Source organism: Gopherus flavomarginatus, chromosome 25 (assembly GCF_025201925.1).
Source record: "Gopherus flavomarginatus isolate rGopFla2 chromosome 25, rGopFla2.mat.asm, whole genome shotgun sequence".
NCBI lineage: Eukaryota > Metazoa > Chordata > Testudines > Testudinidae > Gopherus > Gopherus flavomarginatus.
The window spans coordinates 10872968-11116760 of NC_066641.1; the positions used below are offsets into that span (position 1 = coordinate 10872968).

Here is a 243793-nt window from a genome sequence, read left to right on the forward strand (position 1 = left end):
CTCTTGCCCAGTGCCCTTTGCTTTTTTCTTCCCTTCTCTCTGCACTCCCTGCTGCTTCCTCTGCATAAGTGGATAATCAGCCATAAAGAATTTCCCCATTACAGACTCATGAATGTCGTAAATCACCAACTGACACTTGAACTGCAGCGAGCGAGCCAGAGAGCAGTGGTGGCAGCAGTCGACAGCTCCATTCCAGCAGCTCCAGTCCTTGGAGTGAGTCCAGCTCTGGACCCAGCTGAGGACCCGTGTCCTTCAGTCCAGTCCTCGGAGCCAGCCAGGAGCCAAACAGAACCTCCTGCACTGAACTCAGCAGCACTCCTGAGACTGGGACGCTGGGCTGGCAGGCTGACTCCTTCTGCCTAGCGTTTGGAGCTGATGGCACAGGAAGGATTAACATTCAGAGCCAGCTTTGGCACGAGCAGCTCAGGATCCCAGGGGAGTAAATTGGCCAAGAGGAGAGGCAGTGTGGGACTAGAAATACTGGGCTGGATTCTCAGTGACTTTGTTCCTGTGCTCGAGGCAGGGACATGAGCAGCAGGGGAGGAGAAGGTAGTTTTAAGCAGCGCTCCCAATATTCCAGGGCTACTCAGGGCCCTGACTACACCCTGGCATAAGGGGACCTGTTCTAGTTTATACTCTGATTTCCACAGCTCCCTATGGGCCCTGGGCAACAGAACCACCATAGCGCACCATGGGCATGCCCCCGACTTACCCTCTACAGCGCGGGCTGAGAGCAAGGTTGGTTGTAGAGGGGTGGGTGGGGGGAGGCTCAGGGAGTTCTTTCCATCCTGTTTGCACTGTCAGAGCAGCTTGAAGGGGTCTCTGAGGGTAAGTGAGAACACAGCCCTCTAAGCAACAGGCAGCCTGGGTGAATAATCCTCCTTCCACACACCCTGCTGGTTACAGTCATGTGTAAACATCGCTGTCAATAGCCCAGTTCCAGCCAGGTCTCCCCGTTCCCAGGGCCAGGGATTGTGTGTGTGGGAAGTAATGTCCCCTGTGGAACCCACGCCTAGAACTGCAGGCACACCTTGCTGTAGCTGGCACAGCTCTGATCCCTGCCCGGATGGAGTGCCGATGCGAGCGAAGGTGGCACACTGTGCTTTTCAGAACCAGGGCTCAGCCTAGGCAATTCAAAACGTCATCGTTTTTTTCCCCTTTCTAGATTTTCTGCTCGGTGGTGGGGAGGCTCGGAGAGCCAGGCTCCCAGCTTTTCCCGTCCATTCTGCTCCACCCCCAAAGCAAGCTGCTTTCGAAAGGGTCTTATGTTTCTGAAACTGGTTCCCCTATGCCTAGTCAGGTCCCCTCCCTTGCTCCTAACATCTTATTCCTCCTCCAGCTGCCCCAGGACTTTCAGCAGCAGTCAGAGAGAACTTGTAGCTAGAGCAGCCAGAGCACATTCCAGGATTGCTTCTCTTCCCTCCCTCAGAGCACACATTGCTGAGCTCTGCACGCTTGAGACTGAGTGAGGAAGGTAGAGCTGCTGGAGGAATGCCTGTGGCATGAGGGATCCAGGCCAAGAAAGCCAGGAATGAAAATGACTTTGCATCTTTCCTCCCCCACTTTGATACAAACTGGATCCTTAGCTATGAAATGCAGCCACTTCTGGGGTGGAGCCAGGGACAGCAAAGGAACTGATATGTAACACGGTGACGATAATAAGTTTATGAACACTGTGTGCGACCTAGTCAGTGATGGGAAGTTATTGCCTGTTGGGGCTCCTCACAAGGTGGCTGGTTCTTTAACAGGAAATAGGTCTTAGCCCCTGCCTGTGACATTGTTAATTCTCTTTCCCCAGGTGGGGAAAATCAAGATGGATAATTGATACAATCAGGACTCTGGGATAAATAAAGGAGAGGCTCACACAAGGTGGTAGGGTACTAAGGTGCTTGTAGGCTATCTTGAGGGCCAGAAGAAGGGGTTTGCTGAATAATCTCTAAGTCATAGAGAAGACAACCCAGGAAGAATTTTTGGATCCTCTTCTAGGTAGGGGAAGAAGGACTCCAGATAGGAATGCCTGAGGTTGATGCTTGCAGAGCCCCCAGACTAGCAGAAAATGCAAGAGCTGAGTATGAACTTTTGTGTTGGGTGATGGACTTTATTTTACTTTTTTGAAGCTTGTTTTGAATTATGTTAGGAAACCAGCCCTAAGCTGGGGTGTCATTAGCTCCAAGACAGCCTCTGTGGCTTATTTCTGGGATCCTTAGAGGAAAACTGAGACAGGAGTGTGGCAGGTCCACCCTCAGCCATAATGGGTTGCTCTAGAGGTGGTAACCCTGTAATAGTTAGAAAACACTCTTGTATAAATGGGAACTGAGGAAAGATGAATAGGAAGGCAAGCCAGTGGTCCCAGAGAAGCAACCTCTCAGCAAATGGGAGGGTAACTAGATTGGACTGCTTCTAGGCTGAAATGACTCAGCTGTTTTTGCCAGGCTGGGAGGCTAGAGATCAAAAGGGCTATTAACAGCTGTAAAAGAGGGGAGGGAATTTATTGCCACTGATAGGGAGTTGTCCATGAGCTTGGATAGGAAAACAAGGGACACAGTGGCTCTGTGAGAGTCTACAGGGAGCTAGTTCTTTCAGTGTCCCCAGGTGGAAGATGGTTAGACACCTGGTAGGCAGGCAGGCATATGGGCTGGCTGATGACTGCTTTTCTCTGAAATGTTGTTGTTCTAAGCTTGGCTGTTTGGTCGCTGGTTTCTGCTATCACAGCCCTGGAGAAACTAGAGCAGCAGGATCTGAGCCTGAGTCAGACCTGCTGAGGTCACCACAGTGAGTACCATGGGACAGTTCAATCACAAATGGGAGAATTGTGATTCCACCCCAAGCCAGGTGATGGCTGGAGGCCTGGGCAGTGTGGGGTGCACTCAGCCAGATCAGGAGGGGTCAAAGGGGCTGTTGGCCTGGGGACTGTGACAGAGCCCAGTAGCTGTTTACAACCCAGTCATTCATGACCAGAAGGGAAAATAAATCCAACTGGTACTGAAAAGGGAGTAAGAGTCAGCAGGAAGGTACTTGCCCAACTGGAATCTCCTCAAACGCTGAGGTTCACACACCTACTCTACCTCTTCTTTCTGCTCCCCCTCCCCCCAAAAAAAAGCCATGGGAATTTTTTATGATCATGAGTCAACTCCACTGTAGTTATTGCACCTGGGATACATTTGGCTCAGCCTGTCTCATTCAGCTCATGTGATGAGTAACATAGGAACCAAGCCCCTTCTCAGGCCATTCAATATGAATATTGGGCAAGAACCAAACAACGGAGCCCTGGTTCAGGTAGGAGCGGCTCTATGTATTTTGCCACCCCAAGCAGCGCAGTCAGGCAGCTTTCAGCAGGGCACCTGCAGGAAGGCCTCTGGTAATGCAACCGCTAGCCTGCGAGAGGTCCACTGGTCCCATGGCTCTGGCATACCCTCTGCTGAATCTGTGGGACTAGGGACCTCCCACAGGCATGCTGCCCAAGGCTGCCTGATTGCTGCCCTTGCAGGGACCAGCAGGGTGTCCCCACGACTTGCTGCTCCAGGCGTGCGCTGGTGCCTGGAGCCGCCCCTGGGTTCAGGTTTGCCCATTCCAACCTGGATTTAATTGGCCTGAGTCTCAGTTATGCTAAGGCCCGTTTATGTTGCTCTGCAGCAGCCTGGGTACTCAGCTGCCTCCCTGCAAACTCCCTGAGAAGGCCTCGGGTGCTAGGGCCTCCCCTGCTCAGTGCACAGCTGGTGTGAGGGCCTGCTCCCAGCCCCTAGAACAGGACTTGTGTAGGAGGTGGTGGCAGTGGATGGCAGGGGAAGGAGGACCAGAGGCTGCTCTAATTTACACCTGGCTGAGCAGGGATTGTGTTGCACAGCCCCAGACTGGGGGGAATCAGAAAGATGGCTTGTGGTGACCTCTGGCCCCCACAGACTGAAATGGAGGTGGGCAAAAGAGGAGTGGTGGCTTGGACTCTCAGCTGCCAAAGTCAAGATGGCTTGAATCCAAGTCCCACTTTCTCAAAGCCCCTTGTGTTTGTGGGGATGCAGGTAAATACATGGTTTTAAGATTTGGCTGAGCGAGATGCTCACTCTCTCTGAATAGCAGGGCTCCGAAGCCCAGCTTTCCCTTCAGCTGGCCCTATACCTATCCCCCTAAGCTGCTCTGCTCCACCTCCAAAGTGAGGGTTTGTAAATCAGAGCAGTGTGTTTAGCTGCTGAATGGCTGGGTATATAAATGGGGCTCTTGTCACGTTTTGCACATTTCTTTGCTGGCTCTCTAAAGCAGCTGAGTGTCTGCAACTCAACCCGTGTCCTGAATCAGAACTGTTGGTGGCTAACGTTTCCTGACATGTTTCAGGATCCCAGATGGCAAAACACATATAGCAACTCTGTGACCCCATGAAGGTGCAGAGCCCATTTTGCAAACCAATTGGAAAGCACTCCCGCCCCAGTGACTAAGACTAGTGTGGGGTAGGTGTTGCTCCCTGCATGTCCCTGGAACATCAGAGCTGTCTGCCTGCCCTGGGTGTGGGGAGTGTGCCCTCTGGTGCAGGCTGCTCTGCATGCCGGGAGCTGAGCTGTACTAGGAGTGGAGTACAAATTCTGTCGTTTCCAGAGCACTTTGGGATCCTTCTGGATGTCAGGGGACTGGTAACTGGCTATAGGGCACGTAGAGTCAGATCTACCTGTAGTTAGACTGGGGTAAATCTGAAGTCATGAATAAAATTTGCTGCATTGTCACCCTCTAGGTTAGTGGCCTCACCCCAATTTGTCATATGGGCAGGTGCCCCTAGCACAAATACCAAGGTACAGCTGGCACTACCTGACCTTCATTATGGTGTATTCAGTAGAGGCCAAGAAGTGAATTGATTTAAAAGGCCCAGCTATCCCTTGAGCCCCAGAAATGCATCCCAGGGTGGCACTTCAGAGAAGTACATAAGAGGAGCCTCAGTACCCAGGGCTGCTAAACCAACTCATTTCACAAGCACAGTATTCACCAAGAAACAAATGAGAAGGCAAAACTCCAGGTATTCCTCTCCAGCAGCTTCTCCCAGAGCTGAACCTTCCCCCTTCAGCGAGTGTGGGCTAGAAAAACAATAGGGCCAGAATCTCAGCTGGTGAAATCAGTGCAGCTCTGCTCACAACGGTTTAAAGGAATGTAATTGTTCCTGGGGAATAGCAATATTATACAAAATCCTTGTGTGAAGGGTTTTATAATTTAAAAATAAAAAAAGGGGGGGTGTAACAAGACATTTCATAGCTTTCTAAATGTTTAAAGGAGTTATTTACAAACATAGCATTCAATTGCTTTTCAGAGTTTTGCCTAAATGAATTGACCAGAATACAAAAATCGCAACCAAACAAACTGTTACTAGTCATCACTACTAGTAAATTGTAAATAAAGCTTGAACCTGTGGGAAATAGTGTATAAGCTACAACTGAGGACTTCTGCAATGGAAAAAAATATATATTTTTTCTTTTAAAGAGACAAAACACCACAGGAAGTTCAGAGATAAGGCTGTTACCCCTCACTCAGTTATATAAAGAAAAAGCCCCCAACCTCTCTGCTCTATTCCTCCTCTTCATGTCCTGACTTTTTTCTGTTTAAAACTGTCTTTTCATGTTCTTTTGCTAAACATAGTTTTTAATCATATCAAACAGTTTTAAAATATAAACTTTGAAAAGTTTAACCTGTAATGCAGGACAGGGAGGGTAAGAGAACTGACCTGGATTTTAGGGGAATATTGCTAACTGCCTAAAACCTTTTAGTAAGTAGTGTGGCAGTCTCTCTCGTATCTTGGGACTGACATGGCTACAAGGTGGGTGAGGTGATATCTTTTATTGGAGCAATTTCTGTTGGTGAGAGAGACGAGCTTTCGAGCCACACGGAATTCTTCTTCCGGGCTGGAGATGTCTCACCAACCTTCCAGGATTGTCCTGGAGTCTCCAGGAATTCAAGATTAATCTTTAATTAAAGATGATGTGACAAAACCTGCAGGAATACATCCACCCAAAATTGGAGTACCAACAGATGTGGGTCCCATAAAAGAGATTACCTCACCCACCTAGTCTCCCTGAAATCTTTTTCGGTGAAACAGTTTCACAGCTGGCCCTCCTTTGTTGGGCAAGCATTTGTCATATAGAAAGACCTCCCCGCTTTGTGAGGTGTTATTTCCCCCCCCTTCAATAGACTATCAGAAATAAGATGTCCTCCCTCAATGTGTTTGCTCATGCTTGGAGCTATTTTGTAGCAGTACCTGCCAAGCAACAATAACATTTTTAAAATGTTTTTTTAGCATTACATTCCAGGAGCTCTAAAGAACTTTTTGTTTTTACACAATACTTTATAATTTACTTGTATACAAACTCTAACTGGTGATGCTTTGCAGTGTTAAATAATACAAGCCAGTGGATGAGAGAGCTGAGAAATGACTGAAAACAGAGGTGTTATGATGACTAATGCCCTAATGCAGAGGGCCTAGGGGAAATTAAAAGGCTCGGCTGAAGTAGAAGAAAGTATGATTTAAGAGAAGTGGTGGGGGAGTGGAGTGCTTTGAGGTTACTTTGAAATGGCCAGAGGCCCAACTACCAATATTCTTAATGCACAAGCACATGGGCTTTCTTGTTAAGGGAACAGACCATCCATATGCCTTTTGTTAACAATCTGTCACCTGACAGGTGGAAGATAAAAAGAATACATAACTAAGCATGCACCTTGCTTTTCCTTGTAACAACCTCCTTTTCCCCTTGCCTACTGTGCCACAGAGAGAAGTTTCTCCTTACCAAGAGGGAAGCCAATGGACTTTTGAAGCATTGTCCCTAAGCTATTGGCTACAAAAGTATCGCATGAGGGTCATAAGAAAGAGGATGAGTTGTTGGAACAGGCCTGTTGTTTAAAGTGGAAGTGCCTGATTTCACCCCTCAGGGAGATGAAGAGGCTGACCCTCTTGTTAGCACTATCTTGCAGTTATACAGGAAAATTTATTCTAAGGGAAAAAACAACTGGTCACAGACTTAACAAATGATGCATTTCTGCTCCTGTGGAGTTAAAATGTGATCTGTTCACTGGACCAGTTTGTGAAGTAAGTGTTCTTAGGTCTGGAAAGAAAACTTTGAGCCCACCCTGCACAATGTGGGGGCGTAGGGAAGGCAGCATCTGTCTGTTGCCCCAGGAGCTTCCATTTTTAGTTTCTTAGCCAGTGTCATTTGACTATGATTAAAAAGATGCCTTTATGATGCAAATAAAAAGTATAGGGTCTTTATTTTACTGGTACACATTAGCTTATCAGCTAGGCCTGTGCTGGCACATGGATCTGTTCAGCACCTTCTGAGCTAGTTTTGGTGCACTGAGCTGGGGAGGGAAGGCTCCCTATCTCCCTGTGTCTTTAAACAACTTAGCAGTAAACAAAATGGTGAGCACAAAGTCACCCTACACCCTGCGCAGTGGGGGCTCAGCTCCCCCATATACCCTGAGCTGGGGGCTCAGCTCCCTCTGTGCACCCAGAGCTGTGGGGGCTCCCTATCCCACCCCCCAGTGCACACTGAGGTTGGGGCTCTTGGGCCTCTCTCTTCTCTCTCCCCACTGTGCACACTGAGCTGGGGGGCTCCCTATCTTCTCCCCCCCTCCCCCGCACACAGAGCTTGGGGCCCCCCACCCTGGTACACTGAGCTGGGGGCTCAGCTCCCGCCCTCTCCCCCCAGGCACACTGAGCGGGGGGGCTCCATGTCCTTCCCCCCCTCTGAGCAGGGGGGGGGGCTCCTGAGCTTATCGCCCCGCCCCGCCCCCTGAGGAAGCCGGCAGCAGCCCGTGGAATTTTCCACTCTCCGCCCGCCCCAGCCTCAGCACAGGCTCCGCCCCCTGACCCCGAGTCCGTCTATCCCGTCATGCAATGCGGATCCAAGATGGCGGCCCCCACGCAGCGGGCCTTGTCCCGGCTCCTGCTGCTCGGGCGGTGCCTGCAGGTGGAGCCGCTTGGGCGGGGGACGCAGAGAGCGGGGGGGCTGCGGGGCTTGGGGCGCAGAGTGAGCCGGGGGGAGGCTGCGGGGCCTGGGGGGTGACGCCCGGTGAGCCGGGGGGAGGCTGCGGGGCCTGGGGGGTGACGCCCGGTGAGCCGGGGGGAGGCTGCGGGGCCTGGGGGGTGACGCCCGGTGAGCCGGGGGGAGGCTGCGGGGCTTGGGGGGTGACGCCCGGTGAGCCGGGGGGAGGCTGCGGGGCCTGGGGGGTGACGCAGAGTGAGCCGGGGGGGGGCTGCGGGGCTTGGGGGGTGACGCCCGGTGAGCCGGGGGGAGGCTGCGGGGCCTGGGGGGTGACGCACGGTGAGCCGGGGGGGGGCTGCGGGGCTTGGGGGGTGACGCCCGGTGAGCCGGGGGGAGGCTGCGGGGCTTGGGGGGGTGACGCACGGTTAGCCGGGGGGAGGCTGCGGGGCTTGGGGGCTGACGCCCGGTGAGCCGGGAGGAAGCAGTGGGGCCTGGGGGGTGACGCAGAGTGAGCCGGGGGGAGGCTGCAGGGCTTGAGGGGTGACGCACGGTGAGCCGGGGGGAGGCTGCGGGGTTTGGGGGGTGACGCCCGGTGAGCCGGGGGGAGGCTGCGGGGTTTGGGGGGTGACGCACGGTGAGCCGGGGGGAGGCTGCCGGGTTTGGGGGGTGACGCACGGTGAGCCGGGGGGAGGCTGCGGGGCCTGGGGGGTGACGCCCGGTGAGCCGGGGGGAGGCTGCGGGGCTTGAGGGGTGACGCACAGTGAGCCGGGGGGAGGCTGCGGGGCTTGAGGGGTGACGCACGGTGAGCCGGGGGGAGGCTGCGGGGCCTGGGGGGAGGCTGCGGGGCCTGGGGGGTGACGCACGGTGAGCCGGGGGGAGGCTGCGGGGCCTGGGGGGTGACGTAGAGTGAGCCGGGGGGAGGCTGCGGGGCCTGGGGGGTGACGTAGAGTGAGCCGGGGGGAGGCTGCGGGGCTTGAGGGGTGACGCACTGTGAGCCGGGGGGAGGCTGCGGGGCTTGGGGAGTGACGCAGAGTGAGCCGGGGGGAGGCTGCGGGGCTTAGGGGGTGACGCAGAGTGAGTCTGGGAGGCTGCGGGGCTTGGGGGGTGACGCACGGTGAGCCGGGGGGAGGCTGCGGGGCTTGGGGGGTGACGCAGAGTGAGCCGGGGGGAGGCTGCGGGGTTTGGGGGGTGATGCCCGGTGAGCCGGGGGGAGGCTGCCGGGCTTGGGGGGTGGCGCATGGTGAGCCGGGGGGAGGCTGCGGGGCTTGGGGGGTGACACCCGGTGAGCCGGGGGGAGGCTTCGGGGCTTGGGGGGTGACGCACGGTGAGCCGGGGGGAGGCTGCGGGGCTTGGGAATGACGCAGAATGAGCATGGAGGAGGACTGTGGGGTTTTGGGGGATGCAGATTGAGGCTGGGGGCTGTAGAACTTGGGCGGTCAGTAGTGAGCTGGGGGAGGCTGTGGAGTTTTGGGGGATGCAGACTGAGGCTGGGGGCTCTAGAACTTGGGGGGTGCATAGTGAGCTGGGGGAGGCTGTTGGGTTTGGGGGGGGATGCAGATCGAGCTGGGGGGAGGCTGTGGTGAGCTGGGGAGGGCAGCATGAGGCAGTAGCTAGGAAGGCTGAGTGCTTGACTATCTGCGTTTTTTCCTCAGGGTGTAGAACCCTTACTCAGTCCTACCAAACTGACTCAGACCTCACTTCTGGTCCCGGTGAGAACAAAGCGACGGCACTTTATCCCTCCTTCTGTCAGTGCCAAGGATATGACTCAGGAGGAGCAGAAGTTGAAAGCCAGGGCTGCAGGCATTGTGGTCCCTTATGAGCCCCCAGAACGCCCCATCAATCTTGCCTGCACAGGTAGGAACAGGATCAAAAGGCTGTTGGTGTCTTCCAGGGATGGGAGTTGGATGTGGGATAGAGGGAGAACTAATGGTAGGCAGAAGTGTGGGACCAGTAAGCTAACAAATCTGGACCCTTTCTCGGTCTAGTGCATTGGTTCAAAATGGGGCTGTTGGCTCTGATTACACTCACTGTCTCTACGCAGAGAGAATAACCCTCATGCTTAACTTCTGTTTAGTGCTGCTGAATGGTGCCGGACTAATGGATCAGAGATGGGATAGATAGTGCATGGCAAGCTTTCGTTTCCCCCACAGGAATGTGCCTTTCTGTGATCTGCAAGGACTGCCTCTAGGATTGAGAGAGGAGTCCAGTCTCTCTGACCCATTTGACCCCGATCCGCCATGAAGGGGGCCTGTTATTGATGATTGTGGTGATGTTTCATGTGTTGTGGAGACTGGATTGAAACTCATGAAACACCTCTCACAGTGGCCACCCAACAGCCAATAGATGGTAATAACTTTAGGTCCAAACCTGTGCTGTTTAGGGGCCAGTGCCATAGCAGTGATTGGCTACTATTATCGATGCTCTGAGCTTTTTAATCCCCTCTGTACCTCTGCTCCTTCCTTTAGGTTTTGGGATAAAAGCATGTTTAGGGACTAAACAGGCAGTCCAGTTTCTTACTTCTCCCTGACTATCTAGTATTTCAACTGTTTGTTCTCTTGAGACTTTCATGTTTCTTTAAGAAGCTAACCTGTTGCCATGGTGTTGATCTCTTCCTGCTCTCTCTCTCTCTCTCTAATATAGCTGGAATTTTTGACCCCTATGTGCCTCCTGAGGGTGATGCCCGCTTGTCTTCTCTGTCAAAGGAGGGGCTGAGGCAAAGAGCAGAGCAGCTGAAGCAGAGTGCCGCTTCACAGTTCGCGTATGTATCTCAGGCTTCCTTTCAGGAGCTCTTTCAGTGTAGCAGCAGTTCCACTGCAAATCTTTGCTTGCAACAGTAGGGTGCTTAGTTTTTCCACCCGGATCTCGCCTTATTGCTGTACTGTCCTATGTCAGTGCCGCTAACTCTGCTATTTCTGTGATACCATCAAATAATCTTGGGGGGGCTGTGATTTACTCATCAGTTTTTTGTCCTCACGGGACCGTGTCCATGATGCACTACCTCCTGACAGATGATGGCTAAACTCCCGTTTGTTGTTGTTGTTTGTTACACTTGTGTCCACAGTCCCCAGCTAAGATTGGTGCTGTACTTTGCTAGTCGCTGTGTAGACAGAGTAAGAGGCCGTCCCTGCTCTAGAGAATTTACAATCTAAATAGACAAGACAAAGGGTGGGAGGAGAGAGGAAGTATTATCATCCCCCTTTCAGGGAACCAAGGTATAGGGATTAGATGACATGCTCAGTGTCACACGGGGGTCAGTGGCAGAGCTGAAAATTGAACCCAGAACTCTTGATTCCCAGTCTAGTAGGTTAATCACATGGCTGTCCTTCCTCTCTACTTCCCTGCCGTGTCCACAGCCTCTGCTCGCTTGCAAAGCCACTGTTTGGAAACTTCAACATGAGTCTCTGCCACTGGGAGTGAGCGCGAGGCACTAGTCATGGGGCAAATTGCCTGACTTTTGTTGCAATGTTATGTGCTGTATGGTTGTTGGTTATTCTAGACCGCACACTCGACCCATGTAATAGCTTCTCGTGGGCACGAGGAAACTGTGTGTCATCAGAGAGTCCCTAATCAGTGACTTCTTAATGGAAGCTGAGATTAAAGCAAATAAAAAATAATGATAATAAAAAAAAATGGGTGATATACCTCATCTCCTAGAACTGGAAGGGACCTCGAAATGTCATTGAGTCCAGCCCCCTGCCTTCACTAGCAGGACCAAATACTGATTTTTGCCCCAGATCCCTATGTGGCCCCCTCAAGGACTGAACTCACAACCCTGGGTTTAGGAGGCCAATGCTCAAACCACTGAGCTATCTCCCCCCCCCTCCCCTGAATTGATCTGGAGGATGTGAGGGTTCTGAATTGCACTTTGCTCAAGAGCACTATGTTCGCTGTAAGCCATTGGATGCTGAGGGCGTCAGACCAGCTCCCATCATAAAGCATTTCTTACACTTGTCTTTGCAGAATCCTGAAGGTAAAAGATTATGATCCTTACTTCAGCACTAGAACATTCCCCGAGAAGGCCCAGGAGATATTCATTGAAGCTCACAATTGCCTGACAAAGTAAGAGTTGTTCTTTCTGGGTGTTGTGGTTTTTCAGGGTTTTCCCTTGGCCCCACTTATGTGCCATATTCTTTCCTCCTCTCTTTTTAGTAGACCCTCTTTATTTCTCATGTGCTGTGTATTTTCCTGCTGCTACCTCCTTGAATAGGAGGTGGCTGAGATGCCACAGGCCGATACTCCTTTAATTCCAGCTGACAAGGACAGCAAGAAACAAGAGGTGGCAAATATATTTGGGGCCTGATTTCCAGATGTGTTGCATCTGCCGCGCTCACTGAAATCGGTGGAAACGTGAACACTCAGCACCTCTGGAAATCAGGCCCCTGAGGGATTGTTTTGATTGTCATGCTAATTTGCACCATTTTCCAGTAATAAAACAAAACACATTTCAAAATTGCATCTTGCTTATTTACAGTTTTAACCGCCAATAAAACAATTGAGACATATTTGGCTTCCCGAGGGAGTCCTGCTGTTAAATGTCATTGCCTTTGGGGCCTGGTTCCATTTGGGCTCTGTCCTTCATCTGAAATCCTGGTTCACAGCTCAGCCCTTTGCATTTTGCCAGTGGATTATATACAACATGTGTGGGAAGCAGGACTTCTTGGGTGTGTCTTTTCAGCACGTGCATCTGAGTAATGTGGTGTATTTCACTTTACAGTTTCAACAAGCAGAAACTTCACTGCCTGGTGACTGAACGCTGCTACCCGGTAAATATTTATCTGGAGTCAGCATGTCCTTTAGAAACCACTAACGGGCTGAACCATCAGCACTCTCCTTTCTTTCTTTGTAGTCAGAGAAATGAGGCAGAACACAAGTCTAGCTAGGAGTTAAGGACCAGGCACTTTATAGCATACATTCCATGTTTATCTCGAGATCAGTATGGAAGTGTCTTGTAAACACATGAGTTTGGGATCTGACTGGAGCTGAAGGGATGCTGCTGTGTGTTACGGACCAGAATTTGATGTACCTTTTAGAGAACAATGCACATCATTTTTGTAGGTTCTCCACAATGGGCTTGCTGCCCCCATTGGAGAGAATACCAAACTCCCCCGTTGATATCAGTGGCAACAGAATCAGGCCCAAAGAGATTTGTAGCTGCCTCTTTGGCTCTGCCCCAGTAACTAACAGAGGGACCTTGTTTGAGCAGTCAGAGGAAGTAAACAAAGCCACATTAATTTTTGTTGCATTGGAAACATAAGGGGAGGCACAGTTCAGCTGAGAGCAACTTTGTTTTCATTTCCCTGAGATGCTGTTAAAACAGTGCTAAGGAAGTGTGTAAACTGGACCACGTCTTTGAATTCCATTGTATTGGGGTAAGAGTGATACTGGAAGGCATTTATCCATATCCCCATGAAAAGCTGAGCGCCTTTTACAGTGCCCTGGTGATACTGAGGTTTGGAACAGTGCTCAGCACTGCGACCAGAGGGCCCAGAGTTAACCTGTCATGTTCTGCGTCTCGCCATCGTGCCACGTGAGCACAGACGGCGCACTTACTCCTTCATGAATTTGGACCTTCTCTGTCCCCTGAGTGCTGGAGCCTGTCGACCAATTCATCTTTGGGTTGCTCAGTGACATCATTTTCTCCCTAGGAAATGGTGCGTGGGAACAGATACAAAACCATCCGCTGGAGCTTTGTGGAGTCGCTGGAACCTCCCAGGGTGGTTCAGATTCGGTGCCCAGATATGGTGAACAAGGGCAACCTGTATGGACAGGTGACAGTCCGCATGCACACCCGACAGGTACGGTCTCTTATCTGTGTGGTGTTGCACAGCCAGCCCTCGTTTGATGTCCGCATGACAGGTTTCATGGTTCTCCCTACAGACCTTGGCTATCTATGACCGGTTTGGACGGCTGATGTATGGTGGGGAGCAGGTGCCGAAAGATGTTTTGGAGTATGTCGTATTTGAGAGGCACCTGGTCAACCCTTATGGGTCTTGGAGGCTACATGGCAAGATAGTGCCAACCTGGGCTCCGCCAAAGGACCCCATTATCAAGGTAACACATCTGAGAGCGGGCACCCGCTCCTGCTTCATAGACCATGTGACAAATCTGCAAAACTACCCCCCACCCCTCAAGTCCTGTGCTCAAAAGCTGCTATTTCAGGATCTTCGCAGCTTCACTGCTGGAGGCTCTCCGGTGCGTGCACGAGCCCCTCTTGCCATTCTTTGCAATTTGGATGTCGCCAAGTAGCTTCTACAACGATTTGGGCAAAGAATAATACATTGGGCTAGATATAATTGAGCCACTGCCTGGTGTGGCTGGTTGGAATGGGGACTAGGAGCTTTGGGGTTTGAATGGTGTGGGAAGCCCAGGGAAAGGGATGATCTTGTGGCTAAAGCACAGGAGAGCCTGGCTCGACCACATACATGCTGTATGTCCTTTAGTGAGTGACTTAACTTCCCCATCTGTAAAATGGGGGTAATGCTGACCTATCCCCATCTCGGGGTGTTGGAAGGCTTAGTCAGTTAAGGTTTGTAAAGCATTTCAGGTCTTCAGCTGGAAGACACTATATGTACTGATTTTTATTGACCTGAGAGTTGATTGGAGGAGGAAGTCAACCCCTTTTGGCCATTTACACTCCCCGGGCTTGCTGCTGCTGCATGTGGCCAGGCAGAGACATGCATGGGCTATTGCTGCTTTGGCAATCACCTGTTACAGCAGACAGGTTCCAGCTAAGGAATGCTGGTGAGACAAGAGAAATGGCACAGATGTTCCCACCGCACGTGCACCCTCTGGCCACCTTCCTGCTCGAGGGCTGTGCAGTGCCATAACTCTGTGGTTGCCTTTGTAGCCTGGGAAGGTGTTTTTCTGTTAGCTCAGGGGCTTTCAGCACAGAACTTCTCTGCAGTCAGTCCTGTGGCAAGCTAATTCGGTGTCTTGCTCTCTCAGACGGTGATGGTCCCTGGCCCCGTCCTGGACCCCTCACAAGAATTTGATGAGATCCAGTATGAAATTCCAAAGCCCAAACAGACGCAGTGGTACAAATAACGGCGGATGGATGAGGCAGCGACGGGGGTGAGAAAGCAATAGACTAGAGACGGGACTGCTCTTCGGTTGTGTGATCAGCAAGCAGTGCGGCTGGGGTTCTCCATTCCAACTGAGCAGAGACGCCAGCAGAAAAGTCTGTCCAGGGAAACTTACAGCAAGCAGAATACTGCCCGGTGTGGGTCGGCTCTTCCCCGGATCACACGCCATCTAACGTGCTGCCTCTCAAACTGTATCAGTTTTGCTTTGGAGACTGAAGATGTAGGATCAACGGAATTGCTCATTAAGCAACTCTCGGTGCAGGGACTGATCCCTGCTTCATTGGCCAGAGGAGTGTCTATGGGTGCAGAGTGTGGCGCACTGTCTTTATATACCGTTGATGCCCCCTTAATCTGCACTGCAAGTCCCGCTGTGCTAGCAATGACCATCCTTTTCTTTTTTCCTTCCCCTCGTTTGCCTCAGAGGGTGGTGCATACTCCTGGATTCTGTGATTCTGAACCCCCTGTTCTCCTCCCTTGCTCTGTGCCCCGATAGTCACAATAACAATGTGTGGGAGGCAAGCATCAAACTCTCCCGCTCAAATGTTGGAAACCAGGTTGTCGATTGCCATCCACCCGGCTTGCACCCAGAAGTGGGCAGCTCCCGAATGGGGTTGTAATACTGCTCCTGTAACGTAATAAAACTCCACTGGCTCGTTGACCCAGAAAGTTTTGTCAATTGCCATTTGCAGCCCAAGAGGCAGCAGGTTTTGCTGTTGATGTTTCTGGAAGGTCTGTATCAGATTGCCGATCATGAAGATGGATGATGATATATTGCTGACAGTGGCTATGTTGGGCGGTGGTTGGGAGGACGTATTTGCTCTCACAAGTTTTTGCAGCCCCACTTTCCCAGTAGGACAGCCTGAGTCATCTGAAAAAGTTCAGAAAAGGGCAACTAAAATGATTAGGGATTTGGAATGGGTCCCGTATGAGGCGAGATTAGAGGCTTGGACTTTTCAGCTTGGAAAAGAGAAGACTAAGGGGGGATAGGATAGCGGTATATAAAATCATGAGTGGTGTGGAGAAAGTGAATAAGGAAAAGTTATTTACTTGTTCCTATAATATAAGAACAAGGGGCCACCAAATGAAATTAATGGACAGCAGGTTTAAAACAAAAGGAAGTATTTCTTCACACAGCGCACAGTCAACCTGTGGAACTCCTTGCCTGAGGAGGTTATGAAGACTAGGACTATAACAGGGTTTAAAAGAGAACTAGATAGCCATTAATGGACTTAACCTCCATGAATTTATTAGCCAGGCTGGGTAAGGAATGGTGTCCCTAGCCTCTGTTTGTCAGAGGGTGGAGATGGATGGCAGGGGAGAGATCACTTGAACATTACCTGTTCTGTTCACTCCCTCTGGGGCACCTGGCATTGGCCAGTGTCGGAAGACAGGACACTGGGCTGGATGGACCCAGTATGGCCAGTCTTATGTTCCCTTTGCCTCACTCTTGTCTCCCTGTGAGAGACGTAAAAGGCTCCCCACCAGCTCATTAGCTCCTGCCCCATCCTTGGGCTGTACATGTAGCTCCTCCCCCCTTTTTGCTTTGAGTTGGCATTCTGCTTGCAAGGGTTGCCTTGGGGACCAGCATCCCCCTTTCTCCGCCTGTGTCTCACTGCGCTGGAGGAGTGGTGTGAAGGCAGCAGCGTAGCCTGGCTGGGGTGTTCTGTTTAGTGAATAGAAGCTGCCCTGTCACCCACCCTGGGAGAGTAGCAAAGTACTGGCTTCGGGGCTTACCCCAGCTAAGTCTCCGGCGTCCTAGTTGGCTTTCCGAAGGAGAGGGTGATAAGCAAGTGACTTGAATGAGGTCACAAACTGCAGCACTCACTAGAATACTGCAGGCTCCTAGTCCTCAGAGCAATCCCAGTCTGGTTGTAGCTGCGTTTTGAAACTTGCATTGAGGAATGATGCCCACACCTACTGGGAATACAGCGTCCTTAGAAACTGACCACGTCCTATTTTACTTTAGCACACGGCCCCGTGGTGGCAGGTGCTGCCCCAGAGCTCTTGCAACCTAAAGCCAGTTTTGTTGGCTTAGAAATAGCAGATGCCAGAACCCCTTGTCTGCTACTTGGCCCTCTTCAGGGGGCCATATGCCATGGGATTTGAGAGCATTATTCCTTCTGCCTCAGAGGAGAGTTGATCCCATCTGTTCCATACGGAGCCTGCGGCAAGAGACTCTTAACTACTTATTCTTGCATAAATCTTAAATATCTCCTGCTAGTGGAATATTTCTAACATCTCAACCAACGCCCCGCGCTCTCCACTGGGAGCAAAGCCAGCAATGGAGCTTCTTTAAGAATCCCTTGATTTTTTGAACCCAAATCCCCCCTGCCTTTTGCAAAAGAGCATCTTCTAAACAGAGCTTTCAGAGCATAGTCAACACATGGGCTCAGGGGTTATAGGGAAATCCCCACAGGCTGGGAGGGGACCAGCTGCCTAAGAAAAATTACAGTTTCAGACCCATTTTGAGGCTGTGGTGACCAAAGCTGCTGGTATAGTCTGTACGATACAAACCCAGGCCCAAGTGCCTTCCCTGCTCTGGTTTTTAGTTAAGAATCCATAGTGTGTGGGCTCTGAGTGAAAGGTGCCCGTTCCTTTCTTACTGACATCATTGAATGGGTTTGTGCTCATCAGGGGAAAGTCTGTGCTGCAGTTAAACAGACCCTGCAAGTTAGTATCTGCTCTGCTGCCTTGTGTAATCCTGTAGTGTCTCTTTCATTAACATTATTTAGCACCTAGAGGCACCAACCCAGCTGAAGGCTGCGCTGTGCAAACACTGTCTATCCCGGAGTGCTTAATCTAAGTAGACAAGTGACTTACTCAAGAGAGTCAATGATAGCCCCCGATCTTCAGTGGCAGAGTCAGAGATAGCCCCCGATCTTCAGTCCAATGTTCTACTCACTAGACTGTGCTCCCTCTCTCCAGGACTGTGTTTTCTTGTACAGAGATAGACACTTGCACCAAAGTGCCAGTCAGCAGAAGCACAGTTGCTTCCCTGTGTGACCTTCCGCCCACTCGAACCCATGCCTTGTGAAAGGACAGTGTTAAATTCTGTACGGCAAGAGGTGGCGTGCAGTGAAGGCTGGGTATGCAAAAGCTTCCCCTAACTAGAGGAACAGCACTGGGGAAAGTTATGCAGACCAGCTTGTCAAACGATGCACTACTTGGGCCTATAATGAAATCAATGATTCCATAATCCCTGAGCCACAGTCTCAGCCACACCAGAGTGTTGAGAAAGAAGGGAAAACCCTAGCAATAAATCACAGCCAGTAGTTCTGCCTGTGGATATAGATAACTCTTTATTCTCTGTATGTACATTTTCTTACACAATCGGATGATCTCGTGTAACATTCAGCGCTGAAACAGTCATGTACGCTACGGCATCGCTACTCCCTATGGACACAGTGAAAGTAAAGGACGGGAGGGGAGAGGAGACAAATCCGGGGCCAAAGCCACATGATGGGGGACGAAGCTAAAACATTCAGTTTTGCTGTCTCTGATCTCACTGCTCCCATCTGAATGGAACAGGTGGCAGAGGTAATGAATACTGGGAGGTTACTGTCCTGAGCAGCCCTGACTCCTGGAGAGAAGGGGGAAAGGGACAAGATCAAATTGGTAGAACTGGCATTTCTCTCACAGCGCTTTCTCTGTAATGGTCTCAGACCTACACTTCCGGGGCAGCGAACCACTGCTGGACGGAGCTTGGAGCTGGGTGGGGACCTCTAAGGCTGGCCCTGGCTGTTCTCCCCCCATTTCTCTCCTCTTGGGGAAAGCTTTCCTGTGTATTTCTCTTTCTGTCTGTGGTCAATAATTGTCCATGGTCAATCTGCTGCTGCCCGCGTCAGGCACCGCGTCTCCTCCCGTGGGAAGTTCCAGGGGGAGGAAGTTGCATGCGCCTTCCGTTGTACAGTTCCCACATGTGGGGAGAGCCAGCAAATGTTGGTCCTGGGGAGAACGAGGCACTGTTAAGAGCCAGGCATGGGGTGGGCAGGTAGGCACTGCTGGCTTCCCATGCGCCCTTCTGCTGACGCACCTTGGTCCTTGCCCAGCTCCACTTCTGCTCTCCTGCCTAGGGCCTAAGGACCCACCACATTGATCCATGCTGCTCAGGTGCCCAGAATATGCCCTCCTCTGCACAGGGGCCCTTATTCGGGTTGCTGCAGCATTAGGCCCTTTTGGGGACTGGGCTTCCAGCAGGCCTAACATCTCCCAACTCCACCCAAAGATGGGTGGTGGGGGTAGGGTGGGGACAAGATAATAAAGGCATCCAGGAAAACACACTTCTCTGTGTAGTCTGAAAGTGAAGGCTTGCTATTCTTGACAGTAAAAAACACTGTTGAAAGCGATTACCCTTGCTGGAAAGGCTTGGTTGCCTTCTGTGCCGGGAAGCTGAATCATAGCCCTAGGTGTGTTTGCACAGGGTGTGATCACCCAGACACGCACAGTAACCAGTAAAGACAAAGTGCTTTGGAAAGTTAGTGGTATGGTTAGTTAAGACAATAAACACCCTTAAGCTGGAGTTCCCGTGACTGTGGTGTAATAGTGCAGTGTATTTAGCCAGGTGTACTGCTGGTACTGTGGTGACCGATCCCTGGGGTTCGTTAATACCAAGGTTTCTAAAAGCGAAGCATTGGAATGGCCTGAAGGTTAGTTTATTCCCTGGGAAGACATGTAGAGATTTGTGGCAAGAGAAAAGAGAATCATTCACTCACAAATAACATTCAGGCACTGAGCCAGCATCACTGGAACAAAACAAAAATGGCTCGTTTCAGATGCATAAAATTTGTGTGACTGGTTCAGGGCCTTTGTGGGGAATTTAAAGGTAAATTAATTTGAAATCTAGGCAGCAGAGTGACACAGGACTGGAGTGGAACATGAGCAGCAGCTTGTTTATCTTGAGCTTCAGAACCTGAACTAGATCTTGGAGTTACCCTTCGCCAGAATGAGGATGGCAGCAGCGTTTGATGAGTGATCAGTTGGGCCGTTGGCAATGACTTGAAAAGCATCTTCCCTTTCCTCCTCGGCCTCAACTTTGCATTGACCTTGTCCCCTTGTTCCACCTCACTATTACATTTTGTTTGGCTCTGCACAATAGGCTTTTCATTGACGTTCAGGGTCCGAGCCTGTCAATTGCAGAAGTCTCTCGATACCTGTCGTCTTCAAATCGTAGACTCCAGCTGTGTGCCCAAAGTGCTGCTTATTACACCAGACACAACTGTTTCCCTGTTGCCTTGTCCCCCCCCCCCACCCCGTGTGTATGTTTTCTCCACTGGCTAGCTCCCCTCCTTTGCTGCTATTGGTAGCTCTTTGGGGCAAGGACTATTTTGTCATTACAGATCCACGCACAGCACAGTGGAGTCTTGATCCTGACTGGGGCCTCCACCATAATACAAATGTTAAACAGCAATAATGTGAAAGTGCTCAGGACCTCGCAGGAGGTGACCTTGGCGGTCTCAGGCCCAGGAGAGAGGGTCAGTGACTTGGGAAAATACAGACTTCAATGTAAGTAGCTCAAGGGAGCAGTAAGTTTCCTCTGTTAGACGAAGGATGAGCGGCATTTTAGGTATAAGGCTTATTGACCTCTCATTGTTTGATTTACCCTCCTGTATGGGCCCATTGGTTTGCACACCAAGTAGTTCCACGCACTTCCAGACGATCAGCTAACTGACACATAGCTGTAAACGTAAACGGAGAATCGTATGATTGACGCCATGCACATCCCTCCTCATTTCACCAGAGCTCGCAGCTGAGACTTTTTGTTTAGCGAGTTCCAGTTTTAGATGAGCTCGTTGGACATATGCCCGGTGAAAGTGGGTGAGGCTGGCTTTGAGGATGGTCTTAACGCTTTCCAATACCACTGGTTTGACAAAGAGGACACTATGGAACCTCGCTAGGCGTTGACAGACAACGGATGGAATCTGCAGAGTATCACAGTTGACTTGGGTTTTCAGTGAAGGCAGAAAATTGCAACTGTCCCCTGACAGGAGTGGCCCATAGAGAGTCCAAGTGTGGTTCATGTCCACTAACTGAGAGGATCAAGGATATTTGCATCTGGGATTTTGTTACCCACGCCATCGCACTGTCCGTGTAGGATTCAGTCATGTCCTTAATCCAGGTTTGGTGTACACGCAGTAGGCTGCACTAAGAACTGAAGCAGTCATTGGCTGAAGCCACCTTATCTCCTCATCTGCATCCGTTTCCCACCCACATGGAAAAAACTACTCACAGTCCCATGGGCAGACATCTGATTTGGTTGGGCTGGGACCCCTGGTTTCCTCTCTCCGTTTTTCTGCTGTTTTGCTTTCGGCTGGGGTGGCACGGACGGGACTGATGTCTCCTGCCTCCAGTGGACGCACCTCCGAGGCTTTGCTGGTTTCTACTTCATCCTTTGCGGCCGCCGTTGGAGCCCCTTCCGCTTCCCACGGGCAGATGTCTGCCATCGTGTTGCTACCTGTGCTAAGACACCTAGTCACGATGGGTGCCACGCCCACTTCCCAGGGGAGCACATCTGCCATCATGCTATGGCCTTTGCTGAAACCTCTTGGGGGCTTGGGGTCAGGCACGAGGCGATGCAGCGGCTTGTGTTCGGCCTGGCCCATGGGTTTACTTTTTGATTGTTTCAGCTGGGATGTTGGAGTTTCTGTGACAGCTGTGCTGGCTGTTTCCACGACTACCTGACTGGACAAGGCTCCTTCGACGTCCCACGGACGTATTTCCGCCTTCAGACTTGCTTTCTCAATCGCTTTTGGGTCTAATCCTTCCCAAGGGCAAATATCGGACTTCTTGCTTTCAACGCTGTCAGATTTCCTCAACGGAATTTTGCCCAGGTCAGTTGTTATAGAGGAGTCCTCCCAGGGGCAGATGGGCTCTTGCTGGCTGCTTCCCTTCTCCAGCTTTTTAGCTGGGATGTCTCCAGTTCCTCTTGAACCTGTCTCCTCCCTCCGACTTGTGTCCTGTCTTAATTTCCCTTTAGCTGATGGAGCTCCAGACGCTTCCCAAGGGCATATTTCAGCTTTAACACTGGCTTCAACCTCCTCACTTTCCCAAGGGCAAACATCGGCCTTTTTGCTCTCCACACTGCTGGATTTCTTTGAAGGGCCTTTGGATAGTTCAAAGCTTTTACTGTCCATTTTTACAGAGGGGGATTCCTCCACGCTCAGGCTCTCCCAGGGGCAGATGGACTCTCGCTGGCTGCTTCCCTTCTCCAGCGTTTTAGATGGACCTGCTGCTGCTTTCGAGGTGATGCTCTGGTCGCCTTTGGAGAGACCAACTTTCTCCCTTGTTCCTTTCTCTGGTGGAGTCTCAGCCACCTCCCAGGGGCAGATTTCAGTTTTAACACTGGCTTCAATGTCTGCATTTTCCCAGGGACAAACCTCTGCCTTCTTGCTTTCAACACTGTGCGATTTCTTTGAAGCTGCTTGATACAGATCTAGGCTTTTAGTAGCAGGCTTGACTGAGAGTTCCTCCTTGTCCATACTCTCCCAGGGGCAGACAGATTCTCGCTGGCTGCCCCCCGTTTCTAACTTCTTAGATGGCATATCTCCAGTCCCCCTTGAACCGGCTCTGTAAGCTCCACCGCTCTCCTGTTTTACTTTCCCTTTATCTGATAGCACTTCAGCCACTTCCCAGGGGAAGATTTCCGTTTGAATGCTGGTTTCAACCTCTGCACTTTCCCATGGACAAACCTCTGCCTTTTTCTTATCAGCACTGTCCGATTTCTTGGAGGCAACTTTAGCCAGATCAAAACTTTTGGAAGCAGGTTTTATTGGTGGTTCCTTCGCATCCATGGTCTCCCAGGGACAGATGGATTCTCTCTGGCTGCTCCCCTTCTCCAGTGTTATAGATGGACCTATTGCTTTTGACCTGATGTTCTTATCCTCTTTGGAAGCCAAACCAACTTTTCTTAATAAAGTTCCTTTCTCTGATGGTGCATCAGCCACCTCCCAGGGGTAGGTTTCAGCATTAACACTGGTTTCGACCTCCTCTGTTTCCCACGGGCAAACCTCTGCTTTTCTGCTTTCAACGCTGTCAGATTTCTTTGAAGTCCCTTTAGGCAGATCAGTGTGTTTTGTGTCAGCTTTCGCTGACAGTTCCTCCATATCCAAGCTCTCCCAGGGGCAGATGGCCTCTCGCTGGCTGCTCCTCGTCGTCGGTGTTTTGCCTGGACCTGCCGCTGCTTTCAGCGGGATGCTCTTGTCCCCTCTGGGAGCTGTATCTTTATCCTGTTTCACTGGTGGAGCTTCAGTCACGTCCACAGGGCATATTTCATCTTTGACACTGGTTATCACCTCTACGGTTTCCCAGGGGCATGCCTCGGGATTCTTGCTGTCCAGGTTGGCGTGACAGGGTGTTTTATCCTCATCCCTGCTCAGGGGTTGCAGGGCTCCGCCAGAATCTATGGTCTCCCAGGGACACGTGGATTCCCATTGGCTTCTCACCCTCCCCAGCTTCCTACGTATGATGCCTCCTGTGTCTTTTGAACTCCTCCTTTCTGCTCCGCTGCTTGCTTTGGCTGGCGCCGACCCATCTTGGGGACCATCTGCTTCTTCCAGCCTCACTTCCCAGGGGCATATTTCAAACATTTTGCTGGTGTCCTTGTTTTGCAGGGGTGGGGTTGTAGTCTCCTCTTCCCAGGGGCAGATGGTGGCTTGTTTACTGATTTTCTGCCTGCATTCCTCAGGACCTCTGGCTGTGGCCTCTTGCCTTGCCGTACCGCCACTGGAGAGCGTTGAGGTTTCAGCCAGTTTGGGCTTATCGCATCTACTGCCAGCCTCTCTTTCTTTCTCTTTCTCCCTCTGGCTCCCCTCGTCCTCCTTTCTTCTTTTAATGCTGCTCTTCTCCCTTGCCCGGTTAAACGCTTTGATGGCTAACCCTAAACCCTTGAGGGAGCTTTTCTGGGGGAGGATTTTAAGGCTTTGGGCTTTTGCCAGAGAGCTGTTCGGTTTCTCAGCACCTCCTGGTTCGCTCGACTTGTCCTGCTGACTCTGATTGAAAACCACCTCCTCTGCCAGTTCCCACGGGCATATTTCCGCAGCAAAGGAAGGTACAAACGGCAGCCTGCTGTTCCCAGGCGTAGACGGAGGTTGCACATTATCTTCTCCCCGCTCTGCCTTCTCCGTCTTTCCCGAAAGCTCCTCCACCTCCCATGGACAGCTGTAGATCAGCGCCCAGGTATCTTTGGAGCCCTGGCTGGGAGCATCTGTGGCAGGCTGCATGTGCTCCTGAGAGTCCCAGGGGGCAACCTCGCTCCTTTCGAGGCTATGAGCCAAGCTTTGGTACCTGATGGGTGGTTGTGGTGGTGTTCTCTTGCTGGCAGGGGGCGCCCTCCCCAACAGGTGAGAACTGTCGACGCTGATGCTTTTTATCGGGGTATACGTGACGTGTTTCTGTGCCTTGCTCTCTGGCGGGCTCACTTCCCCCTCCCAGGGGCAAACGGCGGCCCTGTCAAAGCTGTCTTGCAGGAGGGAGCTCACAGTCCCTTTGGCTACGTCGTTGCTCTGCGGCTGCTTCCCTGCCTCCTGGGCCTGCTCAGCAGCCCCCGTGCCATCCGCGCGCCCTGAGGATTGCGTTTCAGGAGTGGAAGCTCCCTCCTTCCCCTTCACCTCCTTTTCTCCAGCTTGTTCACAGCCGTCTTCCAAATATGCCCGGCTGGTCAACAGCAGGGCCTTCTCTCTGGCGCTCGTGAGGACGCTGAGGGATTTCTGCAAGGGGGACGGTTTGGGGTGAAGGGGTTTTTTGTCTGCCAACAGGTTGTGGGCACTGGCAGACTTGTAGACAAGGGGGGCTGAGTCCAGGGAATCACTGTTGGTTCTCTCGGAGGCTTTCTTGGCCAGCTTTTTCCTCATCAAGGTGTCTAGCAGCGGGGGTTCCTTGCAGATGCTGTCGTGCCTGGGGGGCGAGGAGCCCTCCTTGGGGTCCTGCACATGGTCGTAGGTGCTGTGGGACTTCCTCAGAGAGAAGGCTTTGTGCTTGGAGGGGTCATCTTTCACCTTCACGCTGGAGCTGCCGGAGTCCAGAAGCCTTCTTTTGTAGGAGCCAGAGCGACTCCCGCCGCCAGCCCCGCTGGAGCTCTCCTTGTCCTCTCTGCTGCACTGCCGAGACACAGACTCTGGTATCTCGGTGATACGCCTCATAATGGAGCGACCCAGGCCCTTCTTGGAGCTCCTCTTTTTCTGAAGGTGAGGGTTGTTGGCGGTCATCTTCTTGGTTTTGTGGACCTCCAGCTCCGTGTAAAGCTTTTTTAATTCATCCTACAGGTTGGGTGGAGTTTGGGAAGGCAGAGGAGAGAGGATAAAAAGAAAGGAGCACCGATAAATATATAAAAACTCAAAGTGTAATAACACCACTTGGTTGGCTTGGCTCTGGAGCAAAAACCATAGGCCTCTGCTCCTTGAGTGAAAGGACCAGGTCTGTTAGTTTGAGAAAGTGTAGCCAACCAGCCGGCCAGGCCTATGTAAAAGAATGGGTTCATGAGACACCCGGAGGGCAGTTCAGAATCAAACTCTTTTGCTTTTCAGCCAACATATTAGAATTTATTTTAATCTACCTCAAGTTTTCCACAGAAAATGAATCCATTTCCCACCCAGCTCTAGGTATTCTCTACAAGCCCAGGAATTAACAGCAAGCCTGGTTGCTCCCAGGATGGGCCGACATGGGGGAGCACATATCCTGGAGAGCAATACAGCCTCCCAAAGTGAGATGAGATAAATCTGATCCAATCAGGGCTGAGTCATGTTTACTCAACTTCCCCTCCCCTCTCACCAGCGTGCGTTTCTAAGCCCAGTCCTTGGGCTGATCGGGACATCACAGAGCGAATCTTGATTAAACTGAATCATCCAGTTCTTTGAGGGGTGTTTTTTCAGGGCTGGGATTTTCAAAGGGAGGTGCCTAAATTCCATTGGAAGGCTCCTCCTGGCCCTTTGTGCCTATGAACCTCTGAAATGTATGTTGCTTGTCAACCTCTGAGTTCATTTTCCTTTTTGATCAGGAGTGTAAAATGTGTCTGGATTTCCTATAGAAGAGGGGTTGGAAGGAAGAGAGGGCGGCGGTGAGGGGGGTTGGATTGTGCTGGGATACAGCCATCCATTGTACCAGCCCCATCTGTTCATGTAGGATTTTTAAACCTGGTGCTCAGCACCTTGGAAAACCAGACCCTCATTGCTAACCCCTCAAGCTGCAAAGGAAAAACCCTCCACTTGTGACACCCCTCCCTCTGCCCCACAGCACTGCGTGCCTGGGTCTTCAGCAAGGCAGACAGAGCCACCAGGCCAGTGGAGTGACTCCTGGGAGTAAGGGCTGATGGATCAGGCCCTGAGAAAGGTCTGAACTTGGCACCCCACCCCCATTTCAATTGAGTGTTGACGCTGGAGACTAACAACGATGTTGTAGATGTCAGCCTTATTGACTGCTTTGCTACTGACTGTCCTACGGGTTGCTGCTGGAGCACAGGCGAAGCAGCCCCTGCTTCCATCCCCTTCCCCTCCCCCTGTCCCATGCTCGCAGAGGGATGTCACCCCTCACTCGAGGAGGGAAGGGAGATCCATGAAAGCCCCAGGGCAGGTATAACCCTCGCCACCCCTTTTGGTTTGCTTCAGGAGAAAGACTGCAAAAGGCAACTCTTACTCTGCACAGTTCTGCATAGCTAGCGTCAAAAGAAGGTCCTGAGTGTGCCACCCACCCGAATGTCATCGGGGTCAAGGCTGTGCTCGCTCCATGCCGACGTGATGCTGTTGTTCAGGTAGGAGCCCGAGCGCCGCATGTCCAGCTCGTCCTCGTAGACCTCTGCCGCAATCTCCTCCCGCAGGGGCGATTTGGCGTGCAAGAACTGGGGGAAGAGAGTGGTGGCACAGGTTGAAGCCCTCGCTGCTTGCCAGCCGGGGTTGTCAGGGCAGCCTGAGGAGTTTGGCCTGCAAATGCACTTAGCTCCTCTTGGACGCCTTTGCAAATCCTGGATCCACCTTGCCCGTCTTTCTCCTTAATGACCTAAGGCTTGTCTTCACTGCAGAATTATACCCAGAGCATCGCCCCTCGCTCGCATCCCATCCACACATGTGAATGCTTCTCCCAAGCAGGGTGGGTCTATTAACATCAGTTGCCCAGCTTTAGAGAGGAAATAGGCTACAGATCGAGTGAGCGCAACTCAGCTGCTAACACAGCCTCTCTGTAGTGTGGACGCGGGCTAGCTCCGCTTGACTGTTGCTGATCCTCCAGTGCCTTCCCCCAATTCCCCCCGTGCGCCCCAGAAAGGACAGAAAAGTTGCCCCGCAGTTAAGCGGGAAAGAATTTGTAGAGCGGCTTAGCCTGCTGAAGCCCAAAGACCCCTGCGATACACCCCCCGGGAGTCTTTAACACAACAACATGGGTGCGCACAGCACCGGTGTGGACACAGCCGCTGGGGTGCTGTCATGTGGCTGCACTCCCTTGAGGGAGGCAAACGAGAGGAGCTACCTGGGTGTAGATAACTGCAGTGAAGACAGAAGCCTCCTGTCTGTCTGTCTGTCTGTCTGACCCTTCCCCCCTCTCCCGCCCCCCCCCCCCCGCAGTATAATGTAGCTTTGCACCAGTTAACCGGCATGGTTGGCAGTAAGCACATCAGTCACTCAGATACTAGCCAGGGCCGCCAATCATGCGTCACCCCTGCCGGGGGCCTTGGTACCCTATTTTTTTGCAGCACTCCTGAATGGTACTGGAGTGACTGATGTGACTGGCCCTCCTTCCTCCCAGCTCTCTGTGCAGTGGATAACCCAGAATGCATTGCCCACCACTGCAATACATGCAAGCCCTCAAGGCACTATCTACCCCTTGCCAGCTCTGCACCACTACCCCAGCCCTGGGCAGAGGGGGCACTGCAGGGCAGGCTGGAGGAGGGAAGGCAAGTGGCTGGGTCTGACCTCTCCCCCTGCAAAGCCCCATGGCGCAGTCCTTGCTGCACCGTCCCCTACAGCTTCTGAATCAGGGAGGTACAAATGGTGCCGCTGTTGTCTCAGACTGTGCAAGGATGAATCTGCCGCTCTATTTCCAATGCTGCAGCATCTGCAAATGGTTATCTCTTGCAGGCAGGTCAGTTCACAGGGAGCAGACAGGCTGCTTAGCTTGTTAGGGATGGCTCTGGATGCTTGTAAAGGATTTAAATAGGGGAATCTAACTGGAAGGGGAAAGCAGGATTGTGTTTTCAGCCTCCGAGAGAGCAATGCTGGGGGAAGAGGCTGGAGGCCGGTTACCTTTGGGATGAAGAGCAGCGCCAGCGTTATGGTGATGGTGACGTGCGTGTGAATAAAGAAGAGCAGCAGCGTCCAGTCGGGATGCAGCGAGGGAACCATCACGAACCTAGACGGGGAGGCGGGGAGGTAATTTACCGAGGGCCGGACTTGGTCTTTCTTCCCCACAGCCTTGGGGAATAAAATCTTACCGGCACATTTTGCAAAAGGGACTGGGGGCTAAAGCCCCAGTGATGGCTGCCGGGAGGCTGGGAATCGTCCTAGGCACTCTATTGGACTTTGGATCCGGACCAAGAGAAGTACCACATAAAAGCTTTGGACCAGATCCCCTTTGCTCTGTCCCTTCCTTGTGCAGCCAGTGACAATGCCTTTGTTCGGGGGCCTGATTCACCTCTCCTGGACCCTGGTGTAAATCATTGACGCCAGTGTCTTTACATGGATGTAACACAGCTGGGAGGGAGGGAATCGTTCCTAATGGGAGCCTGGCCTGAGAAAAGCCTGATTAAAGACGAATAAAGTCCCCAGCATTTGGCCCATCTAATTAAATTATCCCACTCCTTTGCTGGACAAGGTGGGGGTGCAGTCCCCACTTACCCTTGACCTGCCCCCGTGACCAACAGCTACAGCACAAGCCTCAGCGGGTGTGCAAAATCTAGGTCCGGCCCTGGCGGGAGAGGGGAACGGGACTGTGCTTGCTGCTGAGGCATGAGTCTCCAGCTCCCTTTTTAGCTGAACTGGATTGAGCTGTGGGGCACCCCGGGCAGAGACAGCACCAGGTCCTGCAGCCAAAGGGAACCCCTGGCAGTGCGATTTCCCCATCCCCACCTGACAACGTGGAAGGCCGCAGAGATGATCATCTCGTTGTGCAGGGCGATGCCCATGTAGCGAGGTTCGTGGAAGGCAGAGGGCACCGTCCGGGTGGCGTAGCACAAGAAGCTGCCCCAGAATAAGAAGAGCATCTCAGCTGGCAGGAGAAAAAGAGAGATGGAGAGCTGAGCAATAAAGGCCAGAGCCCGTTGCTCTAGGACATTCATTTTTTATATCGCGAAGCCGTGCTCCGTGGAGCGCAGGTGGCAACCAGCTGATGGTCTAGTTAAGGCGAGCTAACTGGCACGAACTCAGCCTTCGTCCGTGCCCACTCGCCGGGCACTTCTCTCTGCCTAGAGCCAGAATGGCCTGTATGCCGCAAACCCTCAATGGTTTCCAAGTGGAACAGATTGATTGCTGGGCAGAATCACTGTGGTTCTGAAGGCAGCGTTGTGATCCCCAGAACCACCGCACATTATTAGAGTCGTCCAGACCGGGATGGGAAAGAGGGGCAGCCCCGGAGACCTGCCTGGATCTCCCCTCTGTTTTATTTGCCCCTCTGTGCATCCGTGGAAGTAAACCCGCAAGAGAGACCAGGAGGGGAAGCCAACGTGTGTGGGTTATGCAATAAGCACAATAGCATCTGCTACTTGGCTTCTGCCGCAGATCCCAGACATTGTGCATTGGGGCCCACGTCTCCCCATCAGTGCAGTGGGACATCGCCATGTTGCCAAGGCAGGTGGGGGAGCCTGAAAAGAGGCCTGCCATAGCACCTCCACAGCACAGCGGGTGGAGTGGAGGACCAGCAGCAGAAGGTTCTCCCATGAGGGCCATTTCAGTGCTAACGCGCGGCCTTTCGTTATTAGCCAGGCACGTTTCCAGGGGCCATTCTGACCCTCCTCATCACAGGCCAGGTTCTGCCACTCTTGCTCCTCCCAAGTGGTACCTGAAAGTGGGAATAATCCCGCTCATGTCAACGGGGCCACTTGAGGAGCAGGGTAAGCAAACCCGGCCCTATGTGATTTACATTGAACCTGCGTGTGGCTTTCCTGCCTCCTTGCTGAGAATTGCTCTGGGCCAGAACTGGTCGCACTGAGTATGTCAACACTGCACACTAAGCTTGGGTTCTGACTCCGGTTTGAGCCCAAGCCCCTACTTCTGTCCACACACAAATCAGTCTGACCCAGGTCAGCAAGCGCTCAAGACCCAAGTCCTAGGACCCTGCTAGGTGGAGTGGCTCAGAGTCCAAGCCCTGCTGAAACTTAGGTCCAAGCCCTGTCGTTTTGCAATGTGGACGCAGTTCAAGCCACAGACTCAAGTCAGAAGGACGTGTTAGCAATTGTAAACCTAGGTTTACACTGCAGGGTGGACTCTGAAGTCTGGGATTGGAAACACCAAGTCCCCAAGCCTGGGTCCTACAGACAAGCCCACTGGGTCTCTTAAGCACCTTGCCCCATTTGTGGACTCTGTCCCCTTAGACCTTTGTGGATTCTGGGACAATGAGATCTCTGGGCAAACTAAAGGCCCCCTCCCCTCCCTCTCTTGTGATGTCCGACGCTTCGGACGGAGGGTCTCACCCACAACCATCATGTAGTCCCACCGATCATGGTCGCAGATGTAGAACTGGAGCCCCTTGGCGGTCTGGGAGCGGATCACCAACGGGATGTTCTTATTGATGTTCTCCAACATCCCCACCGTCCAGGCGGCCAGGAACCAGAGCACCAAGAGCAGGATCAGCCCCAGCATCTTCAGCACCCGCCCACTGGTCATGTAGGGCATTCGCTGGGCCGAGCGGGAGAGAAACACCTTCAGGACCCTGCATGACAGAGAAGGAGGAGGTGACTCTAGCATCCCCGCGGGCCTTTCCTTCGACGGCCAGCTGATGGCGGACTTAGGACTTCAAGGGGTCCCTTTGTGCCAGGTGGCTTTCACTCGCAGTGCTCTGGAGTCTCGTTGTATCTTGTCTGCACCATCACACTGCTAAAAGAATAGCCCACCTGATAAAAGGGGATTAAAATATTAATTATATCAGGTCTGAGGCCATGCAGGTGTACAGTAACTCCTCACTTAACGTTGTAGTTCTGTTCCTGAAAAATGCAACTCTAAGCGAAACGATGTTAAGCGAATACCAATTTCCCCATAAGAATTAATGTACATGGTGGGGGGGGGGGGTTAGGTTCCAGGGAAAAAAAATTTTTCCTGACAAAAGGCATTATATACATTTTAAACAAGCAGTTTAATACAGGTATGACTTTTAAACAATTTTAAAGAAACAATTTAATATTACAATTGTCTCTGCTGAGTATGAAGCTTGGTTGAGGTGGTGGAGTCAGAGAGTGGGAGAGGATGGATTGTCTGGCTGCACCTTTTGCTGTTCTTGCAAGCACAGGCACTGACTTTGCCGGGGCAGGGGGCTCAACCCTCAGCCCATCCACTCCACTCCACCCTTGATCTGCCTCTTCTCCCCCTTCCCTTCCTCCCCCTTTACTTCACATGCTGTGTCCTCACTCCTCCCCCCTCCCTTCTGAACGCTGCAAGCCAGCTGATTGCCACGGGCAGGAGGCAGGGGAGGGAGGGGGAGCCTGTGCACCAAGTCCTCGCTGCTCCCCTGCCCCTCCTAAACACCGCAAGCCAGCTGCTAGCCGCGGGCAGGAGGTGGCGGGAGGAGGGGGAGCCTGCGCGCCGAGTCCTCACTGCTCCTGTCTCCTAAATGCCGCAAGCCAGCTGATAGCCGCGGGCGGGGGGAGGAGGGGGAAGGTGCTGATCTGCCGGGTCTGCTGGTGGGCAGGAGGCGCTATGGGGTTGGGGGGGGCATAGGGAGGCTGCCAGCTGCGGAGAAAGCAGGCAGCCGAACAACGTAAGAGTGGAGCATTGCACAACTTTAAAAGAGCATGTTCCCTAATTGATCAGCAACGTAACAACAAAACAATGTTAACCAGGACGACTTTAAGTGAGGAGTTGCTATCACTGTAAACTAGCATGGGGCTGTGAGTTCAATAGCGAGATTGTAAACCCCTTGGGTGGGGGACTGTCTTTTTGTCCTGTGTTTGTACAGCACCTGGCACATGGGGGGCCAGGTGGCTCCTTGGTGCTACGATAATACAAATAATTAATTATCATAAACAAAATGACCCTCTCGTGTATGGAGCAAGATCTGCCCGTGTGCCTTTAGACCGACATTGGGCCTGGGTGAATTACAGTTTTTAATTTAATGTTAGTCTATGTGATAAGCCCAAAGCACGTGACCCGAAAGAAGGAGATCCTGAGAGAGTGCGGTTGTTTGTGTTAGATCTGTGTGAACCTTCAGGTACCGGCATGATCTTATTTAAAGTTTGAGTTGAGGCAAGGAAAAGAAAAATATGGTTAATTGGACATAAGGACAACCATATTGGGTCAGACCAAAGGTCCATCAAGCCCAGTGTCCTGTCTTTCAACAGTGACCAAAGGCAGGTGCCCCAGAGGGAATGAACAGACAGGTTATCATCGAGTGAGCCATGCCCTGTCACCCAATCCCAGCTTCTGGCAAACAGGGGCAGTAAATAACTGGTGATCTAGGTTTGTTTAATTTATTATGAAGAACTGCTTAGGAAGAAATATGGCAAAAAAAAACAAGAAAAAAACCTTGAAAAGGGGGACCCAGCCCTTTAATCTTGTCTTAACTGGGCCTGTGGATGGGGTTCCGCTCTTCGGGCTTTAGCTAAGGTCCAGCATCTGGCAACGACATCTCTTGTTTATTATAGTGTAGACAAGGCCAGGGTTTTAGGGGTTTCTTTGTCACATCTGTTACCTTCCCACTATCACATGACTGCAGGGAGGCCAGGTTCTCCTGAGGTAGTTGTGAATTTCTGGCCAATGCTCTTTGTTGGTAGGCTGTCAAGCGTAAGTGTGTATACGCTTGTATTTGTGGATGGATGTAATCGTCACCAAGTGGCTTTTGGACTCGCGTGGCACCTGAGCTGTGGTGAAACTTAGTCCATATATTAGGGAAATTATTTCCAGTTCCTGTGGGGATTGAACATAACCAGTCAGCAGTTCTGCTCCTCACTGGACAAATTTACTGAGGCTCAGAGTGGATTCTCCATCCTTGGCCGTTTTAAAATCAAGACTGGATGTTTTTTGAAAAGATAATATAAGAACATAAGAACGGCCATACTGGGTCAGACCAAAGGTCCATCTAGCCTAGTATCCTGTCTACTAACAGTGGCCAATGCCAAGTGCCCCAGAGGGAGTGAACCTAACAGGTAATGATCAAGTGATCACTCTCCTGCCATCCATCTCCACCCACTGACAAACAGAGGCTAGGGACATCATTCCTTACCCAGCCTGGCTCATAGCTTTTAATGGACTTAAAACCTGCATGAATTTATCTAGTTCTGTCTTAAACATTGTTATAGTCCCTGCCTTCACAACCTCCTTAGGCAAGGAGTTCCACAGGTTGACTGTGTGCTGTGTGAAGAACAACTTCCTTTTATTTGTTTTAACCCTGCTGCCGATTAAGTTCTGTTCTAGAAGTTATTTCTGGGGCAGTCCTATGGCCTGTGTCAGATGGGGGGTGAGACCGATTGATCACAATGGTCCCCTTTTGGCTTCGGACTCTATGAAACAGCTGCTTGTGGGAGGGCTGCTAGAAAGAGGTGCTGTCTGATGGGTCATTGCCCTGGCTGTGTTACCTGTAGAGCTTGAGGGTGATGGTTCCGTAGACGATGGCAAACCCAAGCATGCGCACCCAGCGCAGGACAATGCAGCGGAAAATGCTCGGCTTGAAGTACAAGATAAACACCTGGACAGAAAGGGGAGAGAGGGGTGACTCCAGGGCAGCTCAAATCTCTGTTTGGGGAAGCTGGGAGGGCCTTGCTGCTCCGACTTCGCCAGCTTGGACTGTACCTGAGATTTGGAGCCTAGGTGTTGTTTGCACCTGTGGACCTATGAGACTGCTCTGGCAGCATTTTGGGGCATTATAATGGGTGTCAGTGACGTTAATAGCCGCACTGAGGCCCTGGGACGCCACCAATGCAGTGGAAAAAGGGGTTTGGGGCTCATCTAGACTCAGATAAAAGATGGGTTGTTGGATTGGGTTAGTTACCCGAGTTCTAACAAAACATCTTTTATCTTCGTCTAGACCCGGGGTAGGCAACCTATGGCCCGGGTGCCGAAGGCGGCATGCGAGCTGATTTTCAGTGGCACTCACGCTGCCTGGGTCCTGGCCACCGGTCCAGGGGGCTCTGCATTTTAATTTAATTTTAAATGAAGCTTCTTAAACACTTTAAAGACCTTATTTACTCTACATACAAGAATAGTTTAGTTATAGAAAGAGACCTTCTAAAAACGTTAAAATGTCTTACGGGCACGCGGAACCTTAAACGAGAGTGAATAAATGAAGATTTAGCACAGCACTTCTGAGAGGTTGCCGACCCCTGGTCTAGACAGAGCCTTAGTTTAATGTGAATTAGGCCCAATGTCTTCTGTGCAGTGTTGTGCGTGTGTTGTGTGTTGTGCGTCGGAACCCTAGCACGATTCACAGAAGGGACTGGATGTTTATAGGGAGAATGAGAATTCTAGCAAATACTAACCAAATACTAAACTAAGTAACTCTCCTCGGCCCCCTTATTTTGGGAGTGAGGGTACGTACGTGTGAGAGATTTGCTGAAAAACCCAAGGACCAGTTACTTTGGAAAAGACTCGCTCCCCTTCCCTGGTGCTTTCTTGAAAGGCCGGAAGCAGTAAATCTTGCAGGACAGAGAGAGGATTAAGATCATTTAATTTAATTCCAGTGGCCGAAAAGGGATTTGAGTTCTTGAGAAGGATGATCTCACGGGAGCTGGTGGCCGGGCCAGCAAAATTAGCCATCAGCGTAGTTGCCCTCACACCCTGTTGGATGGCAGATCTCTCGCTGCCCCTGGCCTGGAGGAGGAAGCCAGGATCCTGGAGGGAATCCTTCCAGGAGAGTGAGCCCCACTGTCCATCTGCCTTTTGTACACCCTAGGCTGCTTCCTGTCCCTCAGCTGTGTGCAGACCTGCCACGGACTCTTGTGCTCTGAAGGGAAGAGGTTGATCCTTGGGGTTCTGTAGGTGCTGGGGAGCCTCTTGTCCCCCCGCCCCCATGCAGGGGCACTGTGACCGATCCCAGGGGCTGGGGTGCCCTGAGATCAGCTTTGATCTACACCCGGGTAGGTCAGGAGAAAGGCAGCTTGGCTGGATCACGCCCAGCTCTCGGGGGAGAAGAACATCAGGAACACACAGGCCTGGTCTTCCTTTGACCTAGCTACTGCCTTTCGTGGAGGTAGCTTCTCCCATCGGTGTAGATTGTGTCTACACTGAAGCGGCACCGCTGTAGCATTCGATGTGTAGGCATACCCTCCGGCTAGTGAACTCTGAGTGTGAAATATGCCCCTGGACCCAAACCCTCACATGGTCTTTCCTAGCTACTGTGGAGCCTATCAGGGGACCATGTGATGTTGTCTACCAATAGACAAGCTCCCCACCCCAGAGAACTAGGGTCCTGTGGAACAGGAGGATCAGAGCCGGTCCCCGAGGAGGAGGGGCAGGACATGTCTATGTTCTTGTGCAGTTGAGGACTCCTCTCTGCCTAGGAATTTACACAGTTCCTGACGGCTCTTACTAGATACTGGAGACAGTCAGGTATGTGCAAGGCCTTGAAACATGGTTCTAGCCTCTGAATCCTCTGCTGGATGATGGATCTGTGGGAGGGCATGGGAGGTAGCCTCAGGGTGCGTTTGGTGGGATAATTCCCAGCCAGGGTAGATGGATCTGTGCTAGCTCTGATCAAGCCAGTGCACTCAAAATAGCCCTGTAGTTGCGTGGCATGAGCGGTGGGACAGGTTAACTGCCCAGCGCGTGCCTTCATTTGGGATTCCTGGGGTGAATCCATCTCCAGTATAACTCTACTGGCTGGATTTGGCCCCCTTGGGGTCTCTCTCTGTGTCCTGGCTACGATCAAAGGTACCATGGCACAAGGAGATCACCAGATAGGAAGGTCTGAGAAGAGGGAAAGCACTGAACCTCCTTCTTTCCGGCCCAGGCTCCTTCAAGAGTGAGGGTGCTCTCAGGGCAAGGGATGGAGTGCTGACCGCCCAGTGCAAGCCAGATACTTACAGGAAAGTAGAGAAGCAGAGATCCAAAGAGGATGGTCTCTAGCAGGATAACTCCTGATGCCCGGATCCTCTAGGGAAACAAAGGGAGAGACACACACACCTGGTAGAGAATCCATGCGGTGGGGGAACAGACCAAGCAAGCATATGCTGCCAATGTGGAGGACGGATCTGCAAGGGAGCTGAATGCAGAGAAGGTATTTCCTGAATGTGCCCCTACTTGGAGGGGGGAAATGCCCCACATCCTTACTGCAGCCCCCCAAAATCAAGCTCCATGGGCACGGGCACCCCTCTCTAATAAAACTAATATATTTACGTATATTCTGGACCTGGGCTCTTGAAATAATCCCATTGGAAAAGGAAGTGGCATGAAAGTGGAGTTAATCCAGTGTGCCGGGTGAGACTGTGCACCAGCAGGAGGCGCCCTTGTCAATGGAAACAAACAGGAGCATGTGGAAACATTGATCTTGCCAGGTGAATGAAAATGGATGGGGCAGGCAGGAAACCAAGCTGCTAACAATAATACTTTGCCACCTCTAACACCTTCTGGATGAGGCCCTTAAAGCAGGTCACAAACAATTAGGATGCCCCACCCCCTGCCTTTCCCACATGACTGAAGCAGTTAAATATCACCCCATTTTCCATATGGGGAAACTGAGGCACAGAGCAGGGAAAGTGACCTGTCCAGGTTCTGAGGCAGCACTGGGAAGAGAACTGAGAGCACCTGGCTTCTCGTCCTCTGCTCCGGAGCGCTGGGGGGGAAATCGACCCCTGGGTAGGGCACCAATACAAGGCTCAAGCAGGGCTTTCTTGGGACTTAAGGCATGTATGGGGTTCTGCTGGCCCCCTGCCCATTGCACACAGCCAGCTGACCCTCCCATGCCCCACTGAGGCAGGAGAATCAATAGCATCACCCCAGTTCACCGAGGCTGAAGCAACGTTTTCTGAAGCGGCCTCTGATTTTAGGTACCTCGCGTTTATGGGTGCCCAGCTGGAGACATTCAAGACCTGATTTACAGAGGGGTGCAGTGGGGTGCACACACACACCTCATCCCGCTCCAGCCAATGTCAGCAGCAGTTGCAGGGGCTCGGTGCCAAGGAGGCTCCAGTTGGGCGTTCAGAAAATGGAGGCACCGAAAACCAGAGACCACTGAAAACGTTTCCCGGTGTGAGGTGGGCTCAGAGCCGGGATTAGCATCCTGCTTTCCTCTCTTGCCAGGGATATGAAGAGAACTTGCACCAGGTCTTGGAGGCTCCGCAATATGGCACCGAGGTGCTGCAGAGAGGAGGACTGCCCAAGAACCGGGTTCTTTTGTAGCAGAGAAGCGGGGCCCCCTAGTAAAAGTGCATTCCTCAGTGACCGCCGCATGCCTTGCCTTGCTCATTCGAAAGTGGTAGGAGACCAGCATGCTGAGAAAGACGGCCAGCATGCAGAAGGCCTGGAAAGAGAGGATGGCAGCTCGCAGGGACCAATCCTCCTGGATCAAACACGGGGTGTCGTCCACACACGTCACGCATCCTTCCTTGCAGGGCCGGCACTCGAGCAAGGTCCCAGAGTCCACGGCTCCGTACTGCCCTGCATACTGAGACGAGCTTTCCTGTGGGCCTGCAGGGGTGAAGAGAGGCGCGTGGGAAGGTTAAAATGCCGTCGCAACTCTGCACAGCCTTTGATTTCTCCCCTCCCACAAAACAGATTCACGTGACCAGTCCCAGGCCTGATCAGAGCCGGCGCTAGGCGTACGCAGACTAAGCAATCGCTTACTGCCCCGAGCAGCTCAAGGGGGCCCCCTGTTCGCTTTTTATTGTGTGTTGTGGGGTGGGGGGAGCAAAAACATTCCTGTTTATGGCACCCAATGGGCCAGCACTGCCTCTGGGCCTGATTCTCTGCTGTCCTGCACCACGCACCATCATCTGTACCCGCGTGGTGTAGGTGTGAAATGCAGACTTGGTAGCACCCTCTTGGCGCTGCTATCAATGCTAGCCCAAGGTGCAGAGCAATCATTGGGACGCTCTTCTGTCTGGCTAGCGCGTCTCTAAGGCCTGGTCCAGAGCCAGAGCTGCATCAGTTGAATTCAGTGGTTCCCAAACTGGGGGTTCATGAAATGTTACAGGGGATTCTCAGGGGGGAAAAATCCCTAATGGTGAACAGAGCTGTCCTTAGGGACCTCGAGCAGCACGAGGCCAGCAGCCCGGAGCCCCTGGACTTCCAAGAGTTGAGCAGATCAAAGCAAGCATATCTAGCACAGCGAGGAGATTGAAACTCCAAGACTCCTTATAAGAAATGGAAAGGGAGGTGGATATTTTTTGCTGTTTTTAAAATGAAATAGGCAGCTAGTCTTGTTTTTAAAATGATTATGAAGATCAAGTTTAAGCTTTCTTGTAATATGTGTCGTTTGCCAGGACTGCTCAAGACCTGAATGCGTGTGCAGGAGGAACTCTTTGAGTTGGCCTCTTAAATACCTTCCTGCTGCTTCACATCTGATACTCCTTGCTGAAACACAGGAGCCTTGTCTCATAACAGGCTTAGTCAAAGTGATATAAGCTACGAAAGTGAGATCTTGGAAGAGTGTTGCCCTTTTCATAATGTAATAAAAAATACTGTAATGATAAATAGTAATTAATAATAAACAGTGTGTAATAAGCATGTCATAAAAACAAATTTTATATTTCCAAGATCACTGCTTTGATGATTGTTTCTTCTTTACCTGAGTATTTCCCTGGAAATATTCATTTTTAAGCGGGGGTTTGCAAGACTTGACATTTTAGTGAAAGGGGGTCACAGGTTGTTAAAGTTTGGGAATCACTGGTTTAACTCAAGGTGTGACATAAACTGGCCCAACCACATAGGGTTAATCTTGGCCCTGTGATTTACAGTCCCACCCATCCCTGGCTGCTGCTGAAGAGTATTTTCCTGCACTGGGCAGGAGATCAGGGCAAGGTTAAGGCAAAGCAGGGCACAGATCCAAACCCATGGATGCATTTGCAGATGGTGGAACTGCAGCACCTGGGAAGGGGAGCCCTTTGGAAAGGCCGGGTGCTCAGAGATGGCGGGGTGGGGGGGTGCTGTGGAGTCACAGAGCTGGGAAGCTAGAGAGGAAGGAGGGTGCAGTGGTTAAAGCACCAGCCTTGGCTATGGGAGACCTGGCTTCAGCTCCCTGCTCAGCTCCGACGTTCTGCGCGACTGTGGGCAAGTCACTTAGCATCAGCTCCGCTGCTGTGAAACAGGGCAGGGGTGTTGTTGGGGAGGTGCTGGCATGCGATGGGGCCGGGTAAGATGGGACGCTGGAGGAGCCAAGTACCAAGCTTTGGCTCTGCGTTGTGGATGCAGCAAAAGGAAAGAGCCAAGCCCAGCCCCCCAGAGGAGATGCTCCGGCCAGGGTAGGCCAGGCAGGGTTACCACCTACCGGACGGGTCAGCGCCAGAGGCCCTGCTTGTGCCGTAGAAGCCCGGCTTGCACAGACAGAGGTATCTTCCGAGGACGAAGCCACGGCTTTCCTGTGGGACACACTAAACAAAACATGCCACGTGTGAGTGACACGGATCCTCTTCTCTGGGGGGAACCTGGAGCCTCAATGGGAATGTGTGGCCTCTCCCCGAGCCCTCCCGGCCGGGAATCTAGATGGCTTCCTTCAGTATGACTGTAGCTCTGTCCCTGGAGGGGTTCCCTGCCCCTGCTCAGTTCGGTCCCCCCGTCCCTTTAAGTTTATTTCTGGAAGCCAGTGGTTAAACATTTAAGAATTAACGGCAAAAGCCTGATGTTCAAATCCCCTCCTAAAACCTAAATGGACGTGTAATGCTGCTAAGCACTAATCCCTGCTACCGTGAGGGCAAAAGCTGGGCCCAGGCAGCCTGCAAAGAGCTTCCCAGTTAATGCTGGGGACGTTGAGATCCCACACCAGAGGCAGATGTCAATGGAGAAATGGGATGGATTGCATGCGAGGCCTAGACCAGGGAGCAGGGCAGGAGGCTGGAAAGCCCCAGCCATGAACCCACCGAAGAGCTGGCAGCTAATGCATTCCTACCCGCTGCCTGCCCGCCCGCTCCCCACCCGTGTCGTTCCTAATACAACAGCATCGACCGCTGCTCTGCTGCCAGGAGGCAATTGCTTAGGGGGGAGGAATCAATCTTTTGCCTGCCATATGGCGTGCCCCCCAGGGCAGACTGAAGGCAGGGGCTCCAGAGGGGAGGCCGGGCAGGCCCAAGGAACCAGAGGGGGTGGGTGAGGAGGTGCGGGGGTGGGTAAGGAAAGGGTGAAGGCAGCTGAGGGAGACAAGCTCCCCCCATCTCCGCTCTCCTGGCTCTCAACGCATGTTCCCCACCATCCACTGTGTGCACGTGGCCATACTGCTGGCTCAGACAGCCCTGCCTCCGGTGCTACCCCCACAACAGTCCCTGTGCTGCTCCGCTCTGGCCAGGTGTCTTAGCCATCACCCAGCAGGGGTGCCAGGACTGCCAATGAGTGACGTAACCCGTGCTGTAACACCTGGCTCCTAGGAAGTGGCCTGAGGCGACCAGCTCCGTTCCCCAGGCCAGTGATAGACCATCAGAGAATGGGAACAGCTTTTATTGGTCTGGGATGTAGAGGTGATGGGTCCCCTAGCCCACTGCTTCCAATCCCTGTGCTCCTTTTGGGCCAGGCAAGATGCCAGCAGCTCCCAAAGTATCCACTCTGCTCCCCCTGCAATCCTGTCTGTTCAGGCCAGTTCATCAGTGCGCGTTCTGCTTTTCCCTAGGGCTCTCCGTGTGAGTGCTGCTTCTCTGGGTCGGCATCGTTTGAGCTTGTGGAGCTGCTTGCAACATTGGCGAGAAACTGGAATCTAAGACAACAGGCCGAGCCCTGGAAAGCAGGGAAGATGGACTGGGTTCAACTCTCAGTCCGCCAGAGTCGGGAGCAGTGCAGCAGGTTTCAGCGAGGTAGGACACTGGACTGGGGATCAGAACGAACTGGGTTCTCTTCTCATATCCAGCCCTGATCTGCTGGGTGATCTTGAGCACTTCACTTCCCCTCTCTTTGCCTCCCACCCCCTTGTCTATTCAGTGGTTTTTGGGGCAGGGAATGTCTCTCCCCATGTGTTTGCACAGTGGGGCCCAGATCTCAGTCGAGGCCTCTATGCTCATAAGGGGAAGCACGAGCTTTGTTTTTTGCTAATCGCACGTTGCTCATGCAGGACCAGTGGCTATGCAGGAAGTGGGCAGTAGCTGGCCCATGGGTGGAAGTGAGGTGGAGCCGAGTAACCATGCGGTGGGTATGGGGAGATGCAATCCCCCACGGGAGCCAGAAACAGACCAAAGAAACTGATAGCGAGTGGGGGCTTGGGACACAGGGAGCCACCAGACTCGTTAATGCTCTTGGGGGATGTCTCTGAGCCAGGTCACGCTAATGGAGCCAGGATTATTACCCTTGGCTCTGTTAGCCCACCTGGTTTGCCTGTCCTCCCTCCGCCATCCCATCCCTCTCATTTTGCTCCTGGATGCCTTGTCTTGTATGCTGATTCCATGATTTCCGCCGACAGGAGTGCATTACCCCTGCAAACTTAAGCAGCGCTCCAGTCATTCAAAGGCAGCCTTTTAATTGCACACAGAGAGAGCGAGAGAGCCGTGTGTCCCTGGTATTTACCCATCATGGGAGAGAGGGGAGCAAAAAGAGAAGCAGGACAAGGCAAGATTCGTTAATTAACAAAGCCGGCCGCGCTTTCTTTCTATTTATTTTTTAATGGATAATTACATCAAAAGGGGCGTGGGGTGGGATCTTGCTGCGTTTGTCATTTAAAATTGCCCTGGAGGCTGCAGGAGATCTGATTGGACATTAGATCCCAAGCGCTGAACCTCCTAATCCCCAAATGATTAAAGCAACCATCTCGATCCCCATCCCGCGCCTGCTTGGAGAAGCTGCTGGCTTCCTCTCTCCCTGCTGAGCCAGGGTCTGCCAGGAGGGGTATTAGAGAGGTGAATGCTCAATATAATGGCTAAGAGACACTGCCAAGTACATTAAGCCCCGAAATGTGACCTACCTTAACATGGTTATAATCTGGTGTTTCTATCTATCTAATCACCCAGGCATTTATACAGCACTCAGCCCTAGGGGATGGGGAGGAAAACAGCACATGCTAATGATGCTAAAATATCTGCATTCCAGACAAATGGGATGTTCAAAGTGAGCTGGGAGCCTGAATCTCACTCCCGTAAACTCCTGTGAGATCTCCAGGCTGCATTCTTGCCACACCACAACAAAGCAGCCTATTTTTGTAGGACCTACAGGAAAAGTCACACTTTGTACTGGTGTTGTCTTCAGGGGGGGCGGAGGGGGTTGGGCGGGGTTAGAAAACTCTTGAAATCTGATTCGTCCTTAACTAACACAGCGGTTTGTATGGTCAGATGTTAGCTAGTGACCCCTGTGAGAGAGGAAAACATGATTCTCCCCATTCTACAGATGCAGAAATCACCCGAAAGGCGAAGGGACGTGCTCAGCACCACACAGCAAGCAAGTAGGGTTGCCAATACTCCAGGATTTTCCTGGCATCTCCAGGAATTAAAGATTAATCTTGAATTGAAGATCATCTCCTGTGATGAAACCTCCAGGAATATGTCCAATCAGAATTGGCAACCCTACAAGCAAGTGCTTCAGTTCTAGCGCAGAATTGTGCTCTGGACTTCCTGCCTCCTAAGGACTCTGGAAAGAGGAGTGACATTGCAAAGAAGGATAGTGTCCTTTGGGGGTGGAGGGAAGTGAGATCTCAGGAGGGAAAAGCTCCCTCCGACAACTCCGCTGAGCTTTGGGTCATGCCTTCCAGCCCAAGGGGAGGGATTTCAGTCACACTGGGGTTTGCCTGGGGAGCTGGAAACTCCCCTGTCCCCAGATCCCAGCTCGGGCTGTGAGAAAGTCTGGATCTGGACTGGGCCTCCGAGGCCTAGCTGCTCCTGCACAGAGCTGTCAGAGGCAGAGGGGGCGAACAAGGTGCTAAGTGGTGCCTGGCAGGGAGGCGTGTGGACAACACCAGGAGCCCAGGCACCGTTTACCTGTGTACTGTTGAGATCACACTGGTGAGTCTCTGTGAACCATCCCGGGCCACTGGCGCACTGATTGATGTCCACGTTCTGCAGCTTCACGTCCATCCTCACCACGCCCCTGGAAGAGAGGAGCAAGGGTCGGGTGCAGCAGGCGCTGGGAAGCTGAGCGTTCGGTTCCTCCTCTTTCCTCCCATGGGACTGGGCCAGAGTACTAAGGGTCAAAGAAGCTGCAGTGGTCCCCACAGCTGTTCTGGTGCCCAGGGTGGGAAAGGAGGCTGCCTTCCGCCTACGCCCCTCGAATGACACCTGGACCAAGACTGTAAACTCAGACTCTGCCCGTGTGGTCCAATAGCCAGGACACTGGGCTTGGCCACACGGGCTCCCAATGGCACAGACATCTCGTTCTGCTTTCACTAAGGCCGTGGGAGGCCTGGGTTTTATTCTTGGCTCTGCCACTAACGGGCTCCGTGACCTCATGGAAATCATTTCCCCTCTCTCTGCCTCAGTTTCCCCTTCCACCCCCTGTCTGTCTCGTCTATTCAACCTGTGGGCACTTTGAGGCAGGGGTTGTCTCTCCTGAGTTTGTACAGCCCCTAGCGCAATGGGACTCAGATTTCCAGTGGCTACTCTCATAGCACTGTCAGGCTGGAAGGGCCCTCGAGAGATCATCCAGTCCAACCCCCTGCATTGAGGCAGGACCAAGTGAACCTAGACCATCCTTGATGAGTGTTTGTTTGACCTGCTCTTAAAAAACAAGCAATGACAGGGACTCCACAACCCCCCTGGAAAGCCTCACTTCACAGAGCTTAATGACGCTGAAAGGTAGAAAGTTTTTTCGCAATAGCTAACGGAAGTCTCCCTGGCTGCAGATTAAGCTCATTAAGTCTTGTCCTAACTCGAGTGGCCATGGAGAACAATGGATCTCTGTCCTCTTTGTAACAGCCCTGAGCATATTTGAAGAAAGTTACAGGTCCCCTCCTCAGCCTTCTTTTCTCAAGTTTAAACATGCCTGCTTTTTTTAACCTTTCCTCATTGTCCAGGTTTTCTAAACCTTTGATCCCGTTTGTTGCTCTCTCCTGGGCTCCCTCCAATTTGTCCACATCTTTCCTGAAGTGGTGCCCAGAACTGGACGCACGATTCCAGCTGAGGCCTCACCAGCGCCGAGTAGAACGAGAGAATCACCACAGTTACCTCCTGTGTCTTACATATAAAGCTCCCATGAATACACCCTGGAGTGACATTAGCCTTGTGCACCACTGCATGTATATAACCATTGTATTTCAGCAGACTGCGACCTGCAAAATGCAAAACCAGAACCTGAGCTGGAAAGAAAGGTGTCCTCCCTGGGTGAACCCTGCCCCCAGGCAGGGGACTTAAGTGGTGCTAATGTATCACACTGGTTCTCTGCCCAGAGTGGAATTTCATGCTGTTTGTACCATGCTCAGATGAAAGGATCTAGTGATGTGCAAAATATTGTTCTTGTCATCACCATGCATAATGTGTGCATGGGAAGTGTAGCCACAGGATGGGGAAGTTACACATCAAATGGGAGAAATAGGCCCCATTGGGGCAAATTCATAGAATATCAGGGTTGGAAGGGACCTCAGGAAGTTATCTAGTCTAACCCCCTGCTCAAATCAGGGCTAATCCCCAGACAGATTTTTACCCCAGCTCTCTAAATGGCCCCCTCAGGGATTAAGCTCACAACCCTGGGTTTAACAGGCCAATGCTCAAACCACTGAGCTATCCCCCCCCTTGGTTAAGCCCATCACTGTCATCCTCTGACTTCCCCGCAGTGGCACTGGTGTGATGAAGAAGATAATTGGGCCTGGGAGCTATGGAGCTAAGGATCCTAGGGCCAGGATCCATCAACGAAGGAGACGACAGAAAGCAAGGAAAAGGAAATGGACAAATTATGGGGAGAAAGAGAGTGTGGCTGGATGCATGGGGTGGGGAAATAGACAGACGGCTCTTGTCTTGCATATGTTGATAGATAGCTTAGATCTGCCTCTGCAGCTTTACTCAGGAGCCATTCATTATTTAGAATCAGTTTTTGACCCATTTTCCCTGCACAGGATGACAACAGCCTCCCTTCACTGTTGCGTCTCTCTCCCTTGTCATTCTCCATCCACAGACAGGGGAGAGTCTTTTAACCAGCATGGATCCAAAAGCTGGCAAGGAAGGGGAAATTGCCCATGCCAGGTGTTGCCTGGGAATTGACGAGGGTTTGTTTGTTGTGTAAACAAAGCCTGACAGGCAGAACAAGCAGTGTGGGCTGTGGCAGGCCTGCCTCTACAGGCGCTGGGCCAGCTGGCTTCCTGGGCTCCCCCCGGCACTCTTCTGCCCTGGATGCAGGGAGATGAGATTTAGGGCTTACTGACTGCTCAGCCTGTGAGTGTGTCTTCAGCACAGCTGTTCCCGAGGCTGCACTGCCTGACGCTGAGCGATCCAGGCAGTCACAACCCTTTCTATTTATATCACCTGCCTTGGGTGGCAGCCAGAGTGGGGGTTGTAGTAAGAGGAGGCCCTAAGATGTAAACCTTGGTATCAGAGGCCTGGTATGAGGCCTGAACTAAAGTAATGGCCAAGACTTTGCTAACATAAAGCAAAGTGAAGCTGTGAGCCAGAGGCAGGCCCTGCTCACAGAAGCTGGCAAGGAAAGGGCTGATGTTGCAAGAAGATACATACCTAAAAGGTACTGAACACTAGAGATCAGAACATTCACATACTTGCACATTCCACGCAGATAACAAGGAACAGGCTGACCCATCCCAATGACAGGGCCAAAAGGGTAATATGATGGATAGAGTTGTTTTGATCGAACCAATCTGTACAAGGTGAGAGGCGGCACCTTACTACGTAGAGGGGTTGTACCTTACTGCGTAAAGGGGTTGCACCTCAATACGTCAGGAGTGATGTGTAACTTGTTTGTACCTGTGTATAAGAATGCATCCCTGGGACGATGTCTTTGTCCGGCCGAGGGGGCAGTGGAAAGTCCCGCCATTAACTGAGCCGAGTCCATTGACCGTGGGCACATATTAGTAGTATGCCTTTTACTAGAGTAACAATCTAGGGGAACTATCGTTGTGTCCAATACGGCAATAAACCTGGCCGACGTGCCTTCGTACCTTACTAGACTCTGTGGTCATTGGGGGTGTTCTTTGGGTCTGCTGTGTCAGCTATCTGCACAGAGCTGGGGCAGCACACAGAGGGAACACACGCACGCAGCTGAGTGATACCAACAAGGAGAAAGCAGAGCACCACACCGGTAGCATCTAACAACACCTCTGACAACAGGGGTGAGGTCTGGGGCGACAAGGGAAGGGAGCGAGGAATACAGCCTGAATTAGGGCAACATGTGGGTGAATCCGCCATCAGATCCCTAATCTGTTTGTCTGGACATATTACAGCATCTCCCACTAGTCCTGCACTAAGATTGATCACTCTTTTAATTATAAACCCCATTTAAAGAAGGGTGGGTTTCTTAAAGGGACATTGCCAGGTTTATGCTGGGGTCCACTGGAGTATCAGGGCCTAAACGCCTAGATTTACGTTCCATAAAATAAGCAAACAAAAACAAAATAAAATAAAAAGCACCCCAGTCCTCCCCTCAACAAAAGCCACAGACTTTTAAAGAAATCTAAAATCCACAGAAATGACCCATACCCTTATGAGATGGCCAGGTTAGGATGATGTAGCTAGCTAGCTAGATTAGACTAGATGGAAATTGACTATAAACCGTAAGTGAAACGGACGTGTTTTCAGCACTTGCATGATGGGCTCTAAAAGGTGAACACGAAGCAGCAGTGGTGGAAAGTGAGATTTGTAAAAGGTTTAATCATTCGAGGTATTCGCAGTAACTCAGGGAAGGACATTTCAGAGAAGCAGAGAAATGTAGGGCTGGAAGGGGCCTCAAGAAGTCATCCAGTCCAGCCCCCTGCGCTGAAGCAGGAACTAGACCATCCCTGACAGGGGTTTGTCCAGCTAGTTCTTAAAAACCTCCAGTGAATTCCATGACCTCCCTTGGAAGCCTGTTCCAGAGCTTAACTACCTGTATAGTTAGAAAGTTTTCCCTAACATCTAACCTCAGTCTCCCTTGCTGCAGGTTAAGCCCGTTACTTCTTATCCTACCTCCAGTGGACATAGAATCATAGACTTTAAGGTCAGAAGGGACCATTATGATCGTCTAGTCTGACCTCCTGCACAATGCAGGCCAAAGAATCTCACCCACCCACTCCTGTAACAAACCCCTAACCTATGTCTGAGTTACTGAAGTCCTCAAATTGTGGTTTAAAGACTTCAAGGTGCAGAGAATCCACCAGCAAGTGACCCATGCCCCACACTGCAGAGGAAGGCAAAAAATCCCCGGGGCCTCTGCCAATCTGCTCTGGAGGAAAATTCCTTCCTGACTCCAAATATGGCGATCAGCTAAACCCTGAGCATGTGGGCAAGACTCACCAGCCAGACACCCAGGAAAGAATTCTCGCTAGTAACTCAGATCCCTCCCCATCTAACATCCCATCACAGGCCATTGGGCATATTTACCGCTAATAGTCAAAGATCAATTAATTGCCAAAATTAGGCTATCCCATCATACCATCCCCTCCATAAACTTATCAAGCTTAGTCTTGAAGCCAGATATGTCTTTTGCCCCCACTGCTCCCCTTGGAAGTCTGTTCCAGAACTTCACTCCTCTGACGGTTAGAAACCTTTGTCTAATTTCAAGTCTAAACTTCCTGATGGCCAGTTTATATCCATTTGTTTTTGTGTCCACATTGGTACTAAGCTTAAATAATTCCTCTCCCTCCCTGGTATTCATTCCTCTGGTATATTTGTAGAGAGCAATCATATCCCCCCTCAGCCTTCTTTTGGTTAGGCTAAACAAGCCAAGCTCTTTGAGTCTCCTTTCACAAGACATGTTTTCCATTCCTCGGATCATCCAAGTAGCTCTTCTCTGTACCTGTTCCAGTTTGAATTCATCCTTCTTAAACATGGGAGACCAGAACTGCACCGAGTATTCCAGATGAGATCTCACCAGTGCCTTGTATAATGGTACTAACACCTCCTTATCCCTACTGGAAATACCTCACCCAATGCATCCCAAGACCGCATTAGCTTTTTTCACAGCCATATCACATTGGTGGCTCATAGTCATCCTGCGATCAACCAATACTCTGTTACTTCCAATGATGCGTCCCCAGCTTATAAAAAAAATTCTTGTTATTAATCCCTAAATGCATGACCTTGCACTTTTCACTATTAAATTTCATCCTATTACTATTACTCCAGTTTACAAGGTCATCCAGATCTTCCTGTATGATATCCCGGTCCTTCTCTGTGTTAGCAATACCTCCCAGCTTTGTGTCATCCGCAAACTTTATTAGCACATTCCCACTTTTTGTGCCAAGGTCAGTAATAAAAAGATTAAACAAGATTGGTCCCAAAACCGATCCTTGAGGAACTCCACTAGTAACCTGCCTCCAGCCTGACAGTTCACCTTTCAGTTCGACCCGTTGTAGTCTCCCCTTTAACCAGTTCCTTATCCACCTTTCAGTTTTCATGTTGATCCCCATCTTTTCCAATTTAGCTAATAATTCCCCATGTGGAACTGTATCAAAGGCCTTACTGAAATCGAGGTAAATTAGATCCACTGCCTTTCCTTTGTCTAAAAAATCTGTTACCTTCTCAAAGGAGATCAGGTTGGTTTGGCACGATCTACCTTTTGTAAAACCATGTTGTATTTTGTCCCATGGAGAACAATTGATCACTGTCCTCTTTGCAACAGCCCTTAACATATTTGAAGACTGTTACCTGGTCCTCCGCCTCAGTCTTCTTTTCTCAAGACTAAGGATTTTGGGGTGTTTTTTTTTTTAATCTTGGGGGGAAATCCTGAAATATTTACTCAGGTGAAATTCACCTGTGGGAATTCAGCAGGAGCTCTTTTAAAGTATTGAGTAAAATCTGCCTATCTACCTTAGGGTTTTGTGTCATTGCCCATCACCATGGTATCTGAGCCCCTACATACAATATGTCGGCAATAGCAAAGTCCATAGTGCACTTTGTGAAGTCTCTGGCTCTTTTCCCTTCTGGGGGTATAAAGACCTACTTGACATAAGAGCAGGAGGGTTGGAACAATATTTACGGGGGTGGGGGAGGCTGAGAGCCAAACTGCAAACCCTGGATATGATGGAAACCACTTCAAGACAGCATGTGCAGCAGCACCCCTAGTTCCAGCACCTACGTATGAGTTATTTGGTCTTTAATGAGTGCAAAGTTGCTGCTGTGATTGGTTACTGTGGAAAAACTGTCCAATAATTGAGTAAAGAATTCGGGATTTAATGTCTTTGAATTGCTATTTGTTGTTTGTATCGGGGTAGGACCTACCTGCCCCCATCAGGGATCAGGGCCCCAGCGTGCCTGGAGCTGTACACAGCTACAACCAAAAAATGGCCCTTGCCCCAAAAGGTTTATAAGCGAAGTATGAAATGAAAGGCGACAAATGGATACTTTTCTCCCACCCAAGTCAATGGGGCTGCTCATGTATGTAAAACTAAGCATGTGCCTGTGTGCTTTCGCTGGATGCAGAGTGCTCAGCACCTTGCAGGATTGATCTCTAATGCAGAAGCAACGGGGAGGGACAGCAAAGGCAGCTCCATGTAAATGCCACATGGTTGAGGCTCTGGGTCTGTCTACACTACAGTCAGAGAAGCGACTGCAGCACGTGTCAACATATCCCAGCTAGCTCTGCTCTAGCTGAGCTCCGGTAAGTAGCAGCGAAGCAGTGGTAGCGTGGGCCGTATGACCCCACACGGGACCCCTGGGTATGTACTCCAGTGGCGAGCCCATGTTGATGCAGCTTCACTGCTATTGTTACTGGAGCTGGCTAGATCCGCAGCCAGACACACCTCGGACTGCAGTGTAGACAGACCCGTGATTCCAGATGCAGTGGTGGGCTGGACCTGATCTTTTGCAGGAAGTGGCGTTGTCTGTTAGAGCCACTTGGGGATTCCCAGCTTTTTCTCTGGGTGTCAGCACGAGGCTTATGCCCTATTTAAGTCAGGCTAGGACATAGGGGGGAGGGACAGCTCAGTGGTTTGAGCATTGGCCTGCTAAACTCAGGGTTGTGAGTTCAGTCCTTGAGGGGGTTACTTAGGGATCTGAGGCAAAAATCAGTACTTGGTCCTGCTAGTGAAGGCAGGGGGCTGGACTTGATGACCTTTCAGGGTCCCTTCCAATTCTCAGAGATTGATATATCTCCACCTATTACTATCTTGGACTGCATGCTCTGTGGGACCAAGCCTGTCTTTTTGTTCTGGGTTTGTACAGGGCCAAGCACAGTGCAGTGCTGGTCCAGGGCTCCTCGGCACAATAGTAATCATAGTAAACAAACAAAGAGAGGTTAAATGGGATTATTAAGTGGGGCATAAGCCCTGGGGCCCTTGGCACAGAGATGAATTTTGCCCAGAAAGTGTGGGGGAGAGAGAGAGAGAGGGAGAGTGCTGTGCAGTTGTGCAGGAAGGGTGGTTTAATGGATCGGGCACTGGACCAAAATTAGGTGCGAGTCCCGGTTCAGACACAGATGTCCTGTGTGACCTCGCTCAAGTCACTTTGGCCCAGGTCTTCAAAGGTGCTTAAATCCCACTGAAAGTAGGGCAGGTTTAAAACAAATAAAAGGAAGTTCTTCTTCACGCAGCGCACAGTCAACCTGTGGAACTCCTTGCCTGAGGAGGTTGTGAAGGCAGGGACTATAACAGCATTTAAAAGAGAACTGGATACATTCATGGTGGTGAAGTCCATAAATGGTTATTAGCTAGGATGGGTAAAGAGTCCCTAGCCTCCGTTTGTCAGAGGATGGAGACGGATGGCAAGAGACAGATCCCTTGATCATTGCCTATTAGGTTCACTCCCTCTGGGGCACCTGGCATTGGCCACTGTCGGTAGACAGATACTGGGCTAGATGGACCTTTGGTCTGACCCAGTACAGCCAATCTTATGTTCTTATGTTAGGGATTCAATGGGAGTTGGGCGCCTAGGTACCTTTGAGGGTCTGGGTCTTAATTCTCTGTGCCTCAATCCCTCCACCTGCAAAGTGGCAAGGAGACGTCCCCACCTCCCCGGGATGCTGCGAGGCTAAAATCAATCAGTTCCCATGAGGGGCTAAGGTGAGGACAGATAAGCACCTAGGAAGAGGTGCAGCTGAGAAGCAGAACTAAGTGGCTGGCTGGGAGGGCTTCCTTTCCCCCCTGGCCCTCTGAGGATGAGGCCCATGGGAACCTCTCTGCAGAGAACTGACCTGAAGGGAGGTGGTTCTGCAGGAGGGGACGGTAGGGCCTTATCCCAGCACAAAGGGCTTCCCGTATGGCCATTTCCGCCAAGAGGCCCCAGCAGTGTTCCCTGTTACAGGGCTCTCAAACAGTGACAGATCTTCAATAGACTTGGAAGTGATCACAATTCAGGAGGGGTTTTTATATATATGTGAGAGGAAACGCCCATTTCACTAACACAATTAGGATACCTGAGTCAGACCATTGTAGTGCCCAATGGACCAGCCATGAGCATGCAAATAAGGACCAGCAGCGCCCACCAAATTATTATTTATACTACAACAAGCGAGATCAGGGCCCCATTGGCCTAGATGCTGTATGGACATGCAGCAAGAGACAGACCCTGCCCTGAAGAATGTACAAGCTAATTAGATAAGGTAGGAGGGGAAACTGAGGCACAGAGCAGGTATGTGACTTGCTCAAGGTCACCCAGCAGGTCAGTGGCACAGAATGAAGGTCTCCTGGTTCCCTAGTCTGCTGCTTCACCTATTAGACCATGCTGCCTGTTCCCAACAGGGACTCTACCCCTTGAATCAAGGAGGAAAGTCAGTCCAACGGAGAGTTTGGGGAAATCAGGGAGAAAGGGAGTGGGTTGGGAGGAGGGATGAGTCAGGGAGTTAAGGGAATGTGTCAGCGGCACAGGCCACACCGAGCAGCGACTAGGGATTCGGCAACGCATGAAGTACACGTGGGACATGTCGTGAAATACAGGGGAGATGGGGAAATAAATCAAGGGGTGGGTTGGGCAGGAGGAGGTGTTGAATTGGGTCTGTTTTGTGCAGATAGCTGCCCAGGCAGCCAAGGCAGTGTCTGAAATCCTCTAGGAGGGAACTTCATTCCCCGTAAAACTGAAACAACTGCAGTGTCGCTGCTGCTGGCTGTGTCTGACTGACCCAGCAGCTGGAATAACACTGAAGGGGCCTGATCGCCGTCCAGAGAGCAACATGAATGTGCTGTGTATGAGCTCTAGGCAGACGGATTAGCTAGATGATGCTGGAAAGGGGCTGGCTGTATATTTATTCAGCTGTTGTCCAGGTTCTGAGAAGTATTAAGCTCCACAAGGGAAGCCATTTTCCTTTTTTTTTTTTTTCAACAGGGCTAACTTCAACAATTCACGTTTCCCTAGTGAGAGGTGTCTGCTGGTAGAATCATTGGCTGTGCATTTCCAGCCATGCGGAGAGGTGGTTTTTGTTTTTTTTTACGGTGCTAAGAATACTTGTCTGGCGGTTGTGTGTGTGTTTGTGAGACTGTGTGTGTATCAGTGGGGGTGTATCTGAGTGTGTGTGGTCCTGAGTATGTAGGTGACTCTGCATGTGTGGGATTGGGTGTGACTCTGAGTCCCTGGGGGTATGACTGTGGGATTGTGTGCATGTGACTGTGTATGTATACGAGTGCGTGTGCGTGTACCCTGTGATTTATACAAAAGGCACTGCCAGTTGCACAACATGATGGTACCTCTGTAGCAGGGCATGACTTTATAGGAGCTGAAACTGACATATACGGCCCTAGGTGACCAGAAACAAGCAGGAGGGCATGACGTATGCTCAGATCAGACTTATTCGCCTACATAAACTCATGGCCAGGGGGTGCCAAGACACAGTGTAAATGCCCACCTGTTGTTACTGTTTTCTGTAAGCAGGAAAACAGCTGTCAATAGCAGGGAGGGCTGGGGGTACATATTGATGCCTAGCTACATGCAAAAGCAGAATGCTGAGACTCTGGGTGGCTCCAGATGGAACCAGCCTCAGAAAACAAATAGAAGGAGATACATGCCTCCATCAGCACCCCGTCCTTCCCCAACCTAAGGCTGGGGTCATGGGACCCCTCTTTGGCTAGAGGGTAATATTGCTTCTCACTTCTGAGCCAATAAGGCAGGACCTGAGAGCAGAATCACCTGTAGGGGACACGCCCCAAGAAAAGATGAAACCAATCTTTTGATTGACTTGGTCACAGTCTATAAGTACCTACGGGGGGAACAAACATTTTATAATGGGCTCTTCAGCCTAGCAGAGGAAGGACTAACAGAATCCAATGGCTGGACATTGAAGCTCGTCAAATTCAGACTGGAAATTTAATGGTAAGAGACATTAACCATCAGAACAATTTACCAAGGGTCGTGGTGGATTCGCCATCCATGACCATTTTAAAATCAAGACAGGTGTTTTTCTAAAAGATCCCCTCTAGGAATTATTTGGGGGAAGTTCTCTGGCCTGTGTTATGCAGGAGATCAGACTGGATGATCACAATTGGCCCTGCTGGCCTCAGGACGTCTGACTCCAGTTCCAAGCTCTGGATATAGCTCCAATCTTCTTCTCTCTATAATGGGCTGAACTAGATTCTAGCCGCCCAAATGGGGAGAAGGGGTTCTGGCTCCAAATCCACAGTGAGTCAGAGTTTGGGAAGGTCCTCAGATTTGGCCCACCGGAGCCGAGAATTTGGACACAACTCTGGATTGGAACTTTTGGTTTGGGCTCCAGGTAGTGACGCGCTAGACGGAAATGCGTAAATCCTACATCCGGATGGATATCCTAGAGAACAGGCTCTGACTGGGACCTGTAGAACGTTAACCTTCGAGCCCTGATAAAGCATTGGCAATGTTCTGGTCTTATCACTCAGCATTCTGGTCCTGCACCTTCTTACCATCCCTTTGCACCGGCATAGATCAACCCCCTTTAGCATCATCGTTCCAGAAACACCTCGGCATCAAATGCCAAAGGCTCTGAGTCCAGAGCTGTCCCTATAACCCACAGCTAGGTAGGAGGGGAGCCACTATGGTCCAGTGGGGGAAACGCTAGACTGGGATCCGGATAAATCCCAGTGCTGCCTCTGACCTGCTGCTCGTCTTTGCACTTCTACAGTCCCCTTTCTGGCTTGTCTCGCCTGCCCTCCCTCCCTCCTGTTGGCCGAGCCACTGCTTGGCTCCTTGGTCCAGGTCATGGCATGGAAAGACAGTGGCTTGCTGGGGAGAATCCATTTCGGCTTGTAATAGGGCCGATCGCCCAGCCCATACCAGCGAGGCTGCGTTCACCCTTTGCTGCCCCTGCGCTGCTCAGCAGGTGCCCTGGCCTGGCCCCCTCTTGCTGCTCTGACAGGGTCCCCGATGGATCTGGAACGCTGGGATGCAAACAGGGAGGTTGGAGGCCCCCTCCCATTTCAGTCGGTCCCTGGCCACTCTTGGGGGCTGAAAATAGCTTCTCCCCTCCCCCTACATGATTCCCTGCAAAGGACGCCTGTGGGGAGCCTGGGAGAAAGGACGGGGATGCCAAGGGTCACACGGGGGCTTGGCACTGAGCACCGGAGCTGCTCGCTGGAAGCTTGTAACCCCCAGACGTGGAGCAGAACTGAACGTGTTGGATGCCTGGAGTCTGGCAGGAGTGTGGGGGTTCTCAGTGATCAGAGAGAGCAGCGGCAGGAAAGGAGGGCTGAGGCCAGGGGAGTGAAAGGGCTCTCCCAGCTCCCAATCCATCAGCGACCCATCCATCATGGTGACCTCAACCCCCCCTTGCAATAACCACTTGGAGCCAGGTTCGTTCAGGGCCCAGCCATGGATTGGCTGGCCAGGGCTGTGGCTTGGGGGGTCTGCTGGGGTCACCCCACCTGAATACACAGTGACAATGTCAGCTGATGTCCAGCCTGTCTTCCAGCAGACTCCAGGGCACCGGAAACCCCGGGGAAGTGCGGGGAGGAAAGATATGGTGGAGACCCAGAGGTGTGTACATGGGGGCCCTGCAGATCCACACCCAGGGTGATGGATAAGAGGGGGGGCCCCAGAGCTCTGACCCAGGCTAGCTGGGCTGACGATTACCTCTTCAGCTCTGTGCCAAAGTGTAGGTGGGGTGGAGAATTTCCCACAGCTCTGAGCATGTCAGTGGCAGGGATCCCGAACGTGAGGGATGAGGGAACTGTGCAGCGCTGCATCCCAGGGGTGTGTCAGGTGGGGGTCCCCCCTGTTTTGCACCCCAGGGTGGGGTATGTTAGGTAGAGGATCTCCTAGCTCTGCCCCCTGTGGGTGTGTTAGGTGGGAAATCTCTCAGTCTGGCACCCTGGGGTGGGGTATGTTAGATAGGGGATCCCCAGCTCTGCAGATGGGGGTTGGGTATTTTAGGTCAGGGGATCCCTAGCTTGATACCCTGAGGTGGGGAATATTAGGTGGGGTATCCCCAGCTTGGTACCCCCGGTTGGGGTATGTTAGGTGGGGGGAGAAACTCCCAGTTCGGCACCCCAGGAGGTACGTTAGGTCGGAGGGGTTCCCCAGCTCTGAACTCTTTAATGCAGGGATGGGGGGAATCCCTTCGAGTCTGCAGCCCAGGGAAGTGAGACGAGAAGAGAATCTGCCCACCCCCGGCGGCGCGCTGGAGGGGAGGGGGAATGCAGTGCTGCAAACTCTCCTTCCCAAGCACCCCCACCCTCATCCTCATGCACCTCCCCCCACAAGCATTTCCCCCCCCCCAGGCATTGCCCCCACTCACTTGAACTCAGGGGTCAGGTCCGGCTTCAGCCCATAGAAGGAGGAGGACAGGGTCACCATCCAGCTGGGCAGGAACTTGCTCTCCTGGCACTCCAGGAAGGGCGGCGACCACTTGACGTGGCTGGCGTCCATCACGTAGCTATCACCCCGGTTCCACTTGGGGGTGTCCAGGCTCTTGAGGTCATTGCTGAGGACCCGCTTGTGCAGGAAGAGGCCCCGCTGGGCCTGCAGGCTGTTGAACCACTGGTTTTCCCAGCTCAGGTTCCGCAGGCTCTCGGAAGAGGCCGACAGGTCCTGCAGCAGGATCTCGTTGTTCTCCTTGGTGGCCTGGAGCATCAGCTGGGGTTTGGAAGACACCGGGTGGGCGTCAAAGGTCAGCACGGCCCGGTAAACCTGGGGATCCCCTTCAACGACGCTCCGGACCAGGGCATGGTACCACTCCACGTCCTCCTTGACGCTCGACTCCCTGATGTCATTGGTCTGGAAGATCATGTTGAGGAAGTTGGTGGCGTGGGTCAGCGTCTCGGTGGCCCCCCGCAGGGCAGAGCGCAGGCTCGGCGGGGGACTGGAGGCCCTGCCCCTATCCCGCACCTCAAAGCGGCGGCTGCAGTTGGCTTGGGAGAGCCACAGCGCGTCCCCCGAGTACAGGAAAGACAAGGCGGCCTCAGAACCCTCCAGGTCCACCTTCTCCAGGTCAGGGGTGGGCACCCAAGTGGAAGCTGAGGACGAGGACGACGACGGGGTCCATTCCTTTGCCTTGGGCATCCTGGCCTTGGGGGGAGGCAACCTCTGGGGCTGGAAGATCCCCACGCCCCACACAAGCTCCATCTGGAAGCCCCAGAGCAGAGGCCACAGCCAGACCCCCATGGCTGGGTGAATGATCAGAAGAGCCGAGACCCTGCCGCCCCGCAGCCGGCAGGGCTCATCTCAGCAGTGGTGGCAGCAGAAGCCGGCAGGGGGAAGATGCCTCCCCTCCCCGTGGACAAGTGGGACCCTTAGGCGGTGGAGGAGGTGGAACAAAGCGGTGACAGGCTTATTGCTAAGAGAAGCAGCGCTGGGGTGCATTTATGCCGGCCCAAGTGTCCTCTGCATTGCCTGAAACACGCAGGACTCTCTCAATTGCTCCTTTTTTCTTTTTTTTTTGGTTCCTCCTCTCCCTCCCCTTTGCTGGCGACGGAACAGACGTCACCGGCTCCAAAATATGTACATCTGTCGGCGCTGCCCTCTCCGCCACCCCTCCCCGGTCGCTCGTCCACGCCTGGACCTAATGCGAAGGCTTTTAAACCGCTGCAGATCCTCCCCCGCTCCCCCCGCACACGCCCAGAGCGGCTCGCTGCCCACTAATGCTCCCAATGGAGAAATCCACCCTGGGCCGGAGGCAGGGAATGATTGAAGGCGACTCTCCCTCCTGCTCTAGTGCCATTAGGGAGATCTGGGGCTGGCTGTGATGCAAGCAGATCCTCGATGGGCTTCCATGGCAACGGAGCCTGAAAATGTTTCGCCCCCACCCCGCTTCCCCATTCAGCAGCTTCGCCAAGGCCAGGATGGGCATTGATAAGGTCACCGGCTGCTGTTCGCATCACACCACTGCATGGCAGTAACCCTTCGGGCGCTGCCTTCCCCAGGCCAGGCTGGGGGTGGGGGGGGGCGGGGGTTCAGCCAGTCTGCGCTGCTCACGAGTAGGGCCAGACAGCAAATGTAAAAAATCGGGACAGGGGATGGGGGGTAATAGGAGCCTATATAAGAAAAAGACCCAAAAATCAGGACTGTCCCTATAAAATCGGGACATCTGGTCACCCGACTCACAAGCCTCGCCTGCTACGCACCCAGTGTCCCCATGCGGCGTGTGTGTGATGGGCAGCATGTCGGGGGCGGGGGGGGAGCAGACAAAAAGGGGGAGTGAGATGGAGAGAATGAAAAAGGGAGTGAGACACAGAAAGAGCGAGCAAGAGAGGATCCGGGCAGGAGAGAGCCAGAGCCAGGGGGATGTGGGGGGCTGGGACTCGGGGTGCCGCCTCCCTGGCTGGAAGTGGGTTCCCTCCGATGCAGGGTATAGGGTTTGGTTCAACACCCCCACTGTACACAATGCTCCAAGGGCACTGGCCAGAGGGAGAGGTTGAGGGCTGGGACTGGCTTCTCCTCCTGCAGACAAGAGTTTCTGCCTCAACTGCCTGTTAACGCACACACACAGCTGCTAGGAGTGGGGGGCTGAGCTGGGAGGCCCCTACAGCCTGAGCCCCTTGCAGACAGTGGCTATTTATGAACCAGGAGGAGGCAGGTAACCCTTCCACCTGGGGCCAGAGACCCCAGGACAGTGTAACCCTCCCCCCGGGGCCAGAGACCCCAGGACGGTGTAACCCTCCCACTCGGGGCCAGAGACCCAAGATGGTGTAACCCTCTCACCCGGGGCCAGAGATCCCAGGACGGTGTAACCCTTCCACCCGGGGCCAAAGACCCGGGACTGTGTAACCCTCCCACCTAGGGCCAGAGATCCCGAGATAGTGTAACCCTCTCACTTGGGGCCAGAGATCCCGGGACGGTGTAACCCTCCCACCCAGGGCCAGAGATCCCGAGACAGTGTAACCCTCTCACCCGGGGCCAGAGATCCCAGGACGGTGTAACCCTTCCACCCGGGGCCAAAGACCCGGGACTGTGTAACCCTCCCACCTAGGGCCAGAGATCCCGAGATAGTGTAACCCTCTCACTTGGGGCCAGAGATCCCGGGACAGTGTAACCCTCCCACCCAGGGCCAGAGATCCCGAGACAGTGTAACCCTCCCACCCAGGGCCAGAGATCCCGAGACAGTGTAACCCTCTCACCCGGGGCCAGAGATCCCGGGATGGTGTAACCCTCCCACCCAGGGCCAGAGATCCCGAGACAGTGTAACCCTCTCACCTGGGGCCAGAGATCCCAGGACGGTGTAACCCTCTCACCTGGGGCCAGAGATCCCAGGACGGTGTAACCCTCTCACCTGGGGCCAGAGATCCCGGGACGGTGTAACCCTTCCACCCGGGGCAAGAGAACCCAGGACAGTGTAACCCTCTCACCCGGGGCCAGAGATCCCAGGACGGTGTAACCCTTCCACCCGGGGCCAAAGACCCGGGACTGTGTAACCCTCCCACCTGGGGCCAGAGATCCCGGGACGGTGTAACCCTCCCACCCGGGGCCAGAGATCCCGAGACGATGTAACCCTCCCACCCAGGGCCAGAGATCCCGAGACAGTGTAACCCTCTCACCCGGGGCCAGAGATCCCGGGACGGTGTAACCCTTCCACCCGGGGCCAGAGATCCCGGGACGGTGTAACCCTCCCACTTGGGGTCAGAGATCCTGGGATGGTGTAACCCTCCCACCTGGGGCCAGAGATCCTGAGACAGTGTAACCCTCTTACCTGGGGCCAGAGACCTGGGATGGTGTAGCCCTCCCACCTGGGGCCAGAGATCTCGAGACAGTGTAACCCTCTCACCCAGGGCCAGAGATCCCAGGACGGTGTAACCTTCCCATCCGGGGCCAGAGATCCTGGAATGGTGTAACCCTCCCACCCGAGGCCAGAGATCCTGGGACGGTGTAATCCCTCCACCCAGGGCCAGAGATCCCAGAAAGGTGTAACCCTCCCATCTGGGGCCAGAGATCCCGGGACGGTGTAACCCTCCCACCCGGGGCCAGAGATCCCAGAACGGAGTAACCCTCCCACCTGGGGCCAGAGATCCCGGGATGGTGTAACCCTCCCACTTGGGGCCCCAGGATCAGAGTCCCGGTGTGAAGGGACTGGCGGTGAATCTGCAGCCACTTAATTTAGGCGAGAGGCAGGTAGCAAACCCCTGTTGGGGCCGCACCTGTCCTTGTGGACAGGGAGCCTGATTCTCCTCCCGCTCAGCCTGGTGCAGTGACTCCATCCAAGTCAATGGGGTGAATGGAGGAGGATGGCGTTGGTGGGGCTGGAGCTGAGCTCAAAGCACTGGGCAGCCAGGGTGGCTGTGCCGATGGCTCAGAGCGAATGACGTGCTGGACCCCCCCGAGCAGGGGGAAAGCAGAGGCTGCTGCCTTTTGATTTAGGCTTAAACAGAATCTCTCTCGCCTGGGGATGGTTCTGCTCAGTCAGTGCCATAGCCCACAGCGCTGGTGGCTCCTGCTTCCTCCTCGCCATCTAACCCTGCATCCTGATCTGCCGCCTAGCTAGCCCGTTCCCCATTGTGAAGGCAGGGAAACTGAGGCACAATGTGACTTGCCGCAGGTCCCACAGCGAGTCAGTGGCAGAGCCAGGAAGAGGATCCAGATCTCCTGAAGCATGGCCATGTGCTGCAGCGGCTAGCCCGTGCGTCCAGCTCCCGTTGCTGACTCCCCATCAGCACACCGAGGGTAGCGCTGTCATGTCACGTCGAGTCATTCAGCCGGGCCGGCACGTTTATCAGCCAGGCCCTCGGCTCTGTGGAAAAGGACCTTTGCTGCAGTCTTGCGAGCGCTGACGCTCCTGGCTTTAACACCCCGATGGCCCCCTCTGCTTGAACTTGTCCGGCCAATTGACTTCACCCGGGGTGCTCCTGCATGCAGCTAATGGCGTTTGGTTTGTTGGTGGAATCCCCGCAACGAGCAAGGAGGAAAACCGGGGCCAAGGCGGTGGATCGGCAGCAGTGACAAAGCTGGAGAGAGTGTCTAGCGCTTTCCCCGTGACGAGGGCCTGCAGGCTTGGCCCTGGGCCCGTCACGACGACGCTTTTGCCCAGCGGGCTCTGGAGCGCTCGCCATGGCGTGATTCCCAAGCCAATGAGCAGCACCGGCTCAATCTCACTGGTGTCAGGCTGATGGGGAGGAGGACTGGGACTGGCACCATCCACCCACGGCCTGGTGTTGGGAGACCGGCTTAGGTGGGAATGTGCGAACTGTTCCCTAGAGAGCCTCCTTAGCAGAAGCCCAGCTGTGTCCACCATCGGCTCGCATAGTGCCGGCCACTGGATCAGGCCCAGAAGTGTTGAACTGAAGGGTGATGGGGCGTCCGGGGAAAGTCTTTCAGCTTGGCTGCTTGCCCACCGGCCCGGCTCCCCCCATCTGCCGGAGCTGACGGCAGCTCCAATCTCATCAAAATCCGTGGAAGAGCAAATGCACCAGGATGTCCCATGCAGCAGGTTTCCTGGAGAAGGATGAACCTGAACCCCCAGAAGCTCCAAAGGCTTTATGACCTGGCTGGAGACGGCTGAACATCGCCCGCAAGAGGACTCCCCTGACCCACCCACTCACCCACCCACCCACCCAAGTACTGCAGGGTTTCACCTTGCCCAGCCACTTGGCTTTGTGTCACCGGAGGGCGCTGTTACATCACAGAAATCCCCTTTCCCATTAACTCCACATGCCCATAGTCACTCCTGCCCCAAGTGTCCAGTTCTCAGCCCTTCGCCCCCCGGCAGGGACGTGCTGGCATGCGCAGCCATAAAGCCCACGCTGTGCCCTGGGGCAGGCATGCCCAGGTGCATATTGAAATAGCAAAGGTGGCGCTGCCATGGGGCAGTGACAGAAACTACATTGGAATCACTCGGCTTCTGATGAAGGAGGAGAGAGACCTTGGCCCTAGAGACCCTCCCTGGAGAACCCCTCCCCCTGGATTCACAGGGCAATTACTAGCTACGTTGCAGTACAGCCTAGAAGGCCCCACCTGAGATCTGGCCCCATGGTGCTCAGCCTGGCACAGACACATGGTAAGAGACAGGGCCCACCTGGAAGAGCTGGTGGTCTGAACAGACAAGGGGCAGGATCAGTGGAATATTATGGTTTCTGTTTTACAGATGGGGAAACTGAGGCACAGATCGATTAAGGACGAGATTTTTCGAGCACCCACAGCCAGGGCCAGAGGTTCGAGAAGAGCTCATTTCTTAACAGTCTGAGCAATTCTGAAAGATCTGGCCCCGCACAACTTGTAGGGGAGCCAGGAAGCAAACGCAGATCCTCGCTACAACTCAGTTTTCCTTTTAACACCTTTCTGCAGCAAAGCACCGGTCCCTGGGTGTTCTCGAAGCACTCTGCACACAGGAATGCTGCCGCCCAGCCCCCTCGAGAGGCAGGTCAGCCCCATGTCTTACAAAGAGGACACCCCAGGCACAGAGGGGTTACCTGACTTGCAAGATCACAGGGCAGGCTTGGCCCTGATGGTGCAGGGGCAGAGTGTGGCCCACAGGCCTGCAAGTTACAAAGTGATGGGGAGCACAGGGACCCTGGGCAATGCTGCCTCAAAGCAGGAGAGAGACCTAAGAGGGGAGCAAGCAGCTACGCTCCTCCTCAGCACAAAGAAGATGCTGCATCTCCCTTGTCTATGTCTGGTGCCTATCTCCTGCTCACGTGGACTGAGCAGCCTGTCCTGCTTGGCACCCTGAGAGGGCTGCTGGATCTAGGTGCGTATCTGCAACAACACCACGTACACTGTCAGGAGCCTTTTTCCATGGAGTCAGGGTCCCAGGTGGGAAACAGACATGCACTGGGGGGCTGCTGACTGAATCTGCACTTCTCCCTGTGTGATGTGGCATGGGGCCCCTTTGCACTCTTATAGGGAAGCAGTTAACGGGAGTGGGAAGCACAGCCTAGTGGTTAAAGCCTAGGTGTGTAAGTCCAGCAAGCGGGGCTGGGTGACTTTGGGCAAGTCTTCACCCTCCCACCCTGTGCTTCAGTTTCCCTGTCTGTGAAATGGGGATCATGTTCGTGACCGACGTGGCCTGCCCTGGGAGATGGAAGTTTGCAATCAGAGCAGAGCATTTGTCCGAAGGGAGCTGACCCAACCCTGAAAAATCCAGTGCCGTGTGTCATAAGGGGGCTTTGGAAAATGTCTCCCTAGTTGCTTTTGCTGCTGTTTCATGCCCTCCTTCGCTGGTATCCTCAGAGAATTGCCCTTAATCCTTCTCCCAGAAACGCGACTGGGCTGAAACGGCCACTTTCGAGTGCCAACCCTAAGCCAACTGGGCAGTCAGTGGCGCTGCTGGGTCTAACGTCTATCATCATTTAAAGGGATCTGGGCTGCTGAGAAAAGCTGCGTGTCTCCTCCCCCCGCGCTCAACTTAACTCTCTCCGAATGCAGCTCTTGCATTTTGGTCACTTCACTCAAATCACATGTAATGATGTGAAAGTGAATTGCTTTTTCCATTCCATTACCCCAGCTGCAAGGCTGGGCTGAGCTTTGGTTTCCATTCAGCCCCTTTTCTGTAAAGTTCCATATTGTTACATTCAACTACCCGCTTTGCTAACGTTAGCCCATGTTCAGTTTCCTCCTTTACGTAGCTCAGTTTGGATTTCCAGGGGTTGTGTTTTGCAGGTGCTCAGCAGCCAGGACAGAAACTGTATCAACACTTAGACCCCAGAGCCTCAACTCGGCACGAAACTCCCAGGGGGGAGGATCTGGGTCTGCTCCTGTCTATGGAATTATTGGGGGCCAGATTCTGTGCAGCACCTCTTGGGCAGGAAGGAGTTAACTCCAGCTCAGGATGAGTCCAGAGGAGGGGCTGGGGGTGCACTCAGGGCATCTGTATAGACAACAGCTCAGGGGAGCAAAGGGCTGGGTAAAGGGGTGTCTCTATGGGCAGCAGGGACGGTGCTTGTGGTCAGCCCTGTCTCCTGTCTGAGCTCCTGGCATCTGTCTGGCTATCACCCTTGATCCTGTCTACTCTTCCCAGCTGCCACTGAATGGGCAGGGGGCCGGGCAGACTCCTCTCCCGCCCATGCCACTTCAGCCAAGCTCACATACGTTGGTCAATGGCAGAGCTAGGACTAGACCCCAAGTCCCCAGAGTTTAAGAGCAGCATCCTACCCACTAGGTCACACTGCCTTTCTGGCACTTGCTCCATTGAGATGTGAAGGGGCTGAATCTCTGCTGGACTTGTAAGTGCTTGATGAACGCTCCTCTTTTCAGCTACAGCATTTGGGGCTCCGAGTCAGGAACTAGCCCTGGTGAGGAGCAGATGGGATCGAGGAGCAATGTTACTGGTTCTGAATAAGGACCTTAACTAATGCTTTGGGAGGGACTGAGGCAGCGGGGGGGCCTAGGGTTACAGAGCCGAGAGGGAGGAGGGAGTCTGGAGACAGCTGTGACGGGATATGGGGAGAATGGTGAGCTAGGCCAAGTGAAGATAACAAGGGCCATACTGGATCAGACCAATGGTCCAGCCAGCCACTATCCTGTCTCTGACAAGTGGCCAGTGACAGATGCTTCAAAGGGAATGAATAACACAGGGCAAATTGTGTGCTCCATCCTGTCATCCAGCCCCAGCTTCTGGCAGTTTGAGGTTTAGGGACACTCAGAGCATGGGGTTGCATCCCTGACCATCTTAGCTAATAGCCATTGAGGGGCCTGTCCCCCATGAACTTAGCTAATTCTTTTTTGAACCCAGTTATATTTTTGGTGTGAGCAGGGATGAGAGATAGGAATGGATAGTGGGGGAGATTTTAAGCCCTGATCCTGCAAATGGATCATCAGTGACTGAGGCTGCATTGAGCTGCCCTTGCAGAATGACTTGCAATACTGGGGGCCTAAGACCACAGATGGGTGGACAAGGTGGTTGATGGAAAAGGAAACATAACGGGGGAATCAGAGGAGACCAGTCAGTGTAGGGCAGTGGTTCTTAAACGTTTGTATTGGTGACCCCTTTCACACAGCACGCCTGAGTGTGACCCCCCCCCCGTTACAAATTAAAACACTTGTTTATATATTTAACACCATTATACACGCTGGATGCAAAGCAGGGTTTGGGGTGGAGGCTGACAGCTCATGTAATAACCTTGCGACCCCCTGAAGGGTCCCGATCCCCAGTTTGAGAACCCCTGGTGTAGGGTGACCAGAAGGCCTGATTTTATAGAGACAGTGCTGATATTTGGGGCTTAGTCTTATATAGGCACCTATTACCCCCCACCCTATCCTGCTTTCTCACACTTCCTGTCTGATCACCCTAGGTCAGTGTCACATCACGCCATAATCGGCAAGCACAGTGATGGGCTGGATAGGGGAAATCAGAGGGCAGGCTAAGCCCCACCCCACAGACAGTGCCCAGCACAACAGCCATCAGGCTCAGTGCCAGGAAGAAGGATAGGGGGGCATAGGGCTGATGGGGGGGGGGGAGGAATCAGAAGGAGGCGGGGCTTAACATAGAAGGGGTGGGGCCTAGGTTTTGGTAAGGGCGTGGCCTATCGGAGACAGGGCGGAGCCACACTAGGCTGGAACAGGGCTGGGGCCTAGGGAAGGGGGCGCGGCCTGTATTTGGTTGTGGGCGGGGCCTATTGGAGTCGGGGTGACGTAGGCAAGTTACGTAGTTAAGGGGTGGGGCCTAGGGACGTCGGCGCTAACGTCGCTCGAGGGACGCAGGTGAGGGGTGAGGCCTGGGGCGGGGCTTGCAGTGGGGCCGGCGGAAGGGGCGGGGCCTGCGGCGGAAGTGAGGGGGCGTGGCCGGCGGCAGGCCACCCGCTGAGGGAGCGGGCAGGGAGCGGCGGCGGGGGAGGCGCCTCCCCGAGGGATGCAGCGGGCCGAGCTCCGGGAGCGGGAGGAGGCGGCGGCGGCCTCGTACCGGGTGCTCAGCCGCCTGCTGGGCTATGGGGCCGGGCCGCAGCCGGGCGGCGGCTCGGAGGGCGGCGCGGCCGGGGGGTCCCCGCCGCCGCTGAGGGGCTCCCGCCCGCCGCCGCAGCTCATGGTGTTCCGCAAGGTGGGGCGGCCGGGGGGGGCGGGCGGGGACGGGCCCGGCCCCTCGGAGCTGCTCTGCCCGCGGCACCGCTGCGCCCTGGAGCCCAAGGCGGACCCGCGCTGGGGGGGGCTCCCGCCGGCCGGGCTGGAGCTGCAGCTGGCGGCGCTGGAGCTGCAGCGCGGGAAGGGGCCCGGCGGCTGCCCCTGCCTCAGCCTGCTGCCCGCGCCGGGGGGCCCGGCCGCCGAGGAGACCAGCGACGCGCTGCTGGTGCTGGAGGCGCTGGAGCCCGACGAGGCCGAGAGCGGCTCCGAGGAGGATCTGGGCAGCCCGGGCCGGGCCGGGGCCGGCGTGGGAGGGAGGCCGGGGGGCCGGGCCCAGCCGCCGCCCGGGGGAGGCGGCCCCGGCGCTAGGAAGGGCTCGCTCAAAATCCGCCTCAGCCGCTTCTTCCGCACCAAGAGCTGCAGCGGCTCCTCGGCCGGGGGGGAGCCCGCCGCCGGCAGGAGGCGCTCGGGGGAGCTGCCCGCCTCGGGCGGGAGCCTGACCGACGTGTCCAGCCCCAGGGGCCGGGAGCAGGACTCGGGCAGGTAAGGGGGGGCGAGAGGGGGGCAGGCTCGGGACTGGGGGCTCTCCGGTGCTAGGGGGGCAGGGCACTGGTCGGCTCCGCAGGCTTGGGGCAGGGAATGCCCAAGGGGGTGGGCTGGGGCTGTTTGGGGGGGGGGGAGGCTGGGGGGGCAGGCCTACAGCAGCCATGCACTAATCACGGGGGTGTGAGGCGCCGGGTGCACGAGACGTCAGGGGGCACGGGCAGTGGTTGTGCTGCATCTTGCTGACCTCTCAGAGGGAGCAGGGGCTCTGGGGGTGCCCCCGTCATGTTCTTGGTGCATTCGGGGTCTGTTTTCCAGGCAAGGGTCTGAGTGGGCTTGTGGGTGCAGATGTCAAGAGTATGGAGGTGGTGGCGGTGCATGCAAATAGCAACAACCTGTGCGCTTGCTCTTGGCCTAAGGGTGTGAGGAATGAGGCCAGGCTACAGACTGCCCTATGCTCTTTCTGCAAGGGTTCCGAGAAGCCATACTGGGGAGGGGTGTGTATGCCGGGGTGTACACCTTTAATGCAAGGGAGGGAGAGGGATATATAACATGGCATGCAGCTTCTGTGCTTTCACTGTAAGGGTGGGAGGGGGGTATGGGAGATGGCAAGTGTGTGCCATGGTGTGGGGCAGAAGGGTGCCTTAGTGTCCATTCACCAGGAGGGGCAGGGGTATGCTGACAGAAGGAGGTTGGCATGCCTATGCAACAGCATGCCTATTCAGCTCCATGGGCAGGCAGGCATGCACGATGAGTGGGTTCTCAGCACAAAGATCCAAGGAGGGCATGGCTTATGTATATCCAATATCGTGCTTGTTGCTGTTAAATCCCTGCTCTGAGGGGCTCAGCATTCCCACCAACGGAGGTCAGGTGTAAGCAGGAATACACTCCCAGCAATGCTTTGGGAGCAGCACCTGGGAAGGAATAGTTGTTAAATATCCAGAAGAATGAGCCATGGGCTTTTGGGTTCTTCAGTTGTAGTATTGGGTGTATGCATCCTCAGGGCAGAACTTCTTCATTAAAGAAGGTTTAGTTCATCAGGCCATTGATTACTGCTAGAGCTTTCTAACTGCAGCTCTTCGCTTAGTGACTGCAGTCATGGCATGCCTAAAAAAACTTGACATTGGCTGGGCTTGGAGCGTGCTGAGACTGCAGCCTGTTGTGCTGGCCTGTACTGTCTCATTGTTTCCTACCCCCATCTATTTGTCTGTTTCCATTTGCTGTCTTGTCTCTTGTCTTGTACTTGGATTGACAAGGTGGGGGAGGTGTTAGCTTTTATTGGACCAACTTCTGTTGGTGAGAGAGACAAGCTTTGGAGCCATGCTGAGCTCTTCTTCAGGTCTGAGAAAGATAGTCCCAGCATCACAGCTAAATATGAGGTGGAACAGGGTGTTTAGCATAAGCTGTTAGCGCACATTCTAAGCAACCATTCAGTGTAGAGTGGCTTCTTAACACCAACTAAACAACCTCCCTCTTTTTGTCCAAAAATTAGGAAGCACTAGTATCACAATCTCAATTTTACTGTAGACTTGGTGATACTAGCTGTGCTGTTGTCTCCATCAGCAGGTGACTTCACGGTTTTGAGCCAGTGTTTGAACTGTTCTGTTTTGTTTATTCCTGGGATGCTAAAGTCAGCATCTATCTCGTGAGCCACTGATGATAAGAATTGTAGAGCTGAACAGTGTTCTCAAAAGAATGAGCCTTATGTTCTCCTGGGCAACTTCCAATATGACTTCAGCAATAATATTCAGCACTGGAGTAGGAATAGTCACATGTGAGCTCTGCATATCCAGTGAGATTGTATTTGTTCCTGTGACAACCATAAGTTAATAGGGACAAACGAAAACTGCTTCGGCAGGAGGAGTGAGGTATATGGGACCAAAAGGGGCTCACATGGTGGCCTGTTCTCTGCTCTCCATGTTACCATGTGGGCTTTGGAGTTCCAAGCTTCCATTGCACTGCAGAGGCTACATGCTCGCTTCTGCGGCTGGGGATGCTGTAGAGGTGACATTACTTGGCTTTTGTCGGTGGGGAGGCAGGGAGTGCCTTGCTGAGATCTCAAGGAAGTTTCTGGTCAGCCCAGGAGCAGCATTTAATGGACTCTGGAAACAGTCTAGTCCTTGACCAGGAGAATTGATTGGCCTAATGCAAGTCCTTTTGCGAAGAGAGGACTTATAGAAGGGCGTAGTTTAAGAATTTATGATGGGTGAGCAAGAAAATCTCCCAACATCTCAGGAGCGAGTAGCATACAACCTTTGGAGAGTTGTGGCCCAGAGCACCAGATTATGGTAACTATGCAGCCAATATGCCAAAAATCTTGCTCACCTTACTGGCGTAGGCTGGGAGACTGAAATTACTGGCTGCTTCTAAATAGAGGATGTCATGAGTTAGCCTCTGAGATCATATAGCCTAAACTTCTTGGCTAAATTGCAGTGTCAGCTTGTTACCACTTAACGCTGGTCAATGTGTTTGAGCCTTAAGTACTGTTAATGCACTCCTGAGATGAGCCTTGGTGGTTCTTTACAGGTGGGATGTTGAAGCTGCATTATGCTGTGGCTTACAAGCTCTATTTACCATAAGTGGGCCTTAGATGGCAGAGAGATTCCATTTGTTTGTCATGACATTATTTTGCTAATGTACTTGTGGTTTATTCACTCACTCCTTGTTCTTGCTGTTGACCAGAACTGGAAGGCTTTATGTTTTCTGAGAAATGAAATAAAGTGGTGTGAAATTAGCAGTTACATTTTAACAGATTTCGATCAGAAGGAACATACTGCCACTTGGATTCTTCCTTTTGTAGGAGAATTTAATGGTCACTGCTCTTACAATTTCCAACTCTTACATGCATGGGGATTCTGTTGCACACATTAGGCAGTATTTTAACAAAGATTAGCTCAATGTGCTGAATCAAAGTTCACAAGTCCTCTCAAAGGTCTAGGTTTGAACTGTGCCTTCTGTTCACATGGGCACTTTTTCATGGATTTCTCCTTGTGAGGGATAGGAAAGAAGGTGCATCACTGTATTTTGTTCCAGTTCCCCTACTCGCCAGGAGGCTTCATAGTGGAGCATCCATTGCTAGCTACTAGAGAGTTGAGCTTTATGCCATCTCGTGCCAGTGAAGAAGAGTGGCTTAGGGTGGTGGGTTGCTGACCACGCCTGCAACCTTATGGGCACAATCTGCTTCTGTGCAGAAGTGGGAAGGAAGAGAGGCTGCTTTCAGGGAACCACGTACTGCATTGCCCATACTTGCTGGACCCACTGTGCTTTAGCACTGGGGCAGCAGCAGGGTTCTTACTGCTGTTTCTGCCCCCTATTTTGTTAGCTTAACCTCCCGTCTGAGGTGTTATGGTGTCTTTTCTCCTTCTCCCAAGTTGCCTCAAAGTATGGAAGATTTTTTAGGTTTTCTAACTTGTGTGCTGGGTCTCCTTTCTCAAGATACCAGTTCACCTGCACTGCTTAGCTGAGTTGCTCTCCTGAGGATGCCCATATCTGCAGGTTCCTCATGGCCAGCAGTGTTTTGTGCAGACTGCTGGTTCTTTGCCCTTGTCCTCTCTAGGAGAAAAGGGGAGTCTTTAACACTTGTGAAAAGTCTAGTGTAAACAAGGCATGTTTATGTGTTGGTTGGTTGAGGTAAATCCTATGCTCTCCCTTCGGGTTTACCTCAATCAGCTAATGCAGGGCTCGGCAACTTCTCAGAAGTGATGTGCTGAGTCTTCATTTATTCACTGTCATTTGAGGTTCCACGTGCCCGGAAGACATTTTAACATTTTTAGAAGGTCTCTTTCTTTAAGTCTAAATCTATAACTAAACTATTTTTGTATATAAAGTAAATAAGGTATTAAAATGTTTAAGAAGCTTCATTTAAAATTAAATTAAAATGCAGAGCCCCCCAGACCAGTGGCCAGGACCCGGGCAGTGTGAGTGCCACTGAAAATCAGCTCGTGTTCTCTTTGGCACATGTGCTATAGGTTGCCTGCCCCTGAGCTAAAGCATGTTAAAACTGCAGCATGCCTTGTCTGCACCAGGGTTTTGACATTTGTTAGCTAACAGGTTAAAATAAACTTTTTCTAGTATAGACATGGCATTTAAAGTGAGTCACAGATGGCTCACCTGACCAGATTATATCGCTGCTCAGGACTTTTTGGGGAAAAACCAGTTCCATGAAGACTAACTTTAGGACTGGGGAAGAGGCTGCAGCGGTCTAAGGGGAAAGCTTCTCCTGTTAGTTCAAAGTTGACTTTTGATCCAGTCAAAGGCTGCTATTCCTGGACTTGCTACATAGATTTCAGGCAGATTCCTGTCAATATATCTGACTCTTGGCCCCTTCCTCCTTCCCAAATAATTTCTGTTCTAAGACACTGACGCTTAGACATTTTGTCTCTATACTGCAGAATGGTGTTTACCCAGTGCGACTTTTTCTTAAAAGTTACTGCTAAGCAGAATCCCCAGTATTTGAAGTTGCAGCCCAGGCAATCCATAGCATCCAGTTTCCTTGAGGGACCATGTTGCAACTCTGCTTAGTAAATGTAGCAAAAGTTGAAAGGAAAACTGACCCCATTATCTAAGATCAATAGTCTGTTCTGATGAACTGGGGTAGACTTTGACTGCAACCAGAGCTCCAGGCCCCAGCATGCCAAGCGTGTGCTTGGGGTGTCATGCTGCGGGGGAGCGTTCTACCATTCGCCCGGAGGGCAGCAGGGTGCTCCGGTGGACCTCCCGCAGGCATGCCTGCGGAGGGGCCACCGGTCCCGCTTCTCTGGTGGACCTGCCGCAGGCGTGCCTGCGGGAAGTCCACCGGAGCCGTGGGACTGGCGACCGGCAGAGTGCCCCCCGCTGCGTGCCACTGTGTTTGGGGCGGCAAAATGGGTAGAGCCGCCCCTGACTGCAACAAAATTTAGGGATACCCATGGCAACATTCCTGCCTTTGGGCCTGAGCATTGATATATAAATGCTGCATCACAGAAATGGCTCTCCGAAGCCATTGCGCACCACTGCTCCATTCATATTCAACATGTGAGTGCAGAGTTAGGCATGGATCCTGCAACTGCATCTGCACAGGCAGAGTCCCAGTGACTTCAATAAGAGAATTCAGTTGCAGTTGCATGAATCCAGTTGCAGGCTTGTGGCCCAAGCAGCGGCCGCTCCAGGCACCAGTGCTCCAAGCATGTGCCTGGGGTGGCAAGCGGTGGGGGGCTGCCTGCTGGTCTCTGTGAGGGTGGCAGTCAGGCTGCCTTCGGTGGCTTGCCTGCGGGAGGTCTGCGGATTCGGCTGCAATTTGGCAGCAGGTATGCTGAAGCTGCAGGACCGGCGGACCTCCCGCAGGCGCTCCACAGGACCAGGGACCCTCCTGCAGGTGTGCTGCTGGCTTGGGGTGGCAAAAAGGCTAGAGCCGCCCCGGGCCCAAGTCTTGTAGCCGGTTTACAATAGCTAGTTCACATATAGCTCTGGCCAGCAGCATCTGCCCACGGTCAAGGATTTGATCTTTTTTACAGTCACTTCTAACATTCCTTTATGCATTCATATGCAGAAGGTGTCACATGACCCCAGTGGGGCTGACTGGCTAGGACTTTGATCTAAGCCAATTTAACTTATTACCATCTCTGCCTGTCTGGAACCAATTACAGAAACTGGAAATGGAAAAGATTTAAGTCACCTTGTCCTAACTTACTACAGAACAATGAGTTCTCATGGCTATTGTCTCAGCTGCTACTGATATGATGGACAACTGAACCTAAAACACTCTTCTCCTCTGATCTCTAATGATTTAAAGATACCCCATCTTAGCCATGTCATCTATGATATTTGATATGGCTCATCTGATGCTCAGACTTGCGTTCGTGCCATGTGAGCTGCTTGGAAATTCCATCATTAGCATTCTTTAGCAACTGCCCTGTTCACCATAATGCCAACATATGGCTCCCTCAGGACACTTAAGGGATCTTTTGCAATAATAAGTTAAACTGAGGCAGCGGTGTTCTGATGACGGTCACACTTGATTACTATTAATATTTTCCACCATCATTTGGAGACCATTGCTGTGCTTGAGGAGAAGAGGAAAAGGAAATGTTAGAAGAGATCATTTGAGTTTAATAGTGAAATGTAGCAGAGTCCAGTCCTTGTGAATCATTTCTGGATCTGACCCCACTGCAGATCTAGAAGTGAGAAATAACACATGGTGCTTTTTTTTCAACGTGATTATAGAATAGTAGCGTAAAAATGTAGCCGTTTTGGTAATGGCACAGAGGTCTAAAATGTTTGTTCGGTGCTATTCATTCCTCTAAGGATGAAATAGGGCTTCAATAATATATGGCTAGAAGTTTAATTCCAAACTATTTTGGTTTTAAGTGATTCCATAGAAGTGATCAGTATCTAAATGGTAGGAGTATTTCTCACTACTGTCCTTATTTGCAAAACTAGAAGGGAATACTTCCTTCACACCTGTGCTACCCCATCAGTCAATGAAGTTACTCAGGTATAAATGGCAGCAGAATTTTGTATGCCCTGCAGTAAAGGCAGGATTATACTTGCATATTCTGCAATCTAACAGTTTTTAATGCCTGGTAATACAAAACTGGAGCTTAGATTTCAATGTTCCAAAAACTTGGTTAAATTGATATTCTGTGCAGCTTAACACTTTGCAGAAGATGGGAGACAGCTAACTTTCTCTGAAACTGGCTAGCATCTTAAGAGGCTTGTGATAGGACAGCCAAAGAACACAGGCAAAACCTTTTAGTGGATTTAAGGGAAGCATTCAGATTATGGAGAGCGCTTCCTCCTTGCAAATCTAAAAATGGAGGTGAAGAGAGCTTGAGAGTTACCAAGTCAGCCTTGTAAAATCCCGCTTGCCCAGGGTGAGAGATTCTCCTGGATGGGCAAGTAAAATATTGGCATTTCCATCATGGTAAGGATGGGAAAGAAGGGCTTATGTCTAGGTTGGTAAATCTTCATGTCAATGTTGCAAGGCTGAATGTAGAAAACCATGTTTGTTTGAATGGCACTGCTCTTAAATTGTGAAGCATGGCACTAAGTAATTGACTCATCTGGCCTGGGGGGGGATTTCCGGAGTAGTGCATTCGACATCTTTCAAGTGGCCAGCAGTTGGGTAGAGTCTTGTTAAGATAATGCTCTAGTATTAAGCTTGCTGTCTGCCATACTGGAAGCTACCACTTAGTTAGAATTCTGTAGCACACTTTTAAGATTATGTCTTGCACAAAGGCCAAGATTCAGGCTTGATTTGCCTGGAAACACTCAAGTAGCAGCCCTGTACTTCTTACCCCCAACACAGGAACCTTGTCTTGCAGCCTCTAGCATGAAACTAAACTTCTGTAAAGCAAGCTTTAAACAGGCTAGTTTCTTTATTTGTTGTGGACAAAAAAACCTGCTTCCTGTGAGGTTGTAAGCCAGCCGGCCTGCCTGTTGGAGCCTTTTTTTAAACAGTTCATGGTCAGCACGGGCTGTGCTCAGATACAATTGTGGTTGGGCTGTCTATAAATAATACTTTCAAGTATAAAGCAAGGGATCAAGTTAGAGAATTCTGACCACTTTTTAACTCTGTCGTTACTGTTGCAAGATCACCTCTTGCACGAAGAGCTAGATTTTAGATGAGAGCCTTGAAAGGGAGACTGAGTTTCAAGTTCCCACTTCTGCAACGGACTTGGATCTTGAGCAAGTCACAGCTACTCAGCCTTGGTTTCTCCTATGTTAATTGGTGATAATACCCAGCTGTGCAAAGCCCTTCAGGATCCTTCAGTCAAGGATACTGTACAGGCTAATTTTCACTGGGCAGTGGTAGTACGTGGCTAAACTTGTAGGCCTCGTACTAGGTAAATTTTGGAAAGGAAATTTTACAGGAGTCCTCAGAGGTATGTTTTAGCTACGTTTCCATGTAGCTGAATGGGCTTAGAGAGCAGCTTTTCCGCAGTTCACCTGATCTTTCAAACTGTCTCAAGAAGGCTGTGTACCTCACGTGACACTTGCGTGTCGTGTGAATGTCAATGCAGAGTTAACTGGTCTGGCATGCCACATGTAACCTGTAACTCTGTCTTGGTGATGTGTGTTTCACTAAGGCATCTTGATGTAATGGCCAACCTGGGGAAAGAATTAGCTCAACATAGCATTGTCTCAGTTTGAAATAGCCTGTGCGACTCAAGTTGGAGTGTATTTGCTCTAACTGACTTTCCTCCTGAAATTAACTTGTTACTTATCCATTTAGAGATGTGGTATGAAGATTGAGACTTCGCTTTGTGTATTGGTGATTGTACTTTTTCTAGAGCAAGTTTGGCTTAATAGTTGCATACATTTTCTCATAAGTCTTAAACTGCATTGCAAGCATAGTGACTAGGCTCTGCCAGCTTTTCAGAAGATCAAGCTGAACAGTTTTTCCAGAGCTGAGGAAGAATTGCTACTTTTAATTCATTAGCTCTTTCTCTTTCTGAATAGGAAACCCCGATTGACAAGAACTCAAAGTGCCTTTTCTCCGGTTGCTTTCAGCCCCCTCTTCACAGGTAAGGATAAAAAGAAGTGAAATACTTTATTTTACACTTTCAGGTGTGTTACTCTTTAGATTTAATTACAGATAATTAAGATTTCCTTTCTGTTCATCTACTAAGAGCTATACAATCCACCAGAAATTATAATCTCACAACCCCCTAAAACAAGAACCCAGTGTAAGACTTGTCGGCGCTGGGATGTTAATGTGGGTAAAGGTAGGGTATGAATTCAAAGCATAATAACTGTTCCTTGTTAAATGCCTGTGTGGGACGCCCTTAACAGGAACAGTTAATCGGAAGCGAGTCTGTGTAGACCAGCCCTGAAGAAGACAGCTCCTCATTCTGCTTTTTTTTTTTTATTTTCCCCTGTTGAAAGGGCAATGGGAGTCTGAACTGTGATCCTAGCACACAAAGGGCTGTCTTCATTAGATATGCTGGCACTTGTAGCCACAGCAGTATAACCAGTGTGACCTAACATGTTTAAAAGCAGGAATCTTCACCCTGGTGCAAGCAACACTTCTGTAGTGGGTTTTGTACTGGTGCAGTTGCATCAGTGCAGATGTCTGTAATGGAGAGCACCAGTCACATACCAGGACCCTGTCCTAGGCACTGTGCAATCACAACAGTGTGTTCCTGCACCAACAAGTGGCTCTACTTCAGTTGCTGTGCACAACCGAATCCAGAATCAAGGCCTGCTGTTAGAGAAGCTTGCCGTGAGCCAGTGTCTTATCCATTGGGTGCTGAGAAGGGTTAGATTCCTGTGCCTGTCCTGCCTGAAACTACCTCTCCCCATGACCAAATGCTATAGTGGTGTTAGGTGGGTGCTTGAGCTTGATCTCTGAGTGGAAAAGAGCAAATGGGCTGGAGGTCATATTCTGTGTGATGGGCCCTCTTTGGAATGCTTCTCCCCAGCATGTTGGTCTGTAGTGGCCCGAATCTATTAACCTTTAAGGGATGTTTCAAACCAGCAGACTTTGCATGGGCCTTGGTGGAGGGCTGAGGCAGTGCTATAGTGGAATTGCTGTCTGGGAACGTGTGGTGTAAGAAGGGGGCTGCTGGCTTCGGACCATGTAGGCTACAACTTCAGTATTGTGGTTTTAAGTGTTTCTCAGGTGCCCAGAGCTTTGGTTGGTATGGGGTTGAGATCAGACTGGCTATAAATAAAAGCAAAGGGCTTCCTGCATATCCCATTTGCTTCTTGATACAGATATCAATAGAAACCCAGCTAATATGGTGATGGGTGCATTGAAAGTATCTGGTAGGTGGGATTGGAAATTGCATATGGCTTGGTGTCTGAGAGGAGGAGGAGCACGCACATATTGATGTCCCTTTATAGGGTTCTGGCTGACCTTTGTGCTGAGCAGTGACAGTGCCGAGAGCTGCCTACCTTGAAGGTCATTTTATTACCTTGCCTGGAACTTGTTAAAAAAAATAATTCTGCCCCCTCCGAGCTTTTAGTTCTGTCAGTGAGCTGAGCTAACACCACAAACAAAGATTGGGGAGAATTCAAGCCATAGCGCTTCATTGTCTCCATTTCCTCATGAGTTGAGACCCCCACAGAAGTCATTTTAATATTATGGTAGCAGCACACACTTGGTTTTTTTTCCGAAACATGCCTAGCTTCCCATAGATGTGCAGAATGTGCATTCATTCTGCAAACCAGAGATTGACAAAGCCGAACTGCTAACACCACCTCCCCAGCTGTTGCCAGTGGCCTGGGATCTTCACTGTGTGTGAGAGAGAGCATGCATGGGAATACAAACCTTGTATAACCTTTTTAAGAAATTAAAACTTTAATGGGCTTCATGATGAGTTTTAAAGTAACTTTTCTCCCGAGAAATTGCAGAGAAGAAACTGGAAATGACTAAATTGATCACAAGTTTGAAATCACTTTTTAATTTTGCCGGTGAATGAATGAATGTGACTGATTTTGTTACTTGGGTTTTTCCAATTGACAAAACTCTTCTAAATAGCTAAACTTTTTGTAATCTGGAGACAGTGTTATCTCAAGTTCTTTTCACTTACTTGAGACCATTTGAGGAAGTTGGCACGGTCTTGTGTCTGGATTATTGATATCTTTGTCTGCTCGTAGACGTCAGGTTCTCTTATGCAAAACACCAGGTAGTTTTTTATTTGCTGATTTAAATGGGACTTTTCCAAAAATTGACACTCACTAAGGATGACCTAATTAGAACCTGCTTGGACCAAATTGCATGGGGCCTTGTACCTGATTTGTCCAAAGGTCTTGGAAATCAAAGATAAGGCCAGGAAGCCTGCCTGGCCTTCCAGGTCAATAAGCTACCTGTGGGGAGACTTGTGTTCAAGAGTCTCGGACTCTTCACCTTGGGATGGGGAAGTCAGGACCTCAACTACCAGGCCACTCCTTCCTTTCCCGTTTCTCCCTGCACCTGGAGGTCCACTAGTGGGAAATGCTGGAAGCTTAATTAGCTAGCTTCTAGTCCACAAGACTGAGAGCTGATGCGTTTGCAGCCCCCGTTACCTTAAGTATTTTTATTCTGTCTTTTGTTTTACTTAGCTTTATTTTTAGGGGGTAGCAGTGAAAGTGTGGCTATAGGCAAGCAGGTGTGCACGCACCCACACATGGGGAAGGCACCTGAAAGAGAAGCTACCCAAGTAAACCGCCTTCAATCTTGTTTCCTAAAATTATTCAGTGTGTTCTGTTCTGCCATCTGTAATTTCTAGTAAACAAGAGTTGTCAAACTTCTGCTTATCCAGACTTTTGTTAAGTGGGCTATCCTTTTTTGTTCAGTGTTTACATAGTGCTTGGCTGAGGTTCCTGGGTGCTCCAACAATGCAAATATTACATCTTGAGAGGGCTTGAGGGAGTTAGCCACCCACGAGAATTGAAATCGAGGGAAGGAAGCTTTATAATTGGCTCTGAGGTTGTGATTCAGATGGTTCAGTTTCAATATTAAGAGATTTAACTGGCCCCAAGTTATGGATTTGATTGACTTATAAATTCCAGCTAAACAATTTCAAACTACACAGCCAGCCACCTGCTTAGAATCCTCTTTAGAATTGATGAGGCTTGGTTATTTTTAGTATTTGATGTGAGTCCAATCTAATAGTGAGACTAACTTGTGGATTTGTCAGCTGGATTGCTTTAGGGTTAGTTTAGTTTAATATTAGTAGTTTAGCTTAGGTGATGTTTTCTTGATTTTAATGCCGTGTTTTAACACATGTTCACTGCAATGGGGGTCCAGAACCTTTGAGCACCTGGGTTGATTGATACCAGCTAGGTAACCTAAAAGCCTGACCAGCTCTCGCAGTTATTTGGTTCAAGCAGGACGCTGCTCTTAAGGGCTGCTCTGCAGCAATAAGCAGGTGTTTAACCCCAAATCACTTGATCCTATAGGCTGTTGGCAGGCAAACTCCCCTTGAAGTCAACAGGAGTGTTGCCTATAAGACTTTTGACAGGGATGGGCAATTTTAAGATGATAGAGGGCCACAAAATTCTCTAAAACCCTTTGGCAGGCTTGGGTGTGTGACCTGGGGGTTGGGTCCTGCACCTAGGAGGTGGGAGCCCCTGGGGGGTGTTAAAGAGTGAGCCAGCCCCGCACCCACCCTGAAGTGGTGACTCCTGTACCATGGAGTTGGGCCTGGTACCCCTCGTCTGGCCCATTACCTCTCACCACAGCATCACCTGACCCACATGTCTACATGTAAGAGAGGCCCTCCCTCCATAATACCTCATCCTGCCCCCCTTCTTGGCCATTGTACCTGCCCCAAGCTGGGCTGTGATGGGCCAGATAAAATGATCTGGCAGGCTGTTTGCAGCCTCTGGGCTGCTAGATGCCCATCCTTGGTTTATCGCATCTGGTCACAGGTACCAGTGCATGAAATTGGCCTGTTAAGCCATTTCGTGAGCATTAAAGCTGTAGAGAACTTCAGGGGAGTCTTTGTAATGCTGTGGTGGTCAGCATCTGAATCTAGAAATCAGAAGTGCCCACCGAAGCATATTGAGGGTTAATATCATGAGAGAGAGAACGTGGTCAAAGAACTGCCATTGAAGTATTGCTGACTATCTTCCACTTGGGCTGGTTGGTGGGAAAATCTCTTTAATACCTAAAAACATGAATGGGTTTTTAAGTCCAAAACTTGACCGTTCCATCAGATGGGCCTTTGGCCATTGGAGTCTTTCCATTTGTGTCTAGCAAATGCCTAGGAGTGTGCATGAAACGCACACATTAGGAAGCATTGGCAAGCACTGGTTTGTTTAATGTAGCAAATAGAGTTAAACAAAACGCAACCCCTCCAGCTCCTTGCTTGGAACTCCCTTCTGCTGTATACCTCAGTTGCCCAAACACACTGTCTGCTGTGTCAGCCTGGAAGTCTTGCCTGGTAATAGCCTTCAAAATGACTGAGTCTGTTGTGCTTTTGAAAAACTTTCTACAGTGTATGCTGAATTTAGGTTGGGTTCAGAAGCCTGCATCAGTATTTGCCATTTGCTCGCGCTTGCCTCTTGCTTAGAGCCTGACCCATGGGCTGCTGGGGCAGAGTTGATCAATGTCTTAAAATCAGAGCAATGGGGAAATTCAACTTGAAAGCGTTTAATATGAGACTGAAGCAGAGGCCTCTGACCTGCGTGGAAACTGACCTCCAAAAACTTTCTAAAGCCACCTCCTGCTGCTTGACTGTCTCCTCCCTTTGCATGCTCTGGAGAAGGTGCAAACTCTTACCAGTCTCTCTCCATGAATCTTCAGGTGAAACTGTGTCACTAGTGGATGTGGACATCTCCCAGCGAGGACTGACCTCGCCTCACCCTCCGACTCCTCCACCTCCGCCACGGAGAAGCCTCAGCCTGCTAGGTACTCTACATACATCCCCCTAGAACTTCCTTCCTGGTCATGTCTGTGGTTGTAAGTGGTAGGGATTGAATTGTTTTTCCAGTTTGGAGTACAATGCCGGCTCTTACAGGATCCCTTCCAATAAACTGATCTCTCCTTCCCAAGCAAAGGATTTCTTCCAATTCCACATGCAGTGCTGCTGCTGAATCAGCTGGCAGGGAGGGTTGTTGTAGAACACTGTGAGGTTGTCCCTTTCTCCCGGGTTTAGCATGCTAACTCAACAGCACTCCCTGGCTTTGGAGATTGAAACGCAAACTTGCATGTCTCATACGTGGCTGCATATTGGGCTGCCGTTAGACACTCAGAAACCTGTTGATGTTCTTAATCTTATATTGCCAGCCACATTCTCCCTAAATAGCCAGTTTAGAAACTAACTTCTTGATTTGCAGGAGAGGTGGTGTATGTGTCCAGGTGATACTGCGTGACACAAGTTCTGAGGTTACATCAATATCTGCTTTTCAGAGAAGCTAGTGAAAGGCTGAGCTGTTGGCTCACGTGCCATCCCTTCCCCTCCTGCTCAGCACTGCCGACGGAGCTGAACACTGGGCTTGCTCCTGCTCCATTGGCAGGTGCTTGGCGATGTAGCCGCTCGCTTACTTTCCTATATTCTCAATCTCTCTTGCTTTTGTTCTCTCCTAGATGATATCAGTGGGACGCTGCCTACATCTGTTCTAGTGGGTCCGATGGGGTCTTCCCTGCAGTCTTTCCCTCTGCCTCCGCCTCCTCCACCCCATGCCCCAGGTCAGCTTAGTTTTAGTGGCAAGGCTGTGTTGTGCAGAGATCTGGACTAATCTTTTCTGGCAAATGTCTGACCTTACTGAAGTCTGTATTGATTGTCAGAACGATAGCAAGGGTTGGGTGCGGCCCCCTTGACCAGTTCAGGTAATGCAAGATTGAGCTGGTGGTCTACCCACGTTGTTACATACTGGGACATGGTTGAATCAAACCTCTAGGTTCCTTTTTAAACTATTTGTACATCTAATGTGACTGTCTGCATTGCTCATAATAGCTTAGTTACCCTCTTCCATTTGGCAACTCTCAAATCTCCACTTCCTCCCTTCAGCTCAGCAGAACTGGAATGTGCATGAATCACAGCCTCTAACCCTAAACTGGCTGCAGGAGGCACTGCATGGCCTAACACGTGTCTTCTGTGATCACTGGGGCCTCTTGTCTGCTAGTGTTAGCGTAGTTCTGGGAATAGGGCTCAACACTGGCTCCCTAGGCTCAAAAGACCTCTTGTTTTGTAGCACTGGAGTAAAATCACATCAGGGCTCTGTAGCTACTTAGCTCTATCACTTAACCTTCTGTTTCCTGCGTCTACTTTTTTAAGCTGTCAAATTTTAGGCCTAAGCTACTTTAACAACATCCCTCTCCAATCTGTTTTAAAAGGTGAAAAGGCCTTGACATTTCCATGGACAGGCCTCTGAGGGGACACAGGTGAATAGGTGGTGAAGACAGTGAATTAGTTTCTCTTGGAGTTGCTACCCAGGTTTCCTCTCTGTCCTCATTCCCAAGGACACTGTCCATCCATCAGTAAAGCTGCTTTTTCTATGCCATGGCTTCATTGCGCCTGCTTTGTCCTCTAGAATCCAGGGCCTGTTTGGGGAGGGCAGCTCTTATTCTTTGCAGTATTGCTTGTAAATGAGTGACTGTTGCCGGCCATCGTTGGTTGTTTCCCTGCAGATGCGTTTCCCCGGATCGTCCCGTTCAGACCGATAGAGGCAGTGAACAGCCAGACCACCCAGCATCTTCACTGTCCTCTCTACCGACCAGACTCGAGCAGCTTTGCCGCTAGCTTGCGAGAACTGGAAAAGGTAAAGGCTTCGTGCGGGGTCTAGATCTGGGGTCACTCGTACAGAGATCAGCCATATGGGCTTCATTATTCCCCCATGTGCATTTGGAAGCATGAGATGGGGATAGGACAAAAGGAAAGATGTTCCCCTAATGATAGCCCTGCCAGTGATCAGTTCCCCACTTGTATATCCTCACCAGCTTTAGAAGCACTTGGATATAATTGGAAGAGGGGTAATGTCTTCCTTATTCTGGTAGCTTACATGTGTAAAGAGATGTTGCTTGTATGTGGTAGACATGATGGCCTGTTTACGTTAGGAAATTTACTCATTGCTGTCAATGATTGACTGTCTCTCTTCCTGGATGAGTGATGAAACAGGTTTATCTGCTAGTATAGCTAGAACAAAATGGTTTAATATGGTCTGACTTTCTGTAACCATGGCTAAGTTTGCTCTTAAAGTGTTCCCCAGCAGCAGGTTATGGGGAACTTGTGGCTGATACCTTTGGTTCGCATCAGATGTTTTCCCCAGTGTAGGCTGGGTTGTTAGTGAACAGTTCAGCATTTTGGTGTAAATTGCCGTCTTGCGGTGAAATACTAGCCTTGTCGAAGAAATCCTTCAGCAGTGCTTTTGCCAACAGCTACAGACAATGCCAAACTGTTAATTCTTCCTGGGAGCGCACTGGTGCTGGGATGGGGCAGAAAAGACCGACAGTTCTTGGAATCCATTGATGGTTGAGTTACTCCGTTTAGTACGGAGCAGTTAATGGGCAAGTGCCTTTCTAGCTTACCAGAAGTCTGAAGACATCTTTGCACTCTCTACTGGTAGTGTGGTTGGTACTGGGGACCAATGAACTGGGAAGACGCAGAAATGAAGCTGAAGGGGAAACCAGATGGATCCTTCCTGGTACGAGACAGTTCCGACCCTCGTTACATCCTGAGCTTAAGCTTTCGATCACAGGGTATCACCCACCACACCAGAATGGAGCACTACAGAGGTAAGCGCAGCCAGATTCTTGGAATGGTCTCGTTCACTGAGATGTGGCTGTGGCCCATCTGCTGATCAGCTCTGCGCTGCGACTCCACCTGTCTGTAGGAGCCCAGAACAATGCAGAGACATGCTTGCAAAGGGGAAACTGAATGCAGCCATACCTTGCCCTCTGCTTCTGTGCTAGACTGCAGACCCCAGTGAGGGTTCTGTTGTGGGTTGATCCCAGAGGCTATTATGAAGGCCCTAAGTGGGAATATCTGGCTCTAAGTTGCATGTGCGATCGATCCTATTAAAAAACAAAAAACCCTTTTCTACTCTCTCATGACAGGGAAGGCTAAATAAGGAGCCATTCACCTCATGAGTTGTCATAGCACACAGACCAACCTAGGTTGCAGCCATCTCTGCGGACTGTTCTTGTCATAGAGATCACAGACTTAGTGGCCGAGGGAGGGTCTCGGGCTGTGAATGCTCCATTTAATCCCTTAACTCCTCTGAACAGCATCTTCCCATCCCCCTCCTTCTCAAACATCACTCCATTGAGAAACTGAGCAATATAATAAAATTCCCCTGGTCCCTTTTCCTCCGTGCCCATTCTGCATGCTTCACTTTGGGGAAGCTTATTAAGAAGGAGCTAATGGACTTACAAAGTTGCTGTGCAAGAAAATATGAAGGAAAAGCTTATTGATTCATTAATAGAGCTTTAGGGCCAGAAGGGACCATTGTGATCATCAAGTCTGACCTGCATAGAAGACCTAGCTCAGTGTGCAATCATTGTACCGTCATCTTATGATGCAATTTATGAGAGAGTTCAGTTATTTTGGTTGTTGGAGACTAGCAAGGCTAAAACTTGGGGACAATTTAGTCTTGATGTTTCACCTGTTAAATGGGAGGTGATCATGGGATGTCATTGCTGATGAGTTACTTTGCCTTTGGTCACTTTCACACTTACTGTGTTGGAGCAGAACTTCAGCGTTCATGCATCTGGCTAGTACAAACTGCCAATGTCCACGCTGAAGTTTTAACTTTGATCTTGTGGCTTTTCTATTCTGAGAACTCTTTGCATGTTGCTCATACCAGCTTCCTGCCTCTTTTGTCATCTTGCTGAAGAGTACTGCCCACTGCCCCCCACCCCCAAGCATTTGCATTTCAAATGTGGTTTTCTGTCTTGGGACTGCACAAAATGTTCTGGAGGGTAGCAAAATGCCTGAGATTCTCAGTGTTGTGAGGAGATACCATCAAAACAGGTGGTCTTACAACTCCCCTGTTACAAATCAGCAGCCTTTAACTAGGTGCAGAAGCAGCAAAGTACTTGGGAACCTCAGTGGATACCAAAATTAACCTCTAAAGACATGCCTATAAAAAGAGGTTTTTTTCCTCTGAGATTGCCTCGCCCACTTCCCCTTTGGACGGTGTCCCTTGCCGTAAAGCTGGAAAGGGCAGATGCTGTAGCAATTTGTAATTTGAGGCCCTCTTGACAAAAATTCTTGTACAGTGACTCTCTCCTGCCATGAGCGAGAGCTGGAGCAAGTTTCCTTTGCTGCTCTTCAGGTTTCACACCTCAAGGGTGAGAGGTCTCGGTTACCAGAGCTTCATTCCTCTGTTAACAGAGCTTTGTTCCGGTACTTCTGGAAGGCTGCTACCCTTCACTCAGCGTTGCCTCCATTGTGTGGCCATAATCAATTGCAACTGTGTACATGTCTGGTTGTATCCCCCTTTCCCAACTGCCCTTCACAAGTTGCTTAGACACTGATTCATCAACGCACCTAGAGTGTGTGCTTAGCTATTAGCATGTGAGTAGTTTTATTGATTTTTAAATGGGATTACTCACGGTTAAAATTAAGCATGTGCTTAGCTCCTCTGCAGGCTTGGGGCCATAGATGATAAACTGTTTGGCGCATAGTCCATTAATAAAACTTTCAAAAGTGACAGACCCTGAGGAGCCCAAGTTTCATTAAAAGTCAGTGGGACTTAAGTTCCTAGGTGCCTGGCGTTTTGGCTCTTAAGTAACGAATGTGGTTTTGAAAATGTTACCCCATGTCTTTGTGTACGGTGCATAGTATAATGAGACCCTGATTTGGGCCGCTGGGGCCCAGTTGAATATAAAAGATGAATTCCAAAGCTCCCTCCACTCCAACGGTCCTGTCACGCTCGCAGCAGTTCCCAGCAATCGCCCTGCAGAAAGACCCCAGCACTCCTTTTTGTGTAATTAACTCCACACTTACACTAGGATTGGCTGAGCTGTCTGCTGAATGTGCTACAGCGGTTCTGAAAACTGCAGAGCTGAGCACTTTGATAAACTAATAGAAGTGACAAGTGATTGAGCTAGAGGAGTGGTAAATAGGGAAATATTTGACCTTCAGATTTCAGGTGGGTGAAAAGGCACAGTGGGACATCTATTTGTGCCTACGGACTGTAGCATACATGCTACATAAAAACTTCCTGCATTCTGAGCAACATGCAGACAAAACTGTTCTTTGATCTTCCTGAAGCAGGTAGATTTTAGAACCCGGGGTTTATACTATACTTCTGGGGGGATTATCAGCTCAGTGTTACTAAATAGCTATTCCGGACTAATTCCATGAGTAGGCAAGCCCTAAAGGCTGAAATTTGCACTGGGGTAACTACATTGATTTAGCTACACCTTGGGCAGTCCCTAATTTAAGTGCTCTCTGCAAGCCTGCAAAGCCGAATTTACTGATAACTTAGTGGTTTAAGTTGCAGCATTGCAAGCGCTGCTCTGTGCCAGTCCTGCATGTCTGCATTCGGGGTCTGCCCCGCGGGGGTACCAACCTTGGAGTAGGTGCCCTGGTGCCCACATCACTAATGTCGAGCTGGCCCTAGGTGTAGCTCTTGGGGCTGTTCCCTCTGCTGTTCTGTTGAAGCTGTGTTCCATACTGTGCCTTCCTGAGGTACTTCTAAGTCCCTGCACTTGCTCCTCCATTGCTAGGGCTCTTCTCTCTGCTCTAGTCACGTGTTGCAGGCAGAGGGAAGGAGCAGACCTGGCACTGTGGGGTGCGCAGATGGCATTCCTGCAAGCAGGGGCGGGGTGGGCCTGCGTCTTGGTCGGGGAGGAAAGTTGTCTCCAATCACTGCACAAAGATGTTGAGAGAATGGTCTTGAGTGGCTTCTAAGGGTCAAACTATAACCTAGTGAGAGCTCTCCAAGTAGCTTAGATGGGGGAGGGCTGTCTCTATATTGGCTCTTCCCAGCTTCATCACTTCCAGCCCTAGCTTAATACAGACATTGTATCAACAGGGCAACAAGGGAGAAAGGATCACTGTGTGCCTTACCCTTGCCTCTAGGGTGAGAGGGCAGGGTTGGACTGAAGCATGTCATAAGATGGGGCCACACCGTGCCTGCTTGTAGAGGTGATGGCCAAAGGGTCTAGAGACGCAGGCTCCCTGGTACTTACTCCAACAGCTGGGATGTATCTGTTTGGATCACTGTGCTCCTGCTACAGCCGCATTCTTCTGCTGGGATGATGGTGTTGGGGCCCTTTAGAGCACACTCCCCCCCCTCCCCCCCTCCAGAGACACAGTTGGGCAGGTCACTCCTCTCATAGCTATTGCTGAAGCTTATCTGCAGTTTCATGGAGAAATCACTGCAGCAGGTACACTCAGGTCTTTACAACAGCAAGGGCTTAGAGGCGTTTTTAAGCAAAAGCCTACTTGTCAGTGACGTGGGCATGGGCCATAATGCCAATGTTAATTCAGCTTTGAGAGGGTAGCCCAGTCACTGGCCTGTCTGTTGATATTGCCAACGAGTACGCCAGCGATGGTGGTGACTTGGTTATCTGTCCTTTGGGGACATGAGTGAGCAGTGCAGATTAGAGTCTCTCTCCTCTTCCCTGCCAACCCCTTTGTAATACGAAACATTTCTTGTTGGAAGGAACCTTCAGTCTGTGGTGTCACCCCAAATTTGAGGATCGCTGCCAGTCTGTGGTGGAGTTTATAAAGAGGGCGATCATGCACTCGAAAAACGGGAAGTTCCTTTACTTCCTGCGATCCAGGGTTCCAGGTGAGTCTTGCACCTAAAACTACTTACAACTTTGTGTGTGTGTGTGTTTGATCTGTGATCAGGCAGGCAAGTCCTAGAGCTGTGTGTATTGGGCTCTGGTTTCGTGCGCTCTGACCAATACTATGACAAGTGTCCTCACACATCCACTTTGTATGTGTGGCTGAAAAGAGTCTCTCACCCACAGCTTGTGGAAATAACCTTCCCCCTGGCGGGAGCTCGTATCAACATCTTCCGAACCCAGGAAGTGCAGGGATTACTGGGTGATCTCTAACTTTTTATCCATGTTAAATGAATGACGTAAGCATCTGCTCCCATCATTTTCAGTAGCCTTGGATCCCTGCACTGTTAAGAAACACTTGTTAGCCAGTTCTTTTCAGCACTAGCACAGTAGTAATGGGTAGCTCATTGCTGTCACAGATGTGGCTGTACCCACTAGACAATGGACCCACCCCCTCGACACAGACTTCCTAGTGCTCCACAGCGCACATCATGCCATGTGCCTGGTTTGTAGCCAGTTAACTAGTTGCTAAAACTTTACTGTTTCCCCCAGTCTCAGTGCTGCTACCCTATCTTGTGGGCAACTCAATGCTTTGCAGCTCTCCAGTTCTCCCCTCGATCTCGCTGGGCAGAGACACATTAAGCAGTGCAGGTGCATGGGAAGATTTCCAAGTGGCGAGTAAACGTGAGCCTCAAGCAGTTGCTACTGTAGATTCAGAGTCCCTTGGGGGACAGCAGTGATGGAATACATCCGTGCTTGCCACAAGAAGGGAGCGTTAGTGAGACTCTGTCAGGTGCACGATTGTGGCCTGCTAGGGACCAGGCTTCCCGCAGTTCCACCCCAAAGTCGAACTCGGTATGCGTGCTCGTGATTCCGTATTGCCCCAGTGCAGTCCGACAGCAGAATTCACCTTTGTGTGCTGGGTGTTTGGTCACCGGCTCCCTCCTCCCCCCGTATCCAGAAGCTGATGGGATAAATCCAGTATGAAAGGAAGAAAATACTTCTGTAAAGTGAATAAGTGTGAAACTGATTTGAAGGGGGCAGTAATGGGGTACAGAAGTTCAAGTGGGGATGCACGGTGACCCCTGAATTAAATGGCCAGAGAGTGAGGAATCCGCCCATTCAGCCGCACTCAAATAGGAAGTTGCAAAGAGCTGGAAGCGAATGGTAGTGATATCTACACAGGTGTGAAGAGTATAAGGGTGATGAGGGTGTGAATTTACAGCTTGTATTATAGTCCTAATTAGTGAGCCCAGCTGAGATTGGGGCTCCATTGTGCTAGGTCCTCTGCATAACTAAGGCCCTTCATTTTGGGGTTTTTATTAATTTCCTGGGAATTTGGTGAAAATAGGTAAACGGAAAGCAAAGGGCAGTGGGTGGAAGGGAGGGGTGTTTGGTACTCACAGGAGCGGGAGTTAGGTACTCAAGATGTAATAGTCGGGGGGTCTCGGCTGCCATGTCTCGGCTTCCTGTCTCCTTGCTTCCCCACTGCACAGAGAAAGCGGCTGGATGGGGCTGTCGGTGTCAGGATGAGAGCAGAAGGCTGCAGGCCATGAGCACTGATCTCCTACTGGACAGAGCCCCCTTCAGCATGCCCCTGTCTGTTTCCTGGGGCCACATTGAAGGGCCAGGATCAGAAGTGGGATCCACGGTCTCAGCAGCTGGGACCAAGCTCCCTGCTCATCTTGCTCCCTAGGGCGTCCAGCCCCATCTGCTTCCCCTGCCAGGCAGAGCCCCTTCTGACCCTTCTGTGTGGCCCCCTGCACTTCTCAGGCCTGGGGTTGGAAGGGGAGCCAGTGCTCATGGGGTTACAGCCCTTTGTTCCCCTGTTGACCCCAGCCCTTCAGCGTGTCCCCATGCACTTCCTCTGCACATGCGCATACTCAAAAATAAAAAATTCCCAGGTCCTGAAAGCTAAAATTCTGGTGAAAATCAGTAAAACCTGAATCCTGGCTTTTTCAAAACCTGGGAATTGGAGAAAATTGGTAAATACTGAAAACAAAGGGCCTTATATATAACATTACGTCGTGGCCCTAAAGAGATTAGTCTAAACAGACCAAACTAGGTAGGAGGACATATAGTAATATCCTCCTCTTCCAGATAAGAAAGGAGGCAGAGTGTGATTAAGCAACTTGCCCAAGATCACACATGGGATCGGAGACAGAGCTGGGATGGGAGCCCCTGTCTCTTAACCACAAGCCCATCCTTCCTCTCGGTGCGCGGGGAGTCAATTTGCACACACCATGTCTTGGAGTAACTAATACAGCTCCCCCTTACTCTTGTCCCCATGTGCTTAGACCTGAAAGATTCTTTCTTTCCAGACCCCTGTTTCTCCCTGAAATCTCTCCCTCCTCTCTACAAGGAGAGTAGCTTATTTAAAAGCTACTTACTCCAGACAGGTGATCATCCCCTTCCCCCCGGCCTACCCCCCTAGGATCGGTCATTGAATGGCACTGTTTGCCTCTCTCAAACTGCACATTCGCCCCTGCTGTCTCACCTGGATCTTAACGCTTTCCTTGTGACTCCCCACTGGGGTGCAGCCTGTCACGGAGTCACCGGGCGATGCTCCGGAACTGCTCCCCACCAAGCCAGTCAGGACTTTGGGGAGCCTCCTCTCCCTTGGAGCAGACTTGTTCAGGGCAAGAAGCTCACACGGCTTCACCTCCTGGGTCTCTCCTTGGAGCATTCAGCATCCTCTGCCCCTCCGTGCGCTTCCCACAGCGAGTCCACCCCAGCGGGGTCCTGGGGAAGCCACGGGGTCCTGCACCCCCACTTTGCAGTCAGACGTGACTCTCAGCCAGCCAGTAACACAGAGGTTTATTCGATGACAGGAACAGGGTCTAAAACAGAGCTTGTAGATACAGCGAACCGGACCCCTCGGCTGGGTCCATTCTGGGGGTCAGTGAGCCAGACCCTCAGGTCTGCACTTCACTCGACCCCAGCCAGCTCCAGACTAACAACCCCTCCCAGCCCCTCCTCTCTCCTCAGCTCCTTTCCCGGGCCAGGAGGTCACCTGATCCCTTTGTCTCCAACACCTTCAGCTGGCACCTTTGCAGGGGAGGGGCCCAGGCCATCCGTTGCTAGGAGACAGAGGGTCAGGCATTTAGGTGCACTGGCCCTTGGCTCTGCCAGATACTTAAGAACTGCCATGGGGACACTGAGGCACCAATACAGTATTCAGAGAAAACATTAAGAACTTTCCCAGTTCGTCACACAGCCCTGAAACTGAACAGGTTGTGCAACCCCTATGCCAGCAGTGATTTCTGACCCTTGAAGAACAAAGCGCCGTTGCCTGGCTATCTGGTGTAGTCTCCCTGAGTCATAGTGCCTTGGAGCCACATCTCCTCTGCACACTTGTGCATGCTATATTGCAGCAGAAATATTGTTAACCTCTGGATGTGGGGGTTTCTCGTGTATATCTGGCTGCTAGCAGCGAGGCAGATGGCTAGTGCAGTATGCAAATCTCTTGCTGTGTCCCTGGAGTTCCTGGCCGAGCTCCCAGAGGCTTATTCCTCTTTGCGGGGGCCGGGGGGAAACCCTCAATTGGTTCCTTTTCTTCACTTTCTCAGAAGCTGGCTCACGGCTTGCTGAGCTGCCTGGAGCAGTTGCAAGCCCATCTTAGTGTGAAGAGCTTTTGCCTTCTCTCCTTTCACTCTGCTCTGCTGGCCTCAGAGGCTTCAGTCAGAAATCTCCCTGCCAGCAGGAGGCAGTTAGAGAGGAACTAGTACTGAATCCTTCTAAAAAGACAGATAAAACACTCCTGCTGCTGCTGACCTCTCAGCTCTGCGGGTTCAGTCCCTGCCCTTAGCTTGGGTGGGTATTGCAAAAGGCTGTTCGGTGCATGGTCTGCCTCGAGTGATTCAATACAGTTCCTGCCCCCAGGGCTTGACACTGCTGCTACCTCTATGCCCAGCCTCCTGGCCTCAAGAGTGGGTGATTTACACCATGGCTTGAGGCTCATTCCAACCTGCCCTTCCCAGTGTGGATACAGTTCCTCCCTGGTTACGCCATGCAAACCCTCCAGTTCAGTCTCCTGCTTCCCCTCCCCCATGACATCTGCATCCTTGAAATGCGATGGTTTTCAAAGCCCTGTCGCTTTCCTTCGTAAAGTGATGCTTCAGCTACTGTTGATTCCCAGAGAGCTTGGTCGGAAACATGTGCAATCCTAGAATCTGCTTCACTGCTGGAAATGGCAGAACTGATGGGGTATTATTCAGAGGGGGCAGTTCTCCCTGGATTTGCTCATGAGACTGGCTCCCATCCACGTAGAACATGACCAGCAAACCCATGCAAACTGAAAGCAATTGCTCCCTCTTGGAGACTTTCCACTCCCCTGTGCAAAGCAGTGCCTTGGTCTCGTCTCCCACTGGGGCCAGTTCGCTCCCTCCTGGTTTTGATAAATAACTTACTTTGCTTCTAGTAAAGCCTTACCTTGTTCTCCTCTGTTTTGGTTTTAAGGTCTCCCTCCAACGCCTGTCCAGCTCCTGTATCCTGTCTCCAGGTTCAGCAACGTCAAATCCCTCCAGCACCTTTGCCGCTTCCGGATCAGGCAACTTGTCCGCATAGACCACATTCCAGAGCTCCCACTGCCCAAGTAAGTTCTCATGACTGGGGGTGGGTGGGGGAACTTTTCTGGTTCTGGGCCTAGAATCTAGAAGGCAGATCTTAGCAGTGTAGCCCCTTCGCTGTTCCTCCATTTGCCTGTGGCTACCTTGCATGACAGCTGTAACATTTAGCCATGGAGCAGTGCAAGAGGGAATCTGTATGTGTAGCCAGGGAAGGGAGGGACAGTGGTCAGGAGCAGCCATCTGCTTGCCAAGGTGAGGAGCTGTTGGAGCAGGGACACCAGGCACAATGGCCAGTAGCACAGCAAACGAATGGACAGGAGTGGTGGCTAGCAGATGAACGGGCAGTGTGGAGTCTTAGATGGCTCGCTCTTCTGGCTGCAAAGCCCCTTGCTTTCCTGTTCGGAGTGGACACCATTGGCCTTGGGTGGGGCGGCAGGAGGAATCTGTAGCTCTCTTTAAATGTTCTGACTCATTGCTAAGGTGTCTGCCCCTGCCCTTTCCAGGCCTTTGATCTCCTACATCCGGAAGTTCTATTATTATGACCCCCAAGAGGAGGTGTATCTGTCGCTGAAGGAAGCTCAGCTGATCTCAAAACAGAAGCAGGAGACTGAATCCTTGACGTAGCGAGGCTGCCTCGCCCATCTTGTCATTGTCACAGACGGTAAAATCCACTCTGCCATCCCAGCCGTTATTCCATGCAGTTAAAAAAAAAAAATCCTTGCTATCCTGTTGTTGCGGGGAAACTGCAAAGAGCAAAGAAATCCCAGCTAGGAGGTCAAGGCTCATTCTTGCTGACCAGAGTTTATCCTGGGGTGTGTTCCTTCTGATCTCTTGGTTAGGGTGCAGGAAGATAACAATGTTCTGGTGTGTGTTATCTCTGATAGGACTTGGATGGGAGGGCTTAGGGAATACCAGCTGCTTTGTTGGTGTTGGGTCCTGCCTCTGGCACTGTACGCAAAGAGGTGGTCTCCTAACTAGCCAGGACCCAAATCACATTGGCCTGGGTGAACACTTTGGTGCAGGATACAAAGCTTTCCCCTCACACACACGTGGTCAGGGAGTGAGCTTGGGCAGCTACTGCAGTGACAAGGAAGCTGCAATCCAGGAACGAAGACTGGGAGGGAAATACCTGGTCAGTAGGGAGTGGTTTGCCCCATTTTAGCAGGGGGCAGCTGGAAGCTTGATGGCGGCAGCCTCTGGTGTTGGGACACGGAAGCTCGGGAGACGCCTCTCCTTCTCTACAAGACTCTTTTCAGGTGGCTGAAAAGGCAAATTGTTGAAGAGAATTGATTAACTGGGGAATTAATTAATCTAAGTTTATTCTCCCAGTGCCTGAGTGGACTGACCTCTGCTCATGTATCTTCCTGCAAAGCCCTTTGGCACACAATTGTATGCAGAGGAATTCTAATGACTCTTTAAATGGTATTGAAGTGGATGGAGGCAGCTGAGGGGTAGAGGAGATCACCAGAAATCTGAGTTGGAGGCAGTGATTAGGCTTGGTATTAACTGCATACACAATTAAATTAAATTTCAGTCCGGCTGCCTTTTCACATGGACTGACAGTGCTGGGGCACTGGGTTAAAAGCTCAGCATAATGCACTGTATCATGAGTAGGAGGTGAAGCTACCTTTTTCCTTTCCCCTTTTTTAATCTAGAGGACAAAGGTTCCTGGGTCTGATTCTGTTCCAGGTCTCCAAGAGGTGCAGTGCAGACCAGGGAGAGGTGGGGATAGGTTGCTTTATGGCACTTCTAGGCCCTCCAGGTTCTGAGCTTCTCCAGGGATCCAAACAACCTACACCTGAAGCAGAGCAGTAGCCCATCCCAGTTTCCCTATGGACTGCAGCTCTGTCAAAAATCCCCGCAGTGCCAGCTCTTAAAGGTCCATCCCAACATGCCATCTATAGTGGCGCTTGCAAGGAACGGGCCGCGTTGGATCGTTTATGGCAGCCATGTGCTGTCTGACCTGTGGGGACACTCCCCTCGTCCATTGTGGCTCATTAACATCCCTTAGATATCACTGGATCAGTGATGACAGAATCTACCCCCATGTGCACTTTATCAGATGGGACAAGTTCTGCTTGATAAGGGATGGAGAGGATGCTAGACCTGTATCTAACATGTATGGTAAAAACCAAGAGCAGTGCAAAGGCTAGGGGAGGCAGTCGAGCCTTTCTCTGACTTGGAGAGGCAATGTAGTGTTCATGATGTGCCTCTGATGGCTACCACAGTGCTCACTGGCATTGGAGTCTCCAGGCTTCTCAGAGACTTCAACTTTCTTGAGGGCGAGGGCACCCTTGAATTGGCTCAGGATTTTGTGGCCACCATGGGCCTATCCTAGGTGGGTGGATGACTGTTAAGTCTTGATCATTTCCAGATTATAGGGTGGGATTTGAGGCTAACATTAGGGAAGAACAAGTTAAGAATTACTTAGACAACTTAGATGTCTTTTGTCAGGCCCTGCTGACTTGAAGATATCTTAGAATACTTAAGGAACTAGCTGAAGAGATCTGATCCATTAGCTGTTCTCTTTGAGAACTCATGGAGGACAGGAGATGGCCCAGAACTGGAAAAGGCCAAATATAGTACCTATCTATAAAAAGGGGAATAAGGACAACACAGGGGTTTATAGACCAGTCAGCTTCACTTTGAACCTGGAAAGATAATGGAGCAAATAATCAGTTTGTAAGTGCATAGAAAGATAATAGTGATAAGTAACAGTCAGCATGGATTTGTCAAGAACAAATGTCAAACCAACCTAATATCCTTTTTGGACATGGTAACAAGCATTGTGGATATGGAAGAAACAGTGGATGTGATCTATCACAACTTTAGTAAGGCTTTTCATACTATCTCACATGACCTTCTCGTAAGCACAGGAGGGAAATATAGTCCAGACAACCTGCTATAAGGAGAGTGCCCACCTGGTTGGAAAAAACATAAACTCAGAGTAGTTACCAATGGTCAGTCAAGCTGGAAAGGCATATTAGGTAGGATCCCACAAGGATCTGATCCTGGGTCCAGTTCTGTTCACTATCTTCATAAAAGATTTGGATAATGACGTAGAGAGAACACTTATAAAGTTTGCGGATGATACCAAGCTGGGCAGGGTTGCAAGCACTTTGCAGGACAGAATTAAAATTCAGAATGATCATGACAAACTAGAAGAGTGGTCTGAATTAAGGATGGAAATTCATTAAGGACAAATGCAAAGTACTACAGTTAATTGCACAAATATAAATGGGAAATAACTGCCTAGGAATGAGTGCTGCAGAAAAGGATCTGGTAGTTATAGTGGATTACAAACTAAATGAGTGAACAGTAATTGTTGTGCAAAAAAAAAATGAACATCCATTCTGGGATGTATTAGCCTGAGTGTAAACTAGACACGAGAAGTAATTCTTCCACTCTACTCAGCAATGATAAGGCCTCAGTTGGAGTAGTGTGTCCAGTTGTGGGCCCAACAATTTGGGAAAGATGTGGACAAATTGGAGAAAGTTCAGAGGAGAGCAACAAAAATAAGTCAAGAAAATATGACCTCTGAGGAAAGTTTAGAAGAAAAAATTGGGTTTGTTTACTTTGGAGAAGGAGGGGGTGGGGGAAAATGTAAGTCTTTATGTAAGAAGTGGTTATAAAGTAATAAATTGCTCTCCTTATCCATTGAGTAATGGGCTTAAATTGTAGCAAGAGAAATTTAGATAATACATTAGGAAACTCTTCCTCACTGTATAACAAATATATAATTTTTTTATTATACAAGGGTAAGGGTGGTTAAGCACTGGAACAAATTTGCCTAGGGAATTTATGGAATCTGAGTCATTGGAGGTGTTTAAGAACAGGTAAGATAAACAGCTGTCAGCGATAGTCCAGATAATACATAGTCTGGCCTCAGTTCAGGGGACTGAACTAGATGACTTGCTGCGGTCCCTTCCAGTCCTACCTTTCTGTGATTCTATGATTCCTGCAGTTTGAAGCTGTTTTAATAGTTCATCCACAAAGATGGCAGGACTCAACTGGGTTCCAGAACTCTCTTATGGGATAATGCTCTGTGGCAGGCCCACTAACAGGGATCACTTGTCCTACCTCTTGAAGCACCTATCCGCTATCCGCTACCCTCTGAACTCCATGGTGTGGCAATGACCTGCCCCGGAGTCAACACTTGGGGTGGAAGTTAAAATGTCAGTGGTTATTTTGTCTGATTGGTAAACAATCTTGAAGCTTAGCAGGAGGAGCAAGGAGAATTTTCTTCTCCACGTTTGCACCCACAGGGAACTATTTGGAGTACTTAACAGCCTGATAAATCCGCCCTGCCTCTGCTTTGAAGCAGATCTTTCAAGCTGTGAGGAATTTTCCATCTACTTCAGGGATAAAATCGATCAGACTGAATCTGCTGCCATGAAGCAGTAGATTCACTTTCGATGAGGACAGATGCTCGGTCTCCTCTAGGAGTTCTGGCTCATTCTGGTGGCTGAGATTACAGGTATTAAGGAAGCTTCTGCCTGCAGGTTGGACCAGTCTCCCATAGCCAGTGTCATCCTGTACTGCATAATTCCATGACTTGTAGAATCTACCTCTTGGTGCAGAATTTTGTTCCAGCTTGTATTTTAAAAAAGCCAAAGCTTCCCCCTAGAACTTCCCTGATGCTGTGGTGCTGGTACCGACACCTCGTGTGCACCGAGAACATTCGGTGCACTGAAATAACATGTGATGACCCTCTTGGCTGGGTTGTCAACAGGGACTGAACCGGGTGCCGCAGAATCTGAGAGCTTGAATCTCCGCTGCTTGAGCTGAGGGCCATGCCCATTAGCTAAAAGGGGTGAGAGTCTGCTACTGCCTATGTATGGTCTAGCCTCTAGAGGGAACAAAGCTACACTATTAGCAAGTTCCAACCCCCTGGGGCTTCCCTGTAGTACAGTGTGTAAACTCTTCGGTTTTGAATGGAGACAAAGTGGGTGCAGAACTTCCTGATTCGTGGAGGGGGGAGCAGGAATGTTGCAGGGTTAGTCCAGCTTGCCCTGCAGTACACAGGCTCTTGTGAGTTGGATGCAAGTATAGTCTGGTGCACTGACTCCTGAGCCAGCGATGGAAAAAGTGTCCCAACTACGGCTGTCCTTGTATCCCTTTCTTCATTTCCAAATCCATCTGGAAACCAGGGCGGTTCAATGCATGGTACTGGGTACTAACCACCCAAAGCCTTTCCAGCTTCCGCCGTCTCAGGGGAAGAGGATGCACCTTTCCCCCATTGAGCCTTTCTGGCTACAGTAGAAGGACCCACACTAGGGCTTCCCTCACCTTTGGGGTCCCTACAGTCTGTTGCCCCTGTCTATGGAGGTAAACCTTGCAAGGCTTCCTGTAGGTCATGTGCCTGCAGTTAGTCATGTGACTGTGACCTCTGCTCCCCATGGTCATGACAGGTGTACTGGGGGCCTGCATGTGCTCTGAAAGCCTCATGCCCTGTTACGGGAAGGTTTTGAGTCGTTCGTTCAGTATCTGTGTCTCATGTACATAAGACCGGAGGGGTTTGTATGGGAATGGCTTTTTTTGGCCTTGAAAAACAATTGAAAGTGTTGTAGAATGTGTTTGTGCGTTTTCCCTGAAGTGTGCTAGCTAGGACGCACTTCATAAATCCCCATGTGTAAATAGTTAACTCTGGTTCCTTAGCCAGGCCAGAAGGTGCTGGGTAAGGGCTTCTCTAGCTGCGCTGGCTAAGCAGATCTGGAGTATACTTGGACTAAACCAGTTGCTTTATGGGAGAGGCTAGTGCTAGCTTGGCGTTTTTGGAGAGAAGAGAGACACAAAAGGAGAGCTAGAGATGAGGTGGGCAGATCAATCTGATAATTGGGCAGGGAAATCTAAGTGTGAGGTAGCTCAGGAAACAATTACTTGTAATCTAACCCCTTGAAGCCAAGAGCTAGGCTTCTAGGAACAAGCTGTCAATACTGGTATCCAAGTGGTTAACAAAATGAGCTGTTAACTGACTGTCTCGGATTTTGCCAAGGAATGGAGTTCTCCCTGTCCGACTAGGGGGGAGCTTTTTTTCTTCTTTAGCGTACTCCTTATCCACATTGCTGGGTATGTCGGTATGGAGGTTCCTATGCTGTACCAGTCCAGCTCTCCTGTGGGAGTCTGATCTGCATTGAATTCTTCCATGTAAAACAGGCTGACTAATTCTCTTACTCTTATCTCTCCAATTAGGAATTTGCTTGCTGAGATCCTGTAGCAAAGAGCCTAAGCAAAGCTACAGCAGAAGGGAGGCGCAGGAAGGGGGAAGCCTGCCTCTGCAGTAGTGACTTCTGCTTTCAAGCTCTTTTGTCCTTTGAAGAGGATTCCTAAGAAGCACAGCAGAATGGAAATTGGAGCTCTGGCTCCTGGCTTGGAGATGGAGCCTTTGACAGCAAGTGAACTGGATCCCAGACTCCTCGCAGAACGGAGAATGTCATGGCACTGTTTATTATTTAAGTTTTTATTTTTGATGTTTCCATTTCTCAGCATGGGAAATATTTTCTTTAAGAGCAGCTGGATTTTATTATACCGCAGATTCAAGGGTGAGGGAAGAAAGATCTTACAGCAAGATCATCCAATCCAGCCACCCTGGTAAAACTGCTCTTTGGCTACCATCATGTGGCTGTGGCCAAAGAACTGCTGGGAAGGAAAATGGGCCAGATTTGTTTGCAGCTATATAGAATAATTGAGGTGGGAGGGAGGAGAGGCGCTAGCGCTCTAAACAGTGCAGCTTCGTAGATCCTGTGCTTTCTAGGAGACAGTGCAAGAGCCCAGCCTAGCCTGGAGTAGCCGAGTGGTCCTGTGCACTTTCACATCCTATCCAAGGAGGGGAACTGTGTGTGATCCATTCAAATGTTCTGAAGCCTTCTGCCAGTGGAATAGCTTGTAGCATTGAGGAGTAAGAAGCTATCAGCCACCCAGCAAATGCCAAAAGATCTAACCCAAGAGTTTTTTGGGCTGAAGTCCTTTACAGTTCCTCCTGTGATAGCTGTGGAATCTGGCAAAGCTGTTGTGTCTAAATTCCAGCAATCCCTGAGCCAAGGGCATTCCTGCCTCACTGAAGCAATCTCAGCACTGCAGAGCCATGGGGAGTTTTGTTATGGCCTCTGTGCTGGCTATTCCCAAAAGCTGTGAATGAAATGGCTTTTTAATCAAAGGAGCAGTGTCGAATCCTGACAACTAATTGCGAAGGCTGTTGTGGGACATCTTTCCTACTCAACAGACGGGGAACAAACTTTTGAACCTGACCGTGGGTTAGGTGGGATGATTCAGGACCGAAGGATGATCCCAACGTAATTGGAGACAGCTTCCTGATTTTCCTGTGAGGGTGATGCTCTGTATTTCTAGCCTTTCTAGTGATGACCTAGAACATGATGATCTGGGAGTATTGCAGCACAGAACAATTCCTGCAGATGGGGCCAGTAACAGGAGAGCTAAAACAGTGTTGCTTCTACTGTTTTTGCCATGTGGCTCCTAAATTTGCCATGGCTTACTGCGTTTGGTGCTAGTAATAGCCCTCTCCATCTCAAGAAGCCTGGTCTGCTGCTGTCTTCACAGCTAAGGAGTTATTTTCATAGCAAAATGTAGTGTCTGTCCTTTGGTGGGGATGAGACCCTTCTAAGGAGGGGTCTCGCGTCCTGTCTAGTAAAACTAAAAATTCCTCTCAACTTGACTGATGCCCACCTCCCCTTCCAGCAGCATGGTGATCTGGAAGTTGTGATGTTTGTGTCTGGCACTTGGGCTGTGATCTTCTAACCTGGCAGTCCTTTCGTCGAGTTCTGAGTGTCCCCTACGTTGGATGTAGCAATTCGTGAGCCTTTAGGATTCACACCATTCCTTAAGGAATGGTGTACATATTGAGGTTAGAGGGTAGCATGAAATCTGCCTCGCTCTCTGTAAAGAGCTCCTACAGAGCGGGCTGGAGGCCAGGGCTCTTCCTTTCCTGTGTAAATGAGAACAACTTAACTTCCGGATGAAACCACAACAAGGCTTAAGCAGTCTCTAGAAATACCTCGTCTGAAAAAATTTGCTACTGAATCTGCATCCCGTTGGTGGTTACCTATTTGGGCAGGGGGTAGCAGAGAGGGATGAATACTCTTAGACTGGTCATTTACAGGACGTTTACGCTGCCCATCCCCCCAAAAAAACAAACAAACAAAAACCCAACCCAGCCCACAACTGCAAGTCTCAGAGCCTAAGTCAAGCTATGGAGGCTGAAAATAGCAGTGTAGATGTTCCTTCTTTGTGCTGGAGTTCAAGCCCCAAGACCTACCTCTCTGGCTAGGTTTCAGAACCCAAGCGGGAATGTCTGTGTTGCTATTTTTAGCCCCGTAACGCAAGCCAGAGCCAGTTGATCTGGGCTCTAAGACTCGCTACTTTGGGTTTTTATTGCAGTGTAGACAAAGCTGTAGCATGTCTTGTTTTCTTGTGAAATCTGGGCTCTTTAGGTCCATAGCACAACATGGCCCATCAGCGAGGCCTCCAGAAGTTTCATCTCTCTCATAAACCCTACGTCCCCCCACCAGCCGGAGATTTGCAGTTCACATATAGTCGTGGGCCTAGTTAAGATTAAGGAGCGCACAGTAAATTGAGACGAATGATGCACAGCCTGAAAATCCAGCCGTGCTGCTTGGATGCACAAGACTGATTGCGTCTTCCTTTACAGTGGGAGGTGCCCTGGATCTGACAGCGATCCCTGATGTGTAGCTCCTCCAGCTTTGATACAGCTCATCCTAGCCATGGATTGAGAATCCAAATATTCAACCTCCAGCGAATTCATACACTGGAAAAAAATCTACTTCCCTGGAGTGACTGCGAAGGAGGATCTGACACCTCCAAAATGTCTATAAACTTACGTGCAGCTGCAGACTAACAGCTCATTAACCTTCCCTCTAATTGGACAGCTCTGTGAGGCACTGGATTGGGAGAACAATGCAGAGCGTGGAGGGACTCCGATGGTCCCTTGTTTTCCGCCAGCCGTGGGGACTACCTGCAATCAACATGGGTCTGTGAGTCTTGCAGATCTGCTTGTAAAGAGAGTGGGGGGGAGGACCTATCCCCACCTCCCTTAAATTCGGAAGATGTCTGTGCTGTTTCTCACATACCAACCACCCAGATCTTTCTGGAGCAGAAAAAGATTCAAGCTGTCAAACTGATGCTGGATTTGGGGAAGCAAGGTGGAGACTTAAATAGGCAGGCTGGAAAAAGAAGAGGAAATGTATTTGGAATGGCCAAGCACTGAAATAACCCCGTAGAATGAGTTACCATCCCTGAATGGGGTTGGGGGGGGGGGAATCTTTTTTTTGGAGGGGGGCAGGATAAAAACGCACAAATCAACACCCCAGCATTGGCTGGTTGAAAGAGAAACGCTGATCTCAACTATTCTGACCTCTTCATTCTCTGGCATGTTAATTCTCCACTTCACTCTCCTTTTTTAAGCCCTGTGCAACTACTGAGGACGTGTTCCTGCTGAGCCATTGAGTCCTAGGGCAAGTCATATACATAAAACAATCAGGAGCAGTCCAAGAAGCAGAGTAACTTACTGAAATGCTGTTGCATCTGTATTTGGTCTTCTGTAAGCATTCTCGAAAAGGAATTTCCCTCATGGGCTGTTTGGCAATTTCTGCTGGTACTTGAAACTTGAATGCTGCAGCGGGTGAGCGTTCTAGCCGGATGGTGGTCGGTTAACAGGGCTGTGGCTTGCATCCTTGAGCAGCTGGTCAGAGATGCTTTTATTTTCCTCTGCCTGGTGCCAGGGATTCCTTGGTATGGAATGTAATGCTGTCTGCTGCTGAGCATAGGAGGCGCCTCTGTTAGCAGAAGCCTCTGTCTTACCAACAGGTATCCTGTAAGCACCTTGCAAAAGTCAGAAGCTCATCACAATTTTACTAGCCTGTACTTTTTCCATGGAGAAATTAACAAGGCTTTACCTGTCTGCAAATTACTCTGTTTGTAAGGCTTCACTTTAGTTGCCTTCAACAATAGGAAACTCCACCAAACTTACCACGGGCTTGCGGGTTTCTGCATGCTATAGTAAATGAGCTAATCTGAAGCATGTCTCTCTCCTTACGCAACATCATTTTAGTGATCTGTGTTGAATGAAGGCAGGCGTAGCAGCAACACACGACATGTAAGGGTGACAGAGTGCCACACCCCTGCCCTGTAAAGTTACGCTATCTCCACATTTCTCAGGCATAGCCGAGCAAAGGGAGGCACATGTACTGCATAACCATTCTGCTGCCTCTTTAGTATCGCTTGGATAACATTCCCGACAGGCTTGCAGTAAATAAGAACTCTTTTGGAATCCATGTTTAAAAGAAGTTTGTTCGTATTGAAAGTACCTCTTATCACTTCAGGGCTAGGTTTCTGAGCTAGTAGTTCTTCCTGCTGGAGGGATGGCAATGTCGTAGATTCTGGCAACAGGTGTAAATGTTTCTTTTACTGCTTCAATTCAGAGACTATCAAAATCTGAAGGGAATGGACAGAACCATCTCCTCTCCAGCTGTTCTTCCTTGCTGGATGTTGCAGGCCTGTGGATGGAGATCTTACAGGTGACCTGTTCCTAGTTCCCATTTTGTGAATGATCCCGGTCCCCATGTAGGGAGGAACATTTCACATTCTTATGGGAATATTTTGTTTTCCTTGTAGGTTAGTGGGCTTGTGTAGATTTAAGGGGACATGATCAACTTGATTCTCTTAAAGTTACTTAAGGCTTTCTTTAGTGTCCTGGTCTCTTTTTTCCTTTAAGAAAAAGTAAATTTGATAAGTTTATAAATAGGATTCTATGATGGGTTTGCCTACAATAGCAGGGGACTGGATGAGATGACCCAGGGGGGCCCCTTAGAGTCCTGTAACCATGGGGTTTTTCTGCTGCAGATTATTGGGGCCCTATTGAGTAAGGGAGAATTTGACTATTGATGGGGCGAGGGAGATGGACAGTGAAATTGACTAATATTAAAGTGCTGTCAAATCACAAATTAAAGTTGAAAGAAATCTCTTTGCTGATCTTTGATGTAACTACAGCTGGTACAAAATTTCCGTCAAACATTCACGTTGACAAGGTGCCTTTAAAGGTAGCTAGCTCAAACACCAAATTTGTCCTGTTGCATACGTTGCCATCTTTCTTTTCACAGCAACAGAATCTATAGGTAGTGAGATGACTTGACTTGCTCCTGGGGAGTAAACTTTTTAAATAAAAAAGGCAACTTTTTTTTTAAGCATCAGGTGCAATTTACTAATGAGTGACCTGGTGTGAAAGCAGCTCTGAATCTTTATAGGAAGAGGGAAGAACATAGTTGATGTCCCCAGTGATGTTAAACTGCAAATATTTTCACTAGTGAAACATTCGTTTAGGAAGCCTGCTGTCAGCACTAGAGTCAGCAGAGAGCTCAGCATTTGAACTGTGGGGCTCCCATACTTAAGTTGAAAACTAGGTGTAGAAATTGCGAAGGCCTCTCCTCTGAAGGGGAAACAGTGCAAGAAGGTGGAGCTCAAAATCAAACAGTGTTTCAAATATTTGGCTCAGTCTTCAATCCTAGAACTTACTGTAAATAACCATCCCATATCCATTTACAGTGAGTTCAGTACGCAAGAGCCCAGATTGTCTTGCTCACATTGTGACACTTCTGGCTAGGTTCTTCTCTAAAAGGCTCCCCGTGTTGCATGCCCAGCCCGTGCCCCACCTCCTAGTTATGACCTGGTGCCTGCTGTCAAATGACACAGGAAGACAGCTCTTATCTTCAGTGGCTTAAAGAGTTAAAGTGGTTGACTTAACCAAGCGAATCTCAAGAAGCCCTGGAGTACTGTTTACACAGACTATGCACCGTCAATCCAAGTGAAGTCAGTGGAAGCAGAGTGCTCAGCACCTTACAGACATTGCTCTCTTCTGCCTTGTCTGATGCGTATAGTATACAGCTGTAACCCTCTCTGTGGACACTTATACCAGAACAAGGGGATTCTGTCAGTTTACTTTGTTGCTGGGAAAGGGGTTGTCGTTAAACTGAAATATACCTCTTCTTCCTTTGGAATAAGTGCCCACTGGGCTTGGACTACACAGCTCTAACGGTATCTCTTTAAATTCATACCTTAGATTACAGTGAAAATGATTTTCCCATCTAGACAAGATCTTAGTCAGCAGAGCTTCCTAATTTTGACTATTCTTGAGATTCAGGCCTGCTCAACACCCTATGAAAGCAGTACTGTCCCCTAGTGCATGCAGTTCTACCACTATAAAGGCAATTACTCAATACTTTATTTCTGTAAGGATTTGTGCATGTTTCATTATTTATATCACCGTAATGCATAGGCGCACCAGGCCCCACAGTGTTAGGTGCTGTAAAAATTGGATGTTCCTTGCCCCAAGGAGCTTACACAAGATGAGAAAGTTGCACTGAGAACTTGAATCACTTTTTTAAACTGATAGTGAAACCACTGCAAAAGGCCATGTGGATGATTTTGAATGGCTTCATTTCAGTTTAAACCTCTGTTCCTAATTGACTTAAGTTAAACCTCAGTAAGCCACTCATCCACAGAAAGAAGAGCTCCCAACAGTCTTTTTACACAGATTTACCTAAATCGGTTTAAATTCATGCCGTAAGTTGTACTGGTGCAAGAAAGTTTTCAGTCGCCATTTCAGGAACTAGCAGCTCCTGGGGCTAGAAGAGCAAAAGCTGAATCCTGGTTGGGTTGGGTGTGATGCAGCTGAGCTATAGAGACCTCTGATGCAAAGGAGGGAATTTCAACTCTTGCTGCACTTTTTCCAGGCACGTGGCACCACATTACACATCCAGCACTTGAAGACCCCAAAAGTGTTCATTCCAGATCAGGGGCCTGTGCTACTGTGCACCTCTGGCCATTGGGTTTGTACCTCTTTGGCAACACCAGCCAGGTATGTGGTTGCGTATCTTGCAGGATAGACAAGTACAGTGCAGAGGCTTACAACAGCTGTTTCTGGATCTGAGCAGGATGGAGGAATTCTAGTGCAGGTGGTGGCGAGCGGTGGGATTTTTCTAGCTCACTGTAGGGCCGGCAATGAGGGAATCCAGGCAGCAGAGTTTGCTAAACATACAGGGTGTGAGAGGAATTGGATTGTGCCCTTTCTCGATTCTTCACAGTTTATAAATAAGACCTCAGGTTTGGCCTGTATCCTACCATTAAAATCACTGTCAGGTCTAGGCCTCCCTGTTGGAGGACTCAGTGGAGGCCTTGGATGTGCATTTAGCCGTCTCATCTTTCAGTTGAACTTTAAACCAATGAAGCATTTCATAGGAAGCTTTTTTGAAAACACCCTGAACAGAAATCCCTTCCCTCTTTCAGGCAGGTGTCACTTAGTTGACCACTAATGCCACAATCCTAGTTGCCCCATAGTGTCTTCTAGGTAAAACAGGGCAGACAAGACCCGAAATTCTAATCTACAAATTAGGGGCAGGTGACTCCCAAGGGGATAGCATACTCTGCTAGGTGTTAAACCTGGGTTCTTTCTCTCTGCCACTGGCTTGCCATGGTGAGACCTTGGTCAAGTCTCTTAAATGCTGTGCCTGATTGACCCATTGAAAAATGGGGTGAAAGATGCTTCCTTTTAAAGTGCTTTCAGATGAAAAATGCTGTAGGTGCTAATCAAGAAAAATGCAGGCAAACTCTTGTGTGCACTCTCAAAATGAAACAAAAAAACTTCCAAGCCTTAATACAAAGAAGGGGGGAAAAAAGGGTCCCACCCTCTCTCTTTTCTTTGCATGTCACTCTTTAAAACCAGTGACCAATAAAAACAAACACTGGAGTTACAGCCTCCTATCCTTTTTTTAAAAAAAAAATTATATAGGCAAATATCTACTCTTTGTTTGATCTTGATTCATTTCAATCAAAGTAGCATGCAAAATTCTTGCATAGCTTAAAGACACTGACTCTTGGGTAATCCAGATGGAACTTCCCTCTGTGTGGCGCATGTTGTAAACCAAGTGGATAAAAGCTGCTCTGACTTGTTCCAAGTCCCAGACTCTTCAACCACCATCCAGCAGAAATGCAGCTTTGCTTAATTTTTTGGTCTTTTTTTGGCTTAATTTATTAAAATAGTTGCTGTATAATTTATTTTCATAAACTATATAAAAAGTTACTAAATGGTAAACATACTTGCAGGCCAATCTTTAAAAAAAAATAGTTTTTTGATATAAACATAACAAATGCACTTTGAGTGTGTTTGGTTATTTTTGGGGGTGGCTGGGCGGGAAGCAAGGTGTATCTGTGGATTAGTTCCAGAAGGGGGTTGTCTGTATATAGTGTATTAATAGGCATGCTTGGCCTCTCGTATGGAAGCATTAGTAACTGCTGCAGATCTTGTCCAGGAAGCCGGTGTAAAATTCTCATTTTTTTGTAAATTGTCAGTGAGGGAGACCTCTGACTTTTGTGTTTGTAACTCATTTTTATTGTCGTTTCGAACAATGGGTTTTTTGGTTGGAAGGGCCAGGGGGCGGGACAGGGGAATTTGAAATAAAATGTTTAGAAATTTGTTTCACAGACTGTCTTTAGATATTTCACTCCCAGCCAGGAACCTGCACCGGTGTGGGTACTGTAACCCATCCCACCTACTGTGGGGCTTTGTCCCCCTCTTGCATTGATGAGCCTCTTTACTCTGGGAGCTGTAAAGCAACAGCCCTGTTAGGAAAGGCTCTAGGAAGCTCCTCACCGTGGAAGGGAAGCGTGCCACACTGAATGGAATACACGACTGTCTGGTGTTCTCTCCACACACCCCGTGGTACATGCTCCAACAGCTATGCCTCTGGCAGTAAGAGGATCCTTCAGGCTCCTCCATCACTGTCTGGGTTTCTTGTGCCTTTCTCCAGAGCCCCTGGTACTGGCTGCTGTGGGTAGTAGGATGCTGGACTGGAAGTGGGCTTATCTGATCCAGTCTTAGAAATCGGGGTAAAGGCAGTTCTTCCCTTTCCAGGGCTCCTAGGACTCTCCTCAGCAGGGATCACTTCCATTTTCTGTCCCCCTTTAAACTCCCCTGCGTTTGCAGCAGGATGGGGATGCTGCTGTAAGTAGAGTCCCTATGTTCTGCCACCTGCTGTGAAATGCAACAGCACCTGAAGTGCTGGAACTGTGCCTCCAGCACTGCTCTTCCACTGGTGGCTGGGGGGAGAGAGCCCCAACTCACTGTCCCACTCCTCCGTGCTGCTTTTTACTTGCTTCTGTCGACTGAGGCCAGGCACCCTCCTCTGTTCAGAGTCCTGCCCCTTGTGCTCTCTGGTTTGGGTCTCTGAGCTGGCTTCCATAAGGAGGAAGAGTTGCAGCAGACCCAGCACGTGGGCCTGCGTGGCTGCTGTGCGATCAGTAGTGGCCTATCATGGTCAGATTCTTCCTTAGCTGACCTTTGCTTGTGCCAGCCAGGGCGGGGGGAAGCTCTGATTGCTGCTTGGGGTGGATGTGAATTCTTGTTGCTAAATGGAAATCGTGCGCCCTCCTCTGCCACCCTAGCTCACTGGGCATCACTTCAGTCATTTACAACGGCCAGAGCTCCTGACTACCTGCTTCAAAAAACACATCACATCGTCCATGCCCCTGTGTGCGGCTGACAGGGGGGCTGGATCAATTTCTGGCCACTTCTGAGGTTGGGCACAGCATGGAAGGGGTTGGGGGGCTGGGATCCTCTGCCATGCCTGGTGCGCCATCTTGTGCCCTATCTCCGCAATTGCCGGTAGCGTTTGTGCATCAGCTGTGACCCGGCGGGCCCTTGCCAGGCTTGACACGTGTGAATTTGGGCTGGCAGAAGGGTAGGAGAAGAAACAGCTGTTGCAGGGGGGAGCTTTGCATCTTGTCGCTCAGCTGAACAGCTGCTGGGAAGGGGGCTGCTGGGGAGCTGTGTGGCATGGAGGGAGCCGGGGCTCGGGGAGTAAGCCCCTCAAAACTGCAAGCCCTTGGGCAGGAGTGGAATTTGCCTCCATGTGCAGCCCCCTTGGCCTAGCTGGAGCTGCTCCCCCAAATCTAGAAGTCAAACTATGCCTGTGTGCTGTCACCTGGTGCATGGAGGACAGGGCCCAAGGGCTTCCACCAAGAACTTAACTCCTGGCAGCACTGGCTGGCTCAGAGCCAGGGGAGATTCCCTGGCCAAAGGAGACCCAGGTCCCTGTAGGAGTTGAGGGCTGAGTGGGGACTGCAATGGGGTCCCTGCTGGGGGTGTGAGGATGGAGTGGGGAATCAGCCCCGTGGTGCAAGCTCAAATTCTGACGGGGCCTGCTCCGCGGCTGGCTTTGGTATGTGTGGTTTTCCCATCTTGGTGCAATGCCCCCCATGTGTCCTCCCACTCCAAACCAATCGAGCTGTGGGACATAACGGTAGCTACCAGCGGAGCGATTTCCTGGCTGAGTGCTGCTGAGGACGTGGTTGAGGGGCTGCTGGTGGCCGGTGTAGGGCTGTCGAGGGAGAGCGAGAAGGTGTCTCAAGACTGGTCCTCGTGGCCAACCAGCAAAGTGTCACGGTGCCCGTGGCATCCGGCGTGATGGAGCAATGCTGAGGCCGGCCTGTGTCCCACAGGGATGTGCCAAGAGGGGAGCCCTGAATGCTTGGTAGCCTCATTGCAATGGAAGGTGCACTCTGCCTCCTCACCTGCTCCTGTGGTGACCAGATGTTCCAATTTTTATCGGGACAGTCCTGATTTTGGGGTCTTTTTCTTATATAGGCTCCTATTACCCCGCAGCCTGTCCCCATTTTTCACATTTGCTGTCTGGTCACCCTACCCGCTCCGCTGAGAGGAGCTGTGTGCAAGAGCAGCTGCTTGGAGCCCCCGGCAGGCAGGTGAGCACTGGGAGCCTGCAGGGATGGCTCGGGGTTCTCAGCTGGAGCTGGGTGCTGGAGCCCATTGGGGGTGTCTGGGCTGCAGTGAAGTCACCCCAGGGGAGTTAGGCCCTGAGGGAGATGGGCCGGGAGGGAGCCTGCATTGCTTTGGAAGAAACTCGGCCTGGGATTTTTGTAAGGGACCAATGGGGCAGGGGCCGGCATCTCATTGACTTTATGCGGGAGCTGGGAAATCCGAGCCGCAAGCTAACTGCCAAACCAGCCAGGCCCCTGGCAGCTTGCCCTGCCCCTAGTGTGGCCCCTGTGGGGGGCCAGGACACTAGAGTTCTACCTCCCCCTCTAACTGCCCTGACCCCCTGCCTAAGGGCAGCTGCTCTTGCTGCAGCCAGAAGTGAGAGCCCCCACTGGGAGTTTGCTCTCGTCCCTGCCTCGACAGCACCCCTGGGTCTTGGCCCATGCTGCCCTCAGAGCCCCAGGTGGCAGCTCTGCTCCTTGGTCCTGCTCCATTTTAGCACTGAGCTGTTCCCCACCCCCACCGCCCCCGTCAGAACCCGTCTCTGAACGCCTCGGCGGCGTTTGGCAGATCAAAGCCCGGAGAGCGACAGAATGGGGTGAGCGCTCGGAGAAGAATCCTTGCTCACCAGCGGCTGCCAGGAGCTGGAGAGGAGGGGGGCTAGGGGAAGCTGGTGAGGCTAAGGCGCCCATCGCACCCCCCCACCTTCCTGGCTTAGCCTCGTGGAGTCTGTGCTGGCCAAACCCAGCGCCCGGGGACGCCTGGGCCACTGACCCAGGCTGCTGGGGAGAGGAGCTTGCAACACCCCACTCTCCAAGCAGGGCAGCGTTGCTGGCCCTGGGGCACAGCTGCGGAGTCCAAGGCACGGAGGAGGATGAAAGGATCTGGTCTGGCTGGGGCAGTCAGGCCCCTGGCAGAGCCAGGAATAGAACTGAGGGCCACTGGCACCAGAGCAGTGCCGACCATGGAAGGTGCAGGCTGTTGCTGTTCTGTATGTGGCTTGTGGTTAAAAGCACTGGCCAGCCCGTAGGTGTGCAAAGAGCCAGCCACGGCCCCTGGCCCTGCTGCGCTAGGTGCTGTACAGACCTAGAAGAAAGCATCAACCCCTGCCCCACAGCTCTTGTTACACTGAAGTGCAGACACAATCTCCCCCTTGGGGGTGCCTAGCCTGTGGGAGACAGGTCCTGGTTGTCCAGGGCACCCCCCTGTGCTAATGGAGGCAGCCGTGAATGCTATTTTATGGCCTGGCCCCTGGGCAGGGTGGCTATGTTAGCCCAGCAGCGGAGCAGGTGAGCGCATGGCAGCTCCCTCGAGCCCATGGCTGTCCCGGCAGAAGTGGTTTTTTAACGAAGCTTTGGGTCGCCAAACGCAGCAGAGGAGTTGGTGCGAGGGGGCTCTGCTGCCTGCGGTTCGTTTGGTTTCTCTCCGGCCCACAGGCAGGGGGCTGCTGGGGGACCTTGGGGCTGGAGCTCTCTGGGGCGACGAGGGCACTTTGCACCTCTCTGTGTTGGTGCCGCAGCTCTGGTGAGCGCAGGGCCCTGACTGACTGTTGCAAGGTGCACGCGTTGCACCAGCCTTGATGCTTTGCTGAAACGAAGGGCTGCAGCGGAGTTGGTGGGAAACTCTCTCTCGTTCCCCGTGATTTAGAGTAGGGGGTTCTCAACCTGGACACCATCCAAGAGTCATGACCCCTTTGCCCTTGCTAAATATGGGAGACAACCTGATCTAGGAAAGGCTTGTGAGGCATTGGCTGGGAGCTGCATGCTGGCCTGGAGCGGGGCCTTTAGAGCTCAGGGGCCAAGCCCAGGCCTGGCAGAGGGAGTGTACTGGGGGCACCCAGCACTCTGAGTGCAGGGAGCATCCATGGGCCATGCTGGGCCAGCTCCTCAGCTGGTGCCACTCCAGCCGCCCACTTACACAGGCTAAGGAGCCAGCCTCGGGTTGCTAGTTGAATCCTCCCGCTGCTTCAGTTTGGGTTGAGCGAGGCACAAATTGGATCCAGTGATGGTCAGTGAGGGAGTGGAACTGGAACCCAGGCCCTGCCTGGCACCCAGACCTTTGCTTTAACCATTAGGCCCCAATGCTGCCTTCTGCAATGAAGGGGGAGAGCCTGTGTGGCAGCCTGGATCTCAGCTTCCTTCTCCCTGCTGAGGCTGTAGCCCCCTTGGCCTGGTATTGTCTGTGAGAACAAAGGGCCTCATTGATGAACCTGCCAGACAGTGTCTCCCAGGCTGTGCACTTTGTATCCTGGGATTTTATTTGCTGCTCTGAGTGTGGTGCTGGAGCTGGGATTCCCCCCTCACCCCCACCCCACCCCCAGCCTGCTGAGTGTGTTGGCAAGCCGACAAAGGTGGTGGGGGCAGAGGGAGGGGAGACAGGCTCTGCCAGGTGGTGCATAGGGCCGGGCCACGCACCCAGCAGCCAAAGGCAGATTTGCTCCTGTCACTTAGCAAGGGATGGTGCTGTCCCAGTTCAGGGTCTTTAGGACCCAGTGTCACCCCTGGCCCAGACAAAGGCAGCCCTAAGTTCCACCCATGCTGGCTGGCCCATGACCAGGCCCAGCTCTGCCCTGGCCCTGCCTCCCCGTGCCCACACTCTCCTCTGCAATGGTTGCTAAGGGGTCTCCCTGCACCAGGGTATTGCCCCTGCCTCTTGGCCTGCTGCCCTCTTGAAGGCAGTGATGCATGTAGCAAGCCGTGCAGGGCATGGGGATGCTGCAACATCGCTGCCACCTTCCTGTAGGATTTGGGGTCACTTCACCTCTGGGGCTGTGGCAGAGCAAAGGCGAGGTGGAGGGCAGGGAGGATTTGCCCTGTGTGGGCTCCCCCCCCGCCCCAGCTGCAAGATAAGGGTTTTTCCCCACTTCATTTTCCCGCAAGGAATTCTGCCTTTGTCTAGCTGGGAAGCTGGCCTGAGTGGGTGTGAAGCGCAGCCACGAGGAAGCGGTTGGCAATCCACGAGAGCCAGGAAGGGCGATATGTCTCCTTCAGCCCCACCCGCTGGCGCTGCCTCTCTGGTAACTCTGTACGTATCTGGCCAGAGTGCTCCTGGAGTAGGCAACTCTGTGGCCAGTTGGAGAACTCAGGGAATGGGGATGTCGTGAGGGACTGAAGGCTGAGCTGTTGAGCAGGAGAAGGGATTTTCTGCCAGGCTGCCTCGACTCCAATGCCTAATGGATGTTTTGGGGGAAAGCTGTTGCTGTGAGTCACAGCCACTCAGTGACAGGGAGGGAGGGCCCCCTACTCCCACTCCGGGGCATTTAGCCGATGGTCCTAAAGTAAGAAACAAGCAGAAACAAAGATCCCCATCCCCCAGCCTTCCTTTACCCACCCTGGTGAAGCCCGATGCGATAGGGCCTATGCCCAATTTAATAACAAACCAACCTCCTGTACAGGGCACCTTTGCAGTGTAGCTACCGCCATCTCCTGGTGACTCTGGAGCGCGCCTGGACGGCTGGGGTAAACCTCCGAGAGCTGGTGCGCTGATGAGTGGACTAGCTAGTGGGGACTGTCTCCCACCTGGGTAAGCCTGCAATCCCTGCATTCTTCTTTACTATTTGTGTTGCAGTGCCACACAGGATCCCTCCTTTTGAACCACCCTGGTGTGCTAGGTGCTGTACAAACAGAGCAAAAAGACACTCCTTGCCCCAAGGAGCATACAAGCATACATACTGTGGTCAGTAACTAATAGCAGGCAGCGTGTGTCGGAGCTAATAGCGCTTTGCTTCGCCCGGCTCAGCCCCACGAGGCTTTGCAAGCTGTTGTCGTCTGGGCCAGCCAGGACCCTGTAACTCTCCTCCCTAGTGGGGGCTGGGATCCCAGCATGCTGGAAAGCGCATTGCCAGTCATGAACCTTCCAGGCGGGTGCAGTCCTGGGGCCCATCCTGCAGCCCAGGGAAGCAGAGGGCGAAGTCGTCTCATCAGCCTCTGGAAGACAGCTTTGCTGCCTCGCCCCACCTGCAAAGCACCCTAGCCCAGGCAGCACCCCAAAAGCAAGCATCTGCCTAGCCCCCGTAGGGCCGTGGCTATTAGCAACGTGGAATGTGACCAGATATCCCGGTGTTGGGCAACAGTTCTGAACCCGAAGCTGGAGCAACGGAGGCTCAAAGGTGGCTGGAAGAGGTGGGCTGCCATGACTCTGGTAGGGCAAGCGTCCGGGCTCCTTGACATAGGATGAGAAGGGCAAATCTTCAGCTGGTTTAAATGGTCCTAGCCCCAGTGGGCCACAAGTTCTTATGCTTGTGCGGGAAGGTGCTTGGAGACCTGGCCTGCTGGGGAGGTGATGCTTAGGGGCTGGAGGTGGCGGTGGGAAGGCTCCATTGCCCCAAGCCCCGGGAGCCTCCCAACAGCTGTCCTCGACTGCCACGCAGGCACTTGTGGGCACACAGATGTGTGTCCGTGACCATGCCCAGCCCTCGCTGGTGCCTAGAGACAAGGAGCAACCGTGTTGCTTACTAAGGAAAGAGGAAAGGCCAAATGTGGTGCTGCTGCATCCTGCGGGGTTGTGGGGGTGGGGTTGGCTCAGGGCAGGAGGCATCTTCACAGCTGCTGGTGCCCACCCTGTGTGCCTAGAAGGATCCTTTCTACCCGCAGCATCGCGGCCACCCGGCCTTCCCTGGATTCCAGCCCCCTTTTCCTCCCCCCACGTACACGCAATAAAGCCCCCTTTGTCAGAGGCGCGGCCTGGCCTCTCCCCTCCCTCCCCGCCGGATAGAAACGCCAACATGGCCGCCTGGCTCCGATCTTATTTTTAACCTCTCATTAGCATCCAGAAGCAGCAAAGTTCCCCGTTTCCTGGAGAGGTTCAAAGCCAGATAAGCCGGGAGACAAAAGCCGCATTCTTCCAGCCGCCATCTAATAGGCTTCCCTTTGCTCTGTGTTATCCACACATGCCTGCTGCATAATCGCCTCCCTGTTGCACTGCAGAGCTTGGGCAGCCATCCCTAGATTATCCTGTGAAGCATCCCCCTTCTCGCACACCCAGTCCCCGGGCAAAAGCCGCCTTCCTCTCCTGCTCTGAAATCCTGATGCTCACTTGCTACCTGCTCTGATCTCAGGCTTTGTCTAGGCAGGGGTTTTAGGTCCCGATGCCGCTGGACTGCTGTGAATGCCCAGTGCCCAGCCTGGCTTATGCCTCTGAGCTTGGCTGAGATTTTCCACTTCTCTGGGTGGCCAAACTATTCAGAAGAGCCTGATCATTCAGAAGAGGGGCCAGTCTCTGGGTTTTGCTTGGATCTGTGGCTATGGGACGCTCCAGAAGATCAGTCCCGAGGTGTCTCAGGCTGGACTCCCTCAAAATTTGAGCCCCCTCCTCCCAACTCAGTGGCCGCTTTTGAAAATGATCAGCCTATGTCATTTGTGCAAGGCCAGGAGAACCCAGGCATCCTGGCTCCTGCATCCGTACGTCAGCCACCGTCTGCTGTGGTGTAGGACAGGTTGGGTCCGGGAGAACACAAGGCAAAGTTAGAACCGACTTGGCCTGTGATGTTACGCTCACCTGCGCCCGTGAGGAATTTGCTGTGTCCTATTCCCTGGTTCTACCCATCCCTCTGTTACTGCAAAGGCCGAGCCCTGGCAGAGAATCCCCTGCCAAACGAGCACTTAGAACGGCTCCGGGAAACGACAAAATAAATTACCGAAGGAGAGCAGCGTGGCCAATGCTTCCGAGCCACCCACGGGGGCAGTTGGGCTGGGGCCTCTCTGCCAGCAGGGAAATAGCGAAGATTCAGCCAGCCGGTCCCCGGGCTCTCCCATCCTGGGGACCTGAGTTAGAAACAAGCCCTGACTTCAAAGAGCCAAGCCCGGATCAGATCAGAATCCAAGCCGGGCTTCCCTGTGTCTTGGGAGTGTTCGGATCTCTTGGCCCAGTCTGGGCTCATTTCATAGAGTGTGTGAGTCTGTGTTAGACCCTGTGTGTGTGAGAACATAGTCAGGGTTTGTCACTCCCTTTCCCTGTGGTGCAGAGGGGCAGCATCCCTGTTCCCTCCCTCCTGAGCCCGTGATGGGTGTCGCACCCGCCCTGTTGCCTAGAGCCCCCCCCCAGGGCCAGGAAAGGCTAGCAGAGCTGCGCTTTCCACTGCCGAGAACTGCCTCTCACATGGCTCCTCACGTGGGGCCTGCTGAGGCCATTTCCCGACTGGAATGCAGTGGGTACAGTTGGAGCACATCTGCCCACATGGCCCAGCGTGCTCAGAGCAAATCAGCAGACTCGGCTTGTTTACTCTGCATCACGCTGCGGCTGCTCCTGTGGCATGGGGCTCTGCGTTAAAGGCCTCATCATTGCTAATGCATTTGGCAGCCACTCGAACGCCACGGGTTGCACCTAGAGATCAGTCCAAACAGCCCAGAAATCCAGTACCGGTTCTTCCGCCGCAGCCGTGCCCAGAGCCCGTTCCAGGTAGGCACAGGAAGCCAGTACTAGTTCTCCTGCGGCCGTGCCCAGGTGGGCACAGAAATCCAGTACTGGTTCTTCCCCTGCAGCCATGCCCAGAGCCCGTTCCAGGTGGGCACAGCAAGCTAGTACCGGTTCTTCCCCCACAGCCGTGCCCCGAGCCTGTTCCAGGTAGGCACAGAAAGACAGTATGGTTCTTCCCTATGTTCCAGGCCAGCAGGAATTTCCCCTTGCCCCTCAATCTAGTGGCTTCAGACAGGCTTCACTTGGGCCACTCAGAGTTAAAGCCCCGAGTCAGTTTCTGGTGCACACTTGGCACAGATTCACGGCTGCATCCCTGTGCAAGGACCCTGCTCTCTCAGTGCCCAGATGCTGTGGCTAGTAATCAACATGCCAGCAGCCTGGGCCTCTGTTAACTGAAAAAATCAACTGACTAGTTCTGAAAACAGTTTGCGTTGTCCCCATCTCACGCTGCAGCGGGATAGCTCTGGGCCTGTACCCCATTGACACACCCTTTCCACACATTCCTCGATGAAGTCTCACAGCACCCCTGCAAGGGGGGGAGCGTTTGTTTTCCAGAGGGGCAGCTGCTCGCTAATGTCACACAGCGAGCCAGCAATAAGAACCCAGGTATTCTGCTTCCCGGGCTGTGTTCTCACCACTCAACCACACTTCCTTGCAGAGAGGGGAAGAGAGCCTGTGCATTTGTTGACTAATTGGAGATATAACTATCTCCTGGAACTGGAAGGGACCTCAAAATGTCATTGAGTCTAGCCCCCTGCCTTCACTAGCAGGACCAAGTACTGATTTTTTCCCCTAGATCCCTAAGTGGCCTCCTCAAGGATTGAACTCACAACCTGGGTTTAGCAGGCCAATGCTCAAACCACTGAGCTATTCCTCCCCGCAACTTAGTTCTCCCTGCTCTGAGCACTAGACTGGACTGTCTTGGAGCTGGGAATAGAACCCGAGAGTCTCACCTCCCAGTCCCCAGATCTAGCCACTAAATCACAGACAGGAGCAGTACACAGATGTTCGAACTCATGCCCTCCTCTTTAACCTCTATGACACTCTCCCACCCAAGAAAGGGAATAGACCCCCGACGTCCTGCCTCTCAGGCCCCCGTGTCTAACTACATGGCAACGCCTGTGGCTCATACTGACTCTGATATGGATGGGGCCCTGGGTAACGATACAAAGCCAAGGTTGATGGTGGCATCAGTTCTCCCTGGCGCTTCCCTCCACCCTACCAACTTCACCCTTTCTAGGAGCCTCGGCTAGGGCGGTTGGTGTTCACTTTCCGGCTTCCCTTTCAGAGGTTGTGTTTGTGTCATCTGAAGGCCCTAACCGAGATCAGGGCCCTGTTGTGCTCAGGGCTGTACAAACGGTGAGAAACAATCCCTGCCCCAGAGAGCTTGCAGTCCAAATAGACACCAAGGGTGGGGAAGGGAAACTGAGGCATGGAGCAGAGCTGTGACTTGCCCAAGGTCGCACAGCAGGATAGTGGCAGAGCCAGGAGCAGAGTCCAGGGTGCTTGAGTCCTCGTCCACTGGACGCCAAAGCTTGCACCAAGTTTTTGTGACTTTTGGGAATTTCCAAATAACACAAATGTTTCTGGCACTGGTGCTGCTACCAAGCAAATATTTAGGACTCCTCGGCAAGTGGGGTTGATGACTTCCATGCCATGCACCGCAAACAAATTACTCATGGAGGATAATTGCTGGTGTTGCAGACAATCGGCATGAAACCAAGTTCATACTCCTCTCCCTCCCCATCCCCCCAGGCGACCAAGGTTTATGTGGGGACGGGGGCTCAGCAGGGAACCAAGGGTTCCTGGGTTTGGAGCGGGAGCTGGGATTCTTGGCTTTTAACCCCAGCTCTGCCACTGACTCAGCGCGCGGCCTTGGGCTAGTCATGGGCCTGCTCTTAGTTTCCCCTCCTGAAAAATGGGGAGAGTGACACTGACCCACACCCCTGCTTGGAGATGGAATTACATATCTGAGGCATGCCTGGCAAAACTCAAGTGAAGGGCAACACAGCTGGACAGAGAAACATTCCCCCCACCCCTTTTTCCCTGCTGTGGGACTTCTCTGAGTCAATATCCTGAGTCTCCCCCAGCATCGCCCACTGGCCCAGGGCAGGGCAGGCAACTTGCTCCCAAGACACTGGGGCTCAGTCCCCCCCATCTCCACAATGTTGCCTTTGGCCCGGGAAAGAGGCTCTGGCCCCGATCACGCCCAGCCTGCCAGCAGCGCACCCCTCCTGCTGCCTGGGGGACAGGGAAAGGGGTGAGGGGGAGATGTGGGCTTCTGGCCCCAGAGAGGGTTAAATCGGTGTCTCCCTTGATGCTTTCGCAGTTCCTGCTCCTGGACCTGGCACGGCTCTGGGAATATTCCGCCTTGGGGAGTGTCACATGAGGACAATCCACAGCGGCCAACCAGCTGGGTGGCGGGCCAGCCCTCCCCCAGCTAGGAGGGAAGGGGGCCTGGACCTAACAGTAACCGGGGGAGCATGGAAGGAGAGGGAAAAGGGGAGGATCTGCTGCTAGGGGGCACAAAGTTTTGGGGATGGGGGAGCTGGAGCAGACAGAGGGGCATGGGTGGGTCATGGGTCCTGCCACCCAGTTGGGGGGCTGGCAGCTGCAGGGCGTGCATGGGGCTGTGCAGCAGGGGCAGGGCGGATGTGGGGTAGCCCTGGGGGGGAAAGCCCAGATGTGGGGCTGGCAGCTGCAGGGCGCACATGGGGCTGTGCAGCAGGGGCAGGGCGGATGTCGGGCAGCCCTGGGGGGGAAAGTCCAGATGTGGGGCTGGCAGCTGCAGGGCGCACATGGGGCTGTGCAGCAGGGGCAGGGCGGATGTGGGGTAGCCCTGGGGGGGAAAGCCCAGATGTGGGGCTGGCAGCTGCAGGGCGCACATGGGGCTGTGCAGCAGGGGCAGGGCGGATGTGGGGCAGCCCTGGGGGGGAAAGTCCAGATGTGGGGGTGGCAGCTGCAGGGCGTGCATGGGGCTGTACAGCAGGGGCAGGGCGGATGTGGGGCAGCCCTGGGGGGGAAAGCCCAGATGTGGGGCTGGCAGCTGCAGGGCGTGCATGGGGCTGTGCAGCAGGGGCAGGGCAGGGCGGATGGGTGCGGGGAACCCAGGTGTGGGTCACACACGGGGCTGTGCAGCAGGGGCAGGGTGGATGGGTGCGGGGAACCCAGGTGTGGGGCTGGCAGCTGCAGGGCGCACATGGGGCTGTGCAGCAGGGGCAGGGCGGATGGGGGGCAGCCCTGGGGGGAGGGAAAGCCCAGGTGTGGGGCTGGCAGCTGCAGGGCGCGCATGGGGCTGTGCAGCAGGGGCAGGGCGGATGTGGGGCAGCCCTGGGGGGAGGGAAAGCCCAGGTGTGGGGCTGGCAGCTGCAGGGCGCGCATGGGGCTGTACAGCAGGGGTGCGGGCGGTGGCTCACATGACCCTGCCGAGCGGCTGCCGGAGCAGCCTGTGGCCGCTGTGCCGGGATGAGCCGGGGAGGGGAGGGGAAGGGGAGGGACGCGGGGAGGGGGCCAGGCAGACACACGCCCGGCGGGGGGACGGGCGCTCGCAGCAGACGCAGCAGCCGGGCTGGCTCCTGGGGACCCGAGGACCTGGCAGAGGAAAGTCCCATGGATCGCGCCGGGGGGCGGCCCCCCGCCCTCCCTCCGCCGCCTGGCCTGGGGGCGCGCTGAGGGGCGCAGCATGGAGCAGGTAGGAGGCACGGCCGGGGGGTCTCGGGGGGCGGCTCGCGCACACAACAGAGCGGGGTGGGGGCTCTGTGGAAGAGGTGGGGGTCTGTGTAAGGGGTGGAGGCTGGGATCTAGGCATGGGGTGGGGGGCTCTGTGCAGGGAGCCTGGGTCTGGGGTCTGCATAGGGTGGGGCTCTGTGCGTGTGAGTCTGGGGTCTGTGCCTGGGGGTCTCAGGTCTGCATAGGGTGGGGCTCTGTGCATGGGGGTCTGGGGTCTGTGTGTAGGGTGGGGCTCTGTGTGGTGTGGGGTCCTGGATTTTGTGCCTGGGGTGGGGTCCTGGATTCTGTGCATAGGGTGGGTCTCTGTGAATGGGGTGGGGCTCTGTGCATGGGGGTCTGTGTGGTGTGGGGTCCTGGATTTTGTGCCTGGGGTGGGGTCCTGGATTCTGTGCATAGGGTGGGTCTCTGTGAATGGGGTGGGGCTCTGCGCATGGGACTCTGCGGGGGGAGGTCTGGGGTCTGTGCATGGGGTGGGGCTCTGTGCATGGGGCTCGGTGTGGGGTCTGTGCGTGGGGGTGTGGGGCTCTGTGCGTGGGGGTGTGGGGTCTGTGCCTTGGGTGGGGCTCTGGATCGGGTGGGGTGAGGTCAGAGCCATGCCAGGGCTGAGTGCTGAGCTGTGTACAAGGGGCCTGGGGTGCAATGCACGGCAAGCATGGGGGGGCACAGAAGGGGACTCTGATCTCTAGCTTCTGTATGCCATCCAGGCTGGCTTTGCCACCCTGGGGTCTAGTGAGGAGGCTGGTGCTTGGTCCAACCCTGCCTCCCCCCCGCGGTACCCCTCCTGGTGGGGGGGAACACAGCAGGTGGGTGGCAGAGAGAGACTATTACAATGATAATAAAAAAAGGCGTGTATGAAGTGAAGGGAGGGGTGGGGCACAGAGGGGAGTGGAGGTGGGGCTTGTATAGGGAGGTGCTAGGGCATGGGGGTTGTATGGGAGGGGTATCGAGGGGGAGCATGGAAGGAGATGGGAGGGGGGACATGAGGGGGCTTGTCTAGGGAGGGGTGGGTAGGGAGCGAGGTGTCTGCGAAGGGACGACTGGGAAGGGGGCTGCCTGCCCAGGGGTGTATAAACATCCCCTGGCTGCCAGCTCAGCTTCTGGGCCCAGCAAAATCCCAGCCTGGTGGAGGAGGGGGGCAGCCGCCATGTGCCCTCCGCTTGTCTCTGGGTGAATGGTCCAGACCAGGGATTCTGTGAGTCACATGGGTCACGGTGCTGCTTAGCCGGACCTATGCAGGTCCTGTGGCACAGGGGATGCTTCAGAGAACCACGATTCGCCACTTGACTCTCCCTCCTGGAGGGGTGGAGGAGGAGAGCAGAGCTGTTTTCTGAGTGGCCCCTCCTGGTCTCACCTAGCCAGGGGTTGCCTGACCCCATGCAGGGAATTACAGCTGGATGGTCAGCATGGTACCCAGGGAAACTTCCTGTCAAGATGCTGCGGTGTTGAGGATGCTACACCAGGGAGGCCTTGCAGGCATCTGAGCCCACTGGCCAGAGACCCTCACGATCATTGCACACAAGTGCATGTGCCTGTTCACACCCATCAGAGACCTTCATCCTCTACAGCCGTCCCTGGGAACCGCGAGACAGAGACCGTCGTAATGTACGTGCACACACGCCTTAGACAAAGATTCTTGTTGCATGTAGAAACGTGGTCACACCAATTAGGAAGGAGGCCATCACAACACACACACACACACCCTTCCCTTGGTTGCTCGGGGTTAGTTCTTTGCAGTACGCGGCACTTGTTGCTCCTGGTCGTAGTCTCGTGCAGACTGATTTTTGACCTCTGTTTCTGGTGGCACATAGGAGGAGACTGAGGGAGAGAGGCACCTGCCACCGGGTTCTGCCCCACGGCCAAACTGGGCGAGGGGTCCCTCTCCCTGCCCAAAACCAGCCAGTTCCCACCTGTGCTGTCCCCAGGGGGTGCCGCGCCGCGGGGTGACGGAGCAGACTCTGGGGGTGGGGGTACGTCCCACTGACGGGTTGGGGGGAGCAGTCGCCACCATTTTATGGCAGTGGGGTGGGGGGCAAGGGGACGGGATGTGGGAAGGAAGAGGCAGCTGCGGCAGGATCTCTGCATCGGAGGAGCCTCTCTCGGCCTGTCTTTGCGTGGAAGCTGGGGGCGGGGGGAGCAGCCGCCATCAGAGAATCTCCGTGGTGGGGATGGGGTGGGATCTCTGGGTTTCTGGCAGGGTGGGGGGTATTAGTGTGGGTTTGGAGGGGAGCAGGTGGGGAACATCAGGCCCTCCCTCTTCTCATGAATGTCACTGTGCTGAATGAATCCCGAGAACCTTCCCCTCTGCTGGAACAAGCTGTAAGTTGGGAAATCAAAGGCAGAGCCCCCCACCACCCGAATCTGAAGGATAGTAACCCCCCCCACACCACCACCCCACCTCCCTGAATCCAAAGAGCAGCTCCCCACTCTGCCATGCCCCTGTCTGCCACTGTCCCCCTTCTCCTGCAAGCTGCCCCTCTCCCCCCGCCACCTGAATCCACAGGCCAAGCGTGTCCCTCCCCCGAATCCCTCCCATGCCAGTTGGAATCCCTTGTACTGCTGCACTTCATATTTCCATTCTGCTCTGCTGGACTGTTCTGCGGGTACTGCTGTGGCATGGCCAGGTCACTGGGAGCCCCCCCAAATATCCCAGCTAGCACCCCAGCTTTCCCTGGGCGCAGGTATAGCCAGGACTTCCCACGCCACCTGGGAAGCAGAAGTTTGTGCTTCCTTCCCTGGGGTTCTGGGAGCCGCTAGGCAGGAGGTGAAGGGCCCCCCATCGGGGGGAAGGGCAGGGGTGGGGCGTTCAGGGCTGTGAGTGTCCAGCCTGGGCAGCAGGCTCTTAGCGCAGGGATCAGACAAGCAGGCACCTGAGGATGGACGAAAGGGCTGGCCTGTGAGGGACGATAGGCTGAGCCCTGGCCTGGATTCTGCGCTCAGTGTAAACCAGGAAGTTGGGTGGGCTCGCTCCGGATTTATGCCAGGGTAACTGAGAGCAGAACCCAGCCCATAACCAGTATGGCGTGGCTGAACGTTGGCCGAGTCCGATGGCTGCTTCAGCTCATCTACACAGTGACCCTTGGGCTCCTGGCACTCCCATCCAGGGATCTCAAAGTGCTCACAGTTTAAGCTAGGGTTTTGAAAAAGGCCTAAGAGAATTCCAGCCCCCAGTTAATTGGGTGTCTAACCCCCTTAGGTTCCCTTAAAAATCTCGGCCCCAAGCCCCACAGCACCCCTGTGAGGTAGATCAGCATCCTTCTTCTCATGTGACAAGACAAAGGCACAGAGTGGGGAAGTGACATGCCCAAACACATACAAACAGCAAGGAGTCCGCTGGCGCCTTAAAAGTTTTATTTGGGCATAATTTTTAGTGGGTAAAAAACCCACTTCTTTAGATGCCCAAATAAATCTGTTAGTCTTTAAAGTGCCACCGGGCTCCTCCTTGTTTTTGTGGCTACAGACTAACACAGTTACCCCTGATACTTGACAAATATATCCAGTGGCTCATTAGAACCCAGGGCTTCATTGTCCCCAGGGCTGGGCTTGTCTCACCAGACCCATCTGGAAGGAGAGGCTTTGGGCAGAATTGCTCTCTGGGGGCCTGGAACTAGGAGAAACAGGAGACAGTTAAGAAAAGGAAAATTCTGATTGTAACAGGGGCAAGGCAGGGACTGTCCGTGTTTGTACGGAGCCGAGCACAATGGAGCCCTGTGCCAGGACTGGGGCTGCTAGATGAACTCAGGTTGAATATCAGGAAAACTGCCTGCCAGTGAGCGGGATGAGGCCACGGCAGCACATAAACCCCTAAGACGGAGGCAGGAATTATGTGCTAAAGTGAAAAGTCACTATCACCTGGAACATTGAAAGCTAGATGCAGAGAACAGGACGGTAGATAGGCTTGCCGTGTGGTTGTAGCCCTGTTGGTCCCAGGGTAGGAGAGAGGCAAGGTGGGTGAAGTGATATCTTTTATTGGACCAACTTCTGTTGGTGAGAGAGATGAGCGTTCGAGCCCCACAGAGCTCCTCTTCAGGTAGGTCGACTGGGCAGAATTCGATTTTGACCGATAATGTCGGTGTTTAAGCATTTTTTTATTTTGATTGATTTAAATTTCCACAGGCAGCAGAGGAGAGTCAGGCAACAATTAATGGCAGATGACCTTAAAATTACAGAAGTTAAAGCTTTATAACCCCAATTGCAAGCGTCGTGTGCCAAAGGAGACGACGTAAATAGCCTTAAGTCAAGCTCAAGTTTTCAAGTCGGATTCTTCTTCCATTGGCCCTCTGTGAATGTCAGGTATTATTGCTGGGAATATTTATTCCTTGGGGTGTGTGGCGAGGGGGTGTTTGGCAAAACTGACGTTTCTTGATAAAAATCTAATTCTTCCAAGTGTAATTGTAGAGGGTGAACGTGGGCTAGATGGTGTCTAGTAGGTAAACCTGGTTGGAAGTTTTCCGATGAAAATTTTCCATCAGAAAACGCAGGGTTCTCAAAACCGAAACGTCGCATGGACCCGTCTCGATTGCACTCAAAATTGGCTTCAGCATGAAATGTTGCATTTTTTTCCTGTATGAAATGGTTTTGGAGTCACATTTTTGGATAGTTCCGTTTTCCAGGAAATGTTGAAATTGCCCATTTCCTTTCCGATTTGGAACCAAACCAAAATGTCAGAATTTCTCCAGAACCAGAGGGTCCGAGTCCCAGCCGCCTCCGGCTGGAGGACGTCTCTAACGTTCCTGGGTTGCTGGATTGCCTTGCCCTGGGCTGTGCTGCTTGCCTGTAGCAGCAAAGCCAATCAGTCTGTTCTGGTGTTATTGGTCGTGAGTTTTCGTATTGGCAGAAGGGAGTGAGTGATTGCTCTGAATGATGACGACAATAATGACTGACAGGTACATAGTGCACTTCAGTCAAAGTTTCCCATGCTCTCTCGTGTTGTGATCCTTATTTAACTCTTACGTTGCAGTAGTGCCTAGAGGGGGAAACCAGGCTGGGGCCCCCTTCTGCTGGATGCTGCCCAGACATATCAGATTCTCTCTACCTCTCTCTCCCCCTTCTGCCAAATTCCCCCTCCCCGCCGCACACCTTCTGTGTACTTTATTGATCAGCTGATTCTCTTGGTGTGAGTTCTCTCTTCACCTCCCACTGAAATGCAGCCACTTCTGGGGTGGGCTGGGGCAGCCATTTAACACTAGCACTGATAAACGAGCTGTTCAGAACTGATAGGGCAGGCTCCTTAGCCTCAGAGGCCCGTTCACAGCACGTCTGGACCTGAATCTACAGTAACGTTTACTTTAGTGCATCTGGGTAACATCCCCTTGGTTCCCCTCCCTCCCACGCCCCAACACACATACACACACTGTAGCACCTGGTGGCAAATACTTGCTGGTGAACAATTCATTGAGGATTAATTTTGATGATGGATTTTTTTGCTGCATTCTCCTGACAGCCTGTTCTGTGGGCCAGCGTAATTATGATGCAGTCTGGGCAGCCTTAGAATCTCCTTCCCACACCCTGAAGGCAGGTGTGTGTATTTTCAGTGGTTCAGCTTCTCAGCTCTCCAGGCCTTCACTGCTCTGTTCTCTATCCAGCTTGCCCTTCTGGTACCCCGTGCTCCCTGGCAGTAAACTGTACACTGTTTCTATCCATCTATCATTCTTATATGGCTGCCATTACCATAATCTCTGAGCACCTCACAATCTTTAATGTATTTATCCTTCCAGCACCCCTGCTAGGAAGGGCAGTGCTAACACCTTCATTTTAGAGAGGGGGGAACTGAGGCACCAAGCAGCTAAGTAACTTGCCCAGGGTCACCTACGAAGTCTGTGGCGGTGCAGGGAATTAAAACTGAGACTGCTATGTCCACAACCCAGCCTGAATTTAGGGTTCTTGCTAGGGTTTACCGTGACAAGCTAAACACATGTTAAAACCACCCTTTGCCTCGTATACACCAGGATTTTAACACACTGATGATCCCGTGTTTAAAAAACGTACCTATTTCCCCAGAGAAGACAAAGCCTTAGGGGGTGGGAGAGTGTGAGAAGGGTGTGTGTGTGTGAGAGTGAGTGAGAGTGTGTGTGTGTGAGGATAGAGAGCCTGCATGTGCAGCACATGCATGACGCCTGCATAGGGGCCCTCTGTACATGCCTGTGTGTGGCGTGCTGAATGCGTGTCCACCTACTGTGTGTCGGTGAAATCCTGTGTACAGCGTGTGCTTGTAGATGGAGCTGTGCAAGTGTATGACACTCTGGGAAGGCATGCGTGTGTGAGTGTGCATGGTTGTGAACACGTGTCCCTGCCACGTGTGACTACATGATCCTGCCTGTGCGGACTGTGTGACAGTGGATGTGTGTGGGTACAGTCAGGTCTGAGGTGCTGCAGGGGCGTTGGGATGGAGCCCCGGGGGTCGTGGGTCAGGACTGAGGATCATCAGCAGAGATGGGTTGGAGGAGGCCAGGAGCAGCTGCAGATGGGGATTCAGGGATCTAGAAGGGCCTGAGAAGCCGGGGGCTGGAACAGCAGGGCAGGCTGTGGGCTGGGATGGAAGGGCATTGACGGAGCTATTCGGGGGACTCAGGACTGGGATAGCAGGGGATGTTGCAGGTTAAACCTGAGAGATCAGTGCATCTGCTGTGCTCATGTCCGAATAGGGCAGCTCTTGCCTATTCAGTAGCACCGAGACCCCCACACCTGCCCAATTTGCTCTTCTGTTGATTCCCGATTACCCAGGTTCCTGGTGCGGCCCAGGCGGGTCGGCTAATTGGGACCCTCACAGAATCCCTGGTATCGGCCTTTGCAGCTGCCCTTTGCTCAGAGCCTAACAATTCCCCGGCTCCCCTGCTGCCGGTTGGAAGTGTCCCAGGGCCAGCTTTCCAGGGTGGAAAAATAACCTCCCCACCACCCAGCTGCGTTGCAGGGCAGTTCCCTGTTGGGCCGCCCTGGCACCTTCCCTTTGCCCTGGTTGGCTGGGGCTCCTTTGGAGCAGGCTGTGTTAATTTTAGGCAGTGAGATCAAACAGCTTGGCATGCGGCTCGCTCGCGGATTGGACAGCTTGGGGGTGCGTTATCCTGTGATATAACCCGGCCAGGGAGAGCGCTGGACTCGGGCCGGGCCTGCTTGTTGTCTCTCGCTAATAATTGAAATGGCTGATGGCAGCTGTGGAATGGCTCTGGGGCTGCCGGGGAGCGAACAGACGTCCCCAGGGCTCCGTCCTCCTGGAGTCCCTGCAGAGCGTCCCCCGCTCACCCCGTGACGTGGGAAGGTGGTGCCACTTTAGCCCTAAAACACCTCCATTTGGGAATGCCCCAATCTGTGAGCAAATCCTCCCCGCTCCCATAAAGCAGCTGGGCTTGGCCTTTCGTTCCCCAGCGGGTCTGTAACTGTGCTGGGGGGGAAGGGAGAAAACGCTGGAAGATGCTCCCGCCCAGACCGCTTCTGCCTTCATTGATTTTTCATATTAGAACCCTCGCTGTGGTTCCTTTAAGAGGCTTCCATTCGGCCTTCCGGGCCCTCGGGTGCCAAGCATAGCTCCGACCCTGGGTTTGCTAGCCAGGTTTTCTCTTGTTTATCCGAGTTTCCCATAGCCACCTATGTGGGCTGAGCTCTTGAGCTGAGCGGAAGGGGGTGGGGAGGTGGGGAGGGAGCCATGGTAACTCTTTCCTTGCTGTCTCAAATTGCCTCCGGGTGTTTTGGGGGTCACACCCCATCCGCGTCTCCTGTTTCGGGCTTGACGGGGATATTTTTCCGGTGAGGTTCTGCCAGCTAAGCGCTCTGGATCCGATCCTGCCTTCCCTGAAGCACAAGCTTAACTTTTAGCACAGGAATAGTCCTATTGACTTAAGCGCATGGCAGGATCAGGGCTCACCACACACGAGGGGCCTGATTCTGACCTCAGTCACGCCACTGTCAATCAGCCCCATTAAAGTCAACGTGACAGATTCTCGGTATAGCTGATTGCCACCCGCTAAGAGTCTGGCCCAGTGGAGTTAAATAGTATCAGATTGATGTGAAGGAGAGCAGAATTTGCACTTCCCTGTTTGTAGAGAAACAGCCTGGATCCAAATTTAGGATGTGTTACACTTACACTTTTACACACCTGCACACATGTGTGCACACGCAGTTTTTCAGACCAATATTTTCATGACTTTCTTTTAAATGCATTTTGTTTCTTGAATCGATGTCTTAAGACAGCCAATGCTTTGAACAGTTATTCTATTCCTACAGACAGAGATGTTAAAACGTGCCTGTCCCACCCCTGACGTTCACTGGGAGCTGTGCTCTAACCATCTTTTTGTAAAATAGTTGCTCTAATTCAGTCAGGAATTATTTCAGGGAAGGTATCTGGCCTGTGTTACAAAAGAGGCCAGATGTGATGATCACAGTGATCTCTCTTGGCCTTGGAATCTATGAATCTATGAATAAATCCTGCAGGCAATTTTGAAATGCTCCCCTTGCGGGCCTGACTGTCCACTGACCTGTGCCGTGTGTCAGTATTGAAACCATCGCAAGGCTAAGGTTACCATTCTGATCTGGTGCCGTTTTACACCTTCTTTGTGCAAGGAGTAAATCACTGCACAGAGGACCTAGGGCTTTCTCTTCCTGTGAAAAAGGCGTGGCTTTCACGCTGACGTACCTAGCTCCCTGCAAAATCCTAGGCGAGATGAGGCATGGGTAGTTTTTATCAACGCACCCTATATACCTCCCGCATCTGGGCTTGGCCTCAACTGGTTAACCTTGTGGAACTGTTTATTCTGGTGCAAAGCAGGTGTAGATTGTTATAAATGGGGTGAATGACTGTGGGGCAATGGAGAATCTGGTTTAAGGGCTGGTTTACCCGCTAAGGTCTGCTCCCCACGTAGTTTTTGTATGGATTTAAAGCCAATCAGGGGAGTGATTTTTCTACTGAAACACCTCAATTGTTATTACCTCTAGTGCGGACGCAGCTATGCTGGTATAAAAGTGTCGGTATCATGATGGGCTGTGTTTTGTTTTTTCTTCATTTTAAACAATAGTCATTAAAATATTAAAAATCCAGGGTCAGCAGTTTTTGTTTAGTTTGAACAAGCCAAGTTTTCAACCCAAGATGAGCTGCTTGGTTTCATTATTGCTCTAGTCAATTTCCTTTCCGGGTTCTCAGGCCCTACATTCAAGCATTGCTTCCCCCAGTATAGTGCAGGAGAGTCTGAAAAAGAAACTGAACAGAAGTAAAAGTGAAATTTACCTTGCAACATTTGCCTAGTTTAGCTGGTAACTGAGGCCAGGCTCACCCTAAAAAGTTTTGTTGGCGTAGCTATGCCAGTGAAGGGTGTGAAAAAAACCACACCCCAGACGAGGTAGCTCTGTCGACAGAACCCCCAGAGCAGATGCTGCTGCCAGAAGAGAGCTTTTTTCAGGGGAGGGGTTGTTGTTCTACCAGAAGGACGGTCACTGTCAGCATACGCTGGGGAGCGCTGATGGGGCAGCTGTACTGGCAAAGCATTTGTTGCCTAGGCAAGGCCAGAGATTTTAAAGAATTCTTTCAGGTTTAGTGCCCACGGACCAGAATGTGCACAAGCGCCTAGCACTGCTTTGACACTTCAGTAAGTGTCCAGATGTTCAAACGAGCTCAGCACATTGGGTGCTGAGGTCCCCCCCACCCAAATCTTAGGTGCCTAGATGAGAGCTGAGCTCTTTAGAAAATCTACCTTCGATTTCTCTGGGTCTCAGTTCCCTATCTGTAAAATGGAGCTAATAATCCTTCCGTGACCTGTTTTATCTGTTTCTACTGTAAGTGCTTTGAGACAGGAACTGCCTCTTGCTTTGTAGAGCTCCCAGTGGAACAGGGGTTTCTGATCTTGACTAGCCACAACCACCTTCACTATAGGAGCAGAGGTAGGGGAGAGCTGCAGGCTTCCCAGCCCTTGGGACCCCAGCTGTGCATGCTGCTGTGTTCGTATTAACTATTTGCTTATTTTCCATAGGGATTGGAGATCAGGGCTTGTGCGGGGCGCCGAGCAGAGTACGTCCATACACTACAGACTTCTACCAGCGCAGTTATGTGGGTCGGGGTGTGAAGAGGTGGATGATCCCTGGCCGACATGGGTGTGCTGGGAAAAGCCGCCAGTATGGATGCAGCTAATATTGGCATGTGCTTTTGCCCCTTCTGGTTTGGCTGGTATAAGCTGTGTCCGCACCAGGAGAGCTTTGCTGGGCTAGTATACTGGTGTAACTACATTGGCAAGGCCTTCCTAGGCGAGACGTGGTCTGAGAGGCAGTCCCTGCCCCACAAGGCTTACGACCTAAACGGACGGGACAAACCAGGGCTGGGGGGACAGGATCTAACATACAAGCAGAGGCAAGAATGTGACAGGCTGCAACCGTCGTGTCATGTTGGCTTGTTTCCCTTTGATTTGTGGGAGGGGTTTGTGGCATGGGAATTAGTTGGCGATGGAGGTGGGTAGGAATGAAGGGCTGGGGGCAGCAAAGGGGAGCGGGCAGGGAGGAGTGAGTCTGAAGCAGACAGACTGTGGGGGGTGGAGGTGGAAGCGAACAGCCAATCAACAGAGAGGAATCAACATCCAGGGTCAAAGCAGCAAAAAGCCCCACTGGGTAACCATGTGCTGGATGTGTCCCCTCCACCACACGGGGTGCTGTGCCAGACAACACCTCCATCCCCCGAGGACCCCCCGCTGAGACAGCAGGTGCCGCCCCATGGCAGGAACTCTGGTTTTATTCCCCCCAGAGGTTCAGTCTCTTGCTGGCCCCCAAGAGAAAATTCACTGCAAATAAAAGGGAGAAGGGGGAGAGGATTTGGAAGAAATCAAACAAACTGCTGAGGCCAAATGCAGCCCTGGAGGAAAGCCAGTGAAGGGAGATGGCCTTAAACCAGCGCTGAGGGGCCCCAGTCCCCCAGGTGCCAGTCGAATAACTGGGATCCCCCCTCCCATCCCAGCCCCCCCACCCGCTGGCTGGTAATTCACAGGAGCCCTCACTAGAGGGGGCCCTTTCTCTTTCTCTCTCTCCACCGAATGCGAGTGTCAACTGTTCCCCACCCCTATTTCCCGCGCTCCCTGCCTGGCACCCTGGCCCTGCTCAGTGCCTGGCATCAGGCAGCCTGACTCTGTCCCTCGCCGCCCACACTGTCCTCGCCGAGGAGAAACCCTCCAGCTTCCACCTCCCTCCCTCCTGTGGGGAAGACAGGCTCGGGGAGGTGTTGCCTGGACTCCCCTAGATTCCATTCCAGGCATTCCCAGCACCCGCAGCTGTGTGCCCAGCACCCCCACCTGTCTAGTGGGCTGTAACAAAACCCTGGTTTTGGATCTTGACTTGAATCCAAACTGTATATGTCTCGTATTCTGCTCTGGGGTCTCGGTGCCACCTGGTTCAGAGGGGCCCTGGGATGTTCTGAGCTGCAAGAGGCGGAGGTGGAGGAGGGTTTACGCTGCTGCGATCTACGCTGACGTGCTCATGAGAGTGGGTGCGGGGGGGGAGTGGTTTGGGGCAGAGCCGCTCAGAGGATTCAGGGGGCCTGGGGCAAAGCAATTTCAGGGGCCCCTTCCATAAAAAAAAGTTGCAATACTATAGAATACTATATTCTCGTGGGGGCCCCTGCAGGGCCTGGGGAGAATTGCCCCACTTGCCACCCCCCCCTCGGGAGGCCCTGGTTTAGGGTGAGGCTCTGAGCTGGGAAGTGGGAATGTGCCCTGTTGCGATCGGAGTCTCCCACCCACCTGTGCTGGGGTGGCAGCTCTGGGAAACGCGAGCTGCTGGGTCTCATCCTCCTGGCCTAGCCCCTTCCTGCAGGGAATAGAGCATCGGAGAGGTGACTGTCTGGATGCTCACAGGCACCCAAGAGGTCCAATGTCTTTAGGGTGACCAGATGTCCCAGTTTTATAGGGACAGTCCCAATTTTTGGGTCTTTTTCTTATATAGGCCCTTATTACTCCCCACCCCCGTCCTGATTTTTCACATTTGCTGTCTGGTCACCCTAAACGTCTTGCAGGAGCAGGTCCAGATGGGACAGATCCATTAGGAGCTCAAAGCCATTCCTTGCTATAGCTGCATCTCGCCCCTGATGGGGACGTGTCCCCAGACTGGCTACAGTGATAGGTGTTTGGGGGAAAGAGATTCGAGCTGCAAGTAACTCTCCTTTGTAACGACAGCTCCCAACCCAGCTCCCTGCAGAGCTTTCCGAGCCAGTTACACCTACTCTATTTTCCATGCCCATACTGGGATTTCATAGCTGGGAAATTCGGTGGGACGCCCCTTTGAAGCCCACCAACCCCACACCCTACAAAGCTGCTTCAGTCCCCAAGCCACGTGCCGATCGGGGAGATGGGGGTGAGGGGCTGTTAGTCTCCCGCTTCTTCTGAGTCTGGAAGGGGTCCCGGGGCATCGCCCGTGTTGCACAGCCTGGCCCTTGAGCTACTTTCAGGTCGCGGCCCGGACCTGCACCCATCAGAAGTCTGCGAGCCGTGGAGATAATTAACAGTCAAATCGGCTTGGATGTGAATTCCAAGGCCAGAAAGGTCACTGGGGTTGTCTAGTCTGACCAGGTCACCTCTCAGCTGGGGATCCCAAAGTGTGTTTGTAAAGGGGGAGGGGAGGGTTTCCTCACTTTTAGAGATGGGGAAACCGAGGCACAAAGCAGGGCAGGAGCTCACCCAAGGTCTCACCGTGAGGCAATGGCTGAGTCTGGAATAGAACCCAGGAGTCCTGCACAATTATTAGCTCCCACTCCCACCCACAGGGCAAGAACCCAGGAGTCCTGATTCCCAGCCCCCTCTCTCCCCAGTCACTAGGCCGCATATCTTACAGAGCCGGGAATAGAACCACAGGGTCCTAATTCTGAGATTCCTGCTCTAATTACTAGGCAATGCTGCCTCTCCACAGCCATGACCACGAAGCTCCTGGATTCGCATGAATTGAAAAGAGGAGGAGGTTCTATGTATCAGCCTGGTACAGCACAGGGATCTCCCAGAGGGCAAGGCACTTCCCACCATGTGTTTGTGGCTCTGTGTCTGGAGGTCCCATGCTGGTATGATTAGCAGCGGGAAGCATGGACTGGTTGTCAGGGAGGAGGGAGTTTGTCCATTGTGGGATTAGCCTGCTAATTGATGGCCAGGATGTGATCTCATTTCCCGTCTTGGAGAAGGACGGGAAGAGGGGGCAGCGGGGCTGGCATTCACAGATGGAAAATGTGAGCAGGTGGCATTTGGGCAGACTCCCTGCTCCCCCTTCCATGCAGTCTAGGGCAGTCCCCATTGACTGGGCTCCAGGAAGGGCTCGAGATCAGATTGGATTGTTCCTCATGTTTGAAATACGGTGCTGAAGTTTCCTGAAAAGGGTCTCAAGGGAGGATGGGGCCGGGGCCGGCCGGGCTGGCATTTCCCGCCCCAATCCCATACTAGTGAATCTGGTTTTGTGGGGAAAGAGGGTAAAAAAGTCTCCAGATACTTGCCCCTGCGTGGGGGCGTGGGTGGGGTACGTCAGAGGTCTGCTTTACTTGCAGTCCCTTGGAGGGTGTAAATCATTCGAAACAGCAGGCCCTGGTTGTGTTGCTCTTCCTGACTCCTGCCTAACTGGATTGTCTCCCCTGGGTGCAGGATTGTGGGGTGGGAAGGGACTGGCCCAAAGCAAGGAAGTGATGTCAGTGTTTCATCAGTATTGGTATCGCAGGAGCTCCTAGAGGCCCCGCACTGAGATCAGGGCGCTGTTGTGTGAGGTGCTGCACACAGAGGCACCTGCCTCAACGAGCTTACTGTGCAAATAGACAAGACAGACCCAGGGCAGGAGGGGAAACTGAGGCACAGGTCAGGGAAATGACTTGCCCAAGGTCACCAGGCAGCAGGCCACTGGAATAGAATTCATGTCTGCAGATAGTGGCCTGTCCGCTGATGCTTGCACTTATAATCCAACTGGGCAACTATGTCCGGCCTCCCTTAGATCTCCTGGCCGTCTCAGCAGTACGCAGCATTTGTTGTTACTTTGGGCGGTTTACCCGCTGCTGTGTTCCATCCCAGAGGTGGCTGCATTTCAGTAATGGGTATGGGGCTCCTGTGTGCATTCACAGTATGTAAGGAGCTTTGGGAAACCTTCAGGATGAACAAGGCTGTGGAATCGTGGATGTTAATGTCACTGGTGCGTACAGATGTCTACTGCCTAGGGAAGAACCTCCACAAGGTGCTAGCAATACATGGCCAATGACACACAGTTGAGCTTCTCTAATTCGGTCCAGGAGAGGGCAGCAGTGGCCCTTACACACCATCCAGGGCCCTGGTATTCCCATTTTACTGCTGGGGGAAAGAGGCACAGCCATGAAGTGATTTCCCCTCTGATCAGTGAGAGCACAAAGCTGGGGATGGAACTCAGGAGTCCTGTGTCTGAACCATCCATTCTTGCGGGGAGGTGCCGGTGTTGCTGAGGGTGAACACTGGGCTTTCGGCTTTTAGTGATGCTATTAATAACATCACTCCCATTACCACAACCCCTTACTATGGTGCACCCCACCCTGTGCACCCCAGTGCCAGTGACCCACGCCCACCCCCCAGGAGAACACTGCCTGCCTGCTGAAATGTGGCCGCTGCCACCAGCAGATCCGCTTTGCTAGGTCCCATCCCTCTCCCGCCTGCAGCTTTCGGCAATGTTTGCTGGGGGGGAAAAATCCAATCGGAGGCATCGATCCCTCCTGGGACTGCAGCTCCCAGACCTTCATGCACGGCCAGCAGCCTGTGTGGATGTGCAGGGTGGGGGAGGCTCCCAGAGCTTCCATCCCAGGCTGTGGAACGGGGGCTGTTTATGGAGCACGGGCGGGTGGTGAAACAACGTTGGGGCAGAGATTGGCGTGTTCGGATTGAAAATAAAATGCAGCTGCCTCAGCTTGTTATGATCTGAGTGAGCTTGGGGGGATGAGGGTGAGAGGGGACAGAGCCACGGCAATCACAGGGAGAGGCAAAGCATTAGGGTGGGGGCGTTCTGCCCGGTATGGTGTCTGTCACCGTAGGTACCCCGATGTCTGTCTGTCAGGGTTATCACACTGCTGCCCATCACTGTAGTATCTGAGCTCCAACAGACCATGTGTGATGTCTCGAGTAGGGGTGCCTGCATCTCCCTCTCCTTTTCAGGCCTGCCCTTCACCACCACCCCCACGTTCCCCGCCCCGTGTCACCAGCGGCACTGGTGGGGTGTGTGTGCGAAAGTGAGTCGTAAGATGTCTCTCTCTGCTGCCTCTGGTTCTGAGCCCCCAGGGGAGGGGGAGCTCATGTCTCTTGGGCTCCCCACCCCTCCTGCCCCATTTTCACATCAAAGAGGGGGAGATGGCAACAAGGAAGCAGGGAGAGAGACAGATGACAAGGAGGTGGGAGACAGACAAGGAGGATGGAGGGGGGAATGTGGAACAGACATAAACCGGGGGAGGGGAGAGAGATGGGAATGGAGCTTGATAGGAGCCCCCCCCCCCCCGATAGTAGGACACCCCCAGGCTCATAGGTGTGGCTGGCAGCCCAATGTTCTGGGCGGACTATTCCCCCAGCCCCACTCCTTCCATTGTGCTCCCTGCGAGTGTGTGTGTCTGGGGAGGGGGCGCTTTCCGTCTGGCTACGCCCTGGTGGGGAGGAAGTGACTTGTCACTTGTATCCAACTGTTTATTCCCTGCAGCTGGCAGCTGCTGGGAGGGGAGAGATTCCTGATGCCAAGGCCAGTTGCTGGGGGCGGGGGGTAGAGGCGGGGGGAACAGAACTTGGTGGCAGGGATCGTTAATGAGGTTGTTAATAGGGGACGGTCAATAAAACCCCCTCGGCATCCCCCGAGGCTGTGCAGAGGGGAAGGCAGCTGCCACGCAGCCTGCACAGCAGCTGTCCCACTTTCCTGATTCCCCGGGGACCCTCCAGCTGCCGACTTTCAGGAACTCTCCCGCTGTCCCACTGGCTGAACCCAGCACGTCCAAATTCGAAGAGCTCGGGCCTAGATCCTCCAAGGTATTTAGATGCTTCAATGGGAGTTGGGTGCCTAAATACCTTGGAGGCTCCTCTGGGCCTGAACTCGGCCTTTAGGCACCTAAATGAGGGCCTGATTTTCCAACGCTCAGCGCTCCTGGTAGGATGCTGACAGCCAGGTCCTGAACAGGTGTTGGTACCCAACGTGCCCAGCTCTTTGGAAAATCCATCCACATACTGTGGCGCCCTAGATGGGAGCTGAGCTCTTTCCCAAATCCAGGCGATTGTGGGTGCTGACCACGGGAACATCTGGCCCTTAGGGGTTAAAACACCAACACTCTTCCCACCACTGCTCCCAGTGTCAGCGAGCTCGGCCCCCCCGAGGTTTCCACCTCCTTGGAATTTTTCAGCCCAGGAGGATTTTTCCCAGGTTCCCATCCTGGTGGTGCTGACTCACCCCTTCTCCCTTGTGAGCCAGATTCCAGGGGACTCCAGGCTGTTTAGTGTGCATGTGGGATCTTTCAGAGGGGACCTTCAAAACCAACGTCCTGTTTCTTCCCCACAGAGGTTAAAGATCCCACAGCATGTTCCCAAGGAGCTGTGGTTCGCCCTGTTGTCCCTTTGCCCCCTCTCTTGTGCTGTGCAGTGAATTGCTATTGACTGCTGTCCTCCACCCCGCTGCATTTCAACATTGCTGGGTACTGATAGCTCGCAAATCGCTCTGGTTATTATTTTGATTGCAATAACATATCGTGGTAGGCACCGAGCACACACGTAGTAACTGGCGGTTCGTACTTTGGAGGTTTACACTTCAATTAGACAAGACAAGACGAGGGCACCACGAGAAACAGAGGCATAGGAAGATACGACTTACCCAAGTTCAGTGAAATAGAACCAGGCATCCAGACTTCCAGTCCAGTGCCCTATCTGCTAGGTGACACTGCCTATCCAAACATCTGTTCTCCATACAGAGATTGGAAGGTGATCTCCGCCCCAGTAGATGCTTGTTTTGATCCTCCTGTTTGCCCACACGACTGAGAGTTCATTCAGGACACGGGGCTAGAGAGAGAAAATCGTAAACCAGCACTCTGTGTTTTCTAATTGAAGTTTCCATTTCAGTCGGTTTCTGTTGTTTTATTATTATTTTTGCAAGTGCCCCAGAGGAAATAGTTGTTGATATGAACTTTCTTAATTGTGTCATGGAAAATTTATATTAGACGTCTGTGTTTATGCTGCATGTGTGTGTGTGTATATGTGTGTGGGAGAGAGGCAAAGATTAAAATCTTTGACCATTTACAAGAGGGTCCAGTTTAGTTAAGGGAGAAACAAGCGGCTGCAGGAAAGCTGCTCTTTGCATGGTCAAAAGAACCGTGAACCTATTTGCTCTGCTCATCTGTTCCTTATTAATACTTAATACTTGGCACTATTGTATTGTGTTTTCGTCCACTGATCTCAAAGGGCTTTGTAAGCATTAATTCATTACGTTTTAGAACCCCTCCTTCCCTGTGAGGTAGGACTGTGGTCTTCATTTTACAGATGGGAAACCGAGGCACAGAGGGCTGGCTCCTCAGCTGGTGTATGTAAGTCAGTGCAATTCCATTGAAATTGATGGAGCTACGCTGATTTATGCCAGCTGAGGATCTGGCCTACGGAGTTGCAGTGACTTTTCCAAGGCCACACAATGAAGCGGTTGTGGAGCTGGGAGTCGAATCCAGCTTTCCTGCTTTGCTTCAACTGTAATGATGCTGGAGGACAGCATGGTCTCCTGCCCTCTGTTCCTAACTGCCACTCAATTGCCGTATCACTTCGAACAAGTCACTTGCCTGCTCTGTGCCTCAGTTTCCCCATCTGTTAAATAGGGCGAGAAGCCCTCATGGTCTGTAGCATGTCATAGGTTAGTATCCTTAACCAACTGACCTTTGTAAAGGGCTTTGAGTGCCCTGCTGCTTCATCAAGTATCACTAGATGTCATGGTTTGCAATGTTGTCGTAGCTGCGTTGGTCCTGGGATATTAGACAGACAAAGCGGGGGAGGTAATATCTTTTATTGGACCAACTTCTATTGGTGAAAGAGACAAGCTTTGAAGCTCTTTTTCAGCTAGATGGGCCGGATCCTCAGCAGATGGGAGTCCTCCTAGCTCCATTGACTTAATCCAAGAGCCGCTGATCGTCCCCAGCTGAGAATCTGGCTCTGTTCTATTAAATCGATGCTACAGGCCTAGAGCGAGAGAGTTCTGAATATTCTGTGCTGCATAAAAAACACGAAAGGAGAGAAATCCGCAGCTCTCAGCATCCTCCCTCCTTCCCTGAGATGCTGTGCTTATTTATGTCTTTGAATGCTGAGTTTCCATGGCAACTCTGCCCCCCCACTTCTTCTGCGGTTAGAGCCTTGATCCCCCTGCGGTGGAGAGGAGGGTGATGCAATGATCGAGGGGGGCTGTATACCCAGACCAGGAGGCTCATTGCCGAACTGGTGCCGCGGCTGTTGTCTGGAGTCTGTTGTGAAAGGCCTTTGGTTCCCCTGCCCCTAGGGCTGGTCTCTTCTATCTTAACTAGAAGCTCCCCCTTGGAGAGCCCTGCTAGTAACACTGAGAATTTGACCTTCTCATGCACCTTTCATAGAGTCACAGACTTTAAGGTCAGAAGGGACCATTATGATCGTCTAGTCTGACCTCCTGCACAATGCAGGCCACAGAATCTCACCCACCCACTCCTGTAACAAACCCTTAACCTATGTCTGAGCTATTGAAGTCCTCCAGCAAGTGACCCGTGCCCCACGCTGCAGAGGAAGGCGAAACCCCCCCAGGACCTCTGCCAATCTGCCCTGGAGGAAAATTCCTTCCCGACCCTAAATATGGCGATCAGCTAAGCCCTGAGCACGTGGGCAAGACTCACCAGCCAGCACCCAGGAAAGAATTCTCTGTAGTAACTCAGATCCCACCTCATCTAATATCCCATCACAGGCCATCTGAGGATCTCAAAGTGCTTTGCAACCACCGGCTAATAAACTGAGCCTCACGCCGGTGAGTCAGCAATAATCCCTATTTTATCCATGGGGGGAACTGGGGCCTACAGAGAGGGGAAAAGATTCTCCCAAAGTCACACAATGGGGCAGTGGCAGAACCAGGAACAGAGCCCACAGCTCCTGGTCCTCAGCTGCAAGCCCCAAGCCCGGCTTTTGTCTACTGCAAGGAACAGAACCAAGCAGTCCTCCCCTGCCAGGACCCAGCTAGACCAAAACTTCAGGCTGCAAGATTGAAGAGCAGAACCCAGGAGTCCTGACTGCTGCTCCCCAGCTATAAGCCCCAGACTGAACTCCCTCAAGAACTAGGAACAGACACCAGGACTCCCGAGTCTCAGTCTGCTCTGATCCGTAGGCAAATGTCGCCTTTAGTGCCAGCATTCTCTGGTCTTGTGGCTTTTGCTCTCCCATCCCCCATGCCCCCGTCTGGGTCTCTCCATCCAGACAGACATGGTCACAATTCCTCCCTCTTTTCCCCTGCCTTGTTTTGCTCTTCCTGTCACATGCCCTTCCATTTCCTCTCTGCTGAATTATGTAGCCTGAGCGATGATGGTTTGGAAAAGAAGGGGCGCTTACTCAGCTGAGTCTGGCTCTGGCAGGAAGGAAGATGACATATTGGCAGGCTCAGCCTGCCTAATGGGAGCTGGGGCCCTGATGCTCCAGTTTATAGCTGGGACCTGGCAGTCAGGACTCCTGGGTTCTGTCCCAGATTCTCCAGTGTGAACCAGAATCGAGAGGTCATCTAGTCTAGGCCTCTGCATTCATGGCAGGACTAAGTATTATCTAGACCATTCCTGACAGGTGTTTGTCTAACCTGCTCTTAAAAATCTCCAATGATGGAGATTCCACAACCTCCCCAGGCAATTTATTCCAGTGCTTAAAAACCCTGACAGTTAGGAATTTTTTCCTAATGTCCAGCCTAAACCTCCCTTGCTGCAGTTTAAGCCCATTGCTTCTTGTCCTGTCCTCAGAGGTTAAGAAGAACTGTTCTTCTCCTTCCTCCTTGTAACAACCTTTTACATACTTGAAAACTGTTACACGTCCCCTCTCAGTCTTCTCTTTTCCAGACTAAACAAACCCAATTTTTTCAATCTTCCCTCATAGGTGATGTTTTCTAGACCTTTAATCATTTTTGTTGCTCTTCTCTGGGCTTTCTCCAGTTTGTTCACATCTCTGCTGAAACGTGGCGCCCAGAACTGGACACAATACTCCAGTTGAGGCCTAAGCAGCGCGGAGTAGAGCAGAAGAATTACTTCTCATGTCTTGCTTACAACATTCCTGTTAATACACGGGGAACCGAGACACAGCGAGATTAAGTGACTTGCCCAAGGTCACATGGGAAGTGTGTGGCAGAGCAGAGAGTTAAATCCAAGGTTCCCAAATCCTAGGCAAGCGGTGTAACCACTGGACCATCCTTCCTCTGTTGCACCATCCTAAGAGAGAGGTTTTCACTCTCCTTGGCAATTGTGTGTGTGTGAGAGAGTTTAGTTTGTCCTGAGCCTCTGTTTGCCAGAAGCTGGGAATGGGCAACAGGGGATGGATCGCTTGATGATTCCCTGTTCTCTTCATTCCCTCTGGGGCACCTGGCTTTGGCCACCGTTGGAAGACAGTTTACCGGGCTAGATGGACCTTTGGTCTGACCAGTATGGCTGTTCTTATGTCTCTGTGCAATGCTTAATGATTATTTTGATGCCGAGATGCAAATAGGCATTTACAGGGTAGGGTGAGGGAGGTGGCAGGGCAGAAGCTACTGGGCATCTGGGCTGAGAGCAGAAGCTTTTGTGATGCCCAGTGTCTTCATGCACACCCTGGGTTTCATTTCAGCGCCTGCAGGGTTGTTTTGTATACCCTGGGCAAAGCTGCAGGTGGCAGGGAGGTGCAGGAAGGGTTAACGGTGCCCTCCGCTGTCCACCCTTTCTCTGCTACTTGATGTAGGTTCTCTCTGGGGAAATGAAGCTGGGACCCCCTAATAGTGTCTGTCTCTGCCAGGCCCTCTGTTTATCCCAGCTCTGCGGCTGTCTGTGTGTGGTTCTTACCATGCTGTCCCGTTTTCTATGTCTGTGCTAGTCCCTGCTCTGCCCATCTCAGTGTCTGTCCGTTCCCTGCCTTGTGCCAGTCCCCCCGCCTCTACCCGTCCCTCTGCCTGCCAATCCCTGTCCATGCCAGCCTCTGCTCTGCCTATCCCAAGCCCCCTCCTGGTGTCGCTCTGTCCATGCCAGCTCCTGTCCATCAGCCCTGGTGTTTGCCTGTGCTGGTGTGACTCTGTCTGTCCATTCATGCCTATCCCTCTGTTTGTCCGTCTGTCCACGCCAGTCCCTAACTCTAACCTATGTCTCTGTGTCCTGCGGTGTTCCTGTCTGTCTGTTTGTCCATGCCTGAATCTGTCCCTGTGGCCATCAGTGCCTGTCCCCATCGGTCCCTATCCTGGGGTCTGTCCCTGTGGCCATCGGTGCCTGTCTCGGGGTCTGCCCCGTCACTCTGCCTCTGTCCCCGTCGGTCCCTGTCCCGGGTGCCCCCGTGTCTGTCCCTGTGGCCATCGGTCCCTGTCCCAGGGTCTGTCCCTGTGTCCATCAGTGCCTGTCCTGGGGTCTGTCCCTGTCACTCTGTCCCTGTGTCCATCAGTGCCTGTCCCGGGGTCTGTCCCTGTCACTCTGTCCCTGTGGCCATCGGTGCCTGTCTCGGGATCTGCCCCTGTCACTGGGTCTGTCCCTGTCGCTGGTGCCCCCGTGTCTGTCCCTGTGGCCATTGGTGCCTGTCTTAGGGTCTGCCCCTGTCACTCTGCCCCTGTCCTGGGGTCTGTCCCTGTTCCAGGGTCTGTCCCAGTCACTCTGTCTCTGTGTCCATCGGTCCCTGTCTCGGGGTCTGCCCCTGTCCCGGGGTCTGTCCGTGTGTCCATCAGTCCCTGTCCCAGGGTCTGCCCCTGTCCCGGGGTCTGTCCGTGTGTCCATCAGTCCCTGTCCCAGGGTCTGCCTCTGTCCCGGGGTCTGTCCGTGTGGCCATCAGTCCCAGTCTCAGGGTCTGCCCCGTCACTCTGTCCCTGTCCTGGGGTTGGTCCCTGTCCCGGGTGCCCCGTGTCTGTCCCTGTCACTCTGTCCCTGTCCTGGGGTTGGTCCCTGTCCCGGGTGCCCCGTGTCTGCCCCTGTCACTCTGTCCCTGTCCCGGTGTCTGTCCGTGTGGCCATCGGTCCCAGTCTCAGGGTCTGCCCCGTCACTCTGTCCCTGTCCTGGGGTTGGTCCCTGTCCCGGGTGCCCCGTGTCTGTCCCTGTCACTCTGTCCCTGTCCCAGGGTTGGTCCCTGTCCCGGGTGCCCCGGTGTCTGTCCCTGTCCCAGGGTCTGTCCCTGTGGCCATCGGTGCCTGTCCCGGTGTCTGTCACTGTCCGTCGGGCCCTGTCCTGGGGTCTGTCCCTGTCCCCGTGTCTGTCCCTGTTCCCGTCTGTCCCTGTCCCGGGTGCCCCCGGGTCTGTCCCTGTCCCCGTGTCTGTCCCTGTCCCGGGATCTGTCCCTGTCCCGGGTGCCCCCGGGTCTGTCCCTGTCCCGGGATCTGTCCCTGTCCCGGGTGCCCCCGGGTCTGTCAGCCCCTGGCCGTGCCAGCCCCGCCCGTCGGCCCGCTCGGCTCAGGGCGGTCGCTGTCCCCGCTCCGCCCGGGGCCGCGGGGGCGGGAGTCTCTGGCGCGCCGGAGCCCGGAGGAGGCGGAGCCGGAGCCGGAGCCAGAGCCGGAGCCGCGCCCGCCCAGCCCCGTCCGCCCCGCTCGGTGCCCAGCGCCGCCGGCTCCCCGATGAATGGAGTCGCCTTCTGCCTGGTCGGGATCCCGCCGCCCCGCAGCCCCGAGGTGAGCGCGGCTGGGGGGACGTGGGGGCTGGAACTGGGGGACGTTGGGGGCCGTGGGGGGTGGGACTGGAACTGGAACTGGGGGACGTTGGGGGCCTGGGGAGATGTTGGGGGGTTGGGGAGCAGGGCTGTGGGGGAGGGCTGGAACTGGGGGATGTTGGGAGTGTGGGGGGGCTGGGACTGGAACTGGGGGATGTTGGGGGGACGTTGGGGGTGTGGAGGTCCTGTGGGGGGGGGCTGGGACTGGAACTGGGGGACTTTGGGAGCGTGGGGGGGCCGTGGGGGGCTGGGACTAGAACTGGGGGACTTTGGGGGTGTGGGGAGGCTGTGAGGGGGCTGGGACTGGAACTGGGGGACGGGGGCGGGGAGGGGCTGTGGGGAGGCTGGGACTGGGACTGGAACTGGGGGACTTTGGGGTTGTGGGGGGGCTGTGAGGGGGCTGGGACTGGAACTGGGTGACGGGGGCGGGGAGGGGCTGTGGGGAGGCTGGGACTGGGACTGGAACTGGGGGGCGTGGAGGGGCTGTGGGGGGACTGGGACTGGAACTGGGGGACGTTGGGGGCGTGGAGGGGCTGGGACTGGAACTGGGGGACTTTGGGGGCGTGGAGGGGCTGTGTGGGGGGGCTGGGACTGGGGGGTTGGAGAGCAGGGCTGTGCGGTGGGGCTGGGGGGACCACGGACTGGAGGGGGGACGTTGGGAGCCTGAGACTGGGAGTAATTAGGGTGATGTTAGGAGCCTGGAATGGGGGGAACTTGGGGGCTGGGAAGCAGGGTTGTGGGGGGGCTGAGGACGTGGGGGGCTGGGGATCAGGACTGCAGGGGGGACGTTGGAGGCCTGGGGGGATGTTGAGGGGCCGGGGGTAACTAGGGGGATGTTAGGAGCCTGGGACAGGGGGACCTTGAGGGGCTGGGGGACGTTTGGGGGCAGTTGGGAGGCTGAAGTGGGGGGACATCGTGGGGGCTGGGGAGGATTAGGGACTGGACCTAAGGGGGCATTGGAGGGGCTTAGGTTGTGGGGGCTGTGGGGCCTGGGACTGGCACTGGGGGGCTGGCATGGGATGGGCAACAGGCACTGGGGGGACTGACACTACATTTGGGGCTGGCTTGGAGGGCAGGAGTGGCCCAACAGGGGATGGCACTGGGGTGCTGGTGGGGAGTTGCGCACGTAGCGACCGGTGACGGAGGGGCTGGTATTGAGGAAAGTGACTGCCCAGGATGGATACTTTGCTGCTGGTTCTGTGGGGAGGTTGGTACCATGGGGCAGGTGGGGAAGTTGGTACTGTGGGACAGGTGGGGGGGCTTGTGCTGGTGGGGAGGTTGGTAGTGCGGAGTCTGAGGGCAGGACGGCTGGCGGCTCCGATGCCAGCACTCTGCGGGGAGGCTGGGACGGTGTCTGCTGGTACTTCCACAGGGAGGTGCAGACTGCCAGCAGACACAGTGCTGCTGGTGTGGGTGGCTGCTAGCAGGGAGTTGAATGGAGAGGTTGACCATGGGGGTGGGCGGTGCGGTCTGGCAGCCTGCTGTTTGTGAGTTGGCTTAGCCAGGTCTAGGAAGGATCTCTGCTGACCATCTTGGTCCATCCATCCACTGTTACCTTTGTCTCCCCCGCTGACTCCAGGCTGCTCAGTGCTCCTTATCAGCCTGGGAGAGGTCTGTGTGGCAAGCCTTCCGGCTCAGCAGCATAGAGTCACGCAAGAAATCCTCGAGAACCGGCCCCTTCGGCTGGATGAGTTTTTGGTTTTGCTTTTAATTTTGGAGGTCTGTGAGCTGACGCTGCTTTAAGCAGATCCCACCCCCACCCCCACTTTGAGCTACGGGAATAGATCCCCAACCGAAGTCAACCTGGGCAGCTACGTTGACTTGAAAGCCTGTGCTGCCCACATGACTGCTGTGACTCGAAGTCGTAGAAACTCAGACGTTGCTAGACTAGATCAGATAGCGCTCAGTGGAACTGCATCAGTTTAGACCAGTTGGGGCTCCCATTTTCGGAGAGGGGGAAAAAATACTGCATAGAAAGTGGCAACGTTATTCCTGTGGTAAACCAGGGGTATCTCACCCCTTTTGACCACCTCACCTGCCCTCTGGCCACCAGATCTGGCTACCTGCTGCATGTCAATGTCCCTTGACTTCAGCGGAAGCAGAGAGCGCAGGATCGGGCCCCATTTCGAGTCATGCCTTCGCCCCGTGCTCGTGCCATGACACAGCAAAGGTGTTTTCTCGAAGATGCACATTGCTCAATTTGCTTCTGCTGGGTATTACGGTTGAGGAAGCCAAAGGTGTGGGTGTGGGTAGAGAAACCAGAAAGGGAGTGCATGGGGTGGGAGAGAGAGACAGTTTGGGGGAATCCTGCGTCTGCTGTAGACTGGGGTATTTGGAAGGCTTGTTTGCAGAAAAACGTCTGGGCCTCTTGCTGCATTTGTCCGGATTCTTGTGTTTGTGGATGAAATTTGGTGCCTGGAGTGGCTTTGAGACAGGAAGCCAGACTGGTTGTTGTTGTGAAGCTGGCCCAGCTCCTGTAGGTTTCAGTGGAGGCGGTGCCTCCTCGCCCCGGGGCTGAATTCGGTCTGTGTTCCTTTGTTGCGAGTTGTTAAACTCGCCTCTTCTGTCCATGGAATGGGCCTAATATAACCCGCCTCGCAGGATTAATTAACTTGTGCGTAATGCTTTGGAAATGAAGACGCTGTTCAGTAGCAGTGTGGCGTATTAACCATGGCTTGTGTTTAATCTCTTGGAAGTTTCCTCGTTATCAGTGATATTAGGGCAGAGATTTTCCCAAAGAGCCTAAGGAATTTAGGAGCCAAAATCCCAGCCTTTGCCTTATTCCACTCTTTTCTTTTTTGGTGCTGTCTGTGGTTTAAAAGGGCCCTCTTCCACCAAGGGAAGCAGAGTTGTCTAGTGGTCAGAGCACAGAGAACTGGGCATTCGGAGACCTTGAGTCTATTCCTGGCTCTGCTACTGACAAGCTGGCTTCAGTCACTTTAATCTCTTGCTGCCTCGGTTTCCCCACCTGTAAAAGGGGGATACTGATACTGGCCTGCCTTTTCAAAAGTGCTTGGAAATCCTCAGCTGGAAAGTGCCGTGGCAGTATTTCTCATTGCTCAGAGCAGTGCTCTAAAAGTGCCCACAAAAGCTAAAGCAGCGGGAGAAGGCTCATTGGTTCCTGTGTACCTGCCTCCTCTTTTTCCCCATTACAGTAGCTGCTGTACAGATGTGGAGTTTCTTACCAGATGTTTTTACTATGAACATGAAATACCAGCAGGGCTTTTGCGTGATCCTGCTGTCGCAATCTGGGACTGTGGCTTTGAAACCCTGCGCTAGGAGCTCACGGGTGCTGTGCTGATGTGACTTAAAATGCGTAGCCCAAGATGCTCTCTGGAGGCTCAGTCCTGCCTGGCACTTGTGCCTTGCAGAGAAAACTCTGTCGTTTACTATTTTAGTGCTTAACCTAGAGAGCTAATTGTGTGTTGTGTCTTGGCACTTGGGTCCTGTTGTGAGTTTGAATTCTGGCATTTGTGCGTTGCTTGGCGTTTGAATCCACCCGCGTGTAGAGCTACAGATTGCATCTCGCTGATGGTTTGGGAGTTTGGTGTAGCGCTATGATTTTGAATACTGTCTTTTGTGCTCTGTTTCTGAGTGGAAACCTGGGTCGGGCTTCTCCCCAGTGGCCTGCATACATGCCATACGTTTTCTTTTACAAAAGATTTTGGGTGATTTTTAGTGTCCCCAAAACCGAGGCAAGAATAATAATACTGGGCTTTTCATCAGTAGGCCTCAAAGCACTTCACAAAGGGAGGGTCATATCATCATCCCCATTTTGCAGGCAGGGAAACTGAGGCACGGGGAAGCGACATGACTTGCCCCAAGGTCACCCAGCAGGCCAGTGGCAGAGCAGGGACTATACCCCATGTCTCCCGAGTCCCAGTCTGGTGTGCTATCTTCTAGGCCTCGCTCTCTCCCTCACCATCTGGAGCCAGCTGAAAACTAATTTAGGCCGCCTTCTGGGCTGTCGTGTTGAATGCATGAAAAACAAACTATTATTTACCAGGAAACTAAGAACAGGCCTTGGTAAAAGACAATAGATGTGTGGTCTTTGTGTGTATGTTTAATTTTATAGTTATGTAAGGACCAGTGAAATTTCTCTGCTTAGAATAGATTCTCAACCTCAGTTGTGCCTCAGCATAGTACCTGGCTGAGTGAGCTTAGCCTGGGTGGAGTAGTGTTGCTCTGCGTGAATATTTACTATGGTTCATTAGCCTTGAATTAGGAAGAACAAGAACTAGTCACATGAGGTTCGCTTGGCCTCTGCTAAGCCTTCCTCTGTTGATACCAATTCATCCTTCTGGGGTGAGGGCACAATCCTACGCTTTGTCTTGCATGAGGGTGCTGGGGCGGGAGGAGTGGAAGAGCAAAGTGCGGGCAGAGAGTGTCTCTTCTCCGTCCCTTCACTCTCCTGATGCAGTCACATGGCAGCTGAACTGGATTCCATCCGAGTGATTCCTAGTCTGGTAGCCAAGCCTGTTTGACATGCTTTTTGGGTGTGGCCTGCCAGTCTAGGGCATGGGCACCTCCCCATCATCGCTGCGCATACGCTGCCTCCAGCAGTAAGTGCTGTAGGATGTGTGTGTGCATGTGCGAATGCACAGGCACCTTGAATGCAGCTGAATGCACTGGGCTAGTGCCTGTGAATTGGAAAGTGAAACTTACTAGAAACAGCCATGAAACTGACCAGTCTTATTTCTCCCTCCTTGTGGGGCTGCCTGAATGGAGCAGCTTACAGGATTGGAGCCTGAGAGACTATATGGAAGGGATTAGATAAGAAAATATTTCCTGTATCAGAGGGGTAGCTGTGTTAGTCTGGATCTGTAAAAGCAGCAAAGAGTCCTGTGGCACGTTATAGACCAGCAGACGTATTGGAGCATGAGCTTTCGTGGGTGATGCATCCGATGAAGTGGTATTCACCCACGAAAGCTCATGCTCCAGTACGTCTTAGTCTATAAGGTGCCACAGGACTCTTTGCTGCTTTTATAAAATATTTCTTGTTACCCCTCCGCACCCCACTTAGAGTCAGTTTCTCTTTTGCCCCCTCTGTAGCCAGCTAGCTGTTGTCCCATATGGGACTTTCACACAGTGATGCGAAAGAAATTTAAAAAAGAGACGTAGGAAAATGTCGTCATAAAAGCACAAACGTCAACAAGGGGATGCTGGAGCAAGTGGCCTCTGTGAAATTGATTTTTAAGCTCATTTTGAAAAAACTGATTAGATTTTCAGTGATAATGTCCCATTAGTAAACTAAGAGGTCACTTGTAACAGAGACAAGTATCCAATTTAAAGAGAAATGTATATGAGCCAAGGTTTTCAAACCTGTGTGCTTAAAATTGGGCACCTCACTCTATCTTTACACCACCTAAATAATCATTGTGACCTGTGAGAGCTGAACGACCTCTGAAAATCAGGCCACTTGCTTACATGTTCGAGGATGCATTCAGGCGTCTTATGCTAAGTTCACCAGTGTGAAAATATTGGCTGTCTTTTTCACCTGACAGTGTTCTTTCAGAAACCTCGATTACTTCCCAAATGGCTCTTTGTTTTGTGACAGACATCAGAAGGGATTCAGTCTGCTATACAGACTGGTTACTTGCAGAATTTTTGTTAAAAACTCCTCCAGTTTTGCTCTGCGGCAGCCCAGAAACAAACCCACCTCTGAGGACTTTGGTGATATACAGCAATGGCATGTGGTTCTGCTCCTTGGAGCCTAGACCAGAGAGGGGTTAGTGGTGTTTCACTCTAGTGAACTGTTTGGAGGAAGAAGGCGGGGGACTATCAAAGGAAGTAAAGTCTCAGTGAATGGGGGGGGTCTGCTGGGGAAGATTGCAGCCTGTGGAGCAGTGTCATTGATCTGGGTCTGAGGGTGAGCACTTTGATTCCGGTTGCCTTTGAAAGACGAAGTCTCTGTCTCTTTCTCACTGCCTGGACAACACGTCTTTGACAGGGATTTTCTGTGCAACATGAAGTTTGGTCCAGTGGTTCCCAGCGTTTTTGGCACCTGCTCCAGGTAAATATGTAAAGGTCTTGTCTGCACTGAGATGTATCCTAGTAACAGCCATCAGTGGCTGGGCGCTAACATAGTTGTGATGATGCAAAATGTAGACCGACAAAGGTTCAGCTTACCTGGGTGCAGATCATGGCTTGGCTTTTCCTGTCTACACTAGTGGTTTGCACTGGGGCCTGGTCATCCACTGTAACCCCTAGGTCCTTTTCTGCAGAACTGCTGCCTAGCCACTCGGTCCCTAGTCTGTAGCAGTGCATGAGAGTCTTCCGTCCTAAGTGCAGGACTCTGCACTTGTCCTCGTTGAACCTCATCAGATTTCTTTTGGCCCAATCCTCTAATTTGTCTAGGTCCCTCTGTATCCTGTCCCTACCCTCCAGTGTATCTGCCGCTCCTCCCAGTTTAGTGTCATCTGCAAACTTGCTGAGGGTGGTTCTGGCATTAGAGGTGTTTCTTGGCTGACACTGAGCAAAGGGAAAATTTGAGCTGGATGTTAGGAGAAGCTTCCTGACAGCGAGGCTGTGAACTAATCTCCCAAGGGAAGTGATGGAAACCCCAATGACTTGAGACATTTGAAATGAGACATGCCGCAACTCTGGCGGCGGTGCCAGTGAGCACAGGCCTGCACTGGCTCCGAGGGGACGGGCTTGATGACCTCCCGGAGGTTTCCCGTCTGTCCGGTTCACTGTAAGGATATTCTGGCTCCAGAGAATGGGCTCTTCCCTACTCTGCTGTCCAAGGGATCTGCGTGCAGATGTATGCAGCAGGTACTAGCAGCCTGGTTCTCCAAGGGAACCCAGTATACCTGCCCAGGGGAGACTAGCCCCACCCCCTTAATTAAGATATTTAAAAATGAGACTCAAATCAATGCTGCTTGCGGTGAATTCACACAGCAACACTTGCCGTGGTTGGGTGACCTTTGGCTGGGTAGCTTGAAAACACGCCCAGGTAGACGTCGGGACAGCTGGGTCTAACAGCACACGTGGTGCTGTGCTTTGACCTAGGGCGTTGCTTGGGTCTGCGAGTCACAAGAAGCATGTGGTCACGTGAGCAGCTTGCGGGGGTAGTGGCAGCGAGGTGGGGGGAAGGCGTCACAGTGGTGCTGTTCATGGGATTATGCGTGGGGAGGGTGGGAAAGGGACGAGTAGCCTTGTTGTGACAATTGCCCTATTGTGGCTACGTAGCTGAGTGCATTGTCTTGCAGTGATGCCGGGTGAGTAAGGATTCCCCGCAGCCCCGGTGTCAGGGCAAGATCCCTAGTTGGGGGTACGTGGGCAGAGCTCTATTGACTTCACTGGCCCAGTGCTGCTTTGCACCAGCTAGGGAATCTAGCCCCCTCGGAGCATCAAGATTATTTTTAAACTTCAGAGTCATACGGAAAAGAGAGAGAGCAGGAGAGAGTCCAACAAGGTTCTCAAGCTTCTGATTAGAAATGTGTGTGGGCTGAAGAATGTTAGCCGCTATTAATCTACGGAAAACATGTGGTGGGCACCATCTGCACAGGAGAGGCTCCACCTAGTGCCACAGAGCTGCCCTCCCTCTGGCCCCAGGCCGTAGCTCAAAGGAGAGAGGAGCTTTCCGAGCTGCCAGAGGAGACCAGGATGAGGCCTGGAATTTCCCATTGCATCAGCGTAAGCTGCGGGAGTGCGGCAGTTTGCGATCCCACAATCCTCCAGGGACATCCTGCTCCAGAGGCCAAGTTTGAGTGGGGCGATGGAGAGCGAATGGTGTGAAAGAGCCATTAATCTCCTGGCAAACTGTGGGATAGGCGCAGGGCTGCAGCTGTAACCTTCATTCAGCTACATAGAGTTTCATTGTGAAACTCCAGCCCTGTTATCGCATGGCCTAGTATCCTGTACGCCAGCTGTTCTCAGCCCATTATTTGCTGTCCAGCCCAACCTTGAACCTGATCCCGGAACCTTTACTCATCCGAGTAGCCCCGGGTGGAGTCCAAGGGACCCTTCGAGCAGATAGGGGCTGCTGCTAGGTTCTCCAGCAGCAGGCCAGAGAGCGATGCGCCCCCTTTGTGTCCTTGAGAGGGGCAGGGAATGGAGGTCAGCCTTCCCCTGGCCTTGCTGGGTCGGATTTCCCGCCAGCAGTGCTGTGGGGAGCTGAGCCCGAGGTGCCTTTCCAAGCTGTCAGAGGAAACGGCTCATTGTTAGCCCCCACCCCCCACCAAAAAACAACCACCACCAAAAATGAGGCCAGCTTCTATTTGAGGGTTTCCACGGGAAAAACAGGAAACGGAATTCTGGTCCTCCTCTAGGGCCTGCTGTTGATAATGCTGTTTTTAGGACAGCTCAGCAGAGGAGGCGGAGTCTGAGGAAGAGCACAGCCGAGCCAGCAGGCCTTCTTCCTCCATTTCTCGAAGGCTCCGTCCCGCTTCCTCTCCTGCTCAGAGAGAAGCTCCCTCTTGGTGTCTCGTGTAGCTCAGGGCTTCCCGATCTCTTAGATTTGAATGGAGACAGGAGAGGGAGGAAGTGGGAGGACCTGTTCTGAATGAAAGAGAGAGAGATGGCCATGTGGCCATCAGGGGAACACAGACCTACCCTGTCAAAAGTGGTCGGTGATTCCGAGTGCCTGACTTGAGACCCCTGAGAAACAGGCTATTTTAAGGATTGTTTTTGAAACAAACGATCTACTTTTGTGCGTAGTAACATGCTCTTCCAATCCCTTTTGTACTGCCGCCCCCCAATTCTCTTCACCAGCTACCTCTGCTGAAATGCGGCTACTTCTGGGGTGGAGTTCTGCAGACAGCACGCAAGCTAGAGAGGGAAGTTCACTGTAAGTGATCAGGGCTGCAGTCGTGCCTGGCACCAAAGCCTCAGGTCGCTGCGAACTTGGAGGGAAGAGCCCCTCCTGCTGTATTGCCAGCCTCACTTCCTGCAGCACCCCAGTGTTTCCTCAGAGACTCTCCTTGCAGTCCTGACTCCGCTTAGCCTGGAAGGTTTGACCAGGGGGACACGCGGCAGGAGCCTTTTAGGCATTTCTATTGTTGGGGCCGTAGGTTTAAGACGTGTCACGTAGACTAGGTTGCAATTATTGGTTCTCTGGCCACCTGGCAACCCTGCAAGGACAGGGGAAGAAAGATGCTTGTTCAATCTGCAGCGACCTGTGTTCCCCGCTGAGCAGAGCCGCTGCTCTTACACTTGATCCAGAAGCCCCCTTGAGAACAGAGGAAGGACTGTCACTGACTCCAATGGGCGTTGGGTCAGGCCCGAGGAGAATATTCAGGGCTCCTGCACCCACGAGTGTAACAGAGCTGCCAGTTAAAGGGACCCAGCCAAAATGCAATCACATCTGTGCCTGAAACGACGCTGCTCCAAGAGACACCTAAGGTGGTTCTCCCTGAGAGACAGGAAGGAGGGAGAGATTCTTTTGGTCCCTTCTCTGGCTGTTTACTCAGAGCACTTGACAGCACTTTGCCTGTTTAAATAATGAATGCAGAGGAGCTGAAGTAAGCGCCAGCTATTGCCATCTACCAATCCCAGCTCTGCCACAGAACCCCAACCCCTCCTGCGGGGGCCTTGGGCAAGTCACTTAATCTCTCCCTGCCTCTGGTTCTCACCTGTACCATGCGGATCATAATCCTTTGGTCTGCTCTATTTGAGTGTAAGTTCTTAGGGGCAGGGCCTCTCATTCACTCAGGGGATAGCTGCATTGCAGGGGAAGGGGTCCAGGCAGACCTCTCCAGATGCTAGACCCATGCTGAAGCCCGTTGTCACATCTATATTGCTGGTGCGCTCGCTGGATTAAAGCTAGCATGCCTGTGCCTATCTGCTACAGTCCCACTTCCACTTCTAGCGCAGATGTGTCTGTACAGCACCTAGCACACCAGGGCCGTGATCTCAGTGGAAGCCTCTCGATGCTTCTGGCATATCCCTAATCGCCCTCCTCATGAACTGGCAGGTTTCGTACAGGCCACGTGACCGAGGTGTGTTGAAAGATTGGCATGGCTTTGCACAGGAGCATTGTCTCCGGCTGGGGGTGGAGAGGCACGTGAGAGCGAATCCACATGGCCCAGCATTCTGTTTCGGCGCAGGCCGGCTCGTGCGCTCTCTGGTGCAGAGGTTGAGCCGCTTCTGCTGCAGTTTGTACTCCCCAAAGCCCCGTTCTCGTCACTGAGCCACCCCCACCCCCTCCCCATCTGCGGAGCCTGATAGGGAATGGCAGGCAGGCAGGCAGCGCTGTAAATTAACACATTGTGTTCATGGGTCAGAGAGCTCCGTGCTGCGGAATGCGTGAGTGGCATGTGCGAGTCCATTATTAGCACTGAACAATGAGCCAGCAGCCCCACGTCAGCCCCGTGCTCCATTAATTAGCAGGAAGACGGCTGTTTAAAATAGTCATCGCTGCTTTTCCTTGCTCCGGGGGCGCAGCGGGAAAACACTCTGCTTCCTTGCTCTTCCGTTACAGGGGCAGGGCGGCCTGGTCGGAAACCTCAGTTCCTGAGGTGGGGCGATGGGGGAACCTACCAGCCCCTGGAGTCACGGGAGGAGAACGGCGGCGGGAGACAGCACTCGGGCATCACATGTGGTTACTTTTCCCTCCTCCTTAGAGTCAGATCCTTGGATGCACATGGGCAAACCGAGAGATTTGTCCCGTGTGAAGCCAGGCCTGTTTATCAGCTAGGGCAGGGGTTAAGTGCACCTTGCTCCTGTCAGCATGAGCCAGTTTCCTTGCCTGTCGTGCTGGATAGTTCTGCCCTGTTTCAGGGAAGGCACATGGAGGTCGTGGGTTATCGATCTGCATGTATGTTTTGGAACTTAGAGTGTTTTTTCAATGAAAAAACAGAAGTCCTGGAGGCCTCTGGCCATCAAGGGAGTGCAGCTTTTGTGCATCCAATAGGCTCTGGATTGGGGAGCGTGATGCAATAGCTGGGGGCAGGGACTGCATCCATCCGGGCTGCATGGTTCTGGGCTTGTCTAGCAACATGTCACATCGATACTGTGACGTAAGTGCAAAGCCACAGGACAGGCTCACTGCACCCATGCAAAATGGGGCCGATATGCATGTCCCCGTAATGTACCGGGGAAGTCCTTCCCTTGCCTGTGTTAGGGCAGGGATACCCTAAAGGCCCTGGAGTGGGACACCTGCTCTCATGCCACTGCAGTGCTGTACCGTAGAAGCTTCTTACGTCAGTGGAAGGAGTTTTGGAAGAATTGTCCCATCAGGGCTTAGGTCAGCTTAACTGTGGTGCTCAGGGGGTGTGAATTTTTCACAGCATAGCTCATCAATCTAAATATTAAGGGTAGACCAGGGCAGTGGCACTGTATTGCTGTAGTCACAGTCATACAACGCCCTCCCTCAGTTTAGACAGGGTCGTGTTCTCTCCATGTGTGGCAGAACCTGGGTTGGTTCAGTGAGCAGGGATTTCGGGCCCCAGGGCTGGTGAGATGCAGCGTGCTGTCCCTGGGTTGGAGATGGTTTCATGGTCACTGAGGCTGCTCTGTGATGGAGCATTGACATTTCCAGGAAAGGTCAGGAAATGGGACGACACTCTCAGCCCAGATTCCCAGTTTCTCTTGATGCTCTGCCAGCAAGCCCTGCTCTCTGGACAAACAGTCAGAGCGAGACTCTGGTGAGCTGGGAGCTGTTGCTTTTAAACATGAAAGGAATGAAAGCACAGCTGAGCTGAAGTTGACATTTGAAGTGTTGAGGCTGCCAGGAGAGAGATTAGTTTGGTCATGATGCAGATGAGCGGGGAACGGAGCCAGATGGGAATCCAGCTCTGGCTGACAGCGGAGCATTAAATGAGGCGCTGTCAAGATAAAAGTTTTTTGTCTTTGAAAAGAACAAAGCAACTTTCACCCCAGCCGGATCTGAAAGAATGTCAGAGATCCAGTTCGCTGCTGCTTTTTGCTGTTTGCCTTTTGCCTTTGACTTCATGGGGACTGGGTCATTTTCACTCACTGTTTCAATTAGTGCCGCTAATCTGGCCTGGTCAGGTTCAGTTTCGTGTTGTCCTGATCTAACATGTGGCAGTCTAGACTTGGGTTTCTCTCTGTACAAGGGAAAAATCTCCTGGAAAAAAAATGGACTCAGCCCAGGTTGCAGTAGACAGGCACCCACATCTCCTGTCACCAATCGACCCCCTCCTGAAGGGGTCTAAATGAGAGGTGAAAGATTTTGATAGGCGGTGGAGACTCAGCTCCCCTCTTACCTAGGAGAGTAGTTCCTCAAGGCCAGGGCTGAGGTCTGCTGGCCAGGGCATTGAGAGGCAGCATGGGCTTGTTGTTGAGACACTGGATTGGAACTCAGGTGGCCTGCCTTCAATTCCCAGCTTTGCCACTCACTTCCTGGGGGATCTTGGGCAAGGCACTTCAGGGCAGGGACTGTCTCTTGCTGTGTGAAGCGCCCAGCTGGCATGGGATGCTGATCTCCCGTGATAGTGTAATTCAAATAACACTGGAGAGGCTGCCTGCACTGTTGATCAAGGGCTTTCATCTTCAGACCTGTCAACCCAGCATCTTTCAGCAGCACCCAGATTGTGTTCAGTTGGTTGAATCCCCCTTCCTTCACCAGGGTGTGAACTCTGGACTATTTAATTGCCAGCCCTGGATGGGGTGGGGATGCCGGTGTGTTTGCATTGCAAGGGACTCAGTCAATATCCGATTGCAGTTGTTAACTGCGTGTTTATGTCCGGTGAGCTGAGTCTGTCCCCTGATGAGGAAGCTGACATGCAAAACAAGCAAATCTGCAGGTTACATTGATGGCACATTAATTAGCAGAGCATTTGGGCCTCATAAGTAGCCACTCCATTGCTCGTTAGCCGTATTAATGATCTGGCCTGGTCCCCACCTACTGAGCAGCCCGCACCAATTCCAGTGTGTTTCCTTGGGGGTTTCCCCTCCCATGGTTGACTCTGCTTAGGTCTTGTGGGCTGACAGGTGTTGAGGGCCAAATCCTCGAAGGTATTTAAGTGCCTGTGTCAGTGGGCTTCATTGGGAATTAGGAGGCTAAATACCTTTGAGGTCTGGGCCTTAGTCCAAGGTGGCTGCGGCTGCACTGGGGTGGTACAAAGAACCGAGGGGTGGTTCCTGTGGCTGTGTTTGAGGAGAGCTTGGCCAGCCCTGGAAGGCTTTTTGGGCCCGTTTCTGGTCTCGCACAGGTGCAAATGGAAAGTGAGAGTGGAATGGGGCTCACTGTTTCTGGAAGGGCCTGTACCTGGAGAGAGAGGAGTTTTTGGGGTTGTCATAAACAGATAGCTAAGGGTTAATGTCTCTTTCACCTGAAGCACCTGACCAGAGGACCAATCAGAAAACCGGATTTTTTCAACTTTGGGTGGAGGGAATTGAGTGTCTGAGTCTTTTGTCGTCTGCCTGCTTTCTCTGAGCTTTGGAGAAGCAGTTTCTACCTTCTAGTCTTCTGTTTCTAAGTGTAAGGACAAAGATCAATCAGAACCCCACCCTACCGGGTGTCTCCTCATGCCCAAGCTGCTATAGAACGGGAGATCCAGAACATGCTGCAGATGGGTATAATCCGCTCATCTACCAGTGCATGGGCATCTCCAGTGGTTCTGGTACCCAAACCAGATGGGGAAATACGCTTTTGCGTGGACTACCGTAAGCTAAATGCTGTAACTCGTCCGGACAACTATCCAATGCCACGTACCGATGAGCTATTGGAGAAGTTGGGACGTGCCCAGTTCATCTCTACAATAGGCTTAACCAAGGGGTACTGGCAAGTACCGCTAGATGAACCTGCCAAGGAGAGGTCAGCATTCGTCACCCATGCGGGGGTATATGAATTCAATGTCCTTCCTTTCGGCCTTCGAAATGCACCCGCCACCTTCCAGAGGCTGGTAGATGGTCTACTAGCTGGACTGGGAGAATTTGCAGTTGCCTACCTCGATGATGTGGCCATTTTTTCAGACTCCTGGCCCGAACACCTACTACACCTGGAAAAGGTCTTTGAGCGCATCAGGCAGGCAGGACTAACTGTTAAGGCCAAAAAGTGTCAAATAGGCCAAAACAGAGTGACTTACCTGGGGCACCAGGTGGGTCGAGGAACCATAAACCCCCTACAGGCCAAGGTGGATGCTATCCAAAAGTGGCCTGTCCCACGGTCCAAGAAGCAGGTCCAATCCTTCTTAGGCTTGGCCGGATACTACAGGCGATTTGTACCACACTACAGCCAAATCGCTGCCCCATTGACCGACCTGACCAAAAAGACCCAGCCAAATGCAGTTAAGTGGACTGATGAGTGTCAAAAGGCCTTTACCCAACTTAAGGCAACGCTCATGTCTGACCCTGTGCTCAGGGCCCCGGACTTTGACAAGCCATTCCTAGTAACCACAGATGCATCTGAGCGTGGTATAGGAGCAGTGCTCATGCAGGAAGCAACAGATCACAACTTCCATCCTGTCGTGTTTCTCAGCAAGAAACTGTCTGAGAGGGAAAGTCACTGGTCAGTCAGTGAAAAGGAATGCTATGCCATTGTGTACGCCCTGGAAAAGCTACGCCCATATGTTTGGGGACGGCGGTTCCAACTACAAACTGACCATGCTGCACTAAAGTGGCTTCATACTGCCAAGGGGAACAACAAGAAACTTCTTCGTTGGAGTTTAGCTCTCCAAGATTTTCATTTTGAAATTCAACACATCACAGGAGCTTCTAACAAAGTAGCTGATGCACTCTCCCGTGAGAGTTTCCCAGAATTCAGTAGTTAAAAAGTGTTCTTAAAATGTAGAAGTCTGTTAGTTATATACTTAGTAGTATATGTAAAGTTGCATGTGTTGTAATAATCTGTTTATTTTAAAGTTCTAGAAGGAAATCGCCGCCAGTGAGCTTCCCCACTGTCTGCAATTTGGGGGGCGTGTCATAAACAGATAGCTAAGGGTTAATGTCTCTTTCACCTGAAGCACCTGACCAGAGGACCAATCAGAAAACCGGATTTTTTCAACTTTGGGTGGAGGGAATTGAGTGTCTGAGTCTTTTGTCGTCTGCCTGCTTTCTCTGAGCTTTGGAGAAGCAGTTTCTACCTTCTAGTCTTCTGTTTCTAAGTGTAAGGACAAAGAGATCAGATAGTAAGTTATATGGTTTCTTTTCTTTGGTATTTGCATGAATATAAGTGCTGGAGTGCTTTGATTTGTATTCTTTTTGAATAAGGCTGTTTATTCAATATTCTTTTAAGCAATCGACCCTGTGTTATATCATCTTAATACAGAGAGAACATTTGTATGTATTTTTCTTTCTTTTTATATAAAGCTTTCTTTTAAGACCTGTTGGAGTTTTCTTTACTTCAGGGAAATTGAGTCTGTACTCACTAGGGAATTGGTGGGAGGAAGGAATCGGGGAGATCGGTGTGTTGGATTGCTAGCCTGATTTTACATTCCCTCTGGGGGAATAGGAAAGTACTTTTTGTTTCCAGGATTGGGAACAGAGAGGGAGATTCACTCTGTTTGGATTCACAGAGCTTGTGTCTGTGTATCTCTCCAGGAGCACCTGGAGGGGGGGAAGGGAAAAAGGATTATTTCCCTTTGTTGTGAGACTCAAGGGATTTGGGTCTTGGGGTCCCCAGGGAAGGTTTTTCAGAGGGACCAGAGTGCCCCAAAACACTCTAATTTTTTGGGTGGTGGCAGCAGGTACCAGGTCCAAGCTGGTAACTAAGCTTGGAGGTTTTCTTGCTAACCCCCATATTTTGGACGCTAAGGTCCAAATCTGGGACTAAGGTTATGACAGGGGTACGTCTCCTCTGCATTGTAAACCCCCGTCTGTGGGACCCGGGCTTGTGGACTCGGTTTTTCTGCTGCAGTGTAAACCTAGGCTTACGTTTGCTGGGCCTGGGTCTCGCAGCCATGCTATTGCATCCATACTGCACTGTGCAGGTCTTCTAACCCAGGTCTGTGGCTAGGCCTGTGTCCACACTGCAAAATGACAGGGCATGCACCCATCACAGCAGGACTCGGGCTCTGACCCACCCCGCTAGCAGGGCCCTGGGCCCCAGACCCTGAGTGCTCACTGACCCGAGTCAACCTCGTTTGTGTGTGGATGGGGCTGGGGCTCAAACATGAGTCAGAGCCTGGGCTCTGTGCAGTGTAGACAGACCTTGAAAGGCTTTGCTCTGGGAGTTGAATGCTGGTTAGAAAGACAGTTCTGGCTTTCCCTCTGATGCGTTAGTGACATTCTCGCTGCGCCTAGCAGGGGCCGGCGAGGGTGAATGGCAGTAGAGCTGCACTGGGGAGGCGGGATGGGATGCCAGCGTCCCCACAAGACTCATGGGGTTGGGGGAGTGGGGAATGGGTGATCTGACCCGGCTTGCACCGCTCCAGACTGGAGGTGACTGACTAGGGCATGTGGGCTGCTGTGACCCAGACAGTGCACCCCATGCTGGGGCTGCAGCAAAGCCTCGTGCTATACATAGAGCTGCTGTGTTTGCGGGGCTGGGGCTGCGTATTTGGAATACCTTCCCTGTCAGCATTCCAGGCGCTCGTCTTTCAGACAGCTGGTCCCCAGGGAGACCTCCCAGATCCCGTTCTCCTGCGTCGTCTCCTCTCCTTCCCTTTGCCTCTGGCCTTGTCTATGCACAGACCTGGCACCAGTGCGACTCAGCTGGTTGTGAGGACGGCCTTAAACCAAATGAAGAGGGTCCACGCGATCAGGTTGCACCGACCTGACTAAATCTGGTCTAAGCTCATGTCATCAACTCGATCTAGACAAGAGGGGAGATCGTGGGCCCCATGGAGGGTCTGTCTACACTGCAGCGAGAGGTGTAAATGCAGCTCGTGTAGACACCTCAGAGCTCACTTTAATCTCGCTGCTCGCGTACCAATGGCAGTGAAGTCGTAGCGGTACAGACATCAGTGCGTGTTAGCCAAACGAGGGAGGCCCCTGGGTCCCTGGTGGGCTTGTATAACCCATGCGGCCACACCTCATTCTAGCCGCCCTCACTACATGACAGCTCCTCAGGTATGTCTCCGTGTGCTGCAGTCACACCTCTCAAGGCAGTGTAGACCTACCCTCCAATGGGGACGTGATTTCCCCCTCGTTTGAATGCAGCACGTTAACTATGTGGGTTGATCCTTATTTCGTTAGGTCGGATGGAAGCTCCGTCATTGTTTTCACTGGGGCTGGGATTTCACCTTAGGTCTCTGTCCCCCAGGACTGCTCCTCTTGTTCCCATGTGGCTCTCTGGCCTCTTTTCCCCGTAGCCCCGGCTTTCTGCACGTGTGTAAATACACCTCCAAGGCAAACGAAAGTGTGCGCTCCTAAGCAGCGTGCCCTACCTCTGTCCCTGCTCTGTCTCTTAGTTTGCTGTGCTAGTCTCTCCGCCCTCCCCCTTCAGTGTAGCTCCCTGCTGGGTGCCAGCTGTATTTTCCCAGGGCCTGGGGTGTAGGAGTCTGGGGAACTCCAGGAGTGGCTCGTCTGCCCTGAAGAGGTGTAATTAGAGGGGCCTACACGCTTTAAACAAACAAACCGTTGCCCAAATCCCTGCTGCGCTGCAAAGCTCTTTCTCTGTGTTTTTGGTTAAAGAGAATTAAAATGCTTTCTCACACTTCGGCGCTGATCTCCGGGACCGGGCTGCCGCCAAGCGCTTACCTCTTACTCTCGCCCATAGCCAGGTTCTTATTCTCCATTCCTTCTGCTCATTATTGATAGATGTTTAAAGCTCTGATCATCCTGTTCTCTAGTCCGATTTGGTGTCTATAACAGTGTCACACCCCATCTTGTGATTTGTCCATCAGAAACATGATGCACGTTGTGACAGGGCTCCACAACCCCTGAGCAGGGCCCCTAAGCTCCCTGTATTGTCAGTGTGGACCTTACACTGGGATCTACAGGTCTGTTGCTACAGAGGCCTATAGTGGATTTGACCTAGAGATATTGTCCTTCCCGGGTGGGGATGGTGGCAGGGACAGCTGTAGTGCCTCCTGTGGGACAGATGCCACCGAGTGATGGTGAAATGCAGCCTGTGGGCATGCTGTCGCCCTCCTAGCAGAGGGGGTTGGCTAGAGGTTTCCGGTGCTGCCAATCAGCAATTTCTTTTTGGCTGACAGGGGAAAGCTCATGCCCAGGTAACAGTAGGGGTGTGTGTGTGTGTGTGGTGTGTTAAAATTAGAAGGGGTTGAAAGTTTTCCGAATGGAGAGTTTTCCTTGGAAAATGCTGATTGGATGACGCTGAAGCATTTTGCGGGAACTTGTCAATGTCGTCGGCATTTTTGCAGGAAACGATCAATTGGTTACAGTCCTGCTTGAACGTTGTATTTTATAGTTCGGCAAAGTGCTAAAGGGGGAAATGAAATGTTTCAATAAGGCAGTAGGGGATTGTTTCATTTTGTGAAAAATTCCGGGATTTTGACTTTCCCACCTAGTTTTGAAATCTGGGATTTCCTGTGGGACAGAAAGTCCGAATTTCCCAGCTCTAGTTAGGCCTTTATCTAAATCTCTCTGTAAATGGTGCTGGGTACCAGCCACACTCTGGGTGTCACAAAAGTCAGACACCTCCCCTCCCCTGGTTGTTAACTTTCTCTCTCCGCCTGAGCAGCAGAGGACTAGTGAGGTCCTGCTTTTAAGAGTGTTGGCTCCCTGTAGCAGCTGACCTAGAGATCACAAGTTGTACTGCTCTTACCAGTTGAGGGTGTTCACCTCTCGCCCACATGATAGACCCTCAGTCTGGAGCTGGTGGTTCTAAGCCGGACTTCCCAAGACAGGCGCGTGTGTGAGAGATTTCTGTGACAACTGTGTCTGTGTACCACGGTGCACCGATTCCTTATGCCGGGCTTTATCTGTGGCTGCAGGGCTATTTATAAATGCAGGCATCGCAGCCGGGTGGCCTACGGGACAGCCCCATTCGTTACCAGATGTTCTGGGCGCTCGAAGCACGGTCTGCGTATGAACCCAAATTGGTGCGCCCCCATGCCAGACCATGCAAGGAGGCAGAGCTGTTGGCGAGACAGGCTCCAGGGGGCAGCTGGGGCAGGGAGGCGGATGCTGCTCTGGGCTTAATTCATTTTCTTATGTTCCAGCTCCTTCTTTATGACCCAAAGCTCTTTATCTCCAGATGTTTTCCTGCCACTCCATCGACATGGGTCTGCACCCGCCAGGCCTCTGTCAAGGTTGCCCTGTTCTGCCTTGGCAGCCATGTGGGCTTTGCTTCTGTCTCTAACTGCTGTGGTCCTGCTCGGAGTGGGGAACACCCCGTCGCTCCCACCCTTCTCCGGGCACTCCTCTGCCAGCCCTTCCCGTGTACTGCCAGCCTCCCTCCCCTTTCCACGTCCCTGAGGCCTCCCTGGAATGGTTCTTGCTCTAAGGAGGATAATCACGATAAACTTACCTAGCCCTGAATGCTGGGCGGCTAAGATTGAGGGGGTGGGAATGGAGGCGTAATCAGGCTGAGGGCTGGTTTTAAATGGATTAATTCTTGGGAGTCACCTTTCGGTGAATCTGATCCCAGAGAGCTTGGGGCAAGAGAAAAGCCTTCAGTGTGCCGGGGCGGGAGGTGGTGGTGGGGGGAGTCCCTGACCCTGAACCCGAGAGTGGGAGTTGCTGGCTGACTCCTCGGTGTCAAGCCTCAGCTGTCAGCCAGGCAGTGCTGCGTCTGCTCTCCTGACACCTGAGGGCAGTGATTGCAGGTTGGAACCTGGCCGGGCAGGTAGGGGGTTAATGGCACCTGCCGAGGCTGCTGCACCCAGGTCCTCGCGGGAAGCTGCTGCCTTTGGGGCACATTTCGGAATCCAGCGATTCCATGCGGGAGACAGGAGCTAGAGTCCACTGGATCCCACCCCCACCTCTTTCTCTGCAGAGCATTTCCAGCTGTTTGCCCTTGAAACTGACCTGGGTCTATTCACCCCCTTTCCATGTCCTAGTACAAACTATTCCCTTACCAGGGGGAGACACGGGGGCTGTGGGGGACACGGGGGTTATCCACAAGAACCCTGCCGAGTGTCTGAATTCTTACTGGCCCTGCAGGGAGGCGATGGATGGAGCCCTTCTTCCCTCCCCCTATCTCGGCTGCCACGAGCCCAGGTGGGGAAGCTCTTTCCCATATAAGGTCTGAAATTCAGTTATTGTTTCAACATGGGCTTTATCTGCCCTGGAAATCCTATTAAGCTCTCATTTTTCTGACCCTAATCTCAGCTCACAGTTCGGGAGGGATTAGTGTCCCCCCCCCCGGATGACAAAAATAATCTCTCCATCCCAGATCTCTCCATCCTTTGCCGGCCTGTTTCATTTAGAGAAATCCTTTCTCCCAGCTCAGAGAGTCATTCGCTTTTTCCATTTCTTCTTCCCTTCTTTGCTTTTATCGCCTCCCCTCCATTTTCCCAGGGAGCTAAGATTTCTCTCTTTCTCATCTCTGGTCCAGGACTGAAGCTAGGAGAAGAGTTACTAGTCCTGAAATCACATAGACCGGTTCCAGTCACGCCCTGGCTGCGTGCAGGATATCCAAGGTCCCGGAACTCACACCGTTCTGACAGTGATCTTAGGTTAGCAGCTGCTTTCTTGCAAACTGCTACAATGTAGGAACTGCTGCACCAGATGTGACTTCTGACCTGCCCAGGCAATATCCTGTCTCTCCTGGACATGGTCCGGGTGATTCAGAGGAAGACGCCAGGACCTAGGTGAAATAACCTACCCTGCAGGCAAACATTCAGACAGTGGTTGGCATTTGCCCTGGTGGTGAAGTTCTTCTCAACAGTTTTTATACTATCTAATGTCTATCGTCTCATTCTCCATTTCAATGTCTACCTCTCTCTTGGAACCCATTGAGCTTCATCCAGTAGCAGTGAGTTCCACAGTTCAATTGTGCCTGGGGTTTAAAAAAAATAATTTCCTCGTCTCGGCTTTGTTGCCTTCTGATTTCATTGATGCTTCCCTTATTTTGGGGCGATGGAAAAGGACAAATAGAAGAGCCCGATCCACCATCTCTGTGCTATTCAGTAACTCTGCTGTGTCCCCAATGACTTGTCCCCTCTTTATAGCCCCTGTGCTTAGAGATCGTTGCTTAAACTGTCCTTGAAAGTTGGGATTCCAAGCTGCAGTCAGTGCCTCTAGGGCTGGAGACAGCAGCTGCCAAAATCTTCCTAGGATGGAAGCGGTGGGGTGCGGGGAAGGTCCCAGAGCTCAGCTTTCAAATAGCACCAGGCGTGTCTCCTCTCTCCCTGTTGGATCTTTGTGATCACTTGTCCCTTGGTCTGGGATCAGAAGCTTCCATTCCCTGCTCCTGTCTCACTTCCTCTCTCTTTCCCAGAGCGTGATGTTCTTCTCTTCGCGCTGTGGCCAGGTGTTAGTGGGAGTCATTCTGGCAGTGACCGGTCCAGCTGCAGATGTTCAGGGAACAGGACGTGCACCGGAGGGTGACGGGATGTGGCTTGCTGATATCCACGCAGGTCTCTTACGCAGTGTGTCGTGCTCTGGGGGGCGGTGGAAGGAGAGGAGAGGTGCTTTGTGAACTCTGTGGCGGGTCCCAGCTGGAGCGGACGACAGCTCGGGGCCCGGGGGCTGTCGTGTGGAAGCGCCAGGGAACCGGGTTCCCCGGTGGGGTGTAGCAAGTGCTTTACAGGGGATTGTACTGTTACACAGAGCCCTGGTGACCCACAGCTCCTGACTGTGGACTCGGAGAAACGTAGGCCGCTGTCATGGGACACAGGCATGATCCAAGCTGAAAGTTAGGAGTCTGGGGTTTAATTCTGGGCTCTGGCACGGGTCTCTGGGCATCCTTGGGTGATGGTTGTTGTTTGTACCATGGGGGCACCTACCAGCTCCTGAAGAATGGTCAGGCCGAAGGAAATCTTGCCTAGTGGTTGGAGCACCAGCCTGGGATGTGGGAGACATTCTCTCCTCGGCCACAACTTACCTTGGGTAAGTCACTTACCCTCTCCGGGGCTCAGTTCCCCATCTGTGCAATGAGTGGAACAGCCCTGCCCTACCTCTCAGGGGTCTTGGGAGGATAAATACAGTAAAGATTGCGAGCTGTGCGTACTCTGGAGCTGGGTACCTCCGAGGGACAGTCTGGGTCAAGGGTCCCATCGCGCCAGGTGCTGTACGCACATAATGACAGGACGGCCCCTGCCTCAAGGAACTTGCAGGCACAGGTGGATCCAAGATACAGATGGGGGAGGGACATGGTGAGATGGTTTGGCTCTAGTGCAGTAAGCAGCAGCCCCGGCGCACTCGCTGCCTGCCTGGTGTCAGACTGTGGCAGCGAAAGGACCAGGCTGGAGATGCTGCCCAGGAAGGGATGGAGAATGCTGCCTGAGACGGAGATTGTAGAAGGAGCTGGGTCTAAGTGCTTCCTTCTCCATTTGCTGCTTCTGCACTACCGTCCCTGGGAAGCCCCCATCCCTCTGAGCTGATCCAAGTCATGTGACTTTAGATCACTCCGGGCCTCAGTTTCCACACCTGTAAAATGGGGCGAATCTCTCCTTGGGGGTTGCAAGTATTAAATAAAGTAAGTTTCATCTGCAGATCCTTTTATGACCAGCGTCTTAACACACAGAGGCCGTGGCCCATGACCAGTGCTCCTAGGCATAGTCGCCTCAGTACATAGTGACTAATAATACAAGCGCTGAAGAATTATTACTAACCAGTGAATTACAGGAGTGGCTCCAGGAGCCTGCCGGGCGGTGGGAACCGATAGACCAGGAGAGGGCAGTAATGGGCAAGGTTGTCCTTTCTGGCATGCGTTGAGCTTGATGGCACAAGAATGATAAAATCTGAAGCTGCCTCCTGGGAGAATCTTTTGTTGTTTCTGCTGAAAGGAACTTCCCAGGTGGGTGCCTGTTTGTCAGGTGAAGATGGGGAGAAAGGGATGGTTTGGTTTAAAGGCTCAGGGCTGGTCCGTCAATGCTCATTCTGCTTGTCACATCCAGGCCTGGTGAGAGATCCCCCTTGTCCCTGCACGTGTGGTCTTTGGAAGGCTCGGAGGGTTAGAAATGCGACCTGGAGCTTTGATCTGTTACGCCTGGGGGTGGTTCATATCTGGGCTAGGTCAGCAGTGCCTCTGGAGAATGAATGCCTTTTGATCATGCCGAGGTCTGGCCATTGGTGGGAGAGGGCAGCGTATATGGGTGGCCTGGCCTCTGCTTACACCTGTTCCCTTGATACAGGAGCCCAGTCAATGATGGGAAATCAAGTCAACTTTTGAAAATAAGTTGCAAGGGACTTCCAGGCTGTCCACCTGCCCTGGCTCCCTCTGCCCGTTTCAGTGGTTTTCCCAGACTATTTTCCTGTCGATGATAAATCTTTTCCTGTCCCCTGTTTCTGTAGGAGAGATCCACACAACATGACAGGCAGAGATTGTGCAAGCGACTAGGCGCAAAGTGCTGTCAAATGCACAACATAAACAGTCTGAAAAAAACAAAGAACAAAGAGATATTTCTCTCATCACCGTCAGTTCTGTTTGCCTTTTCCCCCGATCCTGCAAAAGCTAATCCACATGCCTAACTGTGAGCCCGTGGGGCTAGGCTTGTGCTTAAAGTTAAGCATGTGTGTGAGTATTTGTGGTAGGAAAAGCATCCTAGGACTTGGTAAACCTGGGTGACCTTGGGCAGGTTACATAGTCACTCTGTGCCTCAGTTTCCCCACCTGCACAATGTGGCGAGTAGCCCTGCCCTGCCTGACAGGAGTGTTGTAAGGTGGGGAGATGCTCAGATACTGGTAAAGGAGGCTGGATGAGAGCCAGAGACAGGTTTGTGTGTTCACAAGAGTCTGTGAGCCTGTGGGGTGGTCGATGCTAGACAGAGGCAGAAGGTAAAGCCAAGCTCAAAGCTCTGTGTAAATGTGATGAGGGCGATAAACACTCGGTCACTTCGCTCTCCTGCCCATTTTTTCCTTTCCACACGGAAAGGGAACAAATGCTGGTAATGGGCCAGCAGAGGGCTCTGCCGCCCACAGGGAGTCAGCTAAGGGAAAGTGTGTGTGTGTGTGTGTGTGTGTGTGTGTGTGTGTGTGTGTGTGTGTGTGAGAGAGAGAGAGAGAAAGAGAGAGAGGGTGTGTGTGTGTGTGTGTGAGAGAGGGGGTGTGTGTGTGAGAGAGGGGGTGTGTGTGTGAGAGAGAGGGTGTGTATGTGAGAGAGAGAGAGGGTGTGTATGTGAGAGGGGGTGGAGGTAGGGTGACCAGACAGCAAGTCTGAAAAATCAGGACAGGGGTTGGGGGGTAATAGGAGCCTATATAAGAAAAAGACTCAAAAATCAAGACTGTCCCTATAAAATCGGGACATCTGGTCACCCTAGGTGTGTGTATGTGAGTGTGAGAGAGGGTGTGTTGGGGTGAGGGCATGAGAGAGGAAGTGGGTGTGTGTGAGAGAGAGAGGGTGTGTGTATGTGGTGGTGGTGTGAGTGTTTGAGAGAAGAGGTGTCTGTGTGAGAGAGAGGGTGTATGTGTGTGTGTGTGTGTGAGGATGTGTGTGTGTGTGTTTTGCATTCTGGGAACTTGCCGTATTCTTCCATTGCCCCTGCTCGGCTGTATATTTAGGACACTCCTGTATGAAATGCGAAGTATGTTGGCAGGAGGCCAGTCGCGCTCACATTCCGGCGGGTAGGCTCTGCCCTGCTGAACGCCACCTGACCTTTTCCAGTTTGGGCTGTCAGAACGATACCGGAGCCCGATCCCGCTGCTCTTACTCACATGAGTAAACCCTCCCCTGCTCCGCCAGGCGGTCGGAGAGCCCTGGGTTAGGAGAGGGAGCTGGTCTATTGGACAGTGACCTGCTGCTGTACATTCACCCAAAGCTCCATGTGGGCGTATTAGGAAAGACGTTGATGCAAATAAATGGGAGTAGAATGGGCAGGATCAGCCATTTGGTCTGTTGGTCCCCACCTGGGGTGCCTGGCAGGCCGCCTCTGGCTAATGCTGCTGCCGTGAGTTGGAGAAAGGGACCTTCTCTGGGGCTGGAAGTAGTGCGTGGGGGGCTGCTGCGAGCCACCCTCTCTTTTCTTTGACCGTATTAAAGATCCTATTAGCCAGTGTTTTCCACCTTTAAAATGGGCGTTGTGATCCATCCATGTATGTTCTGTTTGGAGTGTGTCGCTGTTACAGGTGTTTATAACGGGCCCATCGCCAGTGTCTCTAGGTGAACTTTGCACCAGTTTAAAAGAATCCACCCCGCACCCCCCAATAACAGTTGGAGAGTGAGACGTTTCAGCCACCGCTGCCCCTGGGAGGGTCGGAGCCGGCGCCCAGCTCTCTTGTTCTTTAACAACTGCCTGAGCCATTCGGCCTGCAGGGCACCTTCCAAACCAGAGCTGCTGGCGTCTGAGAGCGGAGAAGATTGTGCGTGACCCTTCCTGAGACTTAGCGGGGAAAAGCAGGACGTGGCCAGGTGCCACCTGAGCGTGCCTGCCCCCGTGGGCAGGTGGAAGCCAGCTCCAATCCCAGGCAAGTCACTTTTGGGGTTTTAAATAGTTTGATTGGGCAGTTGGAAACAAAAGCCCCTCTCAGCCCCCTCCCTGTCCCGCCCAACCCTGTGGGTCAACGCTGACAGCTGCACAGTGGCCTGTCTTGTTTCTCAGGCTCCACGACTCAGCTTGTTGGGGCATGTTGGGGAGACGCCAAACAGGGCCGTATAGCAATCCCCAGCCCACCTTGGAGCAGGGCAGGCTGTGGTGGGAGCTGGGAGGATGTTTCCACGGGGATCCGGGAAACTGGGAGGGGTCGAGGGGCTGGCACAATGTGCATAGGGGGTGCGTAAGAGCGACCACGTGGAACCTCGTGAGCGGGGATCAGCCTGGACAGAGCATCTTGCTTAGGCTGAAGCTCCCATGAGATGTACACCTCTCCGCCAACTATGTCATGTTAGCTTAGCCAGCATTTCTGACAAAGGCCGGGGGGGGGGGGGGGGGGAGGGAGGAAGGGGGCCGTGGAGAGGGAGGGAGTTGGGGAAGGAAAGGAAAAGGGAGGGTGCAGCCTGCCAAGGCTGAATCAGCTGAGAGAGCCAGATAGTCTGTCCCGAGCTTCCTGCTCCACGCACGTCGCCCAGCTGCCCTGGATAAAACCAGAGGAGTAGGTGCCTACAGTGATGGAAGGGGGTCCCCAGCCTTAACTAAGGCCCTACCAAATTCATGGTCCGTTTTGGTCAATTTCACAGTCACAGGATTTTAAAAATCGTAAATTTCATGATTTCAGCTATTTAGATCTGAAATTTCACAGTGTTGCAATCGTTGGGGTCCTGAACCCAAAAGGAGTTGCATGGGGGTTGCAAGGTTCTTGTTGGAGGGGTTGTGGTACGGCTGCCTTTACTTCTGCACGGCTGCTAGCGGCAGCGCTGCCTTCAGGGCTGGGCGGGTGCAGAGCGGCGGCTGCTGGCCAGGAGCCCAGCGCTGAAGGCAGAGCTGCCGCCAGCAGCAGCACAGATGTAAGGGTGGCGTGGGATGGTATTGCCACCCTTACTTCTGTGCTGCTGCTGCTGGCAGGGTGCTACCTTCAGAGCTGGGCGCCTGGCCAGCAGCCACCACTCTGCCCCTGCCCAGCTCTGAAGGCAGCAGCGCAGAAGTAAGGGTGGCAACATCGTGACCCCCCCCCCCAACATAACCTTGTGACCCCCTGCAACTCCCTTTTGGGTTACGACCCCCAATTTGAGAAACATGGGTCTCCCCCTTGAAATCAGTGTAGTGTAGAGTAAAAGCACACAAAAGACCAGATTTCACAGGGGGAGACCAGATTGCATGGTCTGTGATGCATTTTTCATGGACATGAATTCAGGTAGGGCCCTACCCATAACCCTTGAGGCTTTGCCTTGTGAGACATCTCTGTGACAAGGCCTTTCTGTTATTCCTCCCCTCTGCAGCGAGCTCTTGGTCCAGTTCTGCAGGGCGCCCACGTCGCTGAGCCAGTGCTAACGGGCCCCTTGCTGTCCATCTCCTCAGAGAGCTAGCGATTGAATGGGCCATGCAGATGGGCCATAAGTAGGAGGCTTCAGAGCTGTAACTGTGGCACGGAACACATGGACTAATAAATATATTACACGTGTTTCCTGTGGAGTTGTGATCGCAGCCCTTCAGCGACACACTTCCCTCGCTTACTCTCACTCCTCCTCCAACCGACGCGCTCTCGTGCGCGCTCCCTGTCGCTGGCTCTTGTTCCTTCTCCAACCGACGCGCTCTCATGTGCGCTCCCTGCTACTTGCTCTTGTTCCTTCTCCGACCGACGCGCTCTCGTGTGCGCTCCCTGCCGCTGGCTCTTGTTCCTTCTCTGATCAGTGTGCTCTTGTGCGCGCTCCCTGTCGCTGGCTCTTGTTCCTTCTCCAACCGACGCGCTCTCATGTGCGCTCCCTGCTACTTGCTCTTGTTCCTTCTCCGACCGACGCGCTCTCGTGCGCGCTCCCTGCCGCTGGCTCTTGTTCCTTCTGCTACCGACGCGCTCTCGTGCGCGCTCCCTGTCGCTGGCTCTTGTTCCTTCTCCAACCGACGCGCTCTCATGTGCGCTCCCTGCCTCTGGCTCTTGTTCCTTCTCTGATCAGCGCGCTCTTGTGCGTGCTCCCCCTTGTTCTTGTTCCTCCTCCAACATGCTCTCATGCGCTTTCCCCCTCGGTTGCTCTCATCCATGACTCATCCATTGCTTAAATCAGTCTCTGTACCAGATGACTGGAGGGTAACTAATGGAAAACCAAGTTTTAAAAAAGGCTCCAGAAGTGATCCTGGCAATTGCAGGCTGGTAAGCCTAACTTCAGTACCAGGCATATTGCTTGAAACTATAGTAAAGAACAGAATAATCAGACACACAGATGAACACAACTTGTTGGGAAGAGTCAGCTTGGCTTTTGTAAAGGGAAATCATGCCTCACCAATCTATTAGAATCCTCTGAGTCAGTCACCAAGTGTGGATAAAGATGATCCAATGGATATAGTGTAATTAGACTTTCAGAAAGCCTTTGGCAAGGTCCATCTCCAAAGGCTCTTAAGCAAATTAAGCGGGCATGGGATACAAGGGAAGATCCTCTCATGGATCAGTAACTGGTTAAAAGACAGGAAACAAAGGGTAGGAATAAATGGTCAGTTTTCACAGTGTAGAGAGGTAAACAACGGAATCCCCCAGGATCTGAACTGGGACCAGTGACCTCAGCGTAGTTATAAATTATCTGGAGAAAGAGGTGAACAGTGAGGTGAGTAATTTTATATCAGATGCAAACTCTGTCAAGATAAATCCAGCGCTCGATATGAAGAGCTACAAAGGGATCTCACAAAACTGCGTGACGGGGCAACAAAAGGTCAGATGGACTTCGGTGCTGATAAATGCAAAGTAATGCACATTGGAAAACATAATCCTACCTCTACATATACAGTGATGGGGTCTAAATTAGCAGTTACCACTTGAGAAAGAGATTTTGGAGTCACCATGGATAGTTCGCTGAAAACATCTGCTCAATGCACAGCGGCAGATAAAAAGGCAAACAAAATGTTAGGAACCATTTTAAAGGGATAGATAAGACAGTACTTATCACGATGCTGCTGTATAGCTCCATGGTACGCCCACACCTTGAATGGTGCTTGCAGTTCTGGTCGCCCCATCTCACAAAAGATGTATTAGAGTTGGAAAAGTACAGAGAAGGACAATGAAAATGCTTAGGGATGGGGACAGCGTCCGTATGAGGAGAGAGTAATCAGACTGGGACTGTTCTGCTTAGAAAAGAGATGACTGAGGAGGAATATGATAGAGGTCTATAAAATCATGACTGGGATAGGGAAAGGGAATAAGGAAGTGTTGTTTATCCCTAGTACAAGAACCAGGGGTCACCCAATTAAATTACTAGGCAGCCAGTTTGAAACCAACAAAAGGAAGTACCTCCCCTGTGGCACTCATTGTGAATATCCAACATATAACTGGGTTAAAAAAAGAATTAGATCAGTTCCTGGAAGAGAGGCCCATCAATGGCTATTAGCCAAAATGGTCAGGGACGCAACCCCATGCCCTGGGTGTCCCTAAACCTCCAACTGCCAGAAGCTGGGACTGGATGACAAGGGACGTGTTCTGTTCATTCCCTCTGAAGCACGTGACATTGGCTACTGTTACAGACAGGACACTGGGCTAGCTAGGCCATTGGTCTGACCCAGCGTGGCCATTCTTGTGTTCTTCTATCCCTCCGATCGCTCTCATGCACGCTCCCCCTTGATCTCATCTATCCGACGGTCCACGCTGATGACAGCGTTTTCCCTCTCCCATCCAGCACGTGCCCTGTCTCTCTCCTGTCCAGGGCACACTCGCGTTCCACATCTAACATGCACTCGTGCGCCCTCTCTCGTTTTCTGATTCTCCCCCTTGCTCTGTTGGGCTGAATGCACTGCACCCATTCTGTCTCCAATGCACTTGTCACGAGGGATCTGCTGGGGCAGAGGAGGGATCGATGCTTACAGCCAACAACCCAGGCCTTTATGTAAATTGCTACCTGTATTGTTGGAGCAACTCAGATCCCAGCAGGCACCTGTGCCCCCAGGTGAGATGGATCTGATTGGCTGGTCGCTGCTTTAGCTCCTGTTACGTTGATACCCCAACGGTGGGGGGTGTTTGTAACTGTGTGGTGGGGGGAGCTGATTCCCCACCCACCGGCATGCCTAGGCTGGGGAGGCTTCTTGCTGCGTTGGCTGGCAAGGACGAGCCCAGAGAAGTGGAAGGGCCAGTGCCTGCTGGCAGCTGAGTCCCTGGCCCCTGGAGGCCGAGGGATACAATCCGAACAATGATTGGCATTTCCCCGGAGCGGCCGCATATGCTGGTCCTCAGACACTAGAATTGCAAGAATGCTCCATGGGACCTGCTCATGCGGGGCCTGGCCACAGGCAAGGGGGCCCGTCCTGCATGGTGCTGACCCAGTGGGAGAGGCAAGACCCTCAGCATCAAAGCCAGATGATTGCCTGAGATCTGCCCGAATCCCCCCACCCCCTCTGTGAGTCTGCTCAGCCTTCTCTCTCCCTCGGAGGTGGGGAGAGGAGGGAAACTCACTGCTAAATACCCCCTGCCCCTTTCACCTGCCAGGCCCTGGCAGGAGGACTGCAGAGCGGGATCCCCCCCCCCCCCCGTTTTAGCTGCCTGAGGCTTGTCTCTGCTCCTCTCCTCCCATAGCCCCACGCTGCCCACACTGGGAGGGGCAACCCACCTTCCACCTCCGGAGCCCCCTCTGCCCCACAATAGGCTGGGTTTGCCTCTGACCCCTCAGCCACCCTCCTTTGCCCCAGTCCCAGCAGTGAGGCAGTCTTGGCTTTCTGGCCCGGGTCCCTGCCCTGGGACGAGCACCACGCTCCTTCCCTTCTGCCTTGCACCAGCCGCTGACCTCTCCCCCTTGGCTCCCCGCCTTGCTCCCTGGCCTCGTCAGCTCCCGCCAAGCTAAAAACTGGCAAACAGGAAATGAGAGGAACAAACATCGCCATGGAAACAGCCTGGGCTTCTGTCCGATCCTCCCCGCGGCAGGCGGCTGGACCCCCCGCCTTGTGTTTGCAAGGCCAGATCCGTGCCCCACTTAGGTGGAGCCCATGTGCAGGGGGCCTGGGGGCCGTTGGGGGCTGGATGATCAGTGCCCGCATGGCCTGGGCAGTGCCACTTCCTTTCCCCTTCCTGTTAATGCCCACCAGGCTGAGGTGTCCTCTCTCTGTGTTGGGGCCCAGGCCCTGCTGACTCTGGGTTGTAGCAGTGGTGGGACTGTAGCTGCGTCCAAGCCTGGCCGGAGTCCTGGAGGGGCCCAGGGGTTTGGTGCATGTCGGGGGAGCACCTGGCAGGCCAGCCCCGTGGCAGAACAGGCCGGGGCTGCAGTCAGGGGGTGTCTGCTGGTCCCTTGGCAGCACCATGTTACAGACGGTCTCTGTCCAGGTCCTTATCTGGCCCCCAGCGCCATGGTATCTGAGCGTCTCGCCCCTGAGAGGTGGTAGTACCATTTTACAGATGGGAAGCTGAGGCCCAGAGAGCCTGTGGCTGGGAATTGGATCCGGGTTTCCTGAGCCCCATGGCAGCGCTGTATCGACTAGGCCATCCATCTTCCCCTGCCCTTGTCTGTTGCAGCCTGCCTGCCCCTCACTCTTTCCAGCGTGCTGCAGGTGAAATGATCTGAGGGTGCATCTCGCACACAGTCCCAATCTGACTGCTCATCCCTTCAAATCAGCCCCTTTGTCCTCTCCATCACCCTGGTCCTTCCCCTTCCCCTGTCCCTGCCCTGATCCCATGGCCCCACATCCTGCCCCTTCCTGCCCCTTTGCAAACTGTCACCTGTTTTCTATGCCCCTACCTCCTCCTAGGCTGATCTCCCTCCTCCAGTGCCGCAGGGACTAATCAACCTTCTTTATGTTTCAGTAGCCAGAGTTGTCAGCCACAGAGGGAGAGGCAGTCCCTGCCACCAAGAGTTCACAGGCTAAATGGACCAAACAGGCTCAGGGTAACTGGGGAAACTGAGGCACGGTTTGCCCAAGGTCAGTGGCAGAGCTGGGAATAGAACCCAGGGGTCCCGAGTACCAGCCTAGCCACCTGGCCTCTCTGCTCTGGCATTATCTCCTACTCCTCCTCTCTCAAAGCCTCATCATACTACGGGACTGCCTAATGTCTCTCTGCTCAACCCATCTTCCCACCCCTCCCTCTGGCCTCGCATTGTGTTCTCACGGCCTTGTGTGTCCAGGCCCTTGAAAGTGCTGGGCAGGGGACGGTGCAGGGTGAGTGAAGATGCTCTGTGGTGCTGGGTTCTTAGAACATTGCCTCCTTCCCTCCTCCTCCCGCCAAGGGATTTTACCCAGCTCTGGCCTGGAGGGACTAATATTAATTAGCACTTTTCCAAAGGTGAGGAAGTTTCATTTCCCCCATTGTGTAGAGAGGCAAAGTGACTTGCCTAAGGTCGCACAGCAGCTCGGTGGCAGAGCCAGGGATCGAACCCAGGAGCCTTGGCACCCAGTTCTGTGCCTCTAGTCTCTGGATCACCCTTTCCTCCTTTCCGGGAATTCAGTCCTGGGCTCCCGACACAGCCCAGAACCCATCTCGCCCCTGGAGCAAAAGGGTCTCAGACTCTTTTCAATCCTGTGCTTCCCACTCCCCACAGAAAGATCTCAGCGGGGATCTGAGGAGAGTGCCCTCTCTGGGGTTGAGGGGGAAATGTCACTCCCCATGGACCGCAGATCTGGCCTGGAGGAAACAGCTTCCAGCCCCTGAGCTCTCGCATCCTTGCCTTGCAATCCTGCTCCCATGAAGCAGGGGCATCAAGAGACACTCAGCCTGGGGCACCTCCCGCTCCTTGAAAAGCTGGTCTCTTGAGACGACATCGTGAAGAGGAGGGGCTGGGGCTTGGGACAGGGTAATTTTTCCCCCCAGGCTCTCTGGAGGAAGCTTGCCATCCTTGCCTGCCTGCTGCTTTAGGATAAAGCCAGGATTTGCCACACAGGGGGAGACCATTGGGCCATCCAGTCTGGCAGCCTGCCGCTGGCTGGGGCCTATGTCTGATGCTTCAGAAGTGAACCCACCCTTCTCGTCACCAGGCTGGTATGGCAGTGCAGTAACATGGGCGGAGGCACATAGGAAATTCCTTCCTGTCCCCGTGACACCGATCCTCAGACACCCTGACGAGTGAGATCCAGCCTCCCCCGTTTCTGGTTCCAGGCTGCCCTGAAACTTTCCAAGTGCTGGGGCCTCCGCAGCTTTCAGGTGTCGGGAGTTTTCCCCAGGGTTTTGACTCGAAAGGGACAAGATCCTGAGGTCTCTCGGACTGGCTCGGGTTCTGCCCTGCCGAGTGGCCAGTAGTTTGTCAGGGACTGAGCTGAATGATGCTCTCCAATGTCCCCTGGGCCATGAAGAGGCATGATGTGGCTATTTCACTGGTCAAGTATCGGCAATAACAAATACAAGAACTGAAAAGCAAAGGGTGGCTCGGGATGATTCGTGGCAAATGGCAAGTCCAGAGGTCTTGGCTGTGCTGGATCTAATCAGAATCCTGGTCAGCATTACCTTGAGGTCACCGGGTCGAACCCGGCTGAGGCTGAAAGTGACTGAAAGTCGTTCTCGGCTGGCAGCAGTTTAGAGCAGTAGGATTTGGAATGTTCTCAGGCCGATTGCTAATGGGCGAATGTCCACGTCATCATTATGATGGGTGCTCAGTGACTCTGCGAAGGAGGGGCCAAGGATGAAACGGGCTATGGTGACCCGGCCTTAGAGGGGGCCCTAGCGGGTGAAGCATTGTCTTGGGGGCCGTTGCATGGGGGAATCCCAGGCCTGGTTCCTGAGCACTGGCTGGCCAGTCCATGAGCAAATGCTCGGCTTAGAGAGAGAACAAGAAGGGAAGAGAGTGAGGAAGTAGAGATGGGAGCCGCCTGGCTCTGAGAATGTGTCCTGGGGTGATCCCTCATGCTCCCCAGCTCTGCCCTGCCTTGTGTCCACTCCTCAATGCCCCCTTTCATTCAAGGACCTCAATGCACTTGGCAGAAGTGGGTCAGGCTCATCACCCCATTTCATAACTGGGGAAACAGTGATGCACGGAGCAGGGCTGGTGAGTCAGCCCCCTGTCAGCCGCCCGCTCCAGGAAGAGAACCCAGGAGTCCTGACTCTGGCTCTAGTCACTAGATTGCACTCCCTCCCTCCCCCACTTCTCTTGGTGGGCGCAGGGCTGCCAGGCTGGGAAGTGAATTGAGGAAGGAAGGAAGAGGCCGGGAGGGAGGGAGAGGAGGAAGCTGGAGGATTAAAAAAAAAAAAGTATCAGCAAAGTGAAACTTCCACCCCCTGCTCTTGTGTCAGCTGGAGGGGGCTGGGTCGCCCAGCCAGGCAGCGCCGGAGGGGGTGGGAGGGCGGGGTGATGCTGGGTGGCCTGATAGCCCAGAGCAGCTGCAGGCAGAGCGTGTGCATTCTCTCTCGCTATCTGTCTGTCCGTCCGGCCGCCTGCTTCTGTCTCCTCAGTTCAGCCTCTGCTGGTTCCCCGTGTGGCTGGGAGCTGGCTTTCTGGCGTCCGTCGAGGGGTTTCAGTGCCTTCCCCTCGGTGCGGGTGGGGGCGTGTGTGCGTTCAGGACAGCGTCCGGGGGGGTGGGGGGGCGTGTATCTGGCATGCCCAGGAGTGGAACGATCAACATTCATCTGTGATACACCAGACGATAGAGCTGATTCCGGCTGGCAGCCAGGGAGGGCTTTTACACCAGACTCTCGGCTGAAGTTTAGGGGCGAGCTGAGGGAAGCAGGGAGCAACCTGTGCTGTTCCCTCTCCACCGATGGATCTACAGGGGACGGGCACCAGCTGCACCAGGGACTGACATCCATTCAGCTCACTTACCTCTCCCAGAAGAATCTTTAGTTCGCTCCTTCCGCCCTGTCAGCAACTTTCCAGGGAGAATCTCTCCCTTCCCCTTTCCTGGATGGTGGAAGAAGGCTTGAGCAGCGGGGACAGGGCACCCCACAGGGGGCTGCGAGGACCCCGTCGTCCTCTGGCTGCGCCAAGGAACATGTCAGTGGTGGGCAAGGCCCTGTGGACCATGGAGCGGGCGGGGAACGGCTGGCGGTTTGAGCAGCCCATCGGAGTGGACTGCAGCTCGCCCGAGCCCCGCTGCATCTGGTTGAGCAGCCTGCAGAATGATAATGCCGACCTGGAGCACAGGTGGTACCATGCCAGGGCCGCCCTCCCCAGGCAGAAACACCGCTCGCACCCTCGGCTGGAGACATGCCACACGGTGAGAGACGCGTTGGCTCGCCCTGGTCACCGCACCCAGATCCCCTTTCACTCTGGAGTGGGGGAACCTGGGGAGGGGGGATCCGGTCCTTGTAGCCTTAGTTCACTGTCCTATGGGGATGTAAATACTTTTGGGGGGTACGTGAACGATTTGGGGGGGCATGTTTACTAAACCTCTAGTGGATGGGCACTAGGAAGTAGAGGGGTCACTGGAGACTAAGTACTGCTGTGTGCCCTGATTAGCACTTGGGACTAACGAGTGATGCCCGTGAACGTGGCACCTGGGGCAAAGACCCCAGCTTGGGTGGAGGTCTGCCAGCTTTTGTTCCACTGTAATAGGAGCGGGTTGGGTCTCTCGCTCCTGGGACTTTACCCTCCTGCCCCAGGTTTTGCCAGGAGTATTGGGGAGGTGACTGGGCATGGCATTGGGGTAAGGTGCCTGCGGGGTCAATCTCCAGGGGTGTATTTCATGGTATCCTTCTCCAGCACTTCAGCAGGGAGGGCCTTGCCATTCCTTTGCTAAGGCAGGTCTTACCTCTTTTCCTGGTTACCACCACGATCTTGATCCTTGATCTGAGAAGTCCTGAAGGGTACCTGGCCCTGCTGTTTAGGAAACCTGCCTGGTGCCCTCCAGCGGCTGAAGTTGATGGGGTGCTGCGGCTCTCGGCCCCAGCGTCAGAGTCCTGGAGGCAGGATTTCTCCATCTGGGAGGTCTTTGGCTCTGCCCAGTTGAGATCCATTGGATCCATTTAGGGTCCAACATACGATGGCTCTTTGTTTCTGTTGCTGTTGGATGCCGTGTGGCGGGTTATCTGCTTGGTCTTATCTCTGTTGAGATGATCTGGGTTTGTGGAATGGGGGTAGTGGAAGTCATTCCCTGCCCTATATCGCAGTTCATATCTTCTCAGTGAATGGTGACCAGATACTCCGGCTTAGCAATGTGGATGATAAACGCGAATGGAGCGGGTCCTGGGTTTATTGGATTAATGTGAGTTTTGCCTGAGTGCGACCCACAGTAAATATATAGGGTTGGAAAGGAAAGTGGGTGAAGTGTGGAGGGGATGTGGGGAGCTGGGAAAAGAGGGGATGAGGGGACCCTAGAATTTGGGGTTCCACCTGTGTCTCCTTGGGGATCCATTGCTTCCTGCTCTCCTGAGCTGCTGCCGGAGTGCCTAGTGCATGCCCAGAACAGTGCTAAGAGGCTGTTTGTAAGCTCACTATGTGGGTGCTTGGATGGTCATGCATCTGCCGTCCCTTCTGAGGGCTGTCGAGTCGGCTCACAATGAGGGACAAAATGCAAAGCGGATAGAATGAGAGAGGCGAATGAATGACCGCAGGATGAGGAACATAAAGGGAGGGGGTTAAAGTTTCTCTGTGTTTGTGAACCCAGGGATCTGCCAGCCGATATGAGTGAGTCAGTGATGGCTTTGTGCCCAGCATCGAGATGACTGGCTTGCACAAATTGTTACTGTGATTAGTTTTCATGTGGGTTGTTTATACACAACATTGGGGCAGCCTTGTTGAGTGATCTAGTGCAGGGGGCTGGGGATGTCCGGACTCACTGCTATGTGACCCTGGGCAAATCACTTGCCTCCTCTGTGCCTCAGTTTCTCCATCTGTAAAATGCAGATAATATTTACCAGCTTCACATGGGCTCTGAATTAGTTATGAGCTGGGAGCCTCCTCGAACAGGGGCTGTAAGACGTTCAGGTTGCTGCTGTTACGTTCAGAGAAAAGCTGAGACCTGTGTAACACTGAAAGGGTCTTTTGCGAGGGACGTGCCCACAGGAAGGAATCACCCCTTTCCCCCACCGCCCTTTGGGGAGTCGGGCATCAATCTGTGCGGCTTCTTTCATCGTCCTTTCTGGGTGACTGCGGGTGACTCCCATCGCCAGCAGATCTGCGCATCTCATGGTGAATGTCAGCGGCGCAGCTTTAGGGAGTGGACCCTGGCCAGTCACAGCACCTTGGGACGCTTCTGTCCTCATTGAAAATAAAAAGAAGGGGGGAAAATTGTCTTCCCCCGGGGCAAGGGAAGGAAGGAGCCTGGGGGAAGGGTGCCAGATCAGGGACTGAACTTGGCCTTTCCTGATGCTCAAGGTGGGATGTGTGTTAGTTTAGTTATTTATCGCAAGAGAAGGGACTTGCCCAAGGCCATACTGCTGGTCAGGGGCAGAGGTTCCAGTCCAGGCCCTTCCCAGCCCCAACGGCCTCCTGAGTGTTTTGTCCTCTGGTTCTTTCTGTCAAACTGCGGCGAGGGGGAGGGACTGAAGGGAGAGAGGAAATGGAGCTTGCAGTATGTTCAGCAGATAGAGGTTGCAAGGCCAGCGGCGGGAACACGCCAGGCATGTGCCACATAATGCCCCAGCCCAGGGCTTCTGCTGCTCCAGCCGTGTCCGCTTCTCCCAGTCACAACAGCACACCGGCAAACTCACTCGACACTTTGCTGCACCTGCTACGGCCGGGAGCGAGAGCCGGCCCTGCTCCCAGCAGCCAGTTGGGAATGGGCTTGGCAGGGCAGATATTGCTTTGTCCGGCAGGAGGTTTTATTCTTCCCCGGGGTCTGGCATTCGCTCCTGCCTGTGTCTCTCGCTGTGCCTGCACTGGCCATGGGGCTGGGCTACGTGTCTACAAACACCAGCCTTCTAGCTACGACTCTGTGACGGAGCAGGGGGGGAACGACAGCCTGCCCCGTGTGCTCACTGATGAGCCGAACCTAGCGCCGGGCGACATGCGTCCGAGGACGCATGAGCGTTCAGTAGGCGCTTACTGAGAAACCGACGTGCGTTCAATGGGCTGAGTTCCTGTTTGAAACCACCTGTCTCCCCGAAATGCGATCCGTTTTTAGGGATGCCTCCCCCATTCCTCCTCTGGGAAAGGGGCCGAGGAGGCCCTGAGTTTGATCCTATGGTTTACAGAGCAGCAGCCTGGGTCTTGCCCAGGGGAGGGGGGGCATGGCCCCCAAGGAAAGTCACACAATGTTTCAGGGGTTGCAACCACCTTCCTGTTTTTTCCAACAGCTAGATGAGCAGGGTGCTGTGAAACTTGTTTCTGCTGTGATCTGGGGGGCCGTGCAATGGAAATGGCTGAGACCCACTGGCCGAGGGGAGTGAACAGGCACCATCTCCTAATCCTTTATGGCTATGATGTTGCAGCCCTGATGCTGAGAAGCATCTACAGATGTAGCTGTATTCAAGTCAGTGGGTCTACTTGTTTAAAATATCAGGGTTGGAAGGGACCTCAGGAGATGATCTAGTCCAACCCCGTGCTCAAAGCAGGGCCAATCCCCAATTAAATCATCCAGTCAATTTTTGCCCCATATCCCTAAACAGCCCCCTCAAGGGTTGAACTCACAACCCTGGGTTTGGCAGACTAGTGCTCAAACCACTGAGCTATCCCTCCCCCTGAAGTAAGTGAGTAAATGCTGCAGAAATCGGCCCTTTGGCCCCGTCTAGGCACAGGGGGCCAGTCATTCCTGGTATAACTGACTCAGGATACAATTGAACTGGGTCTGAAGCAGGGGCGGCTCTGTGTATTTTGCCACCCCATGCACAGCAGTCAGGCAGCTTTCGGCAGCTTGCCTGTGGGAGGTCTGCCAGTCCCGCGCCTTCGGCATACCCGCCGCCAAAACCACGGAACCGGGAGACCTCCTGCAGGCTGCCACCGAAAGCTGCCTGACTGCCGCCCTCACAGCGACCAGCAGGCCGCCCCTTGTGGCTTTCCGCCCCAGGCACTCACTTGGAGCACTGGTGCCTGGAGCCGCCCCAGTCTGAAGGCTGTGCCCAGGATGGCCAGCAGCAAGAGACCTAGCTGGAAAGATGGGCTGAGGGGAACGGCCCCCCTGCCACAAAGGGCAGGCTGGCAGGAAGGAATTGCCCATGTTAGGGGTGCCCCGTTGGTTGTGAGGGGCAAAGGAGCTCATGCTATGGGGCCCTTTGGTCCCTGGCCGGCTGCTGTCTGGTCTGTTGGCCAGGAACTCCCGCAGCCCCCCTCCTCTTGGCATCTGCTGGCTGGGAGGGGTGGTGAGGGGGCGTGAATGGAAGATGACGGGGATGAGAGTCAAGGGCAAGAGCTTTCCCGGAGGCAGCTCCTAGCAAGCTGTTACCATGGGCAGGTGTGTAATTAAACAAAGTGCCACGGACTGGCCATGTGGGAGCCCGCCGACGTCCCTGCGATGGGTAGGCTGGTGTGTCTGGGATGGACGTTGCGGGCGAGGGAGTCGTCATGGCTGCAGGTTAATGTCTAGGTAGCACATGTGCTGCTCCCTCTCTCGGGCTCTCTTTCCAAGGCTTGTCCGTACTGGTTAGAATCATGAGGGCACATTCAGCTGTCAGCTTAAAAATAATCCAGTGAGCAGGCAGCCGAGACAATGGAGACCACAGATGGGGAAAGTAGCTGAGCCAGGGCACTCCTGGTCCGAAGTGGCGAGGATCCACCCGCATCCTTCCCTGCGGGGCCAGGGCTCCCCCGCCTTGCCTGGTGCCTCACGCTGAGAGGTAGTTACAGGGACTGGCCGATGTAGGGGGAAGGATGAGTGACCTGGGGCTGGTTCAGTGGGTTCTCTTTCTGGATAACGGGGCTGTGGCAGAGAGAAAGCTGGGTGTGGATCCCCTGCAGCCAAATTCTCCTCTGCTTGTCCTTGCGCCTTTGCAATGTGGGTACAAAACACTACCTGGATGGGAGGTATTTTTCATCCCCTTTGCTCAGCTCAGCGCACAAGGCAGCAGAGAATCAGACCCCTTCTCTCCCTGCTGAGGCTCCTGAGTGGGGTGGGACAGCTGGCTAGCAATCGCCTGGGGGCTGCCATGTTAAAATCTCCCCTGGGGACCCAGCACTTGATGCCTGTCCTCGGGGTTCTGCCCACATCCAATCAGCAGCTCTCCCCGTGAGCACTTAAGGCTGCAGCTGGAGGATGGCTGGAGAAGACTATGTGTGGGGGATTAGGCCTTTCACGGCCATTAGCGCAATTGCGTTTGCTCCCGTGGTGCTTTTCACCATTGGAGAATCAGGGCTTCCTTTGTTTAGCCTAGAGCTGCATCTCGAACCCAGTGTGGCCCAGTTGCACCTGGACTCTCGCTTGGATCCCGGGAGAGCTGTCAAGTGACTGATTTCAGGCTTTCAGGCCTTTCATAAGCATCTGACCCAAAACCCAGAGATTTTGTTTATTCCAGGGCTGCTGAGATGCCCAGTCCCGGAACAGCCAGGGTGTCCTGAAACCAAGATGGCAGCTTGGGTGGAATGGGAGTGGGTCATTGCATGTCAGTGAGCAGGGGGCAGAGCTTCCCAACGGGCGGCAGGGGATTCCTTGTACCGTGGGGCAGGGTCTGCTGGAGTGAAGGCAGCAGGAGCCTTGCGGCAAGCTCTCTCTCCTGCTCTGGAGCTAGGCTCTGAGGGCTTGGGAGCAGGGACTGTTTGTTCCTTGTTTGTCCTGCATCTTGTGCCACGGGGACCTGTTTCAGGACTAGGCCTCCTATTCGCTGCCACGCTTCAGATAACTAATAATAATACTAGGTATGCCCCCCCCCTGCAGTTTCTGGGTGGGGGGTGGCAACCTAACCTGCTGCAGGTTTTCATTGCCAACAGGCAGCCTGTCTTTGTCACTTGGGAAAGACGCAGGTGAATGTGTCAGGCTGGGCATCTTTATTTTTGCTCTTTAGAGTTGGGGCGGGAGTGGCCTGGAGGCGCCTGGCTTTGGAGGATAGAGACCAGGATGCTTCGTCACTGCTTCCCATCTTGGCTTGTCTGCAGGATCCGTGGCAGCGTGAACTAATGGTTAGGGTGCCGGATAGGGACTCGGGAAACCTGGGTCTCTTTCCGGCTCTGCCACTGGTTTGCTGGGGGGCCTTGGGGCAAGTCCCTGCCCCTTGCCATGCCTCAGTTTCCCCACCTGCAAAATAGGGAGGATGATCCCACCCTGCTTTTGGCAAGCGCTCAGAGATCTGGAGAACAGCACTGTGTCAGAGCGAGGGATTATTATCGTTAACGGCAGGCAGGAGGGAGGGAAGCGGGTTAACTGTTGTCCATGATAATGCCGGCCTGGAAAGCAATAAGCGATGGGCTGGGCATCTGCGCTCACTCCTGTTTCAGAATGGCGGGTTGGTCAGGGCAGCCAGTTGCTGGAAGCAGGCAGCTTCTCAAGCAGGACAGACTCGGAGCCGAGGGCAGATCACCGGGCCAGGCCTGAGCCGTCCTGCTATGGCTCCTCTGGATTGGTTGTGGCAGGAGAAGATCATCCCAGTCTGCAAATCGTGACCCCGAGAGAGCTCGAGTACCCCTCTGGTCAGCGCCAGGACAGGACACCGCGGCCGTGGCGTGTGCAGAGCTGGCACTGGGCCTAAGGCAGGGGAACCGTTCCTGGGTAGGAGGCCAGGCACTTGGGAGCTGAGGGCAGCGTGTTCCCACATGCAGGACAGGACAGGCCTTTCTACAGCATGGCTGTATTGTCCAGCAGCATGGGGAGAGACAAAGGGGTTTTGTACCCCTCCCCTCTGCCACCCCCCCACTCCTGTCCCCCACTGCTCGCTCTTTCTTTCACACATCGAGTAACGAGGCCGAGGGAGGACAGCGCCTGAATTTTAACACCCTCGGCCCATTGCCGGTTCGCTCTCCCATGCCCTCCCGCCTCGAGAGGCTATTTTATTCAGCTGCAGCTCAGGCCGGAGCGCTGGGAATATTAACGAAGCCCCAAGGAGGGGAGGAAGAAGGGCTCGGAAAGGACCCCAGTGATCCTTCGCCTGCACCAGCTTCTGCCTCCGGCCATTTGGCCCAGGCCTGTTTGTATGTGGTGGCGATGCATGGCCAGGCTGGGGCTGCTGGCAGCCTGAGGTGTCTATGTAGGTAAAGCAGAGCCTGCCTCTGCGCTGGCTGTCATTACCTGGGGACCCGCAGTATTGGTTTGTCGAGCAAAGTTCCAGGCAGCTGGGCATCCCCTGGGAGCTGGAACTGCTGGCCGTTGGAGTTGGTAGAGTTAGGAGCAATGGGATGGGAATGAATCACACTTGTGTGTCTCTAGCATTGTCCACTGGACGATCGCAGAGAGGTTCCCACATGCTAGTGAATCAAGCCTCACTACCCTGTCTCCCTGTGATGGAGTATCGATGCCTCTTCCCGTGTTATAGATGGGGAAACCAAGGCCCAGAGCTGGGAATGGAACCTAGGGGATTGGGATGCTCAATTCCCAGTCATTTGAGCGAGGATTGGGCATGCAAAGCCCTTGGGCAATTTGAAAAACACAGCTGAGGTCTCTGTGCAGACATCCCTGCCCCCCCCCGCCCCCCCAGAGAAACATCCTGGGCATTTGGATCCCTGTAGGATGTAGGGACCCAGATTGAGGTTGGGGCCCTACTGGCGGGACACTCCGTTTCCCGGAGAGCCTCTGGCTGCTGGGATTGTCTTCCCCGGTGCACCCTGAAAGGAGCAGAGCCCTGAACATAGAGGCCGAGCCAGCCCCCTTGGGGAGGGGAAGATGGACTCGTCATGACTGAATGTCTCTTTCTTCTTCGTCTCTGCCTTGGGGAGACTCGGGCAGTGCCAGGTGCTCGCACGCAGTCACTTTATTAAATAGGCTTCTGCCCTCCAGGCGTTGCTCCCGCCTCCCTGGCAGCGTCAGGCCCATCTTCTCTAGGCTGCCACCTGCACCCGCCTGTTTGGAACATTTGCATCCCCTCCATCCCCAGGTTATCGTCGGCAGAGCAGCCGTGTGTTCCGGGGGGCTGTGGGGGCGAGATGCGGGTCCCTTTGGGCCCTGTCTGATGCTGCTTTGTTTCAGGGGTGTCCCGTTGGGGGGATTTGTCTCGGCTTATCCAGCAGTTGGAGCTTTTTAGTGCACAGATGCGGCCTGATCAGATATTCGGCTTTTCCGACTGGTTGGACACGCCAGAGGAGAAGGATGCATGGGAGGCGGGGCGGGGGAAGGGGGTCTCTAGATGTGGCCTTGATCAGGAGCCACTTCAGCAACCTGCTGGTGCCTCCCGCATCCTTCTCCTTTAATCTCTGGTTCTTTTTTCCCCTTTCCCCGTTTCCTTTCCTGGCCTTTCTCCTTTTCTTTCTCTGGTCACTTTCTGTCTGTCTGTTTCACACCAGTCAAAGGCTCCGGGGTGCCCTTGATGCTTACCCCAGTAGCCCTGCCCTCTGATAACCCCTCCTGTCTCCCGCTTCCTGCATTTTTGGTGCTGTTGTGACAAGAGCGAGCCTGGGAGGAATCTGGGTTTGCTGCGGCTCCAGGGCTGTTTCTTTCCCTTTCGAGTGCTGACCCTGGGTGTTACAGCCCCGGAGCGCAGCTGGCTTAGGCCTGCATGATGTGTGGTCGAGTGTCTCACGTTCCTTGTGCCCCATCCCAGACCCCACTCTGCCTCCTGGCACAATCAGCCCCACCAGGCTCTACACAGAGGGAATGGTCGGTATCCAGCTGTTTGTCACATGGCTTGGCTTGCCGTGCGGGCTTGGAGGGTGCCGGGTGGCTATTCAGAGAGTTATTGGGGGAGCTTAGTCTCAGGAGCCGGCCTGAGCCGAAGAAAGGCTCTGTGTTGTGCATGTCCGATAAGGGTTGCAGCCGCAGCGGAGCGTGAAGCGCTCGTCTGGAAAGGGAGAGCGTGGAAAGCCCTTTATGCCCTGGATCGATTGCTTGGATCTCTGTCGGGACTGGGAGTCCCATGGGGGAGCAGGAGGTGGCTGGCTCAGCTCAATTAAAATCTGCATCCCCTGCCAGACGGGGCTCTGTGTCTCAGAGCGACAGCCTTAGGGGATGTGGCAGGGGAGCCGGCAGGGGAGCCGTGCTGAGGCAGACGGCACACAATAAAGCCAGGCACTAAGGCACAATTTGCACCCAATGCAGCTTCCTCCTGCATGGAGCCCGGCTCAGCTGCGTGTGGCTTTGCCTTTCTGCACTTGGGTTCACGCTGGTCACAAGAGAGTGAATCCTCTGTGCAGGCAAAGCCTGGGTGAAAAGCTGAGCCTGGGGGAAGGCATGAGACTAGCTCAGATCCTTCTCTTGGGCACAGGATTCTGGTCTGGGCTTGTCCCTGCAAATGTCTCAGATTAAACCTCTTCAAGCCAAGAAGGCGGCGTGCGATTCGCTCAGCGTGGAGAGCAGGGCTGGGAGTGCCAGATTCTGCTATTGTGAGTGGAGTAGCCCGAGATGTCCCTCCGGCTATGGAATTGCCAAGTTGTATTCTATGATAATACTGGGCTCTTCTGTTCTGCCTTTGACTGAGGCTCTCCTTGTCCTTTAAAACATCCTGTTTATTCAGGCTCGCCTCTCCCCTGCAAGGAAGCTACGCAATCACCCCTCCCCCCATTTACAGGTGGGGAAACTGAGGCATGGCGTGGTGAATTAAATTGTCTGCGGTGATAAAGGGAGTTTGATCCAGGCACCGGCGCTGAGCCCAGATATCCTGAGTCCCAGTTGTATCGACCAGGCCAGCCTTCCTCTTGAACTGCGATTCTTACCTCCTTCCAGTCCACTCCCTCCCAGCTGCCGACCTCTGTTCCAGTCATTACAAATCTTCCCCTTTTCCTCCTGTCGGTTTTTCCCCTCCACCTCCCCACCCCAAGAATGTTTCACCCCTTCTGCTGTTCGGCTCCAATCCCATTTTGCTGCCACATTTCCTGCAATGTAGCTTGAGCCTGTTGGCCGAGTCTAACAGCTCCACCAGCCTGCCTCTTGCGCAGCCATTCACACCAGGGCAAATCTGCACTCACTTTGCATAGATTTAACAATGAAAACAGTACTGCCTAGCTCTCACATAACACTGGACGAAGGAAGGCAGAATCCTTATCTCTGTTTTACACATGGGGAAACTGAGGTATAGGGCGTTGTCGTGACTGGCCGGTGGCATAGCCAGGATTACAGCCCAAGTCTTCTGAATCTCAGTCCAGTGCTCTACCCACTAGGCTACACAGGCCAGTGGAGAATGGGACCCAGCGTGCAGGGCAACGTGGAGTTGGGTCCCAGGAGTAAACTTTTAAAAAGCACCCAAGTGACTAAGCAGCTGAAGTCTCGTTTTCCAAAGGGACTTAAGAGCTCGCGACTTGTCTGTGCAGGAAAGTGATTCTGGAATCAGGTAGGGCGCGAGCTGAAAACACTACAGCTGTTCCAGAATAAGTGTGTCCACGTGGGATGTTATTCCACAGTAGCTTTGCTGGTCGATTTCCCTCTGTAGACAAGCTCCAAGCTTTCCCATTGAAAGTCATTGGGGGAGAGGCTCCTAAATCACTTAAGGGGCTTTGGCTAATTTTATCCCATCTCTTTATTTTGTGTGTCTCTCTCTTAGGGGCCAGGGGAAGAGCAATAAAATCATCTCACAGATGGAAAAAGGGAATGTGGCGGGAGTGGGATTATCGCCACATTTATCTGTCTCGCGAGCCCCGCCCCTACATAGTTCATAATCAGAACAATCACAACACCCCGTTCTCCTTGCTGGATCTCAGAGCACTTCACAACCTGTGATGGATTTATCCTCATGACGCCCCAGGGAGACAGGGCAGCGCTGTTGTCCCCACGTTCTCTGTCCCTCGGTTTCCCTAACTGCAAAATGGGGTTAATGCTACTGACCTCCTTTGTGAAGCGCTTTGAGATCTGCTGATGAAAAGTGTTAGGACAGAGCCAGGGTTTATTCTTCGTTATAGAGGCAGGGTGGGGGAGCTAATACCTTTTATTGGACCAACTTCTGTTCGGGGAAGGGACACGGAGCTCTTCCTCCGGTCTGGAGAAGGTAACCAGAGCATCCAAGCTAAACGTAAGGTAGGACAGATTGAGTATGTGGGGTTCATGCACATGCTGTAGGACACCCCTTAAAATGGAGTGGTCAGTTCTGTGTTAGCAGGCAGCAGGGTGTGTTACCTGGTGTTGTGATGAGCCAGAAAACCAGAGTCTCTGCTGAGTCCATGGTTTTGAGTGGCCGGAGGAGTTATGAATTGACACCCTGGCAGCCTCGGGACACTTACAAGGCCCTGAAGCGGCTGTTTGCTGGGCCGCTGGGCCCATTGGTGCATGCAGGCGGGAGACTTCAGCGGCCTGTCATGTCACCCGCAGTTGGAAATGGGCTTGGAGTGTTGGTTTATTCCAGTCAAGTCCCACCAATGGGGCAGGAGGAAGGGTTGCAGGATCAGGCCTGTCACTGGAGCAGCTTTGTGGGGACAGGAGGGTTGGGAAGAGCCTTCCCCATAGGAGGGATCCGTTGGCCAATGGTCACAAGTGCCGCAGGGACAGGTTTGCTCTGTAATGTTGTTGAGCCACGTGACGTGCGGCGGGGCCCCATGGAGCCAAAAGAGGCTGGGTCCAAGCAGGCGCCCAAAGGTGAAGCGTGTCTCTAAAGTACAGTGTGTCGTGTTGCAAAGCTCGGGAGCGGGAAGGGGGGTGGCTGGCAGGGAGCCCCAGGGCCTGCAGATTACACCCTGCTCTGCCTCTTGGCATTCCTTTGGTTGGCTGATTGAATGGGGCAGCTCCAGCCGGGCTGCGGCAAGTCTGCTTCCCACAGCCTGCTGGGGAGACGGTGCTGTCAGACTTGGTAGATTCCACCCCCCAACCCGCCCATTTCTCCCTTGGTGTCTTGTTCGGTCTGCCACAGGCAGCCGGGGTGCGCTTGGCTTTTCCAGACGTCCAACCGTTAGAGTGTCTCCCTGCGTGTCTGGTGACCCAGCTGAAAATCCTGCAGCCACCAGCTGGGAGCTGCCAATTATCCGATCTGGGCATCGGTCAGAATCTGCCCGCTGCCGTCAGGCAATAGCACCGTGTAGCGCCTAATGGGGAGGCCTCTGCCCCGTGGCTTTATTGTGGGGAGGTGGAAAGGAGGAGATGTCTGCAGAGGACAGCAGGAGTCGGCTGGCTGCCTGCAGGAAGGGAAGGAGGAACCGGAGGCGGCTGAGCCCCAGGCCCTGGGAAGTGGGATCTGCTCCGGGAAGTGTTTGAGTGCCAGTGCCCACAGTGGTGCCCACCCCCTGCCCCCTTCCTGGCTCCACCCACGCTCTGGTTCTCACCAGGCATGTAATGGGAAGGGGATATTTTTTTCATGCTGCGCCTGTCCTAGCAGTTCCCCTCCCCATGGCCTCCCACACGCTGTCTTTGGCCTTCCCCAGCTGCATCCCCCTCCTCACACTGCCCCGCCGGCTCCCCATTCGCTCCAGGATCCAGTTCAAAAGCCCCTGCCTCGTTTGCCCCTCAGTCCAGCCAGCCACGCAGCACTTGTTTCGCTCTCTCCCCCACTCCCTCTTGTCTGTGCACTGGCCTCATCTCCCTCCAGCTTCACACACGCTCCCGGCAGCCGGTGCAAGAGCCTTCTCCAGCGCAGCTCCTGCCAGCGGGAACATGTGTACACGCTAGTTGGGTCACTTCAGCGATACCGGTCTCATTACCGGGGTAGACCCCTGCCTAGGGTAGATCCAGTTGTTGGTCAGGGTCCTTATGCCAGTGTAGCTATTCCTGTGTGGGAAGGGGAGTAAAGGAATGTACAGACAGGATTTTTTTGGGGACATGGACACTTTTTCACTGCCCAGGAGCAGCTCAGGGTGGGAAATGTAGATGGGTTTCCTGGGACAGGGCCAGTCTTTTTGCTCGACACCTGTGCAGCGCCTGGCACAACAAGGCCCTGATCTTGGATTGGTGTTACCGTAACACCAACAATGCACCACAATAATGAATGAGCCTTTGCCTTCCAGTAGCCTCCAGAGGCCCAGCTGCAGTCGGGGCCCCGCAGTGCCAGGTGCTGCATACAGGTGAAATGAATTAACCCAGGTCACCCAGCAGGCTGGTGCCCCGAGTGCCAGCCCAGTGCTGTAACCAGCAGGCCGTCCTTCCTTTCATGGGGCTGACGTGGAGGGCTGGGAGGGAAGTACACAGTAATCCAAATGGAGATCTGCCTTAACCGCTTTCTTCTTGCCCCCGACAGCCGCCGCTGGGCCGGAGAGATGGGACCTCTCCGAATGCCAACGCCCCCCTGGAGGAGCCTTTCCCCTGGGTGGGGCCAAAGACGGTGCTGCTGCAGAAGAGCTCGCAGGGGGGGTTTGGCTTCACCCTCCGACATTTCATCGTCTACCCCCCGGAGTCGGCGGTCCACTCCAATGTCAAGGTAGCCCTGCCTCCCTCCCCTGGCTCCGACAGCCTGCGGGGCGTGTCCATTTGGGAGGAAGACCATTCCCTCTGCTGAGTACAACAATAGCATTATTTGGGGGGGGGGGGTTGGGAGAAGTGGAGAGAGGGCAGCAGTTTTGGGTCCCCGTCCCCCCAGGACAGGCCTGGATGTTGATCCCTATCAAATTTCCCAGGGTGATTCATGTGAGTGAATGTTACCGGGGTCCCCAAAGGGGAAACAACCCAAATAAGCCAATTTCCCTGGCTCCCTCCCAGCTGTTATATGATAGCAGCCTCCCTTCAAATTCTGCCTGCTTAAGAAGTCACTGCTTCCCTCCCTCCGCACAGCCTGTGCTGACTATCTGACCGTGGTCCCTCCTGGGAATCTCGAGTCTCTGCAATCCGATGCGCTCAGCTCATGGGGGTCTCTGAATCCGATGTGAACGGCCCACAGTGCTGCCTTCCCTCTGGCCCATGGAGCATCCTTGCTCAGACTGTCCGTTGCCTTGGCTTGCATCTCTCCCATGTGCTTTGAATTCTGCATATTTCCACTCGGGACAGGTGCCCCACCGTCCCCCAGTTTGAAATTCCATCTCTTTGTTCCAGGCACCGTCACTCCAAAGTGGCTGGTTCTCTCTTCCCCCTTCTCTCCCGTAGTTCAGCCACCCACCCTGCACTGCCTTCCAGGGACGTTCGCCAGCATCGCCCCTGGTTTAAATACCTGCGGAGCCCTTGCATGATGGTGACTTCTCCCTGGCCAAGGTGGACACTGGATGAGCCTGGCCAGGCCTTGGCTGTAGGCATGCAGATCTCCCTGGGGCTGAACGTGCTGCATCCATAGTCCTCTCAGCTCCTGCCGGCAGGATGCTCCTTGGCTCCAGCCAGCTGGTGGCAGAGAAGATGGCCCCGGCCGGTCCAGGGAAGGAAAGCTGGCTTAGATTTCCCCGCGCTGTTTGTTCTTTAGTTGTGGAGTGGAAGGGCAAATGGATCCTCTCCAGTGTCTGGCCAGTGAATGGGGCCACAGCTGAAGGAAAAGCCTCCCCCACCCAGCTCTCCACCACTAAAGCTACCGTCGTAATGAGAAACCGATGACTGAGTGGCCACCAGCCCTGCAAACCCCCTGGTGCCTCTGCCCGGCTGCTCTGCAGGTTTTGCCATAGAATGGAGCGAAATAAATCCCTTAGCTGTTCAAGTTGCTACTGTGGGGCCCATGCCAGATGCATAGTTGGTTGCCTCAGGACTATTGACCCAGAGGATTTTCCTCCTACTTGACTGGGGCATTGGCCCGTCGGGTCTGGTTTCTTTTCTCCAAGAGAGGCTGATGCATGTTGCTTTTGCGGCATCCCTTACCGTGCAATGCCAAGTGGGGGGAGTTCCTTCCTGTTCACTGCCGCCGGCGGAGGCCTCTCTGAAGCATGGCATTTGCCTACCCGATCAGCGAGAATAACCACACAACCGTCTCCAGCGCTGCTGTCTGACTGCCTGACCCGCTGCCGCCTGGAACGGCTTGGTGTTTGCTCCTCTCTGAGCAGAGCTGTACCTGGCTAGGGCACTGCCTGTTGGCCTGGCACCTGTGGCACTGCACATGTGGATGGACCTTCGCTCGCCTGCCCAGAGGTACCACGGCCAAATGGCTGGTATGTGGGGCCATCCCAGTGACGGGGGCTGGCTTGCTCTGCGATTGCTATCGAGAAGGCTGCTGCGGGTCTGTGTGTGCAGGAGCCTGGGGGAGGCTGCCTTTCCAGAATGGGGGTGTGTGGCAGTGCCCAGCTGGGGAGCCAATCAGCTTCCGCAATCGGGGTTTGGGACCCTCTCCCACAGCTGTGCTGCTCGCCCCCAGGGATGCATCCCAGAATCCTGTGCTCCTGTCCCCAGAAGCGGGAGTTGTGGTGGGGCTTTGACTCTGCTTGTAACTGAGCTGTGTGGAAGGGTAGGGAGCTGGGGAGCATCCCAGCCCCCAGCTCAGCTGCTGGTGCCCCCCCCCCCCCGGGTTCAGGCTGAGAACTGCATCTTCAACACACAGTTTAACCCCTTCATCGCTGAACAGCAGGCTAGACAGGCACAGCCAGTGGGCTCCCTTGAAACGGTTCGAGGGACAGGGCCCGCCATGATGTTCCCTCGCAGGGCGCATATGCAGCAGCAAATGGTGATTAAGGCAACCAGCTGGGGCAGGCGATCTGGATGCTTCACCCGGCACAATTCGTGCAAAATAACCCCTGAGTTTCAGGGGAATACTAATTCAGCCGAGACCTGGGTGGGGCCAAGAGTTCTGCCCATGGAGTGCGGCGGCATTACAGGGGGAGAGCAGGTGTATCCAGCCCCCTGCCATGGAAGGGATCCCCTGCTTGATTCCTAGATTCGCCCTCTTGGTCCCTGGGGAGACAGAGTGTGTGTGTGGGGGGCACAGCTGATTGCTGCAGACTCGGGGGTTGGGGAGGAAGAAGAGGTTTCAGTGGCAGAAGATCACAGCAACGCAGGAGCTGCCAAAGCAAAAGCTTCTGAGTCTGCTCTTGTGCCCAGGGCCTGATGTCTCAAGGGAAGCTGTTGCCCCTTCTCTGCCCCGGGGCCGTGCAGCTGACCAGCTGCGCAATGCTTCCTTTCGGACTTGGTGCCCCTCCGCATGCCTCCCCTCCCTTCCCAAACAAGGAGCAGCCTCTGCCCTGCAGCATGAGGATTTGTTGGGACATTTTTTGACCTGATTCCTTAGCTTTGTACAGCTGCCTCTGTTTGTTAGTGGGTGCCCGTAAATCCCCCTGTGCAAATCCCGCCAAACTGTTTGCTTTGCTGATCGCCGATGGCGACGAATTCCGCAGATTCGCTACATGCTGCCTCCGGCAGATTGACTGGTAGCAAATTTACAGCTTTTCAAATTTACTGCGTGTCGGATGGAGGAGCTCCTTGCTTTTCTGTGGCAGGGTCAAGAGAAATGGCGGCTGGTTTCTTCGTTCACCAGTCATTATCTATAAATCATCTCCCACCCAGCTCCTTTCTAACCGAAATAGTACAAACCTTTTTTATCTCCCCTCTGGGACCTCTTAACAATCCGAGCTGTAAAACCCCAGGGACCACTCAATTCTACTTGGACTGCTCCTGAAAGGTATTTGTGTAAAGAGGAAGGATGATCTTATGGGTCAAGACCCTTGGCTGGTACTCAGGAAACCTGGGGTCAGTTCCTGCCTCTGCCACTGACTCCCTGGGTGACCATGGGTAAGTCATTTAATCTCAGCCTGCATTCTCCAGCCTGTACAACAGAGAAAGGAAAGATTATTTCCCACTGCTTAGATGATAAGTTCTCATTGCAAGGAGCTGTCTCTTGCTGCGTGTGTGGTGCCTCTTCTGCCCCCGCCCTGAGCTCAGCTGGGGCCCTACCCTCCGCTGTAGTTAACAACATGTAAACTACATGCCTAGTTTGTGCATGAAGGTATTTACAGCTTTGGCGTGTAAGCCAGGTGGCCACGGGCACGTGACCAGTTGCATGTGGGGCACGTGGTTTTCTCACATCGTTTTGCAGCCGGTCCAGGTCCTGGAGTTAATATTGTGCTCGACGCAGGACCTGGCCCAGATCCATGGCTCAGATTGCCCCTCTCTGCTCTGTCCTCGGTTCGACTGCCACCCTCCGCCCCACAGGTGGCTGCATTTCACTGGTGCTGTAGGGTAGCCACATGCCATGAAATCTACCCAAGGAACCTGCTCCAACGGCTGACCTATTTGGGTGGAGTCGGAGTGGGACAGTACCTCCCTATGTCTGGGGCAGTCCCTGAGAACTGGAGGTTGCCTTACACAGGCAGCTGCTAAAATACCCCAGGATGAACGTCTGCCAACTTGGAATTTCATTGGCTGGAGATGCGAGACCCTTTGGAGTGGGGAGCATTTAATGACGGGGCTCATCTGGGGACGGAGGTACACCCAGGGCTTTTTCATGGCTGCTCAGGACCAGTTCCTTTGCTAAGTCATTTACTCCCCCGGCCGCCCGACTTGTTTTGGGGATGAAACAGCATCTTGTCTCCAGGTGACCTTTCATCTTTCCACCACATATTTGCAGACTTTGAAACGTCTGACAATAGCACCCAACTGTTAGCCCCTTTCCCCGTCCTGGTCCATGATGGATGTGAGGAGCCCGTTAAAATGGAGCTTTGTGTGACAGCAGCATCTGGAGTCGTCTGACATTGAGACATGTCCCCTGGCTGCCTCGCGCCAAATACCGATGCCTGCAGCACGGAGACCTGGCTCTCTACCCTCTGCTGCGTGTGGAACCGTGACACGACTGCCCAGAGCACAAGGCCCAGGAACCCCCTCCACTCTATCCCAGCTCAGGACCTGAAAACCTGCATCCAGAAACGCTGATGCCGAGCCCTGGCTGCATTCTCTGTGCTGCATTCGGGAGCTGTTCAGAAATCCCTTCCCCGGACACAGGCCTGCTTTTCTCCTGCTGCATGACAGGGCTCCGACATGGGCCTGACTCCTGTCTGCCTTTCCCCGGGGCAGCCTGGTGCAGAACTGGCAGCATGAGTGTGACGAGACTGCCCGATAACTCCCTCCCGCGTGGGACCATGGCCTGGCCGCTTTCTCCTCCACCCCCTTTCCCAGCACTGCCGAGCTATAGCATTGAGCGGTGGGGATCCCAGGCACCGAGGCGCCTGTCCTGAGCAACCCCCAACCCCAGCACTGTTTGCTGGCGGCAGTTCCATTCGGATTCAGCGTCTGGCCTGGAACTGCTGACCAGGCGGGACTCAGCATCGTGACTGGAGCCAGCGCTCCCAGGTTCCGCCAGCCGAGCCTTTGTCTGGGTCGCTTTGGAAAGGAAAAGCAAGTTTCTGCCAGGCCCATTGAAAGGCTGCCTGGGGTCTGGAATCGCTTGGATTCTCTCCCCTCTCTTCTGTGCAGTGTCCTTCAGACAAAGGGGGACCTGTCTTGGAGAGCCCGGTGACCCATGGGGCACTCTGTCCTTAGAGGTTTTTAAGGCCTGGCTTGACAAAGCTCTGGCTGGGATGATTTAGTTGGGGATTGGTCCTGCTTTGAGCAGGGGATTGGACTGGATGACCCTGAGGTCTCTTCCGACCCTGATCTTCTATGAGTCCATGCAGCCCCCTTCCTGACTCTGTAGTGCCCCCAAGGTTCCCCCACCCCCTTCAGGACTCCCCCATCTCTGGCTCTCGTCACGCCACTCTGCGTCGCTAGTGGGGTTTATCCTCGCCGTGCCCTGTGCTAGCCTCATTGTCCAGCTGGGGGAGCGAGGCCCAGGATAGATTCAGTGACTCGCCCAGGAACAGAGCCCAGGTCTCCTGAGTCCCAGCCCAATGCTCAATCCACTCGATCATCCTCCCTACTTGCACAACCCTGGAGGTCTCACTTTTGCCTCCCCTCCCACACACGGGCGCCATGGAGCGTCCCCCCCTCACCTTGCCACTTTCCTGCCCACACTAAAAATATATGTTGCCCCAACTGTTCAAAATGGGCCTGGAGCTTTACCAGCCCAAGCACCCAATCTCCTTGCCCGCTGTCCCTGGATGCCAATAGGTGCAGAAGGGTGGGTGTTTTACTCGCCCGTAAGTAACACCAACGACACCTCTCCTACTTTCCCTGGGTGAGCAGATCCTTTCCCAGGCTGTTGTAACCAGCCCCCACCCATTCAGAAGTCTCCATCCGGCCTCCTTTCTGCCTCTGCATTTCTTGAAGCATCACAGGGCTCCCCGACCTTGCTTCCTGCAAGCTCCCAGGAGGGAGGCATGAGCCTGTCTAGGGCAGGTGCAGAACAATGCCCGAGGATGTCGTGAAGGCCAGAACTATAACGGTTCAAAAAAGAACTAGATAAGTTCCTGGAGGGTAGGTCCATCAGTGGCTATTAGCCAGGATGGGCAGGGATGGTGTCTCTAGCCGCTGTTTGCCAGAAGCTGGGAATGGGCGACGGGATGGATCACTTGATGATTCCCTGTTCTGTTCATTCCTTCTGGGGCACCTGGCATTGGCCACTGTCGGCAGACAGGACACTGGGCTAGATGGACCTTTGGTCTGACCCAGTCTGGCCGCTCTTATGTAATGAGCGTAGGGCCTAGTGATGAGTCAGGATTGGGAAGCACCCGGGATCCCCAGGCAAGGGAGCCTGAGTTAGCCCTGGAAAGAGCAGGAGGGAGCTTTGCACCTCGGGATCAAGGCCGTGTATTGGGGGCTAGTGCTTGGCAGAGGGACTCGTGAATTGATCAGGGATGCTCCAGGCGTAGGGCCCCCCCGGTGGTGCTCGGAGCAAAGGGCAGCTGTTCCTGGGATCAGAACCTGTTTGGAAAGTAGCAACGCAAGGAGTGGAAATGCAGCTTGCTCCCGAGCTGCCGGCTTTTGGGTGGTGGGAAGCAGGGTGGTGGAGCCAGGCCCCAGGCCAGACCTGGGGGGCAGGTTTCGGTGGAGCTGACTCAGCAGGGAGTGAGACAGGAGCTCTGCATTCCACGCAGCGCTGGCATCACACCTTTCTGTGTCACGGGGGAGCCAAACCCACACACCCCTGGGTTGCCTGGCCTAGCACAGGAGCCAGGGCAGGTTGGAGGGGAGGGGAGAAGCAGGGTGGGGCTGCGGAGGAGGAAGCCTTGGGCTTAAGGGAACTTTCCCATCCCACTCCCTTCCCACGGCCCCAGGAGTTCGGTAGCTGGGGGTGTTTGTATCTTCCCGCATTCGCCAGCTCCGTTGCTTTGGCTGAGCAATTTGGGGAGGGAGCTGCCACCTCGATGACCCCATCCAGCTGGGCTTGGAAAAACTCCTCCCCCTAGGGTTTGGGGGGGCTGCTTCCCCTTCCTTCTCCCCACCCCTGTGCAATCACAGGTCTCTCCTTACGCCGAGAGCCCTCTGGGGCGGCGGTCAGGCACCTGGGCTGCAGGATGGGACAGTGTGTCCAGGCTCCCCTGCCTGGAGGCTGATCAATCTGTGCCCCATAGCCAGTGTGGGACCTACCTGCCACAGTTGCAAGCTGCATGTCGTGACAGGGCCCTACCCCCCATTTCCCATTGATCCGGAGCCGTGAGTTAACGTGGGGAATCTGGCATGTGACTCTTGGAAGCACATACCCAGCTCATGCCCTCCTGGCGATCTAGAAAGTGACATTCAGGGGAGCCCAGCAGAGCTGGTGTCTTAAGAAGTCTCGGGCATACCTTGGAGCATCCCCCCAGTGTCAGCCTCTGACTGGGACCAGCTGGGGTCAAGCCATCATCAGAAACATCAGCTCTGAGTTCGCCGGGATCCCCCTCCTCCCCTGTGCCCCCAGCCCATCCCCACGTCTGTCTCCCAAAATCCAGACGCCTTCTTCGCTCCCCCCTCCCCACTGCAGATCTTGTCAGCTCGCGTCATGCCATAAATAACGCAGCACCATGAAGACGGCCCCTCTGGCCAAAACCGGCACGTGGCCTCCCGCAGTTCGCCCTGGATAATCATTACAGCGCTAAATATAGCCACGCTCGCAGTTTGGGACCAGCCTCCAGAGAGCATCACCGGAGCGGCGCTTCCGGATGGGGGAGATTTTCAGCCCCCCATGGCGGGGCACTCCCTTTCTCTCTGTCAGCCCCTCTATTGGCATGGACACTGGGCCTGGTGATAGGGTGGCACCATCAGCTTTCTTCCGAGCCGCGTGGCAAGGTTTTGGCCCTTGTAACCAGGGTCGCTGCCTCCAGATCGCCCCCTTATGGCACGGGGTGGCCCTGCAGCACAAGCCCTCAGTTTCCCTTTTTGGGTCTTCACAAGAGCTTTGCAACCCAAAATACTTCACATGGTTCCGTCTGGTGTATTGAGTCCTGGCAACAACATCTCCCACCGCTTCCCTCCCCCCCCCCCCAAAAAAAAAGGAATTCAAATCAAACCCACTGGGTCACACCTCGGAGCAGCAGGCCAGGTCTCCCTTCGCCAGCATCTCCCCATGTGTGTCTCCCCTGCTGTCTCGGACAGCTGCAGTGCCTCAAAACCCCGCGGCACCAGTCTCAGATCCCAGGTTAATTGGCTCAGCCTGTGGAAAATGTTCACATTTGGGCTGCGGGTGGAGCCCGGGCTCCAAGACCCGCCCCCCTCGTGGGGTTTCAGAGCCCTGGCCCGAACATCTGCACTGCAATTTATAGCCCTGGTCGCCCCTCTGAAGCCCTTCTGCTTCCCTTGCTCGTTACCCGTTACCCATCTCGGATTCCCATCTGACGGGACACGGGAGAGGGCTCAGAGCCTGCCTCCCCTGGCTGCCGGAAGCTGGTAGCACACCCAGGGCAGGGAGCTCATCTCCTGGGGTCGGAGGGGGTGGGATTTGCAGTGCTGCCTGGGGTATTTAGACACCCAGTCCCCATTCAGTTTAATGGGAGCTGAGCATCCAAATCCTTTAGGCTGCTTTGCAGTTTTTTCGATTGCTCTGCAGTGACCCCTTTGGCTGACTCGGGAATGGCAGGGAACCCTGAAGGGCTCAGGGGGAATGTCTGTTTCCCCAACCTACCTGTACTTCCCAGCCCACGATGGTGCCTAGACTGGTCCGGGCGGCTCTCTCCCTTATTGCCTCTGCTCCAGACCCAGCCAGGTTTGAGCTGGCACCTTCTGTTTCCCTCCAGCAGTGCCAGCTGCCCATGGCATCCCAGGGTTGCCCCTCCTGATACAGGCTCCTGTTGTGGGGTGAGAGGATTTACCCTTGCAGGGGGAGAGGGGGGACAGCTTTACGTTCCACCCAGGGGCCAGCAGAGGCTGCTCAAGGGATGCCCGATCATGGTGCCTCACTCCCGAACTCCTGGAGCGGCACTGACCCCTACGAGAGAGAGGAGATTACAGCTTCATTCTCCGGCCAGGGCCCTGGGTGAGCAGAGCCCACAGCCTGGTGGCCCCAGGGGGCTGTGATTGTTTCTTCCAGGGAGCAGGCTTGTGGGAGCTGAGTGTGCACCCACCCTCCCTGCATCTGTATGACCAGATCAGGGCTTCCTCTGAGGCCGTCAGAAAGGGCAAACCTGCTGTGACGCTCTCCCCTTGGCTAATCGCCCGTGGCCGGAAGCTGGGGTGGCCATTATACAGTCACCGTGAGGGAGAATAAACCCTTCCCCTCCCCGCCCAGCTGAACTGATGTGCTGACGGCCCAGGGAGATCCTGTGTCAAGAGTTAATTTTACCCTCTGGGCAGTCCGGGTGGCAGAGGGAGGATAAGAAGGCACCAGGTCACTTTGCTGGTGTTTCGGTGCCCCAGAGGTTACCCGTGCTCCCTGTTTGCTGAGCCGCCCCTACTACCGGGTTCCCCCCTTCGTGTTAATCAACCGTCCCCAGGGATCTGTCCCTCTTCCCACCTTTCGGACTTCTCCAAAGCTTCTGTGACATTGGTCTCTCTCTCTTCCCTGTGCAGGAGGAAGAGAATGGAAACCGAGGAGGTAAGCACCTATCTCTGGCACCCTGCTACTTGTATCGTCTATGCACGTGCGTGTGTGTCGTGTGTGTATGTGTCACGTGTGTGTGGCCAGACACGTATGGATGGCTGTGTGTGAAAGGGAGCCGATTGGTGCTCTGGCCTGCTTTACCGACCAGCCCACACTCAGTACCTCCCTGCCAGGAAAGTGATTGCAGACCATGGTGGTTTGTGAAATGCGCCAGGCTGCTGAGCAGCAGATCAGTGTTGCAGCAGACCGGCCAGGCAGGGAAGGGGGATCTTTCCAGCACAGACGAAGGTACCCGGCTCCCCTTAGTGTGAATCGCCAATCTGCTGAACTCAACCTAGGCCTGAGCTGAACCGGCTCCGTCGCACTTGGAGATGGGCAAGCTGTGCTCCCCTGACGCCAAGGGAAGCTGCCCTGCCTGGTGGGACCATCTCAGACTGTGCAGGAGGAAGCCCATGTAGAGATGCTGTGGTAGGATCCCTCTAACATCCCAGCCATATCTGTCCCCTTCCCCCACTTACTAGCGGTTGCATTATTCATCCCCAAATCCATTAGGTGATGCCCCATTGGCAATACCTTGGGCACTTCCCCACATCTCTGCCCCTAACTAGGACCTTCCCGACTAGATCCCAGAACCAGCTGGTTCTTCCGCCACCCCCGGCTGCTCCGTGTTGGCTCCAGCTGTGTGCTGGCCGCAGACCAGCTGCTCCTGGGAAGGGATAAAGCTGCCACCTGGCCGGTTTCAGTGCTGTTCATCCCTCCCAGGCTGGGAACTGTGCCTTGCCCTAGATTTATAGCAAAGGAGCCTTTCCCTACAGGGAGGCTGTGCTCATGGCCAGCTGGGGACATTTTGCTTTGGGGGGATCGGAGGGTGCTAAGCGACTCCCTCAGCCTGCCGGTGGGTGCTTTGGGTGCACGTCACTGGCTTTTGCCTTGTTTGTACCTGGATTCGAGGCCGCGGTTTCTTGGTGTCTTTCCCCAGCCAAGAGCCCAGCCGCTGCCCTGGGGGTTACAGTGCAAGACAGGCCCTCTGGCTCCCAGCCCCCGTCATGTCATGTCTGAGACAAGCATAGCACCTGAGCAGTGGGCTAGCAACTGTGAGAGTCAGGCTGCCCAGCTCTGTGGCACCTCAATTCTGTTCCTGTCCCAGGCTCTCCCTCTCTGAACCTCTAGCTCTGAGGATGATCCACCTCCAGCCTGGCCTACAGGGGTACCCAGCCTGGCGTTGCCACCCAGCCTGTCCTGCAGCACCCACGCTCCGAGGCCTCTCCCTGCACAGGGAGCGCCGGCCCGGCAGAGTCATGGGGGGTGACGGAGGGAGAAGGTCTTGCAGACAGATTCCAGACCAGGCTCCGATCAGGGCCCTAGAGGTGTACAAGTGTCCATGCCTGAGTGGCATCTGCTGAGGCCAAGGGGCCCAGCAGGGGGAGTGGGCCCTCCCGGGACTGCACATGGATGTGGGGGGAAGCCGTGACTTCTGCGGCCCGTGCACAGTTACTGAAGCTGCTCTTGGCTTGGCTTTGTGCAGAGGACAGGTCTGAAGCCCAGCACCCAGCCTGCACCTCCAGGCTGGAGTTGAGTTAACCGGATCTGATGCAGTCAGAACGGATAGCCACACGCCGGGCTTGACGGAGTACTTCCAGTTCTGGCCCCTTGCTTGACTCCAGCCCTGTGGGGAGGGGACTGGCTGCAGACGAAGCGAGGCTGGAGGTGGGGGCCAGGTGATGGACCAGGGCGCATACAGGCTACTCCTCCGGCACATTCCCTGCCCTTTCCTGCTCTGCATTCCCTGCCCATAACCCTGAACCACCCACAGCCTCTTGCTGTGACGCCAATCCCTCATGGCCAAAGGATTGTGGGATGGGGTGGGTCGTGGCAAGAAATCGGGGCTGGTGGTTGGGTCCCAGGTGGGGACAGGCTGAGAACTACCAGTTGAAGAGGGGCTGAAACCTTCCTTCCCTCCCGCCGAGGAGGACCTTGTCCCACCAGGGGTCCAGTGAGGGGGACACGTGCTTCCCGCTCTCAGATAATGTGTATCGCCCTAGGACCAGATTGTTCCTCTGGGTCCTGGCCTTCGAGGTCTGTGTTTGCCGATGTGGAGCTGCAGTGCTGGAACCTGCTGGGTTTTTTTTTAATTGCGTGTGTGTAGCCAACGTGTATGCATGTGAGTGTCTTGTGTGTGTATGACTTGTGTGTGTGCACTCAAGGACTGTGTATCCAGTACACACGAGTGTGTGTGTATCCAGTGTGTGTGCGCTCATGCATGTAGCTCTCTGCGTGTGTAGCCAGTACACACAAGTGTGTTGTATCCAGTGTGTGTGTGTGTGTACGTGCTCATGCACGTAGTTCTCTGCGTGCGTGTGTCCAGTGAGCACACGTGAGTGTGTGAGTATACAGCATGTACCCATCTTTCCCGTGAGGGACCCTCCTGGTGTCGAGCTCTGGTCTCTGACATCCTTTCCCTTCCCTTTCCTGGCGCAGGTCCCCAGCGGAGCCGCCTGGAGCCCATGGACACCATCTTTGTGAAGAACGTGAAGGACGCCGGGCCTGCGCACCAGGCTGGCCTCCGTACAGGTGAGGGAGCTCCCCACGGGGTGAGGGCGACCTGGGGGACTGCACTGGGAAAGCCAGTGGCAAAGTGCTGCTGGAGGGGATTGAAATCCAATGGACTGAGGGCTCCCATGGGAAACAGACTGAAAAACCCTTCCAGTTAATTCAAATGCTTGGTAAACAGCTGGGGGAGAACAGGGCTTTGTTAAAGATTCAAACACATGTTCTGGACTGGGGTCCCTAGGGTTACACCCCTTGACATTGCTGGGGTCTCTAGGGTTACAAACAAGCAGGCAGAAGACAATCTTTAGGCCAAATCAAGGCACAAATTCAGTGCCTGCCCTGCATGTCTGCAGGGGCCGTTCCTCCCCAAGGGACGAATCTGGCAGACGCCTGTCTGCAGAGCACAGGGCATGATCTAAACCCCACTGAATGCCAAGGGAGGTGCTGATGGAGGTGGGAGCAGAGAAGGAAGGAGCCTGGCACTCCGTGTATTAGCAGCGAAGCCATTTCCTGCAGAGGGGCGGGAGAGAAGCTTTGGTTCCTCCTAACTCCAGCAAGTCCTGCCAGACTCCCTCCTGCATGTCTCTTATCTCCGTTCAGCTGTGGGGTGGGAACTGGTGGTGGAGCCAGGGCCAGAGTCAGAATCGCTTCTCAAGCGGTAATTAAGTAATGGGGGGTGGGGAGTGGAAGTGTGTCCTGGGTGCACGGGACATGGCTGAGGCTTTCACTGCAGATCCCCCTAATGGGTCCGTAGCCCCTGGCTCCACCCAGATGTCACCTTCTCAACCCCTTCCATGTTCCTGAGCTGCTCTTTGGTGTATGCCAGCCGCATAGCCATCCTGCAGCGCCCAGGGGCATGCTCCTGCCATCTGGCGGTGGGCTGAACGGGGAAGCTTGTTCACTAGCCAGCAGTGGGGAAGCTAGCTGTGCCATGTTAGGGTGAAAATCTCCCCTTCCGCAGGGGGCGTTGGGGCAAAGGGTCCCTTCAGGCCTCTCGGCTCTGAGCGAGCTCACTGCCTGGAAAGAAGGGGAGTCGCCATAGCCCGGTTGCAGCAGAACCTAGGGAACCCCATAAGGGAGCCTCTCTGGACAGGCCTCGCCTCAGAGCTCACAGCCTGGGGAAAAATGTCCTTGTCCTTGTGTGACATTTGTCCGTACGACATCCTGTCCACCCGGGTGGATCGCTTGCTCCAGGCTGGGGCTAGGGGCAGAGGAAAGGGGCTTTCTGTCTCTTCCCCCCACCTTGCCCATTGCTCTATACTACAACCTCTGAAAGCAGTTGTCTCTTGCCACCATCAGCTGTTGCCCACCCAGAGCAGCGCAGGGGCTGGCACTTTTGGGCCCCCAGTTGTCGGTGGGAACAGCAGTAACCGTTCTGCCAGCGCTCAGGGTGGGGATGGCATGTGCCCGGCTAAAATGACCAGGCAGTAAACGGAAGGAAGGCGCTGAGTGTTGTATACTCTAGGCCAGATGTCAGCTGGCACAAACCTGGGGCGCTTCCTTGTCTCGGCTGAGTGAGGCCAGCTGAGGGTCCCACCCTGCTGTGGCCCCCTGGCCCAGCTGCTGAGCGCTCGTTAACAGGGACAGGGCTGCAAGGTGGACGGGTCGTCTGCCCAGCAGGCTGAGGCAGGAGAGCAGTCAGATAACAAGCCAGCTCCGTTTGTGCAAAGGCAAGAGGACTCTCTTCACGGACGATTTCCAGCGCCATTGCTGGGGACAGAGGGGGGCTCTCTTAACGCCACTGCCCCATCTCCTGCGAAGTGCCGAGTGCCCCCAGCTCCCACGGGTAGCAGCACGCTATGGGTGGTGTATGGTTACCGCCAGCTGTGCTCACTCTGGGTTGGCCAGCTGCTCTCCCATTCATGTGTGGGACCGCGGTTGTGTTCCCTCTGCAGGAGACCGGCTTGTCAAGGTGAACGGGGAGAGCATCATCGGGAAAACCTACTCCCAGGTCATAGCACTGATCCAGAACAGGTGAGGGCATGCTTGTGCCGCCGGCCGGGGGGCCGGATACGCTCTGCAGTGAGACTGCTGGCTGAGACGAAGTGTGCCCGGAGGGCTCAGGCCAAAATGTTCACACTCAAATCCACCATCTTCAAAGGTGCATGGGTGCCCAACTCCTAGTGGTGCCAGTGCTAATCAGGTGCCTAAATACCTTGGAGGAGCTGGGCCCTAGGCCAAGCTTTTCCAAAGTGATGAGTGATTTTTGGATGGCCACCTTGAGACACCCCAAGGGGCCTGGTTTGCATGAAGTGCTGAGGTTCTGCCCCAGGAAGGTGGGTCCCCATCACCAGGCACTTGGGAAAAAGCCGGTATGGATTACTGGCAGGTGCTGGATCGGCTAAGTTGATGGATGTGGGAGAATTTCCTATCCCCTCCCCCCTTAGTTCTCACACGCTCCCTCACACACCAAAAAGGGAAGAAAGAAGCCAGTGTGTGCCTCTGTCTCTCTTTGGAGCTGGGATTTAATTAATGACCTGGATTTGTGTGTATTCCACTCTGTGTGTAACGACTGATTAGACAGAGGAGATAGAGGGGCAGACCTGACCAAGATAACTCCTAAATATAGCACCCGGGGAAGGAACCAAATGAAAGTGATCTGGATACGAACTAAATATAAGATACGGCCCTGGGTGCTAAATGCATTTGGAAAAATCCCCGGTGGCAGTCAGCCGGGCAGGGGGATGGCGGGGACTGTCTGCTGTCAACTGGCTCTCAAACTGAAATGGGTTTTCCTGCGGTTTTGTTGCAGTTTCTTGCCATGGCTTGTGCTTCTCGCTAGTGGAGAAAGAAATAAGCAGCCGCTATCACCAAAGGACGAGGGAGTGGTCGTGTGGCTAGAGCAGGGGATGGAGAGCCAGGACTCCTGGGTTCCAGGCCTGGCTCTGTGATGGAGCATGGTCTAATGGTTAGAGCAGGAGACCAGGAGCTAGGACTCTTAGGTTCTATCCTGGTCTCTGGGAGGGAATGTTGCTTAATGATTAGAGCTGGGGAACCGGAGCTAGGACTCCTGGGCTCTATCCTGGTCTCTGGGAGGGAATGTTGCTTAATGGTTAGAGCTGGGGAACCAGAGCTAGGACTCCTGGGTTCTATCCTGGTCTCTGGGAGGAAATGCTGGCTAATGGTTAGAGCAGGGGACCGGAGCTAGGACTCCTGGGTTCCATTCTGCTCCCTGGGAGGGTATGTTAGAGCAGGGGGACTAGGGGTCAGGACTCCCAGCCCTTTTCTCGATGCAAGTTCGCAATGGTTGGCTTGGCAGTTCTGAGCTGGGAGGAGGGACTGAAGGAGAGAGGGTGGGCAAGTGCCTCACGGGAGTGGGGAGGGCCCTGCTCAGACTAAGGGAGAGGTGAGGTGAGCTACAGGCATGGAGGGGCCATGGTGCAGCAGGCGCCTTTGCCAGGTTAGCGGGCGGCTGTCTTGCCTGTGAGTCAAGCAGCTGCCCGTGCCCAGCCCAGCCCAGGGCTGGATCTGAGAGCTGTTGCTGGCTGTGCACCCCCATGCAGCTAGCGGAGGGGAGGGGGCGGATGCGTAGCTACACTCTGACAGGTCCTGGCTTTTGCATGTGGCGTGAGGACAAAGTCTTTCCTGTCCCCTGGGAAGGAAAATGGCCCATCGTGGCGGCTTGGCTGCTGTCTCCTCTGGGAGTAACAGCAGCTTCTACTGTCCCAGGCTGCATGTGTGAGCTGCTGCTGCTGCTGCTGTGCTGGCCTGCACGGGCCCGGTGCTGCTGGGATCTTCCAGCTCAAACCCTTGGAGTAAAACTGCTGCCCTGCAAATCTCCAGCCCAGTTCTCATGCACTAGCCCAGGGCCGCAGTGCTGCAGATCTGCAGCATTTAAACAGCACTGGGGAATTTAAATTAAAAAAATATAAATCATTAAAACCCACCATCCTTGTTCCTTCAGCATTAACTCCTACTAATCAGATACCCCCCCGGCCGCAGCCAGCCAGACACCGGGTCGGTGAGGACCGAACCCTGGACTTGCAGCACCAAAAGCACACGCTTGTCACTTGAGCTTCGAGGGTAATTCCCAGAGCTGCCTGCCAGTTGCAGGCCTTGCCTTCTTCCCAGCCACTCACGCAGCATCGGGTGGGGAGTGCTGTCCTGTGCGTCTGGAACCCACCTCCACTGCGGATCCCTGGCGTCCAGTCACTGCCTCTGGTCCCTGCAGGGCTCGCTGCCTGGAGACGCGGGGAGCTGGCTGCAGGCAGTATCTGGACCCTGACACACTTTGCCTTTCCCTCTCTCTGCAGTGACGATGCCTTGGAACTCTCCATAATGCCCAAAGATGAGGACGTCCTCCAGCTGGTGAGCCTTTTGCTGCTGACCTCTCCCGGTGGTGAGCTGGGTGTGCCTCGCCTCGCCCTGCTTTGCCACTCCCTGCACAGAGCCCTTCTCCTTTCTTGGTGGGTAGGAGCTGACACAGGGCCCCTAGCTCAGCATTCTTTGGGCAGTGGGGCTGGGCACTGCCGCTGTCCAGGGTACCGGAGCAGGTGACAGTCCGGGGAGAGATGGCTTAACTCAGGGATGTGGGCCACATGGGCAACTCGTCAGGTACACCTGAGTCACTCTCATCTTATCTGTGGAGGGGCAGCCGGCAGAGAGAACAGCTCCCAGCATTAAATACGCCTCTGTGTGGCCCCATTGCATGCTGGGGCTTGTAATCTGCACTGGGACGCATCCAGTTCTGAAAAGCAAGGGGCCATGTGCTGTGCAGTAGCAGCTTTTCGGGCTGCATGCTGGCCTAGCCCTGCCTGAGCCTTAGCTAGCCGGCATTCTGCAAGGCTGCCAGGCACACGTCATGCCCAAGAGGGTGCGTGTGGCCTCCTAGGGGCTGATAGGACAGTGGGAGGCTGAGGGCTGCCAGATCAGCGTGAGGAGGCTGATTGCAGCGGGAGGGTTATCTGGGCAAACCTGACATCGGGGCCTTGCTCCAGCAGATTAGCAGCGGCCATCTGTGCGAGTGATGTTAACTGTGGTACTTAAAATCCCTCGTGCCTGAGCCCCTCCCTCGATTGGGGGTGAGGCTGGTGGAATATGGAGAGGGGGCTGGGTTCCCTTTAATAGCCCCCCAACGGGATCTTGTTTTCTTGGGACCCCATGCATTAGCAGTTTGGGTGGTGTATTCTGAATTCAAGGCTGGTTGGGGGTTTGCCAGCTCTGAATGCTGCTGGCCTGTGCACCTCGACCCTGTTTGAAATCCATTCCTGTCTCCTGCCTTGGGCTGACTGGCCACCTCCTCTTGCTGCAGCTGCAAACATCCACCGCGCTGGGAGAGTGGGGAGGGGAGGAACGAGGGAGGGGCACCCGGGGTGGGGGTGCAGCGTGCGAGGAGGGAGATGGAATAAAGCCGACCCTGGTTGTAAGTGACAGATCATTGGGTGTTGGGCTGGAGTCGGTTGGCGTGACGTGGCTGTTGCAGGGTGGGATGGAAGTAGCACCAGTCCAGATCACCCCGCAGAGAAGAGGCACGTCTGGCAGTGCAGGGAATGAGCTGGGGGTGGGTGGGGGGTGAGGGGCAGCTTGTCCAGAGATGTGGTGGCTTCACCATCACCCCGAGTCCCTCCGTGAAGAGGGGACGTTTGTGGGAGACAAGCTCTAGTGCCGCCTGCGGGTGGCTGGGCTGGGTGTCGGAATTGCTGGGCGACTTCCATGGCCAGTGGGATGTGGCAGATCAGACTAGATGCTCCCAGCGGCCTGCAGTTCTGTCATCCGGACGGCTGGGGTGATCTGTGTTAAAGGAGCGGAGCTAGCCCTGGGAGAGCCGGGGAGCTGCTCCGTCCCTCAGGGAATGGAGGAGGGACACACGGTCATCTGAGCCCACTGACCCCATGGCCTGGTGTGCGGCGTCTGCTGCTGCCAGGGCATGACTCAGCATCAGGCCATTGAGGCATGATTGACACAGGACCCTCCCCCTCTTCCCCACTCTTGGATGCTGGCTACGGGGTGGGGAGAGTTTGTCTCCTTGGGCAAGAAAGATCCTCAGTTCTGTCCCCATCCCTTGGCAGCTTAGGCGTCAGCAGTACGCCGGGGGGGTGGGGAGGGCAGAGATCTTGTGATCCACCTGCCCTGAGGCCAGACAGAGCGAGGGGAAGCCCAAATGTACCCAGGGCCTGCATGAGAGCCCCTCCCAGAGCCACTCCCAGGGCCCCGCAGAGACCCAGGCTACTCTAGAGCCCCAGGCTGAGGATTCCCAGTGCGTCTGCAGCAATGGGATAGATTCATCCCTTGGGTAATGGCAGGGAAGTCCCTGGGTTCCAAACCCTCCAGCTTCAGGGCCTTTGCAACCACTAGCTACTGGGGTCAGGAAGGAACAGCTCCTCTGGGCAGGTTTGGGGTTAGTGTCTAATTACCTGGTTTTTGTTGTCATGTATATCACAGTAGTGCCAACAGAGATCAGGGCCCCATTGTGCTAGGGGCTGCCCAAACGCATAGTATGAGACAGTCCCTGCCCCGAAGAGCTTACAGTCGAAATAGACAAAGGGTGGGAGGGGAAACTGAGGCACCAAGCAGGGGCCTGGCATGCCCAGGGTCACCCAGCAGGTCAATGGCAGAGCGGGGAATTGGAGTCCTTTAGCACCTTCCTCTGATACGTCTGCGGCTGATCTCTGGCGGGCTCAGGGTTCCAGCCTAGCTGGGCCGTGGCTGTGATCAGGCAGGGCACATCCTCTTGAGTTACCGGGGATGAATTTGGCCCAGCTCTCCTCGGCCAGGGCAGTGGCCTGTGGGTGTGTTTGGAGCGAATGGTTTTTGAACAAGGGCAGTGCAGTTTCGTGTGTCTGCCTGCCTGCGTCTGTCTTTCTGTGCGTGGGATGCAGCCGACCTTCCTGGAAGAGGGCCACGGAGGAGACCCAGGAGGTGCGAAAGGAGCTGGATGCCATGGGCCAGCTTTGTTTCCCGGCTCGGATTCTAAAGGAACCTTTGTGTGGGTTTCCCCGTCCCGGTGCATTCCTGCGGTGTGCGGCTCGGGCAGCCAATGGCAGGCCTCAGCCAGGAGCTCCCTGCAGCTTGGGAGCGGCCTCTCCTCCCTCCCACCTCAGGACGTCCCAGTCGCAAAATCCCCAAGCAACTTAAAAGGAAAAATTGAGAAGGAAATGTTAGTCTGGGCCAGGGCTGTGCCCGGGGAGCAGTGAGGGAGTGGCCAGCCGAGGGAGAAGGCTGCTGGATCAAGGGAGGTAAAGAGCTCTGTGCTGCCGATGCCTGTGTTACATGGGATCCCAGTAGTTGGTGCGTATTATATTATTGTTCGATCGTCTATCTTATTCGGATTGAACGTGTTTACTACGATAGTGCCTGAGCCCACCGAGAACAGGGCCCCATTGTGCCAGGCGCTGTACGAGCTTAGTATAAGAGATGGTGTCTGTAGAGAGAAATGCCGGCGGGGGGCTCCCGTGATGACTCCTTTTATTCCAGTGCAGAGGAAACCTCTCAAAGCTGAGCCGGCTACTCGTAAAGGCGAGTGTTTAACTCTCTGGCTGTAGCTTGAGCAGGTTAAAAACGGGGTTGGGGGCCTTCAGTAGGTGGAACAGTCTGGGAAGGAAGCCCAGGGCTCTGGCCACCCCTTTAGGCGAGCGTGTCGGAGCTCTGCACTGCTCCGCTCCTTTTTTGGAGCAGAAAGAGCTGGTTTGTCATTGCCCAGAAATGCAGCCTTCCCGAAAACAGGATTCCAGGACAGTGGGGGGCTGAGAGCAGCCAGGGGCACTGCTCCCTCCCTTGGCCTCTCAAGGACTGAGTGACGAGGCAGGAAGGACCCTGGGGTTCGGGCCCCAGCACGCGTCCAGAAAGAGGAAGCTTTGGGAGGGGGGCTGTTTCCCTCCCTTCTCTCTGGTTCTTGGGGTGTCAGAATCGGAGCAGATTCCAGGGGTAGGGTCGTTTGGGGACAATGCAGTGGGGTGGCTGGAGCTGCTTCCCTTTGGAGAGCTGCTGTGTGGCTCCGGTGGCTAAGGAGCCATGGCCACTCAGGGACCTGTGCGGGCAGTCTCTGTGTCCAGAAGTGCCATGGACAGCAAGCTGTCAGTGTGGTAACTTCACTGGAAACACTTGCCTTCGCTCTCCCCTGGCTGATTTCCAGCTCTGACTGCGCTTAGCCTCCTTAAATCTACCAGGCGGTTTCCACAGCAGCATCACTTTTGCTCCAGAATGATTCTTGTGGCTTTGCTGTGCCGTGTTGACAGGCTGCTGCCTTCCACCCCAGAGGCAGCTGCGTTCCAGGTGAAGCCCTGCCCTGCCTGCGATCCGCTTGTGATCTGTTCGTCTGGAGGAAGGAGGCTGCAGTGCGGCTCTTATCGTCGCTTAGTCGTTAACCCTTTCACTCTGGGAACCAACCTCAGGCCCAAGGGTGAGAACACCAGGCACGTTAGAAATGCCCCAGCTGGTGCAGGGGGTTAAAGGATGTTGCATGAACGAATCCTGGCTGGGAGCCAGGGGCCAGGCTAGAGAGCACTACACCGAACCCGGCCTCAGCATGTGGGCCCAGCTGTGCTCACCAAGTTATCTGGGTCTCTATGCTTAGCAGGGGACTCTTGCTGTACAGGACGCCTCTTCTTGTCCAGGTCATTGCTTGACTCTTTGGCGTGTCCCACTGGGTGTGGCCTGCAGCAGCAAGGGTCCTGGGTACTCCAGCCCGAAGCTTCCCAGCGTGGTATCCAGCAGGGTGTCGTGTGTGTGTGTTGTGTACGTAGGCAATGCCCCACGTTTCCCTTGTGTCTCCCGTCCTCCCGTCCGGTCTTACCTGACGGTCTGCTGGGAAGCATCGTGGTGTGGTGTCCGGCAGAGCGGCCTCTGTGTGTCCCCCGCTCAAGTTCTTACCCTGTGCCCATCACCATGGGACGTGGGCACCTGCCAGGAAGCCACCTGGCACCTGTCACATATGGGTCTTCTCCTTCTTCCTCGTCCTGCAGGGTGGATTTCTCTGGGGCAGGGGAGTTCCGGCCGCTGGGCTCTGTGTTTCTATTAGCCAAGGGAGGTCCAGCAGTTATACCTAGCATTTGGCATGGAGAGTGTTCTTAGACCTCACCGGCGTTCGCTGCACTTTCGCCTTGGGCCAAGGTTCCTCGTCCCAGAATTCTTACCCTGCGTCCCTCTGGGGCAGCCCTTCTCCCTTCCTCGCGCTCCCCGTCTGTGACAGGGGGTGGACAATAGAGGCTGGCCCCAGGTTGTACTCAGGACGTGCCCTTGATGATGTTTTGGGGTGATCTGTTGGGGTTGCCTAGTCAGAGCCACATCTGGTGTAGGTTACAATAATACTTAGTGTCGTTATCTAGAGCCTTGTGCTGGAGGGTCTCGGGGTTTTTTCCAAAGGTGGGCAGGTTTAGCCCCATTTTGCAGGTGAGGAAACTGAGGTCCAGAGAAGGGAAGTGACTTGCCCCAACGTTCTCAGTGCATCAGTTGCAGGGCTGGGCTGAGAACCCCCATGTCTGGACGCCCAGTCCTTTGCTTTAACCACTGGGTAGCGCTTTCTCTGCTCACACAAAGGCTGTAGAAGGCAGTTTTGTAAAGAGGTGCAGAGTTTACGCTCGGTGTGCAGCTGGGCATGTTAGTTCAGAAATGCCTGCAAAAGACGAGAAGGAAAACCCTGGCGCTCCGTCCAGCTCGGTGCGTCATGGAGTATTTTAAGGAGAGGGAACCAGAGACCATGTGATGCCAGCATAGCTGGGAGCACAGCACATGAGCAGGGGAGAGCAATGCAGCTGGCAGTGACTGGAGCGTGTTAGTCACTTTCCACCCCAGCAGAAAACGCGTCTGGAAATGTTTGACATCTGCACGGCAGGGAGGATTTCGGGCGGCCCTTTCCCAGGCTGAGCGAGGCTCTGGGCTGAGATGGTCACTGATGATTTCAGGAGCAGCAGTTCTGAGAGGCTCAGCTTTAGAGACCTGGTTTTTCACAATGTGCTGAGCCCGAGCCCCTGCCCCTGAAAATCAGCTCCCTTTCCCATGTCTCACAGGGAGCCCCTCGAAATCACTTGGCCGCAGCCCCAGTGGACTTAGGCTCCAGGTGGGCACGCTTGGCACACCCTGCAGATCAGGCCCTAAGTGGGCATTAGCCCCCCATCCCCCTGGTGCCGTGATGGCACGCCCCACTCCCCCCCCCCACAGCGCTGAGTGCTCCTCCAGCAGGAGCCCCTAGTTCTGCTCACGCTGCGCGTTGCCAGCCCTGCCCTAGAAGGGGGATGAGATCTGTCCTGCCAGAGGGACGTGCCCAGCGGGGGGCGCCGCAGTCATCACACAGCTTGGTGTCACTGGTGGCCTCACCTCAGCCGTCTCCCTGAGTCTTTATCCCTGAAGGGCCAGCAGTGCCCATCCCAGCTGGATTCATAAGCTCAAGTGCCTCACAGTCTCAGGAGACCGGTGCTTGGTCTCTGCCCTGTTTGTACCCTGTGATCATCTGAGTCAAGCATGGGGGGCCTGGGAGATCCCAGAGCTGAGTGCCTCTTCGCACTCAGCCTCCCATGGCCTTGGTGCATCAGCGGTGTCCTTGTTCTGAATGACAGCGCCATGGGGCTCAGGTTTCGTCCTGTCCTGGTTCAGTTGTCCCGTGTGGGCTCAGCTGTGCCACTGTCCTGGTGTTACCCCCATCCCATCGAGTTTATTGGTCGGCTCCCAGGAAGCCGGCCTGTGTTGATGGGGTGGCGGTCCTGGGACGGGTGTTGGGAGGATGCCTGGTGGTGCCAATGTCTCTTGGGCCAGGACACCGGCTGCCCTGACTCCTCTCCTCTCTCTCCTTTTCAGGCCTATTCTCAGGATGCCTACTTGAAGGGCAATGAACCCTACTCTGGGGGAGCCCAGAGCATCCCGGAGCCACCTCCCATCTGTTACCCTCGGAAGACCTACCCGTTCCAGTCCAGGGCTCCCAGCCGGGAGGCAATGGTAGCCGAGCCTTTGCAGGGACAGCAGGCGGACGGCAGATCCTACCGGCCTGTTCCTTCAGGCCCATCTTCCCCCCTGAACAGTGCGGCGCTTGGCAGCCCCATGCCCGGCACGTGGAACGAAGCCAGAAGCAACACTGCTCAGGAATTCGGCAGCACCAATTCCAGCCCGGCCCACCGCACAGAGGAGATCCAGTATGGAATGACCCAGCCGAGGCCCAGGATGCCCGTCGCAAGGCCGGTCCCAGCCCCCGGCTCCTTCTCGCGCATCTCCAACTCCAGCTTCGCAGGTCCCCTTGCTTCTTCCTTGCCAGAGAGGTACGGCGTCCCGACTGCTTCCTCCATGGCCAGCCAGGCCTGCTACGGGGTCCCCAGGCACCTCCCAGACCATCGGACTCCCTGCGGTTTCAAGGATGGCCGGGATGTTAGCATGGGGCCTGGGGGCCCAAGCCGTCCCTCCTGGGAGTATCTGGGCGGCCCCAAGGCCATCAGCCGGCTGGAGTGCCAGCAGGCGCTCTCCAATTGGCTGTCCAGCCAGGTGCCTCACCGGAGCGCCTCGGAAGAGCGGAGGTATGCCATGCCGCCCCGGTACCGCAGCGTCTCTCAGGACCGCCTGGGAGACACCCCAGCCTCCAGAGGCTGGCCCCACAGTGCCTCGCAAGACACCTTGCTCCAGCCCAGCCACGACAGCTGGGGCTACCGGGCCCGGTCCGACAACTCCCTGGGAAGGTACGGGCGCTCCATGGAGGCGCTGGAGCAGAGCGCCCTGGTCTCGCCCCGCTTGGACAAGGGCACGTGGCTGCCGGAGAAGTTCTATAGGCCGGGCCCTGGGCAAGTTGCCCGAGCTCAGCCTAGCCAGCCAAGTTCGTGTGCCCCCTCCTGCTCCTCTAGAGAGCCTCACCCCACCCATGTGCAGAAACACCCTTCCCAGCCCAACCTGCAGAGCATCGATGACTCAGGGTACATTGGGTATAGGAGCTATAGCCCCTCCTTCCAGCGCAGGACTGGCCTACTCCACGCGCTCTCCTTCAGGGACCCTATCTTTGGTGGCCTTCCAGTGTTCAATATATCGCAAAGGCAAGGAACCCAACCAGCACCTTACCCGGACAGGTTCCCGTCACTGCCAGCTGCTGCCCCCCCTGGCCCGGACCCCCTGCCAGGCAGCGGGCCCGAGATCCCCAAGGACCAAAGAACTCCCAGCCAAGACAGCGGCGCCAGGTCTCTCCAGCCACCTCAGCCTGAGGCGGAGGAGAGGAAAGAGGAAGTGGTCCTCAGGCAGAAGCCCCCCACGGGCCGCAAGGCGCCGGCCCCCGCCAGGCAGATGAACTTCATCTTCCCCGACCACATGAAGGAAACGGACATTTGTGACCCGCCGCTGAGCTGCAAAGGGGACAAGCCAGCGGTGGAGCGGCCTGCCCGGCGGGTGGCACCGTTGGCAGTGCCAGAGGATTCCCTGGCATCCATTCCATTTATAGGTGAGGGGGGAGTGTTTGGGAATGCCAGGCACTGGGGTGTGTTTGTGGGGGGGGGGTGCCTTCAACCAGAGCACAAGGCGGTGGGGGGTCTCACAGCTGTGTATCGAACCAGGGAGCATTTTGCCTCTGAAAGCCCAGGCCCAGGGTGGGAAGCAGCCTCGGTTGCAGGGTAATGGATGCTGCGGAGCGGGCGTCACCCGCTGGTAATGACGTGTCCCCGCTGGGTCTGACCCGCAGAGGGTAAATGGCAGCTGGTGCACAGGCAGATGCGACTGTAGGCTGGGCAGGTGCAAACGGTCACAGTGAAGCCAGGTGCAGCCACCTGTTTGGATGAGTGTGTCTGGTTTGGAGAAGCCAACCCACCAGGGATGTGCTAGTTGGTCCCACAGATCAGGAGAGCAAAGGGCCAGGTGAAGAAGGGTGGTAGGGGTCCGGATAGGCCATTGCCCTGGTCTCGTGGTAGCTCACTGTGGTCATCCAGACAGTCACATAAGGTCCAAACAAATCTTGCCCTTGCAGACAGTGAAGCACAGGGGGGCATGGGCAGGAAGCATCCAGCCTGGGATAGGGAGAAGGGGTCTCCAATCTGTCCAGTGCTGGAAGGGTCAGGGATGCCCAGGAAGGATCCTTCTGGTCAGGGGGCCTGGCCGCTGGGATCCCGTGACTGCTGTTGTCTCTGTGTGCAGCGTGGAGCCCGGGACCGTCCCCATACCTGCCTTAAAGCTGGGCACTGGCCTCGGATGCCTGAGCAGCCCATCGAGGTGGCCTCTGATTGTCCCATTGCCCCTTCCACACGCTGTTAGACTTGGCATACCAGTGGCATACCCCCAGAGCCCTGCAGCTGGAGCTGCTTGCAGGGGCTTGGTAGGATCTGGCCTTATGTGCTGTCCGTGAAAGCTGCCTGCCTGGCGACCCCTGTGGCTGAATTCCATCAGTTGGCTGCCAGAGAGGCAGGGGAGCGGGCACTGCCCTGAACGTGCCACTCCTCCAACATGGAGAGTCCTGCCTTTCCAGGTGCCACGGACCTGGGCTGAGCCCCTGCAACACATTTTGCTCTCTGGCTGTGCTAGATTCAGACTAGCTAACGAGAGGCCAAATGCTTCGTCTCCCGTTTCTGGTCTCCTGTGCCATCCGATCCCTCTGCGCAGCACTGGGAGGGGGCTGGCCACAGGATCGCCACCCTCCAAATTCCTTCTTGCCTGGACAGGGCAGGGATGTGGTTAGCGAGGTTGCTGCAGCCGTCCCCGCCTGCCCAGCGCTGGCCTCCGTCAGCAGGGCAGGCCCGGCTTCCCAGGAGTATGTCTCTTCAGCCCGGGCTTGGCAGAAAGCCTTGGCAAGGCCTGCCAGTGTGCCATGCGCTCAGTGCCCAGGAATTCCCCCAGCCAACAGGCACCAGGAGACAGGAGAGGACCAGAGACCAGCTCTGCGGGGGCGGGGGGGCTGCTGGGCTCCCTGGGGAGGCACCATCCCCCATGCCTGAGTTGCTCTTCAGCAGCGGTGGCTGCCTGGTCCCTTGCTGCCCCTTGGGAGGTCACAGTGAGGGGGCTCCGACTTGCCTGGTACCCCCCCTTTCCACTGAAAGCTGCCACACTTGTAGTGAGGGGGGTCTCCTGCCAGGCCCTCCTTTGGCAGAGCCCCAGCCGAGAGCTGGACACAGTCGCGGAGAGACAGCCCCGGCCCTGGCCCTGGCCACAAGGAACACACAAGTCAGACTAAGGGCAGGGGAGCAAACAGAAGCACAGAGGAGGGAAGGGACCTGGCCAGTGTCATCCAGCAGACCCCGACTCCCAGTCCAGGGCCCTGCTGCTGACTGTGCTGTTTCCCCAACGCTGGTCCAGCTGCAGCCAGACCAGACACGGCCGCTCGGGGGTTTCAGGATGGGGGGAGGTAGAGACTCCGGGGAACCTGCAGACCCTGCCACCTTGGTGTGTCTCCTGAGCTGGGCAGGCCCAGCTGCTCGCGCGGCTCGCTGGCGTCTCCGTGTCAGCCCAGCAGCTGGTCTCTCCTGAGCACAGGCCCTGGAGAAAGGGATTGATCCTCCTCTGCCTGCCCTGCAGCCACTTCATCTCCCGGCTTTCCTGTGGGGCCCAAGATAAAACCTGCCTGGGGTTCCATCCAGTGAGACCCCATGGTTGGGCAGCTCTGGCCCTGCCAGCCTCTCCCCGCTCACTGGGCCCCATGCTCCCCTTCGAGGGATGTCGTGGCCTTTCTCCCTGGCACATGCCATCTCCTCGTACCCGGGAGAGACCACGGCACAATGGAAGTCTTACTCTGCTGCCTGCGATGTGCCCAGCCTGGCACTGTGGGACCGTTGTTCTCCATGCATTCCTCACAAGCCTGGCTATTGTTTGTGCACCCGGCCCTGCCCGCCTTTGTCCCGCTGGCCACCTTGCCTGGCGCACACAGTCCGCTTTGTTGGCAGTGGAGCAGGTGCATTGAGGCAGGGCCCTCTCCCCCCTCCTCATTCCACATGCAGCCCCTCCCACTAGTTCTCATCCCCCTGCCCCGCTCCAGCGAAGAGCAGCTGTGTGTACCTAGAACATGGCATCAAGCCCTGCCTGCACCTCCACAACAGGGTATCGGTACACCCCTGGCACGGGCGCTGCTGCCTGGGCTCTGTGCCTCAGCCCCAGCGAGCGGTCCCCTGGCCTGCAGCTTTTGGGGCAGCAGGGCTCCTTGGAGGTGGAGGGCAGGGCTGGTTTCTCTGACATCAGCGGCCATGGGGGATGACCGGTTTGCCTGGGGAGGCAGCCCTAGGTTTGGAGGGGCAGGGGCTGCTCACTGACTTTCTTGACCCACTGGGCTATTCCTTCCTGGGAGGGGTAAAGAAGGGGTTGGGGACGGCCTCTTGCGTGCCTGCTGCTGAGCCTGCACTGGGCACTGGCACTGCCCCACAGGGAAGGGCCCTGGCAGAGGATCCAGAAGCCAGGGGTTCCCTGGCATTCTGGTCCTGGGCTGCTCACTGCAGGGGGTGCTGGCGGAGCACAGACTGCACAGATCCCAGCCTCGCAGCAGGAGGCACTCTGGGGGCTGGTGCCGTAGGGCAGAGGGAGGGTATCCCGGTGGGAGGCGCAGGGCGGGAGACACCAGCCTTTCCCGCATGGGTCTCTGGCTGGCTAGCTGCTCTCTTCAGTCCCCCTGCGGTTCCATTGGTTCACGGTGCCCCCCACTCTTCCAGACGAGCCGACGAGCCCCAGCATCGACCTGAAGGCAAAGCACATCCCTGCCTCCTCCGTCGTCTCCAGTGCCATGAACTCTGCCCCCGCCATCACCGGCAGCCCCTCCTCACCCACCTTCACCTTCGCCATCAGCCGCCATTACTCCCAGGACTGCAGTAAGTACCCGCCCCTCCCGCTGGGGCAGGGACACCCTCGGGGGCAGCCGCTGACCGGTACCAGGCAGGGCTTCAGGGCGGAGAGTGGCCTGTGCCTTGAGCAGCCAGGAGCCAGAGTGCAGAACGAGAGAGAAGTAGGGAACGGCCCCAACTTCCAGAGGGGGGACGTCACAAGGAGTCGGCGGAGGGAAGGGAAATGCAGGGTGAACAAGGGGGGAAGCCCTCAGGGTCCTGCTGGGCCGTGGTGCAGCCTCCCCAGGGAAGGGGGTGGGATCCCCGTCGCTTATGTCCTGGGAAATGAGGTGTATGCAGAGCACCTGACAATCTGCTGTAGGGGATGATCCTGGACCCACCGAGGGGAGCTGGGCCAGACGAGGCAGGTAGGAAAGGGCCTTGCCCCAAGGGGAAGCCCTGGGCCTGACGGGGAGAAATGGGCTACGTAAATCAGGCAGCTGGGAGTGTGTGCCAGCCATGAGGGGCTCCAGTAAATTGCTGCCTGGAGTAGCCCGCAAAGCTGTGGGCCCTGCTGGGGTCTTCTGATCTGGGGTCCTGCTGCATGCTGGGACATGGCATACGTTGTCTCCCCGCATTCCTGGCTTGCTCGCACGTATTCCAGACAGAGAAGCTGCTGCATAGAGGTTAAATGACTTGCTTGAAGTCATGCAGCAAAACCGTGGCAGAGCCAGGACCCCTGAGCCCTGACTGCCAATCCCCAAGCTCTAACCATTAGGCACGTTTCCTCTCAGAGACAGGAATAGAACCCAGGAGTCCTGATCCCCAGTCCTTAGTACCGTGACAAGCCAATCCCGAGGCTGGTAAAGCACCAACTGCCTTGTGAACTGGCTCTTCCTGGGTTTACTGATGGCCCTTTTCTCTTTCCTTTCCATTTCAGGCAGCATCAAAGCCAGCCGCCGATCCTCCTACCTCCTGGCCATAACAACCGAGCGCTCCAAGTCGTGTGACGATGGTCTGAATACATTTCGTGACGAGGGGAAGATCCTAAGGTAGGGGTGACCCCTTCCCCACCCCATTGCATGCCAGCCAAACAACGGCTTCTTCCCTTCTCGGGGTAGTCCCGACCTGGCATCGCAGCTGCACACGGCAGGATGTGATCTCCAGCTGCTGGGCATTATAGGACAAGAGACTTCAGTGCCTCCTGAAGTGCAGCTATTGGCTGGTCTTGGGTTTGACAGGCCAGGAGTGTGATCCGATAGGGCAGGGGGTGGGACACAGCTGATCTGATCCACAAAAGACGTGAGGCTCGATACTGTGTTTGAGAGAGATCAGGAGTTCTCCACGTTACACCATACCCCGGAATCCTTTGTGTTGTTTCACAACTAACTTTCCAAAATGTGGTGGTGTTCACTGCCTGGTCTAAGGCTTGTCCCTAGGGGAGCTGGTGGGTTATAGCTGTGGCCTCGGTCAGTTCACATCCTAGCTGATTTCACAGTAGCATCCCCATGCAGACAAGCCCTAAGCCAGCCTTTGCATTCATGGTCTGAGAGATGTGAGAGGGCCCTAAGTGACTCTGCCAAGGCCCTGCAGTGAGTAAGTAGCAGAGCTAGGTTTAGAACTTGGGACCACATACCTCTGTGTTCCTTTCGCTCGGCCATATTGTCCGTCCTGGAGCAGCTCCACCAAAGCACGGGGTGTGAACGATGCAAACCAGCCCCTCCGTTTGCTGCTGCCCTCGTGGTTCTCCTGGTGGGGGATTAATGCCCAGCTCACACAAGGTTTGCATATCCCAATTGCCCCTGTCCTCCATCAGAGCCAGAGCTCGAACCCAGGTCTCCTGAGCCCCAGGCCAGAGCCTTCTCCGCAGCCCACAAGGAGCCAGTGACTGCTGTGGCTCCATATGAAGAGATGCCCCAGCCACCATGAGAAGGGGCTGGAGCCAGTGGGGCCTGTCCTTGAAATGCCCTTGTGCTCAGGAATGCTTGCCACCCCTCCTGCTCTGGGCTCACGGGCGGCTGCTTTCCTTGCAGGAGGATGCCAAGCCGGGTGCCGAGTCTGCGTATGCTGAGGAGCTTCTTCACAGACGGGGTAGGTGTTCACAGTGAAGAATGGGGTGGGGGTTCTACCTGCTGCTGTAATGATGCCCACCAAGGCTGTGCAGGTACCATGCACCCCCAGCCATGTGGATGCCACCCAAGGGGCCTGGTTTGTGCGAGGGGAGCCGGGGCCTCATATTGGGTGGCTGCTCTTCCTGAGGCAGCTGGGCATTTCTTCCCCGCCTGCCACTGTGCTATCCCGAGTCCCTCCTGAGGCTCGGACAGCCTCCCGCTAGCACAGTACAGTCCCAGCTGTGCTGTTTCGGTCTTGCACCCGGTGCCTCCAGCAGAAAACCGCAGGTTTGTGCATCACCCCCGCACAGCCCAGAGTAATCCGTGAACAACAATTTGCACCGATCAGCTTAAGGCAGGTGATGCCTGGGATCAACTGGACAGGCTGGCGTAAAACGGGCCAAACAGCACTCACGTCAGGGGAGCTTTCCTTGCTTCCGCCAGCAGAGAGTTTGGCCCGGTGGGTTCTGCCTCCTCTAACGCTCAGGGACGCAGGCTGGACCATGCGCTGCATTTCCCTGCACCTGGCAGAGCCCTTCGCGCCAGTGCACGTCAGTTCCACTCGGACATTGACGCCCACCCTGCGCTGGGATAAATGAGGCCTTTGAGGTGTACGGCAGGGGGGCACCTGCTGCCCCACAGCTCACGATTGCATCAGTGGGAGCTGCACGGCCTTATCTCGACTGGGATTTCAGCCCCCAGGTTTGGCTCCTTGGTTTAAACCCCTTATGCAGATCCAACTTACTCCAGTGCAGCATGACTTGCATCAGCACCAGCCTGATTTCAAGCCAGAGTGAGTCAGTTTTGCCACCCCCTTGGAAACTCGGTGTACACGAGGGATTTGCACTGAGGTGGCTGAAATCCTGGTGGAGACAAAACCTGAGAGTTGCCTGGTGTTTGTATAGTTATCACGGTGCTGGGCCTGATCGAGCTGTGAGGCCTGGCTCTCCTATCCCCAATGGGAAGCCACTGCCTGTAATGCCCTGTGGTGTGACTGAGGGGGTAGCATGCCAGAACTGGAGAGGTGCCCCCCCAGCACCATGCACGCCTGCCTGCCTCTGGATGCCAGGCGTGAGTGCAGTACCCGTGAGGGCCATACACCCATCTCTCCGTTTGCCTCTCCCCCTGCAGTCTCTGGACAGCCTCGGAATGTCTGAAGACACGAGATCAAAGAGGCATTCGACCTCCGACCTCTCGGACGTGACTTTCAGCGATGTGAGGAAAGAGGGCTGGCTCCACTACAAACAGATCCTCACCCAAAAGGGGAAGGTATGTGTTCACTGCACAGGAAGCCCAGGCTGGGAGGGGAGTGCTGGGCATGCTTGTACGGAGAAGAACCTCTCTTTGGAAATGTTTATGTGATGTGTCATGGGATCCCCTTCTCCGCCTGAGGATCTCAAAGCACTTAATAAACATGAATGAACCGAGCCGCCGAACACCCTTGTTAAGGCTGGTATTGTTACTGGAAACTGAGGCACTGACCCATGAAGCGATTGGCTAGCGTCCCACAGGGAGACAGCAGCAGACCTGGGAATAGAACCCAGGAGTCCTGCTTCCCAGTAGCCCCTGCCCTAACCACTAGGGCACACCCCCGACACAGCAAGGAATAGAATGCAGGAGTCCTGCCTTCCAGGGGGTACCACGAGAGTCTCCCTTCTGCCAAGCACCCTGCCAAACCATGTGCTAACCCAGGAGTGGGAGAAGGAGAACAGCCTCTGGAATTTAACCGGGTGGAGGAAGTCTCATACCCACAAACGATGCCACATACGTGTGGGGAGCGCTGGTCAGACACAGGAGTGTCCTTGGACATACGCAGGGATCTCTGGCCAATCAGGGGCCTTCCCTCAAGCCTGGGCAGGGAGCCCCATTCTTCTGGCAAGGGGCACTTGGCCTGGCCAGGAGGTGAGGGCAGCTGGGGTCGAGGGGTTGGCCAGTGCAAGGGAGGCAGCGGTTTCCAGTGGCCGCACTTCCACCCCTGCCAGTCACGCCAATGCCAGCACCCTGCGGGCGGCAGACACCAGACATCTGCACTGTCCAGGTCCACACACACTCCAAGGGCTGTGGTGGTGGGTTGGCTGAGAGAGAGCAGGGCTGGGACGGGGGGTGGGGTGCCCTGGGGGAGACCCAAAGAAGGGTGGGGCCATCCCGCTACCTCCGAGCATCCCCCAGGGCACGGGGAATCCTGGCCCTTCTGAGTCAGACGCCCGCAGCTGCCGGACAAGCAGCTCTGCAGGGTCTCCAGGGGGTGAGGCTGGAGTAGAGAATGGGAGCAGGGCTTGGCAGCATCCTGTAAGTGAAGGGGTTTGAATGGAGGCCTTCCCCTATCACCGCCCAAGAGGGGTTCACTTTCCAGGGCAGGGGGTTGGTGTGGTGGATTGAGAGAGAAACACTGGGAGTAGGTCATGCTTCGGAGGGGCAGGGTTCATGGGGTCATAAGGCAGTTCCAGGTTGGTGGGAGTGGGTTTGATCCTCTGATTGGGGAACACAATTTCCCTCGTTACAATCAAAGCCCCCGGGTCAGCATTCCTTGTTGGAGCCCTGCAGGATCCGCTGCTGTCAGCTCCGGGTGGGCTTTGCTGTGATTACAGTGGGGTGATTGCTACCAGAAGGCAATGGGGGTCCTTCTCTCTGGGTCCCCGGGTGAAATCCATGCGTCAGAGCTGGAAGGAACATGCTGGAAAAAGGGGCTACATGCTTTCAGTGTCTCTGCTCTGTGGGGATCTGCCGTCTGCTTGGCCGAATGCACAGACAGGGTGTGAGCTGCTCTGGTCGAGTTTTGCTAGCAGTGCCCCTGGTCTGTGTTGTGGTCGAGGCTGGGCAACAGCATCCTGGGTGGCATTTCCTGGACTGAGGCTCTGGGCCTGCATTGAGGCTGGGGGGCTTTGCCCCGATCCCCTGCATCTCTGCTGGGTGTGCATGCCCAGGTCACATTGCCGTGGGCTTAGCCAACTGGCTCTGCCCTGGGCCTAGGCTTTCCCTGTGTCTCGGCTGCGTGGCAGCGTCTTGAACAGGTGCTCATGTCAATGCCAGGTGGCGCTGCCCCATATCGAGGTGGGCAGCAGTACCCGGCGGGCTAGCCAAGGAGGAGACTGGCTCTCTCCCGGCCAGCGCTCATTGCCCGTCCTCTCCCTCTGCAGAAAGTTGGCGGGGGCATCCGGCAGTGGAAGCGCGTCTTCGCCGTTCTCCGCGCACACTCCCTTTACCTGTGCAAGGACAGGCGGGAGGCCGTGACCTACGTGCCGCCCCAAGGTGAGGAGGAGCAGCCGATCAGCATCCGAGCGTGCCTGGTGGACATTTCCTACAGCGAGACCAAGAGGAAGCACGTCTTCCGGCTGACGACCGCTGACTTCTGTGAATATCTCTTTCAGGCAGAGGATCGGGACGACATGCTGGCCTGGATCAAAGTCGTCAGGGAGAACAGCAAGGCCGAGGGCGAGGTGAGAGCCAGCATGGGGCTCCTGGCTCCCTCCAGGCCCCTGGCTCTCCGCAGACGCCCCGGCACTAACCACTTTGGTTCCCTCCAGATGTTTGCCTTCTGCTGCTCCTTCTAGGGCAGGGTTGGTCCAAGTGTGGGGCCTGCAGTTGCCCTCTTCTGGATGGAGGACCAGCTTATAGGGACTTCAAGTCCCAGCATGCCATCTTGGTGCACTGGGACTCCAAGTCCCAGCATGCCATGCTCTGCTTTGCCCGGATGGGTGTACTGGGACTCCAAGTCCCAGCATGCCATGCTTCTCCACCCAAGGAGACTGGACTCTACTGCATGCTGGGAATTGTAGTCCACTGGAACCTCACTACTCCCTGAAAGAGGAGAATGGGTCAGCCTCCTTCATCTTATGCTATTCGCTATAGCCTCTGGCCGGGCACAGTCCAGGGGCGCTGTATGTGGCAGGTGCATCTCCATTCCCAGCATCCCTCTGCGCTCTCCCCCAATCCAGGCCTTGTGCCCCCTTCTTTACTCTGAAAGAAGTCATTTCTCCCGGGGCCTGTCGTCCTGCAGGGGCTGATGAGAGGAGGGCTCAGCAGAGGACAGGGCCAGGGTGATGGCAGCCGTCCTCCAGCCCCCTCTTTTCACTCAAGAGATGGAGAGGCCAGGCCAGCCAGTTGGCTGACCAGCCACATTCCCGGCTGATGGCTCCCCGTGGGTCAGTCCTGGTGAGATCCCTTCCCTGGCACTAAACTGTCCCTGCAGTGCCCGGGTCCTGAGCAGCTGGCTAGTGTGTTCGTTAGCTTATGGTGACCCCTGCTGGTCTGCAGAGGGATAATTACCTGAATTTCCAGGGATCCCAGGCATGAACTTCCCTCTATATAGGCCTTTCTATGTAATGCAGCCGCGTGCCCGCAGGGCCCTCCGAGCAGCTGAGCGCACCAGGAGAGCTCCTCTTCCCTCCCCGAGGCACAGGCTGGGAGCAGTTTGGGCTGTAGGGCAGGAGAAGGGAAACCCCTGCTGGTTTGATATGGGCTGCACAATCCACCACTTCAGCTTTTGGAGGAAGTTAGCTGGGAGATTCTTTTAATTGTATGGAGAATTGAGCACGGCTCAGGGACACTGCAGGGCTGGGAGCTGCCCTATGATCCGTGCCCCGCTCAGGGCACTAGAGGGATGGGAGCTGCCCTAAGATCTGTGCCCAGCTCAGGGCACTAGAGGGGTGGGAGTTGCCCTAAGATCTGTGCCCAGCTCAGGGCACTAGAGGGGTGGGAGCTGTCCTAAGATCTGTGCCCAGCTCAGGGCACTAGAGAGGTGGGAGCTGCCCTAAGATCCATGCCCTGCTCAGGGCACTAGAGGGGCGGGAGCTGCCCTAAGATCCGTGCCCAGCTCAGGGCACTAGAGGGGAGGGAGCTGCTGTAAGATCCGTGCCCAGCTCAGGGCACTACAGGAGTGGGAGCTGCCCTAGATCCATGCCCAGCTCAGGGCACTACAGGGATGGGAGCTTCCCGAAGATCTGGGTGGGAGCTTCCCTAGATCATGTCCAGCTCAGGCCCCTACAGGGATGGGAGCTTTCCTAGATCCATGCCCAACTCAGGCTGCCCTGCAGGGGTTCCAGGAAGATCCTGCCGAGCGTGGAACATGTGGTAGTTCTCCTCTCCCCCGGCACCGGCCAGCTCTGTATTCTCACTGGCAGGGCATAGCAGTAGTGGAGCTCCTGGGGTTCAGAGGCCTGCCCCACAGCCCAGCCCCCCATGCGGGCTCAGTGGGGAGGCTGTGTTGAAGCTGGGGATCACTAGGCAGTAGGATGGGGAGTGGTGAGAGGCGCCTCCCATGCTCTGGCCGAGCTGTGCCCTAGGAGTGTGATACGGGGTGGGGAGGGGTTGATGCTCCGCAGGGAATGATGCTGGTTTCCCCAGAGTTACGTGGGGCACAGCTTTGTCCGCCCCACTGTCTAACCAGCTGCCTTTTGGGAGCCTGATCTCTGGGAACCCCCGGAGCCTTCCCAAGCCAGGGACGAGAGCAAAGTGCCATGCGCAGGGGATTGCTGCGCTGGTCATCCCAGGCACTGCAGGGTGGGAGCGTGTGCCAGGCCCCGGAGGGCTGGTCATGCCCCTTCGGCTGAGGTTTCAGTACTGAGGGGGATCTCTCTGCCTGTGCCCGGTACAGCGCTCCCAGGCAGGCCTGTATTCTGGGACTCAGTCCCTGGTGCTTTGGTCCTGCCTGCCTGGCTGTGCCCATCAGAAGGATAATCAGCAGCAAAATCCTCCAGCCTGCCCCTGCTAGGGCCAGTGAGCCCCCCAGCCTCCGCACGAACCCCTCGCTGGGAAGGGGCTTGGCTGAAGGAAGAGACGACGCTCGCTTGGGCTCTGGTGCCAGACATGGCGCTTATGCTCTCCCCTTCCTCTTGTCTTTGTGCCGCTGCAGGACCCCGGGTTTGCAAGCCAAGCACTTATCAACAAGAAGCTAAATGACTACCGGAAAGTGAGGTAAGGGCTCTGCGCGCCGGCTGCCGACCTGCTGGGGGGAGCCTTCCCCAGTGGTTAGCGAGCTAGCCTGCCACATGGGAGACCTAGGTTCAGTTCCCTGCTCTGCCACAGACGCCCTGTGTGGCCTTGGGCAAGTCACTTAGCCTCTCGGTCCAAGGGGCTGATTGCCTGGAAGGGTCGATACCTCAGAAATGGAAGCTAGAGCAGTACCATATACAGACCTAGCAAACCTTCTGGGTGGCTGCACTGGGGGCGAATATCCAGAGGATTGTGTGTGGTTAGAGAGACAGGACTCCTGGGTTCTCTGGCGCAAGTCACTTAACGCTCTGTGCCTGTAAAATGTGGTTCATAATACTGACCTGCCTCCTTAAAGTGCTTTGAGCCCTCAGCAGAAAGGTGCAGCGTGTAAGTGCCTGAGCTCAGGCCTGGCCTGGCCACAGAAGTGAATTTGCACCGAGTGAGCTAGATAACTGGCTGCCGTCCCTACCGGAGCAGTACGTCAGCCGGTTTTGTGTCAGGAAATTACCGAATTTAACCAAACCGACGTTAAGCACCGGGTGAATCCAGTCTGACGGCACCTTGGCCAGAGATTTACACTGGTGCAGCTAGAGGGACTTAAGAACCCTAGCTGGATTCAACTGGTGGCACTTTCCATTAGGGACCAGGGCTTGGAAGAGCTGGGAGCCTGCTGAAGGGTGGAGGGGGGTACTGCCATTAGCTGGGGATTTCTAACTGACACTGAGAGTAGGGCAGAGAGGGCCAAGCCAGGAACCGGGAGAACCTGCATTGCGCATGCTGGAGGAGGCGCCCTCGGATGCCCCTGTAACATTTGGGCAGCAGAAGGTCTTGCCCTTGCTGCACTGGGTGTGCCCAGGAAGGGGGAGCCCACTGCAGTGTAAAGCACTGTGAGTAAATAGTGGAGTTAATTTGCATAGCTACTCCCAGGATGCCTTGCACTGCAGTTTTGCCACCAAAGCCTGCCCCCCTGTGCAGGGGTGGCTGTGATCCAGGGTGTGCTTGGTGTGAGGGTGGGGGTGAGAGGCCGGGGGCCAAGAGGAGAGGCTGAGCCCCCCATCTGCTCTCTCTGCAGCCCCTCTGGAACGAAACCAGACTCTTCCCCCAAGGGCTCGCGTGGGCTGGGGATCAAGGCCGAGTTCCTGAAGCAGACAGGGACGAGCGCCCCCCGCTCCCCAAGGCAGGACATGACCGTGACTAAAGGTACACCCAGTCGCCGGCGTGGGGGGGGCAGCATGCATGGCTGCCCGGTGCTGTGCATGTGTCGCGGTGCATTGAGCGTACACCTGGTGGGGTGTCTGCATTGGGGGTCTGGGCTCTGTGAGTTGATGGGGATGTGTGGGGTGCGTGAGATTGTGGATCAACATCTACGTGCAGCAGTTAGGGGACCAGGTCAGACAACCCGGCCTCAAGCATCAGCCATTTGCAGCTGATCCACGATGTGGCTTCTCCTTCGGCACATGCAGCCAGCCTGCTGCCTGCAGCGTGGTCCAGTGTTCTGCTGAGATCTGCTCTGGGCCGAAGAACCACCGGGGGGAGCTGGGCCCAGCAAGAGGAGGTGATGCTGCTGGGCAGGGGGCCGTGCTCGGAAGAGCTCACGGACACGGTTGTCTCTGTGGGTTGAAGCTACACACCCGCCATCCAAGTGTGCTCCCAGATTCCTCGTAGCAGCATCCACAAGCGACGCGGTCTGCTGTCTCTGCTTGGCTAGGAACCTCCGCCCACTCTGGCGGACGAAGACCTGGCCTCAGTTTGCCCTGCCTTCGTCGCCTTGCGGTTGGGTCACAGCAGTGCGAGAGACATGGGTGGGAAGCAGTTGGCACCTGGGAACGCTGCCCGCCGGCACAGAACGCCGCAGCGCGTCTCGGCACTGCCCGCTACCTTGAGCACATCTTGCTTGTCCTGCACTCCATCCAAAGGCTCCCCCGGTGCCCCATGGCCGGGCCCAGGGGAGCGACACGATGGTCTGTTGCTCCAGACCGAAGATCTCTGCTCCTTGGGCCAGGCACAACACGCTGCAGGGACCAGCTCGGCTGCAGGGCAGACGGCGCTTTCTCGGGGCTGGTGCAAAGAGCTTCCCGGGAGCAAACGGCGGTCATAAACCTCGCCGCTTTCAGCTCCCAGTACTCAGTGCCTTGCTGGGACCTACCTCCTCCAGCCTGGACCCAGAGCAATGGGCATAATTGTATTAACCCCCCCACGCCCCCAAAAACGCCCTCCAGAAACAACACTCTGCTGCACATGTGCCTCCCTCGGGGAGCGCACACCATGCGTGCAGACGTCTGCTCAGTGCACGACCGGCTGGCCAGCGCTCGGCTCCTGTGGGGCGAGAACCTGCCTGGAAGAGCCCAGATCAGCACGAGTGGTGGGTGTGCGTGTGAGGTTGTGTTGGGGGCTGAAAGGCTGTGGGGGGGGGGCATGTGCATCTGCCTGTGGTGGGGGGTGGTTGGGGGTCTTTATTCCCCGGGGTCTTGTTCTTTGGACACTGACCCAGAGTTTGGTTCTAGATGACGGTGCCCCCCCGAAAGCCCCTTGGGGCATAAACATCATGAAAAAGAACAAGAAACCTGCTCCGCGGGCCTTCGGCGTGAGGCTGGAGGACTGCCAGCCCGCCCCAGCCAACAAGGTAGGTCCGAGCCTGCGTCTGCCCTCTCTGGACCCCCCGCCCAGGCAGAACGAGAGTGCGGCCCTGACCACTCTGAGCCCCCCGCCTGGGCGGAATGAAGGCGTGGCCCCGCCTGCTCTGAGCACATCTACCCAGCTGTGCCACCCTGCTCTGCCCGTGGGGCTGCTCTCAGGACCATCCACCCCTGGCCTAGGGATTGACTCCTCCCCTGGCCTGCTGCCCGCTGGCTGAGCAGCCAGCACGATGCAGGGAGTGGGCGTCCGTGCTGAGGAGCGTTGGCCAGCAGGGCCCCTCCACAGCATTCAGGAGGGGGGGACTGGGAACAGCTGTCGTTGCTGGGATCCCTGAGTAGAGAGGGCTCAGCCAGTTGCAGCCCCTGTGCCCTTTTGCGGGGGCTCTTCCCCGCCCCCCACCGTTCTTTTGTTTTCATCTATATTTCCTCCCAGTCTGGGCTCGAGGCCCAGCTGAGCCAGGGCCTGAACGGCGCTGCCGTCCTCTCTCCTTGCCCGGCTTTCCTGCCAGGGCAAAGGTGGGGCTCAGCTGCCCCTGCTGGGGTGGGCTGGCAGGTGCCACTCCAGCTGTGCCCAACTCTGATTCCCCCCGCCTCCTCAACATCTGGCAACTGCCATTCCAGCTGTGTCCATCTCTGATCCCCCCTTCACATCTGGCATCTGCCATTCCACCTATGCCCATTGCTGATCCCCCCTTAACATCTGGCAGCTGCCACTCCAGCTGTGCCCATCGCTGACTCCCCTCCACCCCTTTCACATCTGGCATCTGCTATTCCAGCTGTGCCCATCTCTGACCCCCCTCCCACGCACATGCTGAACAGTGGATCCTCCCTGTGGTCTCAGCTCCTTCAGGCCGTATCTGTTCCCTGCAGAACGTCCCGCTGATCGTGGAGGCCTGCTGCAAGGTGGTGGAGGACAAGGGGCTGGAGTACATGGGCATCTACCGCGTGCCCGGGAACAACGCTGTGGTGTCCAGCCTGCAGGAGCAGCTCAACAAGGGGGGCACTGAGATCAACCTGCAGGATGAGGTGCGGAGCCCGCTCGAGACACGTTTCCTCCCTTGGCAAAACTCCCGTGTGTCGCCCCCAGAACGGGGGGGGGAGATGGACAGACAGGAGGGGAGGGTCACGCTGCTCTGTTGGAGCGGGGCACGTCGAGCCTTCGGATGCATCCACAGTTCTGGTATAAGTACAGAGGCCAAGCACCAGTCACTCAGGATTGGCCCGGCTGCCCGTTCGTCAGGATGGAGGGGAGGGCAGCCAAATCTGAGGGAGCAGCATTGTGACCTGGCGAGTGGGGTCGCCGCTCCACTTGTGTCTGACCCGGCTGCTAGGTTTGCCTGTAGGCAGAGCAGCCCCTGGGTGAGAGCCTGGCGTGGCCCCAGCCCCCGGGGTGCCAGTGCCGCAAACCAACAGGCTGCAGTTGCCCGCTGATGTTACATTGTGCAGGGCAATAGTGGCCCAGCCGGCTGGTCCCCGTGACTCTGCCCTGTAATAACACCCAGCAGGCACAGAGCAGCTTTCATCTCCCAAGCGCCCTGGGGGGCAGGAATGGGAATTAACCGGGGTGGAGGTGAGGGGTGGCAGGGACACGCTTTGCCTCGCATCTTCCTGTTAGCTCCTTTTCCCAGGGGGGCGGCGACACTTGTGGGGTGCGCCTGCTGATGGATGCCAGTGCCATTTATACCCAGCTTGCCCGCTCTGCATCCCGCGGGGCAGAGCACGGCCAGAAGAGTTAGACTCCTCACTGCAGATGGCTCTTGGCCCCTGGCTCCTGCTGTCCTGGAGGTGGCCAGGAGCCTTCCTGGTGCCCTCTCCTGGGCGGGCATTGCTAGTAGTTGCTCTCGCCTGATGTGGCAGAGGGGCTGGTTAGCTTGATGCTAGTGGTGAGGCCCCTGTGGCTTTCCCAGGCCTTGGGCTCTGAGGTTCCCCCCAGCAGTGACTGGGCACCCCACTGGCCAGCCTGACTTTGGCCTGCCTGCTCTCAGCCTTCCCACCTCAGGCAGCCTGCCCCCTAAGCATCGCCTCCTCTCCCCATACAGAGATGGCAGGACCTCAACGTCATCAGCAGTCTGTTGAAATCCTTCTTCCGGAAGCTGCCGGAGCCCCTGTTCACAGACGGTGAGTCTGGGGTATAGCCCTACCCCCCAGCACACACAAGCAGGCGACACACGCACCCACACAGATCCACTGGTCTCACGCGCACACACACACACACACACACACACGCATGCACAGAGAATAAGGACAAATGCAAAGTACTCACTTAGGAAGGAACAATCAGTTCCACATACAAAATAAGAAATGACGGCCTAGGAAGGAGCACCGAGGAAAGGGATCTGGGGGTCATAGTGCATCACAAGCTAAATGTCATGAGTTAACGGTGTGACGCTGTTGCAAAAAAAAAAAAGTGAACATCATTCTGGGCTGTATTAGCAGGAGTGTTGTGAGCAAGACACGAGAAGTCATTCTTCCGCTCTACGCTGCGCTGACTAGGCCTCAGCTGGAGTATTGTGTCCAGTTCTGGGCACCGCATTTCAGGAAAGATGTGGACAAATTGGAGAAAGTCCAGAGAAGAGCAACAAAAATGAATAGAAGTCTAGAGAACATGAGCTATGAGAGAAGACTGAAAAAATTGGGTTTGTTTAGTCTGGAGAAGAGAAGACAGAGGGGACATGGTAACAGTTTTCAAGTACATAAAAGGTTGTTACAAGGAGGAGGGAGAAGAATTGTTCTTCTTGACCTCTGAGGACAGGACAAGAAGCAATGAGCTTAAATTGCAGCAAGGGAGGTTTAGGTTGGACATTAGGAAAAACTTCCTAACTGTCAGGGTGGTTAAGCACTGGAATAAATTGCCTGGAGGTTGTGGAATCTCCATCATTGGGGATTTTTAAGAGCAGGTTAGACAAACACCTGTCAGGGATGGTCTAGATAATACTAAGTCCTGCCATGAATGCAGGGGCCTGGACTGAACTAGATGACCTCCGAGGTCCCTGCCAGTCCTAGGATTCATTCTCAGTCTCTCTCTCAGACTCATGCACCGCCGGAGGGGGGACACACGTGCACACACACACACACACACACACACACACAGATCCAGATGTCTCTCACACACATGGTTGTGCACACACACATACAGCCGGAGGGGACACGCGCGCACACACAGCTGGAGGGGACACGCACAGATCCACAGGTCTCACACACACACTTGTGCACACACAGCTGGAGAGAGCTCTCTCTCTCTCACACACCCACCCGTGCACCCCAAACTCCTCAGCCTCCCCTAGGATCAGGACTTGGAGTGCGGCTGGCTCTGATGTGTGTCCCTGCTGCCCAGTGGTAACCATGTTCCCATGCAGCCTCTGACTCACTGTGCTGATGTGACTAAACCCCACTTGGAGCCCCTCCTCTCACCCCCACCTCCCTACTGGACATGTGACCCCTTCATTGGCACACTGCTCTGCTCACTGCCTGGCGATCTGCTCTGGGAACCCGTGGCCATGCAACACCTCCCAGATCCCCCTAGCTATAGACTGCGCCACTTCACTCGCTGTCTCTGCATGACCCATGTGTCCTCTGCTGCCAGCACTCCCTGAGCACCACGCTCCAACCCTAACCCTTCCGGGTACATGTCACTACTGTCACCCAGAGCCCGTTCGCTGCCCCACGTCCTTCCTTACCCCTCTGCCCCAGCGTGCCCACCCAGGCCCTTGCCGAATGCTGCCTGCATTCTGGCCTGCTGGCTCCTCTCTTCTCCGCCGCTCGTCAGCGTCTGTAGCAGGGCACCCGCCCCGGGCTTCACCCCAGCCCTGGCCCAGCGGGCACTGCCCCGGTGCGCTCCATCGGGGCCGTGCTTGGCAGGGCCATTGAACCCGGCCTCTCTCTGCGTGTCTGGCTTTCAGATAAGTACAACGACTTCATCGAAGCCAACCGGATAGAAGATGCCAGCGAGAGGATGAAGACGTTGCGGAAACTGGTACGGGCCCTTCCCTCGGGGCAGCGGGTCCCTTGGGGACGTGGGGAACCCTCCGCAGGTCCCCTGGCCACAGCCCTCAAGCAGGGGTCTCCCTCCGAGCCCCCAGACCTCCTGCCCATGGGCAGGGAGCAGGAGTCAGCCCTGTCCCAGGAACGACTCTCCCTGCCTTTCCAGTCTGTCTGGTAGGCTTGACCTGCCCAGCATGTGAGGGGATCCCAGCCCTGTCCTGAGGCTGGGGGTAGGGGCAGAGCCCCCTGCCCTGCTCCCCCTTTGGCCTGGAAAAGGGGAGGTGTGTGCAGTGGGGGGCAGAGGAAAAACGGAGAGGCTGATCCGGGGTGAGGAGGGTCCTAGCAGGGAAGGTGTGAGGCTGAGATGGGGAGGTGGGGGTCCCCATCCCTCTCTGTGGCTGGCCAGGCATTCATGCTGCTTCTGCGCCCGTCCCCCCCAGATCCGGGACCTGCCGGGACAATACTACGAGACACTCAAGTTCCTGGTGGGGCACCTGAAGACCATCGCGGACCACTCCGAGAAGAACAAGGTACCGTTGCCACCACCTGCCCCCCCACCCAGCCAGACCGTGTGGCGCAGCCAGCCCCCACACCCTGCTACAGAGCCTGGGGTCCCCAGGGTGCGGGTTCTCTGTGTGCGGGACGCCTGGTGCTCTCCAGGGCCCAAGTGCTCCGTAGTCTGTGCCCCAGGCCCCCAGCAGGGCGTGGATGTGAAAACCTACAGCCGAGTCCCTGAGCAGTGCTGCATGTTCTCTGCATTGGTGCTGAACGGGTATCTGGGGTCTCAGCTGGGATTGCACGCAGGGCGGCCAGCCCCTCTTTCTGCTTGTGTGGCTGCCACAACACGTCTGCCATGATCAGAGCTAGCATGGACGTGTCTGCCCGAGCAGCGGGCCCCGCCTCCAGCTCCAGAAGTAAACATGCTAATAAATAAATACAACTATGACATTGTTGGCATTACTGAAACTTAGTGGGATAATACACACGACTGGAATGTTGGTGTGGATGGGTATAGTTTGCTCAGGAAGGATAGACGGGAAAAAGGGAGGAGGTGTTGCCTTATATATTAAAAATGTACACACTTGGACTGAGGTGGAGATGGACATAGGAGATGGAAGTGTAGAGAGTCTCTGGGTTAGGCTAAAAGGGGTAAAAAACACAGATGATGTCGTGCTGGGAGTCTACTACAGGCCACCTAATCAGGTGGAAGAGGTGGATGAGGCTTTTTTCAAACAACTAACAAAATCATCCAAAGCCCAAGATTTGGTGGTGATGGGGGACTTCAACTATCCAGATATATGTTGGGAAAATAACACCGCGGGGCACAGACTATCCAATAAGTTCCTGGACTGCATTGCAGACAACTTTTTATTTCAGAAAGTTGAAAAAGCTACTGGGGGGAAGCTGTTCTAGACTTGATTTTAACAAATAGGGAGGAACTCGTTGAGAATTTGAAAGTAGAGGGCAGCTTGGGTGAAAGTGATCATGAAATCATAGAGTTTGCAATTCTAAGGAAGGGTAGAAGGGAGTACAGCAAAATAGAGACAATGGATTTCAGGAAGGTGGATTTTGGTAAGCTCAGAGAGCTGATAGGTAAGGTCCCATAGGAATCAAGACTGAGGGGAAAAACAACTGAGGAGAGTTGGCAGTTTTTCAAAGGGACGCTATTAAGGGCCCAAAAGCAAGCTATTCCGATGGTTAGGAAAGATAGAAAATGTGGCAAAAGACCACCTTGGCTTAACCACGAGATCTTGCGTGACCTACAAAATAAAAAGGCGTCATATAAAAAATGGAAACTAGGTCAGATTACAAAGGACGAATATAGGCAAATAACACAGGAATGCAGAGGCAAGATTAGAAAGGCAAAGGCACAAAATGAGCTCAAACTAGCTATGGGAATAAAGGGAAACAAGAAGACTTTTCATCAATACATTAGAAGCAAGAGGAAGACCAAGGACAGGGTAGGCCCATTGCTCAGTAAGGAGGGGGAAACAGTAATGGGAGACTTGGAAATGGTAGAGATGCTTAATGACTTCTTTGTTTCGGTCTTCACTGAGAAGTCTGAAGGAATGTCTAATATAGTGAATGCTTATGGGAAGAGGGTAGGTTTAGAAGATAAAATAAAAAAAGAGCAAGTAAAAATAATAGAGGAGGTATCTGAGCCTCTAGCTATTATCTTTGGAAAATCCTGGGAGATGGAGATTCCAGAAGACTGGAAAAGGGCAAATATAGTGCCCATCTATAAACAGGGAAATAAAAACAACCCAGGAAACTACAGACCAGTTAGTTTAACTTCTGTGCCAGGGAAGATAATGGAGCAAGTAATTAAAGAAATCATCTGCAAACACTTGGAAGGTGGTAAGGTGATAGGGAATAGCCAGCATGGATTTGTAAATAACAAATCGTGTCAAACTAATCTGATAGCGTTCTTTGATAGGATAACGAGCCTTCTGGATAAGGGAGAAGCGGTGGATGTGATATACCTAGACTTTACTAAGGGCTGGTCCACACTAGGGAGGGGAAATCGATCTTAGATACGCAACTTCAGCTACGTGAATAACGTAGCTAAAGTCGAATATCTAAGATCGGATTACTCACCCGCCCACACCGCGTGGGATCGATGTTCGCGGAACTCCGTTGGGGTTGATGGAGTTCCGGAATCGATATAAGCGCGCTCGGGGATTGATATATCGCGTCTAGATTAGATGCAATATATCGATCCCCGAGCAATCGATTTTAACCCGCCGATACGGCGGGTAGTCTGGACGTGGCCTAAGGCATTTGATACAGTCTCGCATGATATTCTTATGGATAAACTAGGAAAGTACAATTTAGATAGGGCTACTATAAGGTGAGTGCATAACTGGCTGGATAACCGTACTCAGAGAGTAGTTGTTAATGGCTTCCAATCCTGCTGGAAAGGTATAACAAGTGGGGTTCCGCAGGGGTCTGTTTTGGGACTGGCTCTGTTCAATATCTTCATCAACGATTTAGATGTTGGCATAGAAAGTACGCTTATTAAGTTTGCAGACGATACCAAACTGGGAGGGATTGCAACTGCTTTGGAGGACAGGGTCAAAATTCAAAATGATCTGGACAAATTGGAGAAATGGTCTGAGGTAAACAGGATGAAGTTCAATAAAGATAAATGCAAAGTGCTCCACTTAGGAAGGAACAATCAGTTTCACACATAAAGAATGGGAAGAGACTGTCTAGGAAGGAGTATGGCAGAAAGAGATCTAGGGGTCATAGTGGACCACAAGCTTAATATGAGTCAACAGTGTGATACTGTTGCAAAAAAAGCAACCGTGATTCTGGGATGCATTAACAGGTGTGTTGTAAACAAGACATGAGAAGTCATTCTTCCGCTTTACTCTGCGCTGATTAGGCCTCAACTGGAGTATTGTGTCCAGTTCTGGGCACCGCTTTTCAAGAAAGATGTGGAGAAATTGAAGAGGGTCCAGAGAAGAGCAACAAGAATGATTAAAGGTCTTGAGAACATGACCTATGAAGGAAGGCTGAAGGAATTGGGTTTGTTTAGTTTGGAAAAGAGAAGACTGAGAGGGGACATGATAGCAGTTTTCAGGTATCTAAAAGGGTGTCATCAGGAGGAGGGAGAAAACTTGTTCACCTTAGCCTCCAATGATAGAACAAGAAGCAATGGGCTTAAACTGCAGCAAGGGAGATTTAGGTTGGACATTAGGAAAAAGTTCCTAACTGTCAGGGTAGTTAAACACTGGAATAGATTGCCTAGGGAAGTTGTGGAATCTCCATCTCTGGAGATATTTAAGAGCAGGTTAGATAAATGTCTATTAGGGATGGTCTAGACAGTATTTGGTCCTGCCATGAGGGCAGGGGACTGGACTCGATGACCTCTCGAGGTCCCTTCCAGTCCTAGAGTCTATGAGTCTATGCCCTAAGTAACTTGCCCAAAGTCACCCAGGAAGTCTGTGGCGGAGAAGAGGATTGGTCTCCCAAGCTCCAGGCTAGAGCCCTGCCAGCTGGGATATCCTCCTTTCCTGGACCGGGAAGAGAGGCTCAAAAGCCAAGTGGAGAGAGAGGCAGCATTCTCTAATGGTTAGAGCAGGCAACTGGGAGTCAGGACTGCTGGGTTCTGTCCCTGGCTGTGACAGTGTTGGCCATTGCCTCAGTTTCCCCATCTGTAAGAAGGGGATGATCACCCTAACCCACCAGTGCTGGGAAAGTGACTGTGAGTTCATTAATGAATTGGTTCATATAGGTGTGACGAGAGCAGGAGGGACGGGTTGCAGCGAGGCCGATGGCAGGAGAGGGTGTTTGCCTGCCCTTCCCCCAGGCTGGGGTTTGATGGGATTTTATCGCTGGGATCTTACAGCCCAGGGCCTTGGCATGAGACTCTCCGATACCAGAGGGGGGCCCCCGGGCACAGGCTGTGCTCAGGCTGCTGACAGTGGGGTGAGAGCCCCCCTGGGATGGGGTTTCCTGGGGCTGGCTGCCAGGACTGTAATCCCCTGCCCTGTCTGCAGATGGAGCCCCGGAACCTGGCCCTGGTCTTCGGCCCCACGCTGGTCCGGACGTCCGAGGACAACATGACGGACATGGTGACGCACATGCCAGACCGCTACAAAATCGTGGAGACCCTCATCCAGCATGTAAGTGACAGGTGGCCCCTTGCGTAGCCCTGCGCTCTACTGGGCAGGATGGGCCCCCGGTGCCCTGCTCCCCCCAGCACTTTACTGGGCAGGATGGGCCCCCGGTGCCCTGCTCCCCCCAGCACTTTACTGGGCAGGATGGGCCCCCGGTGCCCTTCCCCCGCCTGCATTCCCCAGCACTTTACCGGGCAGGCTGGGCCCCTGGCACCCTGCTCCTCCTGCTCTTTGCCCATCTTACCAGACTGAAGGGAAACTTCCCTCCTTGGAAGCCGAACGTCAGTGGGTCGGGGTTGGACTTTTCTGCACAGTCGGGATCTGCCGCGTTCAGCTCCCAGTGTGGGCCGGGGTGTGTAGGCTCAGACAGCAGGGGGCAGGTGCCCCGGGGCAGTGGGACAGGCTGGAGGGGAGGGGGGGGCGCCAGGCTGTGGGGTGGAGAGCCCTGCAGAGGCAGATGGGACTCATGCATTCAAATCTCCACGCCGGGCGGGGGCGACACGGGAGTGAATCTGGCAGCAACCAGGCGCCAGTCACACCCCCCTGCAGCCTCCCTTGCCCCTCCCTCCCCCAAGATGTTGTACTGCCGTCCTGCCGTGCTCTGACCCTCGTCCCCTCTCCTTGCCCCCGCAGTCGGACTGGTTCTTCAGCGACAAGGAGGACAAGGGGGAGAAGGTGAGTCCTGGGCCGGGGGAGCAGGGGGGTTGACTCCCTGGCTGCCAGTGGGCACCTGTCCAAGCCATGGGAGGGCTGCTCGCTTCTGGGGACAGCCGGTCTCCGAACGCACCCGCTGAGCTCTGCATGCATGGCCCGTGTGACGCCAGCCTGGGGGCAGCCTCTGTCCTGCCCCCTGCTGGAGACCCCGGTGGGGGGAGGCCAGCCGGTTCCCTATGTGTGAACAGCACCCCCCTCTGCCCCTGGGGAAGGACCCTGCCAGGGTGAGCAGCTCCGCTTGGGGGGTGCTGTCCAGCATGGCCGCCCGGCTGGCAGGGCAGGGGGCACTCGGCAGACAGAGCGGAAGGGAGTCAGGGGGCTGGGCCCAGGGGCTCCTTTGCTCACCACTCTCCCCCTGCTGCCGTTCCAGACCCCTGTGGACGAGAAGGAGGCGCAGTCGGTGCCAAACATCGAGTACCTGCTCCCCAACATCGGGAGGACAGTGGTGCCAGGGGACGCCTCAGGTGAGGGGGCTGGTCTGGGGTGGGGGCACAGGGGAAGGCTCCAGTCGTGGGACCATCAGGACCGGAGAAGGAGTGACCTCGCAGGCAGTCCACCTCCACGGGAGTTACTGGGCCACTGCCCCTGGGCCAGGCCAGGGCTCCCCCCACCAGGCACCCCCCCGGGCAAGCTGGGCACCCCCCTCTCAAGCAGCTGCTGATCTGCAGGATAGCTGGGGACCTGCCCTAAGTGACCCAGGAGCTGCCCGTCTAGCAGCGGCCACAAGCCTTCCCGGGCAGGAGGAGGGGCATTTCCTCAGGCCACGCCCACTGCTGAGGATTGGGTATGATGGGGAGGCTGGCACCCAGGAACAACAAGGAGCCAATCACTGGCCACGGGCTGGTTACCAGCTGCTGTTGGGCTCCCCCTAGTGTTATTGCCAGGAAGTGCTGGTCTAGTGTCAGTGAGTTCCCCAGGTCCTCTCCTACGTATACTCCGTGATAGCTGCTGTCCCCGAGCCCCCCCCCCAGGCCCCATCGCGGAACAGTCCACGTAACAGCCATCAAACCACAGGGCTGCCCGTTGTTCCCTCACTAGCCGGCCAGCCCCAGCAACTCTGCCATGGGTCTGCCTCTGTCCTGTGCCTGATCCTCTCCCCTGGCTCGAGCTGCGCATGGGGAGCGCAGCGGCTTTGAAATGACATTGATTCTTTATGCTCTTTCCTTAAACGTCTCTCTGCTGTCTCCTCCTCCTTCTCCTCCTCTTCCTCCTCCTCCTCCAGCGGATCTCCTGGAGCTCTAGAGCGGGTACGGTGCTGCTGCCTGGGTGCATTGCTCATGCTCTAATTCTGTCGGGTGATCGTGCGAGAGCGGGTGCAGGAGGGGAGCCGGATCCCTGCGCCCTCCCCCCGGGAAGAGCATCCCCCACCCCTACCCCACGGCGTTGCCCGCAGCGCACATCACCCCGTGACCCACGTGGTCTTTCTTCGGCCATGGGTGGGGGGCAAGCCCCCTGGTACCTGTATGACCCCCAGCTCGACACCCCCTGGTTTGGTTCATCCCTCTTGCACCAACATTGTAGTCAGAGGATGAATGATCTGGAACACCCCTCTCCCCCTCACACACACATTCACCCACAGCTTTGGATACAAGGGGGCCCTGCCGCAGACACACAGTTTTCTCTGGGCTTTGCTCTGTGAGGGAGCACAGGGGAGCCCCTTGCCCCTCTGCCACCCAGCAGCATCGAGTGAGAGGCCTGCTGGTCCTGGTGCCCATGTCCCCGGTGCTTGGCATAAGCCCACCTGAGCCGTAACTGGGTGCAGGGGGAGCCTTGCCAGCTGGGTTCTGTGAATGCCAGGAGTGCGAGCCTGGCCATGTGAGTGGGTGCGGGGGATTCCTCTGGAATCAGATCAGCTGGTGCCACCCACCCCAGGGTGCTGAGGTCAGCGGTGGGCCCTTGGGAGACCCCAATCCCTCTGCCTGCCCAGGGTGCAGAGACTCCCCTTCAACCCTGGGCCTCTTCCCTCTGAGCCTTCCCAGTGGCCACTCAGCCCAGCCCCATCCTGGCTGCGTCCCCCGGCCCCACATGACCCCTGTGCCCCCCAAGGAGCCCAAGCTGACCCACCAGCCCCCATGGTTCACAGCACGCTCTTCCCAGCGGTGGCTGGCTGCAGGTTTGGGGGCTGGGATTCCAGATCCTCCCAGGGGTCAGCGTTCCCCTCCTGGCTCCCCCTCTCATAAGCACCAGCTGCGAGTCCCATCCCTTCGGCAGGGTGGGGTGCAGGGGTCATTGTGTTTGTCCTTGTGCTTCTCAGTGTGGTGGAGTGGGGGCTGGCGCGGTGGGTGCATCCTTTCCCCCCCTTAACCTGCTTGTGAGACATTGCAGATTAACACACAGTCCCCCCCACGGCCCTCGCCTGTGCATTCCTTGGGGCTTGCCCCTCCTCCGACCCAGTGAGAGACCTGGACTCAGATTCGGAGCAGGCAGCCCGTGGGCAATACTGAGCCGCATTGGCCCTTTGCTGTACAGCCTCTGGGGTCCCACCGCCCCGGGTGTCCCCGGCTGCTGGAAATAGGCGTCGGTCCCTGACTTCAGCTGGAGTTTCCACCACCAGAGATCAGCTGGTGGTCCCCCTGCTAAAAACCTCCCTGCACCTCCCTGCTGTAGTAGTGTGGGGGGGGGGGCATCGCCCCTGGTGGCTGCTCCCAGCTCAGCTGTAGGAGACCTCTTCTCTAGCACCCATGGAAGGAGCTTGGGCCTTGGGGCCTGCAGGCCCTGAGTCTGAACCGCATGGAGGGTCAGTGATACGTGTGTGGCCGCGGGGGATCAGTGCAAGGGGGCCCTAGTGTAAATGGGGATCGGGCCCCTCTGGGTCTAAGCCGAGCTCAGTGAACACGTCCCCAGCATCAGAGGAGAGAGCTCCCCGGTTTGCACTGGGGCGCGTGAGCGCTGCATAACCCTGCCTGGGGCCTCCCCATCCCCAGGGGAAAGCCCAGGTGCCCGCGGAGTAACTCCTGCTGTGTTCTCCCATTGCGCCACTGTCACCTTTCACCCCATCCCTCCATCCGTCCTGGGCTCGTGGCTCCATTCCGTTAGCGCCATTGGTAGGACCCGTCCGGCTGCTGAGTGGGTGATGGGGCACCCATCCGGCAACTGGGCGTTTCTCGGCTGGGCGTGGGTCTTTTTTTCTCGTTTCCTTTTCTTTACCCTGTGGCGGTGGCCGTTCTTTTCCCATGTGCTGTGATTAACCCAGCGGTTGTGTGACCGGGGTGTGGGGGTCGCATGCATATGGACAGAGGGACCCAGAGATTATTGTAGGCTGCCTTCCTGGAAGCTCCTCCCATGAGGCCAGAGATCCCCAGAAAGCTCCCCCCAAGTCTGGCTGCCACGGCTTGGCCAGCCGGAGCTGGGAGAAAATTTGTGGCTGAAACCTTTTTTCTGGCATCAGCAGCACCAGAACATTTGACAAATTCGCATCAGTTTTGCCAAATTGTTCCTTTTGAGCGGGGGGAAAATAAATTTGACGAAACCAAGGGCTTTGGGGACTTTATGCAAAGTGCCCCAAATTCTGCTGTACTGGCGCCCTCCCGACAGCTACTCCTGAGCCTGGTTAATTTCCCAGCCCGGGCGCCCCACTGCCAGTTGCTGGATCAATCTGGATGCTGATCGTGCTATTGATTAGAGCCACACGTGGAGGGAGAGCTTAGGGGTGCCCTTGAGAACTGTCCCTCTGCTGTGATGCCCATACACCCCCTAGCTCCCCCCACCCGCTAGCAAAGACCTCCCCGCCCACCCTAATCTCTGCTCTGTCCTTTGTCTTACAGATTCAACCAATGACAGCTCTGCCAAGTCGAAGGTAAGGACTCCCGTGTGAGGGACTCGCTGAAGTCTGGGGCCAGGGGTCCTGTGTCTGCTAAAATCTCCAGCTTTGCTGGGCCTCGGCCTCTGGCCTAGCGAAAGGGCAGGAAACCCAGGGTGGAAATTTGGCTTTTTACCAATAAATCCTGTTGCTGTAAAAGCACAGAGCAGCTTGCATGGCCCTTCCCACCTCAGTCCTGGGCCGTACTGTCCTGTCCTCCCGAGAGCAGCCAGACGGGGGGGTTGTGGGATTGCCAACTCTGTGTGAGGGAGGGAGGTCGAGAGGTTTACATGGGTCTAATGAGGCAGGAGAAAGCCTCAAGGTGACCTTGCAGATCACAGGATGGTGGCATGGCCCAGTGGGTAGGACACTGGCCTGAGAGTCAAAGACAACTGAGTTCTGTTCCTGGCATGGCCTGTTGTGTGTCACTGCTCTCTCTCTGCCTCAGTTTCCCCTCTCCCCTTGTCTATTTAGATCCTTTGGGGGAGGGAGTGTCTTGACCAGTTTCTCTGAGCAGACCGCCCAGCCTGGCCCTGATCCTGACATGGGGCTGTGCACATCTCTGCAGTATCCAGAATTGTAACTCTGGTTCACTCGACGTATGTGTCATGCCGACACGTGACATGGTTCCTAACTGCGTGGGGTGCCTGAGCCCGGCCCCTTCCCATGAGCTGGGCTGGGTCTAGCTCTTCTTAGCGTCCGTCCCAGTGGTTCTGCTGGGACAGGGAGGAGTGGGAAGGCACATGCAATCCTGTGCCCTGAGAGATGGGCACAGGACCAGGATAGCAGCCTCCATTTCCCCAGAATGCACTGCACCACTGTGGGACAGTGGCCTAAGTACTTCCCATAATGCACCACAGCATGATTGGATGACACCCCTGATTTTCCCAGAAGGCACTGCTGCAGCAGAGCGGCTGTGGCCAGGTTGGTGGCCTGAGCGCTTGGTGTGAAGCTGCCAGGGGCACAGACGGGCTCAGGGCCGGGGAGGAGCCGTGGGCGGCAGGGACCGGGGCCGTGGCACTAAGCCGGGTGGTTCTCTCTCCAGCAGGGCTCGGGGGCGCCCCGGAAGGATCAGTACAGCAAGGAGCTGCTCGCCATGTCCTTCATCGCCGCTGTCAACCGCAAGAGAAAGAAGCGGCGGGAGGCCAAGCGTTTGGGGAGCAGCACGGACGACGACTCGGAGCACGAGGCCACCAAGGGCGCCAGCAAAGGCAGAGCCGAGGAGGCCAGAGGCGGGGGCGCGGAGGAGGGAGAGGCCAAGGGGCCGGGGTGTGGCGCGGCCCCCGGAGAGCCAGGCCCAACGCGTGATGCTCTAAGCCGCCGAGCGGGCACAGAGGAGCAGGCGGGACCGAGGGAGCCAGCGCCGGACACCCGGTCCATCGTCTCGGGCTATTCCACCCTGTCCACCATCGACCGCAGCCTGTGCTCGGACGTGCAGTCGGTGGCCGAGAGCCGAGGCGAGGAGGCGGACGACGAGCGCAGCGAATTCAGCCACGTGGAGACGGACACGGAGAGCAGCTTCCTGCCGGGGAGGGCGGGGCCAGGCGCCGGGCAGGGGCCCGAGGCGGAGAGCGGCGAAAAGGAGAAACTCGCCCGGGCCTCCTTCAACTCCCACCGGCTCATCCAGTGCGACACGCTGGCCCGCAGGAAGCTGGCGCGGCCCCGGCTGGACAGCGACTCGTCCACCAAGGGCAGCCAGGAGTCCCTGCAGCCCCCAGGGGCCGGCGGGGAGCCGTGGGGCAGCGGGGCCCCGGCCAAGCCCTCGCTGACGGAGCAGATCCGCCTGCGTCTGCGCGGCTCAGCCGACGACATGCTGGCCGTGCGCCTGCGTAAGCCCCACTCCCCGGAGACGCGGCGCAAGAAGAGCTCCTGGCGGCGCCATACGGTGGTGGTGCCCGGCGGCCTGAAGGACCTCAACTTCAACGAGTGGAAGGAGCAGCAGGCGCCGGGCCAGGGACCCCCGGGTGGTCCCGAGCTCTGCCCCCCGGATGCCAGCGCCTCCTGCAGGGACCTGCACAGAGACAACAAGGACTCGGGCCTCAGCAGCCTGGAGTCGACCAAGGCCAGGCCCTCCTCGTCCTCGGCACTGAGCCACCAGGACGGCGCCGGTGAGCAGCTGCACAGTAAGGGCCCGGAGGGGAACCCAGGCGACCGGGGCCCGGCTCCCACCCGCGCAGCTTCCTTCCGCTTCCACCAGTGTCTCTAACCCCCGCGTCCCCCGGAACCCGAGGCCTGACTGTCTCTGCTTCCCTCCCCCACATCTCTCTCGCCCCCGTGCTGCCTCTTGTGGCCAAGGCGGCGGTTCCCCATCCACCCAGAGCCAGGCGCCGCACAGAGGTTGGAGCGCCCCTAAGGGCCAGCAGCCACTCGCCCTGATTTTGCCGGCCTTGGCCTTTGTCATGGGGCTCCCTAGGCTGCCGGAGACGCCCCGCCCTGCCCTGGCCGCGCTGCCTGGCTGGCACCCGGGCGCAGCGTTCATTGAACGACCCTCCCTTGGTTTGGGCATTTAATCGTGGGTCTGTTTGATTTGTCTCCCTTTTTAAGACTCCCCCACCCCTGACGTTGCCAGGCCAGGTCTTGGGGGGGATGGGGGATCGTCTGCAGCTCGGGGTGTCCCGGCCTCGCCACAGAGCCAGGATCCCAGCCCTTTGGGTCCAGCTGCGGGCGGGCGGGCACAGCGCATCCACAGAAAGCACTTGGCCTGAGACAGGCAACCCCGCCCCAGCCTCCTGGCCCTCCCAGCTCATCTCCCTGCGTGGCTGCCAGACCTGCTCCGCTGCCCCCCAGACCTCACAGTTCCTGCCTAGGGCTGCTCCCTGTTGACTGGGGGGTTGGCGGTGGGGGAAGGATGCTCTAATTTCCATGAGACCATTGCTAGCCCCCAAACCTCCTCACAGCAGGAGCTGGTGCCTCTGAAATCCTGCCACAGCTCTGTCATCACATTACTGTGCCCCTCCGCCTGCCCCCCTTGGCTCAGAGAAAGTGCCCCCTAGTGTGCAAGGAACTGTTGGGTTGCTTTGAACAGAGGGTCCCTGGCACCCTAGTCCTGCCCACCCCAGAGAGCCACCCCCCCTTTCCAAGCCGGTTCTCCCACCCCGGGTCAGTCCAGGGTGAGCGAGGCGGCTGTAGAATGGAGACAGGAGGCTGCACAGACACAGCGCCCGCACGTGGGCTTTGCTCATGAGCGTGAGCGTTTTCCTGCTGGCTCGTAACACTGGCGTGTGCATGTGTGTTCACATGCACCATTCACGTGTGTGTGCGTGCATGCGTGCACATGCCTGTGCACCAGTTGCACGTGTGCATGTACCGTTCGCATGTGTGTGTGCACCATTTGCACGTGTGTGTGTGCACGTGTGTTCTGTGGCTGTTCCCCATGGAGCAGGTGCTTGCAGGTGCCCGTGTCCAGCCTGATTCAGTGTTGGGTAATTGGTAGATGGAAGTGTGATGGCATCGTTGGCACCTGAGCAGGAGTGTGTGTGCTGGGGCTATTGGCACATGCTCAGTGACCACATGCCCGCTGGCACCAGGTGTGGGATCCACTCGTGTGAATGCAGGGAAATGTCCCTTGTGCCAAGGGGCCCTTTGTTCCCCAGCCCCTCCCCTGGGCCAGGCCGCGCCGGGTCTTGCTCTCTGCCAGGGAGGAGCTGCTGGGGGCAGGCGGTGCTGTTGTTTGCCAGCCTCAAAGGCACAGGGGCTGGGGAGGCGTAGGAAGGGGGCTCAGGCCACGGCTGGTTCAGTGCTTCCAGGGGCCGAATTCCCTCTGGGCATGGGAGTTTTCCTTCCACGCCCCCAGCCTCATTTTTGGCCCCCCACACCCACCGCCCCGGTGTGCCCGTCACCATCCCCCCGTGTAGATGCTGGTGGTTCTACCCACCCCATGTGTGGCAGGGAAGCAGAGGTACGTGGGCCAGCCAGGAACATCAGGGGAGGAGGGAGGAATCCTGGTCCCATTGCAGTCGATAGCCCCAGCGGCCTCACTGCAGCCTGGAGTTCAACCCTGAGCACTCGGCAGCCGGCGTCCCTCCCCAGACACGACCCTCAGCTGTTGTCTGCGGCCCGAGGCCTCCTGCCCCTGCCCCTGCCCCTGGACAGGCGCGTTCACGCTCCGCCGCAGAGCTGTGCAAAGCCACTTGGGGTTAGGCAACCCGGTGGGACTCGGGCGCTGCCAGCGGGGGTGGGCTCGTGTCTTTGGCAGGCTCAGCCTGGCT

At 54.2% G+C, this 243793-nt stretch overlaps 4 protein-coding genes and 1 long non-coding RNA gene across 13 annotated transcripts; 3 read left to right on the top strand and 2 right to left on the bottom strand.

The window, feature by feature from the left end:
• The first annotated feature begins 7852 nt into the window (after positions 1 to 7852).
• MRPL45 (mitochondrial ribosomal protein L45) lies at positions 7853 to 15686 on the top strand. The gene is made up of 8 exons (XM_050935348.1): positions 7853 to 7931; positions 9599 to 9800; positions 10587 to 10704; positions 11907 to 12005; positions 12661 to 12709; positions 13592 to 13741; positions 13824 to 13997; positions 14892 to 15686. The coding sequence occupies exons 1-8, from the start codon at positions 7854 to 7856 to the stop codon at positions 14988 to 14990; spliced, it is 969 nt and encodes a 322-aa protein (XP_050791305.1). The 5' UTR covers position 7853; the 3' UTR covers positions 14991 to 15686.
• Positions 15687 to 19384: 3698 nt separating this feature from the next.
• Positions 19385 to 57104, bottom strand: GPR179 (G protein-coupled receptor 179). The gene is made up of 11 exons (XM_050935347.1): positions 55963 to 57104; positions 43179 to 43287; positions 39566 to 39668; positions 37538 to 37767; positions 36166 to 36234; positions 33723 to 33832; positions 30630 to 30868; positions 29071 to 29209; positions 28249 to 28354; positions 26706 to 26852; positions 19385 to 25278 (listed from the first exon to the last, which is right to left on the bottom strand). The coding sequence occupies exons 1-11, from the start codon at positions 56826 to 56828 to the stop codon at positions 21247 to 21249; spliced, it is 6150 nt and encodes a 2049-aa protein (XP_050791304.1). The 5' UTR covers positions 56829 to 57104; the 3' UTR covers positions 19385 to 21246.
• An 8332-nt stretch (positions 57105 to 65436) lies between these two features.
• Positions 65437 to 101648, top strand: SOCS7 (suppressor of cytokine signaling 7). The gene is made up of 10 exons (XM_050935368.1): positions 65437 to 66185; positions 74625 to 74689; positions 79399 to 79503; positions 80182 to 80283; positions 81226 to 81356; positions 82161 to 82329; positions 86211 to 86339; positions 90796 to 90931; positions 91409 to 91566; positions 97098 to 101648. Exons 1-9 carry the CDS (start codon positions 65437 to 65439, stop codon positions 91527 to 91529), a joined length of 1707 nt encoding a protein of 568 aa, XP_050791325.1. The 3' UTR covers positions 91530 to 91566; positions 97098 to 101648.
• A 16136-nt stretch (positions 101649 to 117784) lies between these two features.
• Positions 117785 to 243547, top strand: ARHGAP23 (Rho GTPase activating protein 23). Of its 9 annotated transcripts, none has more exons than XM_050935299.1 (25): positions 174380 to 175186; positions 188070 to 188249; positions 197582 to 197606; positions 200091 to 200183; positions 202058 to 202136; positions 204416 to 204470; positions 210891 to 212502; positions 215681 to 215836; positions 216729 to 216840; positions 217822 to 217879; positions 219031 to 219168; positions 221037 to 221336; positions 223751 to 223812; positions 224903 to 225030; positions 226335 to 226453; positions 227337 to 227492; positions 228506 to 228584; positions 230366 to 230439; positions 230888 to 230977; positions 234953 to 235078; positions 235706 to 235747; positions 236157 to 236250; positions 237009 to 237033; positions 239551 to 239582; positions 240631 to 240689. In XM_050935299.1, exons 1-23 carry the CDS (start codon positions 174875 to 174877, stop codon positions 237026 to 237028), a joined length of 4110 nt encoding a protein of 1369 aa, XP_050791256.1. In that variant the 5' UTR covers positions 174380 to 174874; the 3' UTR covers positions 237029 to 237033; positions 239551 to 239582; positions 240631 to 240689. The 9 variants fall into 9 exon arrangements, with proteins under 9 accessions (XP_050791253.1, XP_050791252.1, XP_050791248.1 ...); XM_050935300.1 differs by having other exon boundaries at positions 240634 to 240683; XM_050935296.1 differs by lacking the exons at positions 174380 to 175186; positions 237009 to 237033 and adding an exon at positions 117785 to 117808 and having other exon boundaries at positions 240631 to 243547.
• Positions 201669 to 204741, bottom strand: LOC127040746 (uncharacterized). The gene is made up of 2 exons (XR_007771543.1): positions 204286 to 204741; positions 201669 to 204006 (listed from the first exon to the last, which is right to left on the bottom strand). It is a non-coding gene; the product is annotated as an uncharacterized LOC127040746 (long non-coding RNA).
• Positions 243548 to 243793: the final 246 nt, after the last annotated feature.

Excerpts from the sequence above, each read along its gene's own strand:
- MRPL45 (XM_050935348.1), top strand. The coding sequence starts at position 7,854 with ATGCAATGCGGATCCAAGATGGCGGCCCCCACGCAGCGGGCCTTGTCC. Across the intron at positions 12,710-13,591 it reads TGACTGAACGCTGCTACCCG|GAAATGGTGCGTGGGAACAG; the intron begins GTAAATATTTAT and ends TTTTCTCCCTAG. Across the intron at positions 13,742-13,823 it reads TCCGCATGCACACCCGACAG|ACCTTGGCTATCTATGACCG; the intron begins GTACGGTCTCTT and ends TTCTCCCTACAG.
- GPR179 (XM_050935347.1), bottom strand. The coding sequence starts at position 56,828 with ATGGGGGTCTGGCTGTGGCCTCTGCTCTGGGGCTTCCAGATGGAGCTT. Across the intron at positions 39,669-43,178 it reads GTGATCTCAACAGTACACAG|TGTGTCCCACAGGAAAGCCG; the intron begins GTAAACGGTGCC and ends TGTTTTGTTTAG. Across the intron at positions 29,210-30,629 it reads GGACTACATGATGGTTGTGG|CTGAGATGCTCTTCTTATTC; the intron begins GTGAGACCCTCC and ends TTCTCCTGCCAG.
- SOCS7 (XM_050935368.1), top strand. The coding sequence starts at position 65,437 with ATGCAGCGGGCCGAGCTCCGGGAGCGGGAGGAGGCGGCGGCGGCCTCG. Across the intron at positions 79,504-80,181 it reads GAGAAGCCTCAGCCTGCTAG|ATGATATCAGTGGGACGCTG; the intron begins GTACTCTACATA and ends GTTCTCTCCTAG. Across the intron at positions 86,340-90,795 it reads CCTGCGATCCAGGGTTCCAG|GTCTCCCTCCAACGCCTGTC; the intron begins GTGAGTCTTGCA and ends TTTGGTTTTAAG.
- ARHGAP23 (XM_050935291.1), top strand. The coding sequence starts at position 174,875 with ATGGTGGAAGAAGGCTTGAGCAGCGGGGACAGGGCACCCCACAGGGGG. Across the intron at positions 188,250-197,581 it reads CGGTCCACTCCAATGTCAAG|GAGGAAGAGAATGGAAACCG; the intron begins GTAGCCCTGCCT and ends TTCCCTGTGCAG. Across the intron at positions 221,337-223,750 it reads ACAGCAAGGCCGAGGGCGAG|GACCCCGGGTTTGCAAGCCA; the intron begins GTGAGAGCCAGC and ends GTGCCGCTGCAG.